Genomic DNA, 258,064 nt, shown 5'->3' with positions numbered 1-258,064 from the left:
GCTGCAGAGAGGAGTGAGTGAGCAGCTTTCATGGCACTGGAACAGCGTCAACTCCCGACACTTTATCACCTATGTGAGCCAACAAGGTTTTGCACGTCACAAAGCTATGTGAGCTTTTGTTGCTTTTAGGTATTTGAAAAGAGCTGTTCTTTCTGCTCCTGGATCTTGTTACAGTGGTTACAGTGGTGAGCTGCACTCCTGGCAGCATTAGCCACTCCAGTTGTCCTCCCAGAGGCAGGCAGTGTGGAGGCTGTTTGCAAGAGCTCAGCTAAGCCTTTCAATAATGATATGTTTAATTGCCTAACTCTCTATTTAACACTGATATATTATTTCCTCCTGAGAAAGACAGAAACGCTGTAGCCTAGAAAAAGATGATTCTGAAGTAGTGAAAGTAAGCTGCCACATGGCAGGAAAGCCAGTTGTAACTGTGTGACCCTTGTGCTCAGGTCTCAGGTGGGAGATACAACCGTGGAAAACACAGTGCTCCTCTGTCCCTGTCAGGAAATCATCCACTAGCCAGGGAGGCATTTCACACCTCTCCAGGACACCACAGGGAGTAGAGATGGTCCTGGCAGGAGCTCACTGCCACTTGCAATAGGGAGGAGACCCAGAAAGCGATATTTTATCCTCCAGCATTTGGTACCTACACAGGACATCCTATGCATATTATGTTCTCAGTGCATTCTTCATTTACAGCATCAAATTTCAAATCTCACTGCAGGATTGGGTGTGATTTCAACACGAATGCCTGTGGCAAAACTTACTTATTGGCAGAAGGGTGTTTATAAACAAGTCAGAGTATTCTTCATCTGATTTATGCTGAGATATCCCAGACACTTAGGGCAGAAGTAAACTAGGATGCATATTTTCACTCTGCCAGTAGTGTCCATATTTCACAGGGGCATGAAAAACCACACATTTCTATGTAAGTGGAAAATTCTTTCCTCTATCTGAAGTAATTTAAAGTTCTCCTTTTATGCTGTGGTCCCATCTTTCCTGATCATTTGAAAGGGTTTATAGCATTGCTGTAGTGCTGATGATTTAAGGATAAAAGAAGCATTACAATTTTGCATTTCTTCTCTCTAGTAATCCTTTAAAACATTGCTCTGGGTTAAGGAATAAAGTTAATGGGATTTACAGACTAGCTTACTGGTACAACAGTAAGATACCAATTTAGATTAAGTTAGGTTAGGGTAGGGTAGGTTAGATCGGGCTAGGCTGGGCTGGGCTGGATGGTTGAGGATCAGGGCAAATGCAGTGGAGATATTTGGGTTTAGAAACTTCTTTCTCGGGAAGTGCAGTGTTGTTCCTGCTTAGTGCTACATACGGTGACGTCGTGGGTGGGGGAAGAGGAAAGAGGAGGGGTGATCTCCTAACAAACAGCTGTTGCAGCTGCAGAGAGGAAAAAGGAGAAAGCTCAGGAGCAGCAGCAGCAATCCGACCCCTGCAACAGGTAATACTTCTTGAGTGCAGGTGACATAGACTGCTCAAATGCAAAAAACCAGTGGGTGGGATGCCTGTGGGAGAAAAGTACAACAGCTCTACTCAGCAGCTCTCTTCTTCCTGAACTGCAGAGCTTGCAGCTTGTCATGGGTGGGAAGGGGAAGACACAGAAGTTCAGACCAACATGACTTAATGTGACTTAGAAGGAAACTGTATCAGCAGAGGGAATTTTCTAGCAGATCTTGCCTGCTGGGGAAAAAAAAAAAAAGGAACATTGCTCTCTGGTTTCAGCATGAGGGCTGGTTCCTCATGTGTGGTCAGCCAGCACAGGCACACGGGAAGGCGGCCGAGCACAGGAGCCCTGAGGGGCAGGGAAGTGCTCTGTGTACGCAGGCCTGGGTGGGACCCTCCGCGTGGGACACACCCTGAGAGCAACCTGAGTGTGGCCTTCATGCTGGCACCCTGTAAGGGACACATAGATGGGTCAAGGGCTGACCTGAGCTGGGTGCCTCGGCTGTGCTGTCACCTTAGCTCATGGAGAGCATGCTCCTGACCACCCTTCAGACACTGAGGGTACCTACCGCCACGCTTGCCTTGGATGATAGTTACCACAGAGACACACCAAAGACCTTTGTGGTAAAAATAATAGCATGCAACAGCTACACTTTGTGAAATTTCTGCCCGAGGAAATACACCAGGCTTTGCAACTAAAATGATAAAATCTTTGCTGTGGGTGCTAGTTCAGACATTACTTACATTTTGTCTAGTTTTCTGTGTTTTGAGCCCACAGAGAAAGCAGATAAGTTTTTTGCTAAGCAAGGTTGATATTACATGAGATAAGTTTATCCCTGGCATTTCAATCTATTTGGCATAAAATCATCCACAGTAAACAAGGTGAAACTGACAATTAAAACAGCAGACAGCAAGTGCAGCCTTCTGGGTCTATCTCCTGCAAGACCCATGTTTGTTTCTTTCTCTTGACATCAATGCAGGCAAGAGTACTGAAATGTGCTGTGACACGCCAATGCCTTCAAATGAAAGAAACTTGAACGCCTTAAAGCAAATCACACTCCAAGGGAGGAATGTGGCAGCAGGTGAGGCACCAGGGTGGCAAAGTGAGGCTTGGAAGACTAGCCAGCAAGTCTGGGGCAGGCTCAGGGACTGAAGCACTACCTGATGGATAGTCTGTGTTTTGTCTGCAACAGTGCTGCAGAAGCAGGTTCTGTGAGTGAAATGTGGAATCATCCCTTCTGTGAACTGATGGGAGCTGGGAATCTAACTAAAGACCATCTCTTCTGCCAGTAACCTTTCACATAGAAGCAGATGACTGAATTTTGTGTTGTGACACAGTGTTGTTGAGACAGGCAAATAGGTTATCTTCAGCCTGCTTCTGTTTCTCTAAGAAGAGAAAGCCTTCGGATGAGAAGGACCTCAGTGAAAAGTTACATTTCAGTTTCCTTTTATCACACTGAAATCACCTTCCAGTCTCTTCAGATTTCTTCACCACTTCTGTGAAAGGCTTTTTTTTAGTTTTAGGTACCTTTTGTGCAGGGATTAACAAAGTAGGGTGAAAAAAAGTGTGATGCATTCTCAGATCAGGGCTGTTTCTTCACAGTGGAGAGCATCAGCAAGGGAGGGAGCTGTGCTGCTTGCAGCTCTGGGGCCGGGATCTGTCTGCCGTGTAACACCAGCACACTGCCTGCCACCACATCTCTACACTCCTTGGGGGAATATGGGACTCTCCATAAATGTCAACAGTCTGTACACATTTCAGCAGTCACTGGTACATTTTAAAGATGATGTGTTGTAACGTGCAACAGCTGCCACATTGCCAAAACACTAACGTGAGGCTGCATTTACAAATGTTACTCTGCGTTTAGTGAAGATTAAGTACCTTAAGAACTGCAGAAACAACAGCTTTCTAGCCAGCCAGTGCAGGAAGATTTTGGAAAATACACCCAAGACACTGAACGACAGGCTCTGAGGATGACAGACAGATGTAGCAAACGAAACTTCAGAAGAGAGAAACCATATGCTCATCTTGCATCCAGTGCGAAGCCCACACTGCAGTATCAGACCAAAGAGGAGAGTGGTGGAGCTGCTGACTGGAAAGACTCAAGATTTCCATATGTGTTCCTGTAACTTCCATAGAGTAATTCCTATGCATCCAGCAATAAGGCTGTTTCTTAACACAGAACAATGTTCTTAATTTTTTGTCTTTTTATAGTGTATAGTTTCCCAACTTTCTCTTACCACAAGATGGAACAAAGTGTCATTCAGTAATAAAACAGATGGAATTTGGATCAATATTAATTGATCTCACTGGACTTTAGTTCAATTCAGTTGTATCTTACTTTTCCTAAAAGGAGGTTATATATGGAGCAGATTCCTTTGTTTGGGTCCTTGTGTCTTATTTTCACAGTATCAAAGACAGTGATATCTCTTGGGAGATATTTTATTCCCACAAATCTTTTTGTGCTTATAGAAGTGAACCTATAGATTAGATAGAATATAGATATGAATAGCTGTCATCCTACATAACTGGAATAGAGGAAGACAAGCACTTTTTATTACTTCCCTGGGATTTACTTAGAATAAAAATTTAGAAGATCAGTTTATCTAGATCAATTTAAATAACTCTATATTGTTGCTTATGGTCCAATGCTAGGAATAAAGTACAGGCATTTATCAAATTTAGATATTTTTGAACAGAGATATTTAGTCCATTTATTAATGTACAGATATAAATGAAATGAAGTTTGTTGGCAGAGACATACCACACAAACACAAAGGATCAAGGCACAACTTAAAGAGAATACTGTTTAATAGGGCAAGAAATTAATAGGTTCAACACATAAATTCCAGTACAAAATTAACAAGTTGATTTCCCAAAAATTAGTCTTACAGCTGGAGGACAGGCAAGCCTCTCATTTCAGAATAGGCCAGAAGCAAATACATTTATGGGAAATTAAGTATATCCATATCCAGAGCCTACAAAGTTTTGCAACAAGTCATATTGTCCACAAAAATTAGGTTAGAATAGCTACAAAATGTAGTCTTCTCCAATAGGAGAAGATTTTGTTTATTAAATACAACTTGAATCCAGAAGTTAGTGGAAAATCTTTGTTTAGACACGTCTTCATCTGGAGGCACAAATTTCACTTTGATGCATTAGACAGAGTTCTGTTCTGGGGCCTCTGAGAGACACACACAGTTTTCACTGATCTGTTTATATTTCATAGAATCAGAGACTCAAGGAATGGTTTGGTTTGGAAGGGACATTAAGAATTGTTAAGTTCCATTCAGCTTCATCTGGTTCCAACACCCCTGCCATGGGTCCAGGTTGCTCAGAGCCTTACCCTTCTCGTGGCCTTGAACACTGACAGGGATGGGGCATCCACAACTTCTCTGGGTAACCTGTGCCAATGCCTCACCATCCTCACAGTAGACTGTCTTCTTAATATCTAATCTAACCCTGCCCTCTTTCAGTCTAAAGCCATTCTCCCTTGTCCTGTCACTACATGCTCTTGTAAATAGTCTCCATCTTGTTGAGTTCATTTCATATATTGGAAGGCCACCATCAGGTCATCCTGAAGCCTTCTCTTCTCCAGGCTGAACAATCCCAGTTCTCCCAGCCTTTCCTCGCAGGACAGGTGCTCCATCTCTCTGATCAACTTGGTGGCCTCCTCTGGACTCTCTCCAACAGGTCCATATCCTTCCTGTGCTGGGGACCCCAGAACTGGATGCAGCACTGCAGGTGGGGTCTCACCAGAGCAGAGCAGAGGGGCAGAATCCCCTCCCTTGCCCTGCTGCCCGCACTGCTTTGGATGCAGCCCAGGATAATTGGCTTTCTGAGCTGCAAGTGCACATGGCTGGGTCATGTCCTACCTCTCCTCCATCAGCACCCCCAAGTCTTTCTGGGCAGGGCTGCTCTCAATTTCAGCTCTTTTCTTTTAATTTACTAACATGTCCAAAGAGGATGCAAAATGTTATTGTTGGTCATATAGTTTATTATTTTGACTTTCGACAGCTTTACCATGAACATCTACCTGTTTGTGTATGACTTAATGCAATTCTGTGGACACTCATGGATATTTACAAATATGATCATCAGGTTCATGACATTTGGAAAAGGTAAGGTTCCTTCTCTATTTTCCTTAAACATTTTAAGTGGCAGTGACAGACACACAGAAATATCAAGTTAGAGATAAAGTTAAGATTCTGAATATGTGTATGTCCAGTACCAGGGACTGTGTAATTCAATCAGAAGGATAATTATGAACAAATTACTTGTGCCTGTCTTTTACCCTTGTCACACTGGGAATGAAGCTCTTGTTTTGCTAATGAGCTTTAATATTCAGCAGCATGCTAGTGATATTTGAATTAGACATAGACTAAATGTGACTAGGTCCAGTCATCATGGCAAATATTAATCTTACTGAAGCCACCAGGAGAGAGTATCTTTGTGGTTATTGCACATGACTCTCTATCTCCAAAAACATTACAATATATTTCTCTTTCTCTTGCCTGGGGTTAAGACAAAAATAGAAAGCAAGTGACTGGAAATTTAAAATAACTTAAAATGGACAGTTTTAGGCATATAAAATGCCTACCTTCTGGACTAGTTGTTTTAGGCAGTGCAAATAAAGGCAGGAACTCAACATGTCCTAGTGTTTAGAAATTCCTCATGCATTTCCTCAACATTTTCTCCTATTTAGAAATACCCTAGAGCGCTATCTCTAAACCAACACATCCTGCACAGTGTTTGCCCACGCATTAAGTATAGGGAATTTAATTCTTTTCTCAGCTTCCTGCCTCTGTGTCAGAGACACACTCAGAATGGATTGCCTCCTCCACTCCCTGAAGCTTTGTTTCTGCTACCCAGAAGTTTGGTACTGTGTAAACTTTATTTCTTGTCATCTCCAGTGATGATAGGGTAAAAGCAAACCCAGTAGTTGCTCCAGACTTTTACTGTATAACCATCCTCTAATCTTCCTCTCCATTTTGTCTGTAGATTCACTGGCTGACACGTTTTACTCCATAGGACTTGTAATGCGCCTTTGCCAGCTGTTTTCTGTACTGGAGATCCTGCACATCCTCATGGGCATTGACAAAAGCCGTTTCCTCCCCAGGTTTTTGCAGGTAGGTTTGTTCCTCAAGACTCTCCTTTCAGGACCAACATACATCAGCTATGGCTGTCCCTGGGAACAAGCCCAGGCCGAACTATCCTGAATGTTGCACCTGCAGCCACCCTCAGGGAGCCTGGTTTGCTGATAGTTTGCCAGCTTCAGGAATTGCTTCCTCAGAACTGGGCTGGTTGGGAAAGAACAGTTCCGTCAACATTTTTCTTTTTGAGTGAAAGTGAATAGTGAGTATGCTTGCTCTACAGCACAGACCCAGAAAATGTCCAGATGAGTGGCCACTAGCAGAAGTGGGTCGGTGGCCGATTGCAGTCATCAAATTAAATTCCAGGGGGGCTTGGCCCTTCTAACTTTCTCCCTACATAACCTCCTGGCATCCCAGTAGTACCCAAGTTATCTTCCCTTCCTTCCAGAGGTGATCAACTCTCTTATTTTTTTCCCTGACTTCCAATAAGTTCCCTGTTTAACCAGGCTGGTCTTTTTCCCTCCTAGTGTGTCATATGTTCAACTGTAGGCAGAAAACCAGCCAAGATCACATGCTATAGCAGAAAGTAGGATAATACTCTGGCATTTTCCTTGCCACACTGTTTTTTTTTCCTTTTGGGTGTTAATCTCAGGTTTTGGTATTTTTTCTTAATGCATTGGAAAAAGCAAAATGATGACTTGAATTTACCTTCCAACCTTTCCAGTCCTTAGTATTTGAATAATGGTGAAACTTACATTGCTCTCAGCAGTCAGAAGATAGAAGACCAAGAGTACTTACTTATGTTTTTAATTTTCTCGATAGCCCATTTTTGTCAAATGATATATTCATGGGTGAAGATGTTCTTCTTTTCAAATTTCCATTAATTAATTGTCTAAATAACTAATTAACTAATTGACTAATACAGATCTCTGTTCTTTACACTGCTCACTAAGCACGGTAGCAAATTCAGCAAAATGCAAAGAACTGCTTTTCCCTGCTTAAATCCATATGCTTTGACACTAATGTAGGAGAGAAAAAAGTCTCCTATCTACTGTGACCTGTAACAAATCTCCTATGTCTTGGAAAGAAGAGCAGCCTGCTCTTAGTCATTAAAACAAGGCTTGTCCTGGCAGAGTTTACACATTCCCCAGCCCTGACATAGTGTGTTTCTTTCCTTGCCAGACTTACAGAAGGCAGAGATCAGGAAAGCCTGCACAAGCACTGTTCTCTGTCACCACAAATAACATTAGCATGAAATGGATATTCTGAGCAAGAAAACTGTGACCTTTCTCGGGCAGTGCAGTTTGTGCAGTGCTCTCCAGGGCAGCATGGAGAGGCAGCTCATGGAATGATACAGCAATGTGACTCCCAGTGCTCACGTCACACCAAATATGGTTTTGGATCCTTACTTGGTTCTTTCCCCAGCTGCACTCTCACCACAAACAACTCTCTTCCCTTGATGTTAGCAGCAGTCTCATGCTCCAAACAAGATGTATAAGCTCTTTGGTGGAGACTGCTGTCACGTGGTTTACCCACTTTTGCTGAGAGTGTGTGGGTTAAGCAGCTGTGTGCCAGCACTGCTCCCATATGCCTTCTCACACTTAACTTCACTGCCTCTTAGGAAGAAAGAAACAGTGTATTTTCCACAATGAGCGAGGGAAGGACAGTTAGTTAAGAGATGTTTAGCTTGCTGCAGCCTACTAGATTACTGCACAGTCAGGGCACTGATAAAGGTGCAAGAATTAGATAGTGGCTGCCTGGTTCTGTGCTCCCACCACCTATTCTGACTTTGAGCTTAAAACATATCCCTGTATGGATCCCTCATAACAGACATATACACGCACATCCACAGTGAAGCTCACCTTCAGCAATCGCTAGGATGAGAGAACAGCTGGCTCAGGCAATGTCACATGGGTGGAGGTATAAATTAACACTGAATAAAACAAACTGTGAAAGGGCCCCGTGGTGGCAGGTTTTCTGTAGGCATTATAGCAAATGAAAGATTTAAATGAATCCTTGAGTGAAAGATTTATGCCTGTTATTGGATTTGTGAGGTTTAGTAGCATTTAAGGAAAACACTTTGAGATACACAATAGATAGTGGAAAAACAAACTCGGAGGAGTCTTCTGGAAAAATTCATTGAGGGACAAAGTCTCAGGCCACCAGGGACCTGAGAAGAGCAAGGCAGGCCAAGGCCTTCACACCATGAAAGAAAGATTAGTCTTGTGTGATGGATGTGCTGGAGGAAAGTGTGGCAGGGGATGGTCACAAAGCTGGTGCAAAGGGATGTTCCTCAGGGCATTTATAACTTAATAAATAACTGGAGGAGGGCAGGAGAACATGTCACATGTCATTGTTCTCACCAAAACAGAAGATAATGAAATGTGATAGTCTGGCTAGGGAGTAAAGGCTGACAGGGTTGGTACCATAGCAAAGAGAGAGGAAAGGTCTAAGAAAAGGCTGGTGTTTTTGTGAAACAAACAGCAGTTCTTCACCCTGTGCAAACAGGATTTGATTTACCAAACCAAAAGCAATGTACTATGACTTTGTGATAAAAACATTAATTTTTAACTTTAAATATTTAGTGTCACTTTTCTCACGTTATTTTTTTTTTTAATATACACTACATTGAAGAGCTATGTAAGCGTTTCAGGTACTGACTACGAAACTGCATAGTCATGGTTATTAAAAAACGGAAGTGAATATGCTATTTTTTTCTAGCCAAATTTGCTCTGTTTCGCTTGATTAGAAACTCAGACTGTCTTGCAGAAAATTATGTCACTCTACAGAACTTGCTGTATCCTGTGAGAGATCAGTGTCAGAAAAGGAAGGTAATTTCAATTTGATTTCAAAGAAGAAACGAAAACTGAAAACACTGTATTTATGCTTTGTGATATGTTAGCACATACTTCCTTTTTATGAATGTGAAAACATAGGACTTAGAGTTTTGTGCTTTTTTTTTTATTTGAAAGCAAGAGAGTAGCAACAGAGAATATTTTCATTCATGCAAGGACAGATGATCCACACAGGAAATTATCCACAGCTGAGCAGCAGCATGTGCATTTTATCGATGTGTGTATATGTGTATTTATTATGTACATGACTCCATGTATAAATGCATACAGATATGTGTGTCCAGAAGCACAGTATCAACATGTACTGCTCTTCTCCAAGTAGCCCCCTGCCTCTTCACTTGCAGAAAATTTCCCCAACCTTTGACTAACCCCTGCATTTACTGTTGATTTTTGTGGGTTACCTAAAGCTAGGAGTGCTATGAAAGGAACGAGAATAAAGGCAAGCAGGCAGGCAACCTCCTGATTTATGCAGAAGAAGAGGTAGGATGCCACTGTGTGTCCTTAGGGGGACATCACAATTGTCCTGAGCAGCCAGCTCTGTGTCCTGCCCCACAGATGTGCTCGCCACAGCAAGGCCAGGTCTTTCCAGTTTCAGTATCTGGTGGCAGCTTTGTGCAGCCCGTTGCTTGCCAGATGAGACTGCAGTCTAACGGGAACAAAATACCTCACAGGGAGCAGTGCCATCTCCACTTTCCTGCTCTTGCAGGTGCTTAACATACTTTACAGTCTGATTACTGAGTTCCATCATGTGTAACTAGTAAAGCTGAGTGCCTCCATTGCTCCCCTTTCCCAATCTGAATCTCTGATGGAGGAAATCTGCTGAGCTCCACCTAGGTGGTTCTCACTGCCTCATGTTTCTGCTTGTATCCTGGGAAGAGAAGAAAATCCACAGCTTCTTACACTTCCAGATTATAAGGCTGAATTGTGGGTCTCCATAGTCACTCTGTCTCATTGGCCAGCATACATCTGTTTGAAACTGAAGTTTCAAACTGGAGTTTGAAATGGTAACTACCTTCCTTTCTCTCACTAAAATGGGATCAGATCCTGATCATTTATCCCATGCTGTTTTCTAGCACATTTCCACCCAGCTGCTGCTTGAAAAAAGAGCAACCATTTGGAAAATCTTCCAAATCTTCCAATCTTCTGACATCTCAAAATATGTCCATCTTTTCATTATCGTGATAAAACCCTTGGTCTCTAGGACAACTACCTGTGGCAATTCTCTGAAACAGCTCTTGTATTAACAATATTGCAGAACTCTCTCTACACCTCTCAGTCTGTTTTTAGAGTCAGTAAGAAAATGCCCACACCACCAATGCTGCATTCTTTACCACTCTTTATCTAACAGTTTTAATTCAGATTCTATTTTATCTGTTCTCTCCAGCACACAATCCCACCCAGTGCTCACAGAGCTTTTACCTTTGTTTTGATTTCCTTATGATGATGGTTGCCCTGCCGTGTTTCTTGTATCTCTCTTCTATCTGGTTTCAGATCTGCATCAATACTTCCAGTTCCCCCATATTTCTGCCATGTTCCTCAGCATCAGTGTACAAACACAGGACATGTTAGCTCTCACTTTCTGTTTCCTGACCCATCTGTACAAAAGTCTGCCAAAATCTGACCTTTTTAAAAATCAGTTCCTCAGTTTGGAACCTATGGGATCAGCAGCACAGATGACAGAGGAGGGTGAGAAACAGGAAAACCATTTTTAGCTGTCGTGGCCCCTCAGTGCTTGCCAAGATGAGGAACCAGATCCCTGGGGGATACACATGCTCTATTTCTGTATAAAAAATTGCTCCCACATAATTTTGCTGAATAGCGAAGTGAGGCTGCTTTATCTGACAGGTGTGGTTTGTGAAAAAAGAGAGTTTGTGGTTAGAATTGTCCATGCAGGAACCCTTAAATATTATATTGCAAAACTACCACACAAACTTGCTGAGAGGCAAAATTCTTACTTCATTTAAGGTAGGAATAAGGGGAAACCAATGAAGAATAACAGCACTTATAAAAACAACCTTGGTAATCCACTTTCATTTTGTAACTTTTAACTGACTTGACATCTCAACTTGTGAAATCATTACAACTAACGTACCTTATGGAAGACATGGCATTGGGTAAAAAACCCAACCCAGTGAAGCTATATCGATTCATACCAATTGCTTAGGTGCATGTTTTCTACTTCAACAGTTTCAAATAGAGTGTAAATCAGAGTGAATTGTTATTGTTCTGGGACAGCTTGACAAACAACTCTTGGCAGTACTGATACATTCACTTTATAGGACAGGGCATGGATACTGTTAGAAAAGTTGTCAGGAAAGCTGCAAAAAGACACACTTGTTTTTAATTTCTTGAGCTTGAATGCTACCAATGTATTTATTTTAAGCTGGAGACACTGCCTGTTTAATCCACTTTTATCTTTTCATTTGTGGGTTGGATAAAGTTCAACCACTAGAAAAATATTAGGACATAAATACTGTGGCAATCATTCACGTAAGTGACAAGCTTAAACCCACTTCCCCTAACCAAGAATAAGATGGAAAGAAAGATAAGGAATTCTACTTTTCCTCCTTCTTTCTGCAAATCTTACATGAAAGAGATTCCTTGCAACACAGATCTCCAAGATATGAAAAACAGATCTGGGAGTGTAAGATTAGTACTTTCTGGCATACAACCCCCCCAAGAAGGGCCCTCTCTATACCACTGCCTCCCACACAGCGTACAAGCAAAGAAGCTTATCCCTGCCAGCCCTCCAAGCACCTAGGTGCAGCAGGAATACTCCTTGCTTCCAGGACCTCCGTGGTTTCCTTGGGTACAAACCCAAGTCATCCCAGCTGGCAAGCAAACTTCCACACTTACCATAATGGGTCTTTGATGCTGCAGCCAGCAGTGTCCACTTCCCTTTGCTGAAGGACCTTGAACAAAAGCAGGCTATGAAGCAAAACATTCACTGCTGATTTTGTGTAAAGAAAACTGGATCCATTTGTGGCCTCCTATTTCGCCAAAACGCCACAGAAATAACAGCTACAGAAGGTGCTATCTGAATTCAAAGTTTTCTTTTCTTTTCAGATCACTGAGAGAATAATTGTTTTATTTGTCGTGATCAACAGTCAGGAAGAAGTTCAAGGGAAATATGTCGTGTGTGTTTTATTTTTCCTTTGGAATTTATTAGATGTGGTCAGGTAAGGAGTCAACATCAAAACCATGAGGGGAAAATGGGTTATTCTTGCCAGAAGAACTCCACCCACATTGTGCAGCAGGCTCATTTAATTGTTTCAAAATTGGCAAAGCATAATATCCATTTTTAAGTAAAAGCTTGAACCTTGTAAGTTACTTAATGACTTTTACAAAAATCCACATGGTTAAGAGGCAAAGGAACTTAAAGACATAAGATAGAGGAATGCATTAGCAGACAGCATTAATAGTTGTAGTTCAAAGGCTTAGATGTTTTTAACAAAAATTTAGAGGGAAATCACAACTACCTTCTGGAGAGCAGGAATTCTTGAAACCATCCTGGTTGCCATTACCATCCTGTTGCTTTATTATTTTATTTTTTTATCCACTTTAATCCAAGACTGACAGCACAGTAAGGCAGCACCAGCAGAACTTCTTGTGAAGGCAGAAAGACTATTCTGGATTAAGTGCACCATGCTTTCCAAAAAGCCAAGAGCTCCTGCTGCAGGAGACTAAGAGTTTTGGTAGTAGGGCATATATCACACCACAAGAACAACAAATATTTCTCGTATGTAATGTAAGTCTCTATGCACCTCAGTTTGTAGTCTTAGAGCAGGTACATATGGAATTAAGAAGCATTTTAAGAAGACACAGCTCTCACAGTAACCTATGTAATGCAGAAAAATCTTTTTTTTCTGCTAAAATGACTTTCTGCTAATTTAAATATATTGCTTAGCAGACTGACTGAAGAATATGGATTTTTGCAGCAAAGGAAACATGTTATAAAAGAGATCTGAAACAGGAAAGTGTCAGAGAGAAAAGATAAAGATTTTAAGTCAGCTTCAGAGTATTTTGAACTGCAGATGTTAATAGGCTACTACTTGTATTAATTATTTTGTTTATAGTTCCATCCCATTTCTTTTTGAAGTTTGTAAAGCTAAAACAGTAGAACCTAATCTGAAATGAAAGGGTTCCGTGCAGCTGGAGAAATGCCAAAAGTATAAACAATATTGGCTGTAAAGTTCTGTCAGTGCATAATAGTCCTATTGATGCATCATTATTTTCTACCCTTGCTAAAGAACAGAGTTAAGCACCACAGCAGTAACAGCAGCTGTTTAACAGGAAAGCTACTGTGGTCTATAGCAGCAAATGACCAATTCAAATAAGCCACAGTACAACTTATACAATTTTAGAATTCTTACCTGATTTATTTTACAGCACCTGTGCCACGTCCTAATATCTCAAGGAAATGTTCATGTGTAGAAGTGCATAAGGATCTATCCCATCCCTTAGCCAACTACTCTTGAAATATTACAAGTTTTTCCACATAAACTTTCAGGGACATAAATCTCCCTGAAGGATTATTTATTATGCATCATTGCTAGTGATATACTGAGAGCAAATTCTGCAAGGTTTTCTATACCTAGTCTTTCCTTCTTATACCATCAACAGCCCATGGAATTGTATAGAGAGGGAGTAGCTGCTTCCTTTTTGTACTGGGTTGAGATTCAGCCTTAAAAGCAACAATAATGAAAAATGGAGATAATCCTGAGGTTGCAGAAGGCAACCTTGAGAGACAATGGTACATTTTCAGCCTCTCACACTCTTCTACAGTCCAGGTGTGATGCAAAATTAATCAGATTAATCAATAAGAAGGGAATACAGGAAGTTTGTTTAACACTAGTTTCATCTGTCAGAAAGTCTTGGGTAATATCTCTAGGAAGGTCACAGTGCAAAAAGTCTTTCAGCTGACCAAAAATGCAACCAGACCTGTTTCTCCAGTGTTTGGAAAGCTGCTGTACCGCTTTTAAGATCAAACCAAGATTAGATCACCTATGGAGAGTGAAGTCCTAGGCATTCTGGTCTCCAAATGAGCAACAGTAAAAGCCACATAAGAACAAAATGCTGCAATGCACTGGTGAGCAAACGCTTTTTTTGGACCTACTACCCTTTCTGAGGTCCAGGAGAGGGGGACATGTACTACAGAAGGTTAAGTACCTGCAATTGCCTTCTTGTTTAACCTTCTCCAACAGTGATTCAGCTCAGTCATAAACAGCAGTGACTCAGCAGGCATAAATCAGAATTTTCTTGGTCCCAAGCAACAGTCATATTCTGCCTGCCCCTCTCAGTTGCAACACCCCCATCTGAAATCCATTTTCTGTTGGACCAGTATGAAATTATGCTGGTCTCTGACTGAGCTGTCTGTCTGGAGGGCTTTATTGCAGTCTTCCTGCTCTAGGGTAGCACCACAGACAACCCTGCTGAAAAAAATGAACCACCTACTTTCAGACATTGGAGCCTGAACGAAAACGGTTGCTCGCTCTGAAATTTACTCACACAGCTCCAAGTTCTTCTGCAATTCCTTTGAATTCTCCAGTAGTGTAACTTTATTCTAAAGACATCATAATTTCCTCTGAGCTCATCTGCTTTCCTCTTATTGCAGGTACACTTACAACATGTTGGCAAGGATGGGCATATACTACCTACCACTAACATGGCTCAACTTCTCAATGTGCATCCCACTCTATCCCCTTTCAGTTCTGGCTAAAGGTAAGGAGGTGGGATGGGGTATCAACCACTTGCTTCCTTAATATTCTTCAAAAAAATGTGATCACTTCAATTGCCATTTGTGTTTAACATAGTTCCTCATGCACTGCCAAAGTTGTCAGAAATGTTCATGTACCTTCATACTAATCTGTATGCCACCTGTGTCTCTTTTTTCTGTTACTTTTTCTTTAATATGGACTCTCTGGGTTTTGGGGGTTGTGTGTCTGGTAGGTTTTGGTGGTTTTTTGTTGGCTTGGTTTTGTTTCAGTTTTTAAAAATATAGGAAAATGTTCTTTTTTTCTGAGTAAAGCAGAAAATATTCTCATAAATGACATAGGGATTCCTCCCTTCCAGACTCACCATATTAGACAGCAACTTACAAAGTTTCTCCCCCACTGAGGCTGACCTTACTGGCTTAGGCCATACTGAGCAGGTTATCATAGTTACACCAAGAACTCTACCCACTGAGAACACACTGAAAACACTTGTTTCTGACAGAACTCGTTAATGAATAAGATATATTTATTAATTCTAGTATTAACAGCAATCAGCACCCCAAACCTACAAAACTGAACTCGAGAAAATGTGCATATGTATACAAATGCATATGTATATGCATCAGTATATAAAATATAAAAGGTAACTGACTTGTACATTAAGCTTTTTGATGATCTTCTGCTTCCTTTAGACAGACTAAGGATTTACCATGTTTTTACAGGATTTGCAATTTGTGTATCACTGCCTTATTTTGAATCTTTTGGCACATACTCCATCAAGCTACCATTTCCATTCACCTTCTCAATCTACTTCCCGTATGTTCTGAAAATGTACCTGCTAGTGCTCTTTACAGGTAAGTATCTCATCTTCCAGAAAGCTGGATCTCAACACATCTGGGATGCCTATGGCAAGAAAAAATCAAATCAGTACCAGGCCTTTCACAAATTCTAACTCTCTCTGCCACATCTCCTGCAGACCACTGCAGGGAAGTGCATCACTACCTGTTTTGAATTCCAGTATCTTTCAAATACAAACAGTTAAACCTGCAAGATACCATGTATCGTGCATAAAAATACAAACCAATAAAAATTGCTTCAGTGATCCCAGCCTTGCAGCTATTTAGTGAAACTTGCTTTTTTGTTTGCTTTTTTTAAAAAAAAAATCAATTCCCATTTGATCGTACTCTGGTTCTGTGCAACTCTTCCTCACTCATAACTCCTAGCTGGGATGAGAAGTTTTATCGAAATTAAGACTTTTACAATTTGATTATTCGAAGGGATGAAAAAACAAGGCCACTCCAAAACCTGCATGTAAATAGATCCCTTCTCCTTTTCACCAAAATACTTTGGAAAAATTTCTGCTGGATTTAGCTGCATCATACAGAAGTCTTTGTTCTGTCATTGGCTTTAACATGAATTTGAAGGATCTCATCCTTATGATGTAGTGTTCTGATCCTAAGTACATGGAAGGAACTGTGCAAGGTTGCCAGATAAAGGCTCTTACTGTTCCTTCTAAATTAATTGAAGACAGTTTGAATTCTACTCCCTTGTTCTTACACCATTTTGTGTTTTGATTCAGGCATGTGCTTTGTCATCCAGAACCTCTTCCATGAGAGAATGGCACACCTAGGGACAGGCAACATCAAAAATAAAAGAAGCTAAGTTGATATTTTGTTTGGAAGGAAAAAATACATTCCTAGTGTATTGCTGCCTGTCATAATTAAAAACAAAGTGGACAAAGATATCTCAATGAAAAACTCTTCTTCACATGAACATTTTCTGGCTAGAATTTTCAGAAAAGGCAGATCTCTTGAATGCACCTCAAAAATGGAGCAACTTCTGAAAGTTTTGACTTCAAATGTCCAGAGATTTTAAAATTAATATATTTTTTCTAATATATGTTATAGAATTCTTAAAAAATTGAGGAGTGCCGCAAATCAAAGTCACACCCTCATTTTGGTGTTATTTCTTATCTCATTCTATACAAATATTCTGAAATGACAATATCATTTAATCTGTAAGATTACTTTATACTAGGCCAACATGTATGTGCCTCACATATAAATGCTAAATTGGCTGGAACTGGAATCTCTCAAGGGGTAGAAGTCAGAACCTTTGCAACCTATGAGACTGACATGCTGATTAGCCCAGGCATTCACTAAGGATCCCCCACATTCTGGCCCCATCCTTCAGTTATCAAGAGTCCAGAAAATGCAGCTAAATCAGAAAAGGAAGTGTTAAGGGACTCATCTCCTATATATTCAAGGGGATGTTTAAGGGTCAGAAAGAAACACTTACAATCATGTGTCTGGCATGTCTCTTCCCCCACAAGGATTTTCTTCCATGCTGAACGGCAGACAGATGCGTGCAAAAGAAGTGTGATGCAGTCAGGTCAAATATATGTTGTTCTTCAAAGGGAACCGAATGACTATCAAAGGCCATGTGCAAAATTCTAGCCATTTTACACAATTGTATTGCTCCTCATACTTCTGTAGGATAATCTGTGAGAATGCAACTAGAACATAGGCTTTTCAAAGGCTGGGAATGAGGAATATAAACAGCTATACCCAGTGGATTGTACAGGCAAAAATAGCCAAATAATTCCTTAGAGGCTGGCAGGAGTTCTTCTGATGTTTCATCCGTATTGATTATCACCTACATTTCAATTCAAGCCTGTGGGGGAGAAAAGTGAGGCTTTTTTTTTTTTTTAGCTGACTGAAAACTGTGGGAAGGGAGGCAAGGTAATAGGAGTAGGAAAGATGATAATATTTAAAGGGAAAGTAAACACTATTACACTATGAAGAGGATTTTGCCTGTATGACTTTTTAAACCACGTGGCCTAAGAGGTTATGTAAGGAAACAGTGAAGCTAAATTGTTACGAAAGGTCACCTACTAGAATTTTTATTTATTTAATACATTTGGCAGACAATGCCTGCAGACTATTGTGACCAGCGAGCATTTGCAGACCATACACAACAATATCACGCAATAGAATAGTATAGCATCAACCTGGGATTATTTTTTTTCAAAGCACTGCAAACAGAAATTTGGAACTTAGTAGAGAAATGGGAGTACTTTGGGCTTCTGTCTGACCCAAACTGATTCGAGTGTGAACATTGTGAAGAAACATACAGAGCAGCTGAATAAGATGACTGTTTTGAAGACAGCCAGAGTAAGTCCACATCAAACCTATATAACTTGCTAAAGTTGAAACATGAACATTTTTCCCCTGGAAATTCAATCTAACATGTCTGTCACCAAGCTGCCTGGAGTTAACCCTATAGGAGAAAACATGACATATGATATTGTACTGGGTTTACATGTCAAGGCTTTGGCAATGGAGAAGGTGCAGGAACGGCTTCCACAAGACACCACAGGCTTCCCCTGTGTCAGAAACACCTGGTTCCAACCAGTTCCAAAACTGAGGTGCCACAGGACACTGCTGAGCCAAACAGCAAAGATGATGGCATGGCATCTCTCTGAAAACTTAAGAAAAGGTAAGAAATGTCATGCAGCAGCTGTGAGAAAGAAGAGTAAGAAAAATGTAAGAGAAACAGCTCTGTAGACACCAAGGTCAATGGAGAAGAAGAGCTACTTTAGGCACTGCAGCAGATTCCCCTGTGGGCCATGGTGGACCATCTTGTCCCTCTGCAACCCATGGAGAAAAATACACCAGACAAGATATCCACCTGGCAGCCTGCGGAGGATCCCAGGCTGGAGCAGGTGGCTGTGCCCTGAGGGAAGCTGCAGCCCATGGAGAGCCCACACAAGCAAAGTAGGAACTGTGGCCCATTAGGGACCCACACTGAAGCAGCTTTTTCCTAATGGACAGTACCCCATGGAAAGGATCTATGCTAGACCAGTGCTTGCTTGTGAGAAGAAACCATGAAGGACTGTATCCCATGGGAGGGACCCCAGGCTGGACCAGGGCAACAGTTTGAAGGAAAACAAGCAGCAGAGATTAAGGTTTATTAACTAAGTGCAACCCTCATGCCCTACCCACCTTGTACTGCCTGGGAAGGAAGGAGGTAGAAGATGCAGGAATGAAGGACTAAAGTGAGCCTATGAAGAAGGGAGTGGCGGGGAGGTGATTTTAGTTTTGCCTTTTTTCTTTCCATCCTATACTATGTTTAATTGGCAATAAATTTTTCTTCCACAAGTTGAATCTGTTTTTGTGACAGAGAATGGTAAATGATCACTGTGTCTTTATCTTGACCCATGAACTTTCTCATCCTATTTTCTCCCTGTCCTGTTGAGGAGGAGGGAGAATGAATGTCCTGTTGAGAGAATGGGGCTGAACAGACATCTGGAAGCCAGCTGAGGTCAAACTTATATCAGATTAAGCCATGTTTATTATTTTATCTTAAAAAAAAGTTATGTCTTGAGTCTCACATGTGGCTACAAGGCTGGAATAGGAAAATGATTCTTTAAAATTCACTATGGAGAGGACCCCCAAACCTAAACTGCATGAAAAAGGCAGGAAGTTCAATGACAGAAGACTTCCTCACCTCCTTCTGTTAGAGAGGTAACTTGGGGCAGGCAGTTGGGAGACTGAGGCAATCAGCCTTCCATGTGTGACCTTAACAGGCCACTGTAACTTCAGCTCCAATACCTCACCTAAGTTCCTGGAAAAGCTCAGGACTGGGCAGGCAAAAAGGTGTTTAAGACAATGGCTTTTATGACAATGAGTTGTACTTCAGTGACTGTAGCCTCTTAGGAAGGGATGGGATCCACTTGTCTAAGAACACCAAGAGAAGCTCTGGCAGCAGACTGGCCAATTTGGTGAGATGGGCTTTAAACTGAAGGACTCAGTGGGTGGGGTCCAAAGTGGCAATGCTCATGCCATTGCTTCCTCCTGGGGAGTGGGCCATGCCAACCAGGGCAATGTTGGCTGCCTCAAGATGAGAGTCCTAGGCCTAACCACATCAAGGGTGTGTGTGGCTATGGGGAACCCTCTTACACCCCTTCCTAGGGAGCCTGGATGCTCCACTGCCTCCCTGAAGTGCCTGTACACAAATGGACAGAGCATGGGGAATAAGCAGGAACTGGAAATCTCTTGTGTGGTCACAGAGCCATAATCCCACTGCAATTATAGAGACATGGTGGGATAGCTCACCACTGGAATCTTCTCATGGATCCCTGTGTACTTTTTAGAAAGGCCAGGTCAGCAAGGTGAGGTGGTGGAGTTGGTCTTTACCTGAAAGAGCATCAAGCTCTGCCCAGGGACAGACAATGAGTTGAGAGCTAAAATGAGTGACACTGTTGTGGGCGTTTACTACAGACCACCTGATCGGGACAAGGAAGTTGATGAGGCTTTCTATGGGCAGCTGGAAGTAGCCTTGAGATCCCCTGGTTCTCCTTTGGATATTCAACAACCCTGTATTTGCTGGAGGTCCAACGTGGCTTGGCAGACACAGTCCAGGAAGTTCCTGCAGATACTGGAAGATAATTTCTTAGTGCAAGTGGTGGGGGAGCCAATGAGGAAAGGTGTGTTGCCTTCCAGAGGTCCCTTCCCACTCCAACAATTCTGTGATTCTGTGAATTTAAATCTTTGTATCTTGAGATACCAGCACCCCCAGATCTCTCTATGCAGGGCTGCTCTCCGGTCACTCATCGACCCATTTAGACTTGTATCAGGCACTACTCAGTACCAGATGCAGAATCCATGATTTTAACTTGTTAAATTTCAAGCCATTAATCATAGCCAAATACTCCAGCCTATCCACATCTTTCTGCAAGGCCTCTTGTTCCTCAAGAGTCAACAGCAAGTTTCGAATTTGGTACTATCAGCAAACGTACTAATGGTGCATTCAACTCATGCCTCCTGATCATGGATAAATACATTGAATCCTGAGGAACACTGCTGGTGACTGTTTGTCAGCCCCACACACTACAACTCTTTGAGCTCTGCCCTTTCACCAGTTCTTTCGTTCTTTAACCAGTGCACCATGAACCCATTCATCTCACCGTTGAACAGTTGTTCAGACAGATGTTGTAAGGGACAGTATCAAAAGCCCCACACGGTGGGTGACTGTATCACAGAAGAGTATCAAATGAGTTACGCAGGACTTTCCCTCTGTGAGCTCGTGTTGACTGTACTTGATGGTTGTATTGTTCTTTAAATGCCTTTCAACAGTACCAGTATGATCTCTGTAAATTTCCCCCAGTAATGAGGTTAGACTAACAGGCCTGTAGTTCCGTGTGTCTCACTCAGAGGCTTTCAACCACATTATCCCTAACTGCAAGCAATGTACAGTGAAACCTCTGCCTTAAAATGAAACTCCTTTGGCATGCCTGCCTTGCCTATCCCTCTTGAACAGCCTGCAGCCCTGCATGCCAGCACTCCAGTCATGGGACTCACTCTACAAAGTCTCACTAATCCAAATGATATCACAGCTCTGGGAGCTGATGAAGGCTTCCAGTTCATCCCGTTTATTTCTTGTATCGTGTGTGCTGGTGTAGAAGCATTTCAGATATTCTCCTAAATTCTCAGTGCTGTCTGCAGCTCTATTAGCATTGCCACCCTCAAGCCACGCTATGCCATCCCTTGGCTTACATTTTCTACTACACATCAGTAGGAATTCAGTTAATTCAGATGTTTATATATTGCTCTGCTATGCAAACTGAAACACAGCAAGGAGGCATCACGCAGCAAGTCCCTTTAAAAAAGACAAAATTTTATCTGAATTAAAATGCTAATACACATGCAAACTGAGATGATTAAAGATGTAAGTTAGTTTGAAACAGTACATTAGAGATGGCACCATTAAAATTTGACATATTTGGCTTTGTTAGAAGTTACTTAGAAGTGCACATAAATGAAAATGTCATGAACTGAGATACTGACTCGGTGACAAGGACTTTCAGTGAATCCTTCTGCACATTCACCTTTAGATAGTTTTCTCAGTATAGAGTTGCATATGCAACAAAAAATTATCACTAATTATCCACTATTTTGGAAAGGCAAACAAGTACTGCATTAATCCTCCACACACCCCATCAGGGAAGAAATGCCCAATTGCTGTGTGAAGCTCACTGCCTTCACAAAGTACATTGGATGAGAAAATCCCAGAAAGAGTCATGGAATCATAGATTATTCTGAGTTGGAAGGAAGCCACAAGGATCATCGAAGTCCAGCTCCTGGACCTGCACAGGACAATCCTGAGTCACACCATGTGCCCTGAGAGCAGTGTCCAAATGCTTCTTGAACTCTGTCAAGTTTTCTGCTGTGACCACTGCCCTGGGGAGCTTGTTCACCTGTCCAACCACCCTCTGGGGGAAGAACCTTTTTCTAATATCCAACCTAAACCTCCCTTGACACAGCTTCAGGCCATTCCCTCGGGTCCTGTCGCTGGTCACCACAGAGAAGAGATCAGTGCCTGCCCTTCCTCTTCCCCTCACAAGGAAATTGTAGACTGCAATGAGGTCTGTTCTCTGTCTCCTCCAGGGCAAAGTGACTGACAAGTCTGACAAGAATTTCTTTTACAGAGGAAATGTTATCAGTCCTGAAAACAAGGTAATTCCTCCAATAGGGTGTGTCTTCTAGATGTATGGCAATATCATTTCCTTCAACCTGATAAAAAATCAACAATGCTCTTACCAGTACTGTTTTGAAAGACACTAGGGAACAGTGCCCAAACAATTATATTCAGCTAATTTTTGTCTACTTCAGCAAGGAGGATTGCTAAATATAAAAGCTCTTTTAAGATCTGTCTTGGCAAGATTGCAAAGTGGAAAAATTCTCTATTCTTTTAGCAAGATAAAAGTATTAAATAAGGAAAATAGCAGGGGCTAATCTATTTAAGATGATAAATGTGGAAAAGAGTTGCTGTATTGTCCCTTTTCCTTAGAGGTAGAGAAAAACTCCCATTATGTGCAAAGAAGCGTAAAGAAGACAAAAACAGTTAGAAGTGGAAAGAAAATTGCAGCTGTCCTGGAGCTGCAGATACAAGTCATCAGGATCATTGACTCATTTCAGCAATCTTTATAAAGCCATTGCAAAATTGACATGCATGCCACCCCTTTCAGAAACCCTGCTCACACTACATAGTGATAATGTGTTGTCACTACTGCACAGGAACATTGTGTTATTGCTAAAATAATGCTCATTCAAAATCTGTTACACTAAAACATACTTTAGTAAATATGCTATATCCAAACAAATTTTACTAGTTTGTTTTATTTTCAGCCATTCCTTCAAAGTTTCCACGAATTAAAGAAATATCTCACTGCAGCTTCTGAGGCTCCCAGATGTCACTGAAACAACTCAACTGAAACTGAATGTATATTTCTCATTTAGATTCAGCACATTTGCAAAACAATAACACATCAGTTAAAGATAAAATACTGTTTTACATCTTAGGAATTCTGTGATGAGGCAAAAGGGTAAAAAAAAAAAACCCAAACCCAATTACAAACTTTGTGATAGGAAACCTCTTTGAAATACAGCTTCTTGATGCCTGAGTAATAATACTATGTTTTCAAGTAGGGACAGTTTTCTTCATTGGATAAGGTACGGTGTGCAGCTACCACCCATAAGCTTTAGTCCACACAGCTTTCTTCTTGAACTCTGCAAGAGATCTCAAGGCCAGAAGTGTAACTGTGAAGACAGGGAAAAATTACATTAAGTTGTGCAGTCCAAAGGAAAGGATGTGAGAGTATTCTTCCCAGTAATTTTACTAACACATATAGGTTTAGTTCTCCTTTTACTGACTCTTTTCATAACTCTTTCACTTGTGGTGATGTACCCAGCCCTTCCTCTGCTGTGTGGCATGTCTCCTACTGAAATCATATCACATCATCTTCTAATTAGTCTATCACTTAGGCATACAGATCAACCATTATTGCAGAAAGTTCAAATTCAATGAGCAATGATGCAAGCCCAGACATAAAAGGCAGTGGGAACAACAGAAGCACAAAGTCTTAATTCCTCTGCATAATTCACTGATAGGAAATGCAACTCACTGATTCCTTAACTCAGTTTGATCATGCTTTTAGACAAAATCCAGTAGCCAAACTAGTCACAGTCTAGTTATTCAGATGGAACTTTCACGTTCTAGTATGTAAAAAAAAAAAAAAAAAAAGGAAAGCTCAAGGGGAACAGTGACTTACCTCCATCAGGGCATACTCAGAATATACTGTGAATATCAGAACTCTGTTACACAGAGGAGGTTCTAAAACAGCCCTTAGCATTGCTTCTGGTGGAGATTAGCTGACACTACAGGGTAATTTATCAGAGTGTGACTAAAGACTGCAGACCTCAAAACGAGGCTAATTATCCTAATAATGCAAATAACTTATAAATGGATTTCAAGAAGCGTTGTTTAGGTCCAACAAATCAGGTGGTCCAAAGGAAGTGCACAAGTGCACTTACTTCACTTGAGAATATTTGTGGTGTCCTCTTAAAACGACTTGCACAGATCCTGCATATGTAAGTAAGCAATGGGATATATGCTGGGACTACAACTCCTACCATAATTCAACATATTGTCTACTTTCCAACTTTCTTTTCATATATATTTTCAGCAACCCTCATTTCTCTTTCCTTTTTCATCAGACCACTTTACTAGGCTGTCCTAGTCCACCTCCTATCCCTTCCACACAGTGCAGTCTTCAGTTGCACCTAAGTTATGTGATCTGAATTTTGGTACTGGAGAATTTCCCAATAGTATGTTGCATTTTATTTTTAAGGCTAACTTCAAAAACAACAGAGAGATCTATCAATGAAATAAGCTTGTAGACTAGATGTACCTCTACGTCCTTTGGGCCCTAAGTGCTATATCATAAGCATCTGCAGATGAGACAACAAATAAAGGTGTTACAGACAAGAATGTCAACTTACCTGTGAAAGTGTCCTCAAAGACAAAATCTCACTCCTTACAACAACTGTATTTTGATCTGTACTGACAGTTATGGAAAAATGAGGACCCAATTAAAAATATATTACCTTTCAGTAGGTCCATGGAAGATTTTGATAATGCTTCCTTAGGACATTCCATCATATTGATCAGCCAGTCAATAAACTGAAGATTGAAATATGAAGAAAAATCTGAATTAAAAGAGCCCCCATATCAGAACATGACAAACTCTTTTCAGTTTGACAGACAACGTCTGATTTCTGCTAAATTCAGTTATCTAATCAGAGGCAATGGCCAGAGAAGCTTCTGCCCAAAGTAAACAAAACACCCTAGAGTACATCTCCCTGTCAGCACAATTCTTCCCACAGCTGGATCTGAAACTCCCTTTGTTCCTTCTCATTATCTCAGCAATAATTCTTTGCAAGAAGAAGGCACACTAAATAGCCTCCCTCCATCTTGCCTGTTCATACCTTTAACCTATTAATATAATTCTTTCTTATCAGTCTCTTGTCCAAATGTTTTACTGCAAATCCTTCAGAACTCTTACTGCCTTTGTTCCTCTTTTGACCTCTCTCATTTTTTGTTATTTTTTTCTGGCAGTGCAGGGTGCCTGGATGACAATATGGTATTTCAAACTCATAAGGATGATTTTCAGGGCAAGGCCTCACATTCTTCCTTAAAACCTAATTAGGCACTTGCGTACTAACAGCTCACCCCTACATTCCTTCCACATTCTGAATTCTGACTTCAGTGGTAACTCTGAGCACATGAGCATGCTCAGAGAAACTAGTTCTCAACAGATTCCAGTTTGCACAGAACAGCCAACTATTAATCTACAGATTAATAGCAGTACTTCCACATATAACAACTACATGCAATGCACAGTAGGTTAGTCAAATTAGGCAATTTTCCACATTTATTTTCAACTCATACTTCAAAATAAATGAAACACATTACAAGCTGTACAGAAGATCTTTGATTGCTCTGAATTTGCAGTGTGGTGTGTCCAACTGCAGAGGATCTTTCTTTCAGTTTTTAAAACACTGACTTGCTACCAGCAGCTCCCAACTCTTCCCAGTTGTACTTTCTTAAGAGTTTGACTCCCAGCTTCGGAATTTGTGGTTTTTTTGCAACTTTCCAATTTTACTTGAGAAACTACTTTCATATCTGATTAAAAATAAAGTGAGATCACAACTGAGATGCAATAAAATAGAGGAAATAACTGCTCTACCAAAGTATAGCCCCAAGTAGTCTACTACTAAAAATGGGGCGCTTTCTGACTCCTATAAAGTGCTTACCACTACATGCAAATTACCTTCTGCGTTTGTTCTTTCCACGGTTCTTTAGCCAGCAAAAGGGAAAGGCTGCTTGGAAGGAGAGTGAGAGTCTCTTGCACAGCAAACTTGTCAGTTGGGTGCTCGCCAGTGTGTTCCTCAGGTAAGTCTGGTAACGCCATGTGGTGTTTCCACAGTGACCAGTCAGCACTGAGGCCAAGAAGTAATGGTGCACCATGGTCAGCCCAGACCACCACAGAAGCTGCAAACAGCCACAGGAGGAAATCTGTGCACTAAACGAGAAAAAGGCAAAAATGCACATTAAATGAATAATGCAGAAGGAGAAAAACTCCACCAAAAAACCAAACAAAAAAACTCATCCAAAAAAGAAACCGATCAAAAACCCAAGACCAAAATCCAGATGGCAACTTGCTCTTAAAAACAAACATCTAAAAATTCAGCCAAAACTCAAAATGCAAGAACTAAAAATTCTTAATATCCTTCTGTGCTTTGAAGCAGCATAAGCCTCTTTCTAAATTCAAACTGAAATGTCTACTAAGAAAAGTAAAACCACACTCTTCTAAAATAATCTTTTAGATTAAAGCTGATCCACAATTCATTTAAAATGGGAAAATAACTTTTTCACAGCAACCTGACTGTTGAGGGAAATCAGAGATGGTCACCCTTATGGTGCTGTACATGGTTGGGAAACATTGCAGCAGTGTAATTAATGCCTTTCTGATCTAAGCAGCGGCTTATTTTATGTCCTCAAACAGAAGACCTAAACAGCTGAACAACATTATTTCTCTAAAACTGTCCAAGCCCTCTCAGAGCCAGCAGCTACACAGTTCTGACCTGCCCAGACAGTTCCATGAGTGAATTCAAAATTTCCTTCAATTGTTCTAAATACAGTAAATTTGAAGAAATTATTTCCTTTACTTGCTTTAAGGTTCTATCATAACTTAAATATAAAGGTTATTTTAAAGTAAAGAGTTTTAAATATATATTCATTCACAAAAATTGTTAAGATTTTCTCTGTTGAGGTAAGATCACAATCTTCTAAAATAAAAAAAATATTTATTACTAAGGAAAAAAGTGAAATATATCAGAACCTCCTTCTTTTCTTGCTGCAAATTATTTTCACAGCATTACCTCTTTCAGATCAACATTTTGTACGGGTGTTGATTTGTATGCTACATTTCTGATGTAGCCCATCAGATCTAACAGCCAGTCCATTCTTTTCAGAACTCCTAGAAAAAAATAAGAACATTGACTCATGTAAAACACTAGAATGCACTTCTTTTTTTTAAATAGCAAGCACAGAAGATCACTATAGCAAGAAAGTAAAAACTGCAGAAGAACAAAGATCACCAACACCACTATCACATTTGATTAATTCTGCCACTGACAGAGAACATCCAGGCTCTTTAACAGAACAGAAACTTTGCTTATAATGCAGGCAACACATTGAACACACAGAAGAAATAAAAGCTGAGTGAGAATTATTTCACTGAATGGCAGCCTGCAGGACCCACTAACCAAGTCTGCACATAAGACTGCTACAGAATACTAAAGCCTCCCTCAATGTGTGGAGTACTGTGAAAATGGTCCTACAGTTTTGAGAGGGTCAGTAAAATATGGTCAAGGCATGCAAATAAACTCAGCCCTCATTCCATCTCAAGGATGGAAGACATTTCATTGATTCAGGTTCTGCTGTCCATAATCTTTTCTATCTCCTACAAACTAATAACGATATTCACCACCGAGACCATGTTACTTCACACATTACTGTTTTCATGTAATCTTTACAAGTGTCCTTTTTCATGCTGTCTCCTCTTTTACCCAAAGAACTCTTACTTCACTCAATTAAAACTCACTACTCTTTGAAGTTCTTCAAACACAGCTGGCAGCTAAGGCATCTGGCAATATAACGCTTTGAAGTTGTTCAGTGAACACAGGCAGACAAAGACCCTTCTGCCATGAAAATGAGACCTCATTCTTGCCTCTTTCTGTTCTTGTTTCTTCCTTCTTTATCTTCCCGTGTGATTCTCCTACTTGTCTTGCATCAGCCCCTCAGCTCTATCAGACCCATAGCTGAGCCAGCCCAAATCATTAACCTACCAGATGACTATCTGGTCTAGTTATGAAGAGGAAAAAAGGGAAATTTATTTCCTACGTTAAATCAGTGCAAGGAGTTCAGGAAAGGAAGCTATCTCCCTAGTTCAGCCAGTCTCATGGGAACATCCCCCCACCTTCTGTGTCACATACCAGTAAGTCAGATTTTAGGTCAGAAGGTTAGCAGAGTTGCACTATTAGAAGTCTCTGATGTACTACGTACATTTGTAACACTACCCTAAAAAGAGTGGGAGACAGATCTAGTTAAAACTCTGGTCTGTAAACCACCTTGATGAGACAAAAACTTATATCTGGACCACAGAAAAATAAGTAACTGGAGAAAAACATAAAAGCAATGTGTGATACAAGTATTTGAATAATACGAGAATTCTGGAGACAGTAGTTTCTAATGTGGAAAAATTAGGAAACACTTAGATTAAACCATCTTAAAATTATTTTAAAAGAATCAGTGTAGATTCATAAATACCTGTTGATTGCATTGTTGATTCTTCTTTAAGCCTTATCTTACCTGTATTTTCATGTCTCACAATACGAGCATGATAGAAACTTTGCAAGAGCATCCATAAAATATTTTCTTTCTGGTGATATCTAGCCACAGCATCAATCATGGCATTCAAGTTCATCAGAGACAATCTGCCTTGAGAAACTAAATACACTTTCATGAACGTGGCCTTCTCTATATTGTTCTGCAAATGCAACAAGAAACATTTTAAATTGAAATGTACTTTTCTTGTGGGAACAGTAAATTTTGCATTTCTCTTTATAAAAAAAGTAAAAAACTCTGAATAACTATTAGGCTCAGTTTTCCTCAAGACATATTATTAAACAGAAGACTGTCCATATTACTTGAACTTTACACTGTTCAAAATAGTTCAGCAAAGTGTAACTCAGTACAGCTTGTTTTCATACTGCTTTAAATTTCACATTCCCCTTTGAAATGGAATAAACCAGCTTGACAGTTCTGGAGACTGAAGTCTTCTTGCAAGACAGATACAGTGTAGTGACAAAAAGAGGTTTTCTTAAATAATGTTTTCCAGTATGAAATTAGAACTAAAAAATATAAGGAAATGACAGTTCAGCTTCCACAACCTATTTGAATGCTTAATTCTCTACTGAGTCTGATAGCAAACAGAACAGGGAGCTTTACGTCACAGATGTTTGTTTTTAAAAGCTTGATCTGAAAACATCAAGCTCTTCTACACAAGTCATTTCCTTAGCATTTCAGCTGCTAAGAATTCCACTGCTAATTGATTCCACTGGTGAGCTACAAGATGAAAGTTTTTTTATTCCATTATCATCCTCAGTCATCTTGTCCACCAGGAAACATTCTGAGTGTGAATGTAAATATAGAACACAAAGTCAAGAAAGAAAGGTTTTTCAGTCAATTATTTTACGTTTTTAACAGAAGTGCAGATTCACCAGTTCAAGGATAGCTAGTCACCAGGATGCATTTACAGTCCAATTTCAAGCAGGTGGTTATATGAACCAAAGAGGACTATGGTCTGCTGTTTGCATCATTGGTCTGGGCTTTAGAAGATATACTGCCACCACTCTGGTTCACACCATTCCTGTTCTGCTAACAGAAGGAACTTCACAGAATCAGTTAGGTTGGAAAAAACCTCTGAGATAATCAAGTCCAACCTGTGATTGAACACCACCTTGTCAACTAGACCATGGCACTGAGTGCCACATCCAGTCTTTAGTTAAACACCTCCAGGGACGGTGTCTCCATCACCTCCCTGGGCAGCCTATTCCAATGTCTAATCACCCTTTCTGTGAAGAACTTCTTCCTAATGCCCAGCCTAAACCTCTCAAGGCTCAACTTAAGACTCTGTCCTCTCGTCCTGTCTGGGACTGGTTGCCTGGGAGAAGAGGCCAACCACCTGACCAAGTTACTTAAGACTCTCCAGTTTAAAGCTCCCAGGTGAAACCATGAGAAATTCCGTTGCTTTGAGAAAGTTTGGGATATGGATTCTTACCACTTCTGCTTCTCTCTGCTGCCTGCAGATTAAATCCAGAACATTCTTACCTACACATCAGATAAAACAATTAAATGCTCCCTCCTCCCAGTGAGCTAAAACAGTCTGGTGACAATAAAAATGAAAAGGTTGCTTGTTTCACATGATTTGGTGATAAAAGACCAGAGCTAAAATGTAATTACCTTGGAGATCTGGACAATGCGATCGATCTCTGAATCACCCATTTCTGAGATACATCTTGCTACATCGATATACATCTCCAGTTCAACTCTCTGGAAACAGAAAAGTAAATGCATGTCTAAATGTCTATTTCCAGCTTTCATCATCAAAATTGGTGAGTTTAGGAACTTGTTAATGATAATGATGAATAATTAATCTATCCTCTGGCCTCACTTTACTTAATCTATTTTAGAAATCCTGTATTTGCTGGGGAATTTAATGTACTTCAATCTACAAGAATAATGTTATTTGAACACTTTCAAAAATTTGTTTTATTTTTAACAGAAAAGTGCCTTTCCTTGGAGCTATTTTCTGTAGCTAAATAGTTTCTTTAAATCATTGTGAGAAGCTGAATCCTCTGTGGGAAAAAAAGGCACCTTCTCATTGTTGACCTCTTCTCTTTCAATTACATTTATTTCAGTACTAATACTGTATTTTCCCACTACCGAATCATTTATGAGGCAGGAGTGTACATTAGATAGGTTTCACAATGTCATATTCTAAAATAACCAAAAGTAACTTAAATTGAAATTATGCCGCTATTTTAACCATTATCTTAAAAACTGTGTATCTAATTCATGTTTCGAATCTGATGCATCAGTGCAAAAAGATGGGACTTAACATCATTAAAAATATCTAGCTACAGTGTTCATACACCTCATACTTACTCCTTACCTGAACCTCATTAGGGAGAAGCTCATATATTTTCTCCACAGCCTGACACAAAAAGCTCCAGCAAAACTGGGCAGGGTTGGGAAGTTTCATTGCCTGGATGAGCCCCTGTAGAACACACTGGCAAATTTCTGGGCTTTTTGTGTGCTTCTTCACTTCAAATTGTTGTATCAGAAACACTTCTGTAAAAGACTGCAGTTTGTCTTCTGCAACATGTTGCATCCACAGGGACAGGGACATGAAAAGGTATTTCTGAGTTTTCATCTGAAAAGGAAAAATTTTTGCTGTTTCAAATTCTAGTTCTTCACTGACCTTGAACTATTGTTGGATAAAACTATAAAAGAAGTGGCTCAAACACCACTTATAAAAGCACTGAAAGTCATAAATATTTCTCAGTTCTTTTCTTTTTCCCTTTTTTGATGAACTGTTTGAATTAAAAAGAGTTAATTCAAACATGTCAATATTATGTTTTCATTAAAAACTGAAGAACTTACTTTCAGTGAACCCTAAACATCACATCTCTGTGCAGACAGAGCAATTTTATTACACGGTGCCCACTGCATTCCTACATAAAGCATAGAGACTGTCTAGACAGTCAAGGACAGAAGTACAGTAGCCATAGCACCATTAATGTTGTTAGCTGTGAAGAAGAATTAATAACCTGTGCGAAATGCAGAGTTACATACTCTTTGGCTCACCTCATTTTTGTGACCTCACATTCCCACTGCAGCTGGAAAAGTGGTAGTCAGAGATAAAATCTCTTTTTTGGTACCTTACAAATTATGTATCTTAAAATTGCCAGCAAATGTTTGCATATCTAAGACTAATGAATTAAAAACAAAAACACTCCATTAAGAGATCACAGAAACAAACAATTAATTTTCTGAGAATTGTCAACGAATCTGCTCCTGAACTTGTATAAAATGACAGAAATGTGCAGTCGAGTGTTCTGTGGGATTCAGGGAATTTTACATACTGTACCATGGAATCCGCATTTTAATTCCAGAAGAACAGAACAGCAATGAAGGATAAGCACAAATTTGATTATGCTGTAGGCTAGTCTGCTGGGTATCTACCAAATTAGGGCAAGATTTTCAAGACATAACTTTTTTTACTAGTTAGCTAGATCAAGAGACCTTGCTAGAAAAAGTAGGTAAGCTTTTGGACAGATTAGGGTGGACCTTTTTTTTGAGACTATCAGCTGGTATAATAAAAGATAATTTTTCTCCCTACATGTGATGCCTTATGTCTGCAGGTTATCAGAGCTATAGCATGAAATGAGTGAGAGGAAAAAAGGTCTTAAGCAGTAAAGTAAAATAAGCGTAGCAGGTCTTAAGTCTGCCTTGAATTTCAAGGCCCCAGAATAACCTTTCTCTCACTATAAATGCTCTCTAAATGGTATTTCTGATTAATTCTGAACCCAGTAATCCTTTTCTGGTGAGACAGCCTAAACATTGTCACTGAGGAATTTTATATGAAAGAGGTGCTGAGCTCCCACAAGTTTTCTGACATACGTACACTGAGACTGTAGATAAGGGGAGGTGCCACCCACATCCCCAAAAGCATTGCTGCATTTTGAGATGACTGGGCCTGTGTCACAGCCAGTTGAAGGCAGAGATTTTTTACCTCATCACCTAAAACAGAAGAAAACAAACTAAATTATAAAGAAATTATTTTCCCTTTAAATTTGTCCTCAACTCCTAAAATAAAGGGGGGTTAATGTTCTACTAGAGCACTACATTACAACTTATTTTTCTAAAAACACTACTTAAAGCTTTTAACACGTACATGTTAGAAGACTCCTCTTCCCATTCAGGCATTTTCAGCAAGAAATCTCAGCATTTGTTCAAGTTATTTCAATTCACTCAGGAACAAAATTGTGGGAATGCTAAGAGAAGTAAAAATTAAAAAAAACCCCTCCTTGCCAAATACAGGTAAGATTTAATCCACAGAAAGAAAAATGAGTCAATATTCCTGGACTAAGATGCTAAAACCAGCCACAAAACAAACTTACTGTTTCCTCTGCAAATTTCCTCATTTACAAAAGTAAGACACCTAAGTGAAAAGCAGGAATAAAAAAATCCTCCAGCCATTTAACAAGTTTCAGGTCTTCACAAGAACTGCAGACCTTAGTACAGGAAATTTTTTCCATTATTTTGAAAATTATCACCCAGTGTAATTTAGTAGAAACTGTATTTCAAACTAGTGATAGCTAGATGAACAGTCAAATAGTTCAAATGTGTGAAAAAGCTGCACACAGCCTCTGATATGGGCACTGGACCAAGCATTTAGCAGGTACTGAAAACAGGATACAATTAGTTGAGTTTCATGATGGGCTCTTATGTAAATAGTTCAAATGAAATATTCAGGCCACTTTCACCAGCATTTTAGGGAACTTCTCAGCTTTGATCTTCTTTAGTTTTTCTTCAGTTCAAACAATGTCCACATGGTGATCACAACTATATACTTGCAAACACTAAAAAGTCAGTCTTGAAAACATAATAAAACTTTAACACTAACTTCAAGTCCTGAAGAGGGCTCCAAAGTTTGTGAAAGCTGCATTAGTAAAGAACTCTTGTGACGAATACAAAAGTCTTAATAGGAAACTATTACTCTTACCGAAGTCCAGCCTCATCAAAGGAGAAAGAATGGATGCCCAGTTTACAGGTGGATACTGATGGCTTTCTCCAACTAACGCAATGGGTGTCAGTGCTACTTTCACCAGCTCAGCTGGGACAGATTCAGGGCCTACAACAGAAGATTCAGTCAGACACACATATTTAGCTGAACAGCTCAGCAAAAAATAGATAACACTGTACTTAGTTCAAGCTGTCGTAAAGAACTGGGAAGTGTTATAAAATCACTGTTACTTCCTTTTGCATCTGAAAATTAGCCATCTCATTTATAATCAACAGTTACATTGCTAATCTCCTATCAAAAATGGCTTTTTGTTACTAATAAATAGAAACTTTCTGGTCCTTTGTTCTTGAGTCAATTTACAAGTTAATTACAGATATTCCACACTTAGTAAGGTAGTATTTTTGCATTTCTTGGGAGAACAGCAAAGTTTTCTGACACTGCTTTCCTTCCTCATCTTGTAGGTGCAGGCCAAAAGAACAGTCAGGCAAGTGCTAATGCTAACCTTTGCTACATACTGTGTTACGTTAACATAAATTAACTCAGTCCTCCTGGGATCAAAACATGGCCATTTTTACCTCCATTTAAAGCAAAACTTGCTTTATAGACAGCTGTGAGCTCACTTAGCTCCACGTAGGAGTAATCCTCTCTCTCTATCTTCCTTAAGACTTTACTCCAAGATACCTATCGTTTATCAGGCTTCCTCATGTAAGACCATACTTTCTTCAGGCTTCTTTGTATCTATCACAGCAGTAATCTGTTACAATACCACTCTGTTACAGAGAATCTTAACCTAGCATCACTAAAATAAGGGGCAGCATAAAGTTAGACTCATGATGGAATATGAACTGACCATACAAGCTAACACTTAAAGTGATTTGACTTTCATTCTTACAGGGAAGAAACATTATCTCACCAAGAGAGGGAAGGGGAAAGGGTTTTAAAAGTCAAAAATTAGGTGGAGAAAACTAAAGTACTAACTACACAATACTACCTTATCTTTTTGAGAGTAATTAAATTTTTATTTAAAATACCTCACATTAGTGAAGGCTGAATTTGTACTTAGAAAAGTTCTCCTAGCAAATAAAAGCAAGTCTTTAGGGACACCTTTTACAGCCATAACAAATTTCCCAGAGGAATATTGTAGTTTGATCCTTTCTTACCTTTCTTTCCGCTTTCAATGACAAAATCAATGGCTGCTCTGATAAAGCTGTTTACAGGTAGGTAGCTAAAATCTGGAGGAACTGTGAAGATAAAAAGACTGCTTATATTCTAAAACATCAACAAAAATTATAACCTTCTGCTCCAGTGTAAATTTAAAGGCCAAAGTGAGCTGTGTTTGAGCTAATTGATTCTGTAGGTGACTCAGAGCATTTAGACTACAAGATTGATAGATATATTGGCCTTTTCACCTTTAAGGCAAGCTAAACATTGCTGGTGGTGAGAGGTGCCAGACCTGAAAAAACAAATTCACAGATCAACTGAAAAGCCAGGGATAAGAACTCCTTTAAAAATATATTGGGCACTGCAAGCTGGACTTTGAAAGGGAGAGCTTCAAAATTTTACGACGTTTAATACAGCAGAGACATTCCGCACCTATCTAACCTTAGGTATGCATGCATGCAGGCAGGCATACATAAAATCAGAAACTTTGAGAAGTTTTTTCTCAGTAATGTTCATCTACATTTTGTGGTTTTGGTTCCCAGTTTAGTTCACACAAAAGTGAATAGCTTCAACTTCATTAGTTTGTGCTTATTATTGGTATTTTACTAATGATGTAATCCTGCCTTTATTTTACCAATGAAAATTGAAACAACAGTTGAAGTTAGTGTATCAGCTGCCCCGAAAGGGCACAGAACACTAGTTTCTTTATTTCAGCTAAACAGAGATCTCTTCTAGAAAAATATTTCTAGAGTCATCTTTTTCTTGTTATGGACTAATTTTTAAGTACTTATTTTTTTATACAGTGGGAAGTGCTAAAACAAATAGTAGATCAATCAGTTCTAAAAGGCACAGAGTAGATGTCAAATACATGTGCCATATGAACTGTAAAACCTCTTTACAGTTTATCCTATAAAAAAAATAAAGAAGCAATATACAAGTTTGACCAGAACAATTTAGAACCTTACTTTGATACTGGAAGTAAAGGCAGATGTGGGGGATCCTATTCAGTACACTGATTCATACTTCATGTTCCAACCTTTAGGCACACGGGACCATGAGATCTCCAATTCAAAGGCTGTCATGTCACTTCATAGGTCTTCAGTGTCTAACCTGTATTATCTAACGTGTCCCTTGCTGTCTTTTTAGTGATGTGCTATGTCTACATGTCCTTTAAGCAGCAGTAATAAAGCATCTTACCAGATGCCCTGTTCTGGGTAGAAGATAAACAGGACATGTGAAGGCGTCCCAGAAGTCTTGTTGCATTTGTCTGAAGACCAATCTGCTCTGAGAAACTAATAATCTGTTGAGACAATAACCACTAGTTAGACAAATTTCCCTACACTGCCTCATTCAAGCTGGATACAAATGCTATGTAGTTTCCTTCAAACAGATTTGGCTTGCTTGTGCAAGGTGTGAAGGTATGCTAGTCCATTTTCCAAAGGAGGAAACAGAGGCTACCTTCTTACCTGTGTAAGGGCTCTGATCACTTCATTCAGCTTACTTTGAAAGTGTGAGGACTGAATGCTCTCAGATTTCAGCTGCCAGAGAAGAAGAAAGAAAGAAAGGTGACTTTTCTAAGAGGGAAAAAAAGAAGCAACAAACAGAGAACAAATTCTGAAAAGACAGATTACATTTTCACCGATGCCTTTCTCTGGGGAGTGGGAGAGAGAACAGAAGAAAGCTTACATGGCTGTTAACTCTTCCCCAGTGGCATTGCACATGGGCCATACTATGGCAAAATGGAAGAGATGCCATTTTATGGATTGCAATTCAATATTACTTGGTATGTACCCAACATGAATTATTACAAAAATGTGATGCCCTGGTTTACAGCCATTGCTGTAGCAATGGGGAGGATGCTTGCCTTCTAGCCAAATTTCTCCATGAGATTACCATTTGCGTACATATTCTCACCTGTATCATGCCTCCTTCAGAGCCCACCAGTGCAACCAGCCCACTGACAGCAGCCAGACGCTCCATTGTTGGAGAACCCTGGAAACATAATTCAGGACCAGGGAGTCAGTGTGATGACACAACACTACCGTAGGACAAAATGCTTGTTTCTTCCAACTTAAAAACCATGACTACTATCACTAGTGCACCTCTAATCCCAACAGCCTTTTCAGGTCAGACTCCAGCATGGTAGATAATATTAATCCCTCTCTTGGTGAATGAAAGCTTTATATGGAGCTTCCTCCTCACTCCTCTAAATATGAAAACATCATGGATTGACAAATCACTTTTTCCCCTAGCACAATCTGTATTTCACAAAATATACCAGTGCAAATTCAACTCAAAACCTGATTATTACCTTCAGCTGCAATCTTTTTATTTGTAAGTTTAGAGTTTGATTTGAAACACCTAACTTTTCTAGATAAATTGAAATGATTATAAATAAGGCACTATAATAACCCTTCTTTTACTCTAGTTTTGACAAGCAGCACCTAATTTCACAAGACATTTTCACTTAATAATCTAGATTTTATCCTTGGACACTGTTCCAAATTAGTAAAAATGTCCAAATTAAGACCTCTTTGAGATAAGCATTTCTCATATATTATCCAGGTAGAAGAGAAACAGGGATTCTTTTCCCTTTAGCAAACAGCCCAAAGTTATACTCTTGCTTCCAAATATCAATTAAACAGCACATTCAGATAGTCATAACTTTTTCTAGCATCACTCCTGCAGAAGCAAGGAAAATTATGTCCCTACTTTAATTTTAAACTGCACACCACCCCTTCCCCACCCTCCTCTACCCCCACCCATGCAAAAAAAAAAAACCAACAGAACAAGTACAAAACCCAGGATATGAATTCAAACTCCTTTACCTCTGCAAGCACAGTTTTTATCCAGGCTGGCATTAGTCTGTTACTCAGGTCTTCAGCTTTCCCATGACCATAAGCTGACAATCCATGTACCATTGCACCTAAAGCTAAAGCAAAACTGTAGGTCTGTAAGGCGAAAAGAATTTATTAAAAAACAGATCTTACAAAGGATTCTATATTCTTTTACATATTTATTATTGAAACATTACTTAGATATTTATTATTTCCCAACAATTAGAAGATATGTCTTTGTCTAGAATACCAGCTACTTTCTTATTTCAAGTGTTTTCTCATGTCAAGTGACATGGGACTTTCTGAGATTAAATCTTTGGAACATAGAGCCTTAGTTTTAGATTTTCGTAGATACGAAGATAAAAAGCTCTAGCACAGGTAATTAGCTCTGACTTCCTATTTTTGAGATAAACATTCTGAACAGTTGATTAGTGTAATAGCAGGCTTTGATTCAAAATGGTTGCCTTCACCGGCTCCTTCATTTCCTGGCAAACATTAACCAGAAAAGAACTTTCACTAAAATACTGAGATTATTTTTGGCAATTTGAGGGGTACCCTAGGACAACAGGGATGAAACATACACCTGGAGGAAGCTGTTGCTATGGTTTTGATGCACTGTCTGGAGGCTAAGAGAAAGCAAAAATTCAGAAGAGAACAGTTGATGTATTTTCCCACCAAGAAAAAGAATTTATAGAAATATGCTATAAAAGAAACAAAAAATGGCAGGACACAGGGACTAAAGGCACCAAATATGACAATTTCTCTTCTAAGTGCAATCAAACACATACAACTTGCTTTTATTTTGTTGTCTGGCAATCACTACACACATTAATGAATAAAGTGGGAGTCTTAGTAATTGCACGGTATGCACAATACATTCAATATTAGTTAATGATGAAAGTAGATCAATATAATTGTCTTGAATTACAGTCTGGGTAAAGCACTATCCAATATTAAATAGATAAAGAGAAAAAGAGAACTGAAGCAAAGCCCAAATACAGAATTATTACCTGCTGATTATTTTCTGCTAAGGTCCGTAGCTTGCTCATGGCCTTTTCAGCCTCAGCTGCTTCTATGATTCCAACACTGAAAGCGGAGACACAGGAACAGGCCACAGAATAGGCAAGTACCTGAAAAAAAATTTAATTAGTGTCTAATCAAGCTCACTGTAGCAATGGTCACACTGAATAATGCACCAGCATGACAAAAAAGACAAAACATTTTCAATTAGTACTTTCAGATGTTTATTCCCTCTCTGAAAGATTCTTCATTGATGCTAATAATGTTAAACAAACACAACTAAAGCTTGGAAGTACTTCTGATTTTACAGAGGTCAAACTCCTGACCTTCCACACAAATGTAGGTATTCTCTCAAAACAGTATCTGATCATTATTTATGTAAGCATACTGAGCATGCTGTGCTCCCATCAGGACTACACACAGGTCCACCAGGCCAGAAAATAAGCACGTAGAACAGTCTCTCACTGTTGTGGCATAGGCCACAACACCCTCCTGTCCTTCCAGAAGGATTCACCAGCAACACCACTTTTCTGTTCTCCTGCCTTAGTCACAGAGAATAAGGAAGTGAAGTCTGAACTAGCAACAAGACAAGTGTGACAACTCTTTAACCTCCTTTGTACCAAAGTTAAGCAGCAGAACAACACATGACTATAAGGCAAGCAGAGAGCACCCACCTACTGTGCAGGATTGACAACAATTTGACCTGTAGCAAGTAATGTGCACATTGTACCTCTTGCTGCATCAGGCCAAAATTACTTCTCAAGTAAAGGGTTATATCCAAGTTATTTACAGCTCTGAAAGAGCCTCTTGTGCATCTCATATAGTAGCATTCATCCTAGAGTGCTGGCCAAGTTTTACTCAACTGCACAAATCCTTACAGAGATTTTAATTGAAAAGGGTAGGTTTTGCTTCTCATCCCAAACTATCTCATGATGTTAAACAGCTGCTGCCTTTTATCTCAGAACTTGCTGTATTGAACTCAGTTTAATTTCAACAATGCACTTGAAGATCTCTGGGGACAGATAAATTATTTCATAGCTCTAAGTAATTTTGATGCATGAACCATAAACTGCAAAAGGCTAATCCCCAACACATATGTACTGCCAAAAAAATTAAACTCCATCGAAGAAGACATTTAATAAAGAGCTTTCAGAACACTACCAACAGGGGAAAAAGAATAATACTATCAATCTATATTAACTTCCTGAGGAAAAACAGGATTATGCAACTAACTGCTCAGCTGCTGCAGGCTTACATACATCATGTACAGACAGGGTTGCTTTTCTCGTGCAAAACATCTGCTTGTTCTGATTTTTGTTTTCTGTTGAAAACTATTCCAATTTCATCAGTTTTCATTCTCAGGTTTTACCTCAGCCGAGTTACAGGCAAGTACACGGTCCAAGACAAGTGCATGGACCATGTCAAAACTTACAGGAAAAAAAAGTGGAAAAAAACCCCGCTGAAATGCATGCTCAAACTTAGCAGAGCTCAGTTTAAGTGTTCAAAACATAAAGAGAACAGTAAATGGGGCCTCAGCAGCATGCACAAAGTTCACATTAGCTAGTGACACCAACTTCCAAAGAAGTATACAGAAGGCATATTGAAGGAGGAAGTATTAGCATTTAAGTTCTCTCTCAGAGTAACTTGTTGTCTGCTTTCTAGTAGATCAGACGAGCAGTAAACAATTGTATGTAAGAGACCCATATCCATAGTTACTCAAGATCCAACTTCCAACAATTTAATTTGGGGTTAAGGAATTAAAGAAGACCTTTAAAGGATCATGTCTGTTATCTTTTCAGGCAGTTTCTTAACGTCTATGCAGCATTACACATTATTCTATTCTTATTATTGTTGTTACTGTCACTTTTTTTTTCCAGCAGACACAAACCTATATATTGAGAAAAAAAAATAGAAATCAAGCCTTCCAGTACTACAGATAGAAAGCTTCAGTAGAGAGACTATAGTTATTAAAGGGAGGCAACAAAGTAAAAGGAAGATTTAAAATTTGTGATAAAATAGGTCGTACCTCCTGGACTCCTCTGCTTTGGTCCTCACTGCTGTCCAGGTATTTGCAGAGTTTTCGCAATGAAGCGGAAACATGCACTCGTGATTCTGTTTGGCTACTGTGACTCATAAATGAAAGAACAAGTCCTACTCCTAAAATACATCCAGTGCTTTAAGAGAAAACAAAAGAGAAAGGATTAAGGATTAAGCAGCTTTGGCTGCTCTGAACTCCCTTTAAACCCCAACAAGGTTTGTGGGCAAGAAGACCTCTTGGCCTTGCCTGATATCTAGCCCTGTAGATAATTTATTACCACAATCAATTTTACAAATGCTTTTTATTTCACACATCCTCTTCAGGAAACACCGGATGAAAGAAAAGCATAAGAATAAAATGTGTATTTAAATAATGAGTCCTACACATACAGCCTCATTATTCCTTCTGCCTCTGAAGAACCAATAGTCCCAATAACAAGCACCATCAACTAGTGTGAAGGAAGTATGATCCAAACTTCTACGTGTGATTTGTCCTGATAGTACAAACTTGGAAATCCCAGTTAAACATACTAATTGCAGGTTCACCGGGTGTATTAGGATCTGGTGCTGTCAGGCTCCTACAACAGTTGTTCCATTTGCAAAAGTAATGAAACTAGTGATTAAGCCAGAGAGCAGCTAAGATGGCTGTAGAGAGACGAAGGTATGCACCTGCATTTCATAAGAGGAATGGTCAGGTGTGCATTCTAACCCATATGTACTAAAATTTGCACATGCAACAGTGGAGCAACTTCATCAGGACAGACATATCCAGCATAACTAACTGTTTGATGCTGAGGATACTTAAAATTGCAACCAGAACATAGGTTTAAAGGACATAATTTAATGGGGCAGCTGGCACAAACATCTCCACAGTCTCCGCCTCTTTTTCAGATTTTATCAGAAATTCCATTCTGGACTAAAGATCTCTTCCTAAATTCTGCATGTGTGCTCCCATAACACATTCCAAGTCACCACTTTTGTCAGAAAACTTCCAAACAGTTCTGGCTTCCATCATGAAATACTAAAGCACAGGAGATGCTTACTGCTCTGAAGGTGATCTTTCACTGGCACACATCCACAATAGCTCAAAGAAACAGCTCTTATCTAGAGATGATTTTTTTTCCCCTTGCACATCTCCCTGACACTGCTTGTAGCAAGCAGTGAGCAGTCAAATGAACATGGCTAGGATCTTAGGCATTCTCCTAAGCTTCTCCAATCCAAGTTAAAAATGGGAAGAGCTGCTGTTTTTACTCAGCTAGGTAAAAAAGAAACATCTGGGAATAACTTCAGTCATATTTATAAGCAAATGTTTTACAGTAACGGGGGATTAAGGATGACTGAGCATGGCTAGAAGACTTGGAGCGGTGTCTTGGGAGGGGTATTTTTTTCCAACAAAGATCAAACAAACCTTTTTAAGTAACTGGCATATTTGAATTCATGAACAGCCAATAAAATAAGGACATGTTCTTATTCAAGTTTACACTACTGCTTTTTGAAAAAACGACATAGAAAGAAAATGTAATTTCTCATTAGAGCTATAGTATTTTATGTTATTCACTGTTAACAGAGACTTAAAACATAATTGGGGACTAAAGCGGGAATAAAACTTCACCTTCTCTGCTGCCCTTTTTGCAACTAACAATTGATTTCACTTGGCTACCTTATTTGTGAACTACATAAAATGAGTATTTAAGTATATGTCATCTACATGGTATCTGAGATTTCCCAGCACATTTAAAGTGTTTTACTGCCAGAGCATCAGGTTGCAGAGAGCCCTGCCTTCCACCGGGGGCAGCCTGAGCCCGGATAGCACCAACTCCCACACCTACACGGCTCAGCAGACCTACACTGAAAACACTGACAGCCTACTTTTAGTGAAAATCACCAGTTTGGCAGAGGGGAAACACTGGTGAAAATGCTTACTTCTCACAGCTAATCATGCCTATGTCACACTGGATGAAAAGGCTGGAAAGGACCTTCCCTTGGAATAGCAGTTCACAAGTGCAGAAATACAAAATTTGCACAACTCTGCAGCATTTACAGCTGTACATTACTTCTTTTCACACAGAACTCTTAGACACCAACTTCCTCTTAACCTTTAAAAACCATAGCCAGCACAAAAAACTACCCCCTCTTCAATCTTCCCTCTCTTGCTTGCCATTCTTTCATGTTCTTCTGGCAACCTCTTGCCACCAGAGAAGTCTGGCTTGGCTCTTCTGTGAGGCTTTGATCTCCAGCTAACAGGCTGCACAAACCAGCAGCAACAGGCACAACAAAGGGGTACAGCTGGTACAGCCCCTGTGTATGGTGTGTCTCACCCTGTGCCACTCAAAGGGCAACAGAAATCCTCACTAAGCTGTACAGGTTCACAGCCCAATGGTGCACAGCTGTGACTCCTCAGAGCTTTTCAGAAAGTGCACTGGAGAAAGGAAGGCAAAGGCAAATGGTAATTACTGCTGTTGCTTTTGAACAAGGAAGAGCTGGGCAGAGACATGCTCAAAATCAAAAAAACCTTATGCATTCACACTGAGCCACTCAAGATACTGTGGTTCCTTCCCTGATTTGAAAGAGAAACAACTTCTTCTACTGTGGGAGAAACATGCTGCCATGTTAGGTTAGCTCTCATTGGCAATTGGCACGTGTTTTATTGTCTCCAGTCTTAGGGGTTTCAAACCTTGGCTGTAAAAACTTAAGCAATGTAGACCAGGTCCATGACTGCCTCTGTTTTAGGGAGGATGCGAGCCTCCAAAGGGCCTTTCCAGTCTGCACAAGTTGTTGATTCTACGGAAGTACTCAGAACAGGTTGTCTTCTTACCCTATTCTTACATTATTCTGTGCAGAATTAAGGAAGAAAGTGCGAATTAAGAAGGTAGAGTTCAAAATAAAGTATCATCAGTAATAAAGGAAACTCACTTGTACTCCAGACTGGTGTCAAAGCAGCAGTCCTCCAACACATCCACGGACTTCATGAGAACCAAGTTCATCTGTTGACCAGGTATATCACTACAAAACCAAACCAAAACAGAAACAAAAAAAAAAATCCAGTGCTGGACAGTGGGAGGAGGTACCTGATAAAACATGATCTCAGCTAGACCTGTAACTATTTATATGCTGAAAATTCATTACATTTAACACTATTAGCTCTGTAGATCTCTCTCCATCTCATTCCCTAACTTATGGATAAAAAAAGAAGCATTTACATCTCAGTCCAAATATATCATAGGGACTCCCCTCTTATAAAACATGTACACCATTTTCATAATGTACAGGACATCTTTAATAGAAACTAACTCTATGATCTGATATTAGCTACAGCTACATCCCTATGAGTTTTGATTTGTGGCAAGACAAGACTTTGAAGAATGTGTAAGATTACGCTTTCAAATTATGCAAGGCAGTGAAAGAGTAAAACTAGTCTGCAAGAAATGGTTACATAAATGTATTCACTTAACACCCTCCACCACACAAAAAAAACCCCACAATCCCCCAAAATACAGATTCACATACTCCAAAACATTGGGCTGATGTAACTTCACTCTCTTTAAGAGACTTTTAAGGCTTGTGTGTTGCTCAGTTGTCCCACTGACTGAACATCCAGAAGTAGACCATTCCCAAATTATGTGGCTGAGTCAGTGGCAGCAAGGCATCAAGACACCAAAGCACGAAGATTAGAACTCAGCAGTGCTTCAGTTTTAACAAAAGCAGGTGCCTTGGAAACATTAGCTTCACCAAACAACTGCCAATCAAATCTCTTTGGTACCTGTGCTTGTGTACTAATTAAACATTTATTATGGGTATATAGGAAGACAAAAATCCCTAGCAGTCAAGAAACTGGAGGAGTCTAAAGCCAAACCTACTTCTTAATTTCTCTGGAATCATCAGAAATTTGCAACTGAGGCCAACCTTTCTGAAAAGGAGGCATTTTCTAACAACTTCAGAACACCTCTGTGCTGCAAACATAGCTGTAACAGCATGCTTTAAAGACAGCCCGTTACTGTACTTCCATTGTAGCTCCTTCCTCACACGTGTAACTCACATGATGTAAGTGAACACTATCCAGTGCCCAGAGCGCCACTTACAAAGCAACCAACGACAACTGTGAATTATTTTACAATTATGTCTTCTAGTGTGACTAGTCCCTTTTAAAAGAGCCACATGTCGCTCTTCTAGCTGACTGCTTTGCACTTTGTACCTGAGGATATTATGAAAATTAGTCATCCTGAAAGAATGACAGAATACGTAGGATTGCTCTGGAGGGGGCTAAAGTGTGGGGGAAGACTGATAATAAGAGACACCTTTTAAGAAACATTACAAAGCCCCTCAAGAATCATTTGCCTGTGACTTGTAAATACTTTAATTCCTCAGAGCTTAAGGCCACATGCAGAAAAAGGAAGTTATTTGCACAACTACACTAAATATGGTAGTTCTTACCTGACTTTTTCTTCATACAAACGTGAGATGAACATCCCCAAACCAAGACCCATGTGGATTTGAACAGCTTGAGACTCATCAGCATTTGGTTTCCCAGGTAACCTGTCAGTAAGCATACTCAGGACCTCCTCAATCTTCTCCTTACATGATACAATGAAAATTGGCACCAGGAGAGACAAAGCTGTGGCTGCACAGGATCGAGCTATAATACTAGCAGTATTTTCACCTGAATAGGATTTCTAGAAAAACAGAAAAGAGAGTATTTTATATTTCTTTTTCTCTTACTCCTTTCCAGGCAGTAACACTCAGCACTTCAGGAGTTAAAAATGAACACCTATAAAGCAAAGAGGAACACAGATGTATTGTAATCTTACATTCCTTGCATGTTGCTTTTACCATTTTAGTAATAAAGACAAAAATTTAAAGCAAACACAAATATAAAAAGAATAATAGCAAGAAAAGTTTTGATTTTCCCCTATTCCAACTACTACAGCTCAAACAGAACCAGGAAACTTCATTATTAAAACTCTAGGTATGAAATACAGGTATGAAATATGTTGCCTTGCCTATAGTACCACAGCACATACCTGATAGAACCAAGGGAAGACCTGACCTTTAGGTTGGTAGCGGCTATTCACAATGCTCAAGAGGGTCTCCGTGACCATGGAAATCCAGTGTTTCATAGGAATAAAATCAGGTTCAGTCTGCAAAAATCAAATCCAAATAGTCATTATTTTTTCTTAAATCAAGTTTTATCTTAACAGAAGCTCAGCTGCTGATGTTCCAGCTGTGATCCATCATGAATGAGATTATTTTGTCATTCCTGTGTACTGTAAGTAGCATCATTTACTTGCCAATGTTGATTCTCCAGACACTACTTTTGATCAAGCACTGTTCAGAGGAGCCAAAAATTATGAAATTACAAAAAAACAGTTTGGCTGGCTTTCAATGTCCATAAAGTGACCTCTATCTCATCTGTCAAAACCATCAAATAAATGAGTTAGTCATTATGCTTCTTGTGACAATGCCCATACACACACTACCTGTTTCTGTATAGATCACAGCATCTGACAGATGGCATTCACTGAGTGTGGTGAAATTTGAACTTGAAAATGAAAGGTACTTCACATCCACTTACCAGCCCCCCAAACACCTGGTCATATTACTTCTCTGTATTCCACAAGAGAAGGGACTCTCCTAGATTCACTCACCTCAGGCACTCCTTCAGTGTCTGAGGAAAGGCTGCTTTCGTATTTGGCTACAGCAACAGCAAGGCCAGTTAAAGCAAAAATAGAGTTTCCTTTCACCACTGGGCTGTCTCTGAACATAAAAAGGCAAACAGTTAAGAAACATAATAGAGATGCCGGCAACAAAACATGTATTTCAAAGCACAAAAGTTATGCCACGGGTGATCCAGGAGGGAAGGCCTTTGCACCTAGCAACTTCACTGGGCTCTCTTCTAGCTCAGCAGAAACCTGTTACATTTTGTCTTCAGGAATTAGAGAAAAAACAGAGAAGAGAAGTGTTTCGGTCTTTTTTTTCTTGTCTGTCTTTTATATAAAGGCCAGCACACACAAAATTGTATAAAAGCAGAAGCTTCCTTCCACTATAATCAGGACTGCTACTCTGCGAGCAAGTAGCACTTACAGAAATGCAGCAGTTGGTCTTAGCTAGTACCATCTCCATAGCGGACAAAACAAAAATATCTTCAAATGGAGAATGCTAGAGAGGCAGATACCACTTCATTGCAACAGCATCACATGATTTAGCAGAGCAGCCATCATTGAAGTATCATCTTAAAAAAAGTTTTTAATTATTTCCTTACACTATGAAACCACTAATATTATGGAAAATGATAGGTTTCAAAGAGTGCTAACTTCCATGACAGTGCAAACCTGTAAGGAAATCCAGGAAGAAGACCTGCCACTGACAGAAAAGAGGGAGAATATAGCTGTGTTCAGCTGCATATAAGGAAGTATGTTGATATTCTAGCATTCCTAGAAAAACATACTGGAATATAATCCTGATGGAACTCTCTTAAGTTGTTTTACAAAAGCAGCTGAACAATAAAACTGTATTAGACCACTTACAGACCAACAGACTGTTTGCATCAGTCTTCCATTTCTAAAAATTTCCTTGACTCCTGCTGTAAAAATATACCTATACTGCCAATCTGGCATTTATCCCAGACCCAAAGATGTCATTATCACAGTAAAAATATTTTCTGGATTTCTATTTTGCTTTTTAAAACAAGATACATGAGTCTTAGTGGAATGTCATCATTTGGAACAGTGAAACTATCTCCTTTCAGAAAAGAGATACTTACAAATAATTACAACAAGGTATTTAGTTAAGTTCTTTGAAGTCTCTCAGTATCTCTTGCCTTCAATAATTTCCTAATTTACGCATGGAACCTTTGCTGATTTGATCATCAACTTCTAAAAGGCTACATTTCATGATGTACCTCAGAGAGAAGCTTCTAAATCTACACACTCATGAAACCTAGATGCTTTAAATTTAATGAAGGTAAAAATCATCATCTTGACAAGACCTAGGAGGAAAAAGAGCAGTGTCCCTCTCTTTATTGAAAATATGGGAAAAAACCATCATCTATAGTAATTTAGCAGTTCTTACTTGGAGGCACCTTTGATAACATCGGTCAACATATCTCTGACCCTGCAAGAGAATAGAAAGAATTTACACCATGTTCATTATAGAATACTCAGCTAAATTCCTCTTAAGCCTTACATGTGTCCATTCTAGGTTAACAACTGTATCAGCCTATCAGAAGACTTAGTGCAAAATAATTACAAGCATTTAATCTGTAAAAATATCTATGTACCACCCAAAGTTCCTTCATGCTTATGTGCACTCCCAGTGTTTTATAAAGGGCTTTTATTTGACTTAATATCACTTTTTGTAAAATGCTGGTTTTCATGCAAGAGCCATAAATTTGATTTTTGAGCACATCAAACGTAAGTTTCATTATACTGTGGTATGTTCTAGCATAATGAAATCTGAATGTTTTGTAATGTACAAGCATTACACTTTATTCAACACTTACTATATTTCTGGAAACCATTATGGGCAGTTATGCTATTAAGTGGTATAGCAACCTGAATCAATAAAGCCATAGGAGTGGTTACAATTTCTTCCACATTATTGTAATTTATTTATAATAGGCTACTTGTTTTCAACTGTTTCAGTTTGCATTCATATCAGGACCGAAGCAGAGATGCAATCAATCTCCTACATTGACAAGTGTGGATGAGGAGAGAGATCCTTTATTCTAGAACATACAATTCTATCATGGCCATGAATGTCATTCTACAGAAAAAGACAAATTTAGACTGTCTCCTAAAACAGGGCTGTATGTTATAAGATGGAGTTACACTCAAGCTTTGAAACAAAGCTCCCCAGATTTTCCTTCATAATCACACTGCTTTTTTTACACAGTTTCAAACCCACCACACTAGAATCATTTACAACTTGGTAAATACCAATGCAAAATTGCACAGTACTTACACAACAATAGATTAACACAAAAGTTTGTACCATGTTGTCCACAATTAGGTTGAACCCAGTGAGCAACAAAAATGCTTAATGGCTACTGAAGTTAGAGCCCTGAGGAACCAAGCAAATAATTGGGAACTGGAAAAGAAAGCTACTACTGGGCTCCCGTTCACTTACTGCTTTGATTTCTTTCCTGATAAAGGGAATTCTGTTCATTTTTGACATAGCTTACATTATCACAATTTAGGAAATATAGATCAGAAATTTTTTTAGGAGAAACCTACAAAAGCAGCATTGTTATAGGCCTTTTTATACCCTATCAAGAAAGGGATCAGTCATTAATAAAGGATCTTTTCTACAACAGTGTATCATTCTGGATCTTACAATGAAAGCCTCTATTCCAGAATAAGCTGGAATAAAACAGACACAAATTTTGAATTCCTCTAGAGTGGGACTCAGTAACACACCTTTTTGACTGAAACGGACAAAAGGCATTTTGGCTTTGTACATACTTTATTTCCAATGCACTTATGAACAGGCACAGAAACAGAGATTTATACTCTCCATGGATAGGTAGTTTTTTTTCTTGTGAATCCTCCCATTTCCCACCTTCTTCTCCTGGCCATGCACATACACGACTAAATCCTGACAGATTTAGAGACACTTCTCACCTGACTGGAACAGAATTAGTGGAGGATATGGATCAGGGTGTGCATCGTGTGTTTGCTTTTAAACAACATCCTCATTCTCAATAATGCAAACTTACGGTATGAAGTGGGGTGTGTCAGTCCACAATGACATCAGATTGTGACCTGCATTTCTTTCATCTAGGCATTTTCAGTGAGACAGCTCAATAAACTCTCAAGAAGTAAATTTTTATCTTTGCATAACCCTTCTCCTTTAACATGTTACAAAACCCACAAATACTTCTTCACTCTTCCCAGCTGCTCACCCTACACAGTTTTCAGGTTCCACAGAGGAGAACGTACCTGTGCATCCGTGCATATGGAAATCCTTACAGTTACCCAACAGTCTTTCTCTTCACTCCCCACTCCTGCCATGGTCACTATACCTAGTGGTTTCTTGTTGGGTTTTTTTGTTTTTTTTTCATTAGTGCTCATACAGTCTTTAAACTTGCAAAATGAAAGGCTTTAAAACCTTGCCCTCCTCTGTCCCATCACTTGCCATTTCAAGTGATCAGGAGCACACAGGCACTTCCTTACCATAGCCAGGCTGTAAATTGTTTGTACTGCACCTCTTCAGGATCCTCTTTACCATGTTTTAGCTGCATCTCCAGCTCTGCCTGCCTCCCCTGCAGAATTGCAGAATAAGTCAGAAGTGGATCTTACATTGTAAGATTTCTTAAATCATAGGATTTCTTCAGAGAATACTCAGGTAACACATGAACCCCTCAACCTAAGGCCTAGTTCATAAGTGACCTTGACTACTTTGCATATGGGATCCCACTGTAATATATAATATATTAAGTAGAACAATCCATAATTTTTTGTTCTGAGTAAGAAAAACAAACTGCAGATGGCATAAACAACCACAATACTGAGGCATCTATCTAGTACATGTAGAGCCAAGTTCCCTTGGGAAGGGCTACAACTAGCAGGGAGTGAGCTTTAGAAGCCTGCTAGCCAAAATGGATTCTAACAGCAAAACATCATTGTCTTGATGCTCTACTTAAAGCAGAAGTCCTCCTCCTTTTCCATTACATAACTCTGACCTCCCTGTGATTTCCTACACCATTCTTTCTGTACATTTAAAGAGGTGACACAGATTGTGCCCTCTATCATGTTATAACATACGTCACACATATGTTATCTAAACATATCTAAAGCACCTTTGTTTTAACATTCTGTCTCCAATAGAACTATAACTTAACTTGTTTAGGTTGTCAATTACTGCTCCTTAGCAGATTATTATGCCTTAAGGGAAAAAAATACAGGCACAAATGCTGTGTTCTTCTGATATTGAATGCTTGTAGTTTGGATGTACATACCACTCAGAAAATACAACACAGTGCATCTTGAAAGTCCAGGTCTCACTCAAAAAATGACCCTCCACAGAGATTAAACACACTGACTAAAAAGAAGGCAGTATAGCAGTTCAGAAATACTGAACTATGTACTACTGAACTATGAGACTACTCATACTGTAGTCTCTTTTGGCCACCTCAGATGAAATGTACTACAAAAGCATAAGGAGTAAGTAACAAGCAACAAACATAGGCTCTACTGTCCTGTAAAATGGCAAGAAATCCTACAGATCCTTCAGAAAAAGTCTGGTAAATGCTAAGCTTCTTGTGAAATCTTGGAAGGGAAGCAAAAGAGAAAAGGAATTAAATGCAAGCAACAATGTCCCTCAAGACCGAAAGCTGCAATGGGAATAGCTGATGCTTGTTTTAGAATGGGGCTGGCTTGGTTTCGGATCTCGCATTTTGTTGACAGTCAAGATAAAAATAGTTCTGAAAATGTGAGAGAAGCATGTATTTTGCTGCACAGCAAAACAAGGCACAGTCAAAGCTTCTAGAATTTGTTCAGCAACCTGAGCTGCTTGTGCTGAAAACGGCTGAGATGGCCTGGAAATACAAACAAATAAGCCCTTCTAGTAATACAAAGAGAGCATTCTGGAAGGCAGCTATTTGCGAAACCTTTTTTAGATAATTTTCCTGTTGAAAACCAGATGATACTACATTGGTCTAGATATCATGTCAGCTAACCTAGCGAAAGAGAGAACTTAAGATATTTTCTAATCATTAGACAGGGTTGAAAAAATTGTGAGGAGCCTCTTACAGTGTGGCAGGATTACATGCTGATTAAGGGAAATTCTTTTTAATGAATCATCCCTCAATAGCTTCTGTCTCTTTTGTGGTACTACCATTACGAAGTTCCTACCCAAGCAATAGATTAGAGCTCTAGCTAAAATTTAATCTTCTAAAAATTCTCAAAATTGAGAACTTCTGCAAGTTGACACATGAACAAACCTGCATGAACCTGAACTGCAAATAGAAGCTGCACTTCTACAAAGTACCCCAGATTGTGTTGTCACTAACTGAAGACACATTTTTATTTCCTTTTTACAAATGTTATAATTAAGCACCTTAAGCTTTACTTTTGTCTTATTTTTTGTAACTTGTATCAGTGTTCTTGCTGGTAAAATTAAAACCCATACCTCTTGAATAAGCATTAATGTCCACAATACTATATACCTTGAAATTACCTGCAGGATTGCACTGTAGGTTCGACTCATAAATCCTAACCAGGACTGTGGAAGCAGTATGGAGTGGTGCCATTCAGAAGGCTGAATATTAACCTGTGCAACACACCAGAAAGGTTAGAAGCAATTACATTAAGTCTAACATATGCAGAATCTATGTTCTCCAGTCTATGATTTGCAGACAAACATTCACTCACTTCCACAGGCCATTACATGTTGCTCTAGGAAACTAAAATGATAACATACTTTATTCTCCTGTCTGATTTTAGCCACACCAAGTTACTGTCAACTTTGTTACCCAGGCCCATCAAAAGTGGTTGCTTCAGGTAGTGCAACAAATAATTGATCCCAGAGAGACAGTGGAACAGTGTGTGGCAATAAGCACAACACTTAGCAGCACTGGCAAATGTTTCTTCATAGTTTGTGAAGATCTTAGATGTTTCTAAAAGCAGAATTGTTAACCAAGATAAATAACCCCTTGTATCATTATTTTCCTGAGTCTTCCTGCTTATTCACCTCTATTTTATGCCCCTAATGATCTACATAAAGCAGTCAGTATTCTTTCTTTACTTGGATTTTATAACAAAAAACAAAGGACCGTGCTAAAGCTTCATGCTCACTGCTTTCAGTGAACCTGAAAGACTTGTGAATAAGTACTAATACATCTATACAAATAAAAACATTCTAAAAGTCAATCAAAAAAGATGACATACTCCATCCCACAGACAATACAAATATGCCCAGTAAAAAAAGGAAATACTATCTTAATAATGACTCATTAACACTACTCCTTCCTTTTTAGTCAAAATTATATTCACACCCCCCTTTCATCTGCTCATCACTTCCTCCAGAAGTTGATGAACAGTCAAGTTTCCAGTTAGAATTGCTTTCCTTTGGTTCCCTAGGAACCTGCAGCAATTCCAGTCTTCCCCATAGCCTCTACTCTGAAACTGTTTTAGACATGTGCATTACACTATTTAGATTTCTGCTGGTCAACAGACAGCTAAACATGAGCCAGTGTGTGCCCAGCTGGCCAAGAAGGCCAATGGCATCCTGGCCTGGAACAGCAATAGAGTGGCCAGCATGAACAGGGCAGTGATTGTCTCTGTGCCCTTGGCACTGCGGAGACCACACCTAGAATCCTGTCTTAATTTCTGGGCCCCTCACTTCAGGAAGGACACTGAGCTGCTGGAGTGTGTCCAGAGGACCACACTGCTGGTAAAGCATCTGGAGCACAAGTCCTGTGAGAATTGGCTGACAGAGCTGGGGCTGTTTAGCCTGAAGAAAAGGAGGATCATTGCTCTCCACCTGAATGGAGGGGGCAGCTAGGTGGGGGTTGGCCTCTTCTCCCAGACAATTAGTGACAGGTCAAGAGTACATAGTTCAAACTGTGCCAGGGCAGGTTGAAGCTGGACATCAGGAGGAATTTCTTCATATAAAGACCTGTTAAGCATTGGAATGAGGTGGGGTGTATTGGAGGGAGGTGGTGTATCCTGGAGGTGTTCAATAAACAACTGGACATGGCACTTAGTGCCACGGTCTAGTTGAGAAGGTGGTGACTGGTCAAAGATTGGACCCAATGTGGTCTTCTACAACCTAAATGATTCGGTATATCAGGTTTAACTAGTCTCCTAGTGAGTTGTGAAGTTCATCATGTAATCCACATTTGTGCAAGACAACAAAAGCAGGCCTGCAAAATACTGCAGGTGTTCATGCAGGAATTAATTACAAAGCTTTAGGTGTCTTGTGACATTTAAAGCATCTGGACAATATGGTCTATCAGGAACACCTAAAATGTGCAGATGTGTTTGATGACAACAGAACTGCTCAGGTTCTTTTCGTTAATTAACTTCCTTCACGGCAGTAAACGTTTTGCATGTATGTGGAATATCAGGAAAGCAAGAGGGAACTGAACATCTTCACATAACAAAGAACACTCAAAACTCATCTACAACTGAAAATGATGGGACATAGTGCTGAGGATTTTCATATAAGCAGTACTGTGACCTGTTATTTCAGTACAGGAAACCAGTAGCCTTTACTTGTCATCTATCACTGGATACAAAGGGTAACAACAACTACACAAAGTGTTTGCTAATTAATACCAGCAACCACAGGCAAAGGTGGTAAGTGAAGTTCAGATTTTTTTTTGAGTGCACAGTTTACGTGTAAGGAAATATTGGCTGGGTGGGGAGGTGCAGGGAATGAGGCTTAAGGGAACTGTGAACCAAGGGTGAGTGCTTATGTAACACTGCCACACTGATACAGGGAGTTTCTCAGGAACATCACTTGGCCAGACCAAGCTGCCGAGCATTTTTTAAGGAAGATCTGCAACCTGGTATCTGAGGCAGTAAGAAATGGCATAAACTTGGAGCTAGTAACCCAAGCCTGTTGACTGATGCTTAAGAAGGGTATGCCTGACTGAAAAGACACAAAATCATAGACCATGTGGGTCAAAACGCAAGACAGGTAATGCTGGCAAACCACAGGAAGTACTACTCCTGTATGTGTTTGGGACAATACCTTTATGTCAGTGAAGTGTTAAGCATATTTTTAAATACCCTGCTCACATGTGGGACATATAAAGTGCCACCTCAGTGATTTCATAAATAAGGCTAGCATTACATATCCGTATCAATGAAATAGTGAAACAGAATCTCTTTTAATTTTAAATTTTGCTTAGAGGCTCCTTTTAACACACTTGCATGCATATACTTCCAAATCCACCACCTAACATTCCTTTGTGAAAAAAAAAAATCATCTTTTTCTAAGGCACAGTAGACTGGGGAAAAGAAAAACAAAAATCTGTCAGAAACTTATTTCTGAATACTGTTTCATCACTGAAGGAAATACACTCAGTAAATTCAGTAGCAGAAACCAGCTACTAGTTCATAGTTTGTGCTGGTTTTCTGAACTACACCCATCTAGGCACAGAAGAATACACTACAATGAATTCTGCTCCAGAAAATCCAATTATCATCTTAAGGTACTTTACATACAAGGTTTGAATAAGCTCTTGAGTATCTTGGTTACGTCAAAACCAGGAAAGAAAAAGCACAGAAGGAGCTTTTCACTTTACTTTTCAAAGATGCACATCATCACAGCACATCTAATTGAACACACTTAAAAAATACGCAGGGAATGCTTCTTCCATGAGTATACAGAGTGTCTAACATGATTACTACTTGTAGGGAAGTATTTAATACTGCAGAACTCACCTCTCCAACTCAACTTTGCAATTGTGCCTGTAAATATGACTCATGAATAGGAAAAAGTAACTTGCGCTATTTCCAACACATAGAAAGTGCTTGAATATTGAGAAACGTGCAAAGGCAAGACCATTCTCCATTTAAAAAAAAACCTACAAATTGCACCAGTTCAGAGTGCCAAAGCCACCATCTACCACACTGGTCTGCCAGTAGCAGTCTGCCTCTGTGCTTTTTGCATGAAGGATGAAAGGTCCTCTTCACCTCCACTAAAGAACGAAAAGACGGATAGCTAGCTGAAAGCCTAATAACTTTAACCCAAAACATACACAAACAGAACCATCAAAACATATGGTACATGATGTGAACACATGTGACTATTCATCCTCAGTCATTTTCAAAACAGATTAAGTGAATCTGGTACGAAATTATTCCTATGAATTTCTATGAAGTATTACTTGCAAAACCTGAAAGAGTCACAGGTAATATTTGGGGACTTCTTGTAAAGTGCGATCCAGGTAGCCATAGGAAAAAAGAAAATCCACGGTCTATACTAACTTCTGACCCCTGTGACTACAGTAACTTACATATCCCCTCAGAGAGAGGTTGACAAGCTCTGTTTAATAATCAAAAAGCACATCCCCATTTCTGGGGGAATGATGATCTTCCTCTTTCAACCCACCAGTGACCACTGAAGAGCAATACAGCCAGCATTTGAAACATACCACAGTTTATTGAACCTATTTTCTTCTTCCTGTGAAATAATCGTTCAAACAACATCAAAAAACCCCTTCGGCATCTTAGTCTGATCCTGATGACAGGTATCACATATGCATCCAATTCCTCAGCTAGAATAGCACCTAGGTGATAGAATAAGTCTAGCCCATTAGGGTTGAATAGTAAATTTTCTTTTTGCTGCTCTTAGATTTGAATGGCAGCTAAACCCAGATATTTGTTATTTGTATGTTTTTAAGACTTTTCAACATACAAGAAGAAAATCTTTCCCCTGCATACAAACCTCATATAACTCCTTTTTTTTTTTAGTAGTAGAGTATCAGGCATCACAGTTTCACACATAAAGAATCTCATAAAAACGAAACAGGTATTTTCAAGCCCCTCACCTTGCCCCAGCTGCCAAAATCTAAGTGCAATAATGGCAACTATGCATGCACAGATAGATGGATATACAACCTGTAGGTTCATATTTTATAGCTGTGAGCATAGGTCAAACTACTGAAGGCATAAAGATGTTATTATCCCAGTATGGTGGTGACTGCTTAGTCCTAACTAAGAATATGCCAACCGCTGGAGATTTTTCGAGGTAAAATAAATAGATGCCTGCTACCTCCAATTAATTGTATTTTCTTGATGTTTACATCAACCTCAGACTTTATTCAGAGCTGTATGCAGACCTCAATGCTCCAAAGGCCACTCTAAGACTTTTTAACAGAACACTCCTTACTTAAAAAGTCACTATAAGGATTAACCCCTACAATCTCTTCCCTCTCCCCAAATAAAAAGGAGTCAAAGCAGTAGCAAAGAAGTGTCATTCTGGTAATTTAACCCCCTAAAACACCTGTTTAGTGTGCTGTGTTGAACTGTGATGCAATGACTTTACAAAAACACATTAATTCCTATAGCCACGGCAAGAATAAGATGGATCTAGGTCCTACTAACCCAATTTTCTTCAACCACTTTGGCAGTTTTATAGCTTAGGCTCCCTGTCTTTACTGTTAAACTCTGTTGCCTAGAAGAACATTGAGGACCAAACGAACATTATGGCACGAAATTTAGTTTGATGAGCCCAGGGACTCGCTTCTCATCTAGCCAAAGGCCCAAACACCTTTTTTCTGACCACCCTAACTCTAACTGTTTCTATGAACAAAGGGAAAAAGGCAAGAAAAAACTTTTGACTCTTGAAGCAGTGTGAACTGAAAACAGAAATATTGATCTTTTAACAAAAATTTATAGTTACTGTAGATTTTCACTAAAAGGGTGCAGTTAGCATTGTCTGAAGGTATTTTGTGTTTAGGTTTAAAATATAAACATATTTGGATTTATTTTTAGTTTTACTACACCTTGAATCAATCGACTTGGTGAAGTCCTGAGATACTTGGTAAAATATTTCTGTCTCCAGTCATTCCTTGTATTCACTAACTTGATCCAGTTCACCACATTCCCCACAATAAAACCCCCATGCTTTGTCTAGCAAACCATTTTAAGGGTTGTATTTCTAGGAAAGTAGCTTGTTCACACAAGAAGAATCAATTTTGAATGTGCTTCTGGATTTTATAATCATTGCTAGTACATACAAGTATTTATTTTACCAGAGATTTTATTTGATGCTTTAGGGCAGCAGGCAAGTGTTTAAAACATAGTTCAGAACTGATCTTCAGCCCACTATAATTTGACTCATATAAAACTTTCACACATGCCTTTTATGACAATGTAATTAAACATGTTTTTCTTCAGAACCTCTGCCACTGAACCCAAGCCTCTCTGCTGAAGCAACTACATACAGTGCAGAGCTTTCCTTTCTGGATACTACGGAAACTTATGCCTCATTCATAACTTATTACTCTACATCTGTTCCTCTGACATATGAAATATCCCAGTGGACTTTCCCTGGTGCTCTCCACTGGAGCTTCCAAAGAGTTAGAAAACATTCATTAATTTACACTCCTGTGATAATGAGGGGTATTATCTCCCAGTTTCTGCTTTCATTCTTTAACAGTAAAGATGTCAAGATGGAAAACATCTATTAAATTTGCATGCATAGTCAGGTATTTTGAGATCAGTGTTTAAGGGTGGGTTTTTAAAATTTTTCTAGTTTGAGAGAAGAATTTGACATCTGAAATATTTCATAATTCCATAGACACTGACTTCATGATACAGAGCCAGGGAGGGATTTCTATACCCCAGTCCAATTGGTGCAGACTGGCTTTCATCCTTGTACATCTGCCCTAACTTCTGCTGGCATCCATGTGGTGTGTCTGTGGCCAAAAGACATAATTATTATTTTTTCCCTCCTTTCAGTCCTGAAGAACCAAAGTGATTAAGATTTTATATGGAAAGCAGAAGTTGTATGTATATGCTAGCACATGGAAGTGTTTGAGAGATGATATAGAGCCAGAAGACTCTACTAGCCAGAAGAAGCCAACTTCAGCATGGCACACACTTAACATCATTTGACTGGAAACTTCAGGCAAACTACGCTGCAGACAGGTTTGCTAGAGAGAGAACTGGTTTGCTTGCTCCAGAAAGACTGAAGGAGTTAACCAGTACAAACACAGTGTGAACATGCTGAAGCAGGACCTGAGAGCAAAGCCCAGAGGGAGCCATGTGGATGCATCACAGGATCAGAATGTAGTCCCCATCCATGACACATGCCTCTGTTCTAGTGTCAGACTTTCAGTTTGTACACAGAAAACTCTCCACACCCTGCAGCACACGCAACCTTCCCACTCAAACCTTGTGCTATAGTTATTTCATAACTGAAAGTGTTTGATATCAGGGATTTTAGTAGCATTACAGAAGAACTTCACAGCAGATATGCCTCACATCTGTTGGGTGAGGGTCACAAAGCAAAATCAGGACCCAGATCATGCCCTCAGATGCATGTAAGTAGCCTCTATAGAAATACAAAATGACTGTATTAATAGAATTATTTTATGAACTTTTAAAGAGTTTAACGCACTTTCACATGCGTTAAAAGCTGCTCCCATTGGCATAAAATTGGGAAAAGAACACTTATTTCCCTGGATCCAGTTGAACTACTTTTTTTTTTTTACTGTTGTCCAAAATTTTCAAAGATGAACTTTGATATTAATCATAAAAGTACCATAATTCAGAATTCTCTGACAGACCTCATTGCAAGCACCTTATTTTCCATAATAATTAAGTGAGGGCTTATTTCATGCCACTTTTCCAAAACCACACCAAAGGTAACTGCATGGTTTTGGTGGTACAAGCCCAATAGGTCAGGGAGCTGAAACATTTAAGAGACAGAATAAAATGTCAAATCTTAGCAAGGTGTAGATATTGTTTTCCCACAGAGCCTCATCACTGTTCAGGCCTGCTATTCACCTACAACTGGTTACACGTGAGAGGTATCAGGAACATATATATAGCAGTCAACAAGGCACAAAAAAGCAGAGGTCACCTTCTGTTTGTTCTTCTGATTTTCAGAAGAGGCATTTCAGCAGTGAACTCTTAAAAAAAAAGTATTTACATGTTCAGTTTAAGTTAGTGAGGTTGGGTGACCATGGTGGTAGGCTGATGACTGGACTTGATGATTCTATGATTCTATCTGTCCCTCACAACAACTTCAGTTAATTATGATACATTCATACATGCTATCGCTATCTGCTACAAACACCCAATGAGCATAAACAAATGAGACAGTAAAGTAGGGAAGGAGGTGTAATATTCCTGAAAAGTGAAGAAGAGCTAGCAACAACTTACCTCATGAAGGAGGGCAACCAACATTTGCTGGAAATTGCGGCCCCTGCTGGCCAGAAATCGATTAATAGGCTTGCCATCCCTGCCCATGTGGACTGGGAGGTCGAAACACAGCAACATGCCAGCTGAAAGAGAGAGGGAAGGGGAACAGAAAGGTCAATGCCAACACTCACTCAGAGTCAAGGGAGAACCCAAAGCAAAGTAAGGCTAACTTAATAAAGCCAACAATTCAAAAGAATATGCAAGCACATTTAAGTGGTGTAAAACATCATTTCTTAAGCTGATTCACCTTCAGATTCACAGATATCTTTGGGTCAAAACGTACATACTTGTGTACTTGAAGAAAGTGACAGCCTACCTGCAAGGCCTGGTGTCATGCCTGGTTGCTTGTTCCTCTCATACATTTTCAGCAAGAAATTTGGAACACCTGCCACTGTCTTCCCCTGGTCCAAGCGTGTGGTCCCTCCTCTCAAGGCAGAATGATACACAGCACGGGGCATGTTGGTCATCTCCTGTTTCACAAGTGATGTTGCAAACTCTTCAAAAGCTTGAAAAAGTGCAATGCAATGAAGGGAAAAGAAAGGGAATGTGAGAGTCTGATGACTGAGAGACAAAATTAACCCTGGAAAACCCAGAATGACACCAGTACTTCTTTCCCACTTCGTAGCAGAGCAGCAGTCTAAATCTGATGTTGTAGCATGGGAAGGAAGGAAGGAAGGACATCTCTATCTGGAGATTCCCATCTGAAGTGGGAAACAGCGTTACTGAAAATCATGGGAACTTGCTAAAAAAAAGAAACGTGAGGAAGTTCCAGTATAAAGCTACTTTATTCAAAACTGACGTGAGTATATTTAAAGTTGGAAAGACATATAGCCTTCCTTAAGTATTCCATGAGCTGTTGATTGCCTTCTTTGACTGCTACAAAAGTAACAGAAACAGCAGCACATGCTGATAGAAGGACACATAGTAGAGTACCAGTCTAAATCACATTTTTGTAGCATGTCAGGAAGGGCACCTGCATCCTGGGAGTTTTTTCCTCCACCTGTAATGCCAATATCCTTCAAATGAAACCCAGAGAATGCAGTCAGCAATTTTCACTGCAGTGATATAGGCAGAAACTCAAAGTCTTTGTCTTCAACCCTCAACACTTCTGTTTTGTTGGAAGAGTAGGTATTGACGTGAAAACACTCTCCACCTACCTGCTCTACACTTTTTATAAAAGCTTTTTTGTTTAGGGTGGCTACAACAATAAGGAAGAAATTTGCTGAAGGAGGGAGCTATTTCTCTGCTGGAAACCATTCACAATGACAGAGATCCCTTACCCTGCTGTCATATTTCTGCATTTGCTGGTTATGCCAAAAGACATAAATATAAGCCACTCGGAAGCAATTCTTCAGGCAGGGGACAAGCCAAGGCTCTAGACTGACAAGTATAATTCAAACTACAAAATCTGGATAAATTTAGCGAAACAACTAGATGTGCAGTAAACACTACAAATATGGTATTTCAGTGCTTGAAATCAATTTGAGGGTAAACATAACTAGCATCACATGAACAATTTTTTTATTATTATTATCATTGTTGTTACTATTGTTATTATCATTATCATCATCTCCTTTGCAGTAAGGATACTACCACTATTACTAACAGCAACAACAACAACGATATCAAGCTTATAGTTCTTTTTATGAATTATTTTTCACTCTCTGAATTACCAGGTCTGAGAAAAGTCCCAGGCATCCAGAATGAAACACCATTAAAATAAAAAAATAAGGCTGGCATACCCTTTCTGATATCCTGGGAATCTAGTACTTACAAACAGTATGAAAACTGATGTGACTAATCCATTTTAAAGGAGTTTGAACAAAATACTACCTAAAGTTCCACCTTCCAACGCTTCATGTAAGTAGTTACATGTTATTAATCTCAATAACATGTACCACCAGAATTCCAGCAAATGAGATGACACAGATTCAGCTCCTATAGAACAGAGACTCTGGCTTTTGGCCTGTCTTGAACATTGCCTCATTAATACAGTTTCATACTCTTTTGGTGAAGCAATTAACTCTCAACAACCACTCCAGCCAGTCACTAAAGCTTTTGCTCAAGTGTTCTGGACTCTGTGTTAACTAATAATGTCAGAAGACAACTCTGAGGGAGAAACTTCTGTGAATGCTTGGATTCAAGTATGTTTTCATACCAGTCTGTGGTTGCTGCATCTCTGAATTCAGTCTGTTCACTTTAAATTCCATTTTGGTTTCCTATCTTCCTAGAAGGTTGGCTGTCTCAGCATTCATTACACAGATTGGGTTTTCTGTCAAAATACTCACTCTCTTTCATTGAACTAAATTATGTCATTCTCCCTTACAAAGCTTCCAGGATTTAGTAGTTAAGACTCTCTAGGTTAGGCTGCACTTACTCCAGATGCCAATGCATGCAGAGTTTGACAAACAGATTTTTTTAGAAGCCCCCACTGGGGGAAGATACTACAAAACACTACCTACTATCTCATGGCAATGTTTACAGGCTGCAATCACACATCAAGATCCCATGTATTCTACAAAGAATGAAATAACAATGTCTATGTCCTGGCACAATATCTCAAATCTTGTAACTGTTAAGTTAAAGAGCATTTCTGCAAGTAATCAAGTGAAAGGCAAAAATCTCAAATACTGAAGGTAAATCAACTGCACACGTTTCAGGACAAGTGTATCAACCAGAGATTATCTGTTGAAGCATACTTCAGTATCAATATGCATCACTACAATTACACATTAAGCATAGCACTGATACCTTCATTAAGCAGACTTTGTGTACAGTATTGTTTTCATACCATTAATACTCTGTTTACAAAACAATAAATACTAAATTTATTTTACTTCAATCTGTCCTGGGCTAAAATACAGAGTTGCCTTCAGAAACATCTGTTCAGTCCTCCCTACTGAAGTCACACTGTGATGAAACAGTGAGTACTTGAAGTAAATAATAACGAACTGGCTTTCCCTTTAGGACAGGTAAAGAATTTTTAATTATCAACATTTTTTCCCATCATCATGACCTAAGTCCCACCATCTTCCTAGAAATGGGTTGTGGGCTTTATTTTCCTTTGAACTTTTACTTTACATTTTTTCCCATAATTTGTTAAGGAAAAAATCGCAGGCTGCACTTTAACGTGACACTCCATTACAAAACAGCCACATATCTGTACAGTCACTGTGATTACATATTTGCAAAGTAACCTCAAATACTGGATATATTATACCTCCTAAAACAGCAGCTGGTGTTAGAGACAGCAGCTTGATATATGAAGAACCCGGAACAAATAGATTTGCTTCCTGATCCTCTTCATCTTCATTCATGTCTATCTCTTCCAGTGAGTCAACTTCTGGTCGTGCCTGGAAGATTTTAAAAAAATTAAATGTCTCCGTAAAAATTCCAAATCCTCATTACCAGTCATGATTCCAAGTGTCAAAAATACCAACGAAATATGAAAAGTTCTCCATTTCATTATTTTCACTCCATTTCATAAATTTGAAGCTGAATGAATAAAAGCTTTTCTTCTACCTGACTGAAAGGCAATGCTGGTTGATAAAAATCACAGGGTGTGTAAATACGTATCTGTAATAGTAAAATTAATCTTGACATTTACATCTGAACTAATATTCATAAAACTTTACTTTCATCCTGATTCTTCTTCAGTCTAACAATGTCCTATACTGGCACTTTAATATAAATAGAACATTTTTCCTACACATTACTTTTATGTGTTAGTTCTTGGAATTTGAAAAACTGCAACATATTTCCATTGCTTTCAATTAAAACGTATTTACTCATTTTCTGTAAAGTACTGCACCAGTAACATGACTGTAAAGTAACTGCACCACTAATACACAACTATGTACTACTGTGAAAGATTTAGTCTTGCAGCAGAGTTTATACATTTCCCTTATTCTATCTTGTGGTCTTCTATGTAAAACACATTTTTCATTTGTCAGGTTTACGCTGAACTCTTCTCACTGATTCATATAAAGTATGCTTTTTAATTTTAAAGTTGCATATTCCAGCCTTTTCATAACAGCCAGTTACAACACACAAATGAAGCCTATCCTACAATAAAGAGGTAAATAAAACCTTTACTATAAAGCCATAAGATTCATTATGCCATAAAGTACCAATGGACTACTGAGTCCTGCCTAGTGTCTCAGACAATGTAAAAAAAAAAAGTCACATAGATGACCTTATGTTCATCTCCCTGTACTCTTCCATTTCGTTAGAGTCAACTAATCAGAAGCTTCAGCTTTTAATAGCCCTCTGCATGCTTAAAAACTTTTTAGTAAGTACCTCAACTCCTTTTAACTGCCTTTATTGATAAAAAAGTAAAATGTTATGCTGTAAAGTTCACAACAAAAACACAGGAAAACCTTTCAGCTTAACTCCAAAAATTGCCCCTACTTTTCAACCTGACTTGCCTGTCCTTTGGGAACAAAAGCACTATCCATGAGTGTGACTGCAATGGAAGAAACAGCTATCACAAGAGCTGCTTAGTGTCAAGACTCAATTGCAAGCACTAACAGAAGAGCATAAAATGCAAATCAGCTGCCCAAAAAAACACTGCTAATTTGATAACAACATAAGAAAAACTACCTTTTGACTGCTTAGCCCTAAGTTTCATTTTTGCCTTTCCCTGCTCGTAAGACTTAGTTATGCCAATCACACGTGGCATCATCTCACGTCACCAGCAGGACCTTGTATTCCTTCAGGAGGCTCCTGGTTTTCTGGCAGACAAGGCACAAGATGGTTATATCCTTTCAAGAGGATATAACCCATGTCAGATGGAAATGTCAGATGTGCTTACTATCAAACATATAACATGGCTACCTGTCCAGGAAGATGAAGAATTGTATGTTCTTCAGAGCCAAATGATGAGAGTGATTTATAGGCTGAAATGGCTACAAGGGCATCCTACAAAATTAACAGGAAGAAAAAGAAAATCACAAACACAGCATATAGTATTGCTACCTACTGGAAACTCCACATACAAAGAGCTTATCAAGTAACTACTGAAAAAGAATTTAACAATATTTTACTAAGGCACAGTCTCAATTGCTTACTTTTTATACATACAATGCAAAGGAGCAAGACCAATTATCTAGGCTTGAAACCAAGCACTCTGAGGGTACTTTAGGTAGAAATATCCAAGCTATGAGAATAATGTTGATAACATATTGATGTTTTAGCTGTTGCTAAGAAGTGCTTACTCTAAATCAAAGACTTTTCAGCTTCCTGTGCCAGTAAGCAGGTGCACAAGATGCTCAGAGGGAGCACGGCCAAGACAGATGACCTGAACTGACCAAAGGGATATTCCACATCATACAACTTTATGCCTAGTATATAAACTCAGGGAAGTTGGCCAGACGGTACCCATTACTGCTCAGGGATGGACTGGGCATCCCTCAGTGGGTGGTGAGCAATTGTATTGTGCATCACTTGTTTATAATTGAGTTTTATTCCTCTTTGTTGTTTTGTTATATCCCTTTTCATTACGATTATTATTGTTATTTTTGTTTTGTTGTTATTATTATTACACAGTCACTTTATTTCATTTATTAACCTGTTCTTGTCTCAACCCATGGGGTTTACCTTTTTCCAGTTCTCTTCCCCATCCCACCACAAGGATGGTTGCATGGTACTTAGTTGTCATCTGGGTTAGCCATGGGGATAAAACAGACTGACAGAAGTCCTAGTCTTAAACTAAAATACACTACTTCCACCAGCCCCATGGTGATGATAGTCCAACATTCCCACTGCATTACAGTGCTCCACAAATGAATTGAGTTAGCTGTGATAGCAGCATCTTTGTCAAGAATGCTTCACCGTGTCAAGGCTGAAATCTTCCAGGGGAAGTTACACAAGTTTCACAGAATATGCTCAGTTGGAATATGTGAGATCCACAAAGATCATCAAGTCCAATTCCCGGCCCTGTACAGGACAACCCCAAGAGTCACATCATGTGCCTGAGAGCATTGTCCAAATGCTTCTTGAACTCTGTCAGGCTGGTGCTGTGACCACTGCCCTGGGGAGCCTGTTCCAGTGCCCAATCACCCTCTAGGGGAAGAACCATTTCCTAATATCCATTCTAAATCTCCCCTGACACAGCTTCAGGCCATGCTCTCAGGTCCCGTCACCGGTCACCACAGAGAAGAGATCAGTGCCTGCCCCTCCTCTTCCCCTTGTGATGACGCTGCAGACTCAGATGAGGTCTGTCCTCAGTCTCCTCCAGGCTGAACAGAGCAAGTGACCTCAGCCACTCCTCACACGGCTTCCGCTCAAGGCCCTTCACCATCTTTGTGACCATTGTTTGGATGTTCTCAAGCAGTTTAAAATCTTTCTTATATTGTGGTGCCCAAAACTGCCCCCAGGACTTGAGGTGAGGTCATACTAGTGCAGAGTTTGTTTTGTAATTCCCCTTGGAAATGGCAGAAGTCAGAACCTTCAGTTACCACCTTTCATGTGTAGTACATTGCCTCAGAAACAGTGTTAAGCAACAAGAACGAAACCGTATTAGAAAATGAGATTACTGACACTGTCTTGACAGAAAAGTACAAAACTTAATATCCTGTTACTGACATCAGAAATTTTCAATTCTATCACTTACCTTGTTCTGTGTATTGTTCCAAAGGAAGCTGATAACTTGAGCTTTGAATTTCTACAAAAGCAAAGGAAATACGCATTTATGTTTTCTTTGACCAAATAAGCAGCTGAAATACAGGCAGTTACCTGAAACAACTTATTGCCACATCAACATACATTGACCTAGGAAAGTGGAATGGGTGCAGCTTTGAACTCCATCCACATGTCCTCATCCCTCTCATTCTGTGAGAGGGATACCATGGATTAACCTCGCACTAGAATTTCCCACCTATCTCCCAGGATTCACTAATGCAAGTGAAAATTGTGAAACTGTATAAACGTGCATTTGACTAATCTGAACTAGGTAGTGGGTGCAATTTTATCAAAATCAAGCAGGCGTTTGTAGAAGTTATATACAAATGTATACTAAAAGAAAGACTCACCTTAGTCCATAAGTACGTACCTCAAATTCATTTGTATTCACTGTTAATGAGGGAACCAGGGAAAACAATTCATTCAGCGCTTTTAAAATGAGGGGTCTTGTATCACAACTCAGCTTTGGTGACAGAGCATTCCATGTAGAACGGATGCAAACAACCTGGAAGCAAAGTGGGAAGCATCCTTACTAACAGCTATCCCAACTTCACTTAAACAACGTTTCTTTGCAGTGCTTGTCCTTGCTTTTCCTTCTTGAGAACAGGAATTAATATATGGTTCATAAACAGTAAAAAAGAAAGCATGTTGAAAATTCACTAGTATATCAACTGACATAACACAGTAATACTGCACAGTACTTTACCAGGGAAAGCAACTACCAGTAGGAATAAATAGCACACTGTTAGCAATACACAAAGCTGTACATCTCTCTTCATACCACATCAGTGCTCTACTTAACTTGGTCAAATTAGCTAAAAAGCAAGCTGTCTCAGGGAATTCAACAGGATGAAAGCAGAGGAAGTCACCGAGGAATCTATTCTTGCTGGTAACCCTCTAAAACAAAATGCCTTTAATATTTAAGATCAATCAAAGCCAGAAAAATTTGCAGAACAAATGCAAAACACAAAAGCTCAGGAATCCAGAAACTGTTGGAAACTGTCAAACTACAATAAACACTAAACACTAATACCTAATACTGAATACATTTACACTGTAACTAGAGCACAACAGGATGCATAACTGGTCTTCCAGGATACATAATTTCTTCCCTGGAAACAACAGTTTCCAGGTAACCAGAGAAACAGTTCTCTTGGTAACCAGCCATGTATTTTCCCGAAAACTTAAATAATTCCAATGCAGTATTTCATCAAACCTTAATGTTGCTACCTGTGGAGAACTTAATATTTCAGAATTTTGCCACCATATCTAAAATAATTCTATCTATAATAATCTGTTGTTATCATTTGTCTTTCAGATTTCAGGCTCCACTTCAAAAAAAAGAGTACAAAATAGGAAAAAATACAAACCAAATAAACAACAAAAAACCCCAACAAACAAAACCGAAAACCCCAAGAAACTACAACTCTATTCACCCTACTCCACCCTCCCCACAGAACCACAACACAAAGAGAAACCCCCAACCCCAAACCATGTATGAACCATGCTTAGAACCAAAGTCTAGACAAAAATTTTAAAATAGCAATGGCAAAGGAAAGTATAATTTTCAGCCTTCTAAAGGGAAAAACTGCAAATCAGGACTTTAAATAATCTGAGAAAATTCCAGGGAAATGTCTTTCAGGCATAAAAAATTACAACAAAGCAACAGAAAATGAAGACATTGAGAAACACAAATTGATCTAGGTAATGAAATCAAATAAAGGCATGTTTATGAAGATATTCCCCAAAGGCATTAAGAAAGGTAGTTCTAGTATTCTGCACTGAAAAAACAGAATATTTGGTATCACTGAATGCAGGTAATTGCCAAATTAAGCAGTCACTTCAGTGAGTGTAAAACACATTTCAGGGTGCAGTTTAAAAATCCAAAGATGTATTTCGAGTTGAATCCATTTCAGGAACAGCAAACCCATGAGTGTGTTTCTATGGTAACAACCACTGATGGCTAGAAAGACCTCATCTGATAACATTCCAAGGGAAAATGATACCTCTCTTTCCATTCTTTCAAAACAGACCATTTGCAAGAATAAGAAAAAAGGTCTTCCAGCATTCAGAAAGGCAGACATATCTATTAGCACTGGAAGTTCCTCCTCAGCTATCTAGAAATATTAAATTTGTAATGAGTTAGTTGTCTGGAAAACACAACATGTATTAATATGTAGAAAAGAAGTTGTGCATTTGTGGAATTGGATACTGTAATTTACAAAGACTAACAAATCATTAGCTAGCCAAACATGTTTAATTTCATTCTTTCCTATAGTAACACACATATTCTCCAACTTCAGCTAAGAGGTGAAAAAAGGCCTTAAAAATGGCGAGCATTCTAACAGAAGTTTCAGATTTAGCTTAGGACTATAGAATTCCTTTTCAAAAGGTATTTCCTCAACTTGCAACATAACAGCTGTCCTACAAAAAACTCCTACCAAATGACATACTGTAAACCGGAACAGGGGGATGGGAAGAGTGGGAAACTGGTACCATAAAAACCCACAGTAAACAAAAAAAGGTTATAAAAGCAGTAATAACCTTGACATGATGTCTTCCTGGAGGAATGGGCAACTGTGATAAATATCTTGTGATGAAGTTTATCTGCTAGTCATGAATCCCCAAGGAAAAGCTCTGTGATTCCATAGACACTGTTCAGCTTGACAAAGCTGTCCTCTGAAAATGCAAAATACTCTAGAAAACTAGCAAGATAAGAGAACTTCACAAAACTGGTATGCCAATTACTGTCTGAAAAAAAAGGATCAGTGCTATTCAGAAAACGTGTTTACAGATCTAGACATGCTAGTGTAATACTTTGGTAAAAGTGCTTAAGTCTGTTTTCATTTTTTGTTGTGTGGGTTTTTTTCATTCTGGTTTGTTCCAATTAATATATCATTGTCATCTGGAGACATTAACAACCACACAGCACTTTTGGTACAATGCATTTTAGTTTACATTTATGTTTTCTTGTTATTTTTAAAATTTATTTTAAAATAGCAAGCTCGCCACCGCACAAAACACTGACTTCCAGATGGGAAAAATTAAAAGCTAAATTTTACAGATGATGAGGAGAGACAAAGCACTTCTGCTTCAGGTGACCTACTGCCCTAAAAGGGTGAGAAATCTTAGGAGAAAAACAGAGTACAACAACATTTAAATGGAAAGGGGATTTAAAAACTATACTTAGCAATTTATTCTTGACTGTTTCTTGGCTTGCATACTCTACTTGATACATGAAATCAATTAGATGCCAGAAGAGCCTCATATGAAGTACACTAGCTTCTGTTGAAATCACTGGAGAAAAAACAAATTACATGCTGAGAAACAGGAAATGTGATCTGGCAAGAACTGCATGGGTTTTTTCCATTTTTGATGTGCAAGTCACTGTGCATTATTCATTAAAGATGTTTTGTTATACCTACCAAGCAAAAAGTTGGGGGGGGGGGGGGAGGAGGAGGGAGTTAGCCCTTCTTGCAAGTCCTGCAAAAGCTAAGCTTATAGTATTAACACCATTCATGTAGGACGCACTTTGAGCAAAGCCACTACCTTTATACAAAATAATTACTGCAGCCAGCAGAATGGATAACTATTCTTACACAAGAGTGAACCAAAAAAAAGAAATCAAGAAATCAATGTTACAGCACATTTTGTTACTGCATTTCTTTTACAAAGGAGCCTTTCTGAGACTCTCAGAACTGACAAAGCCATAGGTGTATAGGGTTCCATCACCAACTGAGTGAACACTATACATATGAAAACATAATTTATTATTCTGGTTCAGAAGTTGACTGAAAGTTATGTGCTCTCTAAAATCTTACATCTAAGCAGCTGCACACAGAAAAGCTTGGAGACTATATCCCTTTCCCTTAAGTCACTGACAGAGACAGAAAACACCAAAACAAAACCAATCTCTATGATTATGTCCTTCCTGCACTGCAAACTAGAGTCTAAATAATAAATAAGAGACAGACTAAATAACTTAACCCAAATGGTCACCCAGCTTGCCAAACCACAAGAAAAATCCCTGTTAAAGTTTCAGAACAGCTAGGCGGTAGACTTGGTCTCCCACAACATTACACTGTAGTTGGGGAAATAAGGCGAGTTGAATTTGGACAGGAAAAATTGGTAACGTCCACGAAGTCTGTCTGTCCATCTTCCTTTCCTCCTTCCTTATATCCTTCCTTCCTTCCATCCTGAGTAGTCTTAGCTTTCCAGTCCTCAACAGTGGTACAGTATACATCTGTTTTCAAATGAGGCTATTAGAGTAGGATGTGACATTTATCATATATCTAACGCCTGCTTCTTTGCAAGACAAAGTCTAAATATAATCCAGCCTGGGAAAAAACTGATTCAATACCAAGGCCAGCATTCAAGAATCTATGTGACATAAGAAGGGCCAAATTCCACATCAAAGGCAAACAAAAAATTACCCTGAATAAATTGTTTCTTAGCAGCCATTGTCTGAAGATTTTTAATTATACTGAATCCTGGTATCTATGAATGATTCACTGTATTGTTCATGAACTGCTAAGTGATTTCAAATACTGTGGCAATGGCTGGCCCTACTGCAGTAAACACTGCAGTGAAAGTGTATTAGTGGCAAACGTAAAATTGCTGCTCAGCAGAGAACGGGTAATCAAATATTCCTGCAGGATATAATCAGTCCACTACTCTGATGGCTTGTATAGTACAGCTTGTCAGTAGTAGATTCACAGCATGACTGTGCCTGTATCACAACTCCTGCGATGTCACTGGCTGGGATGTGGATACAAAGAGCCTTGTCTCCTAACTCAGAGATACCACAGCATCTCAGTACTATTTGGGTTCAAAGGGACCTCAGGGTATTTCCAGCCCAGCCTCCTGCTCAGAGCAGGGTTACAATGAGATCAGATACAGTTCCTCAGGGTTGTATCCAACAGGAAGGACAAAATCTCCAGGGAAGGACACAGCACAGTCTCTACAGGCAGCTTGTCCCAAAGCTTACTTGTCCTCTTCATCAGTAAGCAATACATGGATTACGGTAAAAGAGAAGCCTCGCAGCTGCTAGTGATTTCACTCCCTATCTGGTACATTCTATGAATGAGACCCAGCAGGGCAGGCCAGCAAGAAGATACAAAAATTAGATTATTTAAGTGCTTTTCAGCCAATCAGAATTATGCACCAAACAGTCTTTCTGTTCAAATCTCAAGGAAAGATGCATAGAAGGATGTCTTTGCAGCAAATTACAAAGCTGATTTAAAATTTCAGCCCATGCACTGAAGGGCTGATCTCCTGTAGCAGGAGGTCACAGTACAATTTCCCAGGAACTATGTTAACTTATGTTGGAAGAGAGGAATTAAATTTGTCAGAAGAAAAAGAAATTCTGCAGCAATTCAATGTACTCTTAAAAAAAAGCCAACTGGGAAGAAAGTTCATGAACCACAAGCAAAACTCAAAACACAAGGACAAGCCAATTTCATCTTACCTCAGCCTCACAAAGTGCCCGGAGACCCTGTAATACTATGGCAGCAGGTGAAGCTTGATCAGGTTTTGTGCATTCATTTAATACCTGGGAAATTGCAGCCAACATGTCTGCTCCATGCTGGTATGGTCTAAAGGAAAAAACCATGAAGACAGAAGGCAATATTCACACATACACACAAGCTATAATTTACACACAAAAATTTATTAAGTACTGCTTTTGTTTAAGTGACAATTAAAACTGCCTGGAACTGGGAGTTCACACAAAAAAAAAAAAAACCAAGGTGGATATGACAGAGAGCTCTAAAGGCTGAGTGATACAGGGACTTGAATCAGCAGGCATCAAGTTCCAAATAAGAGATCATGGAGTGGTTAAGTTATAGATGGTTTTGTGTAAGCATGTTGTGTACACCAAAAGATGACATAATTCAAGAAGGGACTGAGAATAGAAGTCCAAATGTGCTATTAGAGACACTCTTTTATGCTTCTTTGTTGCAGTCTCCTGCAAGTAATCACTACTGTGTATTGGTGGAGATTCTGGCACCAAAGGTTTTCTGTCTCTCTTATATTAGATAGCTACATTTTTCCGGGTTTTTTTTCTGCTGCAATGCCCTTTGTCTTTCCCTCAGTGACTGCATGGGCTGCTTTAGCTTTCCAGTCTTTAACTATCCATTCAGTTTTATTGTGTTGTGGTGGGCAAGGTGTTCAACAGTTCCTCGTACTATCTCTGTAAGACATTCTGGTAAAAGGTATCTGGTAGGTGACTTACATGCATGGTAAATTTTGACTTATCTATTTGCTCACACTTTCTTCAAATAATTTCTAAATGCATGAACAGTGTGCATACACCTGAACTCCACCTATACCATTTACCTGGCAAAAAGAGTATTACAGGTGCATTGCAATTTCTCTCTTGCTTTTCACTTTAAAAAAATTCCTTGAAAATTACTGTTTGGCATAATGGAAGAAGGTTGAAGAGGTAAAGGAAAAGGAATTTTCTTTAGGACCTTGGTTTTTTAGTTGATGCTTAAAAGATATATGAATCTTCTCAGCTGTTATTAACTGACCTTCAAGAAGAAAAGTGAAAACTGGAACCCAAGGTAAGTGACAAATAGAAAAGATTATATTGTGCACATAAAACCAGGAAGTAAATACCAATGCATTTAAAATTACTCTTTACAGGAACTGTAAATTATTATCAAGTACTGATATTCATGGATTGTTAGAGCTGGAAAGATTCAATGTGTCATCCAGTTAGACTTGCACAACCACTGTTCTGTGGTATTACATCTGAATAAAGACCAAAAATGTGCATGTGACAAAATACAGTTTTCAGAAAAAACATTACATCGTTCTTTGAATAGATCAAAAGAGCTGTTTCTTCCATTGTTTCATCTCTCACTTCTAATTTGGAAGTGTTATGCCTGAAGTTTCTATCCTGGATCAGTATAGGATGCATCTTTTGTTCCAGGATGAAGGCCATTTAATTTTAACAGCATTTATATGTGTGTTCTATTAGTCATAATAGAAAACCCCAAACTTAGTAGCTGCTCAGGTTAGCAACAGCTGAGTCAGTGTCTCAACTAGAAAAATACTACTCACAATTAATGTAACAGAATAAGTAAAAATAATGATGTAGCTTTTCTGAAAACAACTGTTTTCCCTTACAAAGATAAAAGATGGCTAACACTTACCTCAGCCTACATATATCTCTTATACAAGCAGCTTTAGCAATCAGCTTTTCCCATTGAGCATCTTTGTCAACAGATACAGAGGGCATATCAGACATGGCCAAGAACTTCTGCAGTTCTGGGTAAATTCGATCCTAGAAGAGATTTCATTTAAAAATGATCATCACACTTTCGAAAGTGTGACAGGACTTTCAATTGGTAACACTTCTACAGGACTTCTAAATGCCACTTTGATTTTTATTATTGCATACCATATTTTGCTTTTTTTCATTACTGGACTCTAATGCTACATTGAAGTCTAACCGGCTTTTGCAGACCACGTCTCTATTGCATCTTTAAAAAAATGAGAAGCAAAAGATTGTCACGTAACTTGTGCTGGTTTTGGCTGGGGTAGAGTTAATTCTCTTCACAGCGGCTGGTATGGGGCTGTGTTTTGGATTTGTGCTGGACACAGGATGGATAATACAGAGATGTTTTTGTAACTGTTGAGCAGGGCTTACACACAGCCAAGGCCTTTTCTGCTTTTCATACTTCATGCTGGGGAGGAGGTTGGGGGTGCTTGTGAAACTGGGAGGAGACACAGCAAGGACAGGTGACCCAAACTGACCAAAGGGGCATTCTAGACCATATGACATCATGCTCAAGATATAATGTGGAGGAAAGAAGGAGGAAGAGGGAGATGTTTGGACTCATGATGTTTGTCTCCCCAAGCCACCGTTACATGTGATCTTTCTCCTGGAGATGGCTGAACACCTGTCTGCACATGGAAAGCAGTTGAATAATTCCTTGTTTTGTTTTGTTTATGTGCACAGCTTTTACTTTCCCTATTAAACAATCTATCTCAACCCACCAGTTTTCTCCCTTTTACCCTTCCAATTTTCTCCCCAGTCTCACTGGGGGTGGGGGTGTGAGTGAATGGCTGTGTGGTACCTGGTTGCTGGCTGGGGTTAAACCACAACACTAAGGTCTTGTTCTTACTGCACATAAGGAAAAGCAGAAAGCTGTCCTTCAAACAAATGTATTTTCTAATCCCAGTTTGAGATCTCACGAAATGAAAAGTAAGTTTCATGAAAGACATACTACTGAAATATTTCACTAGAACAAGATCAGAATAGGCACCATTAACACCATTTATGTTATAGTGCTAATAATGACATACTAGTAGCAACAATGCTCCAAAATTATTTTCTTCCTTCATTAGAGATAATGAAGTTTTTCAACTGGACTTATTACAGTGACACTACAAGGATATTCTAACCTGTCTTTCCCATAATGATGTCATCAGCCGTGAGGCAATTGCTCTGAGCTTTGGCGTGCTCCCCAGCATGTGTATGGCACGTAGAATCTGAGCTACACAAACCTGAAAGAAATTTTTAACCAAGTGTTGTTGTTATTTTGTATGTCCAAGGACAAAGACTAATCCACAAATCATTGTTTTACAACCAAGTACAACCAGGAAGTAACCGTCCAACTGAAATATCAGAAATAAACTGAAAGTCATTTTCCAAAAAACTTTAGCAAATAACAAAGCAGAGCATCCTCTGCATCCAAAAGCATCCTCTCATGACATATATAATGATCATACAGTGTAGACAGTAAAGCGTAATGTACATCACACTTTAAAGCAAATATCATATTCCATCCAAAATACTACAAAGTAATGGAGAAGCTTAAAAATCAGTTAAGCACGCTATACATTGCTTAGTCTAAATAATTTTTACAAACACATGACCTTTTATTGATACAGTTTTCATTTTACTAAAAATTTTTCATTCTGACCTTATGTACACCGAGTGTAGGCAATGTATACAATATATCCCTGTAAAGTGCAGGCTCCAAAGGTCTTCCCAATTTAAATATCAGAACTGGGATCAGATTTGGGACCTGAAATAGAACAAATGTATGAAATAAATTGGAATTTGCAAAATTTCCCAACATGGCACCTTACAAAAGACAGTGAACTTGTCCCAACATATTAAAACTCATATCTTTTATGTATTTTTTTTTTTGCCTGTATATATGACTAACCTGTCATATAATACAATATAATTCATTGCATTCTTTACCATATGGTACAAAACTTCCAGAGGGCTGCTGCTGAAGGGACAATAAAGGAAAGGAGACCTATTTATCTCCATTCCCTTTTTAATAAGATTTTCAGTATTTTCACACCTGCAGGTGCTACAGTTTTTTCTTGTACACCTTCTTATCACTGTGTGATTAATCCTAAATTAAATCAACTCATGATGTCCTCATTTTTCTTCCAGCTTGGTTTTATGACTACTTAAAACACAAACACACAGAGACACACAAATATATATGCTATTTATATATGATACATTTATATACACACATATATATATATACATATATACATATGTATATATACACGTGTGCGTGAGTGGTTTATACAGATATTGGTTTAAAAAAAATGGAAAATTCTGCTACAGCATTTGTTTCAACATGCATTTTTACATGAGCAGATGATGACATTTTTCACTGTAAAACGATCTGTCTCAGTCCAGAGGAAGAGTAATAATTAATAATTCAAGTACTCTTGGATTTTGTATACTTGGCTCTGTTCTGGTTCCAAATCACAGACCAAAAGAAAATACTGTTTGTTCTACAAGACATCACTGTCTTTACAGTTCAGCAATCTAAACTTGTGCTTCCACAAACTTAAGCTAAGTTCTGAAATCTGCACTTACCACCTAATGAATTAACTATAAAGCATTATTTTTTTCAAATTTCCAAATAGCACTCGACATTCTCAAATAGAATAAATCCTTTTATAAACCAAAAAAAATTCCAAATTTTTGGAGAATTGACTGTCTTCCTCTTTCTCTATTTCTCAAGGTTGTTGTCTACCTTCTACAGAATCAATCATCACCCTATGACCTACCTAGAAAGAGGGTGGGCTATATGTAAATATTTCAAAGCACAGTCAATAAATGAGACTGAGAATTTAGGGTAGTATCCATTTGATTAGATTTTCACACCCAAACTGAAAGCAACTTCCCACTGGCAACCTCCCTCCCCCTTCTTTCAAACTTTTGGATTTAAGAAAAGCTGGACAGTTTTACAGCTTCTGTTGTGTCCTGATTTTGGCTAGGCTAGAACTAAGTTTCTTCACAGTACCTTGTTGGCAATGATTTGTCAACAAAACAGTATTGAAAACACTGATGTTCCCAGCTGTCATGATATTCTTTAGAGTAGAAAACGGCATGGGGGAAGTAAGTCATACCACTTCTCTAGCACATGGCAGAATTGATTAATGTAAATTCTGGTCCCAGTTAAAATTCAGCAACAAGATGTCTGCATTAATACTGAAACACAGAAAAGTGAAACCTGCACTTAAAACATGAGATTTCATTTGCTGCCCAACCTTTTCTTCCCACTCCCTAACTGAAATGATTTGTTTAAGCTAATCTCTGCACAACGCAGTTGTATTTCCCCATTTTACCCATGCCAAAGGCACAAAAGCACTGCCTGAGAGAAAATTATGTACATTAGTATACAGGAAGAAAACTAAAATTAATTTCCTGATTAAAGAGAACCCAAAAGAAGACTTGAGTGCCAAAGGCTCAACATGCTCAAAGCAAGAACCTGCTTTGGTTAAATCAAGCCCTAGGTAACGGGGAGATTGCGCAGAAACCAAATAATACAGGTAGACAAGAAGTCCCCTTGAATATAGGAGACTTGGATAGAGGAAAGCAGTTTTATTTCTGGGCACCTGTTTTACCTTGAGTGTCAAGAAAAAAATACATCACCTGATCTACTGTTACCTAAATCTTTGAATGATACAAGGTACACTGCAGGGTGATAGGTAAGCAGTGGGCATTCGGTATCTTTGGGGTAGCAGTAATCATTAACACTAACACAGCCACCTGCATCACCATGTTAAGTTCCAGAATTCTCAAGGAGGTCCTCCAGTGGATCCTGCAGTGATCCACTGATACATAAGTTTTTCATACAACTGTTAACACATGTGAGTAGGGAAGAAATGTCTTCTAAAAAAATTATCCAAAAAGTTTTGTATGCAGCAGAATAATTGGAAGGCTCTCAGCTCAGAGGATAAGAGGATTTTGTCAATTCCTTAAACCCATATCCATCCCTGATAAATGCTGTGCTGGGCAAATAAGCTACAAAGGACAGCAGCAGAGATGACAGATATGCCATTATAACGACCAGCATCCTTATCTAAGTTGCTTACTTCCTATCTTTTCCCATAGTAGCCCTTCTGCTTCCCAGAGGCAGGTTCTTGGGCAACTCTGTTTCATCTTAAGCTAGTCCTCTAGTCAGTAGACTACTTCCTTCATTTTTCTCAGTTGTAGCTACACTGGACTACACATGAGCAGTGAGACCAATCGATATTCAAAATAAATGATATTCATAATCCTTAGTTATAATAGCATTCAAACTCCTTAAAGTCAGTCTGCTTAAGCCCATCCTTCATCAGCTGTGATGGGAAGCTCATTTCAAGTCCTCTGTCTACATTAATTACCTTGTTACAAAGTTTATTCTACAGTAAACATATATTAAATCAAAGTTCTACAACAACTTTTACACTAACATCCAGTAAACACATACTAAGTTTGATTTATGAAATTCTGAGGAAACATTTAAGCACGTGCTACTGTAAAGACAGTTATAAACTTCTTTAAAAGTATTATCCTTTACAGTCTGCTTGTTTTCAACTGTATATTTCAATTGTAAGATTAGGAAAAACTCCAAAATGTTCTGGTACAGCAAAGTTGCTCCTCTCTTCATTGCCCTCATATAATGGACAAATAGTGCTGGGATCAATTTCAATATTAAATTTATGCTACATCTTCATCAAGGGCGTAACAGCTCCACAAAGCTGATAAAACAATTCACTAGTTCTCAGTAGGCAGAAAACAACTTCAGAGTGGGACGCACGCTGCCTGTCAACACCACCTTCTGCATTCCCCATGGTACCAGAGGGTGCAGAAGTTAGGTCAAGTCTGTCATTAGGAATCTGAAGGAGGGTTTCAAGATCATGTTTTTTGATTTTAAAAATAATTTGCATCACAAAAATGATGCTAAAGTTCCCCAACAATTCTCACTTTCAAAATAAAACTAAACATGTGATACAAAATGATATTATTTAATAAATACACCTGAGAAGCATTCTCTGCCATTTGGTGGCCTGATTTCTTTTTTCTGAGCTACGGGACAGCTGTTCTTCTTCAAAACCACAAGCTAAGGGAGGACAGCAAGTTCCATTTCTGGGCTGAATTTTGGCAGATCAACCACCAACCTTAGCTGTCCAGTAGGCAAGACAGTGAAATGAGAAGGCTTCTGAAAGCATATAGTACTCTGGCATTTCTTGCTTCAATGAGCAAGACAAAACTACTGGACAATTCAGACAAATGAAGGAACAAATTTTTCAGATAAGTGCATAAATGTGGCTAAGTTTCTGTTTATAAAACTATAAAATACATTTCTCTCAAAAATCAGAAGCACTTTTTAGAAAACACAAGCTAGGTCTTCAAAAGTTTCATGTACTCTAGCGGGATCCTAATCAGTAAGTTACAACCATGAAGAGACTGTTCACAAGCTCGGACTATGACATGATTGTTTCCCTACAGCTACTCACTGAAGTTCACATAATCAATCAAACAATAAAAGCATCAGGCACCATCTGAACGAGCCAAATTCAATTCAACATATCCTTAACTTAAACACGTTTTCTACGTGAATAAAAATGTGTTTTATGTCTCTGGGTATTAATGCACTCCTAAACCCCAAAGAATAGAAAATAATGCATCTTCAAATGAATTTCCCAGGAGGTGTCATTTACCACTAAAATAGTTCATTTCAGCAGTTGAAAGACCATAAAAGAATACATGTCCTCTATAGATTCATAATCCTCAAATAACAGAAGTAGATCTTGTGCTACATTCACCAGTGACTTCAGACAGATGATTTAATTTCTTCTCCTTGCAGCACAGCAAGGGTTTCACAGAGTGTAATAACAATTTCTGCACAAGACAATTCATCCAATTAGAAAGACTGTATTATGTCTTTCTTAAGTGTCTCTGCAGCCTGTGCAGCTATTTGACTTCAGAAAGCCTAAAAGCCCATGTACTACTCTTCATTCCTCAGCCTTTAAAAAATTCTCCTAGACTTTCTTCCATAGCGAAAGTCCAGAACCACTACTCCAAAGTGCTTCAGCTAAAACCAGATATAATATAACCATTAATCTTGCAATATAAAAAGGCTTTTACTCAGCAGGGAAGGAGGAGATACATGTAGAGAAATAGTCCGCAGCCTCTCTTCATGGAAGAAAATGGTAAGGGAAAAAAACCCAAAATAAAAATAAAGCATAACCAGAACAATGTCTGCAAGATCAACAATGGTAATTTTTTTTTAACTTAGCAATGCTTTTATGTGCTCCATCAGTTTACTTCAGAGACAACTGACTCCTTATATAAACAACATTCAGTGTGACAACAGGAGCTACTGTCAGTGAACTCTGTGAAGAGCTGGAATAAACATGAAAGCAATGAGGATGGCATTCTTGATGCACGTTCTCTCTTTCTGACTCTGTCTTGTTTAGAAACACAATTCTTCGACTCAGATTTTGCACAGCAATCACCTGTGGCTTTTCAATCCAATATCCACAGCTACAACCACTGTGTCCCCTTGTGAATGACAAAGAAACAGAATGTCACTAGCCGCAGAAATCATGACCATCTAGATCACTTAAAAAAACCCAACCAACCAACAATAAAAAACCCCACCACACAATTATTTTTATGCTGTAACCTTCACCATGACATCTCAGCATTTCTATATATTCTGCTGGAGTACAGGTAGTTCAGAGTTTGGCTCCAAAGTGGACAGTTCTTAATTTTGCCCTTTAGATATTTAACTAAACTTCTGCAACATTAAGTGCTGAAGTAGTAGCTAGTAGACTTCTAGCCCAAGTTTGATTTGGACATGGTTCACAGATTCAAAGAATTCAGAATATACCTGTTATGCCTGCCACAAATATCTGGCTTTAAACCGAGTGTTTAAGTGCTGCTAACACCAAAGGAACAGATTCGAGTTAATACAGATGTGAGTGCTTAAAAATAAGATTGGGCTTAACAGCCACTTTTTGTTTCCTTCTTTCCATACCTGTCCTCTGACTTCCTTCTTCTTCAGAACAGCCTTCTAACTACTATGCTGCACACCACCTTCCACTGCATCCTTCAGAAAGTGCCCTAAGGAATTGAAGACTCAAAAGGTCTAACACGTTTGTTGTGATGAGTTTTTCTCTTTCTTAACCTACATTCCAACCACTTACTTTCACCATCTTTTATAAAGCACCATTTATTTATGTGGAACTGAATAAAACAGAGAACCAAATACAGCAATTCCCAAAGTATAACTCTACCATCAATATGTTAGTGATAGTTGCCGTTTCACTGCTGACTGAGTTTACTAAAGTAATCAGTTATTTCCTCCATCCAGGAGCTTCAATGCTTTCTCTCTCTGTACTGTTACTGCCAGAGAAAGATTAGACAAGTCTAAGGTAATTCTTCCTGCCTTAGAGAGAGCATTGAACCTACAAGAAACAATGTGATAATCTTTCAGTGCAGTGCTACACTGTAATAATCTCTGTGGAGCCATTAAGCAGACTCAGAATTAAAATAACTTGTCAGAGATAAGACAGATGCCAGGTGATGCCAAGTTCAAATGAGCCAGACAGTAAGTTCAAGTTTCAAAGCATTAAAATATTTTGGAGTAAAATATGTCATTTAAAAGATAGAAATGCATTAGATATTGCTAACTGGAGAATATGGTGTCCTTGGTTGCACTTAACTGAGGAATAGGAACAGAAACATCATCCCAACGAAGCACACTATTCTTCCCACACCAAATTTTCAAATACTAGCAGATTAACAGAACATTTGCTATATTACCAATTATATTGATTGCTTTATGTGATACAACTAAAAAGATGCCTGATTATGCTACATATTTTGCAGAAAAGTATTTTAAAGCCCACAGCAATTTTAAAAACTAAAAGCTCTCCATCTACAAGCCTTATTAGCTGACAAAATGTGAGCGAGTAATAAAGCATCATCAAATCAGGGTTCGAGTTCTGCATTTTTGCAATGGTTTCTAATTCATGTGGACCTCTGCTGATCGCTAGGGAAACAAAAAATACGATGAAGTCTGAACTTCATCTTCTCATTCCCTTTGGACACAAGCCATGCTTCCCAAAGTCAGGGAGGACTTTTTCATGAGCCTGCAAGGTTTCTTAAATCTAAGGTAGTCTGACCACCATAGTCAGCTCAATAGGATATGTCCATTAATCTTACTTACCATATTGATGAACAAAAGCTTTGGCTTAAAATGAGAACAAACAAAGTAGAAAAAACCCCTCACATAATGTTAAACATGAACAGCTTCAGGTTAAATTACTCCCCCTGTATCTGTTTAAAGCTTCTGTAATTCTGCTGACTTACTCTTTGATTTGTCTCTAAATGTGTTCATTTAAAGTCAGTGGAGCTATTTTAAGATTACTCCAGCGAAATTCACAACAGTCATTCCCTACAGTCAGGCTTCAGGCCATTCTGCTCAGATACTGTATTAGTTCAGTAGTATTTTTTCAGCAAGTTATTGCTTTTCTTGTATGGCTGGTAAACTGCATTTTGAACAACTATATCAAACAGTTAATATACAAAGCATTATTCCTTTTTCCTTCCTGTAATATGCCACTGATTCATCATCCAACTCAAAGACCCAATGCAACAAAACAGGTTAGAGAGTTTACAAAAACAGAAACCCACTCTAAAAGACCTGGAGTTATCTTGGTCATTTTTACACAGCTAGCTAGGCACAAGAAGAAAACTGCGTTACTTGCAGCAGTTTGGATCAGAAGTCAAAGAAAGGTTCCCACAACAGGGCAGATATATGTCTTACCTACCCTTTTCCTAGAGAATAATTAATTTACAAGGACTAGGACCTGGATCCCTGGTTACAAACTATTTAATGGACATGTCAAACTACTCATAGTTGAGGTGTACCACTCATAATAGTTTTGAAAGCTGACTTACAGAAACATTTTCAAGAAAAAACTAAGTTAAAGAAGAGATATCCAGGTGCTTCTGTATCAGCTCAGCTCTGCTTTTACACAGAAGTGCAATTTATTCTGCTTACTCCTGACCTTTGAACACAGTTAGGTACTTCCTACTTAAGTGAGAAAATGAAGTTTTAATAACTACTTTTCAAAAAAAAAAAGTTGGTTAACAAAACATCAATATGTTTCCTTATGTTTTGTGTCTTCCCTCAAAAACCTGTCTCAGTTACAAGAGGCAATATATCTGGAAAACTAATTTCTGACTCCTGGCTCAGGATCACATTATCATGGTCAGATCACAGTTTTCATTACCTCTTAAGTTTTACATTCTGTCCCTTTTCATTGATTAGCTCTGCAACAAGAGGTCTAAATGGCTTGTAGGAGTTAAAAAGTGTTACACTCCAGCAAAACCATCCTACTTCTAACCTGTCTGCTTATTGAAGGATTTCTTTTTTTTTTTTTGCTGGAGGTAAGATTTTTATGCTATCATCTTTCCAACACAGACTTAAATAATGCAGTCAAAATCATAACTTTTTTAAACTCTTGTGCTGTAGAGCATGCAAACTCTTAGAGAAGAAAGCAATTTTAAAAATTAATTTAAAATATAAGGCCTGATCTTTGGCATAAATTAAAGCTGCAACAACACTTCTTCCTATTTTACAAAGAAGTTATGGTTGTTTCTGTACAATGCCTTCTGCATTACACTGCTTTTTCAGATAACACCCTTTATCTTTCCAGATTATGTAGGTAAGTTTAAGCATCCTCTACAATTCTAGCTTGATTCAGTACTGAAGCAGACAAAGACTATGCACGTATTTCTAAGAAGCAAGAATAAAGATGTCACAAGGGACTTGGCAGTCTTCCAGTAACCACAAAAAAACATAGAGAATAATTCCTAAGGTCACCAGAAGCTAGAAATTATTTGGTAGCCTGTTTTCAGCTTCCTCATATTGTATTTTCATACTTCTTGGATAATATCAACAAATAAGCCAGTCTCTGTCGTAAGCCTAAACAACCAAAAAATACTCCAAAATGGAGACATAATACATCTTTTGCTGTAAGTGACACACAAAAAGTGAATTCCAGAGAACCAAAGGTATATGTGTGCGCACTTCTCTGCAGGATGAGAGGCAGTCCGCATCAGCAACTGTAGTGTCCAGATGGCAGCAGCTGGTGAGACTGGGACCCAGAGGGCACATTGTCAACACACTGATCATCTATGCACTGCTGCTGGAGGAATCCATACTGTACTTACTGGGAATGCAGATATAGCCTTGCCACTTGTCGGACCTACGGTCATGAAGTTGTGGCAGCCTTGCCCCTTTCAGGCTGCAAAATCCAACCCAACTCCTGAAAAAAATCCCAAACCACTAAAAACAAGCCTTTACCTGAGAACAATCAGCCTTGGCTATTTCTGCTGTAGCTTGGAGTACATCACGAAGACTGTCTCCATTTTCTTGGATCAGTAGATAAGCCAATAAAAGAAAAACATGGGCAGGGACTTGAGTGCTAACAGGTAGCAGTGACTTGACTGAAGATAACCATTTAGTAACTGCAGGCTTCTCTTTCATGAGCTCCATGATCTTCCAGGTTGTATACAACGAACTGTAAGAGCTGGTTATGGGGAAAAGGAGTTTGCAGGACACCTGAGAACAAGTGAAACAATTAAAAGTCTCAATCAAACAAATAAGATACCATGAAAGAACAATTGTGACACCCAAAACATTTTTTTATGGTTACAATGCAATAAATACAAATAACAAACTGAGATACATTTTTTCAAAATCCTTTATATGGATTCTTGCACTATGGATGTTTCAATGGGTTTATAATTCCCTGCTCAGGAGCTCCATTTTATCTGACATCCATCACTCCTATTCTTGGTGGTAACTGTAGTGCTACTTCGCCATTAAAATGGACATAGTAATTCTGACATGCGTTAAAAACGTACATTTCTGACAATGACAGGATAATCACAGAATTTGAACTATCATCTACATTATTTTTAAAAGCTGTCTTAACTCTTAATAGTACTTAATACCACAGTTTAAGTTAATCTGACTTTATGTTTTTTGTTTAACTGCTTTGCTTCTCAGAAGAAATGTTATACAGCTGTGTCACTGAAAACAGGGAAGTAAACTCTCTATCCAATTTGTTAGGTTAGAAAGCTGACATTACTTTATTAGCATCGCTGGATGCATGGGGAATTCTCCTCAAAGCATTCATGCCCAGTAACCTAAAAAACTGGGTTCTATTCCTGAAACTAATACATATTCATCACATTTTTGAATACAGCTATATATGTGTCCTGGGATGATGTTATAAGGTTTTTTTTATTCCTTAACCACCTGCTCAATGCCCAAGGACACCGTGTCTTTAAGATGGACCCGGGGGGCAGGGCCGGGGCCGCGGGACCCGGGTGCGGTCGGTTCAAGGCTGGGCCCAGCGGCTCGTGCTCTCAGGGCCTCAGCAGGGAGGGAGTGCGCGGGCAGCGCTCTGCTGCGCTTTGCGGTTTTTTGTTGCAGCTAGCTGGAAAAAGGTTCTGTTGTTTTTTTTGTTTTGTTGTTTTTTCTCTTCCCTCCCCCCTGCCTCACTGCCTCCCTTCCCTCCTCTCCAGCCCGGGGAGCCTTCGGGGTGGCCCCAGCTGGTCCAAGCCCACGTGTCTGTTCCCTTTCTGGGCATTTGTTGTATTTTGAGTTTCATTTTTTCCTAGTCTATCCTGCTTTGTTTTGTGTTAATAAACAGGTTTTTTTTTCCCATTTTCACTTGCTGTTACCAATTTGTCTCATTGGCAGAGGAAAAGGGGAGGCCTTTTTCCCTTTGGAGGAGGTGCTCATTCCAGAGCACTTCCTCCTAAAATTTTGTCTCCAAAAACTGAGACATAAATTTGGCGCCCAGTGTGAGGCACAGGAAAGTGGAAAAAAAACCCATTTTGGTTTGAATCACTTTGTATTGAGGTACAGCAGTAAGACATCACCATGCTGTTTGATTTAATAATTTTTTCTGTGGAACCTAGTCGTAAGTACATGTCCACAGCTATGGGCAGTCGAGTCCCTGGCTTACACCTTTTATAATTCAGGAATAAGAATCAGGACTGCCATTTTAATATGCCTGAAGTAGTGATTCATCGAAGTTGAAGTCATGGATACCATTGAGAAGGTGTATGTTATGTTTTTTCCATTCTGGCCTCGGTAGTTTCCTTTTGGAATGTATTAGCAATTACACCCAGTTTGTTAGGGGAAAAGCAGGGGATGATAATTTCCAGCCCTTCATTTCCTTCTTCCCCTTCAGATCTGGCATGTCACCTTTTGAAAGTGTCCAGTTTCCCCTGGATGCTTTCTTATTATGTTATCTAGCAGGGTTCCTCTATGTGGTCTCCAGCTTGTCTAAAATAAGGGCTGAAATTTCCAGAGGGGTTGTCCAGACACCTGCCCCAGTTGTGGAAAATCCTAAGTGGTGTGGGGTATGGGAGGACATAGGCCAGACCCTGAAGCAGTTTTCTGACCCAGTAGCCTAGAACATCCCCCCTGAATGAATTCAGAATCCAGCTGAAGTGGGGAAGTATCTGAAGGAAAACTGCAATACCAAAGCTGATGAAAAGGAAAAGCTCATTGCCATGTGCTGGGTCCTGGCTAACGCTTACCGCACGCTGCTAGATACTGTAGGGCAGACGATACAGCCAGAGGGGCAGGAGGATAAGCCAGCAGACACCCCAATCACTCCAGCTGCAGCTAAAGTGGATGGGGAGCCTAAACCAGTAACAATTGCCCCTGCCCAGAGAAAGAGACACAAAGCCAAATCCATTTGCCCAGTGGATGGTGATGGGCAGCCAGGACCTTCACAGCCAGCAGAGGAATTGGAACCTGAAATCATCACTGAGTCCCTGTCCAGAGAAAGTCTTCATACCCTGAGGAAGGATTACACCCGACAGCCTGATGAAACTGTATTAAGTTGGATGGTCTGAAGCTGGGATGCTGCAGGCAATGGTACAATTATGGATAGCACTGAAATGAGGCATTTGGGGTCCCTGTCACGTGATCTAAGTATTGACCAAGGGATGACAAGAGGCCCTGAAGCTCTCAGTCCCTGAATGCGGCTCTTAAGAAGTGAGAAGGAAAGATACCTGTGCTGAGAAGATCTCTAGCTGCAGCTAAACCCCTGGAAAACCATGGAACAAGGGATTCAATGCCTGAGAGAACTGGCAGTGATAAGAGATCATATTCTCAGATGACCAAGCAATTAGGAGCCCTGACATGGTAAAATGTACACCGGTGATGTGGCTGAAACTTGCCCAACACACACCACCAGAATACACCTCTCTGTAGCAATGATGACGTGGAATGACAGGGATGAGACAGTGAGTTCTACAGTGAGGAGGCAGACACTGTGCACGGCCCAACACAAGCAAGAATTGCAGCTGTGGAAAAGAGTCTGTCAGAGACCATACAGAAGATGGAAGATAGGATGGAGAAGACTCATCAGAAACTCGGGAAGGAGGTGAAAGAGGGCCTTCTCCAAATTGCATCAATGCAAACCAGAGGCCTATTACCAGAAGCAGACGGTAGCCAATGTTCTGTGGGGGTGGCTGGAAAGGTGGAAATTGGCCAACTGGAAGCATAAGGGAAAACCAATCTGGGCAGCTGATGAGGGGAAAGGCATTGCCACTGGGGCAGAGAAGCTACCTGTGAAAATCTGCCATGTAGATGCTCATGTCCCCAAGAGTAGGGCTGATGAGGAACACCAAAACAACAAGCAGGTAGATCAGGCTGCAAAGATAAAAGTGTCACAGATAGACTTGGACTGGAAACACAAGGGAGAGTTGTTTCTAGCTCAATGGGCCCATGATGGCTCAGTCCATCAAGGCAGAGATGCCAACTATAGATGGGCATGAGACTGAGGGATGGATCTGACCATGGACAGTATCTCCCAGGTGATCCATGATTGTGAGACATGCACTGCAGTCAAACAGGCCAAGCGAGTAAAGCCTCTATGGCGGGCAGTGGTCCAAATATAAGTATGGGAAGGCCTGGCAACTATTTCCATGGACATGTTTGGATATGGTTCCGGATCTTCTGACGAATCTTTTCTCCTTGAGAGTACCTCAAATATGTCATCGAGTCATTATGTACTTCTCTTATCATTCTTTGCTCTGACACACAACCCTTGTTCTCAAAACTAAGATATCAGCTACTACACATTAATCACTAACACAAATAAATAAGGAAGTGTTAGCTGGAACACAACTTACTAGTCACAGACACAGGGAGTTAACACAAGGCCACACTAACTTCTGGCATCTGTACTAAGCACTGTAGGGTACAAAACTAGGCATTAACCAGGAATAAAGGGGTCATATACTATTGTGCTAAAGTTCAAACAATTTTCCAACATCTTCCCCCATTCTTCCATAGACTTTCTTCTTACAGAAATAGAACCTTTTTGCTAACAGTTGCAGTCATGGAAGATAGTATTTAGCAGTAGGAAAGTTGTAAAATGCAAATGAGGAATTCTCTTAAGTTGGATTTTTATATACATATGGGTATATATATTTTAAAGCTCCTGTAAATAAAGTTCAAAGTTTTTCATTAAAACAGGAAAGTTTTGTATTAATACAAGACATGAAATCTCTTTCCCACTAATTCTTTGCTTCCTTAGAAAATATCTTTCCATTATCAAGACAGTAGTTAGCAGGCAGTCATCAGGTGAAGAACACTTATATAAAGATCAAGTCAATAAAGTATCTGAGAAGAGATCTCCAAATGAACATTAAAAATGGAATTCAGAATCCAAAAGGCTAGGGCCCACTCATCTTTAAATAACCAGGGAAAAAGAGACTATGAGTGGCAAAAAAAAAAGCTGCTCTAATTAAAACTACAGAACTTCATCTTAATCACATTGTTTGATTCAATGTAAATTTATTTTGGCTAATGGAAGGTAGAATGCCCCTGTATTTTAGATTACTTTTTAAAAATTACATTAAAATTAGGTTATTACATTACTTACACATTACAACTACAGTATGTGAAAAATATAGCAATCTAAAGAGCTATCTATTCTGGCTGGCAAGGTCACTTGGAGCCAAAAATCTTTTCTGGATACAGCTGTGATACTGCCATTTATTGAAAAAGGTATCTAAACTTTATCTAAGAATACACAGTGAGCTAATAAGAGTTTCAGGATCCATAAGATGTACTATTTAGTTGCCTGCCTGTGGAAGAGAACAGGTCTTTAAATCAAGATTAGGCTATGAAAGGTTTTTTGTTTTTTGGGGTTTTCTTTGGGGAGGTGTTGTTTGTGGGGGGCTTTTTTCTGTTTGTGGTGGTGATGCTGTTGTCATTTGTTTTGACTTTTATATTTTTTTAAGTGCCTGGGAAAAACTGCAAAAATTGGTAGAGCCTGAAATATTATACTGGTATTTCCCATTCCACACTACACCCCCAAAAGGTTTTACTACATAGTTGTACTCATTCCTTTCTCCTTTTATTTCATTTACATGAAAACAGGCTATGATCACAATCTTATTTTATTGCTGCACTCTAATCAAGGAGGTTATGTACAAAATTTCAGTCTATCAACACAAATATATATGTGTGTGTGTGTGTATACATACACACATATATACACATATATATACATATGTAAAATCCCTCAATGGCAAAGCCTGTGTGAAGGCCTAGCCTCATCCTAACTTTCAAAATCATGGCTCTGAAGGTAGAACAATTCCCTACTACTATCAACACACACAAAAAAAAAAAAAGAAGCCATTTAAAGACATATAAATTTTGACTGTTGTAAAAAGCAAAATAAGAAGCATACCCTCAATGTAAAGGAGGTCAAATACCCACTGGGGACTACAAGATTCTTGCTAGGGCATGTAAGGTTGCACATATGAAGGTCAAGGCTCAGCTAGCTCTGGAACTGGCCAGAGATAGCAAGAAGAAATGGCTGATCAGATACATACGCAGTTAAACCAGAAGCCCAGGGAAGACACAGACCCATTACTAGACAGGGCAGGGAAAAAGTTACTGACAATGTTGGCAAGACACAGGTTCTTAATACCTCCTTCCTCCTGATCAATGTTTTACTGAGGCTGGCAGCCTGTCACAACTGGGGCCCCCCATGCCCCATGTTGTAACATCTCCATGAATGATCTGGATGATGGGACCAAAAGCACCCTCACCACGTTTGCTGTGTCACTGAACTGGGTGTTGAGGTGGACACATCAGCAGGGAGAGCCACCTTTCAGAGACACGAACAGGCTGGAAGACTGGGCCACAAGAACTGTGTAAAGTTCAACCAGGAGAAGTGCAGAGTCCTGCACCTGGGATGACATAACCGAAGAGCCCAGCCAGGCTACGACGTGAGCTGTGGAACAGCCTTGCCAAGAGGAGCCCGGCGTCCCAGCAGACAGCACACAGACACCAGGCCAGCAGTGCACTGCTGCAGCTACCGAGGCAAAGTGGAGCCTGAGCTGCAGCCATGGGGGCACTGCTAACAGAGAGAGATGTGATCATCCCACTTCACCAGCGCTTGTCAGACTGCACATGGAGTGGTGTGTCCAGCTCTGGCCCCCACAATTCCAAAACAGATATGGACAGACTGAAGAGGGGTCAAAGGAGTGCCATGAGTCAGGCTTTTTCCCCCTGTAGAAGTGAAGTCTGAAGGAGGATGTCATCATTTTCTAGTACATGAAAGGCAGTTACTAAGAGGACAGAAGCTCTCTCCTCACAAAGAGCCACATGGAGAATACAAAGGGCAATGGATACAAGATACCTGGGAGAGGGTCAGGGATAACAAGATTACAAGAAAGACATTTTTGATAGTGAAAACAATCATTCAGTGGAACAACCTCTCCAGGGACATGGTGTAGTCCCCATCACGGGAGGTTTTCAACATGTGATTGGAGAGGATACTAGATAATCTCATCTAGGCCCCCTTTCCTATGAAAGGCTAGACCAGATGATCTTGCAGCCAGGGCTATTCCATGATTCTGTGAAAATACACCATAACTTAAACATGTTTGCTCTCACATACTCTTGTTCAAAGCTTGTTCACTGTGGACATAGCATTTGCTTTCTTTTTCTTACCTCTTTTCTTGCCCATTTCCAATGTGAAGGAAGTCTAAGGATAATTCAATCAAGACTTTATTCTCTTAGCATTGATCTGATCCTACAACACAAACTGACTGTAATCATGGGGCCATTAAGAAGAGTCTACATTTTTTAATCTTTTAGCTGAGAACCAGAGGTTATCGGCATACTTATGACAAACAATGATCAGGCAAAATTATTGTCTCCCCATTTGCATTGAGAACCATGAATTACCAAAGATCCACCATGCTACTTACTATGAACTCTGCAGGATCAATGAGACACAAGTGAAGAGACAGTTAGAGAATTCTCAGCAAAGACAATTGTTTTCAGTGTTAACATGGCCAATACAAAAACTTAGTCATCAAAAATTATTTAAGCCCTCAACAGAAAAGTTTTCACATGCTTTTCTGAAGCAAAGAGAATACCAGAATTAGTACAATCAAGTCCCGTTAGAGGAAGCCAGTGTAACACAATGCGCTGTAATCTTGTACAGTAACACAGTAGCCTTGTAAGACATACAAATAGCTTCCCAAACTCAACAGAAAACAAAACATGTGGGTGAGTGACACAGAGCATTGAGGACTGACATGCTTCAAAGATGTTTCACTGAACAAACCTCCAGTGGTATCTGTACAGGCTGGCACCCAGAAAGTCCCATTAGAAGGAAGTGAGCTGTAATCACTGTCATCCCACTGTCTATTCTTTCAGAGCAGACTAAGAAGTGTAAGCTTTAGTGAACTTAAGTTATTTTTTATTAGGAGCACAAATGGGTTTGACTTTTCAGATGCGGAGAAATAGAAGATGAAGTAGATGGGGGATTCCAGGTCAAGAAGACATGGCAGAACTCAGAACTAGCACTATGTCTGTCTCCAGCTTGTCACATCACACCCTCTCTACACAAAACAGGGGTGTAAATTAGAAAGGGACTTTAGCTACCCCAGTGCTAGACACATCTTGATCAAAGAGATTTGTTGTCACTTATTCTTGTAACAGTGGGGATAAATGGATAGATGGCAGAGAAGTGGGACAAAAGGAAATAACTGAAACCCAAAAAACCCTAACAGAACATATAAAAAGATTCAGGTTACTGAGCCAAAATTTGCTAACTAACACTTAGGTACTCTGTAACTCTTTTCAGTCAAGGGAGAAAGAATAGTAATTAACAGTCACATACAGCGGTAAAGAGATGAGGAGAATAAGCAAGTCTGAAAGAAACAGACTAAGTATTTATAACCTTGATTTCTACTAAGTCTTGTTAGTTACTTAACAATGGAGGTAAATTCTTCAATCTGTACAGTCCCTTAAAGTAAAAAACTCTCATTTGCTAAATAAAACAATATCCAACCAGCAAACTTTCACTTTACCAGTAGTCTAGTTTTATGGACTATACATATTTTCAAGCGTTCCCATGGAGGGTATGGCACAAAGAAGTTCACACATGCAGAGTCTTTCCCAAGCAGATAGGCTTAATGCAGAAAAATTTTTAAATGCCTCCCCTACTTGCACCTGATAAAAGGAAAGAAACTTATCACTTTACCGATTCCTGTTTATCCTTCACACCCTCCTCCTTTAATATTCCCAAGAGATTTACAGCCAGCTGCTGCCTGGTAGCTCCAGAAACATCCCCTGACAGGCAGTCTCCAACTGTTGTAGAAGATAAGATCTGTAGCACAGGCATCACCAAAATAAGGGCTGTGGTTGAGATGTCCTGGGTTTCTGAACATGAGAGGAGCTTGTAGGCTATTTAAGACAAATTGAGGAAAAACAAAGATCAAGAAGGAAAGAAAAATAAACATTGGTACCTCTGGGCATGACACAGATATTTCTAGGAAACACTTCAACTGAGCAAAGTCAAGGTTCCCAAATTTACTGTATGTGTATATAAAAGCCAAAAGATTTTTGTGATTTTTCATTTAGAGAGTCACACATTTCTGTGTTCACAGCAAAGTACCTGATGGCAGCAAAAAATACAAAAATGGAATGTACCGCAGACCTTTGTTTTTACTGGAATAACCACACTAATCACAACTGCTAAGTCAAAAGAGCGGCTAAACATTGCCATGATTGTCATGCCTGCTCTCAGTACCTGTAATAGCAAACCATTCAGGATGCATGCACATCAGCTAAGAATATTCTGTTGGCTCAAAAATGAAACCAATAAGCTCCAAGATAGCAGGGAGCTTAAAATACAGAAACATCAATGGGAAAAGTCAGAGTAGCAGGAAAATTTGTATTTACTGCCATTTTATTTTAATTCAGGAAAAATTCTGCATGTAAAGAAACCCCATTTCACTACCCAATCCAATTCCAGGGGAATGCAGTGCTTATTTCATAAATATGAAGAAACAAAGACACAGTTTTAAGAGTGTGGACTCCTCTTTCACAAGAAGAGCTTTACCTAGACTCAAGACAGACTTTTGCTGACTTTCTGGAGTTTGCAGCAGTAAAAGAGCTAGCCCAATTATACACTGGTCCACTGGAAATACCTACAAGGAAAACAGAAAAAGGTTCCAAGTCTCCTTTGTTTCTCAGTGACATTAAACAGAACAAATAGGAAACTACCAAAACTTTGAAAGATTATCTTTATGAACCATAGTGACTGCACATGCAGTGAACAGAGCAATTAAGAATATAACCATGTGAAAATAGTATTTTAACTAAGTAACTAGAACATTTTAATTTGTTACTTTGTTCAAACTGCTGTAACTCACTTTAAACAAATTTCCACACTAAGAGATTAATAGATATATACAGACCCAGTTAAGTTTTTACCTTTTGACACCAACACTGGTGACCTGCAGATGAATGTCATGTAAAAGTGTCTCTACTGTCTTACACATGACGTTCTTTAAATTTAATAAACTATTTTGTGTTTTTACCATATACTCTTACCTCTTTTAAGAGCTCTAAGTTGTCCTCTATTAGAGAGATCAAAGATGAGCATTCTCCTGTTACATTTAAACATACTTCACAGAAGCATAACAGCTGCAGACTAAGCTGGGATAACCGATCTTTCCAAAACAAAGGATAGCGTAGTAGGCTGAGGAACAGCTCTTGCAGGAAAAACAAGGCTTCTGTAACTTGCAGTAAGTCCTTAAGCTGCAGAGAGATAGTTAAAAAAAAAACCAAGCCAAAACATATGATGATTTAGTTGCCCTTCCCTATCTACATAGAATTTAGTATTAGCTCTGCTATGTTTCTATTGCAAATAGTACTAAATCTTTGAAGAAACATATTTATAAACTAATACCAGGAATCCCTTATCCAACTTCTCTGAAAAATACCAACTTATGAACTGCTTTTTGATATTTTGAAGTAAAACGAGAAACACGTGGAAGAATTAAAACGCTTCTTGGTAGCTGATGAGAAAAATCCTTTTTTACTCACAAGCAATAGCAATTAATTCAGCTCTCGGGGTTCCTTGTAACAACACAAAAAAGTGTGTGGGGATTTCATCAAGGAGGTAAATATTCTTATGACAGATGCATCGGGCTCTATAATATTTCCTTTGTAACGTAACTAAGATTTTAACATACGTCTCAAAAGAGAAAGGCAGTGGTGTTACTCAATTCTAGAACACCATGGAATCTAACTACCACAAAAACTAGATGCTGTAGTGTGATACCCAAAAGCAGTATCTCCATACTTGAAAGCCAGCTAAAAAGGTTTCAAGAAGCAGGTCATCTCAAAGTCCCCACGTGCTGGATGACAGTGTTTCTGTTCTTGAAAACTCTACTTCCAGACAAATGCACTATTCCAATCCAAACTCTGGAGCCAGCATTAAGCACAACAGCCTGATTTTTATTCCCTTTTTGTTCTATAAATAATCTGCTCTAATCAGAAATCTTATGTCACTGAACTGATTAGCAGAAAAGTCTACAGGTGAAGAGCTGTACTTTCGACAGCTTGGTTGACACTGTCAGACAAAATGACTAGGAAACATTTCAGCATTTATATTACACAGTGGATTAAATTAAGCTATGCTAAAATGAGGTTCAGACAAAGAAGACGAAGGAATTGACAGATTATAGAACAGTCCATCAAACAGGCTTCTTGAAGGAAGTACCTTCCATTGTGAAAGCTGTATCTCAGGAGAGACAAAAATGTTCAAGTATTAATATGAGTCTGAAAATATGCAACTGATTTCTTGCTTAAAAAAAAGAAGTGCCAACATGTATGAAGGAAAAAAAGGTTCATAACTAATTTCATAAGTTTTATTCAGCACCTTTCTTATGGCTAAATGTTATCAGGTCTGAAGCTTGTTCATACATTCAAGACACAATGCTATACTGAAGTTCAGGTAAAATCGAGAAAAAAATCAGACAACTCTCTGTTGTCAGCATGTACCCATCATTACGAAGAATAGACCTGAACCAAGATAAACATGTATAACACAAGTTATATTTTTTCCAAAAGATTGTGAGAAGTAGCTATGAGTAAAAAGAATACTTTTCTAGTAAAATGTCATAGGAGAAAGATGTTACCAAATATCCTTATAACAAGCCTACTTAGCTTTTCATTATTCATATTAATGAACCCTCTCTCCATAGCAATAAGGGCAAAGCACCTCATGTTTGGCTGAATACGTCTGAAACTGAAGATCTTGTCCTAATATCAAAAGAAGAAGGAAACGGTAGATAGGTACAAAAAAAGTTTAACTGGTATCCCAGTAAAGGACAAGAAAAAGCAGAGCTTTTAATTTTACCCAACATCACAGGCCCCTAGTCAAAGGGGACAGAAAGGTTAAACCCCTAGCTCCTATTATGTATCACTGTGCAACTTAAAAAAAATTCAAAACCTTCAGCATATTCCAGAAGGACTAAATTTCATCTTCAGATCCACTAATCTCTCTATTACGAAGGGTGAGAAAGGAATACCTAGAAATACTTAAATAATTCTTCTCATATAGTTTGTTTCATTTTAATATTATCCATTTTAAGTTAAAATTGTATGGTTTTGACAAATATCTTGCCATTTAATAGAATTTTCTCATTAATGTCTTTCTAAGTTTACCATGTTTACTGAAGCAACTAGATGCAAGTAATGACAGTAAATGTGTTTCAATTTCCATCTTAACAGGTATATCAGATTTGAACAACTGAAGTTTTATTTTCTACCAGAAAGAGACAGTTTATTAGATTTATGTACTATCAACAAATCTGATCTACAGAAAATGGAAGAGAATGCTATATTTGCACACTTGAAAGACAATAATAAAAATACTATCACTATTTTGATAAACATCTATTTGTAAAAGGTAGGGTCAGGCAATAACTGTACCTGCAGGTGTGGAACCAAATCACATAGAAGTTGAAGAATCTCACATTCCAACACGGAGAGTGCTTCTTTGTGCTTTGGCCCATGAGGCTGAAGTAAGATCTTAAGTAAACCCATTCGCAGTTCAGCATATTCCCGTAACTGGTATGGTTCACAATACAGGTATCTTAGAAATGAAGCCATTATGGCAACACAAGAACTCTCTGACCTGCAGTTCAAGAAATAAGTTTGCCGTGAGTGCTTTCTACTGAAAGTGTAACAAGGAAATCCAGGTAATGTGACATTACCTGCAAAAGTTCACAAGACCAAATTAACAGAAAGGTGTTGAGAAGGGCATTAGTAAATACTAGAACAAAGTACTGTCATGAGGCCCAATACAGTAACCATACTTCAAAGTGCAATTTTGAAAAGATTCAATATGGACCTGCAGGTTATAACACTCCTAATTTTACTCTTTTTCCCTCATCAATTCAAGAAAGTGACTTTCCTTGCTGAATGTCATGATAGACTGATGTGCATTCTGAAGAATATTTGGACAAGATTACTCAGAAATATCTTTTTAAAACACATAAAACATATTTCAATAAAAAGGAGTCATCCTTTACTTATCAGTTTTTGTAGAATGGCCTTAAAACAATTACATGATACAGGAACTGTTTTAACCAACGTGGCTTCCCAGTAAAATATTATCACGAAACAAATCTTTTGGCTTGATCATGTTAGGAGTACAAGCTGTCCTTTACATTATTAAAAAAACCAAATAAAGCTGATGGTCAATATATTAACAAATACAGAATCATAGAACTGTTCAGGCTCAAGTCCAACCATCACTGCCATGCCCACTGCTAAACCATGTCCCCAGGTGCCACATCTACAGGTGTTTTGAATACTTCCAGGAATGGTGACTTCACCACTTCCCTGAGCAGACTGTTGCAATGCTTGACAAGCCCATTAAAAAATTTTTCCTAACAGCCAATCTAAACCTCCCTTGATGCAACTTGACCCTACTTACTCTCATCCTATCACTTTTTATTTGGGAGAACAGAACCCACCACCTGGCTACAACCTCCTTTCATGAAGAAGAGCGTAAAGTCACTCCTCAATCTCCTTTTCTCTGGGCTAAACATTCCCAGCTCCTCAGCTGTTCCTCATCAGACTTGTGCTCCAGACCCTTCACCAGGTCCACTGCCCTTCCCCGGACTTGCTCCGGCACCTCGATGTCCTTCTTGTCATAAGTGGCCCAGAACTGGACACAGGGTTTGAGGTGCAGCCTCACCAGTGCCAAGTACATGGGCACTTCCCTAGTCCTGTTCCTGCAGGCCACACTATTTCTGACCCAAGCCAGGATGCCATCAGTCTTCTTGGCCACATGGGCACATGCTGGCTCATGTTCAGCTGTCAATCAGCACCCTCAGGTCTTTTTTCTCTGTGCAGTTTTCCAGCCACTCTTCTCTCAGTCTGTAGCACTCCATGGAATTGTTGTGACCCAAGTGCAGCACCCAGCATTAGGGGTTGAACCTTGTTGAACCTCATACCACTGGCCTCAGACCATAGATCCAGCCTCTCCAGATCCCTCTGCAGAGCCTTCCTACCATCCAGCACATCAACAGGGAATCAAAACTCAATTTTAAACAAGACTCAGTCTTGATGCAAAACTGTAGAAAGAATTTAGTAATAGGTCTATATCAACATATGTGGAGCTTTTCTACATCACACTTAGGGACACTGTTTAGTGGTGGACTTGATAGCATTAGGTTAATGGCTGGACTCAGTGCTCTGAAGGGCATCTCCAAACCTAAATTACTCGATGATTCTTTATTGTCAGTCTAGCACTTTACCCACAGAAACCTTGAACAAAGAGCACCAAGAAGAGTGTCACATATTTTCTTTTTCAGCAAGAAAAACTCCTGTTTTAATTCAAAAGAAGCCACCAGCAGAAAATCCACCGTTCACTCCATTTATACATGAGGGGACTCTATGCGAGTCCCAAATTTGGCAGCAGAGTGAAAGAGCAAACAGCATTTGAAAAAGACTCTGATCAGTTAAACTGAGCAAAACACACTTTAGCTTGAAAGTCTTACTTTTGATCATGTAGTCTAAGCCCACCAGATATTAAAGAGACGAATAAACTTATTTCTTTACAAACAGCAAACAGAGAAGCCAATTTCTCTGCACTATTTCTCTGTTATTAGTCTTTCCGAAAACAGGAGAAAAGGGATACTTTTATCTGAAAAGCATACATATAGGTGTAAAATCACTGAAAGCAGTTCTCTTTGAGAATGCCACAGATTTCTTATCTTACACTGAAGCATTCTTGGACAAGTTCCTTAGTGGTAAGCATGAAGAAAGGCTGAGATTGTTGGCAGGTGGGTATTTGTTATTGTCTGATTTTAATGATGCTTTATAATAAGGCTGTACCACTGATTTTTTTTCTATTTTTTTAAATCAGAAAGCATATATTGTTTTTCAAGACCTCATCCTTTCCATGAGATTTAACCTTTCCATGAGATTTAATCATCTCTCCTTTTCCTTCATCATCCCATCATTTTGTATACATGAGTTATAGCTGCATTGTATTCATTTTTTTGACTAAGCAGACAGAATTTTGACAAAGCTAATAAAACAAATAGCTTATTTTAAAAAAAATTCAATTGTGCTATCAGTTTTGTACCAGTTATTCTATATCCATACAAAATTTATCTACACAGTGAATTAAAAGCTATAAAATTGATTTTTGATGATTACACCAGTATTTAATTAATTAAGAATTTTGTATATTATTATTTTAAAACTTGAAATAGTCTAATTAAATTTTATCTTTCACAAAATCTATCACAAAAGACAGAATTCTTACTGCTTGTTGCAGCTGCCTTCAACAAAATGGTTACAATGATACAATTCAGTTGTCAACATTTGCTAGGCTATTTTTAATTTTTCATTCATGTACCTCTCTGGACACTGACGGAAAAATACTGTTATCTGCTGTAGTAGAACTGGCCAGCAATCAGGTCTGTTCTCAAGGACAGTGATTAATGGATGAGGAGTGTTCCTGAAAGACAAAGAAATGCCATTTATATCCATAACACAGAAAGGAAGTATGCAAAACAACTATCTGCAAAATAAGTACAGCTGTAGAAGTAGCCAATTTAACCTCCTCCTTTTACCAACTCCTTTTACCAGCTTTGCTAAAATGGCTTACTGTCAAAAGAGGGTATTTTCTCAGAACTTCTGAAACAAGATTAAAACAAAATCTCACTATTTGAAAAGGCTTGGTCTCACTCTTTTTTGTTTTGTTTAACTTACCCGAATTTCTACGGTTCACTCTTCAAAAGTGTCATTTGAGTCACTGGCTGTATCAGTGAGCTCCAAATAATACCCACTAAAAAATCTGAACTGTCTGTCACACAGTATCAGTCCAGTTTTTGAAGCCCAGATTCAAGTCTTCAGCACCTGAGACTGACTGAGGTGACCATCATCCTACTTAATACTTTAAACCTGCTCCCAACAATTTTTTTCTCCTTTTTTTTTTTATTTTTTTATTTTGTCATGTGGTAAAAGAAACAGAAAAGGAAAAAGGTTGGTCATACCACCAGGCTGGACACTTCCACTTTACTCTTTGTCAGCCCCCTGACATTATAAAGGTCACTGAGGCCTAGTAGTCACCTGTTTTCAGATTAATCTATCGCCAACACCTTCTGCATCTCCAAAGTCAGTGACTGAAAGCCATCTACACCACCTATAAGTGTGATACTTGCATTAAACGATGACTACCCTGCCAGAGACTGAAAATATTTCATGCCTCATTGATATAAAGTTTTGCTCATTATAAAGAAGGTACAACCAAAGAAGCTTCCCTGAAGAGTGGGACTTTGAACTGAAAGTCAAACTGCTGATTAGATAAAGGGAAGCCCACTGTTCAGTCATCCCCGGTTGAGTTTGGGGGGGAGAGCACAGCTCACAGAAGCCAGGTTTACACAGACTCCCCCCAGCCGAGGGGGAAGGAGGAGGTTTTGGTGCATGGTGCAACCTCTGGTGAGAGGCAATAGACATCCATCCTCCAGCCCAGCTGTGGAACCCCCAACCCCACAGGCCGCATCCATGGGACATTCCCGTGAGAGGCTGGGCCCCACAGGGCTGCACGTGGTGCAACAGACCCAGAGTCTGCTGGGAGAGACTGACCCCCACCCCAGGGGCACATGGCCAGACATTGCTACCTGGCTCTAGGGTATATAAACCCATCGGATTCTAAGCTTTTCAGGGGGGACCTTCACCACCAAGAAGACGAGCTGGAGAGGATCTACTGGAGCATCGCTGGGATCCACAGAATGGTGATATTTTACTTATTCTGTCCCTGTCACTCTCTCTCTGCCCCCCCCCCCCCCCCACTTATTTTCTACTTCTTTCTTTCTTTCTTCCTTTCTCTCTCTCTTGCTCATATTTACCATCAAATAAAACCCTTACTATTGACTGGCATATGGTCTCATTTGCACCTTAATTCGGGCAGAGGCATTTCTAAGAACCTTAATAACTGGATTGTAACATACCCTTGTACAGTAGCAGATAGAAGAAAACCTGGGAAGGAGGGAAACCTTAAGTACATAACTTTTTCTGTCAGAAACAAAACCGAAGTCATTTAACTAGTGTAACTTACTGCCCAGAGCTCTGGATGCCCCATCCCTGAAAGTCAAGGACAGGATGGATAGGCCTTTGAGCAACATGGTCTAGTGGAAGGTGTCTCTGTCTGGTGACTGGGGGGCTGCAACTAGGTGATCTTTAGGAACCCTTCCAACCCAAACCAGTCTATGCTATAAGTGGAAGAGCAAACAGAGAAAGGCAGCATAAATTTGCTGCAAACCACCACCTTCAGTTTGGTTAACCATCTTTCCAGTTCACAGGTCCAACAAATCTGTTCTACACACCAGAGAGACCTTCAGGGAGTTTTACCTATTCAGCAGTAGATGATCTGAGAGCCACCCACTGAAGTGGTTTATCTCAAGACACACTGCCTCAGTTTCAGAGACTGCATGAGTGACACAGTCAGATACAACTTTTAGGAAGGATTTACAATGGTATTTCATTTACTATTGTTGTTCTAAAAACTTCTGAGGAGGAAAAAGCCAGAATTTCCAACAGTCTTTTTATTAGAGAAGACAACATTCACTGAGACACACTCACATCCAGTAACACTGTAATACAACATGGGCTTCATCTTAAGCAATGCTGAACCAACCCAGCTCCAGATGAAGTGAACGAGATCTGCAAGAACCCATAGAAGAATAAAAATATAATTTTTCCCATTACATGGCAAATTTGAAATGCATTATGTGGTGGTACATTAAGGCTTCCCTTGACTGAGCTAAAGAGGTAATAATTACCTGCTATAAGCAGGAATGTTTAGAGTTATGTTATGCCTAGCAAGACACTATTTATGAAAAAACATAATCTAGCAGACATATCCTTACACTAAAAGAGGTACTCCTCATTATGGTTTTTTTACATTCTCAAGGTCAATATTTTTTAAATCCTGGGAAACTCACTAGTTGTGAGGATAATCAAAGAGTTACATAGCCATCAGCTAAATGAAAGGCCCACCAAACTATGAAAGCTGGTTGCAGAGTATTTACATACCTAATGACTCTCATTTCTTTGCTATGTGGTTACAACAGAGCTAAAAACACAGGATTTAATTTTTTTTTAGACTGGTTCCTCCTCTGCTCATCAAATAATTTTTCTTCTGAAGACATGTTTTTCTTTTCAGGCAAATAAATAATTTGAAGACAAAAGTTCTTTCAGAAAGCTGACTGATGTGATGGACTACTTGAAACGCTCAGAAAACAGATGCCATCTACTAAGAACACAAACTATGCATACTACAGGTCTGGCCCTCATATTTGGGGCTAGAAGCCTGTCACATCTCACATTCATTTCTCAAATATTTGTCAACTTACATACATGTTCTTCATATGTCCACCTACCTAGATTTTGTAAATATTTTACTAAAGTTAGAGTCTTTTACAATCTGTAAAGACCAGAAAAGTTAGGTTTATTGCTTCATTGCAGCTTTCCAAAGATGACAGCATGCAAGAGGCAAAAAATCGTGTTGCTTGTCTCTGAATCTAGTCTCTGAATCCGGCAAGATTATAGACCAGATCCTTATCTGGCAGAAAGCTAGAAATACTGTCCACATGCAATGCCAGAACATTGAAAGTACATAGTCCTTGTAAAGACATATAGGGTAATAGCAGCTTCTTATTTCAATAACTTTGGCATATTTTAAAAATTAATTACCTTTCCTAATCAAGAGAATATGCCTCCAGGCATCACTTAAATGCTTACAATGACACTGAAGCTAAAATTAAAATGGCTTATTACCTAGAAAAAAAAGCAAACCTTTTATGACAGATCTTGTGTGTTCTGAAACTAGTAAAACTGCACTGAACTGGATCGTGAAAGAAGTCACCTAAGTTCCACAGTGAACAGTGATTAATAATGAAATATCAAAAAGTGCAAACCAAAAAAGTTTCATTTGATAATGCTATTAGCAGTAAGTAAGGTGTGTAGATGCAATTTATTGCCAACACCATCTTAAGAACTTAAGAACTGCCAGAACAGCAATGTAAAACACACACATCTTTAAATGACATTACAGTGCCAAAATCCTAAATTATTGCTAGTGGGTTCAGGATAAAGCAAAACACCCAAGCAAACATAGTGTTTACCCAAAGATAAATCTTTGTGAGGGGTAACAAAAAAACATACATTATTTTTAACTTTTAGGTCATCTGAACCTTTTTGTTACATCTCTGAGCAGAACTGAGCTCCAATCTGATTTAAGAACACATTTAGTGACAGACTTTTTTTTCTGTATGAGGAAACAATGTCTGCAGTCAACATACTTTTCTGCGTATGCAGATGTGACCCCGGTCCTTTCAGAAAGCTGGTCCTTTCAGGAACAGCACTTTACTCCATCAAACATGCATTTTTAAAGCATTTTTCTACCTGCTCTGAATCTTGAATTCAGAAAACTGGCAGCTCTCCAGACCTTTAAAACAGTAAAGCCATGCATGATGAATCATTAAGAATATCATAAAATACTAGTTCATGAAAGAAAGGCTAATAGCTTTCAGAAAAAAATTACATCAAATTTTCTGTACACTCATATCATAAACCACCTGCACTGAGAATGCTGACAGGAGCCCTTCCTGGGTCAAGATAAAGGCACTTTACTAAAGAAAAGAAAATGCTAGAAAAGAAAGCAAAGGAAAATAAAAAAATATACTCTTTACTTTCTCTCAGCAGGCAACGCGCAGCCACTTCCTGTGCTGTAGGGTGTCAGTATGTGTAGCAGTTGCTTTGGAAGACATACGCCCTAATAATGAATCCACTCCCAGCTCCTTCCTCTTAGCTTTTATTCCTGAGCACAGCAGCATGTGGTATGAACTATCCCTTTTGGGATAGATTTGGTATGCTATCCTGGCTATGTCCCCTCCCAAAGTCTTGACTACCCCAACTTTCCTGGCCTTTTGAGGGACGGCAATGGGCTGGAAGGATAGCACTGCTCAGCAGCAGCCAAAACACTGGTGTGTTATCAACACTGTTCTCATTGCAGATGGCTGCAATGGAGAAAGCTAACTCCACCCCAGACAAACACTATATAATAAAATGCACTATATAATAAATCTGCAAGACGTTAATTTTCTCCCATTTCTTTTCAGGAACTGATCATGATATTACATCATAACAAGAAGTATTATGAAACTAATTCTATTGTCCAGAATTAACACTGGCCTAAACCACATTTATTTATTATCCTGTAATACTGGTGACAATAGCAAACCACTTGAGAATGTACTGTTGCATTTTGATTCTTCATTGATGATTTCCATATGGAATACTTTTGCACAGTTGACAGCATAATATATGAGCACTGTAATGGGAGATTACTGTTGGTGAGCTACTGTATACATTCTTCTATTCCTTACAAAAAATCAGGTTTTAATGGCACTTGATGGCACAATGACAAAAATTGTTACATAACAATGAATAGATAGGTTGCTCTGTACACTAAAAAAACAGAAGTCACGTTTCAAAACCCCAGGGCTCTGACCCTATGTCAAATAATCATTTCTCTTCATTAAAGTTAGCTGTAACCAAAAGGGAAAACAAAAACCATATTGGCTAAATAAAAGTCTGCTTCTTACTTTCAGTTCTCTATTACTTTACTTTATACCATTCTGAATTACCAAATTTCACCTTCATTGTATGTTACCAGTAATTTCTCTTTTAATGAGTGGGAAAAAAATGTAATAACCTTTCTGCGTCTGATTGGGCAGAGGCTGTTTCTTTATTCCAGCCACATCCCACCACCCTCTTTTACATACGAAGCCAGAATTAAGTTCCTTTAACTTAGCTTCTTCTACCAGAAGCTTTTAAAAAAGTGTTCAAAAGAGTTCTATCTTCATTACCTGCATTTTAATTTTAAACTGCTCTATACAAGTAGGGATTTTGTAAAGAGATCTGATACAGCCACAAAAACAAATGCATGCAGAATTTCAGGAATGCAAACACATCCAGCACTCCAAAGTCTGCTTCACTTTTCTTCACTATTTCATTTTGCTTAATTAAAGACATGATTCCTATCTCTCAAATAATGCATTTTATATCCTTAAGCCATTATAGCTACAGCCTCCTGCAACAATACCTGTTAACTGCATAAAAAGTAACTTGAAAAGCATTCATGACATCTACCAAGCTGGGACATTCTCCAGAAAAGATACAATAGAGGCTTGTAATGTCAGTACTGACTCATGGTTTCTCAAGAGATGGATGAAGTCTCTAGGATGTCCTCTTCAAAAGTCTGGTATTGCATGACAAGAAGTTTTAGATAAGTAGCTGTATATTCATCTTTAAGTATTTTATTTTTATATGTCAATCACCTTAACAGCAAAGACATTCAGGAACACGACTTTTAGAATAAGAATAAAGCAGGAAAAACAAGTGAGAGGGAAGTGATTCGTAGCCTTAAAATAAAATACTTATTAAAAGAAATATTAGAAATCATCTACTATTTGAATAAGTCTTAGTACTTGTTTTCTCACACTGCCTTTGTCCCTTTCGAGCCTATGGCGGGAATCTTATCCCTTGTATTACAAAACTCCTTAAAACTTTCAACCAAAAAAAAAAAAAAATCACAGAATCAGATAATCATTTAGGTTGAAAGGGACCTACTCAGATCATCCAGTCCAACCCATATGCTCAAGCAGTCAGCTAGTGAAGGCTACCCAGTATCCCATGCAGTCAGGTTCTGTTATCTCCAAGGACGGAGATTCCACAACCTCCGTGGGCAAGCTGTGCCAGCACATGATTATCTGCACAGTGTGAACAAAGCAAAACAGACAAAAAAGAGTAAGACTAAATTCCAGTATTAACTTCTCTTTTTTTTCTGGAAATCAGAGAGAAAATTACTATCGTTTCTAAATACAAGGAATGTGAAACTAACCTGATTCCATACAGACTCCGAACAGACTCATCTCCATCTTTTCCCAGTTGAATAGCTTGAATTTGTATTAACTTGCAAATAGTTTTTACTAAACCGTGCACATTCCTGTTGACAAAAAGAACTGAGTTACTGTCAAGTCTGCAGCTACATTAATTGAGTTGTACATAAGAGAAGGAAGAAAATTGACCCTTGGGACCTGGAGTTCTACTTGTGGACCTCTTAACTTATGCCCACACAGTTCTAGGCAAGTTGCACATTTATGTATCTTTGTTTTCCTTTTCACATAATGAAAAAAACAGCGAAGAGAATAATTAATGTATCAATCAAAACTTTTGATGGGTTGCTTCTACCATATATTACACGAATGGGAATACAAGGCAAACAGCACTTAAACTGTCAAACCTTTACCATACTTGTCACCACCTGCAGACTGACTCTTCTCAATAAGGTGCTATGGCACACCAGGGAACATCTACAGAGTCCCACAGTGGATTTCCCCACTACTAAATGCTTACTTTTATAGTTCAGATACAGGCAAAGTACTATATTCTCTCTTCTGTGCTGGAAAGCACTGACCCAGATCAAAAGTGATAGAATATGCTTGTATTTTCTCGCTCTCTTCCAGAATGGACCACTTATAAAATGACTGGCTGTTGTGACACCTTGCTCTCAAAATAGTGAAATCTGACAATACAAGAAGACATTGAGGCTTGACAGAACTCTGCTGCAAAGCAGTTAACAGAAAGATGTGCTGCAGAGTTCGAAATCCCCATACAGTCAACCTAAAACACAGAGGGAGATTTTGGGATGGATGTAGGGGGGGGAAACAGAGAACAATCTTTTAGATTCTTCACTGCCAGAAAAAGTCAGTTAAACGGGAATTTGCAAGAGTATTTCCCAGCTTCAATTGGATAACTGCAGCAAGGAAGAAAAAGACAAACCATAAAACACTCAGTAAGAAAATGGTCTTTCCTGTTCTGAAACTCCTGCATTGCTGGTCCTAATTCCCAAGCAGGAAGTGGGAAGAGAAGAGATTCTTTAGGCTTTGCACTCACCTCCTGAACACAAGCAACACAAAGGCATGTAATATTGCAAGGACATCCCCCACCTCCTATAGGCATGGATGCTCAGTAATAAAAACATTCTGAAAACATGCATATACACAGAAATCCTTCTGACAGTTTCTTTAAGATTACAATAATCTTTTCACAGGTTTTTCAGTAGATTGACTTGATTATTTATCCTTGTTCATTACTAACACAGGCAGAATTTTCCCATTGCCATCTACACAAAATGCTGGAAACCAATCTTAAAAACGTGAAAATACATGTCTATGTATCTCCATATGTAAATATATTTCCTATATATGCATAAACACACAAACATGCACACAAATATGATGTTCCACGCAGTTTAAACTCTTAGGGCATAAAAGGAAACACCGGGTCTTAAGAGCCAATTATAATAGTACATACAATGAGCAGGTATTGTGAACCAAAGAAGTTAACTCAGATAAACATGAAAGCTTCATCTCTACCAAAACGTCGTTTCTACTGTGCATAATTTGATACATCTGACAAAATATAATCCAGCAGGTGCACTTATCCCCTGCAAAATTCATTGTAACAGAAGGAAGAGAAACAAGAATACTACATGTGTAGCCTTTGCCAATAAAATATACACCTAACTCCATTCAGCACTGAAAGTGTTTGGTGGTTGCAAATGCCTTTCTGCTAGCTGCCACTGGCTGCTACTTTTTATTTTAGTGACACTGTGCACAGAGCACTGCAAAGGCACACAGAAAAAAATCTGGCAGGGCACGGGATGGTGGACTGCAGGCTACAATTCTATGTCTCGGTAAAAAAAAAGTATTAGCACTGAAGAGAGGCAATCTGAAATTGTCAGTTTAATGAGCTCCTGAGGCTACAGACATTTTAAACCACAGATTTCTGTGGTTAGGCAACATAAACCCTGCCTTGCAATCCATAGTGTATGCAGTTTGAATTGTAGCAGCCTGGGGGAAGAGGGGGTAGCAGTGGGAAAGAAGCCAAAAATACATGAAAGGTTACTGCGTAATTTGCCAGCACTTAGTATAGCAATCAGTCATGTGTTGGTTTCACACATGAAAAAAAAATTTTTTAAAGAATCAAAGAATAGTGTAGAAATGGGGCAGATCACAGTCCCTTCAGTATGTAACTCTGATTTTGTTCTTAAGCTTAATTTAATCTAAAATATCACATTTTACACTGTTTATTCTTTGAAGTACAAAGCTGTATTAACATTTTATAACCTTATAAACTGTTGATACTGTAACAAACCCTCAGCTGAACAAGAACTTCAAATGTCTTACTCTGCAAGCCACAGTTAATAAAACTTTCACTCCACCTTATGCCAAGGACTCAGTTTCTCATAGTCTTAGCACAGGTACTTTTACGTATTCGTTAACAATGCAGACTCCTCCCTTAACCCCAAAATGCCCCAAAATTTTGGCATTTGGAGGACAGTGGTTTGCAGAGATTACCTATATTATAAAAATATATTTACGAAACCTCTTCTAGGAAACTGTAATCATGTATTGCAAACCCAGCATAGAAACAGCATCAGCACAGCAAGACCCTAGCAGTAAACAAGCAAGTCACAAGGTTAGAAAAAAATTTTAAGCATTTCACTAGCTTACTCAAACCTAAGCTCACCTTTGGCTCAGACTGAATACGAGAGACCTTAGTGTAAAACTGATTATGTGAAGGAGAGAAGGGGTGAAGAACATGTCTTGAATAGCATAGTTCTTGCAACCTCTGTGTTGAGTCCACCAGCACAAAGTATCACAAACATAGCTCTAAATAGCCGGTTTGGCTAAAAACAACTCTACCCGTCCCCAGCAAGAGAATGTCACAGCTTGGTGCACAAATCCACTTAGCAGTCAAAAGGGACTGCTAATAAGGTTGGTAAATTTGAATGGAAATCTATTCCCAATCATCATGTGACTTCCTATTTCTAAATGTTATGCACAGTGCCTCTTTCCCTCACAACTGCATTTTCTCAATATGTTGGACAGGCAGTCTAGGTCAAAAGACCACTGCGAGATGTAAGCACACTATCTGCAGAATTGTGCAGGAGGAAGTAGCTTCAAAGTGAAGTAACTTCTTCCTCAGCAGACAAGGAAACAAACTGCAGCATTCCTACTCCCAACACACATTCTTATGGTGACTTTATTTGAGCAACCAGTTTTTTGATAGACTGATGAGGTTATTTCCCTCTGTGCTGGTTTTGGCTGCAATAGAGTTAATTTTCTTCACGGTGGCTGGTATGGGGCTATGATTTAGATTTGTGCTGAAGACAGGGTGGATAACACGGATGTTTACAGACAATAGAGATGTTTTTGTTACTGGTGAGAAGGGCTTACACACAGCCAAGGCCTTTTTTGCTTTTTGTACTGCCACACTGGGGAGGAAGTTGGGGGTGCTTGGCAAGTTGGCAGAAGACAGAGCAGGGACAGGTGACCCAAAATGACCAGAGGGATACTCCAGACCATGTAACATCATGCTCAGTATATAAAGTGGAGGGAAAGAGGGGGTGTTTGGATTGATGGCATTTGTCTTCCCAAGTCATCATTACACGTGATGGAGCCCTGCTCTCTTGAAAATGGCTGAAAACCTGCCTGCCCATGAGAAGCAGTGAATTAATTTCTTGTTTTGATTTGCTTGTGTGCACAGCTTTTTACTTTCCCTGTTAAAACTTTCCTTATTTCAACCCACAAGTTTTCTACCTTTTACCCCCTCCCTAACCCTACTGGTAGGGGAGTGAGCGAGCAGCTGCATGAGGCTTGGCTGCTGACTGAGGTTAAACCACGACATAATCCCCCATAATGGAAGTTTCTGCCATTTCTTTCCCCTTTCTATGACAGGGGCAACAAAACTAAGCAGTTCATTGACTTCTGAGGCTCCACAGTTCAAAGTTGAGAGCACTAGTCTGAACTACTAACAATTTCAGCTTACATCCACAGAATACTCTAAGAGTTCTTATGTCAGACCCACATTGTTACATAGCAAAGGTGAAAGCAACACCCTTCAGCAGAGTGGCAGGGCAGTAGCAGCCCTTAATGCCACAGTGTATCTGAAGATACTGACACAGAACTTCTCTTCCTCTGTACTTGTAAGAGAAAAGCAATAACTGATAACCAGCCAACAAAAATCAGGCAACCAAATACTACCTTGCTGAGGGAATTAGGTTGAGAGCTCCATGAAGAACGTAGTCAAGCTCGGCATGTTTCTCCACTACAAGTGCCACCAAGCCCTCACAGCAGGCTGTTCGCAAGGCAACATTCTCACTGCAGCACTTCTCCCAAAGCAGGTTCAGAGCAGGAGTCTGAAGGCAAAAGCATGGGACACAGGTAATGAGAAGGCTCACGCTGATTTATCTTCATTCATCTCAAACACACTTTTAAATAAAAACCAACTCAACAGCTTCTCCTGAAGCAAGAGGAAGCTGGGGTACAGATTCTATTCCTCAGAAAGGTTTTTGTGGGGACAGCTCCCATTTTCTTGCCCTCTGCTGTCTAGGTCCAAGGCAGAGTACAGCACTTACGGTCTCTGACAAAAAGGTAATGCAGATGAACTTTTCAGCTGTGCCTATGCAGAGAGAATCATGGAATGGTTTGTGTTGGAAGTGACCTTAAAGACCATATATCTGGGCCATAGGCAGGGATGCTACTCACTGTCAGGTTGCCCAGGTCCCCAGCCAACCTGACCTCGAACACATCCAGGCACATGGGGCATCCACAGGCAGGTTATCATCAATTTCCTGATTTAAAAAATACGGATGCAATTGGAGACAACTCAGAAACTGCCATGACAAGCTGTGTCTACAGCAACGTGTAGCACAGACAGGTAAAGACAGGTGTACAAAGGGCTATCCAAAGGTAAGTCATCTTTACGAAACACATGAAGCTCTATTTGCTAGTAAGCATGAAGATTTGGCAGTAATCATCAAAACTGCTGCTTGTTTCCATAGTAAATTAGTACTCACGGGTTAGTTTGCTGACTTTGTGACTTACAAATGGAGAACAAGGCAGGTTTTAAAACAACCAAACATGGCAAAATGCTCTTGAATATAAAGGAAGTCTGCAATGTCTAACCAGCACAATCTTCTGCTTCCTAGCATTTTAGAAGGCGTTGCTGTCTTTCAGCATTATACCTTCATATAAGAAGCATTAAAGGGAAAATATCAGCTTGTAGCTCAAAATAGAATGTGATTTGGGAACATGATTATGATCAGGACTCTGAAAGAGCTTCTGTTAGATAAACTACACACCTCCAATACTCCCTCACATCAAAACTTAGCACTTTCCATGTCTGGATTTGTCAGAGTGAAGTCCCCAGACTGTGTAATAAAAATCCACAGATCATCTTCTGTTCATTTCTGGGCATATCAGCTCTTGGGGAGAAAAAACAGGCGCAAATCCTAACTAACACCTTTCCCATTTGCTGCGACACTTGCAATTGCCAACATTTCATATATCTCTCTGTTAACAAGACATGCATTTAAGTGAGCTTGACTCATTTAAAATGAAAAGTATGCCTTTACATCCTGCTCTCTCCTAAAGAAAGACAAGCTCTAGTTAGCCAATATGAAATATAACACCAATGCAGGTATGTGAAATGCCATACCTTTTGAAATTTTTATAGCAATGTAAACAAATTTCCAACTCAAGAGACAATGTCTCATCCTTTGGTACTTCACTCTCAGTAATGTAACTAATTGAACTCTCCTAAACTGAACATAGCTAGATGTGGGTATTCTGCAGAATTAAGACTTCTGCCATTAAGTCTTCTAATGGAAGTAAAACTACTCTTCTGGTGCCAGAGTTTAACTGTTCCTACCTGCATGCCCAAATACATATTGATAACTACCTTATTTAAGTTCTAGAATTGTACTAAAATTACACCATGGAGAATGGGAAAACCTAGAAAAAGCACACAGAATTATCACGTAAGGATGAAAGAGAAGACAAAAGTGAAAAAATGACACAGACCTGGTCAGAAGCCTGTCTGATCTTCTTCGAAGAAACTTTTTCTTTCAGTATTGCAGCAATCAAATGGCCCACTGCCTAAAGAGAAAAAGAAATAAAAAACATACACAGATGCATGAAAAGAAATAAAATTAAAAGAAATTTGAAGAAACAAAAACCACATGCATGATTTTTAAATTCTCCATTAAGAAGTCTTTATAATGCTGTTGCATATGATCATTTTGTTATGATTTGAAATACAACCTTATGGGTATTGAAGCTGAAACATGCTTCAGGGTCAAAAATTTCCATAATGTTGACATACTCACTTTTACTGTTACGCTGAGGCACAAAAGAAACAAACTTCCATAGGGCTCCACATAGGTCCAAAGGCCTCTTTGTACAGGTACACAGATATTTAGGAATTGCAGATATTTTAATGCAACAGCTTCAATAAACATTTATAGCTCTACTGCTGCACAGATCCCCATGTCCTTAAAAGCACTAGTAATTACTAAATCCTGTACTATATGGGGAAGCAGAAGCAAGAGAGGAAACAGAACACAGCAAATGTAAGCAACCTGCCCAAATTTTTGCATCACAAGTTTTGCGTTAAGCACTTTGCATATCCCCTTATCACAACTCCTGCCAGAAATGTTTCATTTACTTTAAACAGGGAATTTGACATTAACATTATTTCTCATTAAGCTATTCCTTGGCAGAAATCACTAACAAGTTTTAAATAGTCAAAATCTTCAAGACAAAAGGCTTCCGTTCCCCAAAACAGCCCAGGTTTATTCTTTTGAGGCAAAGACTAAGCTCCTCATTCTATTTTAGTAGAAGCTGGATTTTGTCAAACTGCCTTTCAAAATCTAAATGTGAACTGAAATACACTCAAAGGCTTCAGGTTGTTTGAACCTGGGCTTTTGTTTCTGACTCATCTATAATGACTTCCTCTGTCTTGTGTCATAATTATTGATACTGTTACACAGAAAACCCATTCTGTGAAAGACAGAAAGACATGTTTTCATAGTAACAGCACAAAAATGTTTCAGACTATCAGTGTGCCCAGAGCAGCTACTGCATCTACACTTCCCTGGTAAAGACAGATCATTACTTTTGGAAAAAGTAAACTAGGCCAGCAAGGAATAAAAATTAGCATTTCATTTTTGTTAGTGTATAAAATGACAGGAACAGATTATTTTCAATGGTACCTGGCTCCTTCTGCTTTCAAGATTTATTTCCACTTCATTTAGGTACTAGTTGCTAACCTGTCGTAACAAACTGAAGTAAGAACTTACATTTCTTGGAAAGATGGCACTTTAAATATTCCTAGACTACAAGGACTATGCTTTTCACAAGTAAGGATATGTACTCTAACACATTTGACTTAAAAAGACAGGTTATTTGGAAATCTTACTCTTGAGGAAACAGAAGGAGAAAATGGGACCAAGTCAGACATTTATCTCTATTTTTCTGCAGCTATCCCATTGCAAGAGCAACAGTGCACTCCCCAGACAGGTCAGAGCTCTTTCAGTGAACTTACCAAGGGAAGCCTTTTGGTAAATTATCTTTTCTTTTTCCTCTTTACAAGGACCTTCAGAAGTTAATTCACACCTACATCCTTAAGACACTTCCATTACAAAGGAAAAGGGGCTTATCAACAGAAACCTGGCTTTTGCAGTGACCTAGCTATACAGAAAAGTCAAAATGCAGATTAGGTCCCTGGGTTTCTAGAACTTGATTAAGCAGTAAAACTTTATGACCTACAAATTTATGCTCAAGTTCCTCACTTTTCTGATCGTGCATAGATTACATGCCCTGCAGAGCAGATGTCTTGCTTGGTCCCAGAAAGAAAAGACATCCCTCATGAAGTTGAATCCTGACCTGATTAGAAGATTGCAGAATACTTTCCAGGGGTCACAGAATACAAGTGGAAACTATGAAAACAGCCAAAGGACAGGACAAAATCAGCCAAAGCACATCAATAGACCTTAATGATGTTCAGCTGTAGTGATAAGTCATGATACTTAAGCAATACAACAGTGTACCATGGGGACATTCTGCACTCAAGAAAAATGAACTGCTTCAAAGATGCTGAGTCCTACTCATCAAGGGTAGTAACGATATAAACTCATCTGCAGTGCAAGACACTGCTAGACCTTAGATGAACTTCAGGTTTCAGGGACATGGCTTTTTCTCCCAAATGCCAAGCTGATGACAAGAAGACTTCTGCATCTCTCTTTCAAACCTAATTACTGTTAAACCAAGGTGAACTGACTGAAATGAAGAGGCAAGAGAGGCATCAAGATGCACAGACTGCATTTCCATCAACTTATTTTACCAAACAAATGGGTACATATTTATTCCTAAATTCAAAACAGGATGAGGAAGAAAACAGGGAAATCCGCAATGAACTTACAGCCAAAGAGATAAATTTTTAATACTGAAATGAGAAATGGCCAAAGCAAAGAAGGTATATTTTTTAACCAGAGACTATTATTCCTATCACTCTTTCCTGCCCATTAAACATACTATGATAAACATTTTTTGTACATGAGAATTTCAGGTGAAAATGATGAGGAGCCAATGCATGGATCAGAAAAAAAAGGGGGCTGAGCTGAGCTGCACACAGTCATCCCTTGATGACAGACAAGACTGCAGTAGTTCATCAGTTCTCATCACAAAGGAAGAAACAGAGCAGTTCTATGGAGTATTGTGAAATATTTCAGCCCCACACACAGCATCTGGTAATTTCTGGCTTCTCTTGAGATCACAAGGTCACTAAAAAACACTTGGCCACACTCCAACCATCCAGTCATGGAAAGTTTCTGATTTTCCTGAAGAGACTTTATAGTGATGAGCAATTATGTCTTATGTTTCGATTACACAGAGAGGGTAATTAGAATTTGATTGCAATTTAAGAATACCCTGTTTCTCTGGTTTTCTGACTTTGGAAAAAAAAAAACAGATAGGCAGATAAGCAGCAGCTGTTGGAACAAACATTTCCACAGACAACATGATTTGTTTTGATGCTTTTAAAAAATCACCTGTGACTGAACAACTGCATTAGGAAATTCAAATCGCTTCTTGATGTCATCCAACATTTTGGCTCTGTCATATGACACTAAATTTCACTCTGCAAGAGAGATTGAAAAAATATACTTAGGACTAGGAAGGACAGCGTGTTATTTTCTACAACCCCCTCCCCCCAAGATTTATGTTGTATTTAACAACAGATGCAAGCATTAAAGCATTTTCTTCCCCCTCTGAAATCTACCATATCACCTTGTCTTTTGGGCTTGAACCCAAGAAATGGTGAATACTCATTGGTTCAGCACAAAGAATGGGTTACAGACATTTCTTAAAGCTGCAACAAATACACCATTCCATATGGCACAGCATATGTGTACTCTGAGAGCATGTATTCTTGAGAGCATTTTAAGTATATCTCATTGACTTGAAAATGAGACAGCTCAAGAGGTGTGTTCACAGTCTCTCAAACATGATTTAAAATGCAAAATTATCCACAAATTTTCCATTATTTCATGTAAAACCAGAAGTAAAACAAACAAAAGACTAACCTGTGAGATTGCAAATGGTAATTGTAGTTAGGCGCTGGAACACTTAAAGTGAAAACCTTCTCAGTAAGTTGGAATATGCACGTACTCACAAGCACACATAAACCTACATTAAAGAAAAATTAGAAGTCAGTTTGTTGCACACCAATGAAACTGAGGTCACAGGAAATACTCAAATATTTCAGTCTACTATAAACTCACCTCCAGTCATTTAGAATGGCTTCCTTAAAAAAACCAAAAAGCTAGTACTTGTTGAAAACCTAAGTGTGATCCTTTGCAATAAGCCCTGAGGAAATATATACATGCATAATACTCCAATTCCAAGATACACTACCAGCGTGATGCATTCAGAATCTTGCCACTGATTTTAAAAAGGATGGAATTCAAGCCTGGATACAAGTAAATGTAGCATGTGCCACAAAAAATACCATTTGCAGCAGGAAAACTCAAAATTAATAGTTACAATAAGAGATCAGTGAATACAAATTCCTTGCAGTTAAGCAGTGAGCTACTCCCAGATACTTGTGGATTACATGTCTGAAAGTGCAGAAGAAAAAAACCAACACTGATGCCAGTATGGGTTTGTATAGTTTTAGAACAGATGTAGTTGCATTTTGAGACAATAGGTGTCCATATAATAAATGAATGCACATTAAACTAGAGCTGATACCTTGCTTTAGAAAAAACCAAAAAAGACTGCTATAGCAAACAAATCCAGACATATGTAGATCTGTTGAGCATAGCTAATAACTCCAGTGGATCTAGATGTATCAACCTATTTATATATATAAATCCAAGCCCCCTAAGTTCTACCCAACAAGCAGCAAAATTAGGTAAGGGTCCTTCCCGGGCAGTGTTGACACAAACACACTGGAATTATATTCTATCTCTCATCAGGTAATTTTTTTACTCACATTAAAAGGAAAAACTACTGCACAGCAACATTACAAGCACAGAGCATACTTTCAATGTAAGCACAAATCAGCTATTCCAGACAGACTGGAAGTCCATTGTCCTTCCATCAGACACAAACCCCAAATTTCTATCAATCTAAACTAAACATCTAGGATAGTTACAATGCAACAGCTGTATCACTGCAATTCAATTAATTTAAATACTACCCGAACAGTTCCTCAGTCTTCAGCATTCACCCCTAGAAAAGGCAACTGTGTATGCATATGGAATGCCTGTAAAATTTACAGGATACATGGATAATCAAGGCTGGCAGAGACCTAAAGATGCTTTTCATCCAACCTCCAGTTCAAAGGAAGTTCAGACATGTGGTCAGAGCAGGTTGCTCAAGACTTTGGCCCAATGAGGCTTTGAAAACCTCTCAAGATCAGGGAAGGCACCACTTTACTGAGCTGTCCTGATTGACAAAAGCTTTCTCTCAATCAGCAGTGTTTAGCTCTATTTGCCATGAACTCCTGTGAAGCGCCTGGCTGTGCCTCCTTTCATCCCCCTACCACTGGTGCCAGGGCTGCTACTGGGTACCAGTGAAGCTGTCCCTCCTCCCAGCTGAGCCAGTCCTAGTAACCACAGCCTCTCTTCAAAGAGCAAGGGCCCAGCCCCATTATCTCAATGATCTCTGCTGAATTCAGTCTTTACGGTCAGTATCTCTCCCTACACAGGGATCCAAAACCGAACATGTCAATATGAGGTCCAAGGAGTGCTGAACGGAGGTGGACAAATCTCACTCTGTTAACAGAGGTCTCTCACACATCCCAGGGCAATGCCTGCCAGGCCCCATGGCCATCCCCACAGAACTGCTCCCCAGCCCATCCTGTAAGGGGTTAGCCAAGACAGGGCATTTGTCATTGCTAAAATTCCTGAGGTTCCCATCACCCTGTTCCTCTCCTCCATGCAGAGGGCAGCCCTGCCAGCAGGCACATATTCTACCTTTGACGCAGAAACAGGGTGGGAGACAGTTGAAAGCCTTGTTCAAGAGGAGGTAAATGACATCTACCCCTCCACTTGACTACAAATCCAATTATTATTTATTAAAGGCAATCAGGTGGGTGAGGCATAATTTTTCCTTGGTAAATCCATACCCATGTGTATTATTCCTAGTAAGAATCACCAAATCAGACAGTTTAAGAACAAAGATTTCCAGAGCTTATCCAGCCCAATCCTCTCATCAAAACTGGTCTGAATAGATCATCTTCCTCTCTACCAAACCCAGTGAAGTCCTGAAAACCCACAAGGATGGAAGTGGTGGAGTCACCATGCCTGGAAGAGTTCAAGAAATGACTGGATACGTCGCACTTCTGGCTATTGTTCAGCTGACATAGCATCAGGGAAATGCTTGATGTGATGATCTTGAAGGTCTTTTCCAGCCTCCACAATTCTATGATTGTGGGTCCCTTCCACCTCAGGACATTCTATGATACACCATCAACCACACACATAAAAAATCATCCACCCCAAAAGAACACCAAACACACACACACACAAGATAAAGAAAGAGAAGACAAGGTATTGGAAAGGGACCTTGGCTTGTTTAGTCAATGTAAGTGATAAGTACCTCTGTAGGCTTGAGCTTGACTTACTGCAAGGTGGCCACCAAGCTGCTCTATCACTGTCTCTCAAGTGGAAAAGCAGCAAAAATATGATTAAGGGCTCAGGACACAATGACAGGACGATCACTCATTGCTATGGGGAAAACTGACTCAAGTCAAGGAAATTTATTTTTACCAATGAAATCTGAGCAGAATAATAAGAAATAGGAAAAAAATCTAGAAATAAATTCCCCCCACCTTTGCCTTTATCCTGCGGTCAGCTTCACTCACTACCAACTTCTCTACCTCTTCCCCCCGAATGGAGTAGGGGGTCAGGAAATGAGGTCACAGTCACACTTTTCCCAGCTCCAGCACAGGATCCCAACCACAGTCTGCAATTCATGAAAAGCTCCAGCATGAGTCCCTTCTACAGGATGCAGTTCTTCAGGAACAGACTGCTCAAGTGTGCATTCTAAGTCTTTCCAGAAAACCTACTTCAGAATGGGCTCCTGTCTCCATGGAGCCACCGGTCCTTTCAGGAGCCTGCTCCAGCATGGGCTCCTCTCCATGGAGTCACAGCCTCCTTCGGGCATCCCACTGCTCTGGCATGGGGTTCTCCACTGGCTGCAGGTGGACACCTGCTTCACCATGGACTTCCATGGGCTGCAAGGCACACAAGCTACTGTACCATGGTCTCCACCACGGATTGCACAACAGTATCTGCTCCAGCATGCAGAGCATCTCCCTCCTTCCGCACCTTGGTGCCTCCAGGGCTGTTTCTCTCATATTGCACTTCTCTCCTTGGACTGCTGCTGTGCAGCAGTTTTTCACCTTCTTAAACTTGTTATCTCCGAGGTGCTGCCACCATCACTGACAGGCTTGGCCTTGCCCAGTGGCTGGTCCATTTGCAGCAGTGGCTCTGTCAGACATGAGGAAAGGTTCTGGCAGCTTCTCACAGAGGCCACCTCTGTAACCACTCCACTACCAAATCCTTGCCACACATCTAATAAAGCATCCTAATGCTAAGAGGGACAAGCACTGCTAATTCAAGTGAACCAGAGAGGTGCTGTCATGGCACTACACCTTCAGATCTGGTTCAGTTCTCCAAAAGAAACTCCGTCAAGGTAAATTAAGCTAAGTAACAGAAAATTATCGCAGGCAGCACTGAGACCACACTTCTCATATGTATTGCCACCGGCTCCTTTCTAAGGACTCCCGATTCAAACCGGTGTTCCTGCCAAGCCAGGAGTGAGAACACCTGCACAACCTCACCGCTTGCGTGCGACATACGCAAACCTATCAAAGCGACCAGCTTTAAATAAAAATGTCAAACAAACAACACCCCCTCACACAGGGCAGCAGCGACAGCTGCTTTTACTTCGCTGCCGTCCTGACGCCGCAGATCGCTCCCCCGCCCGCCCCGCCGCCCCCCGGGCCCCTCACCTCGGCCAGGCCGGGCTGGGCCGGGCGCGCCTCCCTCCCGCTGCGCCCGGAGCCGGCCGCGCACTGAGCGCATGCGCGGCACCCGGCGCAGGCGCGGCGGCGGCGGCGGGGCTGGAAGGGCCGCGGGAGGAGCCGAGCTCCCGGTAGCGCGGGGGAGAGTGGGCGGCCGGTATTGATGCCTCACAGGAAAGAACGCAAACCTTTATCGGCTTCAGCATTACCGCAGAGTGAGTGTCTTCAGCCTCCTAAATGCTTTGGCACGTAGTCGTCAGTATGGTGCAGGGACATCAGGAAGACCCTGGACGTGAAGAATAAATGATGCTCTGGTTGCTGCATGTTACCACATAATCACAGAACCAGCTAGGTTGGAAGACACTTCTAAGAACATCGACGGGCAGCTCTCTCAAAGGCAAAAGAAGAGTTTAAGCCCAGTTCTGATGTATTTTGGTAACTTCTGTGCTACCGACTGGTAACCACACATCTGAGACAGAGGTTATATTCTCAATTAAGATGGTTAGTTTAACACAAAACAGCACTTCTGTTCCCTAACATCAAAGCCACAGTCAACTTCTACGAGGCCTGTATAACATAAGAATGGCTCTCAGTGAAAATATCTAAAGAAAAATTCACAAATAATTGAAAGGAATTTGTTAGAAATTTATTAGATTATTCTCTGAGGTTAGGTTATTCTCCCTCAAGGTTATCTGTTGGTTTGAGCTGAAAGTAATGGAATGCTGACAAATAAAAACCAAAAATATATGTAGACAAGTCTGTCTAGTATTTTCACCAGTTTTTTCATTTAAAAAGATCAGGGATATATTGTCTTTAGTTTCACCAGCTAAAGCCGTCGGCAGTTTATGACGTTCAAGGAGCGTTGCCACTGCCGGCATTAAATTGGTGGAAAAACATGCACTTCCAAGAGCCACTAAAAGCCCAGAAGTGATTCACTGTATTCTCTTGAGCTGCCTACATGTGTACATACAAAGGGAAGATCAGTCAGATCCCAGAGAACATGTGGACTGCTTGCTTTATCTGTGGCGTTTCCGCAGCAGCTCTTTTCAAACAGCACATACAAGTATTTGTGATGTGGCTTTTGGCTCAGTACACTCTGGCCAACATGGGCTCCCATGTCTGCTTGCTGCTGAAATATCATAAAATGAGGTAAAAGGACCTGTAGGACCTTTCACAAGGATGTATTTCAGTCCATCTCCAGGTGACCATAGGTGATGACATGAATCCAAAGGCAGTGCTCAGTCTCCTCTGCCCATTCCGTGCTTTCTGCTTCATCTAAGGACATCTTGCTATTGACAGGCTGGTTTGTTACTGATGTTTTGTGGTTAGTAGTTAGCTATGAAGGGCCATCACTCCACCCCTGCAGAGCTTCCATGGACTTCAATACAAAGCCAGTGTGAGGGTAGAAATGAGAAAAAAATCCCTGATTTGTATCCTCACAGGCTATTGAGATGAATAAGAGTGGAAATTGCTTCACTCTCACCAGGGAGTACTCTGCAACTCACAAGACTAGGCTTGAAATGCCATTCTGAACTTTATCCTGTAGGAGCTCATAGATAAAAACTCCCTTTGTATTAGTGCAAGCAAGGCCCACAGCATTTTTTGACTGCCTGTACAGCACTTTTCCTTTTATAACTGCCAGGTCGCAGAGCTTGCCTGACAGGTGAAGTATATCTCAGTAGCATGCTATCCAAAGAAACTTCTCTAGCTGTGTGTTAGCTCCATGTTGTGCCCTAGACGTGGGACCCTTAGTTCTGAGAACAGTGCCAAGTCTGCTACTGCCCAAATGAGCATTAGCCAAAATGGCTTTCAGTTTAATGCAAACTGCAATGAGATCTTCTGAGATTAAAGGAGCATGTAGTAGTTTATTTTGGTGCTGACCATTCTGAGTGTGTTGATACTGTGAAGCATCTTGCTTTGACAAGCACCTCACCAGAGGTTTCATGCTTGGTATCAGAGTATCAGCAATATAACATCCATTCTCTGGGTCACTTGACTGTGGTGCGTAATGGCCAGCACTGTTCCTAAGCCCTGAGTTTCATGCAGGTCATATAAGGACACTGAGGCATGAGAACACAGTGTACGTAACAAAGGGCTCTCACAAAGGGCTTTTGGTAGCCCCAGAGACTCAGTCGTGGCTTGAGACAAAAGGAACTCATCTCATCTTTGTGAAACCATTTACTGTCCTGTGGTCTCAATCTGTTTTAATAACATATTTTTCTATACTGATACCTTAGAAGCAGGAAAAAAGCAGAAGATATCTCTTAAAGAACATACTTAATTTTGCAGACACTGCTTTTGATTGCCTTTCGACTTGCAAGGCTAATAGAGCCTGGCTGTCACACTGAGATGTATTTTCTGTAGTTGCCTGAAGTGGTGTCCCTAGCTTTCAAGGTCTTCGATTAAAGTAGAAGAAATACTTGGGGGTTATGCAGGTAGCATCAGTGCCAAAGTCATAACTGGGTTTGATTCAAAGCAGTTCATATCAGCTGCAGATTATGCTGAAAAATGCTTCCCCTAGCAAATTTTTGAAATAAATTTTCCCTTTTGAAAGAAACATGACACCTCTGGGAGGTGTGTCCAACACAATTTACTGTTGGTCTTAATGTGGCCTATCTGTTATACAGAAAATAATAAAATAAAATTCAGCTAGCTTGTATTGGGCTGCAAATAGGCTTACCACCCTCCAGTTTGTGTGACAGGAGTTCTTGAAAAGGTCAGCAAATCTGTGAAAACTGCCCTGTTCTCAGGTTTGTGAATTTTCTTCCAGGATAAAAACTAGGCAGGAGTCCTTGTCTCCAGTTACACTTTTTCTAGGGTATTCTAGGTTGTTTTATTATGGGACAGTCTAATCCCATGAGGGGTGATGCATGTCAATGGCCTCCAAGAAATGCCAGAAGGTTCTCTTGGCAGCATTTGTAATACGCTGTGAGGTCTCCCAGTGAAGGTTACTATGCAAATGAAAATCATACAGTAATAGCCCTGATAATGGCCTAATCTGCATATCTCATTTCTTACATGGAATTTTATCCAAACCAGAAAGCAATTCTAGCTTTAATCATGAAGCAGAGGAATAAGGGAAGTTCCAGTTTAGAATATATTGCAGAAATCAGTAGCAGCAAAGCCTACCGCTATTGAAATACATTTATTTTAAATCTCTTAAGCCTAGTAATGAAATACAGTTTTAGCAAATGGACCTGCCTAGTCAGCTATGTCTTTAGCCACTGTAACTAAGAAGGCTCATTTAAAATGCATTCAGCTTTCAAATGCAGCTGCTTTTGCTGTAAACAGTAGTCAGCTATGAAGGGCCATCACTCCACCCATGCAAAGCTTCCATGGACTTCAATGTAAAGCCAGTGTGAGGGTAGAAATGAGAAAAAAATCCCTGATTTGTATCCTCACAGGCTATTGAGATGAATAAGAGTGGAAATTGCTTCACTCACCAGGGAGTACTCTGCAACTCACAAGACTAGGCTTGAAATGCCATTCTGAACTTTATCCTGTAGGAGCTCATAGATAAAAACTCCCTTTGTATTAGTGCAAGCAAGGCCCACAGCATTTTTTGACTGCCTGTACAGCACTTGCTCTGCTGAAGGGTAATGTAAAAGTTTGAGGCATATTTCTGACAAAGACTAATTGCTAGCACTGTTGGCCATTTCAGTTTCCCATTGATTGTATCGCGTGGCAGAGTTTTTAGAGAGATAGAAAAATCTTTGACATCAGCTCTCACTCTCAGGCTCATAGATCCTACAAAGCCTTTCAATTTATATGTGCATGAATGAAAATGAATAGCTAGTGGAGTGATAACATTAAAATTAAGACCTCACCAGAGACCAGTTGCATACTACTCTGTACAACTAGATCTGATTTTATTAAATCAGTGGCAGCAGCAGCTACAGTATTAGAAAGAAGTCACCTCCTTGTTCCGGAATACACTGTAACGAACTCATGTCCCACGCAAGGTGGAAATATTTTTGAAACAGTACACAGCTCAAGCCTTATTGCCACAATGGGCACACAGGTACAAATGGATTGTTTTAGTGCTAGATAATATAACTTTGAAAAGATGCAGTATCTTGAATCCAGTAACCCTAAAGTTTTTGTCTGATGGTGGGGCCAAACATCACCAGTGTGAGCAGGTGATGAACATTTCAAGAAAACTGCAGGCAGATGTAACTGATGCTCCTTTGCACAATCCAGATCTAACTTTGTCTTTAGGGGGTTCATCTTACTACTTGCACAGGCAACAATGAACGAGATAAACTGTCAACAGCCAAGGGCGAGTAATAGAAGCTGAACCTCAGCTAGACTCCAAAACAACAAACTGCATTCTGCTTTTGCTTACATGATGCAGCACAGCAAAACCTAAGGAGGATTCAAGGAATGCAGTTAAAGATGTGATTTAGATTGTTTTATGCCTCCACTTTTCTTCTTTAAATGAACATTAGCTGATGTCACAAAACTGCAAGAAGACTGCTCAGGAGTAATTAAAAATAGATGGGTATTCCAATTGTTGTAATTGAGATTAACAAGACTATTCATTTGTTTAGATTTACTTAGTGTGTGTTTTCAAGTTGTGATGTGACTTTGGCAGGACCAGGGAAGGGATCATCCCCTTACTTGGCACTGGTGAGGCTGCACTTTGAATCCTGTGTTCAGTTTTGGACCTCTCCTTCACTACAGAATAGACATTGTGCTGGAGCTTATATCCAGAGAAGGGGAACAAAGCTGCTTGAGAATCTGGAGTACAAAACATACAAGGAGCACTTGAGGGAGCTGGGGTTGTTTAGCCTGGAGAAAATGAGACTGAGGGGAGAATGTATCACTTTCTAGAACTTCCCCCAAAGACTTGCAAGGCTCCCGGCATCCATTTTCATAAGAATCATTGCCCCTTTTTACCCTAGCCTCTCAAGGATTTCCTTGAGGTGGGGATGCAAGGGCAGAATATTGATGAATGATGTGCTGGGAAACTATTGCTCTTGCTCTATGTTTCTATATGTATATATAGTATATATTTTCTACACACACACATATATTTGTGTGTATTTGCAGTCTGAAGCAGATAAAATGTATAGTTTTGGTCAGTTTAAAATATGCTGTCTGAGGAACAGGTAAATGGAGAATGGATGAGGCAGCAGAGCATTGAAAGGTGGAAATTGCCATAAATTAGGATAGCATGCTTTTTGCATTTGTATCTTTTGGAGAGCTGGGAAGTTTTTATTGGAAACTGTAAATATATATAAAAGTGTCTGGAATTTATGTCACATGGTGATGAAAAGTATTCTGATAGGAAATTCATTGTTCATTGAGGGGTGCCTACCATTAGGAAGAGTGTAAATGAAGTCCAGCTGCTTACTACTAAAATCTATTGAATTCAGTGGACCACACAGAGCTTGTATGGAAGGGCATCTGCAGCTGGTACGGCAAGTCAGAATAGAATATACAGGCTGAAGATTCACTGATCCCCTTCCAGCAGCTGGCAAAACATGTCCACCCATCTTAATTCTGTTTTGCTCCCCTCTATGACTTCATAAATATTACTTCTAGCTTACTCACTATACTGCGATTACTGGCTGACTCCCATATGGTGAGCAGTCATGCTTTACAACTTTCTTATATGTGAAAGTTGCTATTTCTGATTCATATGTTTTCTGTTTAGAGTTCTGAAATGTGCTTATCAAGCTCCTAAGGCCAGACTTCTGAAAATATGTATGCAATGTATTCCTTAAACTTTGCAATGTTCTTTCAAATGCCACATCTGCCAAATAATTTCATATTGATTGTTGAACTAGCTGTGTATTTCAGTTTCTCTGTTCTCCAATACTACCTTTGCTTACATGCCGTTTTCTGTTTCTTAATTTTTTCCATTTTTTTTTTCAGGGTTAAACTTTCTTCTCACTGTGTTTAACTGCTTTTAACCTTCATGCTTTATCTGGTTGCTCCTGGTTGAATAATTAGTTAGTCTCTTTTTTTCAATCCACCATCCATAAAGTTGGGATAAAACTACTTTCTGAATCAGTGAGGGCATAATCATGAATTCATTAAAGATGAGGACAGCTAAGACCCAGTGGCTACATGAGTACTTATCACTGATTAAAAAATCTGGTTTTCACCAGCAGTTTTTCACCAAGATAATGTTAAGCCATTTCAGATTCTCATTCATTTTCTAGTGATACTGGGAATAAAGAAGATTTGGCTGGTTTATGGCTCTCACAATAAAAGTGTGAGGGTAGTGTAGTCTTGTACCTTTCTGATACTCTTGTAATGAAGCTATAGAATAACATAAGTATTCTATGACCAAGACATGGTGGTCATCTTATGCATAAATTCCTGAATTGGATAATGGTCAACTTACATAACTAATACAGTGGTGTATTGGGTTTGCATGGCCAGGTTTTTGGTAGTGGGGGGCTACAGGGCTGGCTTTCGTGAGAAGCTGCTGGAAGCTTCCTCCATGTTCAGCAGAGCCAAAGCCAGCCAGCTCCAAGATGGACATGCCACTGGCCAAGGCTGGGCCAATTAGAGATGGTGGTAACATCTCTGTGATATTTAAGAAGGAAAACAGAAATTGTTGTGCAGATGTAATTGTGGCCAGAGAAGAGCAGGGTGAGAATATGTGAGAGGAACAACTCTGCAGACACCAAGGTCAGAGCAGGAGGGACAGGAGGTGCTCCAGGTGCTGGAGCTGAGATTCCCCTGCAGACCATGGTGCAGCCCATGGTGAAGCAGCTGTGCCCCTGCAGCCCATGGATGGAGAATCCAGGAATGCAAAGATCCACCTGCAGCCCACAGAGGAGCCCCACACTGGAGCAGGTGGATGCCTGAGAGGAGGCTGTGACCCCGTGGGAGGTCTGTGCTGCAGCAGGCTCCTGGCAGGGACCTGCAGACCTGTGGAGAGAGGAGCCCATGCTGGAGCAGGTTTCCTGGAAGGACTCGTGACCCCATGGGGGACCTACACTGGAGCAGCCTGTCCTTGAAGGACTGCACCTCATGGAAGAGTGACCCACGCTGGAGCAGTCTGGGGAGGACTGATGCCCATGGGATGGGCTCACATTGGAGATGTTCATGGAGAACTGTCTCCCATGGGAGGGACCCCACACTGGAGAAGGGGAAGGACTCCCCTTCCTGAGCAGTGGGAGAAACAACATGTGATGAACTGACCATAACCCCCATCCCCCGTCTCCACACACTGCTGGGGGAAGAAGGTTGAGCAGGGAAGGAGGGAGGGGTGGGAATAAGGTGTTTTTAAGGTCTGTTTTTATTTCTCATTATCCTGCTCTGATTTTGTTAGTAATAAATTCAGTTAATATCTCTAATTCAAGCCTGTTTTGCCCATGATGGTACTTCATGAGTAGTCTCTCTCTATCCCTATCTCAACCCATGAATTCTTTGCTGTATTTTCTCTCCCTTGTCCAGCTGCAGAGAAGACTGGGAGAGAGTCTTTGGTGGGTGCCTGGCATCCAGACAGGGTCAATCCATGACAGTGTTTTTGGTGCCATGACTCGGATTCAAACTGAGGTTGCTGCCACCACAGGAACCTGATGCAGAATGAAGATAGTCACATAATTGCTTTTTGCTCTGCCTGATTGCTAATGGGGAGATTTCCTGTCAGGCCAGGAACTGAAAACACTGATTTCAGTGAAGCTACCCCCTAATACCTCCTTTGCGCATGTGATCAGACTGTCCTGGCTATGGCTGGGGAAATCCAAAACAAGTTCTCTGAACTTAGTCATTACACAGGTCTAAACAGAGTACAGAATTTGACTTTATTTCTTTGACTAACAGGAGCATTTACTCTAGGGGCACCAGCATTGTGAGGAAATAAACCCCTAAATACTTCCTTGTAGGTTTTTCAACAAGACTTTTCCACTCTCAAGGAATTTCCTTTTGTGTCCCTGGAGGCCAATAAAAAAAAAATTTAACTTTTTATGCTGTAATATTGTGCATAGCCAAGACCCCTTTTTGCATTTATCTTTAGTTGTTATTACTACGTCCCTCTGAGGTGACCAGTGGTGAGTTATAAACTGTTTTATATTGTTTTCTAAACCATGCAGCCCTTCGTCTTGCAGATCTTTTCTATTGATAAGGGGGTTTATATGTTTCCAGCTAAAGTTCTTATTTTCGATTTGCGATTAGAAATTGACAAGCCAATAAAACCTCAAAACAGGCACACATTTGGCTCAAACTGCTTGGCATTTGTTCATCCTGTGTAGCTAACCAAAGAAAGCCAATCCAGACATTCTGCCATTAGTTCCTGGTAACTAGAATGGTATTACAAAGAAACTTAGACATATTCCTTGTTGTATATGTAAGATCAGATGTAGGATTATTTTAACTTTTTACTCTGGTTCAGACCATTGTAATCAATATCTGGCTTGGATCAAGATTGGCTATGATTTTTTTATATTGTCTTCATAAGGAAATTAAAGAATCTCAAATACAGAGAAATTCAGACTGATTATATATTTAAAAGGCACTGTGGTTTCATTTATAGCCAGCAATATTAGCTTTTTCAGTTCATTGCTTTTTTTGAAATATTTGAAAATAAGGCCTATTTAAGAGTCAGTCAATATACTTGGGTCACAAAATTTGAACTTCAAATAGAAATTTAAAGCAGCTGTGTTTGAAATATTGAAGACAATTCAGTGTATCCAAATGAGCTGGGAAACAATGCTCCTTTTTTGTGGCATAAGATATATCTGCCTTGTGTAAGAAAATGATGAAGAATGGCAGCAATTCCTTTCCGCTGTGTGTGGAATCACCGACAGTATAGCTATGAAATACAGCTCCTGTTAGGTCAGGTGTAATGCTGCGCTAACACATCTATGCTCTGTACACAGTTAGCTATATATGGAGCAGGAAGGTTGACCCATGTTCCACGTAAGTCAGGGATCTGGCATCTATGCATCACATGTCACAGCTTGATGCAGGTATGTCTGAAGAGGTCTGAACACAGGGACTGGTGCCTTCCAGGAAGCCTACAGCTGTATCACTTATTTCAGCACACATAAAAAGTACAAGCATTTTCAGCATTGCAGGAGTTGATTACATGAACACTTAGATTGTTAAATACCTCTAAGAACATAACTTAAAGGTCTCTTATTTTCCAGCAGCTGTGTAATTATTCCCTGGTAAACCTTGTTTAAGCAGTACTGGATAGCACTTGTAGAAAATTGCCTTCACCTTTATAATTCTGTAGTTCTTTGAGCCAGTGTCTTTGCACATTCATATGCACATAATTACATCCATCTGCTATAATGATATCAAAGAATGTTTATTTTAACTGTTAATCCAAAATGAAGTAAATGTTGCACCAGTTTGTCACTCAACAGCTCGATACCATTCTTTGATTATACTCCTGTCAGCCAAAGATTATATTTGGAATTCATGAAATTTTTAGATTTTTAAATCGTGGCTGTAACTGCATCTTAACCTCTTCTGCTTGAATACAAATGCTGCGTTTGGGTTTTTTTGTTGTTTAAAAATCAACATTGCTTCACAACTGACAAATATCAAACAACTTCCTTTTCTTTTCCAGATTTGAGCCTGAATCAGCAGATGTTTCTGAGTAGTGATTACTCAACTGAACAGTCTCAGTTAAGTAGCTAAAAAGACACTTAGAATGAATGAGGTTAGAAGCATTTCCACCCTGACACTGATATGTATCATAGGGAAACAGCTTGTAGTGATTCAGTCCCATTTTAAGTCAAGAGGAATAATAATTTTGTCCAAATACATAAGAAATAAGTCAGTGTAGAAGGATGCCAGATCCTTCCAGTAGAATTCCAAGTTAAGAAGATGATGCTCTGTTCAGGTGAGTCCTGAGAGCTGGAAGCTCGGTGGTGGTCCAGCCTCTCTGTCCTTGCTTACATGCATAATCCTTTCTCAAGAACAAAGGTTTTAAATTTACCAGAATCAGCTTTGGTGCGTTTATGGACTCAGCAGGAGTTCTTATATTTGCTGGCTTGCCTAATGCAAAATTATTAGAAGATATGTGAAGTTTCAGGAATGCACGTGAGAATTTTAAAACATGGATATTCATATACATGGATATGCACATACATTTCAAATCATGTTGTAACTTGTGGAATTTTTACAAATTGTATTCATCTTTTTCAGTTCTTAGTATTGATTTTATCAATTAGGGATTACAACATCTGTAAGAAAAGGAAGATGCATCTCAGCAGTTTCGAAGGAATTATTAAATCATGCTAAACTTTCGACAACGTGCGCTTATTCCCGAAATGAAAAGAGAGAAGATAGAAATCGTGGTCTACTGGAGAGGTCAAATGAGGACGTTAGCTCGAGGACTCGGCGCGCCATCTCTTGGTGACACCTGGAAGGTTGTACTTGTGTGTGGCATGCTGCGCTCGGAAAGGAGCGCCGCGCTGTGTGTCCAGTCACTGGGTTACCACTGCCTTCGCAAAGATTGTCAAAAATATAATCATCGAACAGACTAAATGAGCTTTCAATGTGCCGAAAGTTACTACCGGCAATTTTTGACAATTTTATGGCTGTTGAAAAATAGTAATCTTACGAGCGTCAGCGCCGCGACTTAGACATTCACAGTAAATCACTTCAGCTCCTCAGTGGCGTATTGCCGTGGCGGGAATCCCCACGTTATCTCCTATAGTAGGGAGGAGATACAGAGATGTTTGAGGGAGTAACCGTGTTTTAAGAGACTCTCAACCCGTTACAGGTAAAAATAGCAGCTGGTGCTACCAACTTGAGTTAAAGAATCCCGTTTGTTATTTGCTGCCTGCGGTGTGCCCATCGCCACCTGCCATCCCTGTGCAAGTCGGGCATTCCCGTCCTGTCCTCCTCTCTTTGTTTTCGCAAGGGGGTTCATCGGGGGCCTTTTGGAGGCGTTTGTTGGTGCCGCTGCGCGGGCGGCGGCGCGGGCGGTGCGGGCGGTGCGGGCGGCGCAGTCAGCGGGGCCGCCTCGGGACTGGCGCGTGGCGCCGCCGCGGGCGCCGGCTGGGGCCGCAACCTGTTACTTTAAGGGCGGGCGGGGCGGGGCGGGGGGCGGGGCCAGCGGAGGAGCTCGCACGCCATTGGCTATCGCGTGGCGCCGGTGCCGCCCCCGGCACTTACTACTGCGCCCCTCGCTCGGTGTCAGTCAGGCGTACGGTGCGCATGCGCGGCGGGCGCTGCGCTGGCCGGCGGGGCTGGGGCGAGCGCCGGGGCTGCCGCGGGCGAGGAGCGGGAGCGCGGGGAGCGGGCAGCGGGAGCGCGGGGAGCCGGAGCCGCGAGCCAGAGCCGGCAGCCGCCGCCGCAGCCGGCGGGAGCAGCGAAACAGAGGATGCCTGCCGCCCGTTCGCCGCTTCTCTGCGCGCCCGCCATCTCCTCCACGTCCTCATGAATTAGGGCTGCGCGGTGGGGGTGGGGGACGGCAGCGAGCGCCCCGGCAGAACCGGCGCCCCAGGCATGGCCGGCTCGGTGAGTGAGTACCGCGGGTCTCCTCCGGCCCGGGCTGCCCGGCGCCACCGGGAAGGGGTTGGCGTGACCGGGAATTTCTCTTTGCGTGCGGCTTTCCCTGCCTCCGCTGCTCCCGGCGGCGGCGCGCGCACGCACTTGGAGGGAGCCGTGGTCCTGCCGCCGCAGCGCGGGCAGCGAGCGCGGAGGCGCCGAGGGCAGGACGGAGCGTTCCTGACAGCGAACCCTGGGTCGCCTCCCCGCGCTCTCCCGGTGGCACCGAGAGCTGTTCTGCGCCCTCGCCCGTGGGGTCGTTTTTTTGTTGTTGCAGGGGTGCCTTGCTGGTTTTGCCAACTCTCCCCCTACCAAATCCTTTCTGCCGTGTTTATGGTACCGCTGTGTCCGTGCGTCTCCGTACCGCCCGCGATGGGGCCGGTTCCCCCTGGCCGCCCGCCCCATCTTCGCTTGTTGGGGCGCTCACCGGCCGCTCCCCGCCTCTTCCCCTGCAGTGTGCCGTCCAGGTGAAGCTGGAGCTGGGACACCGAGCCCAGGTCAGGAAGAAACCCACCGTAGAGGGCTTCACCCACGACTGGATGGTGTTTGTCAGAGGGCCTGAGCACAGCAACATTCAGCACTTTGTGGAGAAAGTCATCTTTCACCTGCACGAGAGCTTCCCCAGGCCGAAAAGAGGTAATGGGGTCTCCCCTGGGGTGAGCGCTTGGAGGCGGCCCGGAGCGGGCGCAGGCGATGGGTCTGTGCCCGTCTCGGTGGAGAACAAAAGCGGCCTCCAGCGCGGTGGTGGGCTGCCGGGGCTCTTCTCCCGCCGCTTGTAGGGCTGAAAGGGGTCGGGAGGGGCTCCTCTCTGCCCCGTCACGCACTTGCTGCTGCGGGATGTCCACTCACGGTTGCCCGTGGTCGCAGAGCTTGGTCCAGCCGTGGGTGTGGGTCCCGACTCCTGGTCTCTCGGTTGTGGGTGGCACGGAGATACCTTCTGTCGCAGAGTAGGTCCTCACTGGCGATTTTTGCCCACGTGTTACTTTCTTCTGGCTAGTGTTGTTTTCTCCTAATGTCCTGTATGAATGGAATAGGGATGCCTGTACATGTATTCCTGTTCCGATTTTGGTACTTGTGTTTGGACTCCCTCAATACCCTGCTTGTTCATCTCCTGGGCTTCATCTTTTCATCAGTACATAAAAGGGTCTCAAAAGGTGTGTATGCGTGGTGCATATGTACCCAGACAAGTTTGGTTGGGAGACATGTAAGAAGCCTTTTGTTTTCAGATTTATTTCCTGAGCTTTTGCTTGTCTTAATTATATTAGTGGGATTGGTTGAGGTAACAGTACGAATAAAAGAAGTGAGCAGGTTTATTTATCTATAAAGACACAATGCTTAGGAGTTATCTTTCATTTGATCTGAAATCTTTACTGGCATCTAATACTTCTCCAGTTCCTTAGAACAGCATCATCATAAATCCTGTCTGCTTGGAACTAGGTGGGGATAAAATGAATGTTCACAGAGCAAAAGACAAAAATTTTCAATGTTGAGATAAAAAAGCTTTCTTTTGTGGTAGGGTAAAAACATACAGTTTGGTTTAATGTTTCTCAGTTGGAAAATACCAAGTTGTGACTTTTTTTATGTCAGTGACTGTGTTTTCTCTAGAATACTTTCCTTCCCTCAGAGCGTAAGAATTAGAGTATTTCATGCTCCAGAGTTTATCTTCTGAAGTACAGGCTATTAATTCCCCTTTATTTTCATAGAGTCAGTATATTTTTTAGATCTCTTGTAAATCAGTGCAGTACTACACAAACAGTTTTCAGTGAATTGTATGAAATACTGCAGTATTACTGTTGAATTAAATTGTCCAGCTTGCCCTGGCAGGTCTTCCTCTTGCTTTCTTCTATTTCTTGTGCAAAAAAACATGACTTTAAATCAATCTAAACAGTTTGGCAGAAAAACTCCTGAGAACAGGTCTAAGTAGCCTAAATAGCTGTGATAGTATTATCCATATTCAATGAATTAGATGATGTATTGTATGAAATCAGTGGTAGAAAATATGCTTAATCCTTGAAGCCTGGTCTGCATAGGGGTTGGTGGTGTGGTCCTCTCTGCTTTTATTATCTGCTATATTTATTTAATTTCTGTCTCTGGCCTCCAGGAACATTAGTCTGCTGCCCAAATTTGGTTGCTAGGTGTGATGTGGAGCTTGCTGATAAGAATATAGTCCAGGACTTCTACAAGTGAGGGATACATCATTTGCTACTTGCTTTGTTTCTCCAGCTGCTGAGTTCAGTTATAGAGTCATTTAAGTCATTGTTTTAAAGTGTTTATTTTGGGGTTTTGTTTGTATGCATCATTTTCATGATGTGGCAGCTGCTGGGAAGGATGCCTTTTTATATATGCTGGGAGAGGACTTGTACAGTTCTAGTATATGCCTTGGATTGTAGGAGAACTCTGCAGCCAGTCTCATTCAGCAGACTATAACTTGGATGGCAGGCACTCCATTCACTTCTGGGCTTTGCTTAGCCTCCTAAAAGTACTGATGCTGCAGAAATTTCAGGTCCTTGAAATCACATTGGGGGAATGATCCACGTGCGAATTACCTAGAATGTTTTCTGCTGTTGAAAAGTGTTTAAAAGGGTAGTGGAAATGTGTGCCTTGTAAATGGGAGCAGTTTGTCTTTCTAATTTAGAAATATTGTTAAAATTTTTGACAGAAGTATTCTAAGGTGTTTTTTTGGTCTGTGTAAATCAGTGCTGCTAGTTTGGTTTGATACCTCAAGTGTTGCATATTTAATAGGAACTATATGTATGTTTGAAGTGTTAGTCAAACTGCCTGTTTTCCATCACTTTGTCTGCAGTTACATTCTTTATTATTTTAGCATAGAAAAATTTACTACTTGGAGATACTTGGTAATTTTGCAAACTTCTCCTGAGCCATGGGTTTAGCATGCTGAAATTAGGTGTACAATATTAATCAAAAGCAAGTACTGGTAAACTGCTAGCCATAATAACACCTAGGTGTCTGATAAATGTTCTTTTTATCTCTGCATTCATGGTAAGAGTGGCTCTAAGATGTATGCTTGTTAGGAAAAATTTTAGTTCATTAGGTCTATCTGTACAGCTCATGGATCAGCTTGAAAATAATAAATCAACAAGCTAACACAGGTGTTATTAGCTCATAAAGTATTTCTGTTGCTAGATCCCTTTTTATTAGGGGTGCAGTAATTCCAGCTACCAAGGGAGGCAAGGGAGATAAATTATTGCCAGGTCATTTGCTTAGCAAATTTATGACAATAGCTGGATAAACTGTCAGTTTGCCAGCTACAACTGTGGCTTAGCTTATCTGTTTATGCTAGAAATTTTGGAAATACTAGATGTTGGCAGTGAGTTTGCAAAGGTGTGTCCAAGTGTTTGTTCTGCTAATAGTTGCTACAGAGCAAGCAGGGTCCTATGTCCCAAAGCTGCATTAGTTTTAAGGTGGCAGCATAGCTAGGAGTGGTGGTCAGTCACTGGAGTGCAGAGCAGGTTGATTTGTGTGTGTTGGTAGGATGGAAGGGTGATGGTGACTAAAAGGGGACAAAAATGTAGATAAGCTTGAGTGTTCTAATAAAATAGTATTCTTCATCTTTCAGTCTGTCTCACCTTAAAATCCTGAGCTTGGCAGTGGTTTTATTGCTTGCCATTATTCTGTTTGCCTTACGATGACTGAGTTTATCCTTGCATGGTGGAGCATACAGGAGTGTGCAGTGATTGGTTCTTTTTACTTCATCCCATTTAATGGCCTGCTCCTGCTGTCTGATTTCCATGAGTAGTTTCATGAGGGGGTAGAAAGCAGACTGCTTGTCACATTAAAGAGAGTAGAGTTATGCCCAGACTCAATTTTGAGTAGCATTTGCTAGACAAAAGCTCTCTGGGATCATCATGCAGTCACAAATGCTGCTGTTTGCAAATCTTGTCTGTGATGCTGATGTAAATTGATTAAGAGAAGGTACAGAGAATTTTTAAGATTCTACCTTTATTTCAAGGCATGTGCTACTTACCTTCCATTATTCATGTGAAGAAAATAGTCCTGTGTGTAGAAGTGAAGTATTTTAAAGCATGTGTGTGAAACAAGGTGTGTCACCAGATTGTGGTTAGTTTTGATCCACTGCTATACTGCCTCCATAAGAGGAGCTGTTGGTCTTGCATCATAATATGTCTCGTTAATTGTATGGATACTAGGCAATGTAGAAATATTTTCTTCTTCTTGCCTAACAAATGCTGATGCTCTTCAACAGTTGCCTGACTTACTCCTTCTCTTACAGGCTTTCAGTTGGATAAGGAAACGTATCTTTTGATGACCCATAAGCACACCTCAAAAACAGTATTGGAACTAGTGTGTTCCAAGTAGTTAAATTTGTTAATCAGCAGTACATTTTGACAAACTAAACTTTTCCTATTAAAGAAAAAAAAAAAAAAAGGTGGGCAGTACTTCTGTGCTAATGGCTTAGTCAATGTGAAAATGTTGGTTTGGTGACTGGAATGTTGTAACTTTAAAAGTGGGAGATGTTACTTTTCTCTGTGGAGCTGAGAGCAACGCTGCTCAGTGCATCTCTTAGTTCAGTAAGTTTTACAGTGATATGGCAAAGTGGTGGAAGTAAAGCTGTTTGGTATTCTTCTACAGGAAGGACCAACTGTAATAGTCTTCTAGAAAGTTCACACTTCCAGCATTGGTTGTTTTCATTAAGGTTGTCTCTTAGTGCAGAATGAGATTTTAGTGAATCATAACACTTTGAAATATATTTAGCTACTGTAAAAGATGCCTTTTGCTGTTTTTGCTTAATAATTTTTCCTTTCCATGATTTTTAACTGTTAAAAAAAAATCTTTTTGTGCTCCATTTAAAGTCAACGAGACTCTTACCTCTATTAATTTTAGTGAACTGAGTGGTGTGAGGATAGGGACTCACAAGCGGATTATTCCCAAATGACTGAAGTTTTCCTTTCATACCAGTTAGTGCAGGCAGACCATCAAGATCACTAAACAGGCAACCAGTTTTGTGCTATGTATTTTAGTAGAATATTTAGCTATACTTGTAGGAACTTATATTAGTTTTAGGTCCGTTTTCTTTGCTTTTTTCCTCTCTTAAATTTGCCTGAGCCTAACTACCTAAGTATGATAGGCACACAGGAATTTCTTTTTCATCCATCTAACAGATACGGGTTTGATACTGCATCTTTTAGGGCAGTTGTTGCTCTTAGTTGCAAAATGGTCACATGAAATGACTGATATCTAGTGAAAAACTTCATTTGTTTAACAGGAGACTTGAGATTTAATTTTGCTACTACTGAATAGAAAGGTGAATGGCTTCAAGAATACACATGTGGTTTTAGGTGCACTTTCTAATTCAGCCAGATGCAAATCAAAAGGGCATTTCACAGTCTTAAAAGAAAGTGAAAAGAATTTGAATATAAGGAAGCTATCATGTTTTATATTGACACGAGTGACATCAGTAAATACTTGGTGGCTTTGATTTCAAGTTACTATGTGTACAGGAAACCCGATTTGCAATAAATAATTTCCCCTTGCTGATATGGCTCAAAAAATATTCACATTGAAAGCCAGTATTTAGGCTTTATTCAGAAGTAAACTGTGTGGGAAAAAAAAGGGAAATAATAGGGCTGCTACATCTTCTGGTGTCAGAAACCTTTTAAAGTCTATTTGTACCGTTTATGTGGTTTAATTTTGTGATTTATGTGTTCACTGTGTGCTTTCTTCATTTCCCTGCATGGGAAGGGTGCTACTTCTATTTACATTTCTTCTCCCTGCAAGCATGTTTCTGCAAGGGCAAATGCTGATTTCTGTCAGAAACTGCCAATCAATTCTGACTCTCCTAAGTTTTAAAAGATTAACCTTGGTTATTTATTTCACATTAGGGTAAATTTGTATAGCGTTTAGTTGCTGAAACAGTATTTTTAGTTTTAAGAAACTCTAGTTACTTCTTACTAAAGCTACAATATTAATATTCGCTGATGGTAACTCTTATAGATTTTAGATGGCAGGAAGTGTAGTTTTAGGGCTGTTGTACAAAAGATTTTTGGATAGCTGTGGAATAATACTTGCTTGAATTAGAGAAAACCAGATTACTCTGTGTAAGATCAAATCTATCACAATTTTTTTTTAGTGAGATGAGGGAGAAGATACCTCAGTATTAAAACTGGAGATAGTTAAATTTGTTAGCATATATTTGAGAAAATGAAAACAACTGTGTTGTTCTGTATTTACTGTTGTGACTCTATTTACGTCTGTGGAGTTTTTATCCTTAGAAAAATAAATGTGTCAGAAATGTTTAAACCATGTATTTTTTGCAATTACAGGTTAGGCAATATGAACTGCAGGCATAATTATGTCGGTTAAGATTTAATAAGTTGTAAAATGTCGGACATAGATTTGTTACTATATTTTTGTGGTACTGTTTAAGTATGAAGGCTGTTCTTGTAACAACATTGTGCAGTATGGTTAGGATTGGGGTTTTTTTGTGTTTGGTTTGAGATTGGGGTTTTTTATAATTTTTCATTCAAGTTTTGGGGAGAAATGTTGGAGGGGATTAATCTGTCCTTTGTTCTATTAGAATCTATAAAAAAGACAATTTGATAGTGGCAAGCTGAATGTAAAGCCTTTTGATGATGCTTGCAATAGCTGGGGAAAACACAGTTTATTTATAAATGTTTAATCCAGAATTGGGTCTATAGGCTGCTGAATTTTCACTACATGAATTTTTGTGAGATTCTTGTCACGAATACCTGCAATTTTAAACCAGCAGAATTTAGTTGATAGGCGATCATCCTGTTTCTTCCCTTCCTGGAAGTGATTGATAGGCATATATGAAGGCAAAGGAAGAGTCAAATTCTATCACTTGTATATGTTTGTATGAAAATTATGATTTCTCATCTTGTCATAAAACAGTTTGCTTGTAATTCAATATGTTGTTTGCTTTTTGTGGGATTTTTGCATTTTTGATGTGCCTTTTAGTATATAAGGGGCTGGAAGAATAGACTAGTATATAAAATATTTGTATGCTTACTTAAATATCTATGTGGGAATTGATTTTAAAATGAAATCTATATATGTATGTCATGAGAGAGTTTCCTATCAGTATCTTTGGCTTAACTCTCTCCCTGGCTTGCCAAATATGGGCTGTATCACACAGTTCATCCTGTGCCAAACTACTGCACTGACTCTGGCTTTCTAGAGGAGTACAGGTTTGTTTCTCTGAGCTGCCTGGATGAGCCCAGTGGTGCCGTATGAGTTTAAAATTTGTGCACACTCTAGTAACAGAGGTCTTGACAGCTGTAACGTCATCTAAAAGATAGATCAAGTGTAATTTCTTTTAAATGCAATTCAGACATATTCTGAGCAGCCGATGCATACAAATTGCAATTGTATGACTTCAGTGACTTGTCCATAATTCTATGTAAAACAACGTATGACTATACACAGTAGGATGGATGTATTTTTCATAGGGCATCTTGTTCATAAAGGTAAATACTAGCATAGGTGTTTCTATTTTCAAATGGTTACGATGACAAAGTGAATTATACATAACGAAGCAAAACAAGAGCAGAACTGAATGAGCAGTGTGATGTGGATTGATTTTGCTGATGATTCCTGTGATATACTGTGGTTTGCAATAAATGTAAATTTACTATTTGTACATGGTGTTCTAAAGCTTGTACAGAAGAATTCCACCCAATTCAGTGAGACACTGATTGTTTTGCTCATTCTGCATAGTAGTAATGTGAACATAGCATGCATCTTGCAAAAGAGGTTGACAGATAGGTGTAGGCTTGTAGGGGACATTGAGGACTATGTGTACTTAGAGGGAGACAATATTTCACCTTTCATCTGCAAATTTTAAAGGGCAAGTAATCCAGGAAGGAATAATGTGGAGATTCAGTGGAAACAGAGCTACCTGACATTGTGGGCTAGAGGCCAGCAATCAAGTTGTTTTCCATCATCTGTGTGGAAAAATGGCAGGTTAAAAAATGTTTGCTGTTACTCAAAGCAGCCTTTCTCGTAATGAATTTTTCTTGGAGAATTTTGATTGATAGGTATTAAATGGTTAAGTGGAATTTTAATTCCTCTTGTTATCCAGTACAAGGCTCTATAATAACAAAAAATATGCACATGTCATTTTACATAATGAAAACTCCAAGTGAGTATTTTGTTGAAGAACTTGGTTAAAAACAATTTACACAGTGGGAGTTTGTGTCATCACAGCACTAGCACCATGCTTTACTGAAAAGCAGGAGAGAGAGGTGGATTAAACTTGAAATCTTGTGCGCTCTCTGAACATGGAGCTGCACAAATCAGTTGTAATATCCAAGGGCAGGTATTTTTAGCTAGGATACTGCCAGATGATTTTTATTTTCGTGCTTTTTAAATTTTTTTTTTTGTTGACTTGTTGGGTATTTTTTTGTTTTGTTTAAGTTTTGTTAGTTCTTTTCTTTGTGGTCAGCCTGGGGGCACACTGTAATTCTGGACACTCTTCAAGTTGTAAAATGACTTAATATGGCTACTAGGAAAAGCAAAACTATGTTAAAGAGTAATGTATACTGAAATGTGCACAGTCTCCAGCCTGTTTCTGTGAAAAGATCTTAATGAATATTGCTTTGAAATAGTTCTAAAAAAGTGTTTTTTTTAAATATCCCTAAACATAAAAAGCTGAAAACCTTTAACTTTTAAAAGAATAGTGCACCATTGCATGTTTGTTTGAGGTGGTGTTGTGTTTTGTCTCTGTGACATAAGCTTTTGCTAGGGGAAAGAAATGGACACTAATAAGCAGAATAGTAAGATTAGTTCTTTTTAGCCAGATCCAATGCCTAGCCCTTTGCACCCAATATCCACTTTCTGCCTTTCACTAGGGGAGTGCTTAGTAAGAGGAGGTGCTGCGTAGGGTCTGTGTCCTGTGTGCAGTGTACACTTACTTGCCCCATCTGTGTCTCGCAGGGCTTGGGGGTTTTGTTTTGCTGAGTGCTGGCCCAGCAGGCACTGCATTTCAGAGCCTGGCTCCTGTGCAGCACAGGCAGCATGCGAGGGAGTGGCCCAATGGACAGGCCTACGAGGAGACAGAGGTGGACATATACTGGATAACTCTGCATAGGATCTGGGATTCTTAAGAAATGGGGAGGAAGGCTGTGGATAGGTTTTGTTGTGTTGGAAGAATGAATGTGGAAAGTATTTGTGTAAATTGTTCCCTAAACTTAGTAGCTGACACGAGGATGGAAGTGCAGTTGAACGAGTTTTGGGCAAGGTCAGTTAACTATACAAAAAAGTCCTCAAAAGGTAAATTTCAGATATCTAAAAAATAATGAGCTGGCATTGGCAAGAGCAATAGCAAGGAATAAAGAGATAATGATAAGAAAAATACTTAGCATAATATACTTTTTGAGAGTTAAAAAACCCCCAAAAGGTATGTTTTGTAAACATACTGCTTTGTTTAGTCTTTCCTTTAGAGATTTCCAAAGAAATCTATGTTTGCAATACAGAAATCAGAAGATACTGTTCTTGAGAATTCCTCTGTAATATGTGAAGGTTCCTAATCTGTTTTGTTGTTGCTACTATTAAGGTTATGTCTCTTAGAGCTGCAAAGGTCTGCTCCTGTCTGCAATAAAATTCCTGCACTGTTAAGATTAAATCTTTTTGGCACTCAAGTTGTTATTTCCTTGCCTGGCTGTCACTAATGTGTCTGAAGTGTTTTTTAATTAAGTGTGTGGCTTCTGTGAGTATTGCAAATGCTTCCACTTGTACCTAGTAAATATTCTAAAACAAAAGGTCCCAACTTAAATTTGGTGAGGCTTCTTTTGGCCCCTTTCAGTTGTGCCAGGTTTTAACCTATTTCTGCAGAATATTGCTGTGATGTCTTTTCAACAAAAATATTCTACCTTTAACTTATAGTCTACTCATTAATTCATTACAGTTAGGTTAATAGGAGTGGACATATAGCAATACATTTACATTATCCTTACTATTTGAAGAATAGGGATACTGCGGGAAGACTTCTCAGGCTGTGATTTTGTTTTTTTGGGGTTGGTCTTAGTGTGAGACTCTTTTTCTTAAGAAAAAGGCAACTAGAGCACAAATGTATTCCCTATCTTGTGGTCTTAAACTCTTCTCTGTGCAAATATGGGGAGGTAATAACTCTTCAACCAGTCTCTGTAATTACCTAATATCCTTTCTTCTAGTGATGTTGGCTTTTATTATTCTCTGTATAAATCTTCCCTGGGTAATTTTTTTTAATAAAAGTTGTTACAGCTGACTGAAAAATGCTGTAAGTTATTTGTGTATCAATTACTGTGAAGCAACTCCATCCAAGCTCTTTAAGTGTCTTTGCTAGTTGTGTGCAAATACATCAAGACCAGCCCTTGAACCTAAATCAAGTAAGGCAGCCACCGTCAGTAAAATACATGTTTGCTTCTGCAGGCACTGCTGTCTCATCCTAGTGCTGCTCTTCTAGTTGGTGTTGCCTGGAAATTAAATAGAAACAAATTGGTTTCTATGAAGCAGATCTACATTAGGTTACTTCCTTCAATTTTGATTTAATAGAGGCGAAGTTAAACAATTGCTGCAGACCTTGCAGGTATTGAAACAAAAGTTTATTTGTATTAGATTACTGATCTTGGACTGCAGAGATATTTCCTTATATTTTTGTCTTAATGCCTGAATTGAAATTTGCTTTAGTTGAAATACTAATACACTGCTAGTAGATTGGCATTTTAAGCATACAGTCAAAAGTAGCTATTGTGTTTCAATATGGAATATTTAAATTGTGGCTTGGGTGTTTGGTTTTTTTTTTCGTTGTGGGGTTTTTTTTGTTTGTTTGGGGGTTTTTGTTTGTTTTTGTGGTTTTTTTTCATTTGTGTTTAGGAGTAGTTTAGATCTGGGAGGTTGTCAATGTGTGTATTCTAGACAATGAAAATTTTTACTTTTTGGTTTAAGTTCCTTCCTTTGTAGTGTCTCCTTAGATCTAGACAACAATATTTTCTTGATTAAAATCTTAATTAACCTCTGGTTTTTGAAATCAGTTTAATGAGTATTTGATATGCATGTACTATTTTAAGATATAGAGCTAGCACACAATCTGTAAATGTGTCTACATATATTGTAATTTTATAGGCTTTGTTATATCTTATAACAATAAGTGATTTTGGAACCTAATGCAGTGATTAGATCCATTTGTTTGCTTTGAAACTTCAATCACTTATTCTAAACTCAGAAAAATTTCTGAAACATTCTTTTACTGAACAGTTTTATTCTAAAATGAAGAAAACTGGCATCTGTGTCTTTGTATGAAAAACACTGAAGGAAATTAATGATGTATTAGACTGGCATGCAATCAGGCACTGAAGATAAGGCTTCTTCCTGCTCTCCGGAGAGAGTTATTTTCTTTCATACATTTTTATGCAGCCTGTTTATTGTACATTAATGTTACATAGCTGGTGTCTAAACCACTTCTATAACAGTTTTCACAAAACCAGTGTGGCCGCCCATTGGGGACACAGTGATTTAACTGCAGATTAGGGATACACTACCTACATGCAAAATGCCTCCAGCAACGGCCAGGTATGGGATTGAAAGGGTTTTTGCCATTTTCCTTCCCAAAGTTAAGAAGAGTGGACTTCATAAAAATTAGGGAAAATTCTAAATGATCACGAGAAGCATGTTTTTTCAAAAGTGCCAGAAAAGGATAGAAGATGGGTTCTAACCAGGAAAGGCCAAATATTAAAGGTTACTCTCCCTTTTTTGATATTCACTTCATTGACTGATCCATTTGTCAGAGATCACCAGATTGGTACTTATTCTTAAGAGGATGGATTTAGAATGAAATTGTCATTTTTGGTTTTTTGTTTTGTTTTGTTTTTGTGATTTGGTGGTTTTGGATGTTGCCAATTTTCTGCAGCACCTCTAGAACCTGCAAATTCATTCTGTGAGGAGAAAAAATGTCACATGGGTGCATGTGCCTCATTTATACAAATTATGCATGTACTCATTTATACAAGTCTAGAATAGAGTCCATAATTCTGATTTAATATTGACTCTGTGTATTTACATTCATGTGTGCCCGTGCACAGTAGGAATTACTGGCAAAAATTTTTTAGCTTTCGACCAAAAAACAGCAGACACTTAAATAGCATGGAATTTTAAGATGTTATGCATTTTTTGTGTGTCTACGCCAACGTGAATTTTATTACTCAAATAGTGTTTTCTTTGGCCAATATGAAAGTTTCTCTCATGTAAAGAAATATAATAATGAGTCTTCAACTTGTTCAGTTGAATCTCTTTGAAATTCCAGGTTAAGAGGCAAAAGTATTGCTGGAGTTGTTTAAAGGGGTTATGGTGTTGTCCCCTTGCCTTTCTCAGGGATTTTTTCATGCTTATCAGAAATCATATTGGTACAGAAAGAAGCAGCATCCCCAGCTTAAATGAGGGGGAGACCCTTCCATATTAAAAATAATAATGATAGAAATGTAAAGCACACCTATATAAATTCTCAGGTTCCTGTCATTGTTGAATATCTATGTATTTCTAGTTTGCTACTGGCAATATCAGTACTGTAGGGGGAAGGATCATATCTTTGCTTCCTCTGCAGACTCGGGCAGTTTCTGCATTTCCCTTTACGGGTTATGATTATTTGTCACCCCTTTCTCTGCTTTCACACAAGAAGGGGTAAGAGCTGAATGCTCAAACAGGAAAATGTGCTTCCCAACTTGCAGAAAGTGCTGGGGAATCAGGTGTAGTGCACCTTATGCCCTCTTTCTCAAGGTGTCTGTATCTTTACCTTCTGTAAAGCAGTGTTGATTTGAACCATTGCTGTATCTTATCTGTTTGTTCTAAGTCACTTTCAAACACAATCATCCCAGTGCTAAGGTTTTGGTGTGTTCATGTTTGAACATGTAAGAATTGATATGCCTTATTTTCCTTCTGTGCCTTCTGGAAATTAGATTTTTAGCATTGCCCTAAGATGGCTTTGAAGCCCTACAGGCAAGCTGGAATATCAAAGGGCTACAGGAATTCAGCCATAATTGTTTTATGGCTTGCCAGAAATCAGCCCTATTTGTATAGGTAGCATAGAAAATAGCTGTGATTTGACAATTTGGTGCGATTTATATCCACCATAAAAATAATAAAAAAAGTTAAAGGGGTATTTTGGAAGCAGGAACTAAGCTGTAAATGCTAATTGCTTCTCCATTTTCTCAAAGGAACAAAAAGGAAATAGGGTTTAGAAAGCTTTCAATTGAAGAAAAGTTAAAAGGACCTTGTCTACTTCAAGGATATTTAGTACTGTACTTGCACTGTGAAATTTGACTTTTTTTTTTTATTTAGTACATTTAGATCATGCCATCCAAAATGTACATATTAATATGAACTTAATTACTAGTAAGTCAGAAGGAGAATTCATGCAAACTTATGCAGCAGTGTGAGTAAGTAGTCCAAGTGACCTCAGTTCTGGAAAATTGGGATCAGTTATTTTTCTTTTGTGAGTATAAGCTTGATGCTCTTGCTGTCTTTTGGAAGTCTTGCTCCAAATTACTTGTCTGGGTACCATTTGGGACTGAAAAGTTACATGTGCCAAACAGAAGCTGTACTTTGATACCTTCTTGGTTGCCTGGGGAAGCCCTCTTGGAAATATTGGTAATCTTACTTGGAAACCAGGGGTTAGAAACCACTGGATCCCCACAAAGGGGTTTTTCTTTCTTCTATGCTGATGAGCTGGTGACACTAACTTACTTGTATTTGTCTTGTTTTTCACTTGGCTGTGCAGAATACTCTAAACATGTGACTATATATGTAAGATTTATCCCAGAGCCCAGTGTAGGGGAGTGATGTGGGGAAGGAGTGTTCTCTGGGTTACCATTCAGTGGCTTGTGGTAATAGCAAGTGCTGGAAGATAATTTCTTACAAAAACATAGCATTTAAAGGGATGTGACTTGGCATTAGAACCTAATTGCTGTGAATAGGAGACCGATTGCCATGTCTCTATGCGTGTCTGAAGAGATGTGGAACTGCAGGTCATTTGGTAAAGTGACAAAACCAGTTGGTAGCAGATGAAAATTCCAGTACTTAACAACTACAGGGGCATCAAGGCCATATTGTTGCAACCAGTGTTGAGCATTTAGTTGGCAATAGTCTATACTCTGTAAATACAGTAGAGCATGAAAGGAAAGAAATGAACCAAGTTAAAAATGAAAATTTGAGACCCAGAAAAATCAATGACCCAGTGCTATGCTGAGCATAGCAGAGGCTAACAGTTCTATTCCAGTAATCATCCTTTTGCTGGTCTGAGTAGGCCTGCGGATATCCAAGCTATTTTTAATAGATTAGGCACACCTGATTTCTTTGTCTCTGATCTCTTTCTGGATCTAAAAAGCTGCTGATTTCTTTTGGAATGTTAGTATTGTTCAGGAAGCAATGAAACTTCTGTTTGCTATTGACCTTAGCTTGATGCATGAGTAAGGCTGGACACTTCTAGTACTGGCCTGCCCTACCAAATCTCGGTGTTCCTGTTAGCTCTTACTCTGCAAATCTCTGAAAGAGATTTTTATCTCAAGAATTAATGCCATTCATCTTACTACCAGGAATAGCACTCCTGTCACTAAAAAGACTGATTTCTTTATTTTGCCCTTGTCTTGTGGTATCTGGAGGTGACTGGACATTTTAATAAGCGGAGGGATTTGTCTTAAATTCATTCCTTCTAGATCTCTTGATTTAAACCTGTTCTTTCTCAATGGGTTTTAGCCTCTCTGGTTATACCCTAGTTGGTTTCCACCTTTCACACTCATCTGTTAAAGATCAAAGAAACAGTTGAAGATTTGTACGTGTGCTTGTCATATAGACTGTGGGTCTTTTTCAGTAACTAAAACTTGCTTTTAAGGCATAGCTATTTCTTCTCGGTTTATGATATTTGAATGTGGTCTCATGATTTGTCTTGCTAGTATCTGTAATTTGGCCTGACAGGTATTGTCCCTCTTATAAAGCAGTGCTAAAGGTTCAGTTCTTGGGCTTCTCAGTGGGCTAACAGTATCCTTGCTGGGATGGAGTTGTTTAAAAGTAGCTGGTAAGGGTTTGGATTCTGTGAATTTTGTATTGCAATTCTATTCCCCTTCTTGAAAAGCATTGCCAGAAATGGAAACTATACAGTGGATCCAAGATGAAGGACAAATACTTGGTGCAAATACTTCTATGCAATGAGGTGTGAGAAATTGCACAACTTAATATTTAGCCTGAATTGAATTGCCATTCAAACTATGTTGTTAGAGGATTTATCACTTCAGGTAACTTGGGTGCAACTTGACTATGCAGTTGATAGTTTAAGCATTGTATAGCTGAAGTTGTTTCTCATGTAATTTACATTCCAAATTGTTAGAAAGTCATTCAGTTGTGGAGCAGTAACCAGGTGGAGACTTTGGATGTATTTTAAGTAGCTTTCAGGCTTGTGGCACACTTAACTGGCATGTGAATGGGGACTCTCCCACCGTCTGCTGTAACATCATGGCTGTAATGATTTCACTTTCCACAAGTTCCTAGTAGTAAATAAGTTTGATATCTTATTTGTGTTGTGAAACAGAATTAAATTAAAAGTTGATGTCGTTTGTTGTGATTTGTGGGCATCTCTGACCTGTGAGCTAGTCCACAGGAGAGGAGGAGGTGCATTTGCTGTGTATCTTCTACTTCATGTGCTTGTGTGGTCTCATTTGGTTGCAGTTTTCCCCTTGATTGTCTTTGTGCAAAGGAACTGTGTGCAGTCTGTGGTAGGTGAAGTGCCTCTGTGAGTTTTTCATTCCATACTGTCCTCATTCTCAGCTTCTAAACTAGCAATCATGTGGCATTTCTGATTATCTTGGTCTCTGTTCACTAGATGAGGCACCCAGAGGAGTTTATTTTCCATTTGCTAATATGTGTGTCCTGTACTTGTGCATGCATTGTAGTTCTTGGGTAAGAATCTGAAGTGCATCCATTCTTTCTGTGAGCGCTAAGAGTGCCTGAGAGACTTTAAAAGGTAATGGGTCCTTACAAGAGGTCTTGTTTATACCACTTCTTTGTACTTGCTGCTGCTATGTCATTATTTCCTGTGTAAAGTTTATAGCAAAAAAAAACCTGAACATGATCCCTTTTAAACATCTATAAAACAGGGTCTCTAGCTGCAGAAAGTGATTTGCAGCTTGTGAGCTCATCTACCAAGCTGAAGTGCATTATGACTAATCTTACTGTGCCTTAGTTAAGGATGAAAATAAGCTCTTCTGGAATTGCTCAACACCCCACTTAAATACTTCATTCTCATCTTCCACTTTCTCAAGTATTGCTGTCCTGGCTTTTAGACAACTAATTTTATTCTCAGAGCTCTTGTAAATACAATTGGATTCATGCACACAGCAAACAACTTAGTAGAGTGCATGTGTGACTTGATAGGTGTGGGTGCAGCCTGCTGTCAAACTGGGTGGCTCATCTCATTCAGTGGAAGCTTGTCACACAAGATGAGATACTGTGTTAAAACAAAAGACATCCTTAAATTCCTTGAATGCGTAAGTACTGCTTTGATGTTGCTGCTGATGTATTGTGGTCTTGGCTCTGACACTTTTGTACAAGAAGGTTTAACTTAGTGTAGAACTGTACTTTTAGTGAATTTCACTTACTACTGAGACCTGCAGACTTTGGAGCATGGGAGCATGCACAGGAGACTGCAGTATTAATTTTTAAGATCCAAAGGAAGTTGCAAATCTTAGGCAAAATTTTCCACTCTAGCTGACAAATGGTTATCTGCCAACTAGGAACCATACAGATCTGTAATAAGAAAAGGGTAATAGAAAGCTTTTCTTTTCACTTAAAAATAAAATAATGTAATATTTTAAAAAGCTTTTTTCTTCAGTGTTTCCAGTGATATATTTTGGTTTTTTTGAAGTGGCCTGTGACTCTGTTTACTCAGTGGATAAGGAAGGCCAGGAAAGGGAGCTGTCTCAGTATTTTTAGAGTTTGTACATTTCTGAAGAGCAATGAATTCCCTCTTTATTTCAATGCTTGCAAAGTTACCAGTATGAAAGTCATGTGGTACTCCAGGAAACTTCACTGCCCAGCTAAGCAAGGGGTTTAAAAACTTCTAGTGTGGTCATGCCGAAGTTGGGCTTACACCTTCAGGTATCTGTGGTATCCATGCAAGTCGTGTGTATGATTTTTATGTACTATGTATGTCCTTGAGTTTTTTACTCTTCATGTTGGTTTGGTTTTGTGTGAGTGCATTTAAACTAATTAGCTTCTTGACTGGTAATCTTAAATCCCCAAATAAATAATAAGACTACTTCTTGGGTTTGATATTTGCAGGGAAAAAGGGAAATGACCTCATAACATCTTTTCTTCTATGGTATTTGACCAAAATGAGCAACCTTTTTTCTCTGTTGTCTCCAGATCTGATGGGAGTGATGAAGGTTATTACAGTGACACTTAAAGATATGCCACTTTGTTCAATGTGCTGTTTTAAGAGCCTCCACTTGGCACACTGGCACAGTGATAGCAGTGTTCATCAACTGAATGGTATACTAGTGATGGAGAGTAAGCTGCGGTCTGTCAGTGGTGTGGGAGCTGAGCTGTGCCTGCCCAGTGCTCAGAATTCCCTCTACTACAGGCTCATAACTCAGTAGGCTTTTATAGCATTACGGTTGCAGGTGGACATGTAACTACAATGTGACAGCATTATTGATTTGGTATGTCTGTGACAGATTTAACTGGATGTAAAGTGTTACATTTCTCTAAGGATAAACAAAAGAGGTGAGCACTGACTCAGGCTACTTCTTACGGTTTTGACAGTTGTATACCAAGACCACGACTTTAACACTCTACAGAGGTGCGGATCCATACTGAAGCTGAACCACCTGTTCATTTTCCCAAAGAAATTAATAACTTGGCAACAGTCCTGACTTCATAAAAATGGTGCAAGCTTTTATTTCTCATAGTGAGTATTTTTTATTTATAACTCATCACTTCCTGATTCATGCCATCAGCCTGAGTTTGGTGGAAATTGGAAGTTGAGCCGTTGTCTGCAGATGTCAAGTCTTTCTTCTACAGCAGAAGGGTATCTTCCTGATCCAAGAAAGTAAAATAAATTTTTGATTCTGAATAGGCAGGGCTTAAAGGTGCGGTGCTTCTGGCACTTGGTACAGCATGTCGGACTTCTAAAGCACCATTCACAGCATCTAGCCAAGGAACAGAATTGTTAGGATCATGGGGTGTTTTTTGCATTCCTGACAATGGTAGAACATGGTTGGGCTAGAATGCTGCAAACGCTGTTTCTTCATATCAGCCTAAAGGCTGCTGCCAATTGCTTGGCAAAAATGAAATACTCTTGCCAAATTGTAGAGCAGCAACTGGTTACTACATCTCTCTAGAGTCTTCTTCCATGTTTCTGCTGGCTTCAGGATGCATGACTTCATGCTCATGTAAAATAATTAAAAAAAAAAAAAGTTGTGGCCGTTGTTAGTTGTGATCTTTTAGATTACAAATTTTGTTGCCTCACTAACAACAAAGAAAAAAATTCTTGGCTTATGTTGCTGAGAGTAGGTACAAGTACCAGGACTGTTTTCTGTCCACTAAGGACAACTCTTGTCTTCACTGAGTGTCTGAAAAGGTAGAATAGTCTGCTGCCTTCTCCTTTTGCCTGCTCCCAGGTGCCAGCAGTGTTCCAAAGACAGGATGTGACATCGGGACAAATTTTAGCAATGGAGAGAGATTTCTGGTGTCATCAAGATAGGGTTAATAAATATGGAATACAGAGGTGTTTCATTTACACAAGGTGAGGGAAGAAGAAGGTTTTAAATCACATGTCCAAAAATTTCTCTCATAATGGTCAATTTGTTTATCTTGCATCTATAGTCAAATGAATGGGGCCAGATGCAAAATTTTTCTGACAAGTTTTTTTAAAAGGCCTATTTGAAGTGGTTTTATTAAGGGACCAATTGAAGTCAATGGTATTGTGCTGCATGCTATGCCTCTCAGGTTGCAGCAAAGTAATTTGAAGTTTCAAGCTTTTGTCATACAAGTCCTTAGAATCTACCTGTCCATAAGACATTTGATTAAAAATCTTAAAACTGTATATGACCTTCTCTAATGAAATGGTAGTTATTCCTTTCAGCATAGTATATAGTTGGAAACGAATTGATTGGATTTTTCAGAAGTTAAATACATGGAGTGTCAGTGCAACTGAACTCCCTTCCAAGCTTTTGTATGGGTTAACTTGAGAAGGCATGGCCTTGAAATCAGCAAGAGTACAAACAAAAAAAAGGTAGAGAGGGTCTTTTTCATCCAAAATATGGATAGTCTACAGTGGTTAGCTCAAGCTGGTCTTCCACTTTTCAGATTTTAAATGCTTTTTGCAGGCATTTCCTGGCTTGTAGAATTGCCTTAGGTCGGGTGAGGGAAGTGGTAGGAGTTTTTTATGGGAGTGTCTATAGTAAATGCTTGGACTTTCTCTGTCTTCTTCATTCTGTGGAGAGAAGATGTACTGTGGATATTTGTCAAGAATCAAATTTCAGGGGAAGTGTGTGGGACAAGTGGTGAGCACATACCCACCAGGTGTTTTAGGTTTAGTATTTTTGCAGTGTTAGGCAAAGCAGTCTTACCCACAAGTCCTTAACCAATTAACTGAGTATGCTTTGACTTGTATGCCTGGAGATGCAGTTCCGTATTAACATTCTTGTGAGACACAGAAACTGTCGTGGCTGTCTACTGACATTGGTGAACCTGGTTCTCCTGTAGCATTACAGCTTGGAGGAGAGAGGGAAATTCCTCCATGTTGTTAGAAATTTGAAACCTCAAAGAATATGAGATTTTAAAGGACAATGAGTGGAAAACTAGAGTGAAGATTTCTTTGATTAAATCCAACAGGTTTTACTTACCCCATACTTTTACTGGTTGTAAAACACCTGATGTAACAACAAGATAATTTGTTCCTAGAACCAAGGGGAGAAAACTATTCCACAAAAAAACTAGAAGGTGCAAATTCACTCTTCTTAATCAGGTCTGAGATAAGTATCATGATGAAATCCTCCTGCAAAAAAAATTTTGAATAAGATTTTGTTAGTCATTTAATACATTGTGATTCAAGCAGATTTTTCTTTCACTTGCTTTGTTCTAGATAGGTGTTGTAATTTCAACTTTTTGTTTGGGTTCTGCAGGTGTCTTTTTTCTCTTTTCTTTTCCTCACCCTGTTATTATGTTATTTTGGGGGTTTTTATCTGCTTAAGAAAACTGTTAACATCTCTGTGTGATGTCAGTGACAACCCTGTCTCCTACATGAAATTGGCAAACAAGTTGCTCATGCTGTGTACGCAACTAATCCTGCCTTGTGATGCTTAAGCTTTTATAAAAGGAGAGTCTGAATTGCCTTTACTGCAGTTATGAGCAGTTGTGGACTGTAGTTTGAGTTCAATGAGAACTGTGCTTTAACACCTGGATGTTGTTTTGAAAAAATTGCAGCCCCCTCCTCCCCTCTGGCACCCTCAGATATCTTAAAAGTCTAATACATGTGCTTGTATTTTTTATATGTTTTGAAAATTTTTTCAAAGTTTGTTAATTTATTTTTTAAAGATTATTAGCTTAATGAAACATTTTGTATCTTTATTAACATAGTTTGCTTTGAAACATGAGGTTTCTTTTAAAAAGCAGCCAAAAATTCCAACACCTCAGGCCCAAAAATATAAATTCTTGAACATAGTGGTAAACCATCTGAGGCACGTGAATGAAGCTGCATACTTGCCTAAGTGTTTGCAGGCCTAAAGCCTTTGGTCTTTTTTAAGGTTCTGTCATTCTGTTTTCCCACTGCCTTGGAAAAAAAGATTCTACCAATAATGGCACCTTTTTTTCTCACAATACTATTTGGGAATTGACTATATTGTTTGATTTCTGTAAAATATGTTAAATGGTGCTGATTACTATAATTTGAAGCAGTTTGTTCTTAATGTCATACTTAGAATAGTCCAACTTTTTTTTTTCTGAGCCATTTTCCAGTACCCCAAACCCTTCTTTTAACATCTTTCTGAAATCTGCTTTTTGGGGGTAGTTCTTTTTCTTCCTTTTCCTCCCCTGCCAATACTCCACTGTTAGTAGGAGAAGAGTAATAGATTATTGCTAACATTTCATGGAGAGAAATTGTACTTAAGAGGTAACTCATTTTGTACTTAACAGGCAGCTTTGGATTTCCTGACTTTGTGGAAGTTGTTTGGGGATGGCTATGACATAAATACATTTTTTATTGGTGAAATATTTAGAGTTTACATTGCTAATTTAGTTCATGGCATGGCTCATTTATTCCAGACAGCTTTTCCTAAAACAGATAGCCAGGTAGTTGCTACCAAATGCTTATGATGTTAATTTAGGTTTTGCCATTATAATACTGTAGCAAAGAAATATCCAGGTTTATTATGTTATGGGTATGGTTTTATAAATCTTAAAAAAAAACTGACTTAATGGGAGGTTACTCTGTCTGGAAAAGCTGAAATAGGTGGAAAAGCTGAAATTTAGTTCGTGGTCTTGATGTTGGAAGGTGTTTGCATTAGATTAACATACTTATAGTAGTTGACATACCAATATATGTCTTGTAACTTAACATCCAGCACTAAATGCATTTTAAATGTAACTGTAGAAAATGTGAGAAAGTTACACATGGTTAACAAATAAATACTTAGGAACAGTTTGTTATTTTGGTGGTAAGCTCAACACTGAGTTACCTTAAGTAAGAAAGAGATGTAAGGAAGAGGAAACCAGGCTTTTTTTGGTAGTGTCCACTGATAGGACAAGGGGTAATGGGCACACGTGGAAGTATTGGAATTCCCATCTGAACTGACCAAACCTCTTTTTTTCTTTCAAAACTGTGCAGATGGTCAAATGGTGGATGATATTACTCAGAGTCTCCATCCTTTTAAGATGCTCAAACTTCAACTGCCCAAGTGCTTTCTGCGTCAGGTGTGAAGTGGTGAGAGGGAGGGACACTGAAGCTAACTAAAATTCAGAACAAAAAGGGGAATTTCATGGTGCCCTCCAACCTCAACTGCTCTGTTATGTAGCAGAAGATGTAGCTAGAGGCCTGATAGCAAACAAGTTATGCATGCAGCCCAAAACTGTCTTCCTGATCTGCACTCTGTCAGAAACTGTACTGTGAAACTGACAGGTGCAGTGTGCTGTGGATGTCACAAACTTGTGCATTTTCAGGAAGTGATGAGAGAAGTTTAGACTAGGAAAGGTGGCCAAGGAGTTAGAATGTAGCAGTTGCTGCTTGCCACAGAATGGTTTGTGCTGGAAGGGACCTTAAAATCATGTAGTTTCAACCCCTGCCATGGGGTTTGAAATGAACACCTTCCACTAGACCAGCTTGCTCAAAGTCCCATCCAGCTTGGTCTTGGAACACTGCCAGGGATGGGGCATCCACAGCCCTGGGCAAATGCTCAAATTTTGCTTGTTTAAATTCGTTCACAATTTTCAGTGATGCATGATTTCAAATGGAGAGAATGTATGTGTGAAGCCTGAATGTATTCTTCCTTGTTATTGTTGTTTTCTCTTGACATCCATTCTTGGCTACGGTCAGGGAAGAAGTAATGAGCCGAGAGGCCATTTGGTTTCATCAGCTTTCGGATTTTTGTATGGGGTGTTCCATTGCGTGAACAGAGATCACTAGAGAAACACAATTTTTAGTCCTTTGTGATTTTGAAGATTTGCTTAGAATGTTTCGACTTACCGTGCTTATGGCTCTGAATCTGAAGTGTTGGCATGCTACAACCGAAAAAAGAGACTCTCCCACTTTGCATAGGATAATTGGGGTCTGCAAGAGGAAAAGAGGATAAATCTGTTGCTAGAGACCTAAAGGCTTTTTGGAAGGCTTTTAAAGAAAAAGATAAGAAAATTTAAATACAAACATGGAGAAACTTGAACTAGCTGAGATTTCACATCTCTAAGATGAATTAAGAGGCACTGCTGTTTCAGGAAACGCTTGGGAAGTAGATTCAAATGTGACAGCATCTTAATGATACTTGAGACAAATTTCTGTTTTTCTTTCTTCATCTTTATCCTTCCTTATAAGTCAGTTGAATTCATCCTTGGATTGTTTCTTTGCTGTACTTGATCCTGAAATTCACTTTCTAAGGAATGAAAGTATTTCCTGTCTGAAAAGGAGTTTTCCAACTATTACAAATCCAAACCCTTCTCATTCTCTTTTATTAGTAATTCTAGTTCATGGGTTTTTTTCTTCCTGCCTGCCATGTTTAAGTGATTAACTGTATAGGAAAAGCTACCCTTGAGATTTGCAGAGATTTGAAAGATTGATCCTTGAAAGAGGCAAATGATTTTTAGTCACTTTACATTAAAGAAAGAGCTAGGAATCTGAAGGAAAAACATAGTGTGTAGGATTACAGCTCTGTGCTTGTAAGGTATAGTTTATTATATTGGGAGTGAAGATAAATCAAAAATTGGGGGCAGATTTTGTTTTTCTGTGTTAGGTAACATCAGAATACCTGCAATAAGTTGAGAATTGCCTGTTGGAGAGTCTTTTGTGTCTTGTTGCTGCTCACCTGGCTCATTCAGTTTATTGTTAAAATGAGCTTTTGGCTGAATTTGGGGAGAAAAGGGAGGAGGAGAGAGCAAGTGAATTTTAAGGGAGTGCTTCAATGCCCTGCATGTAAATATAGAAAATTTAAATAGATGCTTAAATGGTTAGAAAGGCTGAATCATGCCTTAGCCACTTGGTGGGAAAAAGGGAGAAATAATTTTCATATACATATATAGGGAATGAGATTGAATTTATGCAGGACAGGCTAAGAAAAACAAAACAAATGGTGTAGAATTTGGATGAATATAGCATTGGAACGTATGATTTAACGTACAAGGCAAAAATTGTTGAATGATTTTACGTGCAGAAGAAATGGAATGTTTATTCTCAGCGTTTGTCAGTAACATGGTGTGTGGCACCCTCTATGGAGGAGTATACTCTGAAAAATCTTAGGCTGTATTGGATAATTGGTTTTTTTTGCTAGACAGCTGGGAGCTACAGCAGTTTTTGTTGCAAATCTTCCAGGTGTTTTTTAATGGTGATGGTGTACAGTGAAATACAGTGCTGATGTTGGCATCTTTCAGACAAGATAGGGCTTTTAGGTTTAGTGTTAGATAGTTTAACATTTTATGAAAGATTTACAAATTCATCAGTTTATTCATCAGTTCATTGATGATTAGTGTGATTGTTTTCAGTGTTTGTTAAGTCTCCTTTTTTCCTTTTGATATGACTATGGCTGACAGTCCAAATAATGTAAAAAAAGTCTAGTCAATATATGTGCTTAAAACATACAGGCATGTGTTGAAACTTGGCTTTGTTTCAGGCAGACGCACTTACTAAAGGGCTGGTATTTTTGCTAGATATTCTTTTTAGCTGCTTCTGAAATATGAGATGTTCCTTGGCTTCCCATGTGAACATTATTGCAGGATACTTTAACTAAAGTGCACCCAAGAGTAAGAGAATGTGCAAAAAGACTGTCTTTCCCTCACCCAAATGTATTTTGGTAGAGCTGGTTTGAAAATGTAAGAAGATAGCCTTCCTAATGACATGCTGTGAATTGATAGCATAAATATATAAGAACTTACAGACACTTAAAGATGTCCAGTCTTTCCAGTTGTAACCATCCATGACTTTGGAAATTGCCACAAGAAAAGTGGGTATGTGTACAGTGTTTACGTTTGTGTGTTCAAACTTCTTAATCAAAAGAAGCAATGTTTTTTTCCAGCCTCTGTGTTCCAACCTTAGCCTCTGTGTTAGGGAAAATGTTGAAACTTTTCCTGCTAGTCAGGGAGCTGTTATGGATATGGTTTGTCTTCAGGCAGTACCGTTAGCCAGGACTGACAAATGGAAGAAAGCGTGGGCAACCTTGGTCTCCGAGCTGTGTCTTGATTTGTTAGTTGAGGTGAGAAGAGCAAGTAAAATTTGCATGTGAACAGGAGATAACATGTGAGGATCCTGCCGAGCAGTGTTGTCTTCTCTCTTTATGACTGGTTTTGTGTGCTACAGAAGTAGGCTCAGGTCTGCTGCCAGTATGTGTACTAGTGTGATCGTTTTTTTTCAGATTTGCCTTCATGTTCAGGATACATGTACACACACACATGCAAACACACTTCGGCATTATATGTGTAAAGGGAGGAAAATGGCAGTAGTCCAGTTTGCTCTTAGTGATAAGTAGTACATTTACTAGCATAAACATAGCTCAAGAGTTGAAAAAGTTCCCATGATCTTCCCTTTACTGATTTGGTTTATATCCTGGGATTTATTTAATTGTAAAACAAACCTAGTCTTTTTACATTTGATAGAGAAAACATATTTGAGGCATTTAGAGAAATTATAGGGTTTCTGAGTACCAGATTTTTGTGTTAACTTTTGGATACTATTGCTGAGGTTGAGCCAAATGGGAGGAATTTGGAATGCCGAAAGCTTTGTCTGGAAGGCTAGAAGAGTAAACCATCAGAAGCTAGGGACAGATTGTCTACAAAGGGGTACAGTATCTTCTGGGAAGAGCATGTCCTACTTGGTACTGATGTTACAGATGCCATCTTCAGTATGTAATGACAGGTAAGTACAGAAAATCTGTGATCCTGGTTGGTAGCAATTCCTTACCTCTGCAGATTGTAGGTGTAAACAAGGCTCTCTATGGAGGGGAGGTAAAATCACCACCAGACTTTTTGCCCTGGCGGGAACTTGGAGGCAGCAGGAAATGTTCAAGACAAGGAAATACAGGCTTAGGAAATCAGACCAGAGGAAACCTGAGTTCAGATGTTAACAGAACTGCTGCGTGCAGGCATGCTTTGTGGTCTGTACAGGTCCTTCTGAAGTGTTGAAAATGTAGTAGCAGTATTTTAATGTTGTTTTCCTAGACTGCATTAAATAAGTATCAAAAAAATATGGAATTTTACTGAAACAGATGTAAGAAAGATGGGAACAGACTTTTTAACAGGGCTTGTTGTGATAGGACAAGGGGTAATGGTTTTAAGCTGAAAGACAGTAGATTTAGATTAGGTGTAAGGACTTCTTTGTAAAGAGAATGGTCAAACGTGAGCAGAGATTGCTCAGAGGACTGGTGGATGCCCCATCCCTGGGAAAATTGAAGGTCAGATTGGACAGGGCTCTGGGCAACCTGCTCTAGTTGAAGATGTACCTGCTCATTGCAGGGGGCTTAACTAGGTGACCTTTTAAAGATCTCTTCCAGCCTAAACTAGTCTGTGATCTTTTTGTCTGTCTAAAAACATCGGTTCGTAATGTTTTTCTTTGGTGATCTGAAACGCTTCATTTCAAGTTTTGGGTGAAAACAAGGTGATGAATAACCTTAAAGGATAAAAGAAGAGAGTTTATACTCTCTCCAGGTTGAATGGGAAAGTCAGTGACCACCACTGTTACAAACAACCTTTACAGACATTAATTTGAAAATGAAACTCTCGAGTACCTTTCATGTTGTTTTTGGCGGTAAATTACCAGTCTCAGTGTAGGCAGTGTGTATAAAGCAGGCTCTCTCCCCTCTGTCCCCCATCCCACCAAAAAAAGCCACTAGAACTGTTCTCCCCAAGCCAACAACAGCCTAGGAGGAGGGCTGGAAATGGAAACTTATTTTGATGCTTCCTACTGTTTTAAACAAAGGCATGAGCTTTTTTTATTACACTCTGAGTGCAAGTTCTGTCACTTGTGTCTCTGAATAATTGTATCTATTGATGCATTGCTTTCCAACACTAGAGAGGAGTTATCACTTTCAGTTTTGAATTGATTTTCTCTAATATTTTCTGAGTTAACTATATGGCTATTCTTACAAATTACAAAATAATGACTGTAACTTCCTGGCTGATTTCATCCAGCAGCTTTGCCTGTCATGTAGTAATCACATATTGTAGTACTGTCAATTTATTTTAGGTTTGACCTGTCCATGAATGCACACATGCAGGAATCCATAGGCACTAGCACTAAATCTAATGCGTGAATAAGCTCTGCCATGCATAACCACTCTGTCCTTACAAATACAGAAGTTTGTTAGCTTGTCAGACAAATATGTGGCATTTCAGAAAAGAGTCCATGTCCCAAAATCATTCACAAGACTATTTATGTCAACTCCTTCCCGTACCTAACAAAGTAGTCTCTGTTTTTGTTTGTTGTGTTCCCCTTCTCCAGTCAGGTGTCTGGAGTCACCTGCATGTGGGCTGGTCTGGGTTCAAGTTAACTCTGTCATCACAACCTCTCACTCATAGCAGGGAGGGCCCGTGTGCTTGTGCTGTGTGGTTGACCAGACACCAGAATGGTGCTCCCCAGATTTATGTGGCATTGCTTGCACAGCTCTTTTCTAAACCAGAACAAGGAGGGCTCCTTTGGCACACTTAAAGCTTTACCAGGCAGCTCTCATCTAGCCTTTTGTGTTCAGTATGTTTAGCATGGGGAACCCAGCTCCTCTGCTGGCAGATGATTACTGCAGGCTTTTGCTGGCCCTTGGGAAGGAAAGAAGGGGAGGGGAGGAGTAGTGGGGTCTTGGCATATACCTTTCCTTTTTCATTCCTGATCTTCATGATTATGAATGTTTCTGATTGTGGTATTTTGGAGAGAAGGTCTCAGTGAAATTTGCTTGTAGGTTTTAGGAACAAGGTGGATTTTTTTGACTCATTTGTTTATCTGAGCACAATATGGGGTAAAAGCATTGGTAGCTACTTCAGTTTTCAGCTAAGATTTGGTGGGGTTCACCCATGATAGTATTTGGCTCATTAATTTTAACTGTGGAAATCAGTTTCATAGAAGAGAGATATGTATCTCTCTTTACAGATCTGGAGAGGTGGCAAATTGTCCTGAAGGGCTGGTGGGAGAACCAGGAAGAGAGTCCAGCTCTGCTGGATTGAGTCCAGAGCTCCCACTGTGAGACCAGACTGGATGTAAGGTCTCTAGCTCATTCCCTGGAGTAATACTCCAGCAACAGTAATATGTGATTATACTTTGAAATTGGTCAAGGGTAAGGGTGGAAGAGCAAACATGAGGACTTTTAACCACAAGAGCTGCCAGTCTTACATGTTTCCTGGAGAGAATTGCTCCCTTTACGCATGAAACTAAGCCCCAACATCTTCATGGACTGTCCACAGGTAATCCCTTAGATTCCTTTTTTGCACTTTTCAGCTTGGCCTCTTTGCACAATTAATGACTTGTATTTGAAAAAGCTCTGCCTACTGTGTACCCCCAGTTCTCCTAAGCGTTGTAGTGTTCTTCTTCATAGGAGTGTTTGTGTGTGTATTTGCACACCTAAATGAAAGAGGGAGTATGGAACTGGCATGTGATGAATTTCTCTCCCATCATCTCCTCTCAGAAATTTTCCTCCCACTGTTATTGTCCCCTCTCTGTATTTTGATTCCTCTTCTTTCAATAGAAAATTATTTAACTTATCTTTTCAACAGCCCAGCAGGTAAAATGTATTTCTCTTGGAACACCAGCAGGCTGAGTGGACTGCTTTATTAGCTGAGGTCAGCATGTGGTGTGCTTGTGCAGTGAGACTGGCATGTTCTGCCTCACATACCAAAGCTTAAAAGCATGCACACAGTCCTTATTTGGGCCTTAGCTGATTTATATGATACCCGGGTCATATGTTTCTAGTCCCTCAGGTGACATTCATTCCTCTTCTTTTTTGTTTCTCTCACTTCCAGCAGTGCTCATCACAGTTGGACCTCAGCAAAATTTACACTGTTTTCTCAGCATATTGAAGACAATAGTGTCTCATTGTAGGTCTTTTTCAGTGACTACAATATTTTTCTTTGAGCTACAGTTCCATAAAAGCCTCTTCTACTAACTGACTGTCATGAGACTTTACATATAGTGCAATCTCTGCTTGGTCTACAGCACCTTTTTTTCAGACCCAAAGAGACAGGAGGTGCTGAGGTCACTTAGTGATCTGAGGTTAGTAAAGGTATGCTAATAGTCTGCTTTCTACGTGCAGTTAAGTCTGTAAAGAGCAACAGGGTTGCATTTTCTGATCACCTTGGTGATGATCACTGGTCACCTGGTGGTGACCAGTTTGGATCACTTTTCACACTGAGCAAGGAGAAGTAGGCAGGGAGATTTTTCAAGTGCTCTTGTTCTTTGAACAGTGACTGCTTATCAACCTTGACTACACAAGATCTGGTGCTTTCCTTAGCACTGGTCTGTTAGTTCTCAACTGGTGCAGGAAGTTACTCCTCTAACATCGATTTCTTTCCTGTTTTTATAGAAGCATAGCAACTTGCTTAGTTACTGACAACCTGACTAAAGCTCTTCTATAATAAATCTTAACTATGCAGAAGGTACTTGTGACTTAACTGTTAAATGTTTAGGAGTTAATTGTAGACTTTCAAGCAAAGGAATCTCTTGGTTTCTGTGGGTACTAAGAATGTATCAAAACTGTAAGACTTAAGTAATAGTTACTTACCATCAGGCAATTTCATTTACATTTTAGAACCACTGAAATGCAAGTTCTAAAGATACATTTTTCCCATTATATATTCCTTTCCTAAAGCCTCATTAGAAGCCTGTACTACGTTTCTGGTCCTGAGAAGAGATGCTTGTTAACTTCCTATGTGGTGAATAGTCTTTCCTGTTTCAGTGGTGTTACACACAGTTCAAGACCTCCTCTTGAAAAATTTAAAAGCATGACCACTAGTTTCATTATCCTATTGCAACTTGTGGCTGAAGTGGAGAAACAGCCTTAATCAGTATTAGTTAACAAGCCTTGCACACTATGGGATGGAGAGGCAGACTTTGCAGTTAGTGCTTCCTGGGAGCCTCTCTTGATGTCCATGTACACGTAGAGGAGTTAGGCACAGTATCTTTGTGGCAATCTTAGACTAACTGAAAGAAATGAGACGAGATAAACCCTTTCAGTGTACAGATGGTTAGCTGCTCACTGGCTGCCCAGTCCATGAGATTTTGTCAGCTGTGATGTTAATGTACAGTGTAACACAAGTGAACTTGGTGATGGGATGCTTTCCTTATGGTAGGGAGAGGTGGGAGCTTGACTCAAGCAATCTTACATCACTAAAAAGGCGCCTGTTGTAAGAATTCTTTTGCAGTCATGCTCAAGAAGTCACAGGGCCGTCCAGAAAGCCAAATGCAACCTAATTGCACTAAATAACATTTCTTGTCACACCTTCTTTGTTTATTGAAATCACAACAATTTTGTCTTAAATATTTGTAGCTAAGATATTTCTGGGAGCTGTGACATCATAAGATGGAATACCTCTTCAGACACTGATATAGAGCTAAAGTTTGAGGTAAACCAAGGAAGATTAAAAGTAGAATCACGTTCAATTAATACGCTGAATGTGAAAAATCTTGATTCTCTCACTTATTTCCTTTTGTATGTGACACATATGCCAGGATTGTCTATCTTATTCATGAGCAGTGACAAAAATTAGTGTTTTCTGTAGGTTATGCATCTGCATATTTGGAGTTTCCTGTTTTGGTTTTTTTTCTGTGTTCCAGCTCTGGCAGAAGTTTAACTGGTCAGAACCAACAGGGTTTTTCTATCAGATTTTGGTTTTCAGCATATTGATGGCAGCTCTTCCAAAGCAGGGATTTTGTTTGAGATGCTTTAATTTTAGTTTCTTCTCTGAGTGTTTCCCTTCAAAATTCTTAGTTCAGTGCTGGGATGATCGATGCAAACTTGAACACAGCTGACTTGAGCATTTCTACTGCTCTGTTTCAGCAGGGATCTTTAGGGAGACAGTGAGTGGCAGAACCGGCAGGCTGGCTGTGCACCAGACAGGCAGAACTGGCAGCCACGAGAAGCTCTCTGTTGTTCACAGAGCAGAGGCTTTCTGAGGTGAGCTGAAAACTGTACTGTCCAGGATACTGAGCAGGGAAGCTGGACTGGGCTGACTGCTGATCCTAATGTCCCCATAATGAGGGACCTCTAAGGAATGTTGCTCAGCAGCTGTGATATCCCGTGGTGTAGTGCCAGTTGTGACATTTCAAGGAGCCAGCAGTTGGACTTAAGCAGAGGGGATGGGAGGTTTCATACATGGCAGCAATTAATTCTATCATCTGAGGGAATGTGGACTGGCTGAAGTACTCCCTGGTATAAATGAGTTGAATGAAGTTGCCTTTAATACAAACCTGGAGAATCTGATGTTTATTAAATAATTTGACTGGGGAACCGAGTTCTAATGACAGACATTGTTGGGCCAGATAATTGTCTTGCCACTCAGTTTCACTGTCCCCTGGAATTACTGTACCTCTCTCTGCTGTTGCTTTGGAAGTAGTAAGTACTTCTTTCTGTAGTGTATTACCAGTGTCTTTCTTTAATTCCAAAATGAGACATCAAAATAAGGACTTTCATACATACCAAATTTCAGATTGCAGGGGTGTGTGTCTGAATTTCTTTGTTTTGCTTTATTTCCTGCAGTACTTACTCATGTATCCACAAATGCTAGTGATTGTTAAATCACTGCGATTGTGAAAATAAATTTTTTTCAGTGGACATAATTCAAGCACGATAATTTCAGAAAGCAAATAGTACTGATTTTCACTCCCCCTCAACACTTCTCATGCCTAAGTTTCTGAACTAAACATTTTAAGTCATTACCGTGGTTAGTTCTCAAAACAAGCCTCTAGAAGCATTAAATTGTTAGATTAATAAAGACAACTTGAAGTAATCCTCCTGTGACCTTAAACTGTTTACAAACCAATGGAAATTCCTAGTTAAACTCCCTCTTCTTGCTTTTGATTTGGACTTAAAATAGTGACATGCAAATAAGACCTGTTAACATTCTGAACAAAACCTTAGCCATTTTTTAACCTAATTCACATTTCTGAATGTTACTTTGCTAATAGTGTGAGGCTTTTTCTTACTGGAATGTAATAGGAGTGCTGCAGACAGTGGAGTTACTAGGCAGAAGTGCTGTCAACAGTGTCATGAAATACTGCTGTTTCAATTAGTGTAGTTGATTTTTTTTGTTGTTGTTGTTGTCTCCACTATACCATTCTTGGTAGAGAGGGTGGAATTTGGTATTTGTGATGTATGTGATGTATTTAAGGAGCAGCCTTCAGTGTCAAACAAACCTCTGGGTGCCCTTCTGGCAGCAGTGTTTGTGAAGGAATGCACTGTCTCACTGCTGCCTGGCAGGACCCATTTCCTTTCCCACACCAGTCTGCTTTGCCCCTGAGTTCAGGGGTGGAAAGGGGAATCACACGTGGACTTGCCACCTAATGAAAAGAGGAGTGAAGTGGTAAGAGCATCTCTTTCTCAGGCTTTTTAGCTGTTAAAGAAATTGGTTCTCATTTTGGAGTCTGTTTATAAGAAGGTAGATTTTGTACCTAAACTGCTGATTTGCTTCTAGAATCTGCTTACTAAAATTAGAGTGTGTGTGTATCACATCATGGTGATTTGCTTGGATATGAACTTGTACTGTAGATTAAAACACCCTTTCTGCCTGAGAAATTCAGTGTGCAGGTTTGTTTTGGGGAAGGGCTGTTTCTGGTTTTGCTTACCTCTTTTAGTCCATGGAAGGTTGGTTGAGGTAGATGCTCTTCTGTTACACAAAAGTCTTTGATAGAGAGGTTTAAGGTACCGTGAAATTAACAGAGTTGGGTGAAACTTTGAGAACCTTTTCTGTTTTTTAAAAGAAACCTTTTAAAAAGCTGTGGGATGATTTGTGAATTTCTTTTTCCATCATTAGTCTTGTGAAAGCACTGAGTATAATCAAATATGAAGTGTATATTAAGTGGTTTTCAGAATTGTATTTTCTTTTTTCCTGTCTTTGTTCCTTAGGGCATCAGAATTACTGTATTTTTGAGAAAAATGAAAACCCTTCTATTTCAGGCCTTGGTCTCTAAAGGACAGAAAAATTGAAAGGGGGAGAGGGGTGGACTGATTAAGTCTTAAGGGCGTAAAGGAGTCGGAGCAGAAATGTCACCCAAAGACATCAAAATACACTCTAGAAGTGGTTTCTACACTTACACTTTCCAATTAATGCTTTCTCATGTTTGAACGGTTCAAATACTGTTTCTATATAAAAACTATTACAAAAATGATAGATTGTCTCCAGGGTATCCATAGTTACCTCTTGTGGGAGACTTGTGTGCTCAGTGCTATAATCTTTGCATGTGCTTGGAGAGACAAACTCTGATGTCTAACAGGAGGAAAAAGATGATGTCGTGTTAGTAACCTTCGGTTCATGCGGAACCTCTGTGTCTTGTGAATGGACGCTGCTTCTCTTAAATGTATTGCCTGTAGTCCTTTAAGAGATTTTCTAGAATGTGCTGGTGGCCTTAATGTCTGTGGCATTCTAGTGTTCATCTTCCACTAGCCTTTTTCCTTCAAACTGAGTTTGATGCAAGGTACTAATTTAATGAAGTACAGAGATGTCAGGCCTGTAAGGAGGCCAAAGATCATGGCATCAGTGCCGTGAATTGTTAGGTGTATATTGTACTTGTGGAATCTGAACAAGAAATGCTAATACCTCTTAGAGTTATTCCATTTAAACTGTGAAATTGGGAGTAGGGTGTGCTAAGCAGTAGACTAACCACTTTTTCTTGTGGTCCCTTTCTTGTTTAGTTTTATGCTTGGAATATGTTTTCAAATATTACTTGAAAAATAGCAAAATCATTTCACAGCTAGGTCACAGTCATGAAGTGAAGTTTGAACTTTGGAAGCTGTAGATGACAGGTCTTGCTCAGAGGTAGATGTTTTTTGTCCTCACCTTGGAGAAGGTGCTGGACTTTGTACCAGACAGTACGTAAGCTATATTAAGCAGATATGGCATCAAATACCTAACACTTACTATATGCACACTTACTATAATAATTCTTTATTTGTATAAGCTACATTCTGAACTCTTCTAGCTGCTACATCTCCTTCAGAAGCTGTGTTTGGATCTGCAAAAAACCAAGCTGTGTCTAATTCTTGTCAGATCAGCTTCCAAATACACTCTTCAAGGATCACAAAACATCCTTACAGACAGTCATCCCCCTAGATCCTGCCTTTTTTCTGTCAGAATTCTTGCGGATCATCTTTCCTGCTATTGCTAGCTATCTTTCAGCTATGTACTGTACTGTAGAGATGGGTGAAGCTTGTGGGGTGAGTAGCAAATGCATGCAATGCACACATAGACCTCGGCAGATATATAGGTGCTTTCCCTCACCGAGGAGTGAAAGAACTGCTGAATCCTCTTTTTTTGAGTCAGCAGGACAGGACTGGAAGCTTAGGCATGCTCACAAGCATGTGATAGGGAAAGCAGAGAATGGTGTTTGAATGTATTGTATTTCTGCCATTTGATCCAGTTAACTTGAATTTTCTGTCTGTAAAATAATAATAAAAAAGTTATTCTAATAAAAACTGTTGTAAAGTCCTTCCTAATTGGGGAGCAGATAATTCTCAACAGAGATCATCATATGGGGATTTCTCACACATTAAAATCATACAGAAATAGGAGATACTGCTTTTCAGACCTCCGAGAATGAATTATCTTGACATATAAATCATGGGTTTTTTTAAAAAATTTTGGATTAATTCTAGTAAGTTTACCTTTATACTTGCTATACATTACAGAGTTAGGAAGGTGATACACTACTTAAGTGTCTCTGGTCCTTAGATTTTTAGAATTTCATGGCTGTAAAATGAATAAGTTTATTAGTGATGGAAAACAGTTACGTACAGTACAATCTGAAAAGAGGATCAGTTATGGTAGCACTACAGATCTTCATTAGTATGGAGATGCAAAACATTTAAGTGGTAAGCTCTTTTTGCCTGTGACTAACATATATAGACAGAGTTTGGAAGGTTCTTTCCAGCTGTGTCTTCTGCTTGATTCAATCAGCTTGTTACCAGGTAGTTGTGTAATAAATACAAATTAATGGATTGAGAATGTAAAACAAAAAGCTGCCAGGATGTGTCTGCCTAAAAAGTAAGAGCTGAAACATAACAGCTGATTGGCTATTTTACTGAGCTTTATGAGCTCTAGAAGTCTCTCTATTGGGTCAAAAATGTTATGAGTAATAAATATTATCTTCCAGAAACAGAAAAATTGCTAATTATAGAGTAGTGCAAGCGTAAGCCAAATTGGTTAAACCCCAATAAAGTGAAATTAAATTAAAATGCTTAGAAAGCACGGTGAATTCCAGAGAGAGCAGGTTCTTGGAAGTAATGAATCCCAGCATTTCTTTGTTAGATCATTCCAGGAAAGTAAACAAGACCTGAGAGTGTATGAGTTGAAAGTTCAAGAGCACTATTGATAAAAAGAAGAGAATTCACAATTTCACTTGGAGGTAAGGGACTTCTCACAGCAGATAGATATTCCTGCAGTCTTTCTTTTCTGTGTGTTTATGTAAAAAGTTTGTTTGCTAACTGGTTTTAACAGCAATAGAATAGAGGCTTTTCTCCTCGCCAGTTGTATTTATTGTAATTTTTTGAATTTACACATTAAATGTAGCTTCTGTTTTCTTTCTCTTTGTGTGGGCAACATAAGTTTTGTGATAGGTACCATGAAAGTGCTACAGAAGGAAAAACTGGGGAAGCACCTTGAGTTATCAGAGTAAAATCCTTATTAAATAGGAAAAGGGAGTAATAAAACCAGGAGTGGATACAAGATTCATTGAGAAACAGAGGTAATATGAAATCAAAGAAAGGAACTACTACCCCTGTAAAGCATCCTGACAAGGCTGATTTTGGATTAGGAGGATAGATGGTGGAGGGGCTTGTAAGTAGCGAAATCAAAGGCCAAATGGCTTGTCATGTGAAATCTGGTGCATGGGAAAAGGGGAGTGAGGACATGGATTTCTGTAGCGATTTGTCTGTATGCTTTGTTTTTTCTCCTGTGAGTCAGAGGTCGCATCAGAGTTGTCAGAGCATAATTAGCTGCCCATATCTTGTAGAGTCTGGTTAGAGGTATGTTCTCATGCTTTGTGCCATTCAAAACACAATGCTAGCGCTTTTTCCTGCTTAGTTTTTCTAAGTGGCTGTGAATAAGCTTTTTCAAATAGTAGTTTTGGAAGATAGCAGTTAGCCTGCAATAACAAAGGCCTACAAGGCTGGAATAAAGGCCAGTAAGAGATTTGAAATAACAATTTGACATGGTGAAAAGCCTTATTGTGGTTTTAAGAAAACTGAAAATCCTCCACAAATGTACCAAAACTGATTTACAGACAGAGAAGTATGTTTGTAGTGACCTTGGGTCTGAATACCTGCTTTGAGGATTTGACCAAAATGGTTTGCAGATCTGAGAAATAAAAAGCATGTGTAGTAAGTATACAATTACACTTGAGGTCTGGAATGAAAAACAAAACTTCAGCTCTTATTTTAAGGTTGTCTGCGCTTTTTTTTACTACAGAATTTGTGATTGTAATTTGTTTGCTAGTTATTCAGTGACAAATGTGCTTTTATGCATCTGAAAATATCTACTGAAATCAGAAAGCAGCAGGATATATATCATGTTCTGATCCTCCTTTCGTATCCTTACAGAGGTTTTTCCTTTTTGTTAGTTTAAGGCAAAATAACTTATATTGTGCTAGTAAGCTTTTCATAATGAACTGTATACTCCATAAATAAGAGAGGCTAAATACAAGTATGTATGTAGTGAGTAGGAAGTAGGGGTATTTTTTATTGGATTTGTTTACCAGTTTATGTAGACATCAGTAGTATTAAAATCTGAAAGAAACCAGCACTGTGGAAGCACAACTGTTCTTATACATTTCAGCATCCAGTGTGCAGTATACATGCTCAGCTAAACAGGGAATAGGGTTCTTCAGGTTTCATACCTGTTCCTCGTTTAGCACATGACTTTGAATTTTGCTTCATTTTTGTATTCTTTCTGCCTTCTATACATGCATATGTCTTAAGTTCTGTGATGTAATGTTAGGAAAACTGATTACAAAACTCTTCTCTTCCAGTTTTTTCCACTTTTCCATTTGGAGTTTTGAATAAACACAACGGGGAATGGAGCTTTTCCAGAGACAGAGGTCTCGGTCGTGGTTGTGAATCTTTTTCATTTCAGTTCACTGGTGTTTGAAGGCTTGGGTAAGGTCTCTCAGCTTCTCAGCCAGAGAGAGCTGAAGGACCCTCTACTTGCTTACCATCCCAAGAACTGTTGGTAGCTCGTGTTCCTCATTGCTAGAAGTAGCTGGCCATGGATCATTAGTAGAAAATACTTCATTATTAAAGGAGTGAGGAGGATCTGTATTCTGATATGGAAAGTGAGGAGAAAAAAACCAGCCTATTCAAGATGAAAAATTAAATCTCTGAGGGTTGGTTGTGTTATCTGTTTCCCTCTGCTCAAGAGGGTAAACTGTCTCTTGTGTTTCTAAATTCAAGTTTTACATTGTCTTTTGACATAATCACATTGATGATTTGGAGAAAACCATTGGAAAATTTGCCTTTTAGTCAGAACTGAGGATCAGGTGGAAGTGTATAATCACCTTTTACTGGATGCTATAGATTAAGCAGTGTTTGCATTAGGATATGAAAATGGTTTCTATTTGTTTTATATTCAAGACTAAGGTGGACTGTAGAAGGCACAGTGTTCCTGGCTTACGCTTTTGTCTTGAACTGAGAGGTTCAAGAAAGGTGCCAGAAAATCTGTATCATTAAAACATTTTGTTTACTACTTGTGAGAGTTAGCTGCAATTGTAAAAGCAGATAAAAATAGCCAGTTGCAAAATAGATGAGTTTCACCTTGTTTAGTTAACTTCTGATTTCTGCTTAATAAATTTATATAGGATATGTCTCAGGATGCTGTGAACTAGAGTGTATTGTGAAGGCACTTCAAAAATCTTGTCAATAAGGAGAATTTGGGGATAAAGCATCGTGCCAGAAAGATGTCGAAACAATAGAGCTTTGAATTAATTGGAGTTGCAAAAGTGTAGGGGAGTCCAGTTAAGTCACTGTCACCAATTACTATGATGCTCTGAGTGCATGCAACTGTACAGTTTTCTGCTGCGACTGCCTGCCAGCTATCTTCCCTTGAAAAGGAAAATGGACTACTTTGGCTGCATCTAAAGATGGTTGTTATTAGCACCTTTCCATGGGAGGCAAGGATTACATTGCGTGTCAAGCATGCCATTTAAAGGCAGAAGAAAAATTTGAAACGCGTGGCTCAATGCTTTTCGGTGGGTTAGTGAATTTTTTTCTTCCCCTTGTCTTTAGATATAAAGGTTAGACTAGCACAGTCATGAAACAATATCAAACTTTGCATCCACTTAACCACTCATGCGGTATGCTGTTCACGTGCCTGGCCTTTAAGATGTATGGCAGAGAGAACCTGCACTTCCACAGACATGACGATGCAAACACCTTCTTTCTCTGTGCAGACATTAGTGCATGCAGGTATGACTGCAAAAAATGAGAAAGCATTTAAAACCACATTTGAACATCAATTCGATTTTGAGGCTTGAAATGAGATAGTGAAAGTTGAACGTATTTGTGAAAGTAAATGAGGGAAAGAAGACTTGGGGATACTGTAACAGAATCATGGTTTCACAAGTGAGCCAGCAGTGAATTCACAGCAGTAATATTTATGGCACATTAAGACTAGCCAGTTTCCAACAGTAAAACTAAAGAACTGGAATTATGTAAGTGTATCTGTAGGATGGACAGTGAGGAGAAAATGGCTTCCTTCTTTTACCGACCTTTACTGCAGGCTGAAGCTGTGGGGACATTGACCTTACTGTGTTTTACTGTAGTTTGCATGATCCCTCTAGCAATGCTGGTGTGTTAATTGAAAAGCAGATAATTTCTCAAAGCATGTTATAATTACCTAAATGATGAATGCTGCAATAAGGCTAGCTGATAAGATAGTGAGTGGTCCTTTACCCAAAGGGGATGCTTTTCAGTCCATGACTGTTTTTTGCTTGTAGTATCACAGCTCAGTAGTCGTATTTTCAGCGCTTTGTAATACGGGCTGTTACAAGCAATTATCCTGACCTGCTTACTGTCTTTCATGTTGGCTGCAAAACATGGATATTGATGGCCAAATGTAAAAATTCTCACTAGTCTGATCTGCCCTTGTGATGGAGCATTCTTTTGTTCACATGCATTAACTCCCTTAAAATATAAAACACTGAAAATAACACTTCTGCAAATTGCACAGAGTAACTGCTTTGGAGAAAAAGAAGAGGGCTTCTTGAATGTGACTTCATAAACCAAGGAAACAAATAGAAAACTATTAACTGATATTTCAGCTTTCATTTAGTCATATTAGTTTTCTTCTTGTACATCCTGATTAAAGTCTGCTTCCCAATATGTTTTTCCATTGACATGTCTGCACCACCTGTTGGTAAGAACCAATGTAAAGTGGAGTCAGTATGACTTTATCCTGTGCAAATACAATTCACCCCAGCAAGAAGAACTATGAAAAATCCAGTTTTGCCCTTGAAAATCTTGATCTTCCATCAGTGACAGCCAAGAAGTACTGCAGCTTCTTTGGTTTTAGTGAAGTTGAAAAAATTGCAGTAGGCTTTTGCTTCTGTAGTGAGCTGAATTTCAGGTTTTTAGTGAAGGGTTTCATAGGAAAGGGTGTGACTGAAACGTAGTCACCATTGCTTAGGATTCTGGTTTCCCCTTCAAGAGTTTTATCAAGAGCTAGAAAGCTTCTCTACTTTAAGAAAAACATATTTTACCCTAAGAATATTTGAGCAAATAGGTTTCTAGAATAACATTGTGCTAGTGTAAGACTTGTAAAGAAGTCTTACTTAGAAACAAAATTGTCTCTATTTGATACATTGCTCAAACAAACCAGGAAATCTGTTAGTAATCTCTCATGCTGTCACACTTTGGAGAAGGAGAAGTGGTCCCTGCCATATAACTTGTGTAATAAACATACCATTGTGTATAAACATACCTAGTTCTCTGTTGCGGATGACCTCGTTTTGTTGCTGCTAATTGACTGGTAGTAACTGTGAGTCTTGTGCTGCAGTTATGCACATGTTGTATTTGCAGTGGTCCACCTCTTGAAATCAATGCTTCATTGTCTTTCATTTGTTGTTTTAGAAGCAAGGCAATTTGTTGCTGTTCAGAGTACTCTAAACATTGTGGGGTTTTTTGGTTTTTTGTTTTTTTTTTTTTTTTTAAAAAGCAACCCTAATCTTAGTGGGAGAAAAGGTTTGTTGTCCTTTAGTTGGGTAAATTCTCATAGATAGTCCAGCATTATTATGGTTTGTCACTGATGCTCAACAGTATTAAGACTGACAAAATGTATGCATGTGGTTGTGTGATATATCCCCAAGTGTTAGCTCAGAATTTTAAACTCACTTTGAAAGAAGTGGTAGGAAATGTCAGGTAATTGCTGCCTAGAGGGCATGTTATTTTCAGAGCAGCTTAGGGGCAGATGTGTGTGAAAGATCCGTTTGGTTTTGTTGATTTATTTTGTGCCTTTTGTGAATTTTGAATATGAGACCAGGTTCAGGTTCAACTTTGTCAAGTCTAGCAAAATGGAAGGTTTTTATGGGTAAAGCCATGTCTTGTTAGTCAGCAGTCCCTAGTGTCTGTCTGTTCATGACTCTGCCACTGATTTTGTAGGTGAAGTTAAACGAGGTGTTCCCAATCCCCCCCACCCCACCCAAATCCTCTGAAAGTTGGTGCCAATAATACTAGTTTCCTTGGTCAAACACTTATATGTAAACTAAGTTACTACTCTCTCTTGAAGCGGTTGACTATTCTTAAGTGTCTGTGGTACTTTAGACTTAAGAGATTCTGTTAAGGAAAACAAAACACACTGAAAATATTAAAAAGTTCAGTAGAGCAGCATATTTTCACCAGGGGAGGAAATAGTTTCATGTTTAGAGTTGCCCTAAAAAAGGTTTTTAATTTTTTTAAACTCATAACTTTGTATTTCAAGCTTCTATTAGCTGGACTTGGAATGTTAATCATGTTACTGATTACAAAACTGAATGAGTAAACTTCTTAAAAAATCAGAGGTAGTAGCAACTGCTGTGGCCTAAGTTCAAGTTCCAAGGGGTTAAATATATTCTTAATACTTAATTTACTGCAACAGCTGACTTAACCATGGAAAAATGTGTAGGTGCCAAGGAGACTCTCACAAGTTGAATAAGCTACTAGCCTCTGGGAATTTCATCCTGATACACATGGTACATATTAGGGGCTCTTGTGGGAAAACTGTATTTTATAGAACGTGAGGGGGAAAAAACAGTATGATTCACAAGATGATCAGAATACAAATGCTTTGTTGAAGGAATTTTTACTGTAAGCAAAAAGCAGGCAGGCAATCAAATTCAGTGGGAACAGATGAATTAAAACCTATACTATAAACAATGCATAAGTGAATCTCAACCAGCATGGCTGGCAATAAGAAACATGTAAGCTACACTGCTTTCCTTAAGGAACCAGGGCTTTTTCCTCACTTTTACATATCCCTCTGAAAGCCATGAGAGTCTTGAGGATGTTAACTTTTTCCATAACTTATGAAAATTACTACCTTGTGTAAAGGAGGACAGTCCCAAATTAGTGCCACCAGTGTAGGACATGCAACAAAGAGGTTGCTTCTGGCCTTTTCCACTGTCCCTCTTCCTGATTCATCAGCCTAGATACACATCAACTCTTGCTGACTCCTCAGAAATGTGGGAGGTTTATCCTTCCCCCAGAAACTAAAAGACACCCTGGAGAGAAGCCTTGGGAACAGGGGAAGATGCCCAAGGTACGTAGGCCACACCCCATACAAAATCTGGATGAAGTAAGGGCTGTTCTGAGAACTGCTTGTCTGTCTTAGTCAAACCCTCATTCTTCTTGTGAGGCATTTAAGCTTTAATGGTATGTGTTCTTTTGTTTTTTTGTTTTCCCCGTTTTGTAGCCACAGTCTGACAAGGTGATGAAGGAAACAGTATTACAGGTCTGTTATCTTGTGCGAAACTTTCAAGACTAAGACTGTAGCTTTTCTGTTTTTCTGTAACTTCTGAAAAATCATGTTGCTTTCTTCGAATGTTGCATTTCTCAGCATGGGCCCTAGCAGATCTAGGGAAGGATGAACAAACTGCTTTCTCTGTAGTCATTTTACTGACCCCCTCTGAGGCAGAACAGTAAATGTTGAATCTAATTCTTCTGAGTATCTGCTCTTGCGATGATGAGAAGGAATGGGGAACAAAAGCGTGCACACAGTTTGTCTATCTGCCTTTGCTTTCTGATGAAGACTGGTAATGTTTGCTAGGAGTAAGAGGATAAATGAACCCTTTTTATAGAGAATGTCAGCTTGAACACTTTGCATGTTCAAAATGTGTCAATATTAACAACATCTAGAGGGAAGTGAACAAAGCAAGAACTTCAAAAGGTGAGAACGATCACAGTCGAAGAGAATGAGAATTGGGAGTTAGAAAGAATTGTTGGTAACTCCATATCCACTTGTTTCTCCCAAGTGAGTAACTAATTAGAAGCATTATATTCAAGGTTAATTTGGTAACTGATTCCCAGTCATAACCCTTAATCTGAAGTATTTCCCAATTGTTTGATGGGTGTCAAACAATAACGGGCTCCACCGATTTTTAAAAATCATGTTCTGATTTAAAAGTGTGGTGAAAAAGATCCTTCTTTGTGCCTCCTGGAAGCAGACAGTAGGAAATGAATGAGCTGTCCGAGTTCAAAGCATTAAAGTAAAACAACCCGAAAGGTTTGTTTAGAAAAATGTAATAAGCAACTCCTGTCTCCTTTAGTTACTAAATGAAATTGTTTCCAGGGGAGGAAGTGGGATATTATTGAAGCTTTTACGCTATGCTCCCAAAGAACAGTGGTTTTAGTCACTATCTTTGTTCTCGGACAGACAATCAGCATGAAGTTTATTCCATGCCCCCTAAACTCCCAGCCTGAAGCTGAGGGACCAAGAGTGTTGAAAACAATGTGTATTTTTAAGACAGTTACTTCAGGCATTTTGGAGGAGCTGTGGAAGAAGATATGAGAGATAAACCAAAAGGTTTTTTTAATCTCTAATTGAGGATCTTAATGCAGATTTAGTCTCCTTGGGGGAGTTGGATGGATTGACTTGCAGTCCAGGCATCACATTGCCTACACAATTATGTATGCTTTCAAAGGCTAAAATATATGGGCAGCTGTTAAATGTTCAGTATAGAATTATGATTATCTGAACACCTAGGACAGTCATAGCTGTATTTTTTTTGGTTGTTCATACAGGAAACAGCAGTGGCAGAGGCAGATGTATGGATTCTTGTACATACCTACCTACTTTTCCAGGACCAGAACAGTTGGGGGATGAAAAAAGAGAAAAGCAGAAATAAACCAAAGAAAGTGCTTGGTACAAGTCAATACACTAGTGTGAGGCCAGGGTTTTTTCCTTTCTTAGTTCCATGGAACTTAATTAATGGTGTTGAAGCCATACTCCAAAGTCTCTGCCAAATGCTTAGGTCACTGGCAGGTGAACCTTGGGGGTTTCCTGGCAAATTCTCTGCTGTAAAAGCAGCCAGTAAAGGTACAAAGGTGAAAATTGCATAGTTCAATAGTTATGATATTTACATTAAAATAACAATGGAGATTGATCACTTTAACTTAGCAAATATATTTTTTATTTGTAGAAAATACATAGACTTGAGCTTAAACACTTTAACAAGCTGTAGTTTGTAGGCACAGGAAATACGATGTGTTGGTTCCAGCATGATAACTGAGGGTAAGATCTGCTTATGGTAGCCCCATTTAAGACACTGAAAAAATGTAACTCTATCCCAGCCAGAACAAGTATGGAAGTTCTGTACCTCTCTTGCCTACGAGCTTCACAGTTATCCTGCGAAGAAGAACACTTGCACTGCCACTCTATGTTCAAATCTGTGAGTCCATTCTGGGATGTCGTAAGTCTGAAGTGCAGTGTGTTTAGTGCCACAGACTGCTGCTTTTGCAGGACTGCTTCTGTGAAGCATCTTTTTTAAAGATGAGACTGAAATTAGATGCTTAAGCTCATAACAGGCCACTTTCAGAAAGTGACAGTTCCACTGACATTTTCATTATGATATTGTTGCATTTTCTTATGTTTCCTATAGCTAATGTATGTATTTGCATGCACTTTACTGTGTCTCTTAAAGTAATTACAGTTTTGAAACACTCAAGTGCTGTGTGTTCATTTACAGATATGATGGCAAATAGAGATTAGGTGGATTAGGTGGTTTAAAGGATGGGCAGTTCCAAGGGAATATTAGCACATATTGTTCAGTGACCTCTTTAGGTAACTGATGTCTTTTGAAGTCACAGTAATTTGTCCTTATTATTGGGAAGTGTTGTGAGAATCTTTTGATGAGAGTTGAGACTAAAAATTGAGATAAATGTTTCTCATCTGTTTGTGAAAGGGTGTGCATGTTTGGGGCTGCCTTAGATGTCTTAAGTAGTTAGTTTTCCTGTGTATCTTGGTGCTGTGGCATTTGTGAACACGATTGTTAACCTGAGAAAAGTGTGTCACATATTTAGTTTAGCTCTTCTCAGTGGAGTTGCAATTTATGCTTTTTAATATACTTCCTTTGAGGTTTCTGAGCTTTTCCTGATTTTTTGTTCTAATCTTTTAAGGCATGAGGGCAAGTTAACATCTCATGAGTATTACAGCAATTCTGTTACCTCAAGTAATTATGTTACGCTGCAAAAGAGCAGATACATATTTAACTGAAATAGCCAGTCATCCAGTTATGGAGATAACCTACTTATGAACATAAAGAAGAGTAAGTATTAAGTGACTATTACTTAAAATGGAATTACAGTTTAAATGCAGGTCTTTTAAAGTTCTTATTACATGTTTCTCTCTACATTGATTACCATTTGTTATTATCTTGTTAAATGTAGAAAGTTATGTTAAATCAGCTGGTTGCCTTTGTTATGCTCAGATGGAACATAGCATAATTCTCTTTTATCAAGATGTTTTTTTTCCCAGTAGGCTACCTGTCTTACATTCAGTCATGAATAAATGTTGTGAATAGCACTCGTATTGAAAAATCCCTCATTAAGAATGATGAAAGTCAAAACAATCTGCCTGTTTAATAAATAAAATTAAGATTGCTGGTGTGAATGTTCTGAATTCATTCTATTTCATTAAGATTTTTTTCCTGCAGTACATTATGTCTATGTGCTACTTCTCCAGCCCACCCTGATATTTTTATTGGTTCTGAAATCTTCAGGTAGGAGCTGGTTATACCATCTTTGACCCTGCATTCAACTTTTAGCCTTAAGACTGACTTTGCTATGGGTTTTTTATGATTGGGCAGTTCTCTCCTGGTATGTACCACTACCTGTAAAGTGGCCATCCCTACTATAGCTCACTCTTGTCGTGGGTGTCTCAAGTATTTAAGTTTGCTCTGTCTGTGGGAAAGCTTAAGAATGTCTGTTTGTGATTGCTTGTGAAGGAAAAATTCAAAATGGCTCAATGTTAATTTCAGTCTGTCTGTCTTTACTTTTGCTCTTAACTAAAGCAAAGTGCAAGGAGAAGATGCGGTTAATCTTTTCCCCAAAATCTACCCTGAAGCAGAAGGTGATTTGATCCTTTGTGCTGTCCACAGAGGCATGTAAACAGTTGAGGGAAGAATGCTCATTGCTACTACTATGTGGACCATTATACAGCTTAATTGTTTTTTTGTCATGCTGTCTTTTGTGTACATAAGTAAATATTCTTCATAAAGTAACTTCAGGACATTTTGGAAGATAGCAGTAAATTCTGAAAGTAGTTCATTTGCTATGTGTGTTTTCAGTATCTGTCCTTTGATTGCTTCTCTTAGTTTAGTCCTACTTTTACTTGCATTAACAAGGTTTGGCTTGGAGGACTCTTTAAAAACAAATAATTACTAAATAGCAGAGATCTGCATGTCTCTCATCTTAAGACCTGCGGAAAGCTTGTTTAGACATTTCTATAGGGGACAGCTGTGTGACTGATTTATTCCATCTCCTTCAGCATTTCCTGTAATCTCAGTTTGAAACTCCATGACAAACAGCCATGGAAGCATTTTTAGTTCCTGAAGTGCACGGCCGAAGTTCTGCTGCTGACAGCAGTCAGTTCCTGAAGATGGGTGTGGAAGTTGTGTTCTAGAACAAAATCCGTCTCGCTCCACTCCGCCTCAAGGTTCTCCGCACCTTCAGCTGTGGGGTTCCTACTGGCATGGTTTTTGTGCTGAAGTGCACCAAAGAGTCTTCAGCCTCAGTTTTATTAGTGTTTTCTTTGCAATATTCTGCTTGTGGCAAGGTTCTTCAGTGCTCACTCAGCATGAGGCTGTAGGTGGGCATTTTTCTGATCTGTGAGCTTCTTACTTAAGGAAAAGGGTTTTTTGCTGTTGTGTTCAATTTGTCAGATAAGACTATTCAGAAGTAGCCCTTACTATGACTGGTGGCAGGGAAGCAAATGGGGAACACAAGTGCACCTGGGTGGTGTGGAGTAAGTGTTCTTACACCAACACAAGTGATCCTGAGTGTTGTGTCCAGGCCGAGTGGGGGCTGCTGATTGCTGCTGTTGTGGGGGAGATGTGTGATGGCAGAGGTTCAGCCTCACTTGCTATGAGGTCTGCATTAGGGGAGGAGTATTGGGATTTATGTGGGTTTATAGAAGATTCGAAGTGCTCCCTTAAATGGATGGGTGAGGCAGAGCAGCACGTGCACAGAGGAACCCTTTCCAGTGCCTACACAAGTGCCCAACCCAGAGCTTGTGGTGCTACTTGTCCCGCTTCTGCACCAAGTGAGATTTTTCTGCTGCTGTCTGTTGCATCTTCTTCTTCCACTTGCTTTGAGTAAGGACATGTGCTTTTTAGCCACAAGTTGTACTTTCTTTGCCATTCATATGAATATTAGTAACTGCATTTACAGGTTGCTGTCCTTGGGTCTAGGTGTTCCCTGTCTGCCATCCCTTACAAGTCTCCAAAAGTGTCCAAAGGCTCCAGTGTTAGCTACCTGCAGGGGAAACTATGGTAAATGGCAGCAGAATACCATGTCACAAGAATTAAAAAAGGGAGAAGGATGGTGTTTTAGGAGACAATTTTTCTGTTATGCCTGGGTTTGGAGTTCTAGCTTGGGTTGAAAAGCAATTTTAAAGAAAGACAAAGACAAACAGAGGCTCTAAAAATGTGGCAGTAAACTTGTGCCTGATTGTTACAGTGCAGATACTGTAACATGCGTATCAGACGAGGCCCGTGGAAAAGAAATACATATGGACAGATTCTTGGTAGATGTTTCAGAGATGTTTATTTCTCCAGCTGCATGGCCGGGGCTCTGCCGAGGAACAGCCGCAATCACGGGGCCTGAGGGTCCTTGCCCGCGCAGGGGAACACAAACCAACCAGTGGGGAATGAGGCTGACCAGGGGCAGGGAAATCCTGTGTCTCCCCCCCAGGGCCGCTCTCCCAGGGCTACAGGGCAGGGGGAGGGCCCCTGACACCTGATGTCTGTTGAGTTTACCTTTTTGAAATTAAATTACTAGGAGCATAATGAATTTAAAAGCTAACATCACCTGTCTTTGATAGATCATGATATTTTTAAAACACTTGGCTGGTGGAAAGACAATCTTCTGAAAACATATGGAAAAATGAGTGGGGAAGCCTGCTTAGAGTTTTGCTCTGATTAGGGGAACAGACATGTAGCCTTTCTTTTAGTTTCTTAACTAAACAATGAATTGCATGCAGACTGTGCTTAGGGATGTTCTTTTCTCAAATCTGTGAAGGTCATACTGGGAACAAAATCTAGGATGTATATATTGGCGCAATTTCCTAGGGCAATTGCTAATGAAAAAAAAACAACAAAAAGAACCACCAAAAACAAATACCCAAACAAACAAAAAACCAAAAGAATCTAACAAATAAAAAATAAGAAAGGTAAGGAACCTCCAGAATTAAATATACTACATTTTGAAAACCCTACTTGTGCAGTTAATTATTGTCAGTCAAATCTGCTGTGGGAAATAATGCTTTGGATAAATTGTCTCCAAGCAAGGAAATCTGCTTTTATATAAAAAAGTTGAGAGTGTGACTCCTTTGAAAGCACTTGATATGCTAGCTTAAAATGCTGATTTCCATTTTGACTAATTTAATGTCCTCTAGACAATATGTACTCTAATTCCTGAAAGAATTATAAATGAGTGTTAAATGGAGGATATTTTTTAGACTTAAGGAAATTGTCACACATATCATTTTGCAGATTTGAATTGCCTTTCTTCACCCAAAGTGAATCATGATATTCCCCATATCAGAACTGAAGAAAAGTGTAAAGTTTTCTGTTCCTCTGCAGTCTTTTTGAGCCATGACCGCTAATGAAACAATGGTGGTTTAAGATTACTTGTTTCCTGTATGTCTGGCTGGTGGTATGCACTCCAATTTTTGTTCAAGATGTTTACACTGAATTATTTGTACTCTCTGTTTTTCAAGCTGTTATTTAATCAAATACAATACATGGAGAAACTATGTGCCAGAGGCATACCAAGACAAGAGAAATACATTGTGAAGAGTAAAAAATTTAGTGTTTCCATTGGAGTATTCTTCACAACCCCAAAACTTAGTTTTGCCAGTGATTCTAAAAGAACTTCTGGTGTGGTAATGCTGTCTGAACAAAGATTGGGGTATTTGGTAAAAAAAATTAATGTTAGCAATTTTCCTATGTAAATGTTATTAGGAAACACTTCACTTTTATTTTCAAGATCTGCGTAACTAAAATAGTTACAACCCCCTAAAGTGTTCCTCCAGAATTATCAACAAAGCTATTTCCTTATTACTGAATGCCTGCAACTCAACAGTGAAATTTGAAAGATGTTACTGGCTGGAAAACTAGAAAGCTGTGTTGCTTCTCTCAGAAACAAGTACAGGGTAGGGATTACAGAAGAAATTATTTACTCTGTAGCATATAAATGAGTAAAACCTTGGTGATGTTTCTGTCAATAGGTTTCCAATTAATTTTGTGGCATTTTTTAAAACAAAAAAAGACCAATTTACGAATGCAATTTTGTCCACTTTTTTCTTGACATTTTCAAAAGAGCAGAATTGAAGTACTGCATGATGAATGGCTTTCATGCATAAGAAAACACTTAGCTTTCTTAGGCAAAACTATAGCTATGATCTATTAAAAGTCTATTTGAACAACTTGGTCACTTTATTGTTTTACAGATTTCCATCAGATTATTAGTGCAAATACAATTTCATTAATATAGCATTTTTTAAGGTAAGGTTTTTTAAAAACTGATTGTTCACTTCATTCTGGAATTGGCCTACAGCAAAACCAATTATTCAGGGTTAGACATGTGCCACTTTGAAGATTTTGTGCCTTTATGGCCTGATTTCTATTTCCTTCCATTTCCATTTTATGTGCAAAGGGGAGTTTGTCAGCTGTACAGAATGTAGAGCTCAGAGCTTGAGAAGAGATGTATCAGTGGCTAGCTTTTTGTGAACTAATATACTGTACCTTTCAGTGTGTGCATGTGTATCTTTCCGTGTATCTGGAATGCTTGTACACATGCAGTGTGAGAAACAAACAGGATGAACTGGAAGCCTTGGTTAGCTCCCAGCAGCAGCTCAGTGTGAGCCAGCAGTGTGTGCCCGGGCAGCCAGGAGGGCAAACCCCATCCCGGCTGCATCAGACACGGCAGCACCAGCTGGGATCGGGATCATCCTGCTGCATGCAGCCGTGGTGCGGCCTCACCCTGAGTCCTGTGTGCTGTGCAGGGCCCCACAATATAAAAAGGATGTGAAGGCCCCTGAATGTGTCCAGAGGATGGGAGAAAAACTGGTGAAACAGCTGGAAGGAGTGTCCTTTGAGGAGCAGCTGGGGACTCTGGGTTTGTCCAGTTTGGAGAAAAGAAGGCTGAGGGATGACCTTGTTGCCCTGTACACCTTCCTGAGGAGGGGATGTGGATAAGGAGGTGCTGATCTCTTCTTCCTGGGACCTGGCGATGGGATTTGTGTGAGTGGTTCAAAGCTGTGCCAGGGCAGGTTCAGGCTGGACATTTGGAAGCATTTTTTTTAATATAAAGGCAGTCAAATACTGGGGCAGGCTTACTAGAGAGGTGGTCAGTGCCCCAAGCTGTCTACATTTAAGAGGCATTTGGACAATGTCCTTAACATACTTGAGCTATGTCCTGAAGTGTTCAGGCAGTTGGACTAGATGATTATTGTAGGTCTCTTCCAATTGAAATAGTTTGTTCTATTCTGCCTCTCTTAAGCAGAAGAATAAAGCTATAGGCATGCTACAGTGGTCAGAAACAGCATTGCAGGTTTAATTATTTCTGGTTGAAGAAAGTTGTAGTTTTCTATGCTGCTTCCTTATAAATCACTCATTATCCTCACATGGCTGTTTTCTTTCCTCAAAATTCCTAACAGTGTAATAGTATTATTGTTGTTCCCTCACCTGTATGCAAACACAGGTCTTAAACTCAGTTTATTCCTGAAGCATACATTTACATCATATTAATTGTAAATAATTAATATGATTAATAACAGAAACTGCAAGTCTCTCCCTTTCAGGATATATTTGATTGTAGAGCTTTATATTGTTCTGTTACACAAGTAATGCTAGGTGACAGGCAGAAAAACCAGGCAGATTAATGTAAACACAATGTTTAAAATAATAATTGTTCTAGCCTTAGCAATACGCTTTGATAGTTTAAGCTCATATCATATTAGTACATCTATGTTTTGCTTAAGTTAACACAGTTCATTGTATTTTTCCATTTGTTAGTGAATGGTATGAATAAAATGTGTTTGGGGAGATATATTTCTTTTCCTGCTCTTAGTGCCACTCTCTAAATAATTATGAGGGGTAGACTAGCATCCATGATCGTATGTACACCTACTCTGAATGGCTTCAGGAGGGTAATCAGGTAGACAATACAAACAAAATTTATATTTTTCAGTATATTACATCTGAAGAGCAAAGAACTCTCTGAAATTCAGCAAAAGAAATTGCAGGGTCCTGCACTTGGGGAGGAATAACCCCAGGTGCCAGCACAGGCTGGGGGGCTGATCTGCTGGGGAGCAGCTCTGCGGAGAAGGACCTGGGGGTCCTGGTGGACAGCAAGCTGTCCATGAGCCAGCAGTGTGTCCTGGTGGCCAAGAAGGCCAGTGATGTCCTGGGGTGCATTAGGAAGAGCATTGCCAGCAGGTCAGGGGAGGTGATGCTGCCCCTGTACTCAGCCCTGGTGAGGCACATCTGCAGTGCTGTGTCCAGTTCTGGGCTCCTCAGGACCAGAGAGACTTGGAGTCAAGTGTTTATAAGTATCTCAGGAGAGGTTGCCAAAAGGACGGAGCCAGGCTCTGCTCCGTGGTGCTGAGCAATAGCACAAGAGTCAGTGGGCAGAAAGTGATGCACAGGAGGTTCACCTAAATGTGAGGAAGAACTTCTTCACTGAGTGGGTGACAGAGCACTGGCACAGGTTGCCCAGAGAAGTTTTGGTGTCTCCCTCACCGGCAATATTAAAGAGCTGTCTAGACACAATTCTGTGCCATGTGCTCTGGGATGACCCTACTTGAGCAGGGAGGCTGGACCAGATGTTCCCTTGTGGTCCCTTCCAACCTGACCCATTCTGCAATGAATGAAGTACAATAACCATGAAGGGTGGAGATGTGATGGAAAAAACTAGTCTTGGGTTGCTTGTAAAACCTTTTTAACCCCAAAGTTTTGATACAGTTATGTCATCACTGGTATAGAGGCTGACTTTGTTGGCTCTGAAATGCTTATTCCCATTTTGATGCTTGCACAGCATAATGAAGTTAAAATAGAGAATATGATTTATTGTTTTAGGTATCTGTCTGGAAGTTAAGAAAAAATATTCTCTCTCTCTCTATGCAAAATCTTCAATGGGAAGAAAAGGTATATAATTAATAACCAAGAAAGAAATTATTTCAAATCCTGCAATTGTTGCACCTGTTTTTCTCAGTAAAAGAGAAAGTCCCAAGAGCTGTACCTTCTATACAAATATGAGAATGTACCTAGTGCACAATTACTGGAAATTTTTATTACTCCTAAAATACTAATGGTATCTACAGGGCAAATTGACATTTATTGTCAGAGTTTTTAATGTTATACCTAATGTGTTTTCCATCAAAGATAATTGTTTGGTTTATTATGTTATTATCCAGGCAGCCTTAGCTGCAGTTCAGTTGTTCAAGGGCTTTTCTTTTGCTTTAGTGTCATGCTTGTCTAAGAAAGACTTCTAGATCAGGTGCTTTCTGGAAGTCCCTTACTCCACTGATACCTGAGACATGTATATTTTTTAACAGCAATTTTTGAGAAATGCTTTGTATTGAAAAAAATAACATCTAGAATTAAAGCAGGAAATGTAAGAATTACTTCAGTTTAAAAATACTTGGTTTTTTCTTTTCCCTACTCTCTCTCATTCCCATCTTGTTTGGAGGAAACCTGAGGGAGCAGACAGAAGGGATGGAAGGCATAAACTATAAGTGATCCTGGACATCTCCAGTAAATTCTGAATGTCTCACTAAGGACTGTTATTTGTGTGTGCAGTGCAGAATATAGCTGACAGCTTTCCATGTCCTTCAGGCAAGAGGAGGGGCTTCTGCACCATCTGCAATGTGTACTGAAGTTTGAAAGTGTGCAGCTGCCTGAGGAGCTTTCTATATCAGGAAAATGGTCCTTCTGCTGGAAGTCCTGGAGGGTTAATGTTGTGGTTTATCCCCAGCTGGTATCTAAGCACCACCCAACAGTTTATTCACTTCCCCACAGTGGGATGAGGGAGAGAATTGGAAGGATAAAAGTAAGAAACTTGTGGGTTGAGATTAAGACAGTTTAATAGGTAAAGCAGAAGCTGTGTGTGCAAGCAAAGCAACACAAGGAATTCATTCACTACTTCCTTCGTGGGCAGACAGGCATTCAGCCATCCTCAGGAAAACAGAGCTCCATCACATGTAACAGTGACTTGGAGATGAGTGGTTTACGTCACTTAAAAAATCACTGTCAAAGGTATTAGCAAAAGCAGGTTTAATATTTGTGACTAAAAAAGTTCAATGGCAAGGTTCACTCTATTACTTATTGCATGGATGAAACACACAAAGCAAAATTGGATATAGATTTACACGGAGACCAGAGGTGGAACAGAGTAAGGATGTAAAAGGGTAAGCGAGACCCTCCTGCTGAGTCACAAGGTTTAGAGAGGACCCCCTGGCTTTCTGAATTCCTCACGGAGCCTAGGTGTGGCTGAGTCCAAGCTCAGCCACAGACTTGGAGACTTCCGTGCTCTTCTATCTTGTGTATTAGATTGTTCTCAGTTGATGAGGAAGCTATTCAGTGGTCCGGCAGTAGGCAGTGAGGATAGAAAATGTCACTCCAAAATTTAGTTAGGGTTCACTTTATTTAAGGGGTTATAAGCTGCATCTTGCTATCCTAACCAGTTGGTAGAAGTGGTGGGAATAGGGTCATTTTGTATGTGAGGCAGGGAATGTAGTATATCTGTAAATGCAGTGCTGAGAGCCTAGTCTTAGAATTTCTCGTGCCATCTGTGCTTTCACTTTCACGGGGTTTTATCTTTCTCATGAAGTACATGTCAGCCTAAGGTATAAAGCAAATGGGCGCTCCTTATTCCTAGCATTTAATGTACCATTTAAAAACCCATGCTCAACTTAGTAATTCTTGCTAGTTTTTGTCTGAACCTGCCTAGAATTTTTTTTGTATTAATGGCTGAGGTGTGCCTGAAGTTAGAAAATAACAGAGCCATTCTCTTCTAGGCTATTTTGTTTTGGTTTGTTTTTTGTTTTTTCTTTTTTTTTTTTTTTAAATCCAAGTACTGGCCCCCTCCAGCTGGCAAGGTGAGCTGCAGGATAGCAGAGTCAAAGAGCTTTTCTAGAAATCACAGCTGAACATATAAAGCTGACTTATTGATGCAGGAGGGATTTGGTTCCACAATCTGCCTTCCTCTGAAAATGAATGCCACTTCTTGGTTTTGAGACTTCTTTTAATGAAGGTGGTGTTGAATAGAGGGAAAAATTGGTCAAATATGAGCAAATAATAGGCAAATATCTATAAAATACTAGTACAAAAAAACTTGTGGTTAAACCAGTTCTCTTTAAGAAGGCATCACTTCTTATAAGCACCCACCTGGAATATCCTACAGGATGCATAAAATATGTGTAAATTCTTGCAGACATTATTCTGCATCATCCTGATGTTGTGTTGAAATCCGTGTAAAGGGAACTTTTGCTTTTATTTGTTCATCCTAACTGTATATTTAATAAAGAAAAAAATCTGTTCATAATGAAGTGTTCAACAGTGTTAGACTGGCAAATGAATCTCATATTAAAGCTTTTAAGAAAGATAGCTTTAACTAGAATTATTTTATTATTATTATTATTATTATTATTATTATTATTATGTCCAAAGGCTTCAGTGTAGTCAGTAAAATGTGTCATTGTGGCTTGATTGCATCTGTTCCTTCAGTGTCAGTTAATGTCTGATGCAACCCATGGGAATGCATTTGTGAAAGAAAAGTAGTGCTTCATTTGTGGAATAAAGAAATAAATCATTTGAGATAAGTGATTTGAGCTGTTCATGTGAGCTGTAGAAAAGGTGTATTCTCCTGATAGACCAGGGGACAGATAATAATCAGTGCTTGTTCTGGCTTTGTGATCTTGGGTAACTCGTTCTGCAGGCATTATCAAAAGAATTCAGTTGTAGGATGCACTGGATGAGAACTGAACACTCTCCTCTCTTTCTTGCATACAGAATGAGTGTTACAAATTCATGGAATATCTTGATTTGGGAAGGTCCCTTTCTGCAGCACTCCTTTTCAGTGTCTCATTCCCCAGTCTCACCCTACATCCAGGGTTGCTCCATCCCAGGTGCAGAGTCTGGCACTTGTCTTTGTTAAACTTGATAAAGCTGGTGATTACCCAGCCCTCTGATTAGTCAAGGTCTCTCGGCAGGGCCTCTTGATGGTATGATTAGGCAATGTAATTTAAACAGATACTGAACCATTATTGAGAAACAGTCTTTATTTGTAAAACCAAGTAGTAGTAATGATGATGTTTTACTGATGCCCACTGATAACTTGCAATTGCTCGCTGGAAGGCAGAATCACAGAATAACAAGGTTGGAAGAGACCTCCATCTCTTCCAACATGGATTGAGTCCAGCCCATGTCCTAACACCTCAACTAGACTATGGCATCAAGTGCCATGTCCACCACCAGAGGTGGTGACTCTGCCACCTCCCTGGGTAGACCACTCCAGTACTTTATTATTCTTTCCATGAAAAAACTTTTTCCTAATATCCAACCTATACCTTCCTTGACGCAGAGAGACTGTGTCCTCTTGTTCTGTCAGTTGCTGCCTGGTGGAAGAGACCAACCCCCACCTGTCTACAACCTCCTTTCAGGAAGTTGTAGAGAGTGGTAAGGTCACTTTTGAGTCTCCTTTTCTCCAGGATTAACAATCCCAGTTCCCTCAATCATTCCTCATAGGGCTTGTGTTCCAAGCCCCTCACCAGCCTTGTTGCCCTCCTCTGGACATACTCAAGCGCCTCAACGTCTTTCCTAAACTGAGGGGCCCAGAACTGGACACAGTACTCAAGATGTGGCCTTACCAGTGCTGAGTACAGGGTAAGAATGACCTCCCTGCTCCTGCTGGCCACACTATTCCTAATACAGGCCAGGATGCCATTGGCCTTCTTGGCCACCAGGGCACACTGCTGGCTCACGTTCACTCAGCTGTGGACCAGTACCCCCAGGTCCATTTTCTGCCCAGACACTGTCCAGCCACACTGTCCCCAGCTTGTAATGTTGTTGGGGATTTTCGTGGCCAAAATGCAGAACTCAGCACTTAGACTTACTAAACTTCATCCTGTTGGACTCTGCCCATCCATCCAATTGATCCCAGTCTCTCTGCAGAGCCCTCCTTCCCATCAGATCGACACAAGCTCCCAGCTTAGTGTCCTCTGCAAATTTACTAATGAAAGACTCAATACCCTCATTCATGTTATCAATAAAAATATTGAACAGAAGTGGTCCCAGTACAGACCCCTGAGGGACACCACTGGTGACTGGCTGCCAGCTGGATGCAGCACCATTCACCACCACTCTCTGGGCCCGACCATCCAGCCAGTTCTTAACCCAGCAAAGAGTGCTCCTGTCCAAGCCATGGGCTACCAGCTTTTCCAGGAGTATGCTGTGGGAGATGGTGTCAATGGCCTTGCTGAAGTCCAAATAGACAGCATCCACAGCCTTTCCTGCATCTACCAGGCGGGTCACCTGGTCATAAAAGGAGATCAGGGTTTTGTTTGAGGAGCATTTCAATAACTTTTCATCGTCTATGAATAACTGGAACTTGGTATGTGAAAGCAGCTCAAAATGAATGGCTCATCATAACCAGTATGTTTCTGACTATTCCTGTTGGTGAATTGTTTGTAATACAGCTAGCATTGCAGCTGAGTGTCTGAATAGTCCTCTGTCACTGGAGGTTAAGTGACCGTATACTCTAGGTGAGCACCTGAGGTGTGCACAGTGCTGGAATTCATCACCAGAGCAGTTGTACGTCTGCACATGTGTATGGTTCTTCAGCATTAAGGAAAACTGTCATTCTACCTTCTTGTCCTAGGACCTGAGCCTTCTTGCTCTAGCTTTTATGCCTTCCACTCTTCACTCCATCTTTTTACAACTTGACTAGTCATTTGGTTTCACCTGTATTCAAGCTCCTATGCAGCATTTGACAATAGCTTTAGCTATTTGATATAATTTCTTTTCTGTGGCCTTAAGCATACCAAGTTACTGCTTGTTACAGCAATGTTCATCCCACAGTACAATGAAACGTGATGAACATGAGGGACAGAATTCAGCTGTATGACTGTGTTGCATGAGCTCCTATTTTTATTTCAAAATTGCACCTAAAATTGTTTTAGTCAATCTATCTGTTTAGCAGATGTATTTGCAAATGTGTTAAGACTAAAACTTTCATTTATGAGAGAAGAGAAATTATTATTCTGGCAAAGACACAATAACAGGTCAGTGCCATGAACTCACAGAATATTCTGAGTTGGAAGGGACCTGCAAGGATCATCGAGTCCAGCATTTTAAGTGGCCCGTACAGGGATTGAATGGACAACCTTGGTGTTATTAGCACTGTGCTTTATCAACTGAGCTAAATGCCTTATTTTGCCTTACAAAGGCAACAACCCCCCCCCCTTTATAATCTGGCCAGTGCATCTAAAGAAATATGTATAATTTTGCTTATGTTTTTTGACTTCTCCTGGACCTACAGTTTTTGTGACAGGAGACACTCTTATAATTGGTTTGTTATTCTGTATGCTGTTGCCTGCTTCTTCCTGCATCTCAGTGAAGATGTTCTCTGGAACTGCCTTCTCAGACACCAGTTTTTTGTGGTAGAGACTGCCTTGAATTTGGACCACCTAGTCAAAAGATACAGTAGAGAGGGAGAAAATCATGATCATACAAACTTTTTCCTTAGGAGAAAAAAACCTGGCTGTAGTAATTAAGTCTTAGTGATAATGGTGTTCAAGACATTTGGTTTGGCACTTGAAATGCATTTTAGGTGTGACTTTAAAGGAAAGGAGCAGTCAGAGGTGAAATGCCTCTATCCCTCTGGATCAGGGGGAAGTTGTAACAGGATAGTGTTTTCTGCTTATGTACCTAGTCTAGCATAGCCAATTTTTTTCTAGCAAGCTTTGGGAAATTTGTTAAGGTTTCCAGATGCTTCCTTTTTCAAAATCACTCCTTCCTAGTTTCTGTTGTTGGTTGTGTTCTGTTGGTATATATTTGCAATTTGCTTTTGTTTCTCTTTACCTCCGGCATGACAGGTTTAGGATTTTTCCCCTCTTCTCCTCTCCTGTCTGGTTTTGGTTTTTTTGTATGTTTTCTTACTTCCTTTTCTGTGGTTTACATAACTCTTGCCACTTCTCTTTTCTCTGCTCAGTATACCTTGCTAGGATGATTTCCTGTTGGCTTGCCTAAATCACACATGTCACTGCAGCCCTGGTTACTCCTTATGACAGTCTAATAAAACAAAAACAGCTTAGGCCAGGGTGCCCAGCGATGCCATTTCTGTCAGTACCTTCTGCCAGTGGTGGCTTCTGCAAAATAAGTGAGAAAAATGTAATAGCTGCAGTCTACACATGCACAATAGCACTGATCTTTGCTCAGTCACTTCTGTTTCTTTTCAGGAAGGTTTTGTTCAGACTAGTATTTTCCTTGTGTTAAAAGCCTGTCTTTCAGTTTGGGAAGACACCCAGAGTGGTTTCCTGATGATTGTTCTGTAGCCCATTTTCCAGGCTTTGTCAAAACTGGCAGCTGTTACAGACTCTTTAAAGGACTGTGAGACTTTGATAAGGTACTATTCAGCATGGCAAACAGCTGTGTAAATCTGCAAGAAGAGCTAAATGAGGGAAGCAATGAAAAATATTTATGCTAATGAGGTTTTCTGCACCAATTAAGTGCTTGGGAAGTGGTTGATGTGATATTTGTGACTCATCACAAATATCCAGCCTGAAATCACTTTTTCAAAAGCCTCTACATTTCCATCTGATTAAGTATCTGCTGGATATCTTTCCCCATTTTTGTATAAGTGGATTTCAGTCTTCTGTACATGAACATTCAAAAAATATTGTGAAGGCTTTCTCCTCAAGTTGTCTTCTGAAGGCAGAGAAGGAGCAGGAAGACTCCTTTATCGTTGACTGAAAAATTGCCAATGTGTATTACTGTAACCTCTGCGCTTAACTAGGACTATTATATTTACATTTTTCAAATGCTGGCAAGTCTTTTTACAAGAAGATGTACCAATATAAGGTGAAATACTACTTCTGGGATGTTCTTCCAGTTTCCAACTGAAGACCTTAGTCTGAAACCATTTTCTTAGATTTGACCAATCATCATAATGCTTTTTTTCAAAACCTTTTAAATCCTGCTTTACAAACTATAGCTCCTCGGTTTTTTTTGCCAGGGGAAACAAAGGAACTTCTGTAGCTTCAAGAAGACAGTGTTGCAGAAGAGTGTGTAAAGGCGATTATTCTTGCTCTTTTTGTTAGCTGAATGGAGTGAACTAGGTAGTGATAGTCAACTGCAGTATGTGAACAAGGACTTGTTGTAATCCCCCTCGCACTTGAGGGGCTTGGTGCTAGCAAACCAGGAGGAAAATGGCCTGGTAGTAATAGAAAATTCTGCAGTGTTTGTTTACTTGGGGATTAATCAAGCTTGCATGTCCTCGGAAAGCCGAAGTACTGATTGCACTATTGGGAATGTATATTTATATTCCTGGATGTATCTGAAGGGCCTTGTCATGTTTTCAGGATGATAAAGGATTTTAAGTGCCCATCTGCAGTGCTTTGCTAAAAAGAATAATTTTGGTAATCAGGCCCTGTGCAGTTGATTGGAATACATTCTTTTTGTAAACTACAAGGCAATTCTGAAAGGAGTATACATCTGAGCAAATTGTGATTCATCTGAGAGCTTGAATTTTTTTTCCAGTCAGCTAGGTTGAGAGAGCTAGAGGAAATGTTTCTTGAAGAAGTCAACCCTTTCTGTTATTAATTGCATCATTCTACCAATCTACAGGGGAGAAACCTTCACTGTGATGGTAGTGCTGTAGACATGATTTGTCATACATAGCAATGCAGCATTTGGAAGCATCTCAGTTGATGCTGCAGTTAGATGCATGGTTTCTCAAGCTTAGCCTCCCTTTGTGCTAATGTGTTACATGGACTTTAAATTCTGTAGTGAGATTGCCATGCAATCAAACAGGAGAAGGCAGAGATGGCTTCTTTTCCAAGTTCTGTAACAACCTGCTTTTTGTCACTGTCTGGAGTCGGCAGCTAGTGCCACTTTCTTCAGAGATCTCCTGTTCAGTATTGTGGGGACTTGAAGTAACTAAAAGCCCTTGCATTAAACTGGGAACTTGAAGGAAAAAATTGTATTATAACTAGTAATATTCACTGCATTCTTACAGAAGCTGAATCCTGTAAGAAAACCTGGATATTATTTTATCATAATACCATAGTTAACCTTCCTCGTGTTCTTCACTGTGTGATGGAATGCTGTATTGTGTTTCCCCTTCCCCAATAATAAAGTTTTCAAATTTGAAATAAAGATTTCTTATCTATAAAGTGGAGGTTTTATGCAGGCAAGAAAAATTTGCTGCAAAATTCAGGTTGAGTTGTGCTGCAGATACATCCTACCACGTGTGTGCAGTTTTGTATCAGTGCCACATAGAACTATTATTGCAGATTTACTCATGTGGTTTGCTTACGAATTTCAAACATTTTTTTTTTTGTGTTAATACTGTTTTTTCTTTGTTTCAGTGTGCAAGGACCCACCCTACAAAGTTGAAGAATCTGGATATGCTGGTTTCATTTTACCAATTGAGGTTTACTTCAAAAACAAGGTATGGAATCTCATGTTTTTCATTAGAAAAAAAAAAACAAACATTGGGAAGTTAGGGGGTTTTTTTAAATTTTGAAGTTTAGTTTGTAAACTTGGTTAAGAATTAGATTTAAAGCTATCTTTATCAGTGTTGTTCCTCAACCCAAGATTACTGTAATATTTAGAAATGTGTAATTGTATTTCACAGAATCACAGAGTGAGTCAGGTTGGAAGGGATCACAGGGAGTCATCTGGTCTAACCTCCTTGCACAGGCAGGGTTATCCCAGAGCACATTGCACAGGACTGTGTCCAGACAGTTCTTGAGTATCCCCAATGAGGCAGACTCTACAGCCTCTCTGGGCAACCTGTTCTAGTGCTCTGTCACTGCACAGTAAAGAAGTTCTTCCTCATGTTCACGTGGAGCTTTCTGTGCATCAGTTTCTGCCCAGTGAGTCTTGTGCTATTGCTCAGTACCACTGAGAAGTGTCTGGATCCATCCACTGATGCCCCCATTCAGATACTTGTAAGCAGTAAGGTCCCTCACAGTTGTCTCTTCTCAAGGCTGAACAGGCCCAATTCTCTCAGCCTTTCATCCTAAAAGAGATTCCCTCAATTTTTGTCGCTCTCTGCTGGGCCTGCTCCAGCAGCTCCAAGTCTCTCTGGTCCTGAGGAGCCCAGAACTGGACACAGCACTGCAGATGTGCATCACCAGGGCTGAGTACAGGGGCAGCATCACCTCCCTTGTCCTGCTGTCGATGCTCTTCCTAATGCACCCCAGGACACCACTGGCCTTCTTGGCCACCAGGACACACTGCTGGCTCATGGACAGCTTGCTGTCCACCAGGACCCCCAGGTCCTTCTCCACAGAGTTGGTTCCCAGCAGATCAGCCCAAGCCTGTGCTGGCGCCTGGGGTTGTTCCTCCCCCAGTGCAGGACCCTGCATTTGCCTTTGTTGAATTTCAGACAGTTCCTCTCTGCCCAGCTCTCTACCCTGTCGAGGCCCTTCTGAAGGGCTGCACGGCCCTCTGGGGTATTGGCCCCTGCTCCCAGCTCTGTGTCATCACTGAACTTGCTGAGGAGGCATCTGCCCCTTCGCCCCAGTCACTGATGGAGAAGTTAAACAATATTGCACCCAGTATTGACTCTTGGTGGACAGTATTTAGTAGATAACTCTGTGAAATTAAAATTGCCTTACTAAAAAAGAGAAGTGTAATATACTATTCAGAAGAATTACTAGCCCTGCTAAAAAGTGGACAGACTTTAAACAATGCTTAAAGAAGTTTAAGAGCCACTTATACTTGAGGAAAGGACACCAGTCTTGATTATGTTGATTACTTAATGAACTCGTTCTGTTTTAGTATTACAAATCTTTATAATTGGTTCTGGTTTTGATCTTTCAAAACAATCTTTTTTTAAATCTTGCATCCTTGGTCTGTTAAAAAGCATTCTTTTAGACTGTATGTGAGTACTCATTATGTTCAACATTACCAGGCTCAAACCAAACCCAGTGCCATTCTACAAAACTTATGTTGTTGTGATACCTCACATTCTAAGTAATTGTTGCTGCACTTACTGTGAGTCTCTCAAATAGCAAATGCAGAGGTTTTCTTTAATTGTACATAACATGGTCTGCATTACTAATAACTAGTTCAGATAAAAAGAACGGGATTTGTGTGAAATTAAAGAGCAAAATCTTGCAAAGTTTAGTGTATACTACCTTAATATCCAAAGTTATTTAGATTCCCTTTATATGTCATGTGCCTTGGTGGAGCTGTTACGATACCTAACGGGATTCAAAGATATCTGTGTGTTTATTTTATATTAGCAATATGTAGTTTGAAATTATTATTTTAATGAAGTCAACATTATATCTTTAATGTGTTGAATGCTTGGTGAAAGACTAAAACAGAAAGAAAATAGAAATGCATAGTAAAAGACTTTTTTCTGGAACCCTGATCACTTAAAATTTCTTTTGGGATTAGCTGTGTGTGCCTTCAAGTATGTATTCCAGTATTCTTTTATCTTTCACAGAAAGCCCTGTTAAGGTGTGAGGTGTGGATAATTCTGCTCAGGCACTTTGGAAGTTGTAGGTTTTGAGCAGGTAATTCTGACATGTTCCCTGTATCAATCTGTGAAGAGCAGATCTTCAGATTTACCCTGTTTGCTGTTGGAAATGAAACAGAACTGCCTCAGTGAGTTGATTGGATTTTTGGTATGCTTTTTAGCTCTGTTTCTATTAGGGAAGCTGTTTTGATTCATTCAGGAAATCTAATGAAAAGCAGCCCAGTCTCTTCAACTCATCTGTTAAATGTTCATCCCACGGACAAAGCAGAAGACAGGGAGTGAATCATTGAGCATCTGTACAGAAAGCTTCCTGCCCAACATTTCTTTTAGCTTTCCACTCAGACTTGTGGCTTCTTTTTCTTACTGTGGAGACTGCAAGTCTCAGGTGTTCCCCAGCTGAAGTTGTGGCTTAGACTGAGATCAAGAGGGCAGCAGTGATTATGGCTCTCCTTACCCTCATGCAACACATGGGATTAGGAAGTTTGCAAACATCCCTCACCCCTTTTTGGTGTCATGGAATACAACAATACAAGCAGTTGGACTGTGAGTCAGTTAGTCCCTCACACAGCTGCAGCAGCATGCCCTTCCCTGGGGTGGGTGCAATACAAAGGAGGAGTGGGACAAAAATTGAACTGGCAAATTACTACTTTCTTCTGGCTCAGCTGCTCTTTCCCTCCCACAAGGCAGTTCACAGGTATTCCAATACAGAAAAAGAGGAGATAGAAGGAGGAAGAGGAGACATACCATTATAATTTATTAAAGTAGAGTGCTGTTCAGTTTCTGATTCAGAAAATACCTTCATGGATAGAGAAAGGAGGGGTACAGGAAACTGCCTGGAGCACAGAGGATTAAAGGATTTATGTTCCCAGAACTAAACTGAAATTGGTAGAAAATTTAATACATATTTCACCATGATAGAAAAATATTCCGAGCTTTAAAGAGTTACAGAAATTGCAGTCAACCCCTGCTCCCAAATTCAGCAACAGCAGGCTGTAGTTTGTCATTGAGATGAAGTCCTTAAAAATGCTTTTAGGTCAAAGACTTCTACTCTGGAAAAATGCAGTCCGTATAGAATAAGGCTCATAAACTGCAGCCTATTCTGTCTTCCCTGTTCTGAAATAATGGCAATGCAGTGGTACTGGAAGTCTTTTGTGTAGTAAGTCTGCTTTTTAGTCGCTGGTTGTGTTCATCTGACTTTCCACAAAATTGTTTGAAGACTACCATTTATGAATTATTGCAACTTGGCTTTTATGGCAAAGCTGCTGGTACCAGCTTGTTGCCTATAGCAACACTGCAGTTTTCTAAGCAGACCAAGGAATAAATGACTTCAATTTTTTTTTGTATGAAATCATGTTAATATTTCTAGCAACAAGAAATGTCATCCATGCTTGCCTTTGAAAATTATCTGTAATTTCTATGAACTATGACAGAACTATGAAAATAGTCCATGTAGGGAAACTGCTTTCTTTTGTCTTCAGAAACAGACAATGGCAAGACCTTTAGTTCAGGTCTCCTTTTGTTGTTTCTGCTCCATGTCTAGAGATGGGACAGATCAGGATGTCCCTTGGCTGTGTTTGAAGCCTCTGATTTAACTTTTAGAATAACTCAGATTTGTATGCTTTCTGTTCTTCCCATACTTGGATTCCTGAATCAAAATTCAACGTGGTTAATGTGAATTTTTTAAGCATCTGTCACTGAACAGAGCATGTATTCTGATTATATGCAGTGTTGGATATGTGCTAGGATTCTGCTGTATTTCTTCCTACTCTTCCCTCATGGTTCCCTTTTTCCTGAAACTTTTTTTCAAGTTGCCATTTTATTTATGTTCTTTTCTAAGGCTTGATTTTGTGACTTCCATTGCACATCAGGACCTTTGGAGGAAGGGCCGCTTAATAGCATCTTAAAAAAGCACTTCATGCACGTACAGCTTCTAGAAGGATTGTGTAAATGTGTAACACAAAATGTGCACAGCTTGTAATACCAGATAGAAGATACTGAAGTCTGTCTGATGCCACCAGTGTCCTTCTCCAGCTGAGGCTTTCTCAGGGCACTAGAGCACTGGTGATTTCTCCCAAGATAAATTTGCCTTTTCTGTTTTTTCTCTTTCCATATTGGTACAGGGAACATTCAATTTCATTTTTTCACTGCAGTGGCAGAGAATTTTAATTGCTTGAAAGTTCTGGTGGAACACTTGAAATCTATCTGAAGGCAATGAAGTTTCTTTAAGAAATGAGCAGACCCCATAAATAAGAGATCAAATATAGTTGGCTGCAGCAGATTCATACTTCCCCCTTTCTATAACTTGTGAAGAAAACAATAGTTTGGCTTCAGTGGAGACATTTGTGTTCAAAACTTACTGCACTGTCTTCAGTACTCTCTAGTCACAGAAATGTGATTGTGTTTTTTACTGAGTTACCTTGTCTCAGCTGAATCATGATACTTGCCTATACGCCTGTCTGTAGCCTGGGCCAAACATGACTTAGCAGTGTCAATTAAGCCTTGTCAGGATTTCATGAAATTCATGCATTTTACCTTGTGTTATCAAGGGCTGATAGGAGCTTCTGTGATTCTCTAAATTACTGTAGCTCAACTGACGCTTGATTAATTCCATATGTGTCTGAGAACACAGAGAATGGTTAAAAATTATGTAATTTTAATTGACAGTGTTTATGTAGCCTTTGTTTTCAACTTAGTTAGTTTTGGTGCTAGATGTTTCTATCTGGTTATTTTCAACCCTCAGGAAGAACCTAAGAAAGTTCGGTTTGACTATGACTTATTCCTGCACCTTGAAGGCCACCCACCAGTAAATCACCTCCGCTGTGAAAAGCTCACATTCAACAACCCAACAGAGGAATTCAGAAGAAAGCTGCTGAAGGCAGGAGGGGTGAGTCTTGCACCCATGTCAAAAGCCATCACAATAAAGATGTTGCTGCTTGTTGCTGGTGCATGATTACTATATGAGAAAGATTGACCTAACTGTGAAACTGCTTAAGTAAAGTGTTTTTGTGATTAACTTCATACAGGAGCTTGGTGTGTGTCTTTAAGTGGAATGGGTGAACAAATTATCATGTGCCTTCCTTAAATACATGATCCTGTGATGGAAGTAATGAGAAAATAAAGTGTCTTTCATTGAAAGAGAAATAGTTCTATATTAAGCAGAATAAATTCAATAGTTACAAAGGTAGAACAAGTCAAAACTTTTAACTATAGACAAACCTGCCTAAATTTGTGTAGTATGTTACACAGTCTGAATCAGAAAAATGTACCAACTTCTTTATGTGTTGCCAGAATTAAGTGATGTGAAAAAGCCAAAGGGAAGTTTTCCCATTTGGAGGGATGAGGGGGCCCAAAAGGCCAAACCTTTAGGTTTATGCTTTCTCTGTTAGTGGAAACTGTTCTGCTGTGTTTCACACAATGACAGCATAATTCATTCTGCCAGGGACTGTCGGAGGCTCAGCCATGGGGTCTGCTCAGGACTTCACCCCTCCTTGCCAGGGTGTGAAACTCTCCCTGGATTTGGCTCCACTGCTGGGCCGTCTTCATGGGCCTGAGCCTCTCCTGTGTCAGGTTGGGCTGCTGCCTCTTGCCCTCCTTCCGCACACCACTGTGAAGAGCCTATGCCTTCTGCATTCCCTCCGATCAGTGCCATGCTGATGGGAGGGAATGGAGAAGCTGTTGGATGCCCCTGAAGCCATCCCTCCTTTGACCTGAGCCAGCCCTAGTCCTGTAGCCACTTCTTGCAGCATGAAGTCTCCAGCCCCACAGTCTCAGTAACCTCCTCTCGCCTCCCACCATTTTGTTGTCGGTGTTTGTGTTAGAGATCCAAACTGTAGGCAGTATGTAGATAGAGTCTGACAAAAAGCCAAGCAGAGGGTACAGTTCCGACCCTCCCCTGGCTCCCAGGGCTGTGACCACCTCACAAGAATAGCCATTGATAGCCGTTGTTGCTGCCTGGGCCCTGACTCAGCTCACAGCCCTCCCATGCCCAGGGCATGCTCCAGAGCTGTTTTCCAGCCCTAGCATCGTGGCTGCAGGGCTCTGCCTTGCTGGGGCAGTACTTGGTATTTGGCATTTGTCCTCATTGTATTTCATGAGGCTGCTGCTAATCCATTCTTCCAGATGTCTGGGTCCCTCATCCAAGCCCTGCTTGCTCTGAAGTGTCAGGTTCTTCACTCCACAGTTGATTGTTTTCTGCAGACCTCATGAGTGTGTTTTGCCTGCTTTACCAAGTCACTGATAGAGATGTTAAGAAAGCCTTCATGCTGTGAAATTACAAGTGTTAGTGCCAGTGCCTATCTTTATTTTGAAACAGTCATCATAAAAGTGGGTAACCCTTTTTGGTATCTTTAGACAATAGTAGGTTCTGGGCTGAAGATAAGAGGGAGCTAGTGTGAGAATCTTCAGTCTGCTGAAGCGAATCTTTGAAAACAAAGCAAAACTAAGTAGCATGTATAGTCTGAAAGACCCTATTGCCCATCTATAGAAGAGAACTGTTAAAAATCAAAATAGAAGTATCAGCAGTGTTTTGTGTTTGCATTTATTAGGAGCGAGAGGGTATCCATGTCTCAACAATGTATTGACTTTTTAGTGTGTTTGCAAATAAAACATTGAGATTGTATTCTGGAAAACTTTGTGAGCCACTGCTTTGATATTTGTTAACAAGAGACTGGATAAGATTAGTAAGCTTTAGCCACAAGTGTAATAAATCTAAATAATGCCAGCAGGGACTTTGGGGCTGGGGAGTAATGGTTTAAGAGGTTAGAATCGGAAGCTTCCTTTTTATTGCTACTTTTCTGTTCCTTTTAATTTTAGTTATCTTGAGTTTACAAAAGCAAAAATGTTGCCTAAGTGGGAACAATAAAATGTGGCATGTTTTGATCAAATTCTTTCCCTGAATATATCAGTGTGGTCATTCTTAAAATGCATTGCATCATTGCTTTTTGTCTTCTGAATGCTTCAGACTGCATGGTTTTTTCTTTTTCTCCATTTCCCTAATTTCTGTCCAAGAAATTATTACCTTTTCCCGAAGTTATTGGTGTTTTTTGCATCCCTCTGTGGACTTTGTGACCTGGGAGTTTATCTGATCAGCTTGACAGAAATAATGTAATAGCATTCTATCTGTCTTGTCCCTAAAAGTTTCTGTGAAGGGCTTACGTCTCCTGGTGCTGAGAAGCCGATTTATGAAATGGTGGACACACGCTTTTCTTTGACTCCTGTAGAAACCCTGAAAAGCTGACTTTCCCTTCCAAGTGTGTGAATTCAGTCTGTTGTCTGTTCTATACAGAGCATTAACTTACTTGTAACTTCCATTCTTTAGGCCAAGAAAAACATTTACAGGATAATAAAGTACGAGATGGTGTTTGCACTTAAAAATAAGTCAAAACAATCAATACTTCTAGTTTATGGCTATCTTCAAGAAAAAATAACAGTAACAAGTAACAAGAATTTTGATAGGCAAGGAATCTGGCAAAATGAAGCTCATGTCCTTCAAAATGAATGAGATACTATATTAATGTAAAGCACTGAGTAGTAGCATTGAGTGGTGGGCTTTAATGTGGTGGGCTTTTGCTTAAAAACTTTTAAATAATGGTCTAAATTGCATGATTTCTGTGCACCTCAAAACCCAGATCTGATTGGTTTTTCTCCACTTATCTCATGAACTGACTGGCGTGAACTACAAAACATGCTTATTTCTCATTTGCATAAGCATATGCATATTACAAATAGTATGTCCTTCTGGAGGGAGAAATGCAGGCTCACCTGCATGCTGCCATATTCAGTATAGGCTTGCCTCTGTGTTTGTCTTTTGCTGCAGATTCCTTGAATTATCTCTTGGATACTCTCAATGCCCCTTTTCCCCCACACATATATCTTGTGGCATCCCAAACGTTAACTAGATAAAGTTATTGCTACAGCCACTGTTCTTCTGTCTTTCAGGATAAGAAAGTTTTGTTACCCTTCTCCATCCTTTGTGTCCAGTAAGGGATACTGGCTATGCTGTAGCTCACTGAGAGAGTACCACTGGGATATCACGAGTAATTAGAAGGTCAGAACTCAGGTGTAGTACGCCTTTGCAGTGCCACTGTGGCCACTTCAGTTAAAGCAAACAGGACATTTAGGGTGGTACCAATCATGTAGATTAGCTCTGTGGAATATTTGTATTGTAGCATTTTATTTGATATCACCAGAATTGAAGCATAAATGTGTAGGCAGTCTTCATTATTAGGAGGTCACCAACTTGCTGATTTCTTTTCCAAGAGACTGTTACATCTTCAGCCCTTAGAAGAAGGATTTGATTTGGCTTCAGAGATTCTCTAATCAGAAAGGTAAATAGAAACCTTGGGTTCAGTCTTAAACTTTGCCAGCTGGATATAGCCTTCCACTTTCAGAAATATATTTTCTGTGCTGAACTTCCCACAGTGCCTTGAAAAGGTTTAGTTATGCTCAAATCCATCTCTACCATTCGCCTGTTTTCAGTTAGCCTATTCTTGTAATTAGAAAAGGAGATGTTTACAGAAGAAATAAAATGTTTTCAAGAGTACACTGGACAAATTCAACCAAACCATGCATTGTTTATGTTCTATATCTTTGTGTGTGTGTGTATATATATATATATATATATACATATTCTGAATGACATTCCTTTTACAAAGGTTTGCTGTGGAAATGCTGCCCCTGAGAATTTTTTGCACCATTTACTCAGTGTAGTCCTCATCATCTGTATACCAGGTATACATGTATACTCATGTGAATTAGCAATCTGTTGCTTGAAATCCCCAAGGGATACCCTGGATACAGATGGTGACTTTTAGTTGATCTGTGTCTTACCAAAGCAAGTCATCAAGCTACTGATAGTGACAGGACTGTATACATGCAGTCTCCTACACGGCTCATTGTCTAGGCACAGCACAAAATTATGCTTGAGTAGGTACTGAAGTTTTGATCATGCAAACACCAGTAAGCATTGACCCTTATGTGGTCATTCCTACCTAGATTTTTCAGTTATGTTTTGTGATCAGTTTCAGCCTTAAAACATGAGAGACCCTGAGGAAAAAGAGGCAGCACTCTGACTGCTGAATATGGATTTCAGAAGAGAGATGACACTGGGAAATTATAGTCATTAAGACAAACCTTCAGATTTGAAGTAGTAGATTTTGAATGTTGAATCCCACAGAAAACACTTACAAATAGGGTCTGATTCCATTTATGTATTTTATATTGTCAGTAGCACTGGTTCTATTGCTTTTTTGGCTTGCATGTTTTTCAATTGCAAGAAAAAACTGAAAATTACACCTACTCTGTTTAATGAGCTAGTAGAAACAAATTAATTTTGAAGATGCTGAATGACAGCTGCCTAATATCTTAGAATTAAATTTTACCACTGGAAAAGAAGATTTGCTCAGGTGTCACTTGTTTGAATATGATATTACAAATAACCTAATTTCAATTCTTTCAGGAAAAAGTAGTGAAAATATTTTCAGTCTACATTAAGATAGCATGTTGATACTCTCATAGCTGCAAATACTTAAATAAAAATGTTTGTGTTGTTTTGGAAATTTAATTGGAAATTAAACATTTCTGCCTTTTTGGCAGGAGGCTCAAAATTGGTTGTTTAATCCAGGAGTATATAGACAACATTTAATAGCTGAATTTTCTTTCCTAAAAGGAAAAACCTTTTCTCTACCTCCTAGAGAGCAGTTACCACTGTGGGCAAAAATAGTAACATTCACTGCTTTGTTACAAATGCAAATGGCTGTTAATGGTTTGAGGTTTCATGTTTAGAGGATGCAAGAAATAGGTCACTTTTGGAGTAGTAATGATTCTATTTCATGACAAATGTGTCCTTTACTATTGCTTTCTGTAAAATTCATTAGGAAATGCAAGAGCACTGCTTCTGTAGCAAGACAGCTCATTCCTTAAAGACAGTTAATCTGTTAATGAGTCAGAGAGACAAAGAATTATTCTGAGAGGGGTGCAATTTTAGAGGGAATTATCAAGGTAAAAATGTAGGTTTTGCCAAAACCCACTGCATTCTGCTGTTTGAGGGTTTTTTCTTATCTTTGTGGTTTTATTGTTTAATGGTTTGAGAAACGTCTTTTCAGTCAGTTGAGATGTCTACATAGTGCCAGTTCTAAAACCTATGCTCATAATCCATGTAATGAAGATGAAATCACGGGGATTTCCCTCTTTTCTCCATCCTCCCTCTTTCCTGGCAAATTCCTCTGTGTCAGTTGGAATAGTTGGCTTCTTCCCAGAACCAACCTTAGGTATAATGCTGCTCTAGGGAAGAGATTATCTTTAATGTTATGCTTTTCATATTTAAGTAATTGAATTTTCTTAAAGTACATATTACTTTACTTTCAAGCAAATAACTTAAAATTTTTTATATTGGTTTAAATATAAATAATAGTTGTTCGGGATGACTGTATTTTTTAGGTAATGATTTATATTTTGGAACTTCAGCCTTAATGGAACTTGTGTTACTGCTAGGTTTTTCTTAGCAGTGTGTTACCCACTGGAATTTTGAAACAAGGTCCACATACCCACGTTCAATAGCTCGTGCTGGGGTCCATGCTGATTTTTTATCATCATGGCTTAAGCTATTAGTGTTGCTGTGGTCATTTAAAATCATTACTACTTTCCTCCCATATTTCAAATGCACTCTTTAATGTTGAAAAGAAGTGATGTGTAGGAACCTGTTCTTCACTGTAAAATGACATGGGGTGTGGCAGCCTTGAGCTACACAAAGAGGTCCAGTTGTCTGCTACTGGTGCACGATGAGTACCATTTATGATGAGTGCTGCCAAAATGTCATAGTAATGGTTCATTTTTCCCAGAATTTTAATATGTATCTTGTAGCTCTTACTGAAAGTGCTGTTGGAATTTTTCTGCAGCACACTGTGGTAAATCTCACTGCCTGTTCTGCATATGCTGTATGAGGGTGTTCTTTGATGAGCAGCTCAGTAAATGAAACTGCAACAGGTAGCTTGCTGTGGATCTGATTATTGCAGCTTTATTGATGGCCTCCTTTCATTCAGGAAAATTAAAAACTGGGACACAGGCAACAGATTTTTGATAGTGGCTCATTCACCTGCAGGAGCTCTAATTTGCATTAATAAGGCAATTGTGTTGGTCTGGACCTGTGACAGCTCACACAGTTCCTGACTCTGTAAATACGTGTGTGGGGTGGTAGATCTGTGACTCCTATGCATCAGGCTTGGCATGATCCCAGAGAAGTTTGGGTTGGAAGGAACTGTTACAGGTTATCTAGTCCAACTCCCCTGCCGTGGCAGGGACATCTCCAACTAGATCATGCTGCTCAGAGCCCCACACACCTGACCTTTGGTGTTCCCAAGGGTGGGGCATCCACCACCTTTCTGCACAATGTGTTCCAGTGGCTCACCATTGTAAAAAAATTCATTGCTATAGCTAGTCTAAATTTACCATATTTAAGTTAAAATGATTATCCCTTGTCCTATTGCAACAGTCCCTGCTAAAAAGTCATCCTCCAGTTCTCATGTAGCCCTCCATTAGGTACTGAAAGGCTGCTATAAACTGTCCCCAGAGCTTCTCTTCTCCAGGCTAAACAGTCCCAAATCTTTCAGCCTGTCCTTGTAGGAAAGGTGCTCCATTCCTCTAATCATGTTGGCGGCCCTCCTCCATACTCTCTCCAGCAGGTCCATGTCCTTCCTGTGCTGGGGACCCCAGAGCTGGATGCAGCACTGCAGGTGGGGTCTCACCAGAGCAGAGCAGAGGGGCAGAATCCCCTCCCTGGCCCTGCTGCCCACGCTGCTTTGGATGCAGCCCAGGACACATTTGGCTTTCTGGGCTGTGAGTGCTCATTGCTGGGTTGTGTCCAGCCTCTCCTCCACCAGCACCTCCAAGTCCTTCTCAGCAGGGCAGCTCTCCGTCTGTTCATCCCACAGCCTAGATTGGTTACCAGAGGTTGCCCTGGCCCCGGTGCAGCACCCTGCAGTTGTGTGCATTTGTAGAAACAGGCAATTAAAGAAGACCAGCTTTCATGGAACATTTTAAGATTGTTCCTCATTCTTCATGTTATAAGGACATGAAAAGCAAGATCTTGTTTTGAAAGTGAGTTGTTCTTGTTGGGTACATGGGTACTCCAAGTTGCCAAGCATATATTGGTAGATAAATGTTGTCTTCAAAATGTCCATTTTTTTTTTCTTTAAGGAGACTTCAGAATCAATTGTTAGTAGGTTTAGTACAAGCTATTACAATTCACAATGTATTACAGTTTCATAATTTTCTCCAAATTGCTGGAATAGGAATAGTGGAAGAGAGTTCCTTATTACACTATGGTTATTGGTAGTGCACAGTTGTTCTCTGATCCATTCAGAAGTGATGGAGCTACATAAATTAAACGCATGGCAGTTTTTCTTTCCATAGCACTCACTTGTCTTGCAATTTGAATGCCCTTAGAAACACCCTGAGAGAAACTTACTACAAGGGCAGGTATTGTTAGGATAAGGGAAAATGGCTTCAAACTGAGAGAGAGTAAGTTTAGGTATTAGGAAGAAATTATCTACTGTGGTGGTGGGGAAGCACTGGAACAAGTTGCCCAGAGAAGTTGTGGATGCCCCATTGCTGGGAGTTTGGATGGCAGTTTGAGCAACCTGATGTAGTGAAATGCGTCCCTGCCCCACAGCTGGGGGATTGGAACAAGATGATCTTTAATGTCCCTTCCAACCCAAACCATTCTATGGTTCTAAGATGCCAGCAGCTCAAATGTTGTGGAGACTGGTCACTTCAGGTTGATTATTCCTACCCAGTAACGTGAATATCAGTGGATCTCCTCTGTGCACTGTTTTGGGGGAAAAAGTAGGTTTTCCTTTGCCCTTGCCCTGGAAGTTGTCTTTCATTTAAAGCAACTGGTAGACAAAGGTTTTAAATACAAGCTCAACAGCTGAAGATTGGTGAAGTGAGTTTTTGGTGAGCTAGAGGGAAGATACCACTACCAGCAGAGCAGTTAAATTATGTCAGAGAGTTCAGCAGCTCCCCCTCGAGGAAGTTGTAGGCTGCAGTGGAGTCATCCCTCAGCCTTATGTTCTGAACAAGTCAAGTGGTGTCAGCTGCCTTTCCACCACGCTGGTTGCCCTCCTGTGGACACATTCTAGTAGTCTGATGATCTCCTTCTTGTACTGAGGTGCCACAGCTGCACATAGGACTCAAGGTGAGGCTACGCCAGTGCAGAGTAGGGTGGCACAATCACCTCCCTTGACATGGTTCTCCATACAGCCTATTCTGCAGTTCCTGTATTACATGTACCCTGGTATTAAACTCAGAAACTAACTGTTCTCTCTTGGCCAACTTTCTAGTGCTTATCCAGTACCAGGTATCCTAATCCGCACTTTATAAAAACACTTAAAATATTTGTGAACAAGCCCAACTAATGCCCTACTTTTACACATTCTATTACAGTCATCGTTTGCCCCATGAAAGACAAGCTTTGCAGTTAGCTAGATCTCTGCTCTGCTAAATATAGTCAAGCAAAATCTTTGAGGGAACAGCAAAACTGTAACTAGAACTTCAGTTTTTGCATGTTGGTGAATTCAGAGTGTGGTTATATGGCTGTCTAAACTGACTTGTTCAAAGACTACTGTTGTCTCACCTTGCTTCATTGACACCAGTACTTAATGTCTTACTCCGCTAGTCTGGCTGATCCCACTGACCTGTTGATTTCAGAAGGGACTGAGACGAAGAATTAGTCATGTTCCTAAGGATTTGTCACTGAAGTGTTTCATTGTGGGTGCAGACAAGTACCAGCTGCAGGTGCCCCTGGCTGCCTGGCTCAAGCATGGGCTGCAGCCATGTCCCCCTTCTGTTGAGGTGTATCTCTAGGCAGCTGAAAGATAGCAGGAAACTTGCAATGCAGGAAGGAGGAAACAAGTAAAAAAAGTGCATGTAGGCTGTGCTGGAGAGTTATTGCTATGCGATCAGTGAGCTTTTTTTCTTGCTGCAGTAGTAGTGTCTTGCTGTGATATGCTCATTCCCACTTTTCCATCTTTGGTGTAGCCTTGGCTTAATAGAGGCACATATACAGACAGGCCCACAGTCAAGCAGCATGTGTTTCCAGTGTGGTAGAAGCAATGTGAAAGTAGGGACTTACTCTGAAAGCTGGTGGAAGTACATCTGCCAGCCTGTGATTCTGTGTTTGATTAATGGGGGAACAAAGGGCAGTTAACCACTGCAGAAACTGCTGTTATTCTGTCAGCAGACGTCTTCCCATAACCTTAAACTGGATATGTAGTTGTCACTTTCCTAAATTTAGCCGAAATGGAAATGCGTCTTACTTCAAAAAAGTGTTGGTAATAGAGGAGCTTTTTACATAGATGATCTTGACAAAGAAAACAAACATATTGGATATTAGTTAGTGTTAATATTAACTTCTTTCTTTGAGAGGTCAAAGTGATTTTTTTGCTCATGTTATATAGGGGACTTTGATGAGGAGCATATAATTTTTCCTGTCAGAGATCTGTTTGAAAGAGAAGCTTGTGTGTTTTTTATCTAGGCGCCAAAGAGTTAATTTTACATGAGACTTTTTGGTCTCCTGTCATCTTTTTGTCAGCTTTAAAGGTGGTATAGTCTGTAGTCTGAACTGAAGTCCAGTCTTAACTGCATGCATTGTTAATCACATAAAAATTTTGAATTTACAGTAGGATTTTTTATAGGGTTGTGAAATTTGTAGGGTTCATGGTTTGGTATGTCCAGATTTTGTTTCCTAAAACCAGTGCAGGATTTCTTTTCTCTTGTGTGTAACTGGACTTACCAAATCAGACTTCACATGGTACTAATGCTGTTCATTCCATCCCTCTAAATCTTTCTGTAGACTGTGATCCTGTTTTGAAACAGTCTGTAATATGGAGACTATTAATGGTCCAAATACTTGCCAGAAACTCAGATATCTTAGAAGTCCATGCACTTTAAAAAAAAGTCAGCTTTCTAAGAATGCCTGTGTACAATCATGAATATGTGAATATTTCTAAACTAGAATGCTTCTGAATTTTAAAAAGAAAATTTATGCAGTGGTTAAACCTCAGTGAGTTTATTTCAGTGAGTCAGACTTCTATGCTTCAGGGAGAAAATGGCAGCTCCCAACATTAGGAGAAAGAATTTTGGCAAAGTTTTTGTTTCTTTGGTTTTAATTTCAGGGTAGGGCAAACCCTGATTCTCCTGACTAAATTTGTCTTCCACATGGATATGCATCTTTTTTGTCATATGAATGTATGAACAAAACAACTTCAGGCAATAAAATTTCTGCCTAAACTCTGTAACTAATGGGTAACTTTGCTTTTTCTGAATGACTCTTTGGTATTATGCAAATGATATGTTCTTAAAAATTTGTGCCTTTAAAAAATACTGCAGAGTTTCACTTAAAGAACAATACTATTTAACACCCATTTGACGTGCTCTATGAGCGAAAATAATGATGGAGAAATGCATTTTCTTTACCTATTGTGCAGGTTTATGGTGTGCACATGTGGCTATAGATTTTCCTTCTGGGTGATTGTTCTTTGTGAGCTTGTGCCTTCTCTTTTATACAGCTGAGTTTAATGCAACCAAAGGTTTTGGCAAGTTGAGATTAAAAAGTATTTGTCCAGCAAAAGGATCACTTATTGTGATTCACAGTACCTAATTGCAATCAACATTGCCATGATTACAAGAAGAATGTTGTTGCTCTTGGACAGGTGATTTTTCAGGCTTTTGGCTTTTGGCAGGCTCTGGTTTAGAACAGCTTAATTGCCTTCTTCCTCCACCTTTGGAATCGAGCTACAGTGTTGAAAACAGGCTGATAAAAAATAATTTTTATTACCTAGATACCTTTTAATATTCCCCAGGTTACCATGTATCTTTTGAGCAAAGTGGTCTGCAACAAGATTCATTTGGAGTGGTGTTTAAATAATTTTTTTAGATTTTTTTAAAAATTGAAATCCTGTTTTCAGGAAGCTGTAGGCAATAAAATATCATCCTGACTTGGAGAGGTAGCATTGGAATATACATACCTACATCCTTGATTTCCCAATATTTTTAATGTAGTGTACTTGAGGCATGCGATGGGTCAGCTCATTCCTGTCCCCTGAGTCAGAGGATGTTTTGGTCGTCTGAAGAGGCAAGGGTAACCACATATGGCATCCACAAAACCAGCACCACTTTGTGCATGTGAGCTTGTGGGAAGAGAGGGATGTTTCCTTGCAGGTGCAGAGCTCTGCATTTTCTTTCCAGCTGTGCAGGGCTTGTCAGACAGCAGGTAAAGCCATCTTTGGCATTTAAAGCTTTGAAACAATAGATAAATGAATGGCTGTGGTAGGAATCATAAAATCCAGGCACAGCAACACTGGAGCAGAAGACAAGATGGTAGCTGGGTTTCCCACAGTTGGAAGGAATAATCTTTACACGTCAGGTAACTGCTCAGTAATGGCTGATTTACGTGTGCTTTCTGGAAATGATCTGTTTGTACTTACGTCTTTAAAATCAAGAAAGGGAGCTAGACCCTCTTAGTAGCAAACTGTCTGCTTGCTTACCAGCCACCCAGTTTACTGTACTCTAGATAACGCAGAAGCTTGAAGTTAAAAGCTGGAATTAGACATACTTCTTTTACTTTAAAACCTCAGTTTGTTTTTACAGTGTATGTTTGTGGTGGGTTAACCTTGGCTAACCTTGGTAACTCACTCTGCCTCCTCAACAGGGCAGGGGGGAGAGGATAGGGTGGGAAGGTTCATGGGTCAGGATACAGGCAGGGAGGTTGCTTACCAGTTAATATCATGGGCAAAACAGACTCTTGGGGAAAATTAATTAATTACCAGTGTGATTCCATTAAACTATCCCCTCTTGAGATGTGTTTGACATGGATATGTTGGACTTCTATTCTCCTACCAGTGTGGTTTGCTAGGCAGTTGAGACTCTGTTGTTGGTGGTAATGTTTTACTGACATGCTTTCCCTCTTATGACAGATGATGGTAATGTCAGATGGCACATCGTTTTCTTCAGGGCAGAGCCTTCATCTCCCCAGCCTTCCCAGTAACTCACTGTCTTTTTCTGAAGTGAAGAAGAAATCATCTCATGGGCCAAAGGTGAGACTTATTTTACTAGATGATAGTTGAACCAGTGGTGATTTTCCTGATAATTAAGTTAATTTAAAAAAAATTCTAGATTTTTTTGCAATCTTTTAGTGTAGACCAATGATAGCAGGTCTTGATATTTCTTTGCTGTGTACGTACTGTTTGCCATGTGAAAATAGTGCAGTACAAGGATGGCTATGAGAACAAGTGCCAGTGAAGGTTCTCTGGTTTTTGTACCTGTAAAGTTGTTTTCCTCCTTTTCCAGAAGGAATTGTGGCAGTCTCTTGTAGTATTAGGGGATTACAGTGATGGAAGTGTGATCCATGGAAATGTAAAGATTCTAGATAATACTATAATAATAATTTCATTTATTAAGCATTTTTAAGGATAACTGTGTAGAGTGAAACTTGAAGTTGTGTCCTTTAGGATTTTTTATTTTGTTTAAATTCCAGAAGTTAATTCTTTTCTACATGTTTCAAAGACAGCAATGTGTCATTGGTCTCTAGGACATCAAATTGAATGCCCAACTTAAAATATGGTAAAAAGGGATAGTCCAAAGAACCTCTTGAGTAATACAGATGAACTTTTCTGAAACAGCAGATAATTTCTTGACATGAAACAAACCAATGCAATGGGAAAATAGCATTGTTGTTGTTTATTCAGGTAAGAAGTGCAACACAAGCCTTTTCTTTGTTCTGTTAAATTGTTTGGGTTTTTATTTTCTTCTGTCGATTTGAATTATGGTACTTAATCTTGCAGTGCATGTACTGCAAGGAGCAATACCCGTTTTTATTAATAACTTTCATGTTCATTATCTGTGCCAAATCTCATATCTTGCATGAATTGTCAGGTAATGAATTAAGGGTATGCCTATGAAAAGATAGTAGGGATACATAATAAGCAAGGACAGGCAAAAAATGTTCTTTGACATGTTTCTGCCTGGTGTGTATTGTACATCAGGGCCTCACAATCTCTAATGCAGGTGGTCTTGCAACATTTAAAGAATACATGGAAGTGTGGTTATTTTCCTAATGAGAAGCAGAGGTATAATCTGAGGATTAAACTGAAGGTGCTTACTTTGGCATGCTAAAATGAGTGTTTAATGCCTCAAAGGAAAACAGCTGGCTACATCAGATGCTGCAGCAAGGTGCTGCTGGTTAGACTAGGATGTACCTCCATCTACTTGGATACCAAACAAGAGTTGATCTCACACTTTTCCATCTCTGATAGGGGTTCTTGTGATGTTGGTAGGTAGCTCTCTAGAGTTCATTTTCCAATCACTTCTAAAGAGTTGGCTGTAATGTTGTTTCACCCATGTCTTGCTTTGCATGCCAAAGGAGGTGTGCTGAGGCTTGGGTTAATAAGCAACTCAAACACCTCTAGAAGGACTTCAAAGAGGTACTGACATGATACTGTGTCCTGTACTAATGCTCTGCCTAGTAACCATGCACCATGGTAAGTCCTGAATCTCTCAATGTTTTGTAAGCAAATGTTAACCTGGGATGTTATTTTCCAAACCACATTTAGACAATGAACTTCTGTCTGATGTGGAAAACTGGCAAGTGTGGAGTGTGATGAAGTGAAGCAGTGTGAAGCGTGTATTTGCTGCACTAGGCCATATAAACTAATGCTTGAAATCTGTCATTTCTTGCTGAAGCAACTCAAACTTATCTCCAGAGTTTGGCCCATAGCATGCAGTTAGGTGAGTCAAACCTGAGGAGGTTAGACATACATGACATCTCAGGATTCCATCCCTAGAATTCTTAATAGTGGGGAGAGGTGTTTTTTCAGACACTAGTTTTTGTCAGTCCAATATGTGGATATCCAATATGTGGCTATTTGGTTTTTCCTCTTCAGCCTGTCCAACTTGGAACACACACTTAAGAGCAGTTGTTCTTTTATCTCATAAAGAAAGACTTGTGAATATCTGCCTTGCTGAGAATCATAAGCTGTTCTTGAGAAATGGAAACACAAGATAACCTTGGGTTTAGTGTAACAGTAAAGTTTGCGGGTTTTTAATAAGTTCTTGGAGCTGAAAAGCCTTGAATTTTGGTGTTTAGTGTTTTTGTTCTGGTTGGAATGCAGGAAAGTTCCAGCAAATGTACAAGTAGATTTTTGTTTTTGTCTTTTGGAGTAACCCCAGTGATGGAAAAACTTCAGTGTCCAAATTTCATTTAAATATGCCTCTAGAATAAGAGTTGCAGGAAAGTCTTGATAGTTCTTGGGCATAAGTTGCTTGTACCAAAAGTGTACTCCAGATGTCTGTACTGGGTGAGTTTGGGATTTTTCTGCTGCAGCAATAGCCCTTTGATGTGCTTGGCCTAGTTTTGGTTTGTTTTGTCTGTGAATACCACAGTTAACTTTGAGGTCAGTTTTAAACTTTGAGTATGGAAAAAACAGAACCTTATGCTTATCTGTCTGCCACTGCAAAGTACCACATAAACTTTATGGTTAGATAAGAATTTAAGTAACAACAGTAAAACCACTGTAACAAAGTGGTATTCTTGGTTTAGCATTCACTTATGAAGAATACAATACAGTATGAAGTAAGAGACAACTGTCAGTTTCTGTCACATTCTCTTCTGAAATATATATTAAATAGAGATGTTTGTATTTCTGAAGTGATTTTTTTCGTCTAATTTAATGGAGATGGTGTTAGTGAGCCCCGGTATTTTGATTCTAAACCAAGAGCTTTAATCATGGAAATACAGATATCTGGCAGAAATGTATGAAAACTTTTACTTTATGCATTTTTTCAGAATATAAGAATAGCTGCAGGCTGACTGCAGATACTTGTGTTGCTTTAAATCAGTGCTATTACTATGCCTGTTTGTATTATATAAATATTACATGCACAGAATAGAGAAGCAGCTTGGTTAGGTTTTTGGAGGGGATGATTATGTCTTTTGCGATGAACTGTAGTATCAGCTGTAGTGAAATGAGATTTATTTTATAAACAAAGAAAACAAAAGCTCTTATTCCTGTGTGTGGCCAGATAAAACATAAGTTGTTTCATGCTCCCCCAGTTGGCCTTCACTGTTAAACCAGTGAGCTTTGTAATTCTCCATCTGCTTCTGATTCTTCTGATGTCTGATCATAACAGTTTGGTGGGCTGGGCTAAGTTGAAGTGTGGAAAATTTTGTAAATTTTTGTGGGAAGCAGGTAAATTCACCTCCTACCCTACAGTATTTTTGGAGGTTCTCAAAATATTGTAGTTCACTTTCTTGGTTTTTTTGCCTCCCCCTTCCCCCCCCCCCCCCATCAGCTAATGTTTTCATTCAATAATAAACAAGTTTGTATTCAACAGAAATTTGAATTTGCTTTTACTTTTGGGAAAGGAATTACTTTTAGGTATCTTTCTTCTCTTTTCCTCTTGAGAGCAATAGGCATATTTGAGACTAATTCTAGTCCACTGGCTTAATGTGGACACATAATTTCAATAGGCATAAAATTTTTTAATTAAAAATGAAAAATAATGCACTTTTTTATGATCACTAGTACTAAATTTGTAATCTAAACTCAGAGTACAGTACACTGACAAGGCCATGCCAATGTGCTCAATTTAATGACTTCATAAAATATAATGAACTGCTCCTGCCCTTCTGCTTCCTCCACGCCTCCCAAATGCTCCATTTCTTAATTAGGCTCCTAATGCCTGTCAGCAGTTGAGGTTTGCAATGGTTTCCAGAAGTTACTGCTTATTCAAACTCACATTAAAACAAATTGGGAGTTACATTTTGTGGTGTGAAGTCAGAACCCAACTCTGTAATGTGTACAGTTTAGCACCATTTTTTGCCCTGTAGTTACAGAATTGTTTTAATCTGCAAGTGTGTTACCTATTGAGCAGCTATCACAGTCCACTTGTGTCTCTCAAATATACAGGACAATGTGCTCTGTGATTTAAACCTAATTTCATGAGCTCGTTAAGAAATACAAAAACACAACAAACAGTGTTGGTTCCCTTTGCCCAGATTAGTCTATAAAGTGAATTCACCTCCCAAATCACAAAGTTTCTTAGTTTATGACATATAACTCTTAATCCATGCACTTGGCATCCATAAAAAAATAAGGTTACCTAGCTGAGTGTGAGGGTGCTTATCCTTCCTCCTCTGTCACAATGTTGGCACACTCTGTTTCACAGTGGGAAATGTGAAAGCCTGAGCAGTCCAGCTGGTAGTCAAAGTTGGGCTTTTTCTGATAAGCTGATGCTTTATGCCTTCCAGATTGGAGGTATGGTTTATGTAATTCCTGTAAGTTAGAACATGGTGATGAAACTGCTGAAGATGATGGCTGCAGGAGATAGCAATTTCCAGGTGAACATGGTAGTGTAATGGCCCTTTACCTTTTTCTGGCCACCTGTCCTGCCTACAATATGCTCTGTGTGCTCCCAGAATGCATCTCAGGCCTTAGCATGAGCTGTGTTGGCCAAAATCTGAGCAGGAATTGAGTGCACCAGTCACAGTAGCACAGTGACTTCCTTTGCTGATAAAATCTTAGATTTTTATTGTGCTTTCTAAAATACATATTTTTAAAGATATGTTAGCCCCTTTCATATAGCAGTACTAAAAATCTTGAGATACTGTATGTACATGATATTACTTGGCTTAAGATGACATCTGCAGGTATTTTGACATGCCTGTGTTCCTGTATTATTCTTTTACATGCTGTTTGTTATGCAGCATACCAAAGGCTAACATTGACTTGGGTTGCTTGCGTATTTGATGAATACACAAATGTAAGCTATGGTGTGCAGATATCTTACCTGTCAAAACCCCATGATCCCAGTTTTTCACATGAACTTGAGAAAAGACTGTTTTGTTTTACTTAATTTACTCTTATTTCTTGCAACACTTATTAAGGTGGAAAAGAAAGAAACATTTCAACACATTGTCAGATTCTGATAAATAAGAAAATGGTTTGAAAGTGCATTCTGATTTTCATTAAGATCTATGCTGTGCATGATATGAATACTCAGCCACTTTTTATCCCCACCAGCATTCTGTGTTCATCAGTAGGTTCGATATAACTTACTGGTGAATATAATTTGACTTTTTTCTGTCCTACAGATTTTATGTTCCTCTTGCTGTCTCCTCTGTGTCATTGTTGGCTTCTTTTTGGGTCATTGCAGAAATTAAGGAAATAAGAAAAGATACTCTTTTTACTTAGATAATGAATGCAGATATAAAAGCAGTGGGTTGGCTGCCTCTAAGAAAGGGTAATTCTAAGAGAGCATGTAAGAGGGGTGTATCTCATAAGTATGTCACATATTTGTACTATGATTTCTATGAAAATATCAGCTTCCATGTTGTAGGAAGAGGAAAAAAGTCTGCTTTTAAAATGAAAAGATGACAGATCTCAAGTTTCTTTTGGTTTTAATACTACTGTGCCCCAGAACCATTTTCACAGATCTCATCTGTTGGAAAACCTCTAAAATGAGACTGTCCTTCTGAAATGTAAAATACATGTGCTATATGCAAAATAATGTGCTATAAGGAGAGCAGTAAGAGAGATAATTTTTCTGTCTAGTTTAGTAATGACACATGTTTTATTCCTCCCCAGGGCCATACAGCTCTGGCATGATAGAACGTGATGTGACACTAGAAGCATTAATAATTAGTTCATAAGTCAACTTTTAGTGCTGGTCTTGCATCAAAGGAAATAGTCAACTTTTTTTTATTTTTGGATCTTAAAGAAGAGCACCAGGAAAGGTCTTATGACTCAAGTAAAACATCTCAAGGAGTGCTAAGTGCTTTTTTATTTTTGTTTTTTAATTGCTGGTGTGGGAAATGAGGAAGTGCTTTATGTTTAGATATTCAGATGTCATTATAGTATTGTTCATTGTTGATGCTTCTGGCCAATGTTAATGTTGATATATGTGTTATATAAACATACAGCTAGTTTACCAAATCTGACACAAAAATACATTTGCAGTACATATGCAAGAAGCATCTCATAAAAACATGCAATTGAATAATTTATGCATCACTGTGTGGAAACTCAGTGTATCACTAAATAAGATAATGAGAAAGGAAGAGCATTTCTAAGTAATTATTTTTACTTAATTATTTCTACCTATTGCTACAGAGGAGAAGGAAGATACTGCAGATTCTAGACATGTTTTGTGTAGACCTTTCAGGTCCTAGAGTATTAAACACTGACTTAACACATCCTGATGGGACAAGTTATAAGTAGCTATGTATGAACAAGGAAGCACATCAGTGGATGTAGTCTCAGTCTTCCTTTCTCCTCTAATTGACATGACTTCCATTAACATGTTAATTCTGCTTCATTTTCTTGGGTAGTTTTTTTTCAGAGCAGTTGTACTGTGTGCATTATTTTAAAATTAGTCAGCCCCTGTGGAGGATGAGGCTGGCCATGTCCTGCTTTGGTCCTTTACTTTCTACTGCAGTTCTGCAGTTCTGTCTGTGTTGTGGGTAAAAGGGTGGTTAAGTAAGGTAGAAGGCAAGCTGAATATGTTTTCCTCTCTACAGTTCTGTAAATCTGTGGCAGTTTTAGATAGCCAGATACACCACATCTACATACACATCTGTTCTAGGTAAAAGAAAAGGGTGTATGCAATACACATTAATGTGTTTCTTTCTAGAAGTTTCTCACTTTCTGGGTAACATACAGATAGAAATGCTTATAATCAGCCTGGAAGAAAGGAAGCAATGTAAACTTCTCGACCATAGGTTCCTGTAAATTGAAATGTCACTTTGCAGATTTGAAGTAGTATAAAAATGGACCTTGTCTTGTATAGAGTGGGACATGTGTTTAGTGTTTATAACAGTGCAGTTAGTCTACTGGGTGTCTTTGAGATACTGAGAGCCCACTGCTGGCAGTTTCAGTGAAAGCGGGCAGTGCTGGAAATGTTCTTGTCTTTTAAAGATTGCCAGGTGTTAATTCTCAGAAGAAAGGATCCTGTATGACCTATTCTGGATGATTCCTTCTCGTCCTAGCTGCAGATGACCACTTTCCTTGCCACGTCAACTTTTCAAATTCAGCTGAGTGAGGAATGATACTGCTCTGCTGCTTCTGGTTTTATCTCTCTTTATAGGACCTCTGAGTCACCACATTCTGAGAAACACTTCTCACTTAAAACAGTTCTATTAAAAAAAAATACAATTAAAGGCTCAGTAGAGACTCCAGTATTTACAAAGAAGGAAGCTTTTTCAGCTTTAGGAGGTTTTCCATAAAAAGGCAGTGACTATTGTCTGTCCAATCAAATCTTCCATAACTGGGCTGGACCCAGAGTTGTTACTGTTTACGAGGAAAAAGATCTGGCAAAACCTGGAAGATCACAGTAGAGAAGTCAAACTTTCCCTGAAATGTCATTGTGTTTTCCTCTGATCCTGTAGTAATTCTGTTGACATCTTATGTTCATATCTTAATTTTTCTTTGTGTTTTTATTTTACTCACTGGTAATGGTGATGATAAACATTTCCTAAACTGCCTTTATGTTAATCTTACAAGGTTTTTTAAAAAGACTGGTATAATGCCTAGGATAAAAACTAACTTTTGTTGCAGATACTGACAAGCAGTGATAACTGCTCATGTTCCACCAGTTTGTAACAGATATTTTGACCAAATGTAGGGATTTCTATCTGTTCTTATATAGTTATTGCTATTCCTGGTTACTCACCTGCAGTTGCAAGTTTTTAATATGAATACTATGTCTTTATTGTGTCTACCTTTTGAGGATTTAAGGGTTCTTCCTTTTTTTTTTTTAAGTAAAATTTTGCATCTTCCCTTTGCAGGACCCAGCTAGGATCCTGAACATAAATAGCAGCAGCAGCAGCAACAGTTTTTCAAAGATTCAGAAGTTAACAAAGGAGCACAAAGAAAAAACTTCTAAAGACTCAAAAGAACAAAAAAGTGCCTTCAAAGAACCTTCCAGGGAACATAACAAATCTTCCAAAGAATCCTCTAAGAAACCCAAAGAAAACAAACCACTAAAAGATGAAAAAATGGTTCCTAAGATGGCCTTCAAGGAACCCAAACCGATATCCAAGGAGCCAAAATCTGAAAATACCCCCATCCTTACCATAACATGTGGGCAGCAGCAAGAAAAGAAGACTCTCACAAAAAGGCCCTCTGTGCTGGACGCTGATGAATCTTCTGCAAGAAAAAGAAAAAAAACCAGCTCAGATTCATTATTTAAAAGTTTTCCTAATGCCCCACCACTGATTCTTACTTGTTCAGCTGACAAAAAACAGACAAAGGATAAATCTCAGCTCAAGGTGGGGAGAGTCAAAATTGAAAATGATGCACTGGAAAGGAAGACGCCTTCTCTGCCACCATTTGATGATATTGTAGATCCCAGTGATTCTGACATGGAGGAAAATGTGTCCTCCAAATCTGACGTAAGTAGTTGTTTGGTTTTGCTTAATACTTTAGTCAGTGCTTATTGAGTATTCCCAGACTGCAGGACTGTGCACCAAATTTGTGTTCACCCCTTTCTTTTTCCTGTCTACTGGCAGGTTGTCCAAACTGAAGGATGTTGATGGCCGTGTTCAAACTTATGCTTGTTCTAGTTGAATTGTATTGCCTATTCAAATCTACTCAATTACTAAATGTCAACATTATGGCAATGAGCATATGGGAGATATCTATAGACAATATTGCTCTTTTGACGTTCTTTATAAATTAGCATTTCTTTTGAGAGAAAAGGAAATGGATTTCAGTGCTTGTATTTCACATTCTAAATCTTTGTTTTCAGGTTTTAGAGTTCAGTAAATCCAGGATATGGTTGCAGTTATATCAGAGAGTTACTTTTTTTTTTTGCTAAAAGAGGCAGTTCTGTCAATTATGCCAGTCTTGTGGAGGAGGAGGAGTTCCTAGAATCTCATTCTGATCAGGAGAATCTGTCCCAAGTAGTAGGCTTACCAAGAAGAAAGACATTTTATTGGAAATTTGCTTTCTTGCAAGTATTTGTCTACTGTGCCTGCTCATCTGTTTCAAGTGTGATTTGCTGTTCAGTTTTGTGATTAAGACTAGGACTTTAATCATTCACCTAGCAAACTTTGGTTTTCAGAAGCATCTTTTATAGAGACATCTAGAGAAGGAGGGGCATGGTAGGAGAAGCCTTGTTTGGTGCCATTACTTGTGCTTATGGATAGAGGTGAGATGTGCATGGTAGCGAGGAATTCTTCCCAGCCTTTCCTGTTAAATTCTCTCGTTGCTCCGTTTTCTGATTTGTGCCTTTGTTATTGCCATCAGATTCATAACCCTGCTTGCCCTCTCTGGAACAGACAATAAATGCCCTGCTGCATGGGAGGTGTCAGCATTAGGTTTTTAGTTTGCAGGAACTTCCCAAGAGGGAGAAGGTAATTTACTTTTGAAGTGACCTTTTAATGACTGGTCCCTCAGGGCATGCAAAGGCTGTAAAATTTAGAAGGTATACAATAGGACAGACCCTGCTTTACAGTGTGACACTGGGGATACTCTGTGGTTGGAGTGGCATTCTCATTATAGCTTGGAACTTAACCAGTGTGTCTTTTAACCTGAAAATGTACACACTTGTCACTCTTGATGTGAATTATTCTTCATGTTCTCAAAAAGCTGAATATTCTATTTTAATTTGTCACTAGCCTTGAGACACGCTATTTATCCTCAGTATAGCTGGCTAGTTAAAATAGATTTTTGGATTTCCTGTTTATTCAAATAAATGCCATGTAAGGGCACATACACTTTTACTGGGTGCAGCAGTTCTCTATTTTTTTTCAAAGACAGAGGAATTGAGACAAGAAAATCCAATGTAACTGGAATTTTACAAAAGGTTCTGCAGAGGTGTATGCTGTGTAGCAACTTGCAAATAACTGATATGTGAAGGATATCTGGACAGTGGTTAAAACTGATCCTTTTTAGTTGCTGATACGTGTTTCCCTCTTCGTTGTCTTGCAACCTCTTGTCCACTACCAATGGTATAATGGGAGCACCTCTGTATTTTTCATAGGCTGACACAAGTACACTTCCAAAAGTGCATCATCTGTCTGCAGTTGACCTGTAGGACCTAAGGAGTTCCTTAATTCTGTACTAAAGCTAAAAAGCAGATTCGGGGTTTTCTAGGTCTGTAAGCCATTGTTACTGAGAGGGCAAACTGCTGAAGTCCATGCCAAGAGAAGCAAATCCTGCTGGTTTGGGCTCTCATGTATTTTCACGTTGACATACTGGATCATGGTCTTCCATGACCCAGGTCTTCATAAGGGGCCAGTGTGCTCCCCATCTGAATGAGTGAAAAGGATGTCTGCCCCTTTTGGACTGTGGTCCTTAATAAATTAGGTTGAATATGGCTCCAGTCAGTGATGGAATATTATTTAGAAAGTCAGTAATATCCTTATTTAAAGAAAAACTATCCATGAAACACAGAATAATCCCCTGAGGTGCCCGAGTCACACACCTGGCAAGTGCTGTGGGAGAAAGAGCTGGGCAGCCTGGTTAGTGAATGTCTGCAGAATTTCACAAGGAGTTGTTCGTTCTGCATTACCACTTTTAACCAGGGAATCTAATGAAAGGTGACCAAGCAGTGTAATAGAGATCATTTTCTGTATGTTGGAAGAAATAGTTTGGACTTTTTTGTATGTATTGGTAAGTTTCCAAGTGTTTCAGGAAATTTTACAGCTAAATCCATAAAGGGTATATCCTATAAACATAATCATATTAAAGGAAAGAAAAAGGTAAGAAGTTGCAATGTTACACAGAGAGCAATGGGAGTAAAAATACGACAGTGCTTTTTCTATACAATACCAGTAATTTCAGATCTGTCAAGGCTTCATGATACTAACAAACATAGTTGCCTGAAGCTGGGAAGATGCTTCTTTAGTGTCATAGCCTGGCATAATAATATGCTGTAAAATTAAGTGAAATGTTATTTCTTACTCTGATACAGTTAAAATGGTGGGTATCATAGCCGTGATGAACAAAGAATCTATCATTATTTGGGAGTATACTTGGTAGTATCCAGATTTATTCCTAAGAGTCTTCAAGAAAGCAAGACCGCTGTACCCAATTCAGCAAATTTAAGTTAGGTATAACAAATTATATTACAAATCAGTACCTAAAAGAAAATTGTTAGAATGCTGCAAAAATACTAACTTTGAGTCAGGTGCATTTTTTCTAGTTCAAGTTTTATTTGTGACATCGTGCAAACATAATAATACTGTATGAATGGAATGTTCATACATTGGATGTAATGAAATTATGGATAACTTTGCTAAGAATTTTGAAGTTTCTTCACTGCATGGAGTAAGAGATAATCTCATTCTCAAACAGATGTGTTTCAAAATGGTGACTGTTCTCTTTACTGGTATTGCATATGCATATATTCATATGCATAACTTCACCTATAAAATATGATAAATTTGTAATAAAAGGTGCAATATAGAATGTAGAACTTCCTGCAGAAATAAGTTTCTTACTGTTGCTGGTCACATACAGGATGGTTTTCAGAATTAGAGGTAGTCCATTATCAGTTCATTATCAATTGTGAGGTCTGGATTTGGGATTTTAAAATAAGGATGACATTCTGAAAAGTCCCTGTTGTAAAGGAATCTTACAAGCATCATTAAACAGAGGTGTTGTTTCACTGGGAAGGTGCTACAGGATGGCAGTGCTGCTGTTCTGTGACTTCTTTGGATACAGCCTGAGTTCAGTGAATTGGAGTGGAGTGTATCATATCAATCAATGGGTTTGAATTTCAGACAAAAAAGAAGAGCGTGCTCAATGCTTCACAGTACAGGCATCATACTCTACCTATTTCTGGGCATGCAGACTTGAAACGTGGCCTTTGCCTTCATGAGGTAGAGAATGTAGAGTTACAGCACCCCCTGAGAGAGGTGCATTCTTTTTCAGGTAGTTAAGTGTGTCTGCCAATGGTTGATCTTCCCTTGGAGCTGTCCCTTGAAAGTTGCCTTTCAGACTCAAGACAGGTTAGCATGCTGTTGCCTCAGGGGTATTTCAGAAAGCTGGATACTGTCCTTTGGTGTCCTGTAGTCAGTCAGTCTTTTCTTTGAGCTTCAGATATCTATAAAATTAATGGGAAATACAGGGAATCACACCCTTGCTTAGTGATAAACTCTCTGCCTTTGTTTAATAGTCTTTCTGTGTGTGACTTAGACCAAAACCATATATGGTCGTTCCTCTGTGGTCTCTTTGGCATACGCTGTAGTGTGGCGCACTGCTGTATTTATTTTAATTTTGTTTTTCTGTTGACTTTGAGCTGTTTGCAAGTGAAACAAATGTCTGTATTTCTCTTCATGTTGCTTTTTTAAGTGTCACTTTTCAAATACATCCATGAATTAAAGTTTTGGACTTCAGTGTTCATGATCAACTAGGTATTCAAAGAGCGTGGGGTCTTTTTTGAGTTCGTTTAGAAATCACACATAAAGGCTGAAAAACTATTTTACTGGCTTTGGTATGAAACATACACAATAAGGTACAGAGTAAAAGCGCGCAGATTTACGGTTTTATTGAGGCATAGGCATGTTAACACAGTTCACTTCAAAACTCCAAAGATTTTGCTTTTAAATTCAATTACAGGATGTTTTAGTTAATGAAAACTCCACCTTTTTGCTTCCTGTGTGGGACAGTGCAGCAACATGATAAAAAATAAAGGACTTGTCCTTGATTTTGCTGCCATTCTGAAATATGATGGTGTTCTTGTAATATTTGTGTGAGCTGCAAGCTGGTGTATGAGATGGAGAAATACAGAATTTTGGATGTGAATGAGGCATTTTCCATGGTTGGAGCTGCCTCTTTTGAGCGGTGGAGCTATTTCAGAAGGGATTCTCATATACTTCTTGTTTGGTTAGTGCTGGTTTTGCTTGGATGGGTAAGAAGGAAAAAATGTTACCTGGTTGTTGGTGAAGTTGCTACACCAGGAAGGCACAAAGGAGATAGGGCAGATCATACATACCTGCTCAGGTATTAAATATTCTCCATGTATCTCCAGTTGTAGAGAACTGAATAACAGCTCTTTGAGTCTGCCATGCATGACAGTGGTTTGGTGGATTCTTTAGACAGTCCATGTGTCTCTGTTGGATGAATTTATTCTGGTGTGATTATTTTGCCTGTACATGTCACTGCATTAATAGTGGTAGCAGCCTTTTGCCTTGTCAAAACCTATGGAAATACAATCTGAGCAGAAATGCATGCTAGGAAAATGTGACAGCTCAGGGGTAAGGAGTTTCAATAATTAAGAGCGGAGCACATTAGTGGATCTTTTGCCTTTAGGAAAAAATCCCATCTCCTTCTCAGGGAGGCCTTTACAGAATAATGAAAATACAGTAGAGATCACACAGACTATGCCTTTGTACTTAATTAACTGCTTGCATGTCCTAAAGCAGACTTAGAGTATGAATACCTTTTTAAAGGAATCCATAAAATGCTGCTTTCAATCTGGCACATGATGAAATAATTTGACTATTGCAAAAGTGGAAGAACATTTTGAAAACCCCCATGGCCTTGTAAAACCTCCAGACCCTTGTTAGCTGAAAAAGCCTACTTTCTGCCAGGGCTTGGAGGCAAAGTCAAAGCTTTTTCAGGTAGTATTTAAAGTCAGAAGGAACAGTAGTGAGATAGAGCTCCATGTGCTGTTTTCATGTAGGTACCAAAGGTTAAAAAAAAAAGAAGATAGATTTTATTTTATTTGTGAAACTGTGACTCTCAAGATGTTTAATGATGCAGAACAGGGTTAATACTGATCGTGTCCTTCACTGCAGACTGGGCCCTGTGGGTTTGCAACTGTCATATCCTTACATTCTTTACTTTTTGCATGATAATTAAATGCCTTTTTTTGTTTGTTTGTTTCTAGTCCAGGAATTAATGCTGCTCTTAAAACCATGTGTCATAGGTTAGCAAGCATAGTCCTGGAAGGGATGTCCTTGCTAAGGGGTGCTTACAGCTTCCTCTGGGACCTGACAGAACCTATCAGCTGGCCAGTTTGAATATGGACAATTCTTTAAGCCACTTAAAGTTGTGACCGCCTCTGCGATCCACACTTAAGAATAGACAAACTCCCCCCCAAGCTCTCTCTCGTTTCCGGCGCTGGGACAGGTGGCTGCGGGCCCCGTGCGGGGGCCAGCAGGCCCGGCCAGGCCCTGCTTGGGCCAGGCTGGGCCGGGCCATGGCCAGCCTGGAGCCATGGGCCTGTTCCAGCCGTGGAACCCCCCCCCACTGCCTTGCCATGGGCAGCTGGAGCGGCTCGGCTCTCCCCCCTCTCCACTGCGATTAGAAAAATTCAACATCCAGCTGCAAAGCTGCAAGGCCGAGGTGAGATTAACCCTTTTAGTGCTGTGAAGAGCTGAAAACCTGAGGGAAGAGAGAAGAGATGCTTAAAGCTGTAATTCTGTTGTGAAGCTATGATAGATCAGATTATCCTGTTGTAATTTCATGAAGATATGGGGGGTAGAGTGTTCAGCTCGTAAGCAAAAGCACCTGCGCTGAGATAGGCAGATGCTGACGCAGCTGTCATTTCATGAGAAGTTTGGACAGGGAGAGATGGACCAGATGAGGGCTTTTGCTCCAAATGGGAAAGGAGAAAATATCAGTTCCTAGAGATGCTCCCAGAGACAGTCCTAACAATGAAGATGAGGAAGACCCTTTGCTCCCAGGGAAGGAGAAGGGCCTCTGTTTTTTGTTTCTGAACGGCTCAACCTTAAAATTGTACCCCAAAAACCTTCAAGAGTGGACCCTCGAAAGCAGTTGTGGGAAAAGCTGCAAGTCGGGGGAAGGGACTCACATGCGAGCAGGGAGACTCCTCTTCCTAAATGGACTGAACAATATTTGGAAGTGGGTGGCTGTCTCGTTGTGATACTGTTTTCATAGCACGAGCAAGAAGAGACTTCTCTTTCTAAACGGACTGAACAAGGTTATTATGGAAGTGGTAACAGACTGAGCATCTTAAGGGTTGTCTTTTTACATTGTCAGTGGGAGAAGGGAGGAAGGTGGGGGGAGAAGGAGCGTTCTGAAGGTATGGTATAAATTTTTTTTTTCTCTCTTTTAGGTCTGTTAATAAACTTCTTTATATTCTTTCAAGTTTGGTGCCTGCTTTGCATTTCTCCTAATTCTTATCTCACAGAAGATAAACAGTAATGAGTATTTTGGGCCAAACCACTACACTGTGCCAGCCACTCATGTGGTATTGTTGGACATAGTACTCCTGTGTCGAGGAGGTAATTCAGTTGTCACAAATAGGTAAATATTGTACAATGCGAGGTGTTTCCATCCAGACACATCCTCAGAGAGAAATAGTGGCCAGAGATAATCAGACCTCTTTAGAGATGTGGCAGTAGGCACAATTATGTTTTGTGGCCATCAGCATCTACTGTAGTATGGCCCCATTCAGTTGCTATACTTAGCCTGTGTTAATTAGGTGTTACTATGAAGTGAAAAATGCTTTGCCTTCACCCACAAAAGCCTAGGTGCATAATTAGGCTGTTCTGTATATGGTGAGATGAACTATTGCTGGATGAGGAAGCAGCACGAGAGACAAGTAGAGAGCCTCTGGGCGGCAAGCTCAAACATTAAAGCAAGATAGTTTTGTTAGCAGTGTGTTTGGAAATCAGTGGCTTACGGAAATGTTAAGAATTTAGAAATAAAGCAGTGGAGACAAACTCTTGTAGATACGATTATAGTTCAGGTTGCAAAAGTAATCTTATGAGAGCCATTAAATTTTGTATTCTTGAGGCAAAGTCTGTTTGGGCTTTATTTAGTTTTAGGCAATGTCACGTTTTGACCACAGAAGTAACATTAATCATTATTAAGCTACTACTACAGGCTTCAGTATTTTAGTTCATTTGCACGTGTTGACTACATCTGCTTCATTGTGACTACTCACATGAAACTCAAATATTTGCATGAATGCAGTTTTGAATTGGGGCCATATTTTCTATGTTTTAGCACTGGAAATCCTGTTCACCTGCTATGCTGCAGAAAGTAAGGGTTTTAATTGGTTATGTGCAGTGCCAATACTTTAATTGTTGGGGGGGGGGTGGGGGGAGGGGAAGTTTGTGGCATAAAAAGACTTTGTCTCATGTCCATTAAAGTAATGACAATTTCAAGAGGCCAAGGTGGATTGCAGTCAAAATAATAAAATATTAAAGACAGGATATTTTATTTTAATCATAATGAAGTGAGATCTTCCTGATAGGGATTTTATTGCTCCGAAGTTGCTTTATCTATCTACTTACATAAATTGTGTTGTGATCGGGAAGAATGGCTTCACATAGTTAAAATAAAATCCAACACCTGTTAGTTATCAGCTGGCATTTTACCTACAATAGCTAGATCTGTTCAAGGCTTTTAATGCCCTTTTATTTTTTATGTGGAACCAGTAAGTTTACAGTTCTTTTTTGGGGGGCAAAAATGGCATGGTTTACTCATGTATTTTTGAAAGTTTGCTGCCAAACTCTCCATGAAATTCATTAGATAATTTTTTTAACACTTTTCATTCAGAGGCTTGTACTCTGGTGATGACTGACATGAACTCTCCAGGAGACACCGTAATTACACAATTTAATTTTTATATTTTAAGGACTCAGTAATCTCCTGAAGGTTAAATTTTGCTAACGCAGGGTAAAGGCTGCTTGGGCTTACTATTGCAGTGAGTGTATACCCTGTCTCATGCCTGTGCAGAAGGAATGACAGTCTGTTGCCTGCAGGTGAGGGAGGGACTGCTGTTCACCTCCCTGTGCTGTGGAGCCCTGGGGTTGTGCTGGGTGTTTGGCACTGCAGAGGGATGCTGGGGGGCCCTCTTGGAATGGGCAAGGGGTGCTTCTGATAGACATAATTTGCCTGGCCCAGACTCCAGGATGATGTTGCCTGTGTGTCACTGTTCTTCCAGTATTGAAGTGTGCATGTGAGCCTGGTACAGGAAATAAATAAAAGCAGAGGTAATCAAGCATTTTTCTTTCTTGCCCTCTGTGTGGCAGCTGCCTTTCCCTCTTGACAACATTATCCACTCCTCTGCGAGGCAGCTGTTGTTGTTTAAGGGAAGTGTCATACCTGCAACCAGTTTTAATAATAATTTGAGTGTTCGCTGAAGGTGGTTCTAGATCACCACATCAGCAATAGAAAACTTGTTTAAGAATGTTGGTGTGAATTTGTGTTAACTCACTGAGTCATTATTCATTAGTACTGTTTTGACTTAGTCAATTTCTCAGTACAGCTTAATGTTTTTGTTAGAAAAAAATGACACTTTTTCCTACCAAAACCAACCAAACCCAAAAAACCCAAAACCCAAAAAAGCTTTGAGTGAAACATCCAGCTCTGTTGGTATTTAAACCTAACATTTTCTATTGAAGGCCTCTAAGCAGGCTGTCATCTTTCCTTGAAAATAGAAATCTTTAGAAAATAAAAATGTGTACTTCGTGGTTCCTCTGGGATTGTGTATGTTAGTGGGGTCTCTAGTGCCCCTCTGAGCAGCAATATCTCGTGCCATTCATTCCCACTGGGGCTGAAAACAAGTAGATGCATGTAGCTTTGGTGATCAGATTTCTTTGTTGTAACACTGTGCAGTTGTGAAGGGACCAAGAAGTTTGGTAATTAATGTCTTTGTCATAATGAAAATGACAGTCCTTGCACATGTGTAGCACAGTAAGATAGGGCTGCCGGAGTCCAGAACGTCTATGTAGGGTTTTTCAAACCTACATGTTACATGTTCTTGCTGTGGGTAACTTTCATGAAGGAATTGCTTACTGTGTACTTAATGTGTTGCCAGCCATCTGGCAAATGTAAGGAAGTGATGCCCTGGGTTGTAAGAATTAATGTTTCATACAGCAGAGTTAGAAGATAAGGATAAATGGAGCTATTTACACTTCACAGAATCTGTTTACAATATCTGCAGAACTGGTATCATCATCTCAGGGCGACATGAAAGGAGACTTTAAAGGCGACTGATAGTAAGTACCCCATCAGCAGCAGAGCTGTGTTTTGTTGCTGATGTTAACAGGCAGGCAACTCCATTGGTGCCTGAGCTCCCCAAGGAAAGATGATTCACACATCACGGGATGACAGGAACTGGGGCTAGCAGTAGCTGGATCAGTGCTTCAACATTGATTACCCCAATCAGAAAACCATTGCAAAATTTATGCTGTTTAATATCATACTTGGTGAAGAGTTTTGATTAGGACAGAAGTAAATCAAGTGATTTTGCTGCTCTGCATGAGGTCATGTTAGGTATTACCTAAACAGTGGGAGGAGGTTACATACAGTAACCTGTTTGTGTTTCATTATACGAATTATCAGCTGCAAAAGTAATAAGTCTAAACTGTGGCAGGAAAAGAAGTAGATACAGGCTGTGACAATTTTAGTTTATTTCAGTATATGAATGATATTTTTCCATTGCCCACACTGCTTTAGTGGATTTTAGTTATTACAATGCAGCTTTATTCTGTCGATGAAAAGGACGCAGTTTCAAGATAGTGCTTATTGCATTGTGTCTTCCACAGGAAGAGTAAAATATCTTCAAGTAAAATGCCATGGTCTGAGTATTCTGGACAACAACAATTCAGTTGCAAAGTTGCTTGGGTTCACTGCAGGAAAAGGGCAGAGGAGGAAGCCATTCTTGTTGCTCTTGGTGGCTTAACTTTGCTTTGGGAGAGGACTAGTAAGAGTAAATAAAATTTTGCATGTTAAATGTTACAATTTTAGCTAAAGGAAGCAGTTGGTAGATGAGACGGTTCAACTTGATTTGTTTGTGCCATATACAATGGTTTTGATCCTTTGAACACTGTAAAACTCAAGACTGATCTGAGTTGTCCTGCATGAGATTTTATTTTAGCCAGTATTTCCAATAATGTAGTTATAGCCCAATATTTTTAGTAACTTCATTCAGTGGTTAAGGTACCTATTCAGATAACTGTCAATTACGTTAGAAATACATTACACTACATTAATTATAATTTGAGATTTGAGTTAAATGTTATTTAAATATAAACAAATATCAGATTTTCTTATTTTTGAAAGAGATTTTCTTTGTTGTGTGTTGCAATCTTATGTCTTATGAAACAGAAGCAAAACTGTTAATATAAAGCTCAGATCGCACTATCAAAAACTTACTTTAAATCAGAGAAGCAGAGATAAGGAGTTTTAAATAAGAATCACTTTTTGTAGTATTCTTTTTGTAAAAGTACTTGTGTAGGCAAAATTACAGCAAGCAGATGTGTCAGCTGTAAATGGTAGAGAACCAATAAGACAACAGAAATTTTCTCTGTGGGTTTTTTCTCAGAGAATCAGCGTTGCATGATCTGTGTGTTTATAATATGGGTGATCTTTTGTGAAAACACTAGACAAACACATGATATTATCGCAGAGTGAGTGCTTAGGAAACATCAGATGTCTCAGATCTTCTATAGAAAAAAAGTCTATAGAGCATTTTGTTGCCAAACATGACATCTAAAAACCATTGTTCAGTTTACAGTATCACAAGACTGACTAAAAGTTACGACATTTTGAAAAATAGTTTGAGGAGTTGAGTTTTGTTTTGTTTTAGAGACTCGAGAATTTTTTAGGGTAAAACATATATTTTTGTATTTTTCTCTCTACAGCTTTTCCCTGGAACTGGAATGCACAATAAACAAAAGCTGAGGTTTTCAGATAATCATTTAAATCCCACAAGTTAAGTTTGATGGAAAAGTAAATACAGTGAAGCTTACTGTAAAACTGACAGGGCCAGCAAAGATTTACACTTGATCTCTCTGTAGTTTATAGTTAAATTTTGAATAATTTGGTTTTCTGGGACGTGAGTTCAAGAGCCTGTGAGCCTGTGCAGCATGACTTCAGGGAAAAAAAACCTGTTCTTTTTCAAATGTTTAGGTCTGTATTTACTCGATTTTTATGACTTTGACAAGCTTTCCACATAGTAAAGTTTTAGTGTAGGGTCATGCTGGGAGTGTTCAACAGAGCTACATAAGAATAGAGGAGAATTGTGGTGAATTTGTAAAGTCTCTGAGTACCTGCTGAGAAGACCAAATTTCTAATGTGGAGAAGTGTACCATAGTACATAATTATACCCATAAAAGCAGTTTTAAATGTAGATGATTCTTCAGTTGCTTCTTTTGTTAATAGGAGTATGTGAATTCCTGACATTAAAACCTCATATCTCGAAGAATTTAGGTGAACCACCTTCCTGCTGCCCCAAAAGTGACAGCAAACTGTCTTGTTTAATTTCCCAAACAGTGAACTGGGTATGCATCTGTCCTTCTCAGTGCTGATACGTGACACAGGGCACAGTAGATAAAATAGAGCAAGAGAAGGGGATCAGGAAGTCTTTGCTTCCAACACAGCAGCTGTAGGGGCTGGCCAGAACAACTACCACCTATCTTCTAACATTATTAATCCCGTTAGAGCAGAAGATGTAGATTAGTTGAATGAAACTCTCACCTTGGCTTTAATGCCTAGACTGAATTTTCTGGGTTGTATTTAGTACTAAAGTTGAAGTTAGACCTTCTTTCCAAAGCACATTTCCTTCATTGGCTTAAGACAGCTTTGTTTATAGAATATGTGGAAGTTCTCCAAGGGAAAGTTTAAAATGTTAGGTCAAACTCTCAGAAAATCAATATCGGATTATTGCTTGTCAGGTTAATTTGGCCTTTCCACAGTTAAAGAAGTACAGAGGGACAGTTGCCATCCTCTCATCACAGGGCTGTCATGCCACTGAGCTTATAAAATGAGCAATGTTCTTCAAGCAATTTATTTAGCATATCTTCATCTTACATCATTTGGCCTCATTTTTTTTTCCATATAATTCAAACTGTATGGAATACAAAACTGTTAAATTCCCCATGTTGTGCTGCTCATACTTTATCAATTCTTCACAAATACTGGTGTCTTTTCAGACATTTTTGGGAAAATGGGGTCTAAATAACACAGTGGTTAGTGCCAGTTTTCAAAAGCCTTCATATAACCCTGTCTTTGCCATCATTACCTACATATTCAGGACAGTCTTTATCCTTCTTGGTTAGGCTTATCTGATGAGAACTTCCATCAGTTTGTCTCTCATGTTTAAGGACCATGTTCATACTCATGTGACCATACCCATTCTTAGTTTATTTTATCCTTAGTTTACTCATTATCTTGTAGTCATGAAATCCATGGAAACTGTAGTATTCAGCTGCTCTACAAGACAAACCTTGATCTTCCCTCCTGTACATTTTTGCTTGCTTTACTATGTGTCTGCCACTCTTTCCAGTAAGATATTTTCTGCAAAAATACCCTACAGGTTACAGAACAATCTTCACTAGTGCTTCATCTTTCAGTTTTATTGTACAGTGTTCTGCAAAAGAATTTTTTTATCTGCATTTTTTAGCTCAGTCTCCTGTGCATGAATCTTCTCTAAGTGTTATTTGTGAGTTTGTATGTTAGCATTGTCTCTTTTTTTTTTTTTATTTAGAAAGGTAAAATAAAATAGATTCATAAATATAGAAGGAAAAGGATTTTATTTCAAAATTAGATACATGTTTCAGTAGGACAGTCTCTAAGGAAATGCAAATCCCACTTCATCCAGTGCAGTTGTTCAGAGGAAACAGTTGCTAATATTCAGTTAAGGTATTTTCTGGATGCTACATTTTAAATGAAGGATATGTTTCAAATTCAAAGAATCACAGACTGGTTGATGTGGGAAGGTACCTCTGATTGTCATCTGGTCTACCTGCCCTCTTCAACCAGGGCCACTTTGAGCTGGGTGACCAGGACCCTCTCTAGATGGGGTTTTTTAATATCTCTTAAGGAGGGAGATGTCAAAATCACCCTGGGCAGCCTGTTCCCATGATTGGTTACCCTCAGAGTGAAAAGCTGTTTTCTGATGTTCAGTGGGAACCTCTTGTGTGAGCTACAGATAGGCTGAATTATTTTACTAAAAGCTGAGGTCACTGATAGGGCACTTAAGTGGCAGTAGAAGCTGTAAGTACAGGAGTCCTGTTAGGGAAGAGAAGAAGGCTTGTCCTGCTGGGAGCATGTTCCTCCTCCCAGAAATTCTAAATTTGCACAAAGTGGAAGAAATGCTCAGCTATATAAGTAGTTTCAAGTGTATGGACTTCTCAGTGTGTATAGCACTGGGAAACTTATGTCTTTAGACTATCATGCATAAAAAATAAGAAATATATAGACTGATATGAAATGAGATATTGCTACACCACTTAATATTTACTTCAAGAAACAATTTGTAAGCTTCCTTCAAGAATGGTTCAGGGAAAGGCAAGAAAAACCATTGTCACCAACATACATATAGATGTCTTCTATTTCTTGATGTAAGAATTAATAAGGGGCTTGAAATGATGGGGGTTATTTTTAGAGTCACAGAACCATAGAATATCCTGAGTTGGAGGAGACCCACAAGGATCATCTAAGTCCAGCTTCTGGCCCTGCACCAGACAGCCCCAAGAAGTTGTACACATTGGGACAGACATGAAATATTACAGAAACAGATCTCTTATATCCTTTATCATAAACAAGTGGGTTTGCCTGAAAGTTTTTTGCAGTTCAAGAGTGAGTTGTTGAATTACTTGTAAAAACAGACAAGAATTTGGAAATGGCAGAGAAGTCAAGTGATTTAGAAAAATCACTGGTAAAAAGGATACCTTTTCAGGGAAAACTTGGGCCAAATAAAATTGCCTTCTTTTGCTGAACAGTTTCAAAGCACAGGATCCCTCAATCAGGCATAATAAAGAAGTCACTGTCTCCTGTGCATCACTGTGAGAGCACTAAAATGAAGTGGACTGTCAAAGAATGCAATAAATCATATCGGGTCATTGCACTAATGAACATTTTGGGCCCAAACTCTCGTTAGCTTGTCTGTAGAAAGAGAAAACTGGTAAAATAAGAAAAGGCCATAGGAGAGAAGATCTTCCCTGATACTGTCTTAAACTTTTATTGTTGAAAGACATGCTTTAACTAATTTCAGACCCATTGAAAAATTAAATATTTGGTGATTGGGAACCAGGGGATAAGAGTAGAAAGCCCAAGTGTGTAAAGCAATAAATACCTAAGTCCTTGGCATAAGAACCTGTAAAACTGTCAAAAAACATTGCTTAAGTGACAAAAGACACCCTCTGTTAACTAGAAGCATGGATGCTATTGGCACTAATCTACATTCATACACAGAAGGCATATTTTTAGTTCCTTCTGAAAAGGCAAGTCTTTTCTGTTAATAACATTCATTCTTAGGTTAAAAGCAACTGTTTCCTCTGGGTGCACTCTCACCCAGATTTCTCAGTCAAAAAATGAAGGTTTCATTTCCAATACCGAATAGTTTTTTAATATTTATGCTAATCCGTATTTCTTGAAATAAATTTTCAGATAGGGTTGTTTAAGGAAATAATGTAAATAGTTTTAAAAGTTATTAGGAACCGTTTTAAAATATGTATGGATGATCATATGTGTTTCATAAGGACTTACTGTGGTTTAACTTCTCAAAGTGATCTTGCTAAAGCAGAGCAAAATTTTTACTAGGAAAACATACAACTTTATGTGTATTAATATTCATTTGTTCTTGTGATACTGACCAAGTTAAGTTAGTTAATGCTGGGAGACGATTTTGACATGGAGCAATTTCACTCATATTTTCAGCCCTTGTAATGAGACTAGGCCTTTTCCCCTTTTTTCATTTCAAGTAAACTGGTTAAAAAAGAAAGTAGTGAAGTTTTAATGGTGAAATAGTCTTTGCACCTATGTGATTTTTTGATTTTTAGAATGTTAGCATTTGAAAGCTGAATATTATAATCTTTTAGTGTTTTCTATTTTTTTAAGGGAATGGATTTTCAGTGAGTTGACATTCATGTTGAAGTTAATAAAGGAAAAATACAGTTAATGGAAATCTGCAGAAGCCAGTTCTCAGCTTGTAATTTTGCTGCAAGAAGCAGAAATTGACAGATAAACCAGATGTATAAGAGTAGCCTGAAGCTAGAAGACTGAACTTAGTTTAGTTTGCTTGGTTTGCTGACATTTTTAAAGTTTGCATTGACTCTTGTTCTTCATCACTGCATCATCTGCTTTATATCATCCATGATTATTTTACAGCTAAAAATCTTGTAAGGTTTTACAGAAACTCAGGAAGGAAAAAAAAAGTTTTTTGAAAAGTACATGATTTTTGGAGCAGTGTCAAGTGATGCTGCAGTGTGTTTCAAAAAGGTCTGATGCTGTGGACCACGTAAGAATCTCTCTCATACATTGAAGTGGGTTGTGTTGTTGGTTGGGTTTGGTTTTGTTGCACAGGGCTGATTCAGTTGCACATAAGTGGCATACACCCACACAGTCAGGTATGGAGTTTGTATTTTGACTCTGTGTCTGTGAGAACTGGAGCTGGTGTTAATTTAAGGAGAGCAGATGTTAATGGTGTTTTTCTCAAGCATTCTGTTGCCCAAATAGGCACCTCTCATCCTGAGAAAAGGCAACAAAAGGCAGTAAATCTGCCCCCTCTATTATAAAGGGCAACAATAGATTGATTTATGGAGAAAAAGCAACTGCTAGCCTTAAGGTATCCTGTGTGCGTGAAAACTGAGTTTTACAGACTGGATATTTCTGCTGTCATTTTTGAGAACAATTTAGTTCTGTCTGAATCATAAGGCAAGGAGAGTCAGAAAATGTTTGTTAGCCTGGATAACACATCACGGTAATGCAGTTGTATAAAATTTAAAGCTGGTTTTCTTTTCAATAGTAGATGTTTAGACCATTATTTCCTAATCGGATTTTCACTGTTCCTTCTGTATGGCCACTTCTTGTTTTGTGTTCTCAGTTAGCATCCCCTCTGCCCATATACCAGATTTATACTTTGTCTCATGTACACAGATGAGTGTGCAAGTGTGTACCACTGAGTCTGGGAGTCAGCCAAAAAGTATACAGAAACATGCAACCTGGCAGCAGGAATGAAGACTCTTCAGTACTGCCCTCATAAGCCATAAACACTGAACAAAATACACAGAATTTTTCCATGAAGTAATAGGACTTTCTCATGAATTTTAAAGGAAACAAAAGTAGGAAAAAAAATGTGTAGAACTGTTTGTTAAATAATATACACTGATTTTAGTACCCTGTTTAAAAATTTGGTTCTCTTTTTAGTTGGTAAATTCTAGATAATTTCTCTTTGTAACTAGGTGTACCTTCTGGTCAATCACATTTACAATCTGCAGAGTTTTGATACATATGGAAACTGTTAGGATTAGCAGAAATTCAGTAACAGCATAAAAGTTTAATTTGAATCCCTATATTAAGACTTACTTTCTAAGGGACATGAAAGAAAACTGTCTGAGGTTTTCTGGCATTTAGTGTGGTCTGCTCAGGTCTTTTGTTTTTCAATTCCACAATGTCATTGCTAATTTGAAAAATGTTGTGTCTACTGTATGACAATGACAGAGATGCCTTAGGTTCATTATAAACTCATTTTGGCTCTCATGTTGTATAATCTTTCAAACAAGGCATTGGAAACTTCTTGTTAGGCTTTAGCAGTTAGACATGATGTAGTAGTGTGTATGTATGGTGAGTGCAATAGTAATTTCCACAATGTTTGCCTCACTGACACCTGAAATAAAGGTTTTTGAGTATTATTTGGCCCCACAGTTCTTTTTTCTTGACAGAACGCTTTAGGCAGTAACTAACGTAAGAGGGGTTTTTTTTGGCAAAAAAATGTCTCTTAAAATGTTATTTATTTTCTTTTTTTTTTCTTTTAAGTCTGAACAGCCCAGTCCTGCCAGTTCCAGCTCCAGTTCCAGTTCCAGTTTTACACCATCTCAAAACAACAGACAACAAGGTACCAATAAAGGAAAAGAAATTGAAAGGAATGTGTGAAATGAAGGGGCCAATAGAAACAGAATCGTGGCATCTCATTACCTCTTTTCTCCTGTGTTTCACTGCCTGAACTGGCCACAGTTTTGATTTAGAGACTTTTCTGCAGTTGTTTTCAGATGTGGCTGTAAGGGCAAAATAAAAGGAGAGAGAGAAACTGTGAATCTGAGAAAAGGGTGTGAATATTGGTTGTTTTGAAGGGCTAAATACATGCCAGTCACTTAACAGATGCTAAAACCGAAAGAGCAGCTCTTTCGAAGTTTTCCTTCTGCAGGGTTAGCTGGCATGGCACCTTGCTCTATCTGAAGCCCTGGAAGAGTGTGGTTTCCCATGGGCAGCCAACAGAATCCCACAGATGTGTTTTTGTAGACCCTTTCAAAGGCTGTGATCTTCTCATACTACTGGGAAGTTTTAAGAGCATACAGTATTTACTTAAGATACATGGCAGGGAAGGATGATGGTTAGACTTAAAGTTTGCATTTTGGTTTTCTGGCTAATGATTTCAGTTTACTTGAAACTCAGTAAAGAATGCATTTTTCTTCTTGGGGGCTTTGCCAAGGCATGTTTTCTATAAAGAAGTTGATATTCATTCTCCATGATCTATTAAACTATTTAGTTCCTGGTTGGCTTCTTTCCCTGGTTTATAAGATTGTACAACTGATACATTCTTAATCAGCTTTTGTTTTGTTCTTTGGATAGGGAGCATTAAAAGAGCAGCCTTTGACTAAACAAATTTGTTTGTTTTAGCCATTTATATTCTTCAGTGGTAGACTTGATTTAGGGTTATGGCAATACATTAGTACCTCAGACACACTGATTTTAAACAGATTGTCACATGATGCATATCTGTCCTGCCTTTCTGCAGGTGACTGGTACTGATTTTCTAATGTTTTCTGGCAGTGTTACTCCATGCAAAAGAAAGCAAGAGCTGAAGTGAAGTGTGGTAATGACTGGTTTCAGGCAGTTGATTTTTACCTAAGAGTAAACAGATACACTTCCTGCTGAGCTCCCATTTTTGTTCTCGTGAAAACCTCCTTAGTGGCGTCACTTGTCCATTATAAGCCAAATGACTTGGATACCCACTTCTGCATCTGTTATCTTTTGCTGGGGACAAACTTGTTGACTTAGTGGTTTCTTCTGAGCAGACGGTCCCATCCATCTCTTCAGGATCATATGTGACATATCACAGATTGTCTTTCAGTTCTTTATACCTTCTCTAGAATAGATGGGACATTTGTCCTCTGATGTGAACAGCTCTGAAGTGCAAATGGTATATATACGTCTTCTCTTTTTTGCCACAGTAAATAGTGGTTCCTGCTTCTTTCTGGGAGTTCCAGAAACCCCAATTAACTAAGCGTGTTCATTGCCCAGGCCATGAATTTGTATATCGAAGGTATAGAGCACCAGACGTTGTGCTCTGGTCAGAAGCCATGCTTTTTCCCTTAACTGGAAGTTACTTGCCAGGTCTGTTGCTCTTTTTCGGTTGCATTTAGATTCCAGTGCTTACTCAGGTGTCAAAAACCACAGCATGAACTTCCTTCACCTCTTTTTGCATAAGCAGTGGGCTAGCCTGAGGTTCCTCAAGTTCTTCTGTCCTTGTGGCTTACTTTGATATTTCTCTATTTCCTTACCAAGAAAACTTGCTTATGGGCAGCTCCTAATTTTCAGTTTCTCCTTAACTATTCTGATCTCTTAGGAGGTAGCAACTTTTCAATCCTTTAAAAAGATTGTTATGGAATTTTAAAGAAAGTGTTAGCAAGGAGCAGAAAATTGCTATCCATGCTAGAAAAAAAAAAGACCTAAAAATTAATGCTTTGCTGATTTGCTGATTGCTAGAAAAGTCTGCTGAAAAGTTAGCTAGCAGTGTGCTTTTCAGGCTCCCAGACATGCTCCTCCACTAAGGGAGAACTTGTTTGAATGACTGGTTGTTCAAGGCTTATGGGGCTCTCAGTGATGGATGTCTCTCAGGAGTCCAAGTTTCTTTTTATTACTCCTCCTATAAAAGCCCTTTCCCTCCTTCAAGGGTCAGATGATAACTTATTCAGCCAGACTACAAGTTGTCATATGCAAATAGCTGAGCTTTGTCTGCCTGAGATCCAAACAGGGGCAGAAAGTGGAGAACAGCTCAGCTGCTTCTACATATCAGCAGTGGGTGCATGGACAAGAAGCACTTCCATGTTGTCACCTGTACAGATGTCTAGTTAACCAGGAATTTGCCCATCAGCACCATTTGGTTTTCTTTCCTAGGGTGTGAAACCAGAGAAAAGGTTCAGTGCTCTGAACCTGTCCAAACTGTGCCAATTTACAAAAGTTCTAGTGCAGCATTAGTGATAAATCATTCTAAACATCAGCTTTGAAGTCATTTGCACAAAACTAGCCAAAATGCCTATGGCCTGAACATTTTTTACATCTGGAATAGTCCATAAAACTGTTCCTCCCATGAAGGGAACACTGTCCCTGTTATGAATATGGCGCTGACTGACAGATGTCTGCCTTCTCTGCTGGCAGTCACCAGGGAGGACACCCCTTGACTCAGTTTCCCCATTAGTTAATAGAGAGTTGAAAGTTTCATCTCAGGCTCACTTTGTTCATATTTCTTACTTAATTCTTTGTACTTTGTTTCTTGGACTGAAGGAATTACACAACCATAATATTAATTGCAGTTCCTACAGCCATCACTGGTGCTTTCAGTTACTGCTTCATGTCTCAGATGGTCTGTACTTCATAGTTAAATGTCCTGTGGCAACAGGACATTTTACTTTCCTCCCTCTTCTAGTCTGCTTTTGCCCATTCTTATTTCAAGTAGTTGTAGTGTTACACTTCCCAGATGTATTAAACATACTCCTCTTGCTCTGTCTCTTAGAGCAAAAAGAGTAAAAATCAAAACCCAAACTAAGTTTAATGAAGTTTTGTGAGCAAGTCAAGCTTTGTAACTGCAGACAAAGTGATAATATGGTGTTGGGTAGGATTGATTGTACTTACCAACATTGGCAAACTGCTTACTCAACTTGAAATTGACCCTGAAATAATGGGAACAGCTGAAGTTAAATATATAAAAAGCAAGAAGACAAAATGACTGCCTTGGTACAGTATAATTTAGTCAGAATGATTTCTTAGAACCAACTTCTCAATACATGGGTTAACCTAACAAATGTACTAGTACTGAACAATATGTCCCTGTAGATCTTTACTCACATATAATGCCCTTTGAGAAAGCAAAAAATACTAAACCCGAGCAATTCTTCTAGCAAGCATACATTTCATGTCAATTTCTCCTGTTATGGCAGTATTTTACTTACTTCAGCTGTGATCTAGGTTGCAAATTGTTCTAACACTTGAATATGTGAGTCACTGCATTGTCATGAGTAAGTCTGTTGAAGCTGACTGAGTTGCTCCTGGGAGTAAAGATTCACAAATAAGTGGACAGGTCCCTGCAGTATAAGCCCCCAGTGCATTACTTAATTTGTTTAAGACTTTCCTCTCTCCACACTGTGTGGGGAAGGTAGTTTTCAAAGCTGGGTGAATTGCCCAAAACACTGGGAAGTAAACTTCATTGTATTTTATTGTCTCTGTTGTTTCAGGTCCGTTGAGGACTATAATGAAAGATCTGCATTCAGATGATAATGAAGATGAATCAGATGAAGCAGATGAGAAGGACAATGATTCTGAGTTGGAGCAACCTGTAAATACACGAGGAGGATGCAGGAGTCGCAGGTGAGTGTCTTGTGATTGCAAGTAGCCTGCTGACCAAGACGTGTAGTGCTTGTTAGTAACAAGGTGAGGTCTGGTGTTCTCAGAGTGCTGCATAGCAAATGGGCAGAAAATTCACTCTTTCTAGAGGAAAAGAGCCCCTTTTAAAAACTAACAGAACTAGCCATTCCTGATACAAACTCTTCCTGTACTAATCAATATGGTTACAATAATCCTCATTTGTTTGACTTCACTTGATTTCATGCCTTTGTGACTTGAGAGGAGTTATAATTGCTCTCTGGCCCGAATTAGAGGAAATTGTCCTTGAGCTGTTGAATGAGGTATTTTATACATAGTCACAAGACCGCTCCGCTTACCAGTTTTAGATTAAGCTGTTAAATTGAATCTAAATCAATGAAATTTGAATTTCAAGTAAATTTTGTGCTGCATGCAGTAAATAATGAGTAAAAGTGCATCAGAAGGTAAAGCAAGCATCTGTCCCAGAAATTTTTAAAATTTTTTATTTTTAAAAAAAGCTTCTACATCCTTGCTGCAACCTTCAGAGGGCATTCCAAAATTTATCTGCTATTCAGGCAGCTTGAAGCTCCATCCAAATGGTGTTCAAAGTTACAGAAAACCTGAAACTGTCTCTCTCCAACACATTTCCTATTAGATTCTTTGTGTAATTCAGAGGGTTTTACTGTTAGTGCACAGCACCTGAGTGCCAGTGTCAGCTACTGCTTGAATGGGAAGGTAATAGGAAAACTTTAATGAATGTCAGCTTCTTCCCTGGTGTACTTTAGCAGCTGGAATCAAGGAGAAAAAGACCAAGATGAGAGAACTTGTTGGTGTCAGTGATTGTGTAAAGGATTGTTCCAAGCTCAACTTGTCTCCAAGTGTGGAGATTTTGTTTCAGTTTTTTAATAGAACTGTAAGGCTGTTATTTCTCTGTCTTTTTATCCCAAATAACTAATGGGTTTTTTCCCAACAAAAAATATTCCCTGTTGTTTGTAAGTAAATGAAGGGTGAAACTGATTAGGAGCTGGGCTTTTTCATGTGACCTCTCCTGAGATGCTAAGTTTTTGAATTTTAATCAGGAAAAAGTGTGTTACAATAAACAAGGAACTTTTCAGTAAAACACTTGTTCAGGTGGGAAGTACAGCTGTTTGGAAAGCTTTTAAAAGAGCAGAAAAGTATCCTTAAGGACTACTTGCTTTCTTTGACACAGCTGTGAACCGAGATAGGGAGCAGCAGATCAGTTTTGTAGGTGTTTAACCATTTCTGTAACATTAGCTGCTGTTAGCTGGACACTTCATCCCGGCCAAGTGCAGACAGGCAGCCTCCTTCTTTGTGCTATGAAGAGTTTTTTCTGGAGTGCAGCCCTGCTCAGATGCCTCTCTTCCATGTGACCTTGATTAACAGTAGCTTGCTTAGCAAGGGATTGGTCATTGTAAGTCTCCACCTCAAAGTCCAAGGCTGGCTCACCAGCTTTGACAGCCCTTTGTCTGCAGGTGTAATGCTGTGGCTCTTTTTTTCTGCAGGGTTAGTCTGAGTGATGGCAGCGATAGTGACAGCAGCTCAGCTTCCTCACCCCTACATCACGAGCCAGCACCACCTGTACTGAAAACCAGCAACAGCCAGGTAAAAAAAATGCAGTTTGGCTTTGTATTAGCAGCAGACACAGTTAGCATCAAACTCAAGAGTTTATTGATTCATCTCTTCCCCTCCCTCCCACCAATGTTTATCTAGAAAGTTACAGTATTTTTTTACTGCAGTGGAAGACACAATAGTTTTTACTTTGCATCAGAGTACTTGTCCCATATTTGTAAGAGCTAACATGGCTGTTATTTCTGAGGTAGCAACATAGAGGAGTTTGGTTTTTCAAAGAAAAGAAAGTAAATTACTTAGAGTTGCAAAATACTCCAGGGATAAATGAAAGTTAGCTTTTGGGAGGTACCTCACCCCCAGTAAGTAAGACTCTCTAAATATAAAATTAAGTATAAGAACTTATATTCTTTACGAAATAAAATACACCATTTGTCAGTTATTTTAAGGAGTCATGATTCATTCCCAGTGTCGATTGTGTCATGCACAAAGCTGTCAGGACACTTACTGGCAATAAATGGCTACTTACACTTATGATATAGTTAGAATAGTGTCTACATGTACTAACACAAGTTCATGGGTTTAGAGGGTGAGTTTCATGGGTGGGTTTTTTCTGTATCTCTTCTCTATAATTGCTTCAATTATCTGGCAGATATTATATACTTGCTCTTGTTTTTCTATTAACATTTCCAATGCAGGCTATAGTACAAACCTCAAATATTATACATGTTAGCTAAGTTCAAGTACACTGGGGGGAAAAAACCCCACTAACTAGGAAGTACTTTGTGCACAGAGAGAAGGTGACTCCATGTCCAGAAAATACTCTTATTTTCTGCTGCTGTAGGCTCTTCTAAGTTATCCATACAAAAGTTACAAGTTTTTAAGATATAGTCTTTAGGTATAAAAGCTGGCTATAAGGATAAAGAATATTGCATTTACTAGACACATAAGCACCAGAAAAATAAAAAATCTGTCTATGGCTTGTTTAATGAAGGCTTCTAAAGAGCCCATGTAATTTTTAAGTAATCATAAGTCTCAATATCAGCAGCCCACTCAGATACATCTTTTGTGTTCCTTTGCCTGTTGGTGATGTAGTAGAAGGTCTGCCTCCACATTTAGACACTCCAAACAATAGCTGTGTGCCAGCTAAAATTGAATGTCACAAACCTTCTTCCATTTCTCTAATTGAGCTAAATTTTGTAATTGAGCTGCAAACTGGAAATTTCGGGAAGCATTGAGAGAATTCAAATTGTGTGAACTGCAGCCACATTTGAAATCTCTTCTTGGTAGAGCAGTGCTGCTTTGCAGGATGATACCTTTTACTGATGAAATCAGGTTTGTGTTGACTAAGTTCCTTTATAGAACTGAAGAGCTAAGGCAGAGTTAGTATTTGTATAAGCTTCCTCAGATGTGATTAGTGCTGTATCTCATCTAAACAAGAGTGCTTAAGATCTTAAATTTTAACTACACATCAAGAGCACTGTAAGGAAGCAGCTTTTTCAAATAATATTGTGTTCTTGGTAAGGTTCTATTTGAAACCAAGAATTTTCTTCCTGTGAAAACAATAAAAGCATCTAAGAGGTACTGAATCCATGACTAAAGGTCTGTTTTTTTGTAGGGTTGGGTGGGGGTTTTTTTCAACACAAAACTTTCCTTCTCCTGGCCTACACAGCAGTAACCCCAGAAGGTGTTGAACAAAAGGACTAGAATTATTCCTCAAAAATGTATGTTTTGATTCTGAACATGCACCACTCTTGGCTAAGTAAATCAAGTAAGGTTAACTCAGATTTGCAGTCATTCTCTCTAGATAGGGAAATAGCTGTCTGCCAGGTGTATTCTTAAGATGCTGGTCAGCCTGGGGAGCATATATGCAGTTTAGTCATTTGAACCAAGGGAATTAGAAATGAGAGAGGACTTGGGGAAAAATGTCAGCGAGGCTTCTAGAAGACTTGTTCTTACAGGCTTTATTTCCTTGTTTAATTGCTGAGTTTTATCCTGTGTTGTGGCTGTTCAGTATGGTTTTGGAGTTAATCATGCTAGTGATGTTAGTCTCACTTACAGTGAAATATGAAACATAATCTCCCATTATCTGTGATTACTTAGTTTTCTTTGATGTTTTTCAGAAGAATTGGTTATATTCTAGGTTGGGAATGATACGGTGATTTTTCTTTTAACTTCAAAAAAGTGTTCTCTGTGGAAAAACTGAAAGAACAATCAACAGTTCTTTTTCCCCCAAATATTTCTGCCTTCAGTCCCAAAAGTTTCAAATCAAGCATGGTGTCCTGCTGCTTGCTAATGTGCTCTTCTTGAATCTGTTTCAGCATCAGATGAAGCCATCTTGGTTTGTATGTGTGATAGTAAATAGATGTGAGTGGCCTTGAAGGAAGGGTACCATATAAGTGCAAAAGAAATTACTTTCAATCGCTTTTTCAGTTACAACTCATGCAGTCATTTCAAGGACTGTTTCAAAACCTCTGTTGTCAAAGAAAAGAGATAGCATTGGGGGGAAAAAAAGAACAGGAAAAGTACAGTGATAATGTGACATTTCAAAGGCACTGGAGAGACCCTCAGCATCATCTTGTATCTGCCGAATCACTTCCTGTCCAACCAGCACGTGAAAGATAGGGGAAAAAAAGTGGTGGGAAGGCTTTAAATGACATGAAATTTCTTCTTTTAAGGATTAATAATATCACTATCACCTTATTCCTGTACCTCAGCATTTTCTGCTGTAAGTAACTTTTTGTTCTAAAAAATATGAGTAGGTTACACAGATTAAAGAATGAAAAACTCAGTTTTGAGTTTGTGTTATTAACAATAGAATTTTCCATATATAATTGTATCCAGTGACACGTTTAATTTTTACAGTATTTTCTTTCTTTTCCAGATATTAGAAGTGAAAAGTCCAACAAAGCAAAACAAAACAGATAAACAAATGAAGAATGGGGATTGTGATAAGGTAAACAATGATGAGGTAGCAATAAAATACTCCAGAATACGATACTAATGTGCCTACCAAATGCCAATCTTTGTTACAGAATGAAAATCTTAGTACATCTTTGATTTGGACTCATTTAGGTGCAGATCTTTCTCTGTTTTCTTTCTGTAATTCTTTTAACTTCTCTCCTATTTTGAATTTTTTTCCCTCTTTTCAATCAGATGATTTGGCAAATTTCACCAGCTGGGAATCTGCCATCTGTTTATTTTATCTGCTCTCCACCACGAGTTTGTATTGTGCTTCACAGAGGAATGAGATGCAGATGAGAATTCACAGATGCATTCCTAGCCAGGAAATCAATCAGTTAGGGAAAAAAAAACCTACATCTATTTTCCAGAATCCTTTCTGAAGGCCGTGCTTCAGGAAGTGGCAGTGTGGTTTTAGCATGTTAACTAAAATGACATGAAGCAACTGTTACCATTTAACACTGGGATAGCTTGATTTGTCTACTGGTTGTGGGCAAGAGCTCTCAATCCTTCCGTGAGTGAACACAGCACAGTTACCCACTATGGACATGTTTCTCTGAAGGCTCTTGCTGGTATTAGTGTAGATTTTGTGATAACATGAGGCAAGAGATGCAGGTTGCAGTGTCTAGATTTTTAGTATCTAGATTTTATCTGCATACTCTGATCTCTTGGTTTGCTTTTTGGTTGCTTAGGCTGAGTGCCATATCTCTCTCTGCTTACAGGCAAAAAAAAAAAGTTTTTGATGGCTCAGGCTGAAGGAGAAAGTTGATAACAGTGGGGAGAGGTGGGACATGTTTGTCATCTCAGGGAAGAAGCACTGGAATTTACCTTTGGATTAATTTTGCTTAGTCTTTCTTTATATCTCCCTGTTGACACAAAAGAAATAACTACATACCTCTAGAGAAAAAGTTTGATGTCATGTGAGTCTTTGGGTTTGGTTCTTATGTGGAAAGGTGGGATATGTTTTCTAAAGATGGTGTTTTGGCATCCCCAGTCTTTTGATGCTTTTTGGCACAGTTGAGATACAGAGATTATCTTTGACAGCAAATGACCACCTATGAAGATTTTTGTCAGTGTCAAGTATCTTAAAAAACCACAAAAATTTATATTTGGGTTGTATTGAGCTAGGGAATGCCGACTATTAATAAGAAAATACACCTCAAAGAAGAGTTTGGTCTTACCTCAAGTCCTGTGTGCAGTTTTGAGTGACATACTCTAAGAAGGATTTAAAACTATTAGAGAGCATCCAAAGAAGGGCTGCAAAGATGGGGGAAAGATCTAGAGAGGAGGTTTACAAAGAACAGCTGAGCTCACTTGGTCTGTTCAGCCTGGAGAAGAGAGACTGTGCGGGGAGACCTCATTGACTGAGAGGAGGAGGAGGAGTGGGCACTGGTCTCTTCTCCATGGTGACCAGTGACAGGACCCGAGGAAATGGCATGAAGCTGAGTCAGGGGAGGTTGGATATTATAAGAAGGTTTTTCACATAGAGAGTGGTCAAGCCCTGGAATGGGCTACCCAGGGAAGTGGTCACAGCACCAGCCTGATAGAGTTCAAGAAACTCAGACAATGGACAATGATCTCAGACACATGGTGTCACCCTTGGTGCCCTGTGCAGAGCCAGGAGTTGGACTCAATGATCCCTCTGTGTCTCTTCCAACTCAGGATATTATATGATTCCAAGATTTAAAATAAGATTTCTATTTGTACTGGTTTTGAAGTCATCTGAAGTTTATGAATTACGTTGCTATGACTTAATTAACAAGTTGTTTGTGGGGGGGGATTTGTTTCTAGGCATATCTTGATGAACTAGTAGAGCTCCACAGAAGATTAATGACATTGAGAGAGAGACATGTACTGCAGCAGGTGAGGAGCACTCTCATGCACTATCACAGTGTGCTTATTGAAATTGTGAAGTCACATCTCTTTTTTTTGCCTTTATTTAAAACTCTGTAATCAGGTTTAATAAGCCTGTATAGTCCACAGAAGTCAATGACTTCTTACACTGCAGCTTGGGGAATTTTTTGCACTTACTTTAAACTGTGTTGTCTCTCTAAATGACAGATTTTAAGAAAAAATGCCTGAGATAAATTTAAGTTTGTTGTTACGTTTCTTAACATACTGTATCAATAATTATGAAAACAGGATGAGACAAGGGATATAGCTGTGCACTGTCACTTGATAAAAAATCTTGTTGCTTCTTTCCTGAAAATGACCAGCCTTGTCTCAGAATCAATTGAAGTGGTTTTTTTTCTATGGCAAGCAGAAAACATGGAATTCAAAGCAAAGTCCACTTTGAAGAAAAATATAATATATTCATTGAGTCTTCTGAAGTCGTAGAATGAGCAAAATATGGATGTATACAACCAAAAAAGGCTTCAAATTTATTGAAAGGTTAAGCAATAGTAAGAGCAAAGAAAGTATTCTTGGTTTTCGGTGGGATTGTCAGGTACTATTGGGATGCAAATTGTGAAGATTAAACAATAAGCACTGTCAACAAAGCGGGTGCAATTGTAACACAGATGGTTTTATCGTGTTTAGCACAATTATGTCCCAGTTTCAGAGATGCTGTAAAGAGGAAAATTTTTACCACTTCTAAATGATTGCAATCACTTGTCAAATTTCTCGACTAAGTGTATTAACAATATTTTGCAAGCTCCAGCATTAACCACTTTGTTAGTTCAGGCTCAATATTGTGAGTAAAGATGAGAAAGCTATTGAGAGGTCACTGAAAAGGAAAATATTGGCTAAGGATATTCTTAATTAAAGATGAATTCTGATAGCTTTGTCAGATTTCATCTTATAACACACAATGATGCATATTGGTTACCCTTCATATTTAATGTATTTTTGCCTCCCAAGTTTCCTTTTACTACAAAGGCTTTAGTTCAAAGCATGCTTTTGGAGTGGTGGCAAAGCCAAATTTTAATCTACATTGGGAAATTATTTTGCAGGAAGCTAAAAGACAGGAATTGCAACGCCTTGTCCACTTCACATTACTCATTAATTCTCAAAGAGTTCACATGAAAATTGAATCCGGAAAAGCCTCTGTGTTGTAAATTCACACCCTATCTTTGCTTCCTGAGCACTTACTTCCCCAGTTATCCAAGGCATAGCTTCCAAATGGTATTGCTTCTGATACACATCTGTGGCCAGTACTGCTGTTATCAGCTGTCAGTGCAGAACTGGGCCACTGACCCAGCCTGGGCAGTCAGGCCATGAACCCAGCTTTCACTGGGGCTGTATAGACAGCCTGCAGACCAGACCGTAGGGCTTAGGTGGCTTCACGTGGAATTTTGAAAAAGAAAATCAACTTCAAAACATTTTATGCAAAGCAGATATAGCAACAAGCAAGAAACCTTCTTTTTTTTCCCATTATGGTGGTCTAGAGCTTTTGAAATCCTAACAGGATAAGCCTGGAGTAGCCAGATCTGACTCCACAACTGAGCCTGCTCTGAGCAGGGGCTGGGACTAGCAAAACCCTTTCCAATTGGAATTATTCAGCCATCCTAAGAAATATTTTCAAAGTAAGTATTTATTTGGTGGTGAAGAAGTATTTGTCTTTGTTAGAAAAATAATGGGTTTGTCTTCTAAATTGTCTTCATTCTAATATTGGAGCACTGTTATAGTAAGCTTTGTGGAATGTTACTAATTCAAGGAAAAATCATATTAAAAGAAACATAACTGAGCTGGAAAGTTAGAGTATCCTATTCTGAGTAAATGAAAAAGAAGAGTATATTCTTATGCATTTTAAGCTAGACGTTTTTTTTTTCCTCTGGAGACTACTTATTAAACCAGAGAAAGCATTCATTCATGAACTTTGCCTCACAACTTGCATTCACAGTGAGGTATTTTAATGCTGTAATCCATGATTACTTATACATTATTACTTGTATTATGAAGGTTTGGTTGATGTAGAACTGGTGTTGCCTTCCTGGGGGAAATTGTTCGTGCAGATTGTTTCCCGTGGTTCAGAGAATTTGCAGGCTGTTGGTACAGCCCCAGTGAAAGCTGGATTTATGGCCAGACTGTGCAGGCTGGGACATTGCTTCAGTTCTGCTGGTAACAGCGTAATACTGACTACAGAGGTCTACCAGGAGTCAGTGGAAGAGCCAAGTTACTTACCAGTAGTCTGTTAGCATGTCTTCACTAGTGAATGGTCTATGCTGCTATAAAACGAAACACAGCTTAGTTATAAAACCTTTAATCCCTTAATATTCTGCAGTTCATTAATTCATATGATTTTATCCATTTACAGAAATATCTTCTCAATACAGAATGGATAACTTGCAGAGAATCAGTGCTTCTGTATGTTAAAAATAATCTGCCGTTCCATCTTAAATGTCATTATTGCTTTGCAGCTATGTAGTTAATGTAAAATACTTCCAGTGTACACAGAAATTGAGAAGATACAGAGCTGAGAAAGTTTCTAGGAATTACTATGAAACTTCTAGACTAAGAAATACAAGGATAGAGAGATTGTAGGAAGTACAGAGGTGAGAACAGCAAGGTGCAAAACTGCATAACGGGATTATGGTTACTGCGTGAGAAGAGGGATCAAATGCAAAAATATGCAACAGAAAATTGTAGACAGCTGCAAGAGTTTTAGAGGTGGTGTTGGTGTGAAGTGGGATGGTGATGGAGTCGTGTGTTCCTGGATAGCAGTTGTCATCTTGTTAGTTTATGTTAGGGCAGGTAAGTCTCTTGCACACAGACTGAGAGAATTTTCAGAGAAGGGGCTTGCAAAAGAACGGTGAAGGCATTGATATGATGTAAAAGCACCAGCTTTTCAAACTTACACTGAGGGACACAAAAAGGAATTTTTTTTTTTTTTTTTCAATCCCAGTTGTTACCAAGTCCATAGGCATGACAGGAAACAGGAATTCAGCCAAATTGGAAGTGAGAAAAATGTATCTGTTTGTGAATGTGGCTCTTTACCAAGAGAGGCATTTCTCTTTGAGACACTTTATTAAAGGAAGCTGAGAAAGGGAGAAGACAGGAGAGACGTGATACTGCACTGCAAGTGCCTAGATACATAGTGAAGTAATTCTGATGTTAAATGCTACTTACAGACATATAAGAATTTCCCAAGGGGGAGAAGACATGTGAAAAAGAACATTTGACCAATAAATTAGTCCTTTGAGAATCACCTGAGCAGTTCTTATATGAATATTGGACCATGTCAAGACAGAAATTGGTCTGAAATTACATTTACAAACAAATTTCTCTACCACATCTTCCAGTGTAAAGAAAAAGGTTGGAATTTACAGTGCTGAGGCCTTTTTTTTTTTTAACTGAGTCTGCAATCAGATGTTAATGCTGCACATCCAATATATTCAAATTTAGCTAGCTAAAGCAGTGTTTCTAACTCTGCATTTTCAGTGCGGAAAATGTTAGCATGACCCCACAAAAGGCAGCAACATTTCTGGTAAGACTTTGTATCTTATTTTGAGGCATCAGAAGTCGTATCTTCAGCTGGTAAAAAATCTGAAAGCCGGTGCACTAGGCAGCACAGGCATAAGGAAAAAATGAGTATGCAGCATGGCGGAAAATTACATTGCTCATGTCCACGAGGTGCTTAACTTTGGTTTGCAACTATCTTCTTAGAATTTTCTGCCAGGGGCAGCTTGGAGGTCTGGAAACTATCACATGGCCTAAAACCCTCCATAAATTGAAAAATGACTGTCATTAGTTGCACTTTGGCTTCCTTATACAAACACACTCATTTGCTTGTTTAAAGGCTGATAAATAGTTATACTATGATGGATAATGATGAAACTGAGCTGGAGAGACATTATGTAAACAGAGATGTAATTTACAGCAGAAAAGCAAAGCTTATACAGCAGGAACAAATGGGGTATTTTTGTTCTTAGCAGCCTGAGCTCTCAGAATAAAACATTTTAATGCTGTATTTTTAATGTTAGAACTGTCAGACTTCCTAGCAACTAATCTTAACCTTTTATTCTGTTGGAAGAATTTCTGAATAGCACAAGGATGCATATGCTAATACTAGTAGTAAGTCATGAATTCCTCATTGACTGGCACACAGGCAGATGTTTTTCATTGAGCTGTCTGGGTTTATCTTGATACATTTTTGTACATCCATTAAAGCCTTTGGGGTTCATTTCAGTCACTTGCCAGGTGCCCAGACATAGCGACTGTATCTCTCTTGGGGGCTGGATGAGGGATATGTTTAAAATGTTTATGTTTCCCTTGACCTAGAGCTTAAAAGCCTGAAGTGGAACTTGATCAATAGAAGTCCTTATCCATTTCTTAAAATATGCAGTGCTGTTTAAAAATACATGTGTTAACACTTTTGTATAATCTTTGTTTCTAAAATCAAGTATATTGCAGTGGGGGTTACTGGGGGGTGGTAGTCTTCCACAGTAACACAAGCAAGCATTAGACAGAGTTGTTCAACATAGCTACATTTTCGTGGCCTCTGCTTCTGTAAACTTCTTGTGCAGCCATTTATTTGTGTCACCGTGGATATTCAGAGAGCATTCTGAAGATTAGATTCCGAACTTATACAAAAGGAGGCTGGATTGACTGCTTACCTTTGCTTCTCTCTTAGATGAGGCTCGAGAGAGTGCCAAAAATGAGAGTAACAATACATATCAAAGTTTGCTTCTGGTATCACTCAGTTTTTCCCACTGGATTTCTTTTTCTCATGTCAATTGCAGAACAGTAGGGGATGGAAAAGTGTTACAAGAATCTGTGAATCAACGAGTGGACAAATTAAGTTAGTAATTTTAGATTAAAAATTCCCATACAGAAAAGAAATTGAAACCAAGAGGTACCGATTTAAATGACATGTTAATAAAAGCAGGATTTTTTTCCAGTACTTTAAGAGTTTTGGACAGCTGCAAACCAAATTAAATGTATTTTATTTTTATTTTTTCCCACCTTTGAAAATAAAGTTGATTGAAAAGGGAGATTTTCATTGTAACAAGCATTTTCCTTTTATTATTTCATCTTGTTTCCAGTCTGTTTAATCTGTCCTGGGCTGTGTCATTCCATGCCTGACAATACACATTTCATATTTCATTTATCATCAACATAGTCTTTACTTCTGTGGTCTGAGAATAAAAAATATCTGTTTATATAATGACATGGAAAGCAGAAAACTACAAAATGTTTAGTTTAAATTCATTGTTCTTTGTGAAGCTGGTTATTCCTACCATATTTGTCTTTTTAAGGTACATTCTATGACCCATGTGTGCATACATCTGTATTTGCTCCAGCTGTGGAAAAGGAATTGCAGTCAGAGTAATAAAGCTCAAAACAATCAAGGAATATCTTGCAGTAGTGTTTCAGTGGAGGTGCCTGTGGAAGCCCCAAAACTAAATGGATTTCAAATTGGACGTTGCAGACAGGACTTGGAGTGCAGCCTGAGTGCTGCACAAGGGGTGGCTGGAAGGACTGAGAAGAGCAGTGTTGCTCTGTTGGTCCATGAGCTACCCAGAGGCTGCTTTGGGGTGGGGTACCTTTCCTTGTGCTCTTGGCATGTCTGTCTCAAAACAGCACATAAGAGATTTATATCAACAGTGTGTTAGCACTGTGTTAGCCCTCTCTGACAAATAATGCTTTGGCTTTTCAAGATGCTCAGTGTTTTTTCCAAGGTAGGTGTGCATCCTGGAACTTAACATATCTGGAATTATTTTTACAGCAATTCTGTGTTGAGTATGACCACTCTTTAAAATTATAGGCTACAGTTCAGAGACTAAAAATGTCACAACTGCACAAAGGGACAAATTAGGTATCTACTGTTGATTTCACAGAATTGGAGGATGGTTGAGGTTGGAAGGAATCTCTGGAGGTCACAGGGTCATGTGGAGCCAGTTGCCTGGGACTATGCCATGTGACTTTGGAATATCTCCGAGGATGAAGACCCCACAACCTAAGTGATATTATGACCTTGCTAGGAGTTCTTCCATGGTTGATATGGCTAAAAAAAAAGTAGATTTAACTCTGTCACTCAAAAAGTGACTGCTAGTGTGTGAACTAACAGTTCATGTAAGAGCTCTTGAATGTATTTTTTGTTTGATTATGGACTAGACTCTCTAAGGATTTATTTCTTTCTCTTGCTTGCAGAAAGGCTTATGCCAATTATTTCCTACTGTAACCTGCTTAGCAGCTATGCATATAATAAATATTTCAGAGATCTACCTGGGATTTTTAAAATTACTTGTTTGAGCTTAAGGGTATAATGTTGCCCCCCCCCCCCCATCCCCCTTGTTTTTTTAAACTGAATTAGAAAATAAGCAGATTTTCTTTGAACATTTGAAAAATACGTTGTCAATGCTAATGTTTGCTGGAACAGCAGATAGGTATCCTGACATTATGGTTGATGATGATCTAAAAAGAAACCCCAAGGTACTGTAGTCTGGACAATAATGCATGTCAGAAAGGAAGCGAATGATAAGGATAATGGTTAAACCTGCAAATATTGGGGCAATTTAACTCATTTTAGGCCTTTCGCATGGTACTTATTAATAATTTCAGTGGGCATGTAAAACTACTGGAATTTCCAACTGCATCTTTTCTTTTTTTTCAGATAGTAAATCTTATAGAAGAAACTGGACACTTTCATATCACAAATACAACCTTTGACTTTGATCTTTGTTCACTGGACAAAACCACAGTCCGTAAACTACAGAGTTATCTGGAAACATCTGGAACCTCCTGAGGATTCAGCATATGGCTGCATCAAAAACTGTTCTTTAAATGACATATGCAGAATGATGCAACCAAAATGGAAGGGGAAAAAAACAAAAACCTCTTCAGCTTTTATTTTTCCTTAAAGCCAGTCTCTTGATAAGGGAGAGAAAAAGTGACCAGACTCAGAGGACCACTCTTCTCAAGAAGAAAATGCTCTGGAAGAGTTTGCCTGGATAGCCTTGAAAAACAAACACAGGAAAACAAACAAAAATACTTGTTCCTAATGAATGTGTATGATATCATGTATCTCTCTCTGTGGTGTTCAAGTCCACAAGATGAATGCATGTTCAACACACTGCCTTACTACATAACTGATCTATTTATTATTGCATACATGTATCCTAAAGTCAGTGAGTCACTGAGTGACACTACCAGATACTGCAAGTAGTGGAGTCCCGTGTGTGCTCTTTTGATGCAGTACTTTCACAAGCCTAGTAACATTATTCATATTAAAATGCCACTTCTTGCTGTCTTTCTTTAGTCAATTAAAACACTACAGTCTTGATTCCACCTCTACAGTTCCAGGAAACAAGATAAAAACTTGGTGACCAAGCAGTGGTCCTATATTTCGTTTCCTGTCTACCACAGTGGGTTGGACCACAGCAAGCTGGACTACAGGTCCTTGATTTTATCCGCCTACTGATATTGACCATGGTTAAAAAGTGCACCAAATAGGTTCATATGACTTGCTGTCTAGCCTCAGTGAATAAACCAGTAAGACTTTTAACAAAAAAATGTTATGTATACTGTCCTGAATCTGGCAACTCTTGCAGTCTACGTTCTTGTGTCCATTTAAATGTTGCAAAAATAAAATATATATTAGAGTGAAGGTGTTCTGCAGGAGCTCATCATAGAAGAAAAAGTACTGGTCCTGTCTTTAAAGAAAATGTTGTAGAAAATTCTAAATTTGGAGCTATTTATTACTTTGAGTTTCAACACTCTTCTGCTGCCAGTGTGTGATTCACTTCTACCATAAAACTTTTTGCATAACATTTTTGTTTGTTCATATAGTATATGATCTGCTTAGTTTGTTTTGGGGATTTTTTTCTGATTTTGTTTGTTTTTTTACAACTGCTAAATTAAAACCTTTTATTTGAAATGAAAAAAATGTGTTGTTATACAGTTAAATGTTGGAATAAATACATGTATGATATCATCTAGATGTGTGTGTTTATATATACATGTATACCACACCTGTGTATATATATATATACACACACACATGCATATATGCTTTTTAAACTTTCCAGATTTTGGTATCTGTTCAATAACCTGATTATGTTTCCAGAAGAATTTCTTGTCTATAAAAATGAGTATTCTTTCACACCATCCATCGTTTCTTAAAATCAGGATCCTCATTTATGCATCAAATGAGAGTATGTGTACTCAGTTTCACGTCAATGCTTCATGCTCTCACGTTGCTGATGGTTTCTTGATGAAATCATCATCCTTATATTAAAAATCTAAATTCCTAAATGAAAAGAGAAAATAATAATTTTTAAAATACTTCTGGATGCAAAGGTTTATTCAGGTTTATCAGACTAAAAGATGTATCTTGTTACTAGACAGGCCAGTATGTCATGTGTATGCTTATATGCCACATGTAGTCTCTATGTGTAGAGCTGAACAGTAGTACCTTTATGACTTACTGTTTCATGTGCACAGTTTGTGCAGCACTGAAAAACTATTGGGGTTATTTCTTATTCAGATGGTGAATCTCAATACTGTTTCTTTAAGTCCAAAGAAAATTTTACACTTTACTCTTTTTGAAAGGGCACGATACGTATTGGGTTCGGGGGCTTTTTTCTTATTTAAAATGTTGTTTGATCATACTCCACAGGAAGTCCTCCTTAGGCTTCCGAAGAATAAGTGTACTTTTTCAGTAATGTTATGACTCTTATTGATGATTGGCATGAAGCATACTTGAAGCGTTATGTTGTTCTTTTAAGTCCATGTCTTAATGTGCAATTGGGGAGGGGATGGAGGAATAGGAGTGTAATGTTAACTTTACTATTGACAGAAGGCAGGTGACAATGGGGAAGGGAAAAGGGGTGCATGTAAAGGGGATAAACTTCAATTTTTATTGATTGTTTTATATAAAAATGTTTGGTAATCTAAAAGCAACCTTAAAAACCTTTGGTCTACAAATGTGTGTTCAACTTTCCTGTCTTTTAGTTATACCAGATGTATATGGAAATTTGTCCATTTAGACTTTTCTAACTAAGTCTTGTGGTAAAGACTCATTGAGTTTCAGAAGGGGATACTTCTAGTACGACTATTGCACTGTTTTTTTAGAAATGGTGAAATGAATCATTTTACCCTTAAAATACCAGATAAGCTTTATTATACACTGAGAACAGGGGCAGAGGAAAAGAGAAACTAGGTGAATAGGCATAAAAGGGAGATGACAGCAATTACGGTATCAAATCAGTGCTGAATTTCATGCAAGATGTGGATCGTCCTTAAACTCTTAAATTTTCTAATTCAATGAGAGAGAGAAGAAAATAGACTGTTGTTGTCAATGTGTGTGTTGACTTTTTCACGACACTCTGATAGAAATAGAGTGACTAAGTTTTGATCTAAATTTTAAAGTTAGCTATTTTCATCTAATTTTCTATATGGAAACAAAGTAAATCTATGTTCACCTAATTTCAGACATTCATATTTCTCTTAAAGGAAAAACAAGAAGATACCCTTTAGAAGGGGTAGACCCGTTAAGAAGTCTGTAATGTCTGTGAGCATTGATTTTTGGGATGGGTTAGAGCGTTTCAGCAACAAATGTTTTGGAGTTTACTTAACATAAAGCTGTTTAAAACAGTTATATGAGAGAATTTGGACCAGACAGGCAGAGATTAGAAGTAAATTCCAATATCGAACGTAATCCTCAGTGTGAGTCACTGTTACTAGAGCAGTAGTTGTATCCAGTAGCAAAGACAGTTTTCTCACTAGTAACTTTCTTCCTCAGAAAGTGGATGTCCAATTGGGTAGACAAGTTTTGGTTTTTTGGTTTTTTGGGTTTTTTTTACAAATTCTAATCAGCTGAGAGGCTTTACAAAAATTTCAGTATCATCTAAATTTGAAGGCCATCTTAGTCCATGCTAAAGAAAAAGAGCTAGAAAGGAGGAAGGGGCCTCCTTTCCTCCTCTCGTACACTGAAGTGAAGAGAGTCTTCCAAGGTAAAACTAAACCCGTGCTCAGTCTTCAGCTTTGGACTGTAAGAAATGGTTGATCATTTCTCTCTCTCTTCATTGGTTTGGTATTTTTAGGAAAAGTCTGTGCTTTCAATTTCAGAAACAAAATGCACACAGTACAGTGCATTTGGAGAGACCAGTATATTTCTGTTAAAGTTACTTTTAGTCTCTGGGAAGGAAATTACAAGTTCTTGGGTTTTGCCTGACCCATTGTTCTTCTTTCCCATTCTCACAGTGAAATAAAGTACTTTCACAATCTAGTTTGAGTCCTTGGTCCTTACTTGGTACAATCTTCCTTTCCTAGAAGCTATACCAGTGTTTTGGGGTCTCTTGAATGACCCATTGATTTCAAGACCTGTCACTTAATTTGCAAAATTGATGGGAAAGCTGTAGAACTGTCTGAAGTGAAAGCTGCCTCGTTCATTTGGGTTTTTGTATGCATTATCTTACTCTGATGATAGGATGTTTGATTTGTTCATATACACCATATCCCATGTTTTACCACTTGCAGTTTAATGACAAACTATCTTTTAGTAAACTCTTATTTCGGTCTACAGAGTCTGTTTTGTGTTTGCTCATTGGTCCGTGGTTTGCAGAAACTAAGCATCACGATGAAAATTTTGTTGGGTTTTCAGCCACAGCAGGAGCTAGCAGGAACTACAAAAATAAGCAGTGAAATAAGACATGTTCCAAATTTCAGCAAGTGTGAAGCATGTGTTTTTATGAGTCTTGATAGTTTTCTTAATTGTCAAGCAGTGTACAGCAGAATGTAGTGTACACCAGGAAGCTGTTCTGTACACTGTATGAAGTTTTACTGCTGCGCATAAAAGCCTTACTAACAGATAACAGCGACTAAAACACATATATCCTAAAACATGTGTATCTGCAGTGTTTTAGTGCATGCTTGGGAGTTAATCAGTGCACTAACACTGGTAAACCAATGACATTTACAAGGCTGGCTCTGTGTCTGGACAGATAAATTAACATCAAAGCATACTCAGTGTAAGGGCCTTGCATTTGATTGAGCAGCAAGAAATGCCACTGTGACTAGACAGGAAAGAGAGGTATTACCACAGTGAGAACAAGGCCCTGGGGTGTGGGGTGGAGTGGGGGGAAAGAAAAAAAGGTGTAAAGAAGAGATGCAGTAATACAACTGCCTTGGTTTGCTACTGTAAAATCTGCTGCAGTTGTTGCTGAGTAGAGACAGAGGGAGATTGAGATTGCAGCAACATAAAAACATCTAGGCTGTTTTATTGTTTGGGATGCTAATCTCTGTTTCACATTTGTTTCACTATTGCATCTGACTTACAGTCTTATGTTTTACCTCAGCCAGACTGATTGTACTGCAAAGTGATAATCTTGCATTTTTCATTTAATTTTTCCAGTCTGGAAAATTGAGTGAATGCAGCAGATGTATTTTTATTATCATTCAGTATAATTCTGACTGGAAGTAACCATTTCCTGAATCTTCCATCAAATGGGTTATGCATTTTTCTATGTTCCTTCAGAGAACTGATGCTATAAAGCTGGGATTTCTGTTAGTAAGCTTCACCCTTCTCATCACAGTAAGGAATAAATTATTACCTTTTATCATTGCTCACAGAGAGACAGAATGCAAGGTCTGAGTCCTATTTAGGAAAGAGTGGGTTTGTGAAGATGTCAGATACAGCTTTTTAGTAAGACCTAGAAATAAAGCCTATCTCTTTCGGGGAGGAAAAGGACAGGAAATATTTGCTAAAAATATTCCTACTCTGATAATTCTGGGGTTTTTCTACAATTACATTCTTCTTTCAAATCGTTAAGCATCTAATAGCGAGCGACTACATACAAACCATTAAAGAATCAAAGGAATTGAAAATACAAGCAAGTTTGTATTTAAATTCTGACTGTGTGAGGAATAAGGTCATAATGCTGATATTGCTTTCAGTGCAGGGCAGACATTCCTAGCACATGTGGTTTGTGTATCCTCATCTGAGTGGGTGGTCTAGAAAATGGTGCAAAATGCCGCAGGAGGGCTTAGTTTTTGAGTGGTGCAGAGGAAACATTCATGATATGCTTAGCCAGTACCACCCAGGCTATCCAAGATGAAGCAGTTTTCTTTCAACTTTTATGAGCAGCTACGTTTTCACTTTGCCTATTCAGCTAAACATTTTAATTCTTTTTTTGCAACTCTGTTAGTCCCCGACTAAGTTCCACGCTTGCTAGGCACCTGGTTAGGGTTGGGATGGGGTTGTTCTGATGTGGCTGTTTCTTTGGGAAGGGCATAAAACAAAAGTGAAACATGGTAATGACTCCTTTACTATTTGGTTTTTGTCCTACTTCTGTCTGACAAGTATGAGCCTCTGAAAGGTTTTCTCTTAAAAATTGTCTTGCGCATAAGAAGTTAAAACTGTTTTCATCAGTGTCATGTTTTGTTAGCACAGTGTATAGTAATTAACTGGATGAATTAAGAATAAGCTTCTGTTAAAGTGGACATGTCTAAGATCGAGATGTGACTTGATAGTCTTTTGGACCACTGCAAGCAGGGCAGCCTAGAAATGTTATTTTTATTGTTATTGTAGAAATGCATGAATCTCAGCCTGTGTATAAATTGAAGTAAGTGATTAAGGTACTCAATTAGTTTTGGCTATCTCTTGCTTAAGCTCCCTTGGACATCTGCTCACCACCTATGTAAAAACGTAAGTGTCGGCTTTTTCTGTGCTAAACACCCCTTTCTCTTTGCATTGTCACAGGTATGAGGATAGGTTGCTGCAATAGGCACTTGCTACTGTCTTGCAACTATGGAATAGAACTCTGCAGTGCCTTGGTTTAAGTTGAATTATGTTTACAATTAACCATGGTGCTGGTTGCTCAGATGAATTTTCTTTACTCTTTTGTGGTTACAGATTTATATTTGCAGGGGGGCAGGTGGAGGAGGAAGGGGCAAGAGAGAGTTGTTCGCCCTCCATCAATGCAATGTCTTCTTTCATTCCTGATTTACATTCTAAAGATAGTGACTCTTAACAATAAAACGTCAAGGCTCAAGCTCTTCCCATGACAATGTGATGCATTAAACATCTGCCGAACCTCTGATGGCCTAAATCAACACTGGATTTACAGTTTCTTCTTCAAATGGAATTAAAGCAAGGAAAGCAAGATTGACTCTGCTTCACAAAATTTTTGAGGTTAGGAGGGACCTTGAGAGAATGTCTGGTCCAACTCCATGGTTTCTCCTTGGAAATCCCATTGGGCTTTTGTCAGATTCTTTGGGAAGCTCTTTGTTTTGGCCCTTTCTCAGGAACTGAGTGTTCAAGTAAACTAAATGTACCTTTTTGCATCCAGGCACACTCTTACAAGCCTTATGTAACTGTTCTTTTAAGAACAGGCTTTTCTTCTTCCTGGATAAGGAGTTTCTAGCCAAGGACCAAAGCTGGGTCAGATCTCCCTCTATTCACAGGAAATGGAAGTCATTTTAAAGGAGCCTTTTCAACAATTTTAATATACTGCCTTATAGTCCAAATGCACTTGGTTGGCTCTGGTTTTTTATACTAACGATAATTTTTCTTCTTATATGTTTAATAATGCACTTACTATATCATAGAATTATAGACTGGTTTCTGTTGAAAGAGACTACTAGATATTACCTAGTTCCAACTTCCCTGCCATGACCAGGGACACCTTCCACTACACCAGGTTTCTCAGAGCTTCATCCAACCTGGCCTTGAATGTTTCCAGGAATGGGGCATCCACATTTTCTCTAGGCAACCTCTTCCACTGCCTCACACCCTTACAGTCAAGAATTTCTTCCTAAAATCTAATCCTACCCTTTTTCAGTTCAAAACCATTGCCCCTTGTCCTGTCACTATAGGTCCTGGTAAGGTATCTTTGTCTTTCAAATAAGCCCCCTTTAGTTACAAGAAAGCTGCAATGAGGTCTTCCCAAAGCCTTCTCTTCTCCAGACTGAACAACCTCAACTCTCTCAGCCTGTCTTCATAGATGTGCTTCAAACCATTTTCATGGCCCTCTCTGGACCTGTCCTATGCTGGAGACCCCAGAGCTGGATGCAGCACTGCAGGTGGGGTCTCACCAGAGCAGAGCAGAGGGGCAGAATCCTGCTGCCCACCCTGCTTTGGATGCAG

At 39.3% G+C, this 258,064-nt stretch overlaps 3 protein-coding genes across 6 annotated transcripts; 2 read left to right on the top strand and 1 right to left on the bottom strand.

The window, feature by feature from the left end:
* The first annotated feature begins 1,364 nt into the window (after positions 1 to 1,364).
* Positions 1,365 to 21,723, top strand: HACD4 (3-hydroxyacyl-CoA dehydratase 4). Of its 3 annotated transcripts, XM_069000746.1 has the most exons (8): positions 1,365 to 1,453; positions 2,436 to 2,537; positions 5,474 to 5,577; positions 6,458 to 6,585; positions 12,471 to 12,583; positions 15,019 to 15,125; positions 15,841 to 15,972; positions 16,698 to 21,723. In XM_069000746.1, exons 3-8 carry the CDS (start codon positions 5,481 to 5,483, stop codon positions 16,778 to 16,780), a joined length of 660 nt encoding a protein of 219 aa, XP_068856847.1. In that variant the 5' UTR covers positions 1,365 to 1,453; positions 2,436 to 2,537; positions 5,474 to 5,480; the 3' UTR covers positions 16,781 to 21,723. The 3 variants fall into 3 exon arrangements, with proteins under 3 accessions (XP_068856847.1, XP_068856846.1, XP_068856849.1); XM_069000745.1 differs by lacking the exon at positions 16,698 to 21,723 and having other exon boundaries at positions 15,841 to 16,167; XM_069000748.1 differs by lacking the exon at positions 2,436 to 2,537 and having other exon boundaries at positions 1,381 to 1,453.
* A 52-nt stretch (positions 21,724 to 21,775) lies between these two features.
* On the bottom strand, positions 21,776 to 119,223 carry FOCAD (focadhesin). 2 transcript variants are annotated; one of them, XM_069000743.1, is made up of 45 exons: positions 119,160 to 119,223; positions 115,222 to 115,324; positions 114,688 to 114,776; positions 111,662 to 111,736; positions 109,841 to 109,995; positions 105,631 to 105,735; positions 99,079 to 99,180; positions 96,135 to 96,339; positions 93,747 to 93,953; positions 93,253 to 93,340; positions 92,392 to 92,594; positions 84,150 to 84,407; positions 75,444 to 75,548; positions 74,923 to 75,024; positions 73,668 to 73,798; positions 71,978 to 72,104; positions 66,881 to 67,015; positions 66,443 to 66,493; positions 64,666 to 64,749; positions 63,050 to 63,182; positions 60,146 to 60,334; positions 59,791 to 59,912; positions 52,124 to 52,216; positions 50,119 to 50,207; positions 48,017 to 48,058; positions 46,594 to 46,702; positions 45,970 to 46,086; positions 45,383 to 45,621; positions 43,865 to 43,954; positions 40,941 to 41,088; positions 38,905 to 39,024; positions 37,886 to 38,008; positions 36,972 to 37,049; positions 36,524 to 36,595; positions 36,255 to 36,357; positions 35,057 to 35,137; positions 33,876 to 34,004; positions 32,775 to 32,890; positions 31,260 to 31,520; positions 30,548 to 30,637; positions 28,895 to 29,072; positions 27,403 to 27,500; positions 26,292 to 26,543; positions 25,066 to 25,141; positions 21,776 to 23,718 (listed from the first exon to the last, which is right to left on the bottom strand). In XM_069000743.1, the coding sequence occupies exons 3-45, from the start codon at positions 114,742 to 114,744 to the stop codon at positions 23,645 to 23,647; spliced, it is 5,412 nt and encodes a 1,803-aa protein (XP_068856844.1). In that variant the 5' UTR covers positions 114,745 to 114,776; positions 115,222 to 115,324; positions 119,160 to 119,223; the 3' UTR covers positions 21,776 to 23,644. The 2 variants fall into 2 exon arrangements, with proteins under 2 accessions (XP_068856844.1, XP_068856845.1); XM_069000744.1 differs by lacking the exons at positions 105,631 to 105,735; positions 109,841 to 109,995; positions 111,662 to 111,736; ... (1 more) ...; positions 115,222 to 115,324; positions 119,160 to 119,223 and adding an exon at positions 105,360 to 105,470.
* An 11,099-nt stretch (positions 119,224 to 130,322) lies between these two features.
* On the top strand, positions 130,323 to 254,500 carry MLLT3 (MLLT3 super elongation complex subunit). The gene is made up of 12 exons (XM_069001878.1): positions 130,323 to 130,610; positions 131,096 to 131,276; positions 190,806 to 190,888; positions 195,672 to 195,815; positions 207,901 to 208,020; positions 215,766 to 216,371; positions 233,668 to 233,746; positions 237,363 to 237,495; positions 239,013 to 239,112; positions 241,961 to 242,032; positions 243,829 to 243,900; positions 250,592 to 254,500. Exons 1-12 carry the CDS (start codon positions 130,599 to 130,601, stop codon positions 250,721 to 250,723), a joined length of 1,734 nt encoding a protein of 577 aa, XP_068857979.1. The 5' UTR covers positions 130,323 to 130,598; the 3' UTR covers positions 250,724 to 254,500.
* The last annotated feature ends 3,564 nt before the right edge of the window (positions 254,501 to 258,064 follow it).

This window comes from Aphelocoma coerulescens, assembly GCF_041296385.1.
Source record: "Aphelocoma coerulescens isolate FSJ_1873_10779 chromosome Z unlocalized genomic scaffold, UR_Acoe_1.0 ChrZ, whole genome shotgun sequence".
In the NCBI taxonomy this organism is placed as follows: Eukaryota; Metazoa; Chordata; class Aves; order Passeriformes; family Corvidae; genus Aphelocoma; species Aphelocoma coerulescens.
Note: the sequence above shows the minus strand (reverse complement) of the source record. Positions and strands in the feature narration are given on the sequence as shown.

Bases quoted from the DNA above. Each gene is read 5' to 3' on its own strand.
- HACD4 (XM_069000745.1), top strand. From the start codon at position 5,481: ATGAACATCTACCTGTTTGTGTATGACTTAATGCAATTCTGTGGACAC. The intron at 5,578-6,457 runs GTAAGGTTCCTT...TTTTGTCTGTAG, and splicing joins GTTCATGACATTTGGAAAAG to ATTCACTGGCTGACACGTTT. The intron at 15,126-15,840 runs GTAAGGAGGTGG...ATGTTTTTACAG, and splicing joins CCTTTCAGTTCTGGCTAAAG to GATTTGCAATTTGTGTATCA.
- FOCAD (XM_069000743.1), bottom strand. From the start codon at position 114,744: ATGTTGGATGACATCAAGAAGCGATTTGAATTTCCTAATGCAGTTGTT. The intron at 75,549-84,149 runs GTAAAGGCTTGT...GTTCTATTTCAG, and splicing joins CCAAGGCTGATTGTTCTCAG to GTCCCAAATCTGATCCCAGT. The intron at 63,183-64,665 runs GTAGCCATGTTA...AAAATCTTCCAG, and splicing joins TTCTTCATCTTCCTGGACAG to GCACGACCAGAAGTTGACTC.
- MLLT3 (XM_069001878.1), top strand. The intron at 131,277-190,805 runs GTAATGGGGTCT...TCTTTGTTTCAG, and splicing joins CTTCCCCAGGCCGAAAAGAG to TGTGCAAGGACCCACCCTAC. The intron at 233,747-237,362 runs GTACCAATAAAG...CTGTTGTTTCAG, and splicing joins TCAAAACAACAGACAACAAG to GTCCGTTGAGGACTATAATG.